This window comes from Bufo gargarizans, chromosome 4 (genome assembly GCF_014858855.1).
Source record: "Bufo gargarizans isolate SCDJY-AF-19 chromosome 4, ASM1485885v1, whole genome shotgun sequence".
Lineage (NCBI taxonomy): Eukaryota > Metazoa > Chordata > Amphibia > Anura > Bufonidae > Bufo > Bufo gargarizans.
In genome coordinates, this window is record NC_058083.1 from 150064527 (window position 1) to 150352884 (window position 288358).

A 288358-nucleotide genomic window follows, 5' to 3' on the forward strand; every position below is an offset into this window, starting at 1 on the left:
GGTAACAAGAGCATACACAGTAAAAAGAGCTACTGACCGGACCCAAACTAGGGAAGAGAAAGGGTGACCCCTGTCAGACCCTCAACACTCTCCCTATGCTGCTAAAGCACATGCCCGGATCCATGTGGTGGAACGAGGCATGCCCGCGTGCCTAAGACTGATGAGCCCTGTAACCCCTACAATAGTGGAAGGGGCACGGCCACCGATGCCCTGCTCAGAATATGGAGGGAACCGTGGCCACCTCAGATCCAGTCAGAAAATCACCAGGTACACAACAATGTCTGCACACTTAGCTGATGGAGCTGCAGCCGCAGAGAAGACGGATCCAAGGGCCGCTGGCAATATCCGGAGTGCTTGCAGCAACAGAACACAGGTCCAGAGAACTAATAGCTTAACAAGTGACGATACTCAAGGCAGAGCTACAACTGAAAAGAGAAATATAATCCACGCTCTGCAATAGGAGGAGGGGTGATTTAAAGGCAGGGAAATCAAATGCAGGAGGAACAGCTGGGAGTAAAGACCTCATCACAGGGGCGGAGAGACAGAACAGTGAGAACACCTCCAAACTCTAAGTGACATCATCACAGGGGTGGAGACACAGAGCTGTGAGAACGTCTCAAAGCTCTGGTAGTGACAGTACCCCCCCTCTACGGGTGGACTCCGGACACCCAGGACCCACCTTCCCAGGATGAACCCTATGAAATGCCCTGATAAGGCGAGTGGCTTTAATGTCCGACATCGGAACCCACATCCTCTCCTCAGGACCATAACCCTTCCAATGAACGAGGTACTGAAGAGAACCGCGGACAATGCGAGAGTCCACAATTCTGGAAACCTCAAACTCCAGATTGCCATCAACCAAAATTGGAGGAGGAGGCAAAGAGGAGGGTACCGTGGGCTGGACATATGGTTTTAAGAGAGATCTGTGAAATACATTATGTATCTTCCAAACCCGTGGAAGATCAAGGCGGAAGGCAACAGGATTGATGACTGACAAAATTTTATAAGGCCCAATAAACTTGGGACCCAATTTCCAGGAGGGAACCTTCAGTTTAATATTTCTTGTAGACAACCACACCAGATCACCCACATTCAGGTCCGGACCAGGCACACGTCTCTTATCAGCCACACGCTTATACTTCTCCCTCATCTTTCTGAGATTACTCTGAATCTTTTGCCAAATGGTAGACAAAGACGAGGAAAATCTCTCCTCCTCAGGTAAACCAGAAAGAGCCCCTCCCGAGAATGTCCCAAACTGCGGATGGAACCCATATGCACCAAAAAATGGTGACTTATCAGAAGATTCCTGACGACGGTTGTTCAAAGCAAACTCAGCAAGAGGGAGAAATGAACACCAATCCTCCTGGTTCTCTGCCACAAAACAGCGCAAATATGTCTCCAGATTCTGATTGAGGCGCTCAGTCTGACCATTCGACTGCGGGTGAAAAGCAGAAGAGAAGGACAGCCGAACCCCCAGGCGAGAACAGAAAGCCTTCCAGAACCTGGACACAAACTGCGTGCCTCTATCGGAAACAATCTCAGAGGGAATGCCGTGCAATTTAACAATATGATCGACAAACGTTTGCGCCAACGTTTTAGCATTGGGTAAACCAGGGAAAGGAACGAAATGAGCCATCTTGCTAAAACGGTCCACGACCACCAGGATCACCGACTTCCCCGAGGAACGAGGAAGATCCGTGATAAAGTCCATGGACAGGTGTGTCCAAGGACGGGAAGGTATGGGTAACGGGAGAAGGGAACCTGTAGGTCGTGAACGAGGGACCTTAGCGCGAGCGCACGTCTCACAAGCCGCCACAAAACCCTCCACAGACTTACGAAGAGCCGGCCACCAAAATCTCCGAGCAATGAGATCTACCGTGGCTCTACTCCCGGGGTGACCAGCAAGAACCGTATCATGATGTTCCTTAAATAGTTTGTGACGTAGCTCAGGAGGCACAAACAACTTCCCGGAGGGACAACGGGCAGGTGCCTCAGACTGGGCAGCCTGGACCTCGGCCTCCAAATCGGAATATAGAGCAGAAACAACTACCCCCTCTGCCAAAATGAGACCTCCCGGAAAACAGCGAGAGAGAGCATCAGCCTTCACATTCTTGATCCCAGGGCGGAAAGTAACAACAAAATTGAATCTGGAGAAGAACAGAGACCATCTGGCCTGTCTCGGATTCATACGCCTGGCCGACTCCAAGTACGCCAGATTCTTATGGTCGGTAAAAACGGCGATAGGGTGCCTGGCCCCCTCCAACCAATGGCGCCATTCCTCGAAAGCCAACTTGATGGCCAACAACTCCCTATCTCCCACATCATAGTTTCTCTCTGCCGGGGAGAGTTTTCTAGAGAAAAAGGTACAAGGTCGCCATTTGGCAGGAGAGGGGCCCTGGGACAAAACTGCACCCACACCCACCTCGGAAGCATCCACCTCAACAATAAAAGGTAAGGAAACATCGGGATGCACCAAGATGGGAGCAGACGCAAAACTCTCTTTAATCTTAGAAAAGGCTGCAAGCGCCTCCTCCGACCAAGAGGAAAAATCCGTCCCCTTTTTTGTCATGTCAGTAAGGGGTTTGACAATAGAGGAATAATTCAAAATGAACTTTCTGTAGTAGTTAGCAAAACCCAGAAAGCGCATCAATGCCTTCTGATTTTCAGGAAGCTCCCACTCCAGCACAGCACGGACCTTCTCCGGATCCATGCGAAAACCAGAAGCAGAGAGGAGAAAACCCAGAAATTGAATCTCCGATACTATAAAAAGACATTTCTCCAGCTTGGCATACAGTTTATTTTCCCGCAGTATCTGCAGGACCTGAAAAAGATGATCCTGATGGGTCTTAACATCAGGGGAAAAAATCTAAATATCATCAAGATACACCAATACAAATTTCCCCATTAAATGATAGAAAATACTATTAACAAAATGCTGAAAGACGGCCGGAGCATTCATCAGGCCGAAAGGCATAACGAGATTCTCGAAATGCCCATTAGGGGTATTAAAGGCCGTTTTCCATTCATCCCCCTCTCTGACCCTGACCAGGTTGTACGCGCCTCTCAGATCCAATTTGGAAAACACCTTGGCCCCAACAATTTGGTTGAAGAGGTCCAGGATCAGAGGAAGGGGATAGGGATCGCGAATCGTGATACGGTTCAGCTCCCTAAAATCTAAGCAAGGTCTCAGAGAGCCATCTTTTTTTTTAACAAAAAAAAAACCCGCGGCAACAGGCGACTTTGAGGGACGAATATGCCCCTTCTCGAGACTCTCGGAGATATAGGTTCGCATTGCGAGTCTTTCCGGTTGTGAGAGATTGTAGAGGCGTGCCTTTGGCAGCTTGGCGCCGGGAATGAGGTTAATGGGACAGTCAAACTCCCGGTGAGGAGGTAGCTCCCGAACACCGCTCTCGGAAAACACATCCGAGAAATCAGAGAGAAATGATGGCACAGTTTTAGTAGACACCTCTGCAAAAGTCGCTGTGAGACAATTCTCTCTACAAAAGTCACTCCACTCATTTATTTGCCTTCCTTGCCAATCAATAGTGGGGTTATGTCTAGTGAGCCAGGGTAGCCCCAAAACTAGAGGAGAAGGCAATCCGTTAAGGACAAAACAAGATATCTCCTCCACATGAGTGTCACCTACAGCTAGCCGGATATTGTGAACAATGCCTTTCAGAGATCTCTGCGAGAGTGGGGCAGAGTCAATAGCAAAAACAGGTATATCCTTTTCTAATGTACAAACCTGAAAACCATGCAAGGCTACAAATTGAGTGTCAATAAGATTGACGGCCGCTCCACTATCGACAAAAATCTCACAAGGAATGACTTTGCTCTCTAGCGCCACCCTGGCAGACAGGAGAAAACGGGAACTGCAGGTCAGAGGAAAAGCATCAATTCCCACATCAACTTTGCCCAAAGTAGCAGATGAAGCAGAACTTGAGGATCTACCTCTTGAGGTACCTCTTGAGGTACAGTTCAGGAATCTCCTAGACGGACAAACATTTGCCAAATGACCTATGCCCCCACAACAAAAACACACCATATTCTGAGGACTAAATCCTCTTTTATCAGGGGCAAGTCGGCCTAGCTGCATGGGCTCCTCCTCAGAGGGGAGCGAGACAGGATGAGACCCCTGCATACTGAATGAGTCCGCACCATTGCCCCTAGACTGACAATGGCTGGACGGAGAGGTCTTGTTTCTTTCCCTTAGACGCCTGTCAAGGCGTACCGCTAATGACATGGCAGACTCTAAGGACGTTGGTCTCTCATGGAAAGCAAAGGCATCTTTCAAACCCTCTGAGAGACCATGACAGAACTGACTTCGGAGTGCAGCATCATTCCAGCCTGAATCAGCTGCCCATCTTCGAAATTCAGAACAATAAAGCTCCGCAGACAGTTTGTTCTGGCATAAAACACGTAAGTTCGATTCTGCCAGAGCAACACGATCCGGGTCATCATATATCTGCCCCAGCGCCACAAAAAATCTTTCCACGGATCGAAGGGAAGGATCCCCTGATGGCAGCGAAAAAGCCCAAGTCTGAGCATTACCCCTGAGCAGGGAGATGACAATCCTCACCCTCTGTTCCTCATCACCAGAGGAGTGGGGACACAAACAAAAATGGAGTTTACATGCCTCTCTGAAGCGAACAAAATTATCACTGCCCCCGGAGAACGTTTCCGGAAGTGAGACCTTTGGCTCGCAACAGACTCCATGAGCCGGAGCAGAGCCCAATGCTTGTAGCTGAGTCACAGATTGACGGAGATCCGCTACTTCCAAAGAAAGACCCTGCATGCGGTCAACCAGGTCAGAAAGCGGATCCATGTCAACAAGGACGGTTTTGGTGGATTATAATGTCACGGCTGTTTAAGGGTAACAAGAGCATACACAGTAAAAAGAGCTACTGACCGGACCCAAACTAGGGAAGAGAAAGGGTGACCCCTGTCAGACCCTCAACACTCTCCCTATGCTGCTAAAGCACATGCCCGGATCCATGTGGTGGAACGAGGCATGCCCGCGTGCCTAAGACTGATGAGCCCTGTAACCCCTACAATAGTGGAAGGGGCACGGCCACCGATGCCCTGCTCAGAATATGGAGGGAACCATGGCCACCTCAGATCCAGTCAGAAAATCACCAGGTACACAACAATGTCTGCACACTTAGCTGATGGAGCTGCAGCCGCGGAGAAGACGGATCCAAGGGCCGCTGGCAATATCCGGAGTGCTTGCAGCAACAGAACACAGGTCCAGAGAACTAATAGCTTAACAAGTGACGATACTCAAGGCAGAGCTACAACTGAAAAGAGAAATATAATCCACGCCCCGGCAATAGGAGGAGGGGTGATTTAAAGGCAGGGAAATCAAACGCAGGAGGAACAGCTGGGAGTAAAGACCTCATCACAGGGGCGGAGAGACAGAACAGTGAGAACACCTCCAAACTCTAAGTGACATCATCACAGGGGTGGAGACACAGAGCTGTGAGAACGTCTCAAAGCTCTGGTAGTGACAAGTACTTATGGAAATTGTGAGTAAGCCGGGAAGGCAAGACATATGTATAATGGCCATGTGAAGCATTTTATTGATGTATACTCCACACCTGGAAGGTAGGCAGATGTTGCAACAGTCCGAGTGTGATCACAATCTATATCTCACCAAGAGCCTGTTACTAGGATTGCAGCCACAGCTAACTGTTATGTCCTTTGTATGGATTACAATACAACTTCCTCTTCCATGTCAATGAACTTGTACATCTACCTCAAGGCAACTGATTGCCAATAAATATTCCAGTTATTTATTTAAACTGACTGCTCTTTAGGATAAGATAGATAAGATAAGATGCCTTTATTGTCACTGTACAATATAATGAATACAATGTACAATACAATGAAATGTTGTTTGGAGCAATCCTAGATGCCATGGACAGAGGAACAAGAACTGACATTTAAATTAAAGTATTACACTGGAAAAAAGAAACACATTGCACTAAAAAGCATTACTATTCACAGTTCACAGCATATATCTAGCAAGAGCAAAGTAGGAAGTGCATATGAATATATATACAAAATGATTCAGACACCACTGCAGACAAGAGATCATCATAGGGTTGCGAATGCAGCAGTAACTTTCAGTCTGTGGTAGTTTCTATCCTTGGAAGGGGCAATAATCTCTGAGCATTTAGGAGACTGATTGCTTTCAAAATCAACTGTTCTTCAGCCTAGTGGTGCGGGCATGTAGGGCTCTAAGACGCCTACCAGAGGGTAGGGGAGTGAAAAGGCTGTGGCCAGGGTGAGTTGGATCCCCGCAGATAATTTTTGCCCTGTTGCTGCAACAAGCAGTGAAGATGTCATCCAGTGATGGTAACCAGTGATTCTGCCAGCCATTCTGATGATGCGCTTGAGGGTCTTCTTGTCCTCAGAAGAGCAGACAGAGTACCACACTGCAATTGACTAGCAGCTGTATTGGGAGTTGTGCTTTCTTCATACATCTCAGAAAATGAAGCCTCTGAAGGTCTTTTTTGGCAATTTATCCATGACAGGTCCTGACTAATACGAACTCCCAAAAATCTGAAACTTTGAACTGCCTCCACGTTTCCACCATTAATGCTAATGGAGTGGTGTCCCTTTTGTTTCTTCTTCCTAAAATCCAGAATAAGCTCCTTTTGTTTTCTTGGTATTGAGTATGAGGTTGTTGTTCTTACTCCATCTCTCTAGGTTCTCAACCTCTTTCCTATAGGCCTCATGCACACGACAGTGTTTTTACTGTCAGTGATTTGGCTTCAGTGGTCCATGTCCGATTTTGCTTCGGTTGTGCTTCCTTGTGTCTTTCTTTTTTTTTTTTTCTGACAGGGGAAAAAAAAGGAAGGTTAATTTTCCACTGACAAGAATTGGACAGGTTATATTTTGTGACGGACTGGAATCACGGATCACGGAGGCGGAGAAAAAACTGAGGACTATCAGTTTTTTCACACCTCTATAGAAATGAATGGGACCTCCGCAAAACTGTGAAAAATTACGGAACGGACGCGGATGCACACAACGGTCGTGTGCATGAGGCCATAGGCTGTTTCATCATTGTTGGAGATTAGGCCTATCACGGTCGTGTCATCTGCAACATTTTATAATAGTATTGGTATTGTGAATAGGTTTGCAGTCATTTGTGAAGAGGGAGTAAAGGAGAGGGCTCAACACACAGCCTTGCGGTACCGCAGTGTTTAGTGTTAAGGATGAAGAGAAGTGCTTTCCCATGCGTACGATTTGTGGTCTTTTTGTAAGAAAATCCAGTATCCAGTTGCACAGGTGTGAGCTGAGACCCAAGTTGTTCAGTTGATGGTGTTAAATTGAAGCTGTAATCAATTAGCAGCATTGGCACATAGCTGTCTCTCTGCTCCAGGTGTGACAGTGCGGTGTGAAGGTCAAGTGAAACAGCATCCTCAGTTGACCTATGTGCTCTGTAAGGCTACTTTCACACCTGCGTTCGATCGGATCCGTTTTGAACGGATCCGCTCATATTAATGCAGGCGGTGGCTCCGTTCAGAACGGATCCGTCTGCATTAGAACTTAGAAAAATTTTCTAAGTGTGAAAGTAGCCTGAGCGGATCCGTTCAGACTTTACATTGAAAGTCAATGGGGGACGGATCCGCTTGAAGATTGAGCTATATGGTGTCATCTTCAAGCGGCTCCGTCCCCATTGACTTACATTGTAAGTCGGAACGGATCCGCTCGCCTCCGCACGGCCAGGCGGACACCCGAACGCTGCTTGCAGCGTTCAGGTGTCCGCTCACTGAGCGGAGCGGAGGCTGAGCGCTGGCAGGCGGATGCATTCTGAGCGGATCCGCCTCCACTGAGAATGCATTAGGGCCATACGACTGCGTTCAGGGCCGCTTGTGAGCCCCTTCAAGCGGAGCTCACGAGCGGACACCTGAGCGCAGGTGTGAAAGGAGCCTAAGCAAACTGGTATTGGTCCATGGAGGTGCAGATCTTGCTCTTCATGTGCCTGAGGACAAGTTGTTCAAAGCACTTCATAACAATAGGAGTGAGAGCCACTGGGCGATAATCACTTAAGTTCTTCACCCCTGCCTGTTTTGGAATTGGGACAATTGTGGAGGACTTCATGCAAGTAAGGACAATGGCCTGCTCTAGCGAGCTGGTAAACACTGTTTTCAGCTTTTTAGCATAGTTTTTAGGACCTTTCCAGGAACTCCAGGAGTTCTGTGGTGACATGATGTAGAGGATGTGGAGTATAATCCTGAGGGCAGAAAGGAAAAGGGATTTGGTGTGTGGTGAAGGAAAGAGATAAGATAGCATGAATAAATGGCAGTTATGGAAGTAGAAGCTACGGTATGTAGGTGAAAGTGATAAACTTAAGGAGGGATGGTATGGATGTCGAATAGGGTATATAGCACTGTAGAGAATTCTGTGACTGCGGCACGTGCGATGTCCGTGCAGGGAGGAAGCAGCCATCAGGTCCCCCCGCTGCTGTGACGGGGACCCAATGGCAGGGAAGGCAGCCCGATGCCTTCCTTAGGCATCGTAGCTGCCTTCCGGGAGAGCCTGTAAGACCTAGCCCCCTGGATCTCACAGGCAAGCAGGCTGTAAGTGTATTACAGTCTGTAATACACTTGCAGACAATGCATCACAATACAATAAAATATCACATGACCTAACCCCTCAGATGAACACCGTCAAAAAATAAAATAAAAACTGTGCTAAAGAACATTTTTTTGTCACCTTACATCACTAAAAGTGCAACACCAAGTGATCAAAAAGACATATGCCCCCCAAAATAGTACCAATCTAACCGTCACCTTATCCTGCAAAAAAGGAGCTCCTACCTAAGACAATCGCCCAAAAAATAAAAAAAAACTATGGTTCTCAGACTATGGAGGCACTAAAACATGATATTTTTTGGTTTCAAAGATGCTTTTATTGTGTTAAATGTCATTATTTTTTTTTTAAAGTAGGCATATTATATTTTGCCGCATTCGGAACAACCTGTTCTATAAAAATACCACATGACCTAACCCCTCGGGTGAACACCGTAAAAAATAAATTAACGGTGTAAAAAAAGCTATTTACATCACAAAAAGTGTAATAGCAAGCAATAAAGAAGTCATATGCACCCCAAAATAGTGCCAATCAAACCGTCATCTCATCCTGCAAAAATGATACCATACCTAAGACAATCACCTAAAAACTGAAAAAACTATGGCTCTCAGGCTATGGAGACACTAAAACATGATTTTTTGTTTTAAAAATGATCATTGTGTAAAACTTAAATAAATAAAAAAAGTAGGCATATTATATTTTGCCACATTCGTAGCAACCTGCTCTATAAAAATACCACATGACCTAACCCCTCGGGTGAACACCGTAAAAAAAAAAAAAAAAAAAAATAACGTGTAAAAAAAGGAATTTTTTGTCACCTTACATCACAAAAAGTGTAATAGCAAGCAATCAAAAAGTCATACGCACCCCAAAATAGTACCAATCAAACTGTCATCTCATCCCACAAAAATAGATCCTACCTAAGACAATCGCCCAAAAAAAAAAAAAAAAACTAGGGCTCTCAGAATATAGAGACACTGAAACATGATTTTTTTAAATAAAGAAATGCTGTTATTGTGTAAAACATAAATAAATAAATAAAAAAGTGTACATATTAGGTATCGACGCTTCCGTAACAACTTGCTCTATAAAAATACCACATGATCTAACCTGTCATATGAACAGTGAAAATAACAAAAAATAAAAACGGTGCCAAAACAGCCTCACAAAAAGTGTAATATAGAGCAATCAAAAATCATATGTACCCTAAAATAGTACCAACAAAACTTCCACCTTATCCTGTAGTTTCCAAAATTCAGTCATTTTTATGGAGTTTCCATTCTAGGGGTGCATCAGGGCATCTTTAAATGTGATATGGCAGCTTAAAATTATCGCAGTGAAATCTGCCTTCCAAAAACCGTATGGTGTTGTTCCCTGCCAGTACATCAGTTTACGATCACATATGGGGTGTTTGTGTAAACTACAGAATCAGGGCAATAAATATTAAGTTTTGTTTGGCTCCTAACCCTTGCTTTGTTAGTGGGAAAAAAAATATTAAAATGGAAAATCTGCCAAAAAAGTGAAATTCAGAAATTTCACCTCCATTTTCTATTAATTCTTGTGGAACACCTAAAGGGTTAACAAAGTTTGTAAAATCAGTTTTGAATACCTTGAGGGGGGGTGTAGTTTCTAAAATGGGGTAACTTAGATGGGGTCAATTTTATGGAGTTTCTACTTTAGGGGTGCATCAGGGGGTCTTCAAATGTGACATGGTAGCTTAAAATGATCCCAGTGAAATCTGCTTTCCAAAAACCATATGGCGTTCCTTTCCTTCTGCGCAATGCCATGTGCTCGTACAGCAGTTTACAACCACATATGGGATGTTTCTGTAAAGTACAGAATCAGGGCAATAAATATAGAGTTTTGTTTGCCTGTTAACCCTTGCTTTGTTAGTGGAAAAAAAATTGAAATGGAAAATCTGCCAAAAATCTCCATTCTCTATTAATTCTTGTGGAACACCTAAAGGGTTAACAAAGTTTGTAAGATCAGTTTTAAACACATTGAGGGGTGTCGTTTCTAAAATGGGGTATCTATCTTAGAAATAGAAGAAGTTTTAGGTCAGGTGAAACCAGCGAAATATATAAGAATTTTTCGCAGGTTTTAGTACCAGAGTTGAGAGCGACACTCTGTGAGGCCCAAAAAATAGGTGACTTACCAGATTCAATGAAAGAAGCAATTATCTCATTGATTCCAAAAAAGGGTAAAGAACAATTAGACCCGGGTTCATACAGACCAATATCACTGTTGAATACGGACATTAAGATATTGGCAAAAGTTTTGGTAGGTAGACTTTCTAGGGTGATTAAAGGTATAATTGCAGAAGATCAGACAGGTTTTATACCCGGAATAACAATATATTCAAATATAAGAAGGCTGTACCTTAACATCGAAGCTAATAAATTAGAAGCTGGAGAAAAAGCTTTACTCTCATTGTATGCTCAAAAGGCGTTCAATTGCATTGAGTGGGAGTATTTATGGTCAGTTTTAAAAAGGGTTGGTATAGGGGAGGGATTTATAAGATGGATCCGACTTATATATTCCAATCCAAGGTCTAGGGTAATGGTGGATGGGAGCTTGTCCCTGCCTTTTGCCCTCTACAGGGGCACTAGGCAGGGATGCCCTCTCTCCCCATTATTATTTGCTATTGCAATAAAACCTCTGGCATGTATGATTAGGAATAAGGGGGAGTTCATAGGCTTATAATACATGGATGGAAATGAAAAACTATTAATGCATGCGGATGATATTTTATTATTTTTACACAACACTGGGGAGGAGTTCAATAGAGTAATAGATATAATAGATACGTGTGGCTATTATTCTGGTTTAAATATTAATTGAGGGAAATCTCACATGATGTTATTAGGAAATGGGGTATCACAGAATTTCTCAAGGGTGCATGTGCTTGAGCAACACGAGAGCTTTAAATACTTAGGTATTGAAATTTCTAGAAATATAGAAGATTATGAAAGGTTAAACGTAATCCCTCTAATAAAAGAACTTAGAGCCAAAATACACATTTGGAAAAAATTACCAATGTCAATTCAGGGTCGGGTGAATTTAATAAAAATTATTTTCCTTCCCAAAATATTATACGTATCACAAAATGCCCCAATATGGTTGCCAAAGAAAACTTTTGGGCTGTTGGATAGCTTAATGGGGGATTTTATTTGGAAGGTGATGAAAAAAAAGGAATTACGACAAAAAGATATGGGATACTGATGGAGGCAAAAAAAGATCGAATAACATTACTAGCTAGAGGAAAGTGGGAAATGGAGATCCCAGCCTTCACTGAAGAAAAATGGAAAAATGCCCTCAGAAGTTATACTAAGGTATCGGAAAGGGCCTCACATAAAATTTCCCAATTGTTTACAGTTCATAGGCTGTATCGAACTCCCTGGGTGCTAAAAGAAATGGGGGTTATAATTTCGTATAAGTGCCCAAAATGCGGGGGGGGGGGGGGGGGGGGCAGATCTTATACATTGTTTTTTAAGATGTCCCAAACTGGTAAGATACTGGAAAGAGATCGTAGAGATTACATCAGTATTTTTGGGTATTCGAGTGATGGTTGACCCTCTGGTCTGCATCTTAGGGGCCACAGCATATCTTAAACTAAATAAAGCAATACAATCGGTTTTGAATAAAGTACAATTTCAGGCTAGATTGCTTATACTAAGAAAGACCCTCCCACACCGAGACCGTGGCAGGAAGCAGTTCTTAATTTGATCAAATTGGAAAGGGCGTCTGAGGGATATGAAGATAGGTTTAGAAAAACTTAAAAACTATGCAAGAAATGGTTGAACCAGGGCCACGGCGTTTCAGGCTGTGTTTTTTTATTTTTTCTCTCTCCTCTCTCACCCTTTCTTTCTCCAATTGGGGGGAGGGGTGAGTATATGGGGTAAAATGTCATTATAATGCTGTCTATTGTAATACGGACCTTCTGGATGGTCCGATGTTGTATATGTTCTTTTTGTATGTTTGATAATAAAAGAATTATAATAAAAAAAACAAAATGGGGTCATTTTTGGGTGGTTTCTATTATGTAAGCCTCACAAAGTGGCTTCAGACCTGAACTGGTCTTCAAAAAGTGGGTTTTGGAAATTTTCAGAAAAATCTCAAGATTTGCTTCTAAACGTCTAAGCCTTCTAGCGTCCCCAAAAAATAAAATGGCATTCACAAAATGATCCAAACATGAAGTAGACATATGGGGAATGTAAAGTAGTAACTATTTTTGGAGTTATTACTATCTATTATAAAAGTAGAGAAATTGAAATGTGAAAATCTGCAAATTTTTCTAAATTTTTGGTAAATGTGGTATTTTTATTTTTTTTTTAAATAAAAATGAAATATTTTGACTCAATTTTACCACTGTTTACCACTATCATGAAGTACAATATGTGACGAGATAACATTCTCAGAATGGCCTGGATAAGTAAAAGCGTTTTAAAGTTATTACCACATAAAGCGACACATGTCAGATTTGCTAAAAATGGCCTGGCCAGGAAGGTGAAAAATGGCTTGGTCCTGAAAGGGTTCAAGTAATATATATTTTTTAGAAGGAGGAGCTGGTTCATTGCTTTTGATGTATAGTGTTTGATGTGGTTTTCTTATTACTATGAATATACTTTCAAGTCTTTACACAAATGTTTCCATTGTCCAGCAGCTTTCTGCTCTTCATTATAATAATCTAACTGTAATTGCCATGTTATCATGAGCAAAAGCATATATGTTGCATGCAGGTAGCGAGTATCTTCATGTGTAAAAGGTCCCTAACTATATTGGTAATCAGATGAGCACATAGCAAAATTTAACAATAAAAGGTGACATATGCCATTTAGCAGTGTTTGCACTTTTTTCGCTGGCATCTGTGTAGTTGCCTGGCAACCTTTACAATGAAACGGTTTAGAAGCAAATGATGTGACTCACCTGTCTATGCTCCAGAGTATAATGTATAATAGATGCTATTTGTCATGTTTCTCTGGAATTACTTATGAGACTATTTAGGTCCATGGTCCTTGGTGACATAAAAACAAGCATTGCATTTGCAGTATGTTTTTTGCCTTTGGATTGCAAACATATAGAGATATTGCAATTAATCGCATTTGCACCCATGCAAATGCGAGAAGCCCAACGTATGTTTCGCTGGTGCGCGAATTTCATTGTCGTTATACCCTCCTGATTGCCATCATGTTGTCTATGGAATAAACATATTATGTGATTTGGTGATCATCTGGGTCACATGTAATTACCCCACATATTTATATAGATACTTTTATCTTGTGGTTGCATACGTACCTATTAATTTATGACCATTTCTCCTACTGGTGGGGAGGGGGGGGCTTCTGTTCTACATTTCAACACTCCTTGCATTGTATTGTTATTGTCTTTTATATTGACTAATAAAGATGTAATTTTTGTATTTTTATGTGTGGTTTTGCTATTTATTTTGTGAGTTTTATATACCATATTCTAGAACAGTGTTCCCCAACCAGTGGCTTGGGAGCCACATGTGGCTCGTGACCCCCTGCTGTGTGGGAATCCTGCATTATGACCATATGCACTAACAATTGACATTGTTGCAGACCTATCTTAGATTTACCCCCAAATATGGATAGTAAAATACATGTGTATATTTCACTCTGAAATATTTATCAGCAAATCTTTGCAATTTCATGTTTTTTAAGAATTAAATTTTTTTGGCAAATTTTCCATTTTAATCCATTTTTTCCAGTAACAAAGCAAGGGTTAACAGCCAAACAAAACTCAATATTTATTTCCCTTATTCTGTAGTTTGCAGAAACACCCTATATGTGGTCGTAAACTACTGTACGGGCACACGGTAGGGCGTAGAGGGAAAGGAGCGCCGTGTGGTTTTTGGAAGGCAGATTTTGCTGGACTGGTTTAGTTACACCATGTCCCATTTGAAGCCCCCCTGATGCACCCCTAGAGTAGAAACTCCATAAAAGTGACCCCATCTAAGAAACTACACCCCTCAAGGTATTCAAAACAGATTTTTACAAACTCTGTTAACCCTTTAGGTGTTGCACAAGAGGTATTGACAAATGGAGATGGAAAATTTGACAGCAAATTTAAATTCTCAAATTTCATTATAATCCATTTTTTTCCAGTAACAAAGCAAGGGTTAACAGCCAAACAAAATGCTATATTTATTGCCCCGATTCTGTAGTTTGCAGAAACACCCCATATGTGTCCGTAAACAACTATATGGGCACATGGCAGGGCATAGAGGGAAAGGTGCGCCGTGTGGTTTTTTGAAGGCAGATTTTGCTGGACTGGTTTATTTACACCATGTCCCATTTGAAGCCCCCCTAATGCACCCCTAGAGTAGAAACTCCATATAAGTGACCCCATTTTGGAAACGACGGGATAAGGTGGCAGTTTTGTTGGGACTATTTTTAGGGTACATATGATTTTTGGTTGCTCTATATTACATTTTTGTGAGGCAAGGTTACCAAAAATAGAATTTCTGAAATTTCATCTCCATTTGCCATAAACTGTTGAGGAACAGCTAAAGGGTTAATAAAGTTTGTAAAATCAGTTTTGAATACATTGAGGGGTGTAGTTTCTTAGATGGGGTCAATTTTATGGAGTTTCTACTCTAGGGGTGCATCAGTGCATCTTCAAATGGGACATGGTGCAAAAAAAAAAGCCATCAAAACCTGCCTTCCAGAAACCATATGGCATTCCTTTCCTTCTGCACCCTGCCGTTTGGTCATACAGCAGTTTACAACCACATATGGGGTGTTTATGTAAACTGCAGAATCAGGGTAATAAATATTAAGTTTTGTTTGGCTGTTAACCCTTGCTTTGTTACTGGAAAAAATGTATTAAAATGGAAAATCTGCCAAAAAATAGCTGTTTTGGCACCACTTTTATTTAATTTTATTGACCGTGTTCATCTGAAGGGTTATGTCGTGGGGTATTTTTATAGAGCACATTCTTACGGACGCGGTGATACCTAATATGTCTACTTTTTTAAAATGTATTTAGGTTTTACACTATATTACCCTTTTTTAAACAAAAAAATAGCATTTTTGTATCTCCATAGTCTAAGAGTAAGTTTTTTTTAAGTTTTAAGCTGATTATCATAGTTAGGGGCTCATTTTATGTGGGATGAGAGGACGGTTTTATTGGCACTATTTTGGGGGCATATGACTCTTTGATTGCTTGCTATTACACTTTTTGTGATGTAAGGTGACAAAAAAATTTTTTTTTGCAGTGTTTTTATTTTATTTTTTTAACTGTGTTCATCTGAGGGGTTAGATCATGGGGTATTTTTATAGAGCTGATTCTTACGGACGCGGTGATACCTAATATGTCTACTTTATTTTTATTTTTTTAGTTTTGCAAAATAATATTTTAGAAATTTTTGTTTTTTGTTTTAGTGTCTCAAGAGAACTATAGTTTTTTTTTTTTCGATTGACATAGGCTAAATATAATTATAGTGGGCTCAGCATGCATGTTGGTACTTGCATCCCTGGATCCGATAAAAGCTGTAATGGCATCGGACGTGGTTAAAAGCAGAGTGTGCTTGGCGTGCATGCTGTACCTGCGCTCCCTGGACTTTGTGTGGCTGTCATGGCCCATATGGCCCAACAGGTATTAACTAGTGTTAGGGACCACTGATGGAGACGACCTTGACGTGGTGAGTGGCTTATTACGCTTTGGCCAAAATGTACACCAATGCCTCATTCAACATCCAGCATAGAGGCAGGTGTCATGGTCTTACCTCCTTGCTGTTCTCCTTCGTTTGACATGTGCTGGCGGCCATCTTGGTTTCTGGGTTTCTTGTAGCCTCCCACCCTGCGGCTCCTCCTTCCCACTGGGAGGAGCTGGATGCCTAGCTCATATATATAGGAGGTCTGTGGCTTCAGTTCCCTGCTTGGTCCTCCTGTGCTCACATGCTTCTAAGACTGCTGCTGCTTCTGGTTCCTGATCCTGGCTTCGTCTGACTACCCTGCTGATTCCTGATCCTGGCTTCGTCTGACTACCCTGTTGGTTCCTGATCCTGGCTTCATCTGACTACCCTTCTGGTTCCTGATCTCTGGTTTCGCAAGACCCTGCTTAGGTTTAGCCATCCGTTTGGACTTTTGCCTTACAGCTTTATTTTCAATAAAGCCTTCTTATTTCCACTCATCTCTTGTTGTACGTCTGGTTCATGGTTCCATGACATTAGGACCAAGCCATGAATTCTGACGGTACAGGGCCATCCTCGCTACCTACGCTGGTTGCCAGACTTGATCAGCAGGATCACCTGTTGGGTCGGTTCGCTGTGGCGTTGCAAACCCTGCTTGAACCCACGGCTCATTTAGCTTCCGTTGCCGATGGGTCGGTTGTCGCTCCTGGGCCCGCTCCTACTGCCGCTCCGGTTGTTGCGCCAGAGTCTACCCCGACACCTGTTGCTGCGCCTGCGGTGTTTCGGGGTATGACCGGTTCTGCCCCCCTTCCACAGCGCTTTGGGGGAGAGCCAACTCAGTGCCGAGGTTTCCTTAACCAGGTGGGCATTTACTTCGAGTTGCTGCCACATGCCTTTCCTACTGAGAGATCAAAGGTGGGCTTCTTGATCTTGCTGCTCTCGGACAAGGCCTTGGCCTGGGCCAGCCCTTTATGGGAGAACAACAATCCGGTGGTTGCCGAGTTTTCCGGTTTTGTTGCTTCTCTTCGGAAGGTATTCGATGTGCCGGCTCGTGCTGCCTCTGCTGCGAAGCTCCTTATGTCCATCAGACAGGGTTCACGATCCGTAGCTGAATACGCCATTGAGTTTCGTACCCTGGCAGCAGAGGTGGGCTGGAATAATGAGGCTCTGGTCGCTGCTTTCTCTCATGGTCTCTCGGATGCCTTGAAGGATGAGGTTGCAGCTAAGGACCTACCTGTGGAGCTCGAGTCTCTTATTTCTTTCCTGATTTTGATTGACACCAGACTCAGGGAGAGACCTTCCTTTCAGGAGAGCCTGCGGAGGCCTTCTAACAGATTGGCGCCTACGTTTGCTGTCCCACCCGTGCCTCCCTCTCCTCCCACGCCTCCTGGGGATGACTTGTCTGGGGGTGAACCCATGCAGCTGGGGTTTGCTCGCCTGTCCGAGGGGGAGAGGGTACTCCGGAGACGCGAGGGCCGATGCATGTACTGTGGTCTCGGTGGGCATTTTCGGTTGGCATGCCCGAACCGTCCGGGAAACGCTCGCACCTGAGATCCTGTCGGGGGCAGATCTTGGGTGGAGTCTCCTCGTCCCCGGTTTCCCGTGTTGACAAACCACTGATTACTGTTGTCCTCTCCTGGGTCGGGGGCTCGGTGACGACCCAGGCGTTGGTGGACTCTGGTGCTGGTGGTTTGTTCATTGATAGTGTGTTCGCTGCCGCCAATTCCATTCCTCTGCAGCCTCGAGGTTCCCCACTGGCTCTTGAGGCGATAGACGGCAGACCCCTTCTGCCGCCACACGTGACTCAGGAGACCCTTCCAGTGGGGATGGCCATTGGTGCCGTTCACAGAGAGTCGGTCTGTCTCCAGGTTATTTCGTCTCCACACTACTCGTGGTCTTGGGGTACCCCTGGCTCCAGAAGCATAATCCGACTTTCGATTGGAAATCGGCCGAGATCCTCTCGTGGTCACCGCAGTGTGGGGCTAGTTGCATCCATGGGCCTGTCAAGTTGCTGTGTACTTCCTCGGACTCTCTGTTGCCTCCTGAATACGAGGAGTACCGGGATGTATTCGATAAGGTGCGTGCGGTTGCCCTACCTCCGCACCGCCCATACGATTGTGCCATAGAGTTACAATCTGGTGCCGTTCCTCCTCGTGGCAAAGTCTATCCACTGTCGGTAGCGGAGAATGAGGCCATGGAGGAGTACGTGAGGGAGGCGCTTTCACGCGGACACATTCGCAAATCCTCGTCCCCGGCAGGGGCTGGATTTTTCTTTGTGAAAAAGAAGGGCGGTGAGTTGAGGCCTTGCATCGATTACAGGGGTCTCAATCGCATCACGATCAAGAACGCTTACCCGATACCCTTGATTTCCGAGCTGTTCGATCGCCTCAAAGGGGCCACGGTCTTTACCAAACTCGACCTGAGGGCGGCATATAACCTGGTAAGGATCAAGGCGGGCGATGAGTGGAAGACCGCGTTTAACACCAGGACCGGTCATTATGAATCCTTGGTTATGCCCTTTGGGTTGTGCAATGCGCCCGCAGTCTTCCAGGAATTCATCAACGATGTTTTCCGTGACCTGTTGCAGCAGTGTGTGGTGGTCTATTTGGATGACATCTTGGTATATTCTGAATCCATGGAGGCCCACATTCTGGATGTCAGACGAGTGTTGCAACGGTTACGAGAGAACAAGCTGTTCGGTAAGCTTGAGAAATGCGAATTTCACCGATCCCAGGTAACCTTCTTAGGTTACATCATTTCCGCTGAGGGGTTCTCCATGGATCCTGAGAAGGTTTCGGCTGTCTTACAGTGGCCCCAGCCCAGTGGTCTTCGTGCCCTGCAGCGCTTTTTGGGCTTCGCCAATTATTATCGGAAGTTCATCAGGGACTTTTCCATGCTAGCCAAGCCTCTCACTGATCTGACCAGGAAGGGCAGTAATCCCCAGGTCTGGCCGCCCGAGGCCATCCGAGCTTTTGAGGCTCTAAAGTCCGCCTTTGTGTCGGCTCCTATTCTGTCGCATCCCAACCCTGGGTTGCCGTTTGTCCTCGAGGTGGATGCGTCTGAGACGGGAGTAGGCGCCTTCCTGTCTCAGCGTAGAACACCAGAGGGTCCTCTGCTTCCTTGTGGGTTTTACTCCCGGAAACTGTCTTCCGCGGAGTGCAACTATCAGATTGGTGACAGGGAGTTATTGGCCATCGTGCAGGCCCTTAAAGAATGGAGGCACTTGCTCGAGGGCTCGGTGGTTCCGGTTCTCATCCTGACGGACCACAAGAATCTGACCTACCTCTCTGAGGCCAAGAGATTGACACCACGTCAGGCCAGATGGGCTCTGTTCTTGTCACGTTTTAATTACGTGGTCTCCTACCTACCCGGTTCCAAGAACATCAGAGCGGATGCCTTATCACGGCAGTACTCCGAGCTGTCCGGGGAGGAGTCGATTCCGACTTCGGTCATACCTCCGAATCAGATCCTGGCCGCCATTCGCACCAGCCTGACCTCTCCCCTGGGTGAGCAGATTTTGGCGGCTCAATCTGGTGCTCCCTCTGGGAGACCCAACGGCAGGTGTTTTGTGCCTGAGGAGTTGCGCACTCGGTTGTTGCGAACCTACCATAACTCCAAGGCCGCGGGGCATCCTGGAAAGAATCAGCTGTCCTGGGCTGTTTCACGTCTGTTCTGGTGGCCTTCTCTACGTTCTGACATCGCCGCATATGTAGCGGCATGCTCCGTTTGTGCCCAGAGTAAGTCCCCTCGGCACCTTCCGTTGGGCCTTTTGCAACCCATAGCCACCGGGGAGCGTCCATGGTCACACCTGGGGATGGATTTCATTGTGGACCTCCCTGCATCCCGAGGCCATACGGTCATTCTCATGATAGAGGATCGGTTTTCCAAAATGTGCCACTGTGTACCTCTCAAGAAGTTACCCTCTGCACAAGAGTTGGCCTCGATTTTTGCCAGGGAGGTTTTCCGGTTGCACGGTTTGCCCAAGGAGATTGTGTCGGATCGGGGGAGTCAGTTTGTGTCCAGGTTCTGGCGCGCCTTTTGCTCCCAGTTGGGGATTCATCTCTCTTTCTCATCGGCCTACCACCCTCAGTCCAATGGGGCCGCAGAACGATCCAATCAGGCCTTGGAGCAATTCCTTCGTTGCTATGTCTCCGATCACCAAGACAATTGGGTTGACCTCCTGCCTTGGGCTGAGTTTGCCAGGAACACGGCGGTGAACTCTTCCTCTGGGACGTCTCCCTTCATGGCCAATTATGGGTTCCATCCTGCCGTGTTACCGGAGGTATTCTCTCCCCAGGATATTCCGGCTGTGGAGGATCACCTTTCCGTCCTACGTGCTTCTTGGGTACAGATCCAGAGGTCCCTTGAGGTCTCTGCGCAGCGCCAGAGACTCCAGGCTGATCGCAGACGAGCGCCCGCTCCTTCCTACCAGGTCGGAGACCGCGTATGGTTGTCCACCCGCAACCTCAACCTTCGAGTGCCCACTCCCAAGCTGGCGCCTCGCTTTGTTGGTCCCTTCCGAGTGCTTCGCAGGGTAAACCCGGTAGCCTATGCCCTTGCGCTTCCTCCTGGCATGCGGATCTCCAACGTGTTTCATGTCTCCCTCTTGAAGCCACTGGTGTGTAATCGTTTCACTTCCTCGATTCCTCGGCCTCGTCCGGTCCAAGTGGGCAATCGTGAGGAGTATGAGGTGAGCAATATCCTGGACTCACGCCTGGTCCGCGGCCGGGTGCAGTTTTTGGTCCATTGGCGTGGTTATGGTCCAGAGGAGCGTTCCTGGGTTCCCTCCGCAGATGTCCATGCTCCTGCCTTGCTCCGAGCCTTCCACGCACGCTTCCCTCAGAAACCGTTCCTTACTCCGCGGAGGAGGGGCCCTTGAGGGGGAGGTACTGTCATGGTCTTACCTCCTTGCTGTTCTCCTTCGTTTGACATGTGCTGGCGGCCATCTTGGTTTCTGGGTTTCTTGTAGCCTCCCACCCTGCGGCTCCTCCTTCCCACTGGGAGGAGCTGGATGCCTAGCTCATATATATAGGAGGTCTGTGGCTTCAGTTCCCTGCTTGGTCCTCCTGTGCTCACATGCTTCTAAGACTGCTGCTGCTTCTGGTTCCTGATCCTGGCTTCGTCTGACTACCCTGCTGATTCCTGATCCTGGCTTCATCTGACTACCCTGTTGGTTCCTGATCCTGGCTTCATCTGACTACCCTTCTGGTTCCTGATCTCTGGTTTCGCAAGACACTGCTTCGGTTTAGCCATCCGTTTGGACTTTTGCCTTACAGCTTTATTTTCAATAAAGCCTTCTTATTTCCACTCATCTCTTGTTGTACGTCTGGTTCATGGTTCCATGACAGCAGGGCAGAGTGCTGGTTTGCAGAGTGTGATTGCATTTGTGTTTTTGTGTTTGTATCTGTATTTCGCCATAACAATGTGCACCTGCATACAGGGTTGTGCGGGCTGAACCCCCTATATTTTTTTCTAAACAGAATTAAAACTGGGGAAGGGGATTATAAATTTAGTACTCCATGGAAGTGTGGTACTCCTTGAAGCAACCGTCAATGCAAAGGCTCGGATGATCGGAGTGGTGGTGTCCTTCTGTATCCCCCTCCTGTGACAAACTCTGCACTTTTTTGGGGGACCGTCCCTTCTTTCCAGTATGGGGACCACACCTGGAGATTGCTGGCCAGGGACGATCCGGGCGCCTCCAGTTCCCGAGATACTCCGGCCTGCTCATTCCTAGTCAGAAAAGATTAGGGCCTTGAGGACTGCCTCATAGAACTGGAGGAATTTCCCTGTGTTGCCAGCGCTCCGGGACAGCACAAAAGAGTTGTACAAGGCAACCAGTAGACCGCAACATTTTTGTACCATGCCCGGTTTTTGCGCATGGCGTTATATGGCTTGAGGACTTGATCAGAGAGATCAACTCCTCCCATATACCGATTGTAGTCGAAGATCGGGCTTGAGGACCGTTGCCGCGGTACCTCGCACAGGGCTGATGCCGTTACCGTGAATTGTGGACAGTATAAGGACATCCCTCTCGTCCTTATATCTGACCAGCAACAGGTTTCCGCTGGTAAGGGCACGAGTCTCACCCCTGGGGATAGGTACCTGGAGGGGGTCGGTAGGGAGGCCGCGTTGATTTTTCCGAACGTTCCCTGAGGTACTCTTACAAAGTTTGTACAGCTTGACGCCATACTTCGCCCGCTTAGAGGGAACATACTGGTGGAAAATGAGTCTCCCCTTGAAAGCAAGGAGAGACTCATCAACCGCAACCTCCCTTCCAGGTACATAGGCCTCCATAAATTTGGCCCCGAAGTGATCGATGATCGGCCTGATTTTATACAGGCGGTCATAGGCAGGATCACCCCGGGGGGGACATGCATTATCTACATAATGCAGGCATTTCCAAATGGCCTCAAACCAGGTACGTGTCATGGCCGTACTGTAAAGTGGGGTCTGGTAGAGGCCGTCCCCACTCCAGTAAGGCCTGACACTGGGTTTTTGCACTAGACCCATGTGCAGCACGAGGCCCCAAAACGTCCTCATCTCGGCTGCACTGACCAGAGTCCAGCCACCAGACCTAGCCAAAAAGGAGCTCGGGTGTTGAGCAATTAATGGTCACTGAAAAAAAGACTAAAATAGTCATATTCAGTGAAGCCCACTGTGGGAATCTGGATTCCTGTTCGGCCAACAAAATCAGGAATTACAGACTCAAAATCCTCTAGGGTACATTATGCAAGTTCACTGATAGGGGGTTCAGGTAGACTTATCTGGTGGGCTGGAAAACTAGTACGAGCCTCAGAGCTGCTTATACTAGTGTTGGCCACAGGGTCCTTGGCATGGGGTTCCCCTTGCTCCACATGGGGGCTCCTCATCATTGCTAGATAATGATGAGGACACGGATGACAAGAGGAAAGTGGGGTCATCCTTGTGCTCACTGGGGCTCTCAGATTTGGAGGCAAGCAGGGCGTATTCCTCCTCGGCCGAGAACATCCGATGGGCCATAGGAGAGTGTGTGTGTGTGCTTGCGTGGAAAACTTTATTCAGTGTGTGTGGGGGACGGGTGTTCCTGTACTTTGCCCTACACCTAACAGAAAATAGTAATAATAAATAACAAAAAAAAATAAAAAAAATTCCCAAAACGTGGAAAACATTAAAAAAAAAGATTCAAACGCGCTGAAGTCAATTGGGACCCTAACTTCACCTTATTATTTTCCGTTATAACATGGTTATATCAGAAAATAATAGTATTCTTAAGACAGAATGCAAAGGAATATGGCCATTTACTGGTTAAAAAAACAAAACAACTCACCTCACCCACTTGATCGCTCTGCAGCAGTCTCTTCTATCTTCTTTCAGCAGGACTTGCCAAAGGAGCTGTGATGTGCACGATAATGTGACCGTGCACTCCCACATGGTGAGCGTGGTGATGTCATTGTGCACATCGCAGGTCCTGCTGAATGAAGATAGAAGAGACTTTTTTTAACCTGTAAATGGCCATATTTTTTTGCATTCTGTCTCAAGAATGCTATTATTTTCAGATATAACCATGTTATAACTGAAGATTTTAAAAAATCACCCGAACAACGAACCCAGACTTCAATGAAAAAGTACGGGTCCAGGTACCCGAACTCGCAAAGTTCAGTACAAACCCAAACTTTGCAGTTCGGGTTCGCTCATCCCTAATTATAGTAAGTATATACACAAGGGTGTATATATCTTTTAGGCCTCTTGCACACGACTGTATGTATTTTGCGGTCCGCAAAAAAACGGATCCGAAAAAAATATGGATGACATCCGTGTGCATTCCGCATTTTGCCGAACGGAACAGCTGGCCCCTAATAGAACAGTACTATCCTCGTCTGTAATGCGGACAACAATAGGACATTGCACACAGAGTACCTTCTGTTTTTTTGGGGGACCCATTGAAATGAATAGTTCCATATACGGTCTGTAAAAAAAAACTGAGCGGACACGGAATGAAAATACGGTCGTGTGCAAGAGGCCTTAAGCATATCAAATCAGTTTCACCAAGCAAATCTAATCCAAGGTACTTTTATTGATATCATGTTCTACATCAACAACACAGTATTGGTCATAGTAGAAGCTAAAAGCTGTGTACATTTTTAAGTGCCAAGAAATATAATAACTACATACATTATTTGCTATTGGCTAAATATTCCACATGGCACAGTGTACAAAGCAGATGTACACTAAATTATCATATGTTCAGGTGTGCTGTGATAGACTCCTACAGAACACACAGAATTCTCCTTTTTATTTTCATTGCTGACATTTAAGGCTAATTTGCAATATGGTTCAATCTGTTCCATCTGTACATTCTGTACTGCATTTGCCATAGGGAAAAAAGGTTATAAAAAAATATCTTGTTTTATGATACGTTAAATTAGACAGCTGCGCAACTTGCATAACAAGAGCGTTTAACTTAAGCATGGATGACAGCAGTGACTTCCAGGTGTATCTTTATTTTAATTAAAGGGAACCTCTCATCTGGATTTTGGGTATACAGCTGAGGACATGGGCTGCTAGATAGCCGCTAGCACATCCACAATATCCAGTTCCCCATAGCTCTGTGTGCTTTTATTGTTTCAAAAAAATGATTTCATATATAAGTAAATGAGGCAAGTAAGAAGCCCAAAGAGCGGTTACTAACGTTTCCGTAGCCCAGCCACATCCACTGTGAAGGAGCCCAGCACCGCCCCGCATACTGCGAATTTCCTCCTTGCTTCCTGACGTCACAAAGCTAGAGCGCCGTAATCTGGCAATGCGCGAGCTAGCACATGCGCAGTGTCAGCCTAGTGTTCCTTCCCTGTGCTGGAATCAGCCTCAAGTAACAAACTGCGCATGCGCTAGCTCGCGCATGGCGAGATTACGGCGCTCTAGCTTTGTGACGTGGGGGAGCAAGGAGGAGATTCGGAGGATGCGGGGCGGTGTGGGTGTGGCTGGGCTGAGTCAGAGAACGCTGGACTCATCTCTGAAGCATGGAGGAGACAGGACTCATCTAAGCTTCATTTACATATCTATAAAATCATTTTTTTGACACAATAAAAGCACACAGAGCTATGGGGACTGGGTATTGTGGATGTGCTAGCGGCCATCTAGCAACCCATGTCCTCAGCTCTATACCCAAAATCCAGGTGACAGATTCCCTTTAACAATTTCTTTTTGAAAGAAGTACTTTCTACTGAAAACAGGCACTTGCTTTTAAGTAATGTTTAATAACTGTTTCAGTAGGGTCTGCGATTTTGAAGTAAAACCTGTATTTCAGTTGTGCCATATATAAACATAGGGGGTCATTTATTAAATAGAAATATGCATATATTAGGCATATTTTTTGCGCAGATTGTGCCACAATCTGCGACTTTTCCCCGCTCACGCCAGGTCTGAAAAAAAGGGCGTTGCATAGGCGCAATGACCCCTGCACAGGTCACAGAGCATGCCTAGAAAAACTCTCTATTAGAAGTCAATGAATCGTCTCCTGTTTGTTGTGTCTATGCCCCATGGTGGCTGCTGTAAAGTATATTTGTTAACAGAAACTCAGGCAAGATGGTTGATTTCATAATCTTGTACAGAAAAAAAAATAAAAAAATGTACAATTAGAAAATAAAAACTGATTTTTTTAAAAATAAATGTTTTACTACCTGGTTTATTAGTTTATTGGTAAAAAATATATACAGTAGGTGATGCATTCCCTTTTAAAGAGTGTTCACTTTGTCAACCATCTTAGTTTAGGGCATTTGGAGCAATTTATTAGAAATTCTTTATGGCTCTGAACAATATATTATAGATTATAAAACTCAGTGATACATAACGATTTACATATACTGTACATTTAAAAAAAACCTTGGTCATGAAATGAGTTATGTTCTGTACTATTTGAGAAGTTAAAGTGGTTGTCCCATTAAGAAAACTTATCCCCAATCCACAGTGTCTGATTGGTGGAGGTCTGACCGCTGGAGCCCCTGCTGATTACAATAACTGGTGCCCATGCCGCCCCGTTTGGACAGCGTAGAGGTCACGGATCCGCACTGCCACTCCATTCTGCTCTATTGGGCTGCTAGCCAAGCACTTCCACTCGACTGTATCTGGCAATCCACAGAGTGGAATAGAGCAATCAATCTAGAAAGACACCATTTGAAGTGAATGCTGAATTTGTGACCTACTTGTGCCCTATAAATGTGAAAGGAAAGAAATGTGAAAAGAAAACTTTTGACTGTTACTTATGAAGAGAAACATTGTTCAGTTTAGAAAATGAATCTTAGCAAACCTATTGGAGATAAACTGCTACAATTCTGTTGTGAGCAAGAAGCTGACAAATGTTATCATCTCTGGAGTCTGACCTGTTGGAACTAATGTCCCTTCAGCATTTCTTCTCCACAGCAGCGCTCTTGTTCTAGTGACTGAGGCTGTGCCAGGAGCCTCACTGTCCTGTGCCCTCCTCATTCTGAATATCATAGTGATAAGCTATGAATTCTTGTGGTGGGTAAACGTTAATTGAAGATCATAAAAATGACAAACTGTGTGTGCAGTTTAGTAAATCTTCAGTCTCCAAATTTTGTAAACAGAGTGCTTTTACAAATTGGCAATACCCCGCTGAGTTTACAGCTGTTTTTTTTTCTAGCCCTCTTCGCCTGACAGCCATCTTTATCACAGAATACCCAGGGGGTGACTACCAGGGGTCTTCACCTCTGACACCTGGCCACTTAGATGTCTGTGGTGATTGGACAGAATCAGAGGGAAGAAAATCAAATCCCCCTTCCCCGAAGACTCCTGGTAGCAGTCCCCAAGGCAAAGCATTTGGTGATAGAACTATCGGGGACTGGCTCTTGGGAATGAGGGAGGGGGTTAGAAAATGAAAAATGTGGTGAACTTAGGAGGGTATCGGCAATTCACAGTTTTTTTTATGTCACCTTTATCACTGGGGCATGACGGGGGTGACGTGGGTGGGGACATGGTGTGGATGGGTCTATTGACCCGGCACATTCGCTATAATTTATGCCAGTTTCCTGGCGTTATCCTCTGGGGGATCAGGTGTTATCAAAGACCGGGCTAAAATGCCAAACTTTGATAAATGACCCCCAATATGCCCTTTTCCTGCTGTCCTTTGAGCCATTCCTTTCCCCACACCTCCACAGACAGGGCTGCTGATGCCTACAACCTTGTAAGTATGTAAACTTCCCCCGCCTGGAGGAATTGTCATTGTTTCAGCCATGTATATCAGTTAAAACACGATTTTTTACGGTTAAAAACTATAATGTACCTACCAGGTGTATATTGTTACTGCCTATGCAATGCTGATACATTTTGTGCAGCAGTCTGGCAATATATGTACAGGAATGTTTTTTTTATTTTTATTAATGGCACAAAGCATCCGTAATTGTTTTCATATAGTGATAAATAGTTTTAGATAACATCGGACAATTCAAAGCTTTTGTATGGTACTGCAAGAAACAAACAGGTACAAAGCAATTAAGACATTCAGCGTTCCGGTAACTAGACAACTTGGTGTGAATACAGAAGAACTGATGAGTTTATATTCCGATTTCCAAGTACGGTTCAGTCTTAAGGAGCCCACACACATGAATTAAATGGCAGCTGAACCTGACAATTTCCACAGGTTTCACCAACCTTGAATGTGTATGTCACCAGATAGCAGGGGGAAGAAGGATCTGTTGGATTTCAGCATGTCCTGCAGAAGGTGAGTCGCGGAGGTGCCTGGCAGCAGCATATACCTATATACCAGCATATAAATTGTTTGACCTGATCCATTCCCGACTCGATTACTGCACCTCATTACTAATTGGTCTCGCCCTCACTAAACTCTCCCCTCTCCCAGGCTCAACTACTACTCCGATGCCTCGCCTACTGGTTGCCCATGCAGCATAGGATTCATATTACATCAGCGGCTGCTCAGCTCTTTTGCCGATTTGGACCTACTCCCTTCTGCCTTCTTCTCCATGGGCCCAGATGCCAGGCTTGCCCTGTCCCTCCACTCCTCTATTTTGTTATGATGGCTGGATATTGTACAAAACAAGCACTTTTTATCTTTTGTGCCACCCTTAATTGCTCATAGATTGTAAGCTCTTGCGAGCAGGGCCCTCATTCCTCTTGTTTTAATTGTTGACTTGTTCTTCACTATGTAATTTATCATTTTGTTGTATATGAGCTCTCTGATTGTAAAGTGCTTTGGAATATTTTGGACCCATAAATAAAGATTTTTATTATTATTGAAAACAAGTGCATGCTCAGCCGAGCAGCTTGTCTAGTACGGGGAAGTTGGGAGGGACAGCTGTTGGCTTTTGTCTGACAGCTATCTACAGTGTATGGGCTGCTTTAACTGTCCCTATCTCCCTCCCGTTTCCTATAAGCTTTGTTCAGCAATTGTATTTCCTCCTGGTAGCTGTCTCTTTCCACGTTCTGCTGTTTACTGTTCTGACGGTGAGCTTCAAAAGTATCTGGTATAGAAATGTTTATGTCACTGTCTGGATTATTGGTTGGAATGAACAGAGAATAGGAAGCCGTTTCTCCCAGATCACAGGAGACAAATCGGTTCTCCTTACGAGAATAGCGCAGTGAAGGAGAACGGGCTTGAGTAGAAGATTGACTTATATTGCTGATAATAGATACAGTGTCCATTGCTTCTTCATTGTCACAAATTTCTAGAACCTCAAGATGTATTTTGACATTGGTATCTGGAAACTGGGTTGGGGAGTCTTCCTTACTTGGCTCATGACCAACACTTTTTGACCGGTACACTTCAATCTTCTTGGATGTTGGTGTAATCTTCTGACCTTCACTGCTTACTTCATAAGTAGACAAGGAAAGAGTTTTTCCAGTAGGTGCTTGAAGGGATACTGTCCCTTGGAAAGCGCACAGTGGTATGGCCAGTGCTCCTCCAAAACGCTGGAAAAGAAAATAGTTTTAATTAGTATTTATTACATTAATTACAATTTTGGGATACATTGATACTAACATGGTAATAGTCTGGAAGATGAAACCAGTTGTGTCTAGCCCATACATGAGGAGCATATAATGTTCTAGACAAAAGTAGTAATATAACTATTTCCTTCTATGTTTTCCCATTTTTATGTTCCATTTCATACAGAGGAGTATTGTGTATATGTGTGAGGAAGGGGGGGGGGGGGGAGAGGGGCGGTTGCCCCTGTACCCTACTGTGCTGCCCAGAGGGGTAATTTTAGTAAGAAGAGTGGGGAGGCTCCTGCCATGGGAATTTTACATGAAATGTCAGTGGGGCTGGCAGAGGGCCACATGGTGCCTCAGCAGGGAATGGGACTGGTTTAATAATCAATTTTTTTTACCGTGAAGTGGAGTCTGCACAGAGAGTAGTATGAGTATAATTCCTATAGGCTACTTAGATACCCCACAGTAATAATACTCCATTATTAAACCAGTCCGAATACCTGTTGAGGCACCATTTGGCCGCCTGCCAACCCCACTGACATTTCATGTAACATTACCATGGCAGGAGCATGGACACTGCTAAGCCATGCCCCAACCAGCACCACTGAGAATTTTACTTATACTACTCTCAGTGGGGCTGGTCGGGAGTATGGAGGTTGAAGGTGGAATTGGGAATGGAACCAGATGTAGTATGTCAGTGGAGCACAAGAGGTGTATGCAGAGACGCCATTGCTTGATCCCGCTACAGATGCAACTGGAGCATGGTTCTATAAAAAGGGCATATCCGCAGCTTAGGGGGCACAATATTTGATTTGCTATGGGCACTGGTAATGCACGCTACGCCACTGATTCCATAATCCACTTACTGTATTTGTTTCGGTTGTCCTAGTGTAAAAAAGTTGTAGTCAAGAAACCTGTGCATTACAGTATGGGCCAAAACATCACTCACTATACAACGTCAACATACGGTTACGGCTGCATTCATGTATGACACTAAAGTAATTGTCTAGATTCAGCTTTATAAGACTTTTGATCAATTCCCCGATCCATATACAAACAAGCAATTTTTTTTTTTTCTAGCAGATGCAGTTTAAAATTTGTGCAAAAATCTGAAGAGCTATATTATTTTATATTGCTGTACACTTTCAAAGCCTGTAGGGGGTGCTGAATGCATTGCTTTTCTTGCACAGTAACATTTATGATAGAGCAGTAACATTAATTAGCTTCTGTATGAAGTTAATACTGTATATCCATGTGTTACTTGAACCTACAGTACTATATTTTTATTGAAAAAAATGCAGCGAGAAACCTGTTATCACATGTGAACAGACCCTAACAATGGGATTAATCTAGATATCAAGTTATAGTATTGTATTGTGAGGCTGTTGATTCAATAAAAGATGTTTGTGACTCGGTTTTACAAGACCACTCGGGGAAGGGGGGGATAACAGTGCATTTTGGAGAAGTCATACATAAATATATCATATATAAATATATCATCTGGTAGGGACAGTTCACACGTTTCTGCCTCATAAATCAACTCCAAAAAACATCTCAACAGCCTTGCATTCATTTCAATAAGAAGCACTTTGGGAACTCACTTTTTTTCTGTGGAAAAAAGAAGCAGCATGCCCTATCTTGGGGTGGAATCTGCACCGAATCTAGCATTAAAATAAATGGAAAGCATAAAAAAAAGCTTTGTGTAATTTACGCGTATACTGTGCGCCAAAAACTTTAAGCTGAAAATGCAGTTTTGTATTTAACTGAACATCCATTGGTTAAAAAAGTGCTAAAAAATGCATCAAAAATATGTAAAAAACGAATTAAAAAACACTGAAAAATATAATTAATTTTGTAGGTGGATTTTAAGGGAAGTCTGTTAGCATCAGCACTGCTAGTAAACTATGCCCAAGTTAACACAGGTATGCATACAAAGAAGATTTTATTTCAAGAAAAAAGTTTTCCGATTTTAAGATTTTTGAACTTTTTTTTTAAATGTAAATGAGTGGTATCTTGCGCTTTCCTCAGTGCATGAAAGATCCCGTGCTTCTGTCTCCTTGTCTATCCATTTGCAGTTTGATGGATAGGGCCAGGCATTAGGTATGTCATATAAATGTAAAAACACAAAATGCAATCGCACACTGCAACCAGCACTCTGCCCTGCCTTTATGCTGGATGTTGAATAAGGCATTGGTGTACATTTTGGCCAAAGCGTAATAAGCCACTCACCACGTCAAGGTCGCCTTCATGAGTGGTCCCTAACACTAGTTCCTACCTTTTATGGGCCATGACAGCCACATAAAGTCCAGGGAGCGCAGGTACAGCATGCACGCCAAGCACACTCTGCTTTTAACCCCGTCCGGTGCCATTACAGCTTTCATCGGATCCAGGGATGCAAGTACTCACATGCATGCTGAGCCCACTTTATACTTCTCCTGGAGCCTAATGGCTACTGGTAGGTGCTGTATAAGCAGACTCAGTTTTATACTGACTTTAAAACCAGCCTCCAGGGGGCAGATTAACTGGACAGGTGTGCTTGACTGCTTGGAGATCGCCATGCCTCCAATACGTACTACAAAGAGAAAAATATGGAAAATTTCAGCCCGCACAACCCCTAGCAGGTGCAGATTGCTGTGGCGAAATAGAGATATAAATGTAAAAACACAAAATGCAATCGCACACTGCAACCAGCACTCTGCCCTGCCTTTATGCTGGATGTTGAATTAGGCATTGGTGTACATTTTGGCCAAAGCGTAATAAGCCACTCACCACGTCAAGGTCGCCTTCATTCAACATCCAGCATAAAGGCAGGGCAGAGTGCTGGTTGCAGTGTGCGATTGCATTTTGTGTTTTTACATTTATATCTCTATTTCGCCACAGCAATCTGCACCTGCTAGGGGTTGTGCGGGCTGAAATTTTCCATATTTTTCTCTTTGTAGTACGTATTGGAGGCGTGGCGATCTCCAAGCAGTCAAGCACACCTGTCCAGTTAATCTGCCCCCTGGAGGCTGGTTTTAAAGTCAGTATAAAACTGAGTCTGCTTATACAGCACCTACCAGTAGCCATTAGGCTCCAGGAGAAGTATAAAGTGGGCTCAGCATGCATGTGAGTACTTGCATCCCTGGATCCGATGAAAGCTGTAATGGCACCGGACGGGGTTAAAAGCAGAGTGTGCTTGGCGTGCATGCTGTACCTGCGCTCCCTGGACTTTATGTGGCTGTCATGGCCCATAAAAGGTAGGAACTAGTGTTAGGGACCACTCATGAAGGCGACCTTGACGTGGTGAGTGGCTTATTACGCTTTGGCCAAAATGTACACCAATGCCTTATTCAACATCCAGCATAAAGGCAGGGCAGAGTGCTGGTTGCAGTGTGCGATTGCATTTTGTGTTTTTACATTTATATCTCTATTTCGCCACAGCAATCTGCACCTGCTAGGGGTTGTGCGGGCTGAAATTTTGCATATTTTTCTCTTTGTAGTACGTATTGGAGGCGTGGCGATCTCCAAGCAGTCAAGCACACCTGTCCAGTTAATCTGCCCCCTGGAGGCTGGTTTTAAAGTCAGTATAAAACTGAGTCTGCTTATACAGCACCTACCAGTAGCCATTAGGCTCCAGGAGAAGTATAAAGTGGGCTCAGCATGCATGTGAGTACTTGCATCCCTGGATCCGATGAAAGCTGTAATGGCACCGGACGGGGTTAAAAGCAGAGTGTGCTTGGCGTGCATGCTGTACCTGCGCTCCCTGGACTTTATGTGGCTGTCATGGCCCATAAAAGGTAGGAACTAGTGTTAGGGACCACTCATGAAGGCGACCTTGACGTGGTGAGTGGCTTATTACGCTTTGGCCAAAATGTATACCAATGCCTAATTCAACATCCAGCATAAAGGCAGGGCAGAGTGCTGGTTGCAGTGTGCGATTGCATTTTGTGTTTTTACATTTATATCTCTATTTCGCCACAGCAATCTGCACCTGCTAGGGGTTGTGCTGGCTGAAATTTTCCATATTTTTCTCATTAGGTATGTCATCCTGCCTGGCCCAGTCGTCTCACATAAGTGTAGTGTGATGAGGCATTGACACATGCACAGTAGAACAGTTCTCAGTCTGGACAAGACTCTTGGCTCTACTGTGCATGTGTTCCTCTCCACTTCCTGTTCTTGGGTGGTACGCCACAAATGGCTTGAACTTTGCTATGGACAGTGATTTGATATGCAAGTAAACCAAAATGTTTTTAGGGTGTCAAGTCTGAGAACCTGAAGTAGAAGTGAGTGGGGACCGGAGCAGCCCTCAATAACACAATTTTTATTTAAAGTTATACCACCATAATAACCCTTTAAGGGCTGAAGTTCAATTTCGCAGATTTTTACCTCTTTCAAACTTTACCCATACATCTCCCTCTTCAGTTCCTCTCCTCAACGATTATCTCCTTCACTTGGGCTGGAAAATCACCTAATTTTTTCTCTCTTTTCTTGACCCAAAGATAAAGGAGACATGGACTTCCCAGACATCATCTTGTACTACATTACCTCTCACCTCACCTGCATTGTGGAGTGGGTCTTAATGAACCATTACTTCTGTGACATTTCTCCATTGGGCCTTACCTTGGTGTGACTCTTCTGCCCAGACACTGAAACACCAAGCAATAAGTGCCAGCATATTGCTAGCCCAGCACTTCTTCCCCCAGCACGTAATTTCCCCTCTCCTTTCCACCCATACCATATTGTGATGAACACTGCCTACCCCCTGGGAGTCACAGATGTTATCTTTAGAAAGTGGTTGGCCCACAACAAATCCTGAGCTCTCACTTCCTACAGGACGATAGTTGGCTATCATTAGAATCTTTATCTATAATTTCAGATCCCTGCAATCTTAGGTTTTGATGAGCTTGCCAACCTTGTCAAAATCCTGCTGTCTCTTCCCTGTCTCTCTGCTTCCATTCAGACCCGCACTGTCTCTGAATTACTCTGCTCTGGTGACAGCCATGTGAGACATAGTCTCTCTCAGATCTATTCTCTTCTTATTTGTCCTCCTGACTCAGATCTTCACACATACCTCCCCAGCGAGAAACAGACTTGGGGTTTACATTTACTCCAGAGCAGGGCCCTCCTTTTTTGATTAAATAATTAAATTGCTTTAAATAAGTCTGGAGATTTTACAACAACTTGTTTGCCTGTTTCTTTTACTTCTCCTATAACTCTTGGTTGATGACTTGTGTATACTGTATATCGATGCAATGGTATCTTTGTAGGCCTTTTGCTATATTTTTTCCTATTTTTTTTTTCCTTACTCCCCGCTTATGATGTATTTTTCTGAAACCCTAGATAAAGAATTTAAAACAATGCAAATTGAGAGTTATATTGTTGTTTCCTGAGCTGAATTTATATAACAGCCTTACTGAATTTATATATAGCCTAGTATTGCTAGGCTATATCACCAAATTGTGTTATACCTTTGGCAATGCAACATATCCATTTGCAAGCAATGGGGTTATGCATAATGGAACAGTAACCCTCCTCCAGCATCACTGGTGGGATTAGCATAGTGAATCTCTAGCTACAGGCACTCTATTATCAAGCTCAAATCATTGCTCCTTACCGGCTCTCCTCCTATTGGATGGAGCTTGGTTTAAAGTTAATAAACCTTAAATAAATGTCCACTTTTTATTACCAGCTTATTTTTACCCTTAAAACTATGTGGGAATTTCTTACTATACTTTTAACCCTTTTTCTGCAAAGGTTTTTGAACATTTTGCACCTCCGGTAGCCTGGACATTTTTTTTAATTTTCAACATGTATGTAACCTACGGTAATAAAAAAATAAAATAAAAAAACCTTACTAACCCCTGATACTTTAAAATTTGCCAAAAGCAGACACCTGGCGCATTGTCAAAATGTTGCTTAATATTTTATACACTTAAGAGGCTTAATGCAATTTTTGATGTGAGGTCCGACAAATAATTTAAAGCGTGGCAGAACTATGTTCTCATCATGTGCATTGATGCTTCATTTAATGCACCTCATAATCTTAATAGCCTTGGCAGCAGCTGCCTAACACTGATTGCTACAATTAAGTTTACTGTCAAATAAAATGTATAACTTTGGGTTTCTGGGAAAGATGAGCTTTCCTTACAAAATGAAAAGAACACTAATCCTATCTGAGGCCAGCAGATGTAAGATACTGCATTTATTTTTCCCAGAAAGGTAGAGCAGCGTTGGCTGGCCTACAATACTTCTCATGCATACTTGTTGTTCTCCCTAATGAGAAAGGGAACCCCCAAGAGTACCCAAAATCCCATTAACTAAACAGGGCAATTTTCTCTTGAGACACCCAGTACTCTTGCCCTTTTAAAGGGGGAACTGGCTCGTATGCATCATTTGCAGTGGAGTATTATGGGAGGTCCTCTGTGTGCGTGATTTGGCCTAAACAAGCCACAAGAAATTTGGGAAAAACTTTAAATTGGTAGAATTGATTCACTGATCTCTAATGTTTAAAATAAGACTGTGAAAGTGGTGCTAGGACCATTAGGAATCAGGTCAGACTTGGTATCTAGGGCTGTATTATGACAAGTGCCACAATCCCAAACTGTTTAAAGCTTAGGCTGTCAGCTTTAAAACAAGACTTACTCATATCTCTATCTGTTACACACCTGAGATAGAGGCATTAGGAGCAGAGGCATATCAAATGCATCTTTGGCTTCTGAAGTGCCAACCTGTGAGGATGTATAAGATAAATCCTTGGCAGGGAAAGGGTTATATTTATTGGAGCTCCCTGCATATACACATTTAAATCTAAAATTCTGTCTATAGCCATCTCCAGAAAAGCATACTGCATACTGTTTTATTATTAAGTGTAATATATATGTTACAGGCATTGTGTGAAATCAGGTATTGCACAGAATGCATACAATTTGAAGATAATGTATAAAATAATCTGTATACATGTTGTATCTCTGATAAATAAATGAAAAAGATTATGGAATGTTAGTTTCCAAAAAAATGTTCCATCATAAAATGCTCTAATCTCTGTTTTCCATTCTGTTTTAATTAGTTTGGGTTTCACTGGTTCCAATTAGTTAATAAAGTGCCACCCTGCCCTGTGTCTATTTTCATACTTTGCTAAATAATGCAATATTAGTTTTCAGATAATTCATATAAGTTTCTCATCGCTGTTGTCTATTCTATTTTTTAATTAGTTTGGGTTTCACAGTTTTCAGTTAATTAACAAGTGCCTCGTTTGTTGTCCTGGGTATATAACCGGAGTACTCAAGTGCTTTTTGTAAAGGTAACATACATGGGTCTGCTTTAATGTGAAGGTCCTAGAGGAAAGAAATTTAAGTAGGGACAACACCAAGGGCACCTAAGGTGCTTCAGCAGCTAATCCTACCCAATCTCCTTTGTGCTCCCCACAAAATAATTATGCCCCTTTGTGCCTCCCAATATAGTAAGGGTGCTCTCTTATTGTCATCATTCAGTTTGGTCCTTCACAGTAAGATGTTGCATATGTTCCCCATTCACAACAGAATTAACTTTTGGTGCCTCTACACACAATATGATGCTCCTTTTAGTGTGCCTTACACAGTGTGATGTCGCCGTAGTGCCTCTTGTCACAGTATAATGTCAGCTAAAGTGCCCTACATATAGTATGAGGCCCCCATAAACTGCCCCCACACAGTATGATGGCCCCTTAAGTATCCACCTTACAGAATGATGCCCTTTAAGTGCTCCTTCACTGAGTAATTCCCTTTAAAGGGTTTCTTCAGGAATTAAAGAAATGAAAATATTTAAATATTACTTCATTATAAATATATTACTAAATACCTTTCATTAGTTATAATGGCTCGTTTTGTCAGGGGAGCAGTCATTAGGAAAAATAAAATCGCCGCCATCCTACTAGTCCACACAAAACCTGTCCTAATTACACAGGAAGACAAGTTAAAGAGCTGCGCCATCTTAATCTCTTACTTGGCAGAGATTATGATCCTGAATACAGTTTAACCCCACACAGACTGATGCCTCCTTTAGTGCCCCCCACCACAGAATGAATCCTCTTTTGCCTCCAATTTGAATACACACCTACACCCCATTATCGTTGACAAAAAGGTTTTATAACTAACTGGAAGGAAGCAGTCAAGGACATCCTTTGAAATATATAAAATTGATCACTTTATGAAATCATATGAAATAGATACAATTGACAAGAGACATAAATTATGGATTACTAAAGATGAATTGCAATCACCACTTATCAAGTCACTTTTTATAGTTTATTTCTGTACCACTAACACTATTTCTTTATTTTTTATCATTATATTTTTTCTGGAATATTTTGAGACTTTTTTTATTGTGGGTTTTTGACAAATAACAATGGACTAATTATGTGATTTATGAACTTTTACTGTAGATAAAATCATGGGACAATAGAAACAAACATCAATTAGGGAACTGAATCGTCATTTATAGTTTATTCTTTACTTTAATTTTATAACTTTTATATGAAATGATGCTTGTATTGGCAGTGAAGCTTTTTTGATGAGTTATTGGCAGCGATTTATTGATGGTATTCATATTTTCAGTTTTTAGTTTATAGTTTCCTTTGGATCCAAGTTTATATTTATATTCAAATAAAATACATAGTTTTTAATGCGGCTCCGAATGTTAAGAGTGCCTGTTAATCAACCTGCACCGCTGAACGGCAAATATATTTTTCTTTTGCAACTAATACACGCCACAAAAGGTTTTAGAACAGGCATCTCAAACTGCGGCCCTCCAGCTGTTGCAAAACTACAACTCCCACAATGCCCTGCTGTAGGCTGATACCTGTAGGCTGTCCGGGCATGCTGGGAGTTGTAGTTTTGCAACAGCTGGAGGGCCGCAGTTTGAAATCCCTGTTTTAGAACATATGATTGCACCGTTAAACAGCAAATATATTTTACTTTTGCCACTAATACACGACAAAAAGGGCTTTAGAACATATAACTGCACCGCTGAACGGCAAATGTATTTTTCTTTTGCCACTAATACACGAAAAAAAGAGCTGTAATTTTCGCACTTCACCACACAACGGCTAATAAGCCCTTTTTTCCCACTAATACAATCCGGAAAAAAAAAAAAAGTTTTAGAACACCAGGCGGGCTATTTAAATCATAGTCATAGTAGCAGCCAGCGACCTCACATAGAATTCATTGAGGCATCGGCGCAGACCACCATTAGTCAAGCCGGAACACCTTTGGCTGTCGTACTCTTCAGTGAGCGTATGGAACCAGGATCACCACTATCGGGGCGGCCATTACGTTTTTTAGGCAGGGAAGAGCATCATAGGGCCGTATCTAGGGACAGGCCCAAACCAGGAATTTTATCACTCTGCCTAAATCACGCTGTCCTCAAGAACCTCGGTGAGGAACAGGAACACTGCCACAGAGTGCACTAAGTGCATATCCACTCATGAAGTGTCGTTTTTCTTTTCTTTTTCTTTCTGTGTTTTGTCTTTATGGGAGTTTGTTATTTTATACGTACTAAATAATAAAGGCTGCGTTTTATAACAGGAGGCACCCTGCACTGCACATGGGCAAATAAGACGTAAAAATATTTCCTTGTAATAAACCCTGTTAATGGCTGTATCAACAGCACTTGCACCACAATATCAAGAACGGTTTGCTGGAATTACAGAGCTGTATAATGGCAATTTGGGTCCCCAGTCAGTGCAGCAAGGTGTAATAGGATTGTTCCTATTACCCAGGCTGTAATCTCCCCTACTGAACCCTGTTCTACATAAAGGCTGCGGAATAATTCTTCCCTATCCTTTGCCTACACCTTGAATAATCTTTCCCTGCACTTGTAAATAGTTTTTTTTAGCACAATGACGTTTTTTTCTAGCACTGTCCCTAGCGCCTGCTGATGTCTCTCCCTGCACTAAGTACACTGGAAAATGGCAGAATCCAAGATGGCTGAGGGTATTTCTAGGCCTGTGACATCAGGCTGGCTGCTGATTGGCTGCATGCATAGCATTGTGGGTGATCCCTCATTCCCAGACTTCATTGCTCCATGTCCTCACACGTGCAGCAGCCATTTTAGGAAAAAATTTGATTCGTTAACAGGAAGCATGAGGAAATACTGATTCGGTGTGAATCAAATTTTTCGTGAGCTTCGATTCGCTCATCTCTAGTCAGAATGACTAGAATGAAGTTCAAAAAATGCTAGGCATTCTATCCCACGAATTTCACTAATTGTAACTTATACATCGTATATGGTAAGATCCTAAGCTCCTGTTGCAGAATGCTATGTTTTAACCCTTTAACTCCTTCAGGACACATCCAGTTTTCACCTTAAAGGGGTTCTCCAGAAAATATTTAAAATGGCTTCTAGCAACCTGTCCTAGAACATGAGTAGGACTGTTTGCCTCTGGGTCTCTTCAAATGCAACATGTTGTAGAGCTGTCTAGCAGGCTGAGGGGGCAGGGCCTCACTACACACTGTACTGCTTTTCAATAGATCATAATGATGTGATCCTGCCTATGATACGCCTCATGTCATGGCTGAGCAGCCAGACACCTGGCAGGAAAACTCACCACCATTAACAAGTGCCACTGAAGTTCTGCCCCCTCACCCCCTTCAGGCAGCTCTGCAAGTGGAGGCAACCAGGCCTGCTCATATTCTAGGACAGGTTGCCGGTGGCCATTTTAAATCATTCACGGAGAACCCATTTAAGGACTGAGCCTAATTTTGCAAATATGACATGGGCCACTTTATGTGGTTATAACTTTTAAATGCTTTTACTTATCCGAGTGCTTCTGAGAATATTTTTATCGTGACATCATACTTCATGTTAGTGGTTTTACCTATATTTATTAAAAAACCTAAAGCTACATAAAATTTTATTAAATTGAATTTCTCTGCATTTAACACACATACAGTACAGACCAAAAGTTTGGACACACCTTCTCATTCAAAGAGTTTTCTTTATTTTCATGACTATGAAAATTGTAGATTCACACTGAAGGCATCAAAACTATGAATTAACACATGTGGAATTATATACATAACAAAAAGTGTGAAACAACTGAAAATATGTCATATTCTAGGTTCTTCAAAGTAGCCACCTTTTGCTTTGAATACTGCTTTGCAGTTCTGAATTGACTTTGAGGGCTTACATAATAGAAATCTATATAACTGAACCAATTTTAGAAACTACCGATTCAAATTATTCAAGAAGGTAATAAGAAATGTTGTTAACCCTTTATGTGTTCCACAGAAATTTAAGTAAAATGGAGGTGAAATTTAAACAATTATTATTATTTTTTTTTATTTTGCAGAATTTCCATTTTTTATCAGCAAGGGTTAAAAGCAAAATAAACCTCAATATTTATTACTATGATTCTGCATTTTACAGAAACATCCTTAATGTGGTCACAAATTGCTGTATGGAGAGCTCAGACCACTTTGACCCAACAGGTGTTTCACAGAATTTAGAAACACTTGGCTATGAAAATGAAAAATTTAATTTTTTCCAATAAACTGTTGATTTAGCCTCAGATTTTTTAACTTCTAGGATGGGGGCATTCTGGGGGTTCAGTGTGGGTGTCCTTCCCTTCATAAACTTGGAACCTGTGGGTGTACCCAGAGGTTCTGTCACACAGCTTATACATTTTAATGCCAAGCCTTCCTGGGCTGGTATTGATGTAATTTACTCTCCTTTTAAGGCTGAGTTCACACCAGCGTTCAGCCTTTTCGTTCTCCTGCTCCGTTATAGGAGCAGGAGAACGGAAAGGACGGATTGGGCACATAACTGAGGCGAGCGGAGCCTACGGACCCCATAGACTATAATGGGGTCCATTAGGTTTACGCTCAGAAAATGATTTTGGAGCGGAGACAAAAGTCCTGATATGGGATTTTGGGCAATAAATTGGTTGTCATATTACTGTATCTGTCTAATCTATCTTTATATCATATAATTTAATATCTCTATGTATCAGTCTATGCAAGTATCTATCCTTAACCACTCTGAACAACAACAAAAAAAACAACAACCCTGTGCTGAGCATTGAGCACAGATACAATCTACCCCAACTGCTAATTCTTATTGATTTTTTTGCACAAAAAAATAAAAAGACTGTGCAAACCAATCAGCATGAATGAGAAAAAAAACAACAACTCCTGCACCAAAAATTGATCATAGTAGCTGATCAGTGATGTAATGTCACGGACGTTCCCGTGGCAGGTACCAGGATATCGGAGAGACTGGCAACTCGTGGGTTGAATTGACAAGTTCACTGTGGATCTTATTGTGTCTGTGTTTTGGTGAATGCCACACCCCTTGCTTCAGGTGTTGCTTGTTGGTAAACTACCTTTCCCATAACTAGACACTTTTTACTCTTGGAAGTGCGGTTTATAGATGTTCTTCCTGCCTTCGTACTAGCTGGTCGTTTGTACTCTGTGGTGCTTCTGGAGTTGCCAGTTTTCTACTTTCAGATAAGTCTTGTTCTTATTGTTTTGTGTTTGTTATATTCCCTGTTGTTTGTATCTGGGCCTGAGACAGAGACTTCCATTCGTCCATCTTGGGAGGAATGGGTTGTCTCTGGTCCTAACCTTATTCCAGAGCCTTATAGGGATATAAGGGCCGAGGTAAACAGCATATGAATATTTCTACCTTTAAGGTATATTCATATTGATAGATAGTTAGGGCCCGGATTAGGGTTATTTAGGAGGTGACCTGTTTCTTCCCTAGTTTCCAGGCCCAGTTACTGTTTCCCCTCCCACCTGTGATTAGTGTGGAGTTTTTCTCCAACACTGATCGTGACATGTATATCACTGATTGGTGTTTGGCGGAGATATTATTGTGCCTGCTGAGCATGGCAGAAGAGAACACTGGCAGATTCCCCAGCTCAGGAATGATTATTGGTCTCTGTGCTCTTCCTACACAGCCCAGCAGGCGTGATGTGTCACTGCATTGTGCCTTCTGCTAGGGAGATGTGTGCTGGTGAATGGTGGAGCAGGGAGATGATGGCTTCATGCACCACCATTTCATTTAACTACATCTGCATTCTCAGAAATTGGGACAAACCTGGGACAACGGGACAGCCATCAAAATCTGGGACTGTCCCGAACGGTCCAGAATAATTGGGAGGTACGTGCACTGTATGTCCCATAGGCTGTGTATGGAGAGAGTGAGTTCCTGGTTACTATTGCTAGGCATGAGCTGACACCACCCCTTCCTCTGCAGGGAGTGAAGTCAGTCTTATGTAGAAAGTGTGTAAGCAGCTAGGAGCAGAGCTGACAAGGAATCTTCCTGCCCTGTGGATTACAAAAGAATCAGAGTAACAGCACACTGTATGTGCCATCCTTTGAGGGAAAAAGTTACTAGATGCAGCATAACATTCCATGGCCATACAAGGATGATTACTGTGCATCTGTCAGAGATGGTAAATGCCTGCACCCTAGCTAAAGGCTTCTCTACATGTGGTGGGTGCAAATAAATTTCAAGTTCCCCATCATGCAAAAGCATGAACGGACTGGGAACTCAAAGTGGCCCTAGAGTTTTTTTTTTTTTAAAGTGGCCCCATTTTGTAGGCAGGTCCAAATTAACAGAAGGCGAGGAAACACAAGTGGGGGGGGGGTTCAACAATACCATAGTGCAAAATACCATCCCAGCAGAACCAAATAACACAGTGTAGCACAATATACTGCCCCAAAAGCTGTCTCTATGTGGTGGCCATTAATAGCTACCATCTTCTGTCCTCCTCCTCCAGTTGTCTATGGAGCAGGGGAGTTGACTTAATTAGTACATGTGCAGTCACTGGCTGGGTACACGACTACCTGATTCTCACAGCGATAAGTACTGTTAAAAGCTCATTATGTAAACGGTTAGCAGCAGAAAGAAGGACAGGTGGCCCTCTGGGGCATCGGTCCACCTGGAAATTTCCCTGTAAGGTCTATGGCCAATACGCCCCTGTACAAAAGGACAGACTGGCCACCTGTAGAGACTATATATTGCAGAGATACTAATATAGTGGGAGTAAGAGAGACAAGTTGCACCCATGGGATGATTTGGGATAATTGTGCATATTATGAGAAAGAGACTCAGCCTTCTTTCTCTTATACATAGCTTTGGAAAACTGCATATGTCATCTGTAAAGACTGTGCCTAATAAATTCAGTTCCCGTGTGCGCCGACTGTCCAAGTGCCTCATTAAATTACTGTGAACTGGTTATACGAAAACCTGGCCTCATCATTATCTGCATCCACTCCTGCATGGCTGCAGTGTCTCTGGCTCCTGCCTTGAACCTAAAAACGTATCTACATAAAAAGGAACCCCAATCAATTACAGGCAAGAGCCCCAAAGTCAGGGAGTGTCCCAAAGAGAAGAAGATGTGCTCCTTCCCATAACTGTATGGCTCAGAGAGCAGAAGAGCCAGAGCTGCCACTGTGAATAGTACCATTCCCAAACTTTCTACTGCCCCTGTGGCTCTCTGCACATTGATTTTCTATATTGCCCAGCAGTAATCATAAAGGTAACTCAGTCCTCATTCACACAGTGTTTGGTTAGGGATTTCCATCAGTGATTGTGAGCCATGACCAGGTGCGGGTCAAAACCACAGAAGATATTCAAATCTTTGCATTATATCTTATCCTGTCTAGGCTTCTCTCCTGGTTTTGGCCCACAATCACTGATGGAAATCACTGACCAAACGCTGACTGTGTGAATAAGACCTCAGGCTATACATTGTAAATCCAAGTAATATAGGGCGGCTCAAAATGTATTTAGTATAAATCTAGAAAGCTAGAAGCTTGGCATGCAATCTGGTTCACTTTAACCTGTTTTTGACCAAGTGTCTTGTTTTGTTTATGACCACGTGCCGTACAGTTCTGTCAGTGACTGGTGCCAGGACGGAGGACTGTGTTCACCTATAACTGGGGTTCCTATTGATACTCCAGTGGAAAACTGTAAAAACAAAAGAGGTCTTTTTATGACCTCATGGGGAAACACTGAGGGACATTTATTAAGCTACTGTTAAAATGTCCTAAAGTTATGGCACATGCCATATTTGCCCCATAATTTGCTACTTTTTGAGCTGCTTGCCACTTTACCAAAGTGCAAAGAAAGGGACAAGGCTTATTAGAGGGACGGAGCCTATCTTGGCCTGCCAGATTTCCTATAACTTACTCCAGAAACTGGCGTTAAGCTATAGCTCAAGTCTAGATTTAAGTTTCAGGTGAATCTGCTTCTTAATAAATTAGGTGCATCTTACTCCAGGACACAGGCGGTCTTAATATATATCCCGCATTATGTTGAAAAAATACAAAGTTAAGTAAAATAAAATACATAAAATGGGGAAAAACCATCACCGGCAAATTGCCGAAATGTGAACTTAATCTGAGACTTCGTATTATCAGAAAGAAAATTAACAATGTTGTTCAAAACACCAACCTTAATAAATCTTTTTCCTTGTGTGCAAAATTACTAAAAAGGGGTCATTTAAGGTCAAAACATTGGTGATTAAGGTGTTAAGAAATAAAAGGGCAGTGCAGTAATGCAATTTGTAAATTACATTTAATTGAATTGGAAAGTGAAAAAGGGGACTCAAATCTGGTCGAGATACTTGTATATCTTTCTCATTTGGTCACTTGGGTAACCTTTATCTTCTGATGTAATCATATTGACGGAGCCAGACATGATGAATCATATTTTCAATGTGCAATGTACAATGGTATTGACTCTTTTTAAGCAGTACATGATAGGAAATAAAGGCGCTCAGTCAAGAAATTGGAGGTTTTATACACAAAATTCTGAGAAGAAATAGGGGGTCATTCATTAAGACCGTTGTTTTAGATGCCTGTCTTAATAGCCCATTTAGCTGGCAGTGGATCCGGCAAAGTTAGGTATAGGCGCTGGCCTCTACATAACTTTGGCGTATCTGCAATGAGCAGGACCGTGGTACTGTTACACTAATGCCAAATTATGCAGTGGGTCAGGATACGGGTATAATACTCTATAGTTTGGTTTGTGACACCAATTGCAGCGTGCGCTGGGTACTGTCACAGGGCCCTTCAAGGTGTTATAACTCACGCCCCAGGTTAGGAATGCCAGAGTGGTGTAATGTCTCTGTATGGTAGTAGTAATTGTGTCAACAGTGTCTCCTACCTGGGTACGGCTGGACTCCTGGATCCTGGCTCACTTGCATAAAATTGAGTGTAGTGATAGGAGTAATAGAGGAATTTGCAGCAGAAATTGAGATCCAGACCTTTGGTAAAGTTCAAACTTGTCTTTACTGATTGTAACTTTCATCCAAGCAAGATACAGCTTTAGGGTCCATTCACATGCTCGTCACGTGTTTTGCATTTTGCGGACCGCACATCGCCGGCACTAATAGAACGGAAATGTGGACGTGGAAGTGCGGAGTGTCAAGCAAACCGAACTTTACGATTTTTGGTACCCGGAACCCGACCTTTGCCGGAAAAGTTCGGGTTCGAGTTCGGTGTGAGGGCATTTAATAAAGCGGACGGATCCCCCCCAGGAAATAATGCGGGGGGGACAGGTATGGTGAAATCCCCCCCAGCGGGGCAATGTGTGCGGCGGCGGCGGGGCACTGAGATGAGCGCTTCCATTGTGGAAGCGCTCATCTCCATAGTGATCTGTTTGTATCGCCGTCCTCAGGACAGCAATACAAACAGAAGGCTGTGTGGAGGAGCAGGGGAGAGGTGTGTCCCTTTCCTGTTCCTCTGATAGGCTGCCGGCACTAGGCCGCCAGCCTATCAGAGGCCAGCATATGGAATATGGAATCATATGGAAGGCCAGCATATGGAATCATGTTCCATTACTGGAACATGATTGGGGGGTCGGGCCCTGTTATTACTGGCACATAATGGGGGGGGGGGGGCCCTGTTATTACTGGCACATAATAGGGGGAGGCCCTGTTATTACTGGCACATGATTGGGGGGGCTGTTATTACTGGCACATGATAGGGGGGGGGCCTGTTATTACTGGCACATGATTGGCGGGGGGCTGTTATTACTGGCACATAATGGGGGGCCCTGTTATTACTGGCACATAATGGGGGGGCTGTTATTACTGGCACATGATTGGGTGGGCTGTTATTACTGGCACATAATTGGGGGGGCTGTTATTACTGGCACATGATTGGGGGGCTGTTATTACTGGCTGATGAGAGGCGCTAGAGGGGCTGATGAGAGGCACTGGGGGGCTGATAAGAGGCACTGGGGGCTGCTGGAGAGGCACTGGGGGCTGCTATGAGGCATGGGGCTCTTATTTGAGGTCTGATTGGGGGTCATTCATATTGGGGTCTGAGCTAAGGTGTGATCTGAGGTCTTATTAACATTGGAGATCTTATTGGGGCTGTTAGCTGAGGTCTGATTAACATTGGGGGTCTGATTGATGGTCTGACCTAAAGTGTAATGAAAAATATTTTTTTCTTATTGTGTCCACTTCCAGCCCAGAGCCCAGCTGCCCAGAGCACTGATCTGGAGCAGCTTGGAGAAAAAGGCTCCCAGTCTCCCACACCCCTTCTGCCCGGCCTAGCTAGCCAGCCAGCACCCCTGAGGCCAAGCCAGCCAGCACCCCTGAGTCTTCAGAACTGTAAGTAAATTATATATAAGGGAAGATTATTGTTTTGGCTGGTGCCAGGGAAAGTACCCGCCCCGGGTGCCAAATACCCTAGGCACGCCACTGCCCCCAGGTTAGGAATCTAAATATTTTGTTATCATTCAGTATTATCATTCTTCTTTAAATTTTGTCTTTTCTGGAACCTTAGCTTTATGCTTAAAAGTCAGTTGGAGTGAAGAAAGTCAGAATGGATATCTGCAAGTTTTTTACAAAGCCTGGTAAAGCAAATACATCCTCATCAAGCTCAGAAGCATGTCAACAAAAAGAGATCACTGAATCACCAGTCAGGCATCATTTTGTTTAGCCAGAAAAATATTTTTCACACACACACACACACACACTTAAAATTTAACGATATAAACAACTCGCAGTTTACTGAATAAGAATATACCCGGCAAGCAAAAATGCTGTCCCTCCCCAAATTTTTGGGGGTTCCTACACCCATGCATCACAGCCATGCCTACTAATGGCATGGCTGTGATTGGCCGGTGCATCATGTGACCCAGCCTTTATATAAGCTGGATCACATGTAGCACTGCCCATCAGCTCTCAGTAGTGAATGACAGAAAGCAGGCAGCTTAAAGGGGTTGTCCGAGTTATGAAAAAAAATATATTGCACTGAAAATCTGATATATAACTGAGCTAAGCAAGTTTTATGCAAAAAAAAATATATATTCCCTCATTTCCCTGTTTCTTTTCTGGCCCTTTGTTTACTTGCAATAAAAACGAACTCTGCCCCTCCCCCTGCTCTGCTAAGGGAGTGAATACAAGAGCTGCCCTGAGTGACATGTCTGCCTGCTGGGAGACTCTGCAGCATGTTGTATGTGTAGGACTACAAGTCCCAGCTGTATAATGACACTGCTAAGGGAGTGGATACAAGAGCTGCCTTGTTTGGAGAATCAACAGCAACGTGTAATTTCCAATACAGACTGTCCACTTCAGACATCCATTTCTTAGTTTGTATATGCCCTGTAGTACTTACTGTATCTTATTGTCAGAATCCAGTGTTTTCAGTTGTGTTTTTCTGCTACAAAAGCAAAGATTATCCTGCATTCATGTTTTGTACCCTTCCCTTTAGGCTTCGTTCACATCACAATTCAGACTTTTCGTTCTTCTGCTCCGTTTAGGAGCAGGAGAATGGAAAGGACGGAGAAGGCACATAACTGAGCCAAACCGAGCCCTTAGGACCCTATAGACTATAATGGGGTCCGTTATGTTTCCGTTCAGAAGATGATTTTGAAACGGAGACAAAAGTCCTGCATGCACAACTTTTGTCTTGGCTCCAAAGTCATCTTCTGAGCGGAAAACATAACAGACTCTATTATAGTCTATGGGGTCCTTAGGCTTCGTTCAGCTCAGTTATGTGCCTTCTCCGTCTTTTCCATTCTCCTGCTCCTAAACGGAACAAAAGAACGGAAAGTCTGAATGGTGATGTGAACGAAGCCTTACTCCATCTTCTGCTGTCTGAAGAGTAGCAATAAGGCAGAAGAAATGGAATAACACGATTGCACGATGAAACCATACAGGTTTCTTTGCAGTCCGTAATAATGGAAATGCATAGGCATGCATAGGAGCTGTAGATACAAAAGGGTAGAATCTTTTTTTAAATCGACTAGTTGCAAAGTTGTTTCTATTTCTTTAGATACATTGTAGCAATGAAGAAAAATAGTTACAAAGATAAATATATATATTTCTTTTAATAAATATAGGTTACAAATATTTTCTTTTTTTCTGAAAACTCCTTGTTCTGATAAACACATGCTGCTACGTCGTTTGATAAAGCCTTAGGCAAAGATTGTATAATCTGTATGTGGGCTAGGTGGCTGTTAGGTCAATGAACAGTATTATGTCATTGCAGTGTTTCTCACTTCTCAATCAATACGGCAGTCTGTCTGGAATAGCTTTCAGCTATTATGTCCTTTAGAAAGTAGGTCACATTTATCAACACATTAACTTTTAAAAAGCTGAAATATTTCTAAAAGTTACAAAACTGTGAAGAATGTCTTTACTGTGTTTTTTTTTTACATTTGGAATACTGTTGCATACTCGGTGGTCGTCTAGTGCATTTTCTTTACCAGTTAAGCTCTTAAAGTCTACTTGTCTTTTCAGTTTGTTTTTAATGTAGTGTAAGTGCAGGGATGTTAAACATTTTTTAATATACTTTATTAGGGAAAGATGTTTCTTTGTACTAGAAAATATTGTCTATAGTCTTCTTAGTAACAGTCACTAAGGAGAGTCTGTCTTCGGTCTTCAGTTCTACTGAGCGCTGAAGATGCCTGTGTGTAATATACAGAGGCTTCCAGCCTGCCTCTTGTCACAACCCCACTCCTTGACTACCGTATGTAGAGGTGCCCTATCACTGCCCATTTTATTTCTGTCTATGTAGTTGTAATAGGGCTTGTTTTTAGCAGGGCAAGTTGTAGTTTTTAATGGTGCCATTTTGGGGTACACATAACTTTCTGGTTAACTTTTATTAAGTCTTTCTGGCAGGGAGAAGGGAAAAGAACAGGAATAGTGCCACTGAATTTTGTCAGACTCCACATAGCATTTAACTACCTCCAAACTCTAACAAGACGTGGGGCGGACCATTGATTGAGATTTGTTCCAAATTCAAATTAGAAGTAAGGTTTATGCTGCTCCTCACATTTGATGCATCTGTGGCATCTCTCCTCGCCCCACTCCCAGTGCACAAGAGGCATGCCTCTGTCCTCCACATGAATTTCTGAGTGAGGATTTCCCTTTCGTCCTTGGCTTCAAACACTGACTCAAGACCGGCTCAAGTTGGTTTGAAGCGCCGAAGCAGGAACTCTTTCTTTCTCCTTATGACGTCTTAGTAACCGTGATAAAAAGGAGTATGGGTGGTCACTAAGGGGTTAATTGATGTGGAAAACTCTTCACTGTTATCATTTGCTATGGGCTACAAGTAATGTTTCCTCTAAAGGCATGTTCACATGGCTAAAAAGTGACAAAGAAAAAAAAACATACAATATTCACTTGACCCTAACTCCATCCTGCAGTCTGCAATGCAGGCCATAGGCTTCACAGTGACCTATGAGAGTGAACAGCGATTATGGGAACAATGCCTGCTGCAGTATTCAACTGTATTGCCATACTGAGGACAGCAATACAGTTGCATGTGTGGCAGCCACTACATTCAGGGCCCAAGCTCCATATATTTTGGCCTAGTGATGCCCTAGCTATCAGTTTTATCTGAGACATCCTGTGCTCTCCTACATTTTTCTAAGTTTATCCACTAAAGTACCATCTAAATAAATACACTTAGTTGCATGTTAAATATTGGGTCTAATTCACACACCATGTTTCTAAAGACTTTCTATCTTTTTGACTTGCCTCTAGCCAGACATCAATTTTGCAAAGCACTGGGCGTGTTATTTTTTTAACAGTGCCAATGCTTTCAGCAATCCTTGAAACATCCATGACCCCTATTTTCCATTCCCTTTTATTATTAATAACCTGCTTCCACATTTTCATTAATAATTTTTAGGTTTTCCTAGTTTTCACAGAAAACGGATTTTTCCCTGCCTATTGCATTGAAGTTTTAAGCAAGCTTTCACAGTGAACATCTTTTTTGTAGCTTTAAAAAATGACCACTTTTAATAATACTAGAAAAACATAAAAAATCTCTTTTTAGCAAAGACTTTACACAAATGGTCTAAAGAAATTATAAAAGGGAATCTGCCAGTGTTTTGCTGGTGACAGAGTCTGATTGAAACCCTAGCTCGCTTAACTTTTTTTGACCTCGTTATTTTTTCTTAAAATCCCTATTGAGAGCTGGCGTCGGCTCAATAAGTTCTAGAGTCCTGATATTTATGAGGAAAAATAAATAAATTATGTTAAAATGTAGAAATGACAGGAAAGCCAGAGAGAGAGACTCATTGCCAAGAAAAGTAAAACTAAATCTAAAATGTTCTTCAATTATATAAATTATAAAAAGTTTTAAACTGAGAGTGTTGTTCCATAAAAAAGTGAAGAGGGAGGAATTCTAGAGGGCAATGAGGAGAAAGTGAAATTATTCAGCATTTTTTTCTCCTCTGTATTCACAGAGGAAAATGAAATGTCAGGTGACAAAGTAAACTTCCCATTATATGTGGCCTGTCTGACCCAGGAAGAAGTGCAGCGCCATCTTAAAAAGATTAAAATAGACAAATCACCTGGGCTAGACTACATACACCCCTGTATCCTAAGGTTATTAAAAGGAGTGTGTCATCAGCTGTAATATAGCAAGCTCATAGACAGTCTTTGCTCACCTGAAGTAAACCTTGTATTTGCTTTAAAGTTGCATTTCTTCGTTGTGCCGAATTGTGAGTTTTTTTTTAAATATGCAAAATCGCTGTTCCCTGCACCAAGGGTGTTCCCACTATCCTTGGTGCATGAAAGATCCCCTCTTTCATCCACTCAGCCAGTCCCTCTGAAAGTTAACTCCCAGGGCCAGGCATTACCTATGTCATATTGCCTGGCCCTGTCTTGCACAAGCCCCGAGCGATTATATATCAGTGCATGCGCTCTAGAGCCTGGAGTCTCTGTCGAGATGAAAATAAGTCTACTGTGCATGATCTTACGTATAATCCCGCAGCTCTTGTGCAAGAAGACAGGTCTAGGCAAGATGATGTAGCTAATATCTGGCTCTGTCAATCAACAGTGATGGCCAGTTCACAGTGTTCGCCAGCGAACACATGCGTGCTGCCATCTTGACTCAAGTCCGGCGATTCACAGGTAAGCTCTTACCTGTGCTGCGAGCCGGTCTGAAATCAAATGCAGTCACCGGGAGCAGGCAATTCCGAGACCAGACGCCGGGGGCCTTCATCGGAACTGCCTGCTCCCGGTGACTGCATTTGATTTCAGACCGGCTCGCGGCACAGGTAAGGGCTTACCTGTCCATCGCCGACTTGTGAGTCAAGATGGCAGCCCGCATGTGGTCGCGGGCGAACACTGCAAACTGGCCATCACTGTCAATCAACCTTTAGAGAGCATGACTGGGCAGTTTTCGTGCACTGAGGGTAGCAGGAACACCCTTGGTGAAGGGAACAGCTTACTTGCATGTTTTAAAAAACTATTTTTTTGGCACAACAGAAAAATTGAATTTGAACCCATTTTTTGGTTCGTTAAAGATGGCACCCACTCCAAAGTAGAGTTTTACACAACAGATTCCCGGGGCTAATGGCTGTGATTGGCAATAACACTGATTGCTGACATCTAACCTCTCAGATGCTGTGGTCATTTGTATCCACGGCATCTGAGGAAGTTTTCCTGTACTAAATATAAATAAACAATAAAAAATAAAGATAACTGGCACTGCCATGTCCCAAAATGCCTGCATTATTAAAATATAATCATATTTTATACCATATGGTGAACACCGTAAAGGAAAAAAAATCTAAATGGCCGATTTACTATTTTTTTGTCGCTTAAAAAACGTAATAAAAAGTGATCAAAATCTGAGATCTGATATGGTGGTCTGATCTGAGGATCTGATATAAGGGTCTGATCTGAGGTTTGATATGGGGGTCTGATCTGAGGATCTGATATGGGGGTCTGATTGGAAGTCAGATACAGAGGTTTGATACAGGGGTCTGATCTGATGTCTGATATGGGGCTATAATCTGAGGTCTGGTTATGGCAGTCTGGTCTGAGGTCTGATGAAAAATATTTTTTTTCTTATTTTTCTCCTCAAAAACCTGGGGGCATCTTATCACCAGGAATGTCTTATAAGACATAACATATGGTAAATTGCTGAGAATCTGATTTGGGGATCTGATCTGAGGGTCTGATCTGAGGTCTGATATGGGGGTTTGATCTGAGGTCTGATCTGGGGGTGTGATCTGAGGTCTGACCCAGAAAATGAGGGGAGCTGGTCAGTTTTACTTCATAGGGAACACTGCAAATGTAGTGGTAGACTCCAGGTCACCCGCTCCCAGGACAATGGTCATGCATGGATCAGGCGATTTCCAACCTCTTGAAGCAGTCAAAAAGTTCAATCCTTATTGAATACCTACGTGTGTATTTCTGTAAGTGTTTAATAAAGATTCACTTGTATTTCATATCAGTACTCAATCAACTTTTTGACTGGAACACTACAAAAACAAAACCCATAAAACTGTCGTGGAATTGCACTTTTTTCCCAAATACACCTGAACTGGAATTTTTTCATGTCATATGCCATATAAAATGGTACCGATAGATAGCACAACTTGTCCTGCAAAAAAAAAAAAAGACATAAAATACAAACAAAAAAGTCCTAATACAGCTATGTGAACAGAAAAATTAAAAAGTTATGGCTTTGGGAAGGCAGGGAGTGAAAAGCAAAAATGCAAAAATGGACAATCGCTACATCAGGAAGGGGTTAAAGTAAAGACATTGTTTACTTCAGATGAGCAAGCCTATTTGTCTATGTGCTTAGTTTATTACTGCCGATGACAGACTCCCTTTAAGTAATGTGATAGACCTTTATTTCTAATATTTAAAGGGTTTCTCCGGGATTTAACAATTCATGACCCATCCCTAGAATAGTTCATCAACATCAGATTAGCTAGAGTTTGAAACCAACTGTTTCAAAACCAACCAGCTGTTCAGAAGTAGCTCAGGTGCCAGAACTACACAACTCTTTTGTAGTGGACAGAGCTGATTACTGCAGCACTGCTCCCACTGCTCCCACTGAAGTAGATGGATTTGTACACTTCTGGAGCTACTCCTGAATAGCTGATTAAAGGGGTGTGTGCTGTTAAAACCCCACCAATCTGCTTTTGTTGACCTATCCTATGGATAAGACATTAGTTCTTAAATCTTTGAGAAACCCCTTTAAGGACTTTATAATGGCAAGATCTGTCCCACAGGACTGAAGCATAGCAAATATGGTACATATTATTACAAAGTGGATGTGGATACTCTGCATCACTTGATCAGATTTGACTGGCTGCTTCTTCTACAGTAGAGTTTTTTAAGTGGACCCCCTGATATTTACCCTTTAATTCCTGTACAGGGGTCTGGACTTTGCTGCAGGAGAACCACCAGACCGCTACCTCTTGGAGTAGTCTCTGTTCAAGTGACTGCTAAACCATGGGGGTCAAGAGATACCAATTCAGAGCATAGAGGGGTCAGGCAAATATCATAGTCAGGGACAGGCTGGACTATACAGTATAGTCTCCAGTCGCGGATGCCCAAAAGAGCTGCTTAGTGGGGTTGCTAGGTGTCGGAGCCCCATCGATCCGATATTGATGACCTAGCCTCAGGATAGGTCCTCAATATCTTTAGCCTGGACACCCCTTTAACACAAACAATACAATATACTGTTATCAATGGTCCTGTATAAGTTGGTGGCTTGGCCAGAGAAGTGGCATAATGGCATATGAAAAGTAAAAAATGAATGCAATATTGCACAATATCTCATAATATCACTTGTGACTTTAATACAGCCCCATGAGGAAAAATGCACATGATTTGTGAATCCTGCAAAAAATATGAGGCAGAATTTTTGGGACTGTGATATCATGGTGTGGGTAAATTGAATGTGTACATGATTTCATGCAACCACTTAGGAATAATGTGATAACTTTGCGACATCACTGTGGACACTTGGTGTAAAATTCCAGTTGCCACTACCACAAGGAGCATCTGGCCACTACACTGTAAGGTTACTACATAGAAAATATACTCTGATTAATTATACAATGTGTCAACGCAAGTAAAACATATATTTTTCAGGAAACTGTATGTTTCCCAAATGAATAGGCAGGACCTATGATGACAACAAGACTAACACAAACATACTGTAAGTAATATTACAAAGTCATAAGCCCCTGTGAATGGATTGAAAACAGCTTTATCCATGCCCATATATGCATTTTGCAGGGCACAGGTGTACATTACATATCCACATTATATGTTTTGTATTTATATAATTAACATATATGTAAGAACAAATTAAATCACAAAGATCAAGCCTGTATAGATCCCTGTAGTACAAGCCTCCAGGGCAGATTTTTAAAACAATGCATATGCTAAGGCCACTTGAAGCCAGATGGCTATTATTTACTTAGAAATAATCCACTATGCACTGAAGAGTTCAATGTAACACGATAAAAAAATTATCATAGCAACGGAGATTCATAAGAGAAATATGTCAGACATGATTCACTGAAAGCACCACACATTCACTATAAAAACCAAAAAGAGATATACAACATATATTTTAGGAGATTGTAATGTAGAATGTGAGTGTGTCAGCACATTTCTGTAAAAGTAGTTATAGGTAAAAAAAATAAATGCAATTCAGACATATGGGAATTTGCCAAAATGCTAAAAAAATATTTTGTTACAAATAAATAACAGCTAACATTATGGGAAAATTGTTGAGAAGTAAATATTTCTCATTTTACCATTTTAGACTTGTAAAAACATTTTTTTAATTTCTGCAAATCCTGCCACCATTCTTGATATGTATGTTTTAATAACGACTTGCATTCTCCATGTAATAACAATTCGGGAGTGTCTATTATTATGACTCTATGTCAGTGGTGGCTAACCTTGGCACTCCAGCTGTGGTGAAACTACAACTCCCAGCATGCTCCATTTATTTCTATAGAGTTCTGAGAGCAGCCAAGCAAGGGGGGCATCTTGGGAGTTGTAGTTTTACCACAGCTGGAGTGCCAAGGTTAGCCATGACTGCTCTATGTTGTGCCATTCCTTTATTATTACTGCTAAAGTTCTGAATGATTTGCTAGCAGTCTGCAGTAATGGTCCATCTGAGTGTTATCAGTTGGGGATATATCTTTTAAATCAAAGAATTAGACGCTAGAGGCAAGCAATTAGCACCAAAGGCAGCTGCAAATTTTCTGGGCCTTTAGGGCACACTATGGCTTCAGAGAATGGGCCCACCAGAGGATCAGCAGCAGGGGGCTCATTGGCGAATAAAATATAGTGTGATATAGGTATGTGACTGGCTTGGTCCTGTCTGGGTCCAGCGCTGCACTAGTAACAGTGTCTAGACTCTTGGGAGAGTCCCCTGGGGTTGACACTGGTGCAATGACGTAGTATGAAGCACCCCCTTCCCCATAACAGTTTAGGGCCAGTCACTGGAAGAGGAGACAGGAGAGCAGCAGCAGAACATAAGTTGTCCTGAGCAAGCACAGTGTAGTTAGAACAGCTGCAGAATCTGTCAGGGGGCCTGGTATTAGCTGAGCCAGTGCTTCACTGTTATCTGTGGTCAGTGGCGTACATAGCGATGTAAGGGCCCCATAGCAAGGATCAATCCAGGCCCCCCACATGGGACAGAAGAGAGTCTGCCTAGACCATTTTCAATGACCCTTGAGCCATTTTTCCACTGCCTCATTTGCTAAAAGTTGTTCCTTTAGAGCAGGGGTGCACAACCTTTTTTGGTCTGGGGGCCGCATTGTCACATCGCGCTATTTCAAGGGGCCGCAAATAAAAAAATGTTGATTGGCGCTCATCTGCCTATTACACAAGCCAGTGCAAAGTGACTGGGGAGGAGTGATCGCTGCCACAGTCATGCTGCAGATAATCAGACAGCTTTCATCCTGATAAAATATGCAAATCAGCCGACAAATGAGCAATTCCTTGTTTATCGACTGATCAGCTGCACGATTATACCGGCCAGATATGAGATATGAGCGCTCCTATGAACACTTGTTTCCAGTAATTGTCCCAAATATCGTGCTGCAGCATAGCCACTGAAACCGAAGAGTTATACTTACCTGCTCTCCGCCTCTCCGGTTCTTCAAACTGCCTCCGCTGTTTACACCTGGCAGTGCATGGACATGGTCATACACCACTCCAGACAATGACTGGCTTAGGCGGTGATGTGGCCACAAGCAGTGTGTCACTGCTGAAGCCAGTCATTGACTGGAGCCGTGCAAGTGACCATGGTCATGCACTGTCAGGTGTAAACAGAGCAGGAACCGGAAGATGGAGGCAGCGGGGGCAGCGCAGAGGACCAGAGCGGAGTGGAGCAGGTAATTATGAATTTTCTATTCCAGAGGCCATGCTGCAGGAACTTGTTAAAAATCATTTTTACCAGAAAAGTGGCGACATTTCCTTCCATCCTGCCTCCTATTTATAAATCAGCATTTTCCTTCACTGCAGAGGACGGAGCTCACTGGTTACTACCATCTCCTGCCAATCCAGGTATAGGCGCCCTGCAGTAACCAGTAAGCACTTTACCTTGCTAGTGGGGAAGGTGCCTATTGGTTACCGCTTGAATGACCAGGCCCGAAAAGGCCTTAAGGACCAGACACTTTTTTGTGATTTAGCGCGCGTGGTGGTTCAAATGGTTGTAACTATCTTATTTGTTGGACTACCAAAATCATTTTTGCAACTATTTTTATTTAGGGGAAACTGTACAAAACGTTTTTAAAAAGTATATTTTTTTTAACCTATAGCTCCTTATTCTTTAAATATGCAAACTGACACCAAAATAAATTATTATAATTAGTTCTCTATTTTGTGTAGGCCGTTTTGCTATATAATATCAAAAGTTTCACGTGAATGGGGCTGTAATGGTGACAGTTTTGATTGGCGTGGGTGTTTTTTCTTTTATGTATATATATATTTTTAACTTAATATATTTCTGCTACATAATATGTCCCCCAAGAGGTCATAAAAAGACCTTGCGGCACACTGTCACTTTTTTACATTTTGCACTTTTTCATAAAAAGACTGTGGTGGGACACTGAACACTCTTTTATTAAGCACTTTTTCCTTTTTATTTTATTTTTTAAGTTATTTAGTTTCCACATTTTTTTGAATATTATTTTTTTTAACTTTTTCATATATATTTTTACCACATAATTTGTCCCCAAGAGGTCACTGAAAGACCTTTGGGAGACGATAAGTGACTTTTTTTTGTACTATTACCACTGTACCGGAGTATCCAAAGGAGCCCCAGTTACAGGGAAACCAGCCTGCTGCGGAGCCTTTGTACCAGGGCAGCGCTCCTCTGTTCCTGAGACACCCAGCGATCACATGATCGCTGGGTCCACACTGCAGAGTGCTCATAGAGGAGAAGGCAGAAGCACTAATAAAGCGCTTCTGTCTTCTCCTCTGCTTCCCCGCTCTCACTAATAGCCAGGGGACCCTTTCTGCTCCTGCTACAGGGCAGGAGCAAAACCTGTAATTCATCTGCTGTGCGGCGCTCTGTGCAGAAACACAGCTGATTGCAGGATCAGCTGTGTTTCTGCCCAGTAGGGTGGGGGCCGCAAACCATGGCTCTGGGGGCCGCATGCGGCCCGCGGGCCGCAGGTTGTGCACCCCTGCTTTAGAGGGTAGAGTCCTGACCAAGTTTTCACCTCCAGTAGAAGAGGAGATAATACCAACTCAGACTGGGCTCCCTCTTGCTCTGGGCCCCATAGCAGTCGTATGGTCTGCTGCTTTGGTAGTTACGCCCCTGTCTGTGATGTTACATAGGACTGCAGGTAACATCTACTACATTATCTGTACTCATAGTGGAGCTGGCCAGCTAAGACCTGTCATAGGTTGCTAATATAACTTATGTGTGTATATAGCCAGACCTGCCAAAAACCTAAACACCGTTTATGTGTTAAAGACAAAATCAGAGTTATTTACTGTGACATCATGTTTTGGATGTCATATAACTTGTTTATTTTGTGTTCACAGAAGCAGGAAAAGATAATATGCCTTTAAGATTCATTTTGTAGTGTAAGGTAAGCTCAGTGACACAACAGAAACAACAGAAAGCATAGTGTTAATCTTTTGTTGCTGGGTAGAAATCTAGAACAATCACAGCCAGCTTCTCATACAGCACGAGTTTTCACCAGTCACAGCCAGCCTCACAGACATACTGTCTGGGAATTCCCCCAGCTCCTGCTGCTAGAATCATTATTCACCAGAGACAGGAGCTGAAAAGACATTCACTCCACTGAGAGTTGAGTTTTATGGGAAGAAGAGGCCAATATAGGTATTTAAAACAAGTTATATAATGTTCATATTGTTAGTATTGTGTTTAGAACTGTATACTGAACTATATATACAGTACAGACCAAAAGTTTGGACACCTTCTCATTCAAAGAGTTTTCTTTATTTTTATGACTATGAAAATTGTAGATTCACACCGATGGCATCAAAACTATGAATTAACACATGTAGAATTATATACATAACAAAAAGTGTGAAACAACAAAAAATATGTCATATTCTAGGTTCTTCAAAGTAGCCACCTTTTGCTTTGATTACTGCTTTGCACACTCTTGGCATTCTCTTGATGAGCTTTAAGAGGTAGCCACCTGAAATGGTTTAACTTCACATGTGTGCCCTGTCAGGTTTAATAAGTGGGATTTCTTGCCTTATAAATGGGGTTGGGACCATCAGTTGCGTTGTGGAGAAGTCAGGTGGATACACAGCTGATAGTCCTACTGAATAGACTGTTAGAATTTGTATTATGGCAAGAAAAAAGCAGCTAAGTAAAGAAAAATGAGTGGCCATCATTACTTTAAGAAATGAGGGTCAGTCAGTCCGAAAAATTGGGAAAACTTTGAAAGTGTCCCCAAGTGCAGTCACAAAAACCATCAAGCGCTACAAAGAAACTGGCTCACATGCGGACCGCCCCAGGAAAGGAAGACCAAGAGTCACCTCTGCTGCGGAGGATAAGTTCATCCGAGTCACCAGCCTCAGAAATCGCAGGTTAACAGCAGCTCAGATTAGAGACCAGGTCAATGCCACACAGAGTTCTAGCAGCAGACATCTCTAGAACAACTGTTAAGAGGAGACTGTGTGAATCAGGCCTTCATGGTAGAATATCTGCTAGGCAGGGCCGTCTTTACCAAGGGGCAGCTGCCCCGGGCCCAGTTGCTCCTGGGGGGCCCAAGGCAGCAGCCTCTTGAGCCCTGCTAGCCACTGCCCCGGGTGTTAGGCTGTCAGCTACACAGGGGGTGCTGCCATGCCATGCCTGCCGGCACTGAGTCCAGGCATCATACTGTTGTGATCTAGGACCTTAGATGACATCATCACCATGTGACCAGTAACCTAGCAATATTACTGGTCACATGGCTATGAGGTCATCACAGGTCCTACCAGGAATGTTGCAGAAAAAGTTTGCCTTAACTGTGGAGCTTTTTTTGTGAAGATTACATCAGAAAAAGGTGACAGGGGCTGTTATGCTAATATACTGTAAACTACTGTATAGTGGGAGGCTGTATACTGTGTGGAGGCCTGTATACTGTGGGGGGCTGTATACTGTGGGGGGTCTGTATACTGTGGGGGGCTGTATACTGTGGGGGGGCCTGTATACTGTGGGGGGGTGTGTATACTGTGGGGGGCCTGTATACTGTGGGGGGGTCTGTATACTGTGGGGGGTCTGTATACTGTGGGGGGCCTGTATAGTGTGGGGGCCCTGTATAGTGTGGGGGGCTGTATACTGTGTGGGGGGCTGTATACTATGGGGGGCCTGTATATTGTGGGGGGGGGGGGGCTGTATACTGTGGGCGGCCTATATACTTGTGGGGGCCTGTATAGTGTGGGGAGCCTGTATAGTGTGGGGGGCCTGTATAGTGTGGGGGGCTGTATACTGTGGGGGCCTGTATACTATGGGGGGCTGTATACTGTGTGGGGGCCTGTATACTGTGGGGGCTGTATACTGTGGGGGCCTGTATACTGTGGGGGCCTGTATACTGTGGTTGGCTGTATACTGTGGGGGGCCTGTATTGTGTGGGGGGCCTGTATAGTGTGGTGGCCTGTATAGTGTGGGGGCCTGTATAGTGTGGGGGGCTGTATACTGTATACTGTGGGTGCTGTATATTGTGGAGTGCTATACTGCTGTACTGTATACTGTGGGGGGCTGTATACTGTATACTGTGGGTGCTGTATAGTGTGGAGTGCTATACTGCTGTACTGTATAGTATGGGGGGCTGTGTAGTGTGGAGTGCTGTATAGTTTGGGGTGCTGTATACGGTGAGGTGCTATACTGCTCTACTGTATACTGTGAGGTGTTGTATACTGTGGGGTGCTGTATACGGTGAGGTGCTATACTGCTCTACTGTGTACTGTGGGGTGCTGTATACTGTGGGCTGCTATACTGCTCTACTATATACTGTGGGGTACTGTATAGTGTGGGGTGCTATACTGCATACTGTGTGGTGCTGTATACTATAGGTTGCTATACTGCATACTGTGGGGTGCTGGAGTGTAGTGTTGAGCGCGAATATTCGAATTACGAATTTTTTTCTCGAATATCGCAATTTCGAGATTTCGCGAATATTTAGAATATCGTTCTATATATTCGCGAATTCGAATATTCGTATTTTTTTTTTTATTATAATATTTTTTTTCTTTCCCACTTCTCTAAAGTTGTTCTTACCTGTCCTTTGGATTCCTGGCTTCCTGGCTGCTCCAGTCAGTGGCGTTTTCAACTTACTGCTATATTCCATATTAGCTAAATTACAATCTAATCTATATGTGTATTTTACGAAATTTCGCAAGTTGCGATGCGAGTAATATAATACGAAATAATCGCATGAAGATTTTAACTTAGCACTGCTATATTCCATATTCTAGCCTAATATGGAATATAGCTGTGCTAAGTTAGCACTGCTCTATTCCACACTAGGCTAGAATATGGAATATAGCAGTGCTAAGTTGAAATCTTCATGCGATTATTTCGTGTTATATTACTCGCATCGCAACTTGCGAAATTTGCAAATGTTCTTAATATTGCTCTAACTTCGTCTTTTAGAATATTACGAATATTCTAAAAGACGAAGTTAGAGCAATATTACGAAATTTCGTAAAATACACATATAGATTGTAATTTAGCTTATATAGTGCTATAATCCCTTTTTTTTTCCTCTAATTTTTTTTGCCTCTTCTGAACTTAAGTTTTGTAAAATATGTACACTGTTAAAAAATATTACTATAGCAGTATATTAGCTTAAATACAATCTATGTGTATTTTACGAAATTTCGTAATATTGCTCTAACTTCGTCTTTTAGAAATTTCGTAATATTGCTCTAACTTCGTCTTTTAGAATATTCGTAATATTCTAAAAGACGAAGTTAGAGCAATATTAAGAACATTTGCAAATTTCGCAAGTTGCGATGCGAGTAATATAACACGAAATAATCGCATGAAGATTTCAACTTAGCACTGCTATATTCCATATTCTAGCCTAGTGTGGAATAGAGCAGTGCTAACTTAGCACAGCTATATTCCATATTAGGCTAGAATATGGAATATAGCAGTGCTAAGTTGAAATCTTCATGCGATTATTTCGTATTATATTACTCGCATCGCAATTTCGGCTTTTGCAAATGTTCTTAATATTGCTCTAACTTCGTCTTTTAGAATATTACGAATATTCTAAAAGACGAAGTTAGAGCAATATTACGAAATTTCGTAAAATACACATAGATTGTATTTAAGCTAATATACTGCTATAGTATTATTTTTTAATAGTGTACATATTTTACAAAACTTAAGTTCAGAAGAGGCAAAAAAAAAATTAGAGGCAAAAAAAGGGATTATAGCAGTATATTAGCTAAATTACAATCTATATGTGTATTTTACGAAATTTCGTAATATTGCTCTAACTTCGTCTTTTAGAATATTCGTAATATTCTAAGAGACGAAGTTAGAGCAAATCACGAAATTTCGTAAAATACACATATTAGCCTAGCCATAGTCAATTAGCATAGGAACGTTGCCTTATACTATCAAGATAAATAATCGCAATACGCGAAAAAAAAAATTCGTATATTATTCGCGATAATTGGAATAATTACGAATATTCGATTTCGACGAATATAACACGAATATTCATTCGAATATTCGCGAAATATCGCGAAATCGAATATGGCACCTCCCGCTCATCACTACTGGAGTGCACTGTAACACTAGGGTGAGCTGAACCCTGGTCTCCTTCCTGCAGAGTGGTGCCCACTTCCAGCCTGAGCCCAGAGCACTGATCCTAAGCCGCTGGAGTCTTCAGAACGGGAAGTATTTACAGTCATTCACTGTACTCTATCAGATGTGTGGATTTTTTGTGTGTTGTGGTGGAGGGCGTGATTGCCTGCTAAGGTGTGGGAAGGCGGGATCCAGGGGGCCCAAGTAAATTTTTGCCCAGGGTCCAATCAATATTAAAGACGGCCCTGCTGCTAGGAAACCACTGCTAAGGACAGGCAACAAGCAGAAGAGACATGTTTGGGCTAAAGAACACAAGGAATGGACATTAGACCAGTAGAAATCTGTGCTTTGGTCTGATGAGTCCAAATTTAAGATCTTTGGTTCCAACCACCGTGTCTTTGTGCGACGCAGAAAAGGTGAACGGATGGACTCTACATGCCTGGTTCCCACCGTGAAGCATGGAGGAGGAGGTGTGATGGTGTGGGGGTGCTTTGCTGGTGACACTGTTGGGGATTTATTCAAAATTGAAGGCATACTGAACCAGCATGGCTACCACAGCATCTTGCAGCGGCATGCTATTCCATCCGGTTTGCGTTTAGTTGGACCATCAATTATTTTTCAACAGGACAACAACCCCAAACACACCTCCAGGCTGTGTAAGGGCTATTTGACCATGAAGGAGAGTGACCTGGCCTCCACAGTCACCGGACTTGAACCCAATCGAGATGATTTGGGGTGAGCTGGACCGCAGAGTGAAGGCAAAAGGGCCAACAAGTGCTAAGCATCTCTGGGAACTCCTTCAAGACTGTTGGAAGACCATTTCAGGTGACTACCTCTTGAAGCTCATCAAGAGAATGCCAAGAGTGTGCAAAGCAGTAATCAAAGCAAAAGGTGGCTACTTTGAAGAACCTAGAATATGACATATTTTCAGTTGTTTCACACTTTTTTGTTATGTATATAATTCCACATGTGTTAATTCATAGTTTTGATGCCTTCAGTATGAATCTACGATTTTCATAGTCATGAAAATAAAGAAAACTCTTTGAATGAGAAGGTGTGTCCAAACTTTTGGTCTGTACTGTATATGTGTTTACTTACAGTTCCACCAACTGCAAACCACAAAGTTCACAATGTGCAACTAGAAATTGCAAGCATTCAGATTCCATATTGCAATCCAAATTGCATACAACCATACCAGATCATACTCAACCAATCTGAAAATAGTCACTGCTAACTACATACTGCAAGTGAACTATTAGTTAGACCTCAGATATACCTCTCAGAGATATCATAAAGTGCTTAAATAACTTAAATTGAGAGTACAGATACTGAAGAGAGAAATATATCTACCATTTTATGTTGAATGACAAGATTGAAAAGTTGAACCACCATCTTATGCATACCGCCATTTTGTGATATCTTTTCAATACGTGTTATGTACATGGACTATCTGCTGCGGATGTAGCAGTGTTATATATGAAGAAAAGTTGAAGTTAATAAATAAGTTATTTCAAGCATTTGGTGTGCTCTTTAAACCTACTGTTTCAATAGAACGGTACCAGAGGAATTACAGAGTAATAGACAGTCTGGTTAGACTAAAAGTCAGAGATATCAGAATTCTTCTAATGCCTCAGCGCAAAAGGCACTTCATAGTCCTGCGCCTGCCACACATAGAGTTATCACTGTGTTATCTGTCGTGTTACATTGGACTGCAGGTAACATCTACTACATTATCTGTACTCAGAGTTATCACTGTATTATCTGTGGTGTTACATAGGACTACAGGTAACATCTACTACATTATCTGTACTTAGAGAGTTATCAGTGTTATGTGGGGTGTTACATCGGGCTGCAGGTAACATTTACTACATGACCTGTATTTAGAGAGTTATCACTGTGTTATCAGTGGTGTTACATAGGACTGCAGGTAACATCTACTACATTATCTGTACTCAGAGAGCTGTCACTGTGTTAGGCTCCTTTCACACCTGCGTTCAGGTGTCCGCTCGTGAGCTCCATTTGAAGAGGCTCACAAGCGGCCCTGAACGCAGCCATCTGGCCCTAATGCATTCTCAGTGGAGGCGGATCCACTGAGAATGCATCCACCTGCCAGCGCTCAGCCTCCGCTCTGCTCAGTGAGCGGACACCTGAACGCTGCAAGCAGCGTTCGGGTCTCCGCCTGGCCGTGCGGAGGCAAGCGGATCCGTTCCGACTTATAATGGAAGTCAATGGGGACGGATCCGCTTGAAGATGACACCATATGGCTCAATCTTCAAGCGGATCCGTCCCCCATTGACTTTCAATGTAAAGTCTGAACGGATACGCTCAGGCTACTTTCACACTTAGAAAATTTTTGTAAGTTATAATGCAGACGGATCCTTTCTGAACGGAGCCACCGTCTGCATTAATATGAGCGGATCCGTTCAGAACGGATCCGATCGAACGCTAGTGTGAAAGTAGCCTTATCTGTGGTGTTACATAGGACTGCAGGAGACAGCTACAACATGGTATATAAAATGTATAGATACATTATCTGTACTCATACTCCCCTTTCACCATTTCATCTACATTGCTGTGTCCCTCAATTTATCATCTTGCTCCCTCTGTAACATATCAATTCCTGTTGGAATTTAGGCCATAAATGTCTGATTAATGGGGGTCCAATGCCCCCACTGATCATCACACTGAAGGGGCCATGGCATTCCTGAGTTTTGCATCCTCTTCATCCATGTACATATGGCTGTATCTGTGCCTTTTCACTTACACAGGATGCGGTGTTAGGCACCGTCGTGATATGGAGTAGACATTATCTCTGTATAAACAAAAAACAAACAAAAACTGGATGCAGGACTTGCAGGAACATGAAGCTCCTCTCACTATTACGGCATACATATTAGGACATCGTCAGACATCATCCACAACTCCATCCTCCGTCAGGCAAAACTCCATCAGCCCTCAGACATCAGACAAAACTCCGTCCTCCGTCACCCAAAACTCCATCAGACATCAGACAAAACTCCGTCCTCCGTCAGACAAAACTCCATCAGCCCTCAGACATCAGACAAAACTCCGTCCTCCGTCACCCAAAACTCCATCAGACCTCAGACATCAGACAAAACTCCGTCCTCCATCAGGCAAAACTACATCAGACCTCAGACATCAGACAAAACTCCGTCCTCCGTCACCCAAAACACCATCAGACCTCAAACATCAGACAAAACTCCGTCCTCCGTCACCCAAAACTCTATCAGACCTCAGACATCAGACAAAACTCCGTCCTCCGTCACCCAAAACTCCATCAGACCTCAGACATCAGACAAAACTCCGTCCTCCGTCACCCAAAACTCCATCAGACCTCAGACATCAGACAAAACTCCGTCCTCCGTCACCCAAAACTCCATCAGACATCAGACAAAACTCCGTCCTCCGTCAGGCAAAACTCCATCAGACCTCAGACATCAGACAAAACTCCGTCCTCCGTCAGGCAAAACTCCATCAGACCTCAGACATCAGCTAAAACTCTGTCCTCCCTCAGACATCAGCCAAAACTCCGTCCTCCCTAACTCAAAATACGCCCTACTACACACACTCTTCACCTGACGGAGCTGCTAGCTGTTGGAGAGGCAAAGGATCTGTGATGACGTCATGACCATGTGACGAGTCACATGTGTGGGAGGGGTCAGATGTGCACAGCAGCTGGTAGAGTGTACAGAACAGTAGCCATCAAATAGAGCTCTGTACTAGAGATGTGTGTGTAACCTGCATGTGGCAGAGCTGTGTACTGTGTTACAGAGATGTATGTGTAACCTGCATGTAGCAGAGCTGTGTACTGTGTTACAGAGATGTACGTGTAACCTGCAGGTAGCAGAGCTGTGTACTGTGTAGCAGATCTGTATGTGTAACCTGCATGTAGCAGAGCTGTGTACTGTGTAGCAGAGCTGTATGTGTAACCTGCATGTAGCAGAGCTGTGAACTGTGTAGCAGAGCTGTATGTGTAACCTGCATGTAGCAGAGCTGTGAACTGTGTTACAGAGATGTACGTGTAACCTGCAGGTAGCAGAGCTGTGTACTGTGTAGCAGATCTGTATGTGTAACCTGCATGTAGCAGAGCTGTGTACTGTGTAGCAGAGCTGTATGTGTAACCTGCATGTAGCAGAGCTGTGAACTGTGTAGCAGAGCTGTATGTGTAACCTGCATGTAGCAGAGCTGTGAACTGTGTAGCAGAGCTGTATGTGTAACCTGCATGTAGCAGAGCTGTGTACTGTGTTACAGGGATGTATGTGCAACCTGAAGGTAGCAGAGCTGTGTACTGTGTTACAGAGATGTATGTGTAACCTGCAGGTAGCAGATCTGTATGTGTAACCTGCAGGTAGCAGAGCTGTGTACTGTGTAGCAGATCTGTATGTGTAACCTGCAGGTAGCAGAGCTGTGTACTGTGTAGTAGATCTGTATGTGTAACCTGCATGTAGCAGAGCTGTGTACTGTGTTACAGAGATGTATGTGTAACCTGCAGGTAGCAGAGCTGTGTACTGTGTAGCAGATCTGTATGTGTAACCTGCAGGTAGCAGAGCTGTGTACTGTGTAGCAGATCTGTATGTGTAACCTGCATGTAGCAGAGCTGTGTACTGTGTAGCAGAGATGTATGTGTAACCTGCAGGTAGCAGATTTGTATGTGTAACCTGCAGGTAGCAGAGCTGTGTACTGTGTATCAGATCTGTATGTGTAATCTGCAGGTAGCAGAGCTGTGTACTGTGTTACAGAGATGTATGTGTAACCTGCAGGTAGCAGATCTGTATGTGTAACCTGCAGGTAGCAGAGCTGTGTACTGTGTAGCAGATCTGTATGTGTAACCTGCATGTAGCAGAGCTGTGTACTGTGTAGCAGAGATGTATGTGTAACCTGCAGGTAGCAGATTTGTATGTGTAACCTGCAGGTAGCAGAGCTGTGTACTGTGTAGCAGATCTGTATGTGTAACCTGCATGTAGCAGAGCTGTGTACTGTGTAGCAGAGATGTATGTGTAACCTGCATGTAGCAGAGCTGTGTACTGTGTAGCAGTGCTGTATGTGTAACCTGCATGTAGCAGTACTGTGTACTGTGTAGAAGAGCTGTATGTGTAACCTGCATGTAGCAGTGCTGTGTACTGTGTAGCAGAGCTGTATGTGTAACCTGCATGTAGCAGAGCTGTGTACTGTGTTACAGAGATGTATGTGTAACCTGCAGGTAGCAGAGCTGTGTACTGTGTAGCAGATCTGTATGTGTAACCTGCATGTAGCAGAGCTGTGTACTGTGTAGCAGAGCTGTATGTGTAACCTGCATGTAGCAGAGCTGTGTACTGTGTAGTACTGCTGTATGTGTAACCTGCATGTAGCAGAGCTGTGTACTGTGTAGCAGAGCTGTATGTGTAACCTGCATGTAGCAGAGCTGTGTACTGTGTAGCAGAGCTGTATGTGTAACCTGCATGTAGCAGAGCTGTGTACTGTGTAGCAGAGCTGTATTTGTAACCTGAATGTAGCAGAGCTGTGTACTGTGTAGCAGAGCTGTATGTGTAATCTGCATGTATCAGAGCTGTATGTGTAATCTGCATGTATCAGAGCTGTGTGCTGTGTAGCGGAGCTGTATGTGCAACCTGCATGTAGCAGTGCTGTGTACTGTGTTACAGAGATGTGTGTGTAACCGCATGTAGCAGAGCTTTTTACTGTGTAACAGAGATGTGTGTGTAACCTGGGAACTATAAAAAAGTGTAAAATAAAACATAAAAATTCAGATCACCCCCCTTTTCCCAAAATGAAAATAAAAAAACTAAAAAAATACACATCATGGGTGTCGCAATGTGTAAAAACACCCATTGTATAAAAATATATTCCCCATACGGCAAACTGCAAAACAGAAAAAAAAAAAGAGTCCAAATGTCCGATTCGCCATTTTTGGTCGCTTCATTTGCTACAAAAATGTAAATAAAAAGTGATCAAAAAGTCTTAAACACCCCAGAATGGTATCAGTGAAAAGTTCAGATTGCCCCGCAAAAAACTAGCCCCCATCCAGGTCTGTACACATAATTACAAAAAAGTTATAGAGCTCAAAATATGACGACAAAAAAAAAATCTGATTCTGTAAATCTCCTGTCACTCCGAGTTACTCAGAATTGGTAACCCTAATTAATAAATACATGCAACATGAATGCATATATGCCGCTTCACACAGATCACAAGTGTTAGGCCTCTTGCACATGAACGTTGTTGGTCCATTCCGTGCATTGGGGACAGCAATTTGCAGTCCCCAATGAACGGGAAACGTGCGTGCAGCAGCCGGGACAGATCCAGACCCATTCAACTTGAATAGGTCCGTGAATATGTTCTACTTTTTTGCTGTGCGGAGGCATGGCCAGAAACACCACGGAAGCACTCTGTAGTGCTTCTGTGGGGATCCGATCTGTGTTTCTGTTCCGTTCAAGTGAATGGGTCGACATCACGGATGCGGGATGCACACGGCTGGTGCCCTGTGTATTGCGGAACCGCCGTATGTGGTCCACAATACGACCACAGGCACACACCGGCCATATGCAAGAGGCCTTACAAAGATGGGATTTAAGGTGCACATCCTCTTGTGCTTCCCATATTCCACAGATTTAGATCACACAGCTACTTACAGTTGTGCTGATAAGTTTACATACCCTTGCAGAATTTATGATTTCTTAAAGGGGTATTCTCATCTTCCCTTTTTCATACTTACCTTCCTTGAGCGTGACGTTCACTTCCTGTATTCTTCTCCCGGCCGGGCCGCGCTTGCGCAGAAGACTGAAGATTCTCTCCCGGCCGGGCCGCGCAATGTCCTGAACGCGCACAGCGCCGCGCATGTGCCATGGTGACTTATTCCTGGCCTGTATAGTACAGAGTCGGCGTGCGCATTCGCGGCTCTGTACTATACTGGCCAGGAAGAAGTCATCATGGCGCATGCGCGGCGGCATGTGCGTTCAGGACATTGCGCGGCCCAGCCGGGAGAGAATTTTCCGTCTTCTGCGCAAGCGTGGCCCGGCTGGATTCGACAGGAGAGGTGGCCGTGACCAGGGGAGACCAAAGACAACATCAGGTAAGAGGGGACTTATTTAGTATTTAGAAAAATTATCACTGTCAAATCATTAACAGATGTAACAGTGATCATTAAGATGAGAATTCCCCTGTAACCATTGTGCAGAGAATATGAATGATAACACGGACACTTTTCTCTCGCTCATGGTTAGTGGTCGGCTGAAGCCATTTATGTCAAATTTATGTGTTTACTCTTTATAAATCATAATCACAACACAAATTCCCCAAATGACCCTGATCAGAAGTTTACACACCCCAGTTATTAATACCATGTATTGCCCCCTTTAACATCAATGACAGCTTGAAGTCTTTGGTGGTAGTTGTGGATGAGGCTCTTTATTTTCTCAGATGGTAAAACTGCCCATTCTTCCTGTTGAAAAAAAAAAGCAATTCCACCACAAATTTACGTGATTTTTATTTACGACATTCGATGTGCGATAAAACTGACTGGTTACTTTTATTCTACAGGTCAGATCGAATCCGGCAATACCTTATATGTATAGTATTTCTTGCGTTTTAATAGTGATAAAAAAATAAAAATATCCGATTTTTTTTGTCGCCATATTTTGAGCCCCATAACTTTTTTGTAAATATGTGTACAGAGCTGGATGGGGGCTCATTTTTTGCGGGGCAATCTAAACTTTTTACTGATACCATTCTGGGGTGTTTAAGACTTTTTGATCACTTTTTATTTACATTTTTGTAGCAAATGAAGTGACCAAAAACGGCGAATCAGACATTTGGACTTTTTTTTTTCTGTTTTGCTGTTTGCCGTATGGGGAATATATTTTTATACAATGGGCGTTTTTACACATTGCGAAACCCATGATGTGTCTTTTATTTTAATTTTGGGAAAAGGGGGGTGATCTGAATATTTATGGGGGTTTTTTTACACTTTTTTATAGTTCCCAGGTTACACACACATCTCTGTAACACAGTACACAGCTCTGCTACATGCGGCTAGACAAACTGCTCTATATACACAGTACACAGCTCTGTTACCTGCAGGTTGCACATACATCCCTGTAACACAGTACACAGCTCTGCTACATGCAGGTTACACATACAGCTCTGCTACACAGTACACAGCACTTCTACATGCAGGTTACACACACATCTCTGTAACACAGTACACAGCTCTGCTACATGCTGTTACACACACTGCTCTATATACACAGTACACAGCTCTGCTACATGCAGGTTACACACACACATCTCTGTAACACAGTACACATCTCTGCTACACAGTACACAACACTGCTACCTGCAGGTTGCACATACATCCCTGTAACACAGTACACAGCTCTGCTACATGCAGGTTACACATACAGATCTGCTACACAGTACACAGCTCTGCTACCTGCAGGTTGCACATACATCTCTGTAACACAGTACACAGCTCTGCTACATGCAGGTTACACATACAGCTCTGCTACACAGTACACAGCACTGCTACATGCAGGTTACACATACAGCTCTGCTACACAGTTCACAGCTCTGCTACATGCAGGTTACACATACAGCTCTGCTACACAGTACACAGCTCTGCTACATGCAGGTTACACATACAGATCTACTACACAGTACACAGCCCTGCTACATGCAGGTTAAACATACAGCTCTGTAACACAGTACACAGCTCTGCTACATGCAGGTTACACATACATCTCTGTAACACAGTACACAGCTCTGCTACATGCAGGTTACACACACATCTCTAGTACAGAGCTCTATTTGATGGCTACTGTTCTGTACACTCTACCAGCTGCTGTGCACATCTGACCCCTCCCACACACGTGACTCGTCACATGGTCATGATGTCATCACAGGTCCTTTGCCTCTCCAGCAGCTAGCAGCTCCGTCAGGTGAAGAGTGTGTGTAGTAGGGCGTATTTTGAGTTAGGGAGGACGGAGTTTTGGCTGATGTCTGAGGGAGGACAGAGTTTTAGCTGATGTCTGAGGTCTGATGGAGTTTTGCCTGACGGAGGACGGAGTTTTGTCTGATGTCTGAGGTCTGATGGAGTTTTGGGTGACGGAGGACGGAGTTTTGTCTGATGTCTGAGGTCTGATGGAGTTTTGCCTGATGGAGGACGGAGTTTTGTCTGATGTCTGAGGTCTGATGGAGTTTTGCCTGATGGAGGACGGAGTTTTGTCTGATGTCTGATGGAGTTTTGGGTGACGGAGGACGGAGTTTTGTCTGATGTCTGAGGTCTGATGGAGTTTTGGGTGACGGAGGACGGAGTTTTGTCTGATGTCTGAGGTCTGATGGAGTTTTGCCTGATGGAGGACGGAGTTTTGTCTGATGTCTGATGGAGTTTTGTCTGACGGAGGACGGAGTTTTGTCTGATGTCTGAGGTCTGATGGAGTTTTGGGTGACGGAGGACGGAGTTTTGTCTGATGTCTGAGGGCTGATGGAGTTTTGTCTGACGGAGGACGGAGTTTTGTCTGATGTCTGATGGAGTTTTGCCTGACGGAGGACGGAGTTTTGTCTGATGTCTGAGGTCTGATGGAGTTTTGCCTGACGGAGGATGGAGTTGTGGATGATGTCTGACGATGTCCTAATATGTATGCCGTACACTATGATCATTGGTAGGGGACCTAGAATTAAGACCCCCGTGATCACTATTGATGGCCTACAAGAGATCAGCCACCTCCAGCGCTCCAGCTATTCTAAATCTACAACTCCCAGAATCCTTTGTTCCCTTTTATGGGAGCTGCAGTACTGAAGGTTTCTGATCCCTACCCTAAAATATTAGTGTTAGGTTAGGGCTACACAGCGGGTGTGAACAAAGATCACAATGTAGCAATGCAGCCATAGAAATGATTGGGGTTGTAGCATGACTCCCAGATTGCTGTGACCGTGACCGTAGGACCACAAAAAATCCAACCATGCTGGTTATTTTCATTTTTGTTATATGACCAAGTGGGTGGGTGGTTGTATGGTGAGCGTAGGTGATCTTGACTAGCCACAGGAGAAGGGCCGGCAAACTGGGCAATTGCCCAGGGCCTGATCTTCTACAGCAGTGGTCCCCAACCGCCGGGCCGTGGCCCAGGACCGGGCCCTGGAAGATTGTTTGCCGGGCCACGGTGATCAGGGCGGTTTTTAACGCTGTATTAATTAAGCGCTTCATTAGTACAGGAGGACCAGGAAGCGGTGAAGGATCTGTACTCACAGCTTCCTGGTCCTCGGCTATCTGCTGTGCAGGGCTGCGCACAGTGTGAGGTCTCTCTTTGACCTTACATGAGGGGCTGATGGCTGACATAAGGGCTGGGGGCTGACATATGGCTGATGGCTGACATGAGGGGCTGATGGCTGACATGAGGGCCTGATGGCTGACATGGGGGGCTGATGGCTGACATGGGGGGCTGATGGCTGACATGGGGGGCTGATGGCTGACATGGGGGGCTGAAAGATGGCTAAAGGCTGGGGGGTTGATCTGAGGCATTGGGGGGTCTGATCTGAGGTCTGATTAACATTGGGGGTCTGATTGCTGGTCTGACCTGAGGTGTAATTAATTTTTTTGTTTTGTTATTGTTCTACTCTAAAATCTAGGTGCATCTTATAGGGCGAAAAATAGGGTACAGTGCAGCAGAGACCAGTGCAGCAGAGACCCTAGTCAGTTTATATAGTCGTTATATAGTGTTAAATATTGTAAGATGCACCTTGTGTTTTGTTATGCGTGTGAATTAGTCAGCGCCGACTAGCACCTTGTGTATATCTCTCTTCTATACTGTAGTGTTACATGGTATGTAGGGCAATTGCACCATTACTTAGATACACAATATCCAGTCTCCATTCCAGATGGTATTTAATTAACCAGTGTGCAGTAAAAGACTCTTCCTTTATAAATAAATCAGTTATGACTGTGAAATTCTTTCTGGATTCTTTGCCTCTTGGCACACATTGGCATGAACTGTTCAGACAACTAAAGTTTCATAAAGGGGTAATAAAATTTTTTGAAAAATAAATAAATACAATGAAAAAGATCTGCAAATGCTTTAAAAAAAACAAAAAACTATGCAATATGCCGTTAACCCCTCCTGAAATGGCTATTTTCCGTTTTTCCGGTTTCATTTTTTTTACTCCCCGTCTTCCCTGAACCATAACCATTTTATTCTACTGTTCACATAGCTGTATGAGGGCTTTTTTTTTGTGGTACAAGTTGTTTTTTGTAATATACCAATGCTGTGGAATTTGAAAGAAAATGCAATTCTGACACAATTTTATGTTTTTACAGCATTCACTATGCAGTAAAACTGACCCATGCCCTTCATTCTCTGGGTCAGTGCAATTACAACGATACCACATTTCTATAGTTTCTATAGTTTTTCCTATGTTTTAAAAAACTTGGGAAAAAAAACATTTTTATTTTAATTGCCATATTCTGACCCCCTAACTTTTTATAGTTATGTCTACAGGGCTGTATCAGGCTCATTTGTATATGATTTGATAAGTTTTAAAAAGTTGTGAATCGGCTGTATATTTGTTTCCATTACGCCATTCGCCATATGGGATACATTTCTTTTTATATATTAATACTACAAACATTTTTGGATGTGGCAAAGCCTATTATATTTTTTTTATTGTTTTTTTTAACTGTGGGTAAAGTGTGTGTGTGTGTGTGTGTGTTGGGGGGGGGGGTGATTAGAATTTTAATATTTTTTATTTTAGCTTTATTTTGAAAAAAATATTTATTAACCCAAGTGTACCCCAACATACAATCATTAGATTTCTTTTTGTATGAATTAATAGAATTTTATTACGTTATAGAATTGAATTACAGTATACAAAGATAGGTATACTCCAATGCAGTGCTGCCACTTGCAGACACTGCATTGGGATTACCCGTGATAGACCTAAATGCCTTGTACAAACTCTGGCCTATTATTGCTATGGAAAATGTTCCCCAATCTCATCAAGAGGAAGCTGTAGGCCCACACTTCAGAGTTTTTTGCCTTTCAAATGCTGTGGTCACAGCATGTTAGGCATTATCGTCAATCGGAGACATTAGCCCCACACAGCAGACACCCAGTAGCTATATCGCTCGTTCCACTGTGGGGGTGTCATCTTTAGAGATGAACAAATAGAAGCTGACGAAGTGGAATTCGATCCGACTTACAGGAAAAATTTGATTCTCAATGAATGCATGCATCCAATCAGCAGCCAGCCCTGTGATGTCACAGCGCTATAAATACGGCAGCCAATTTAGATTCTGCCATTTTCCTGCGTTCAGAGTGCAAAGACAGACGTGTGAAGGTGTTAGGGACAGCAACTGGAAAAACCTCTATGTTTAAAAAAAAAAATGAAAAAAGGATTTATAAGTGCAGGGAAGGATAGGGAGGAATCATTTCACAGCATCTTAGTGCAGGGAGAGATGTCATAAGGCGCTAGGGTCATTGATAGGAAAGTGATTTACAAGTGCAGGGAATGATTATTTGGGGATCCAAATAGTCATTAGACAGCTCTGTCATTCCAGCTTTTTGTTATTGGGCTGCAAGGGTTATGTTGGAAAGCCTTTAGTGGCTTATATTTTAGTATCTTATTCAGTACGACAAGAAAAATATATACGCATTTCACTTCTGCAGTTATTTCTGTTGAAAGCGTATAGGGGCATATTTCAGTACAACAAGAAAAATATATACTCACTCTTGCAGTTATTACTGGTGAAAGCGTATAGGGGCGTATTACAGTAAAAAAATAAATATATATACTGTACGTACTGCACTGTTGCAGTTATTTCTGGTGAAAGTGTATAGGGGCGTATTTCAGTCCAACAAGAAAAATATATACACACTGCACTGTTGCAATTATTTCTGGTGAAAGCATATAGGGACGTATTACAGTAAAAAAGGAAAAATATATATGCACTGCACTGTTGCAGTTATTTCTGGTGAAAGCGTGGGTGTTTAGTGTGACGGGGGCCATAGTTACCCCAAGGAGAACTTGCCTGTCTGCCCAAAATGTGGAGAGACTGACCTTTGTCAAGATGAATCAGGCGTGAATCAGCCAGGATTTTCAACCACCAATTCCTGATGCATCAGACTAGATCATCCATGGTGCCACACCAACACTTTGATAAAAGAGACCGGTTTCTTCTGACTACCTGCCTCAGCTACTACTCTGATGCTGCAACCCGCCTGATGACACACATCTGATGCCAAGTGCTTCTCTTTGCACCCACCTTTGTCATTGGGTATTGGTATTGCCACCCACCTCCCCACTCTGTTACTAGGTCACTTTATGGTCTCCTGATGCAGCGGCTGCTGCCATGTCCAGACTATGTAACCTTGCCGCTCTATGGCCTCCTCATGCTGCTGAGAAAAAACAAAAAATAGGATAGCACCACTTACTGACTATTGATAGTCCATTCTTAGCGGCAGTGCTCGCGGTATCAGGCCCCAGCCTTAGGGGCCCCACAATCACAAAAGTGGGTATAGGAAATACCGCGGCACTCCAATCTGCAATCCAGTTGTGTATTTATTAACTCCGAACCAAAGCAACGTTTCGACTTTACAAGTCTTTTTCAAGCCGAAAAACGTTGCTTTGGTTCGGAGTTAATAAATACATGACTGGATTGCAGATTGGAGTGCCACGTTTTTTCCTATACCTACTTCTCCTCATGCTGCTGCCATATCCACACTATATCACCTTGCCACTGTGGTATCCTGCTGCTGCCATATCAACACTATGTCACCTTGCCACTCTGTGGTCTGCTCATGCTGCTGCTATCTCCACACTATGTCACCTTGCAACTCTGTGGTCTCCTGATGCAGCGGCTGCTGCCATCTCCAAACTATGTCACCTTGCCACTCTGTGGTCTCCTGATTCTGCTGCTGCTACTGCCATCTTCACATTATGTCACCTTGCCACTCTGTGGTCTACTCATGCTGCTGCCATCTCCACACTATGTCACCTTGCCACTCTGTGGAATCCTGCTGCCATCTCCACATTATGTCACCTTGCCACTCTGTGGCCTCCTCAATCTGCTGCCATCTCCACACTATGTCACCTTGCTACTCTGTGGTCACCTCATGCTGCTGCCATCTCCAAACTATGTCACCTTGCCACTCTGTGGTCTCCTGATTCTGCTGCTGCTACTGCCATCTCCACATTATGTCACCTTGCCACTCTGTGGTCTACTCATGCTGCTGCCAGCTCCACACTATGTCACCTTGCCGCTCTTTGGTATCCTGCTGCTGCTTCCATCTCCACATTATGTCACCTTGCCACTCTGTGGCCTCCTCAATCTGCTGCCATATCCACACTATGACACCTTGCCACGCTATGGTCTCCTGATGCTGCTGCTGCCATATCCACACTATGTCACCTTGCTACTCGGTGGTCTCCTCATGCTGCTGTCATCTCCACACTATGTCAACTTGCCACTCTGTGGTATCCTGCTGCTGCTGCCATATCCACACTATGTCACCTTACCACTCTGTGGCCTCCTGATGCTGCCGCCGCCTCCAACCTATGTCACCTTGCCACTCTGTGGTCTCCTCATGCTGCTGCCATCTCCACACTATGTCACCTTGCCACTCTGTGGTGTCCTGCTGCTGCAATATCCACACTACGTCACCTCGCCACTCTGCTGTTTTCACCCTCATGCTGTTCCCACCCTCCCATCATCATTTATTTGACCTTTCTTTTGATCTATCAGAAGGAAGGAAAAATGAGACGCACAATGGATCCAGTCTGTGTAGCAGCTGAATGGCCTGTATGTTCCCATCAGAATTGGCTTATGATTTAGTAGCCAAAAGCAGGAGTGGGTAGAAAACACAGAAGACATGCAAATATTCCATTCACGTGTCATCTCTGTTTTACATCCACTCCTGTTTTTTTTGGCATTAGCAAATGCTGACCGAGTGAAGACGTATGCTCGATAGACAGGATCTGTTTTTGTGGGTTATTGTTCTGACGGATCAGAGGAAGGGCAAATTAATCAGTGACTCTGTCCGGAGGGGTCTACTTGTATACGCGTTTAATAGAACAGGTTCTGTAAACATCTATGTGGAATCAGCTGACGACAATGTAAAAGGAGTGTGCTTCTTCTTGATGCTAACATCGACCTGTAAGGCTGAGTTCATACTTGAGTTATTTGGTCAGTTTTGGCCCCGTGACTGCCCTAATAAGTGAAGTGTGCAGTGATTCTAAGAGTGACACATGTCATAAGGACTGACTGTATTATTTCACTACCAAAGCAGACTCCCTATGCGTGTTAGTACAAGGCACAGTGTTCTACACCACTATAAAGGCTCTCAGCAGCCAGGAAATCACAGTTTTTTAACGCAATTCGCTGCGATCAAATTCGGATCGAAGCACATTTTTCAAAAAAATTCAGCGAATCGTCCAAATCAAATGTTTGAAAAATGTGCTCATCTCTAGTAATCTTTAAACCATTCAAGACCAAGCTAGTTTTTACCTTCAGGACAAGGCCATATTTAGCAAATCTGAAATGTTTCACTTTATGTGGTAATAACTTTTTAAACTCTTTTTTACTTATCCAGTCCATTCTGAGATAGTTTTTTCGTCACATATTGTACTTCATGACAGTGGTAAAATTGAGTAAAAAAAAATTTCATTTTTATTTATAAAAATTAAAAAATTTACCAAAAATTGGGAAAAATTAGCAAATTTCTATTTCTCTACTTTTATAATAGACAGTACTACCTCCAAAAATAATTATTACTTTACATTCCCCATATGTCTACTTCTTATTTGGATCATTTTGTGAATGACATTTTATTTTTTTGGAACGTTAGAAGGCTTAGAAGTTTAGAAGCAAATCTTAAAATTTTTCAGAAAATTTCCAAAACCCACTTTTTAAGAACCAGTTCAGGTCTGAAGTCACGTTGTGAGGCTCACATAATAGAAACCACCCAAAAATGACCCCATTTTAGAAACTACACCCCTCAAGGTATTCACAAACTTTGTTAACGCTTTAGGTGTTCCACAAGAATTAATGGAAAATGGAGATGAAATTTCAAATTTTCACTTTTTGGGCAGATTTTCCATTTTAATCCATTTTTTCCAGTAACAAAGCAAAGGTTAACAGCCAAACAAAACTCAATATTTATTACCCTGATTCTGTAGATTACAGAAACACCCCATTTGTGATCGTAAACTGCTGTACGGGCACACGGCAGGGCGCAGAAGAAAGAAATGTCATATAGTTTTTGGAGGGCTATGTCACATTTGAAGACCCCCTGATGCACCTCTAAAGTAGAATCTCCAAAAAATGACCCCATTTTGTAAACTATGGGATAAGGTGGCAGTTTTGTTGGTACTATTTTAGGGTACATATGATTTTTGGTTGCACTATATTACACTTTTTGTCAGACAAGGTAACAAAAAATAGCTGTTTTGGCACCATTTTTATTTTTTGTTATTTACAATGTTCATCTGACAGGATAGATTATGTGGTATTTTTATAGAGCAGGTTCTTACAGATGTGACAATACCAAATATGGTTGTTTGTTTCAGTTTTACACAGTAAAGCATTTTTGAAAAAAATATTTTTTTGTGTCTCCATATTCTGAAAGCCATAGTTATTTTATTTTTTTGGGGCGACTGTCTTATGTAGGGTCTCATTTTTTGTGGGATGAGATGACTATTTTATTAGTACAATTTTGGAGTGTGTATGATTTGTTGATCGCTTTGTATTACACTTTTTGTGATGTAAGGTGACAAAAAATGGCTTTTTTGACACCATTTGTATAAAAAGAAATTACGGTGTTCACCTGAGCGGTTAGGTCATGTGATATTTTTATACAGCAGGTAATTACGGACGCGGCGATACCAAATATGTATACTTTTTTATTTTTTTTATTAAAGTTTTACACAATAACAGCATTTTTGAAACAAAGATAAAAAATTATGTTTGTGTCTCCATAGTCTGAAAACCACAGCTTTTTTATTTTTTGGGCGATTGTTTTAGGTAGAAGCTTTTTTGGGGGGGGGATGAGATGACGGTTAGATTGGTACTATTTTGGGGGGGCTTTCGTTTTTTTAGCACAGTTTTTATTTCACATTTTTGACAGTGTTCACTTGAGGGGTTAGGTCATGTGATATTTTTATAATAATCGTAGAGAAAAAGGTAGTAAGGGTATACGTCCCTAGACATTGGTACAATGAGAGCAAATATATGCAAGGGACGTTAAAATAAGCAACAAAAAGAAAGTTTTATTCAATGTATTCAAAGTAGAAAAACGTATAGAAGTGAATGACCTAAATATAGTAGTGTTGGGCCGAATAACGGTACAGTAATGCTCAATAAGGTGCACAGAAATCTGGTCAAAGTCCCCACTCAGTGTGTAGCGTGGGGGAACACTGTGAACACCCTGTAATTGATAAGGACCCATTTATATAAATATACAAATCCCACCGCTACTGATGATTGGATATAAACATCCAATGAGCAGGATATATGCCACTGTACTAATTGTGAGCTGGTGGGATTAGTACTAAACGGAATGGTATCCCCACTGGGATTGACAGGTGTTCTCAGAGAGATGTGGTATCTCACAAAGAGGAACCCAGTGGGGTAACATTCGCAGTCTAATTGCAGTCTAATCAGTCACTGGGCAGTTGTAGTCAGCAAGAGGAACAGCTGTGCACTATACCGCCCCTCATACACTGACACTCATGCAGTGCACAACAATAAGAGGTGATTGCTGGTCTGGCTATTGTACCACCAGCTACCAGCAGTCCCTAGTAACACTTGGCTGCGGCTCAACGCGTTTCAAAGTAGCAGTACACCTGAATCTGCCTAAACCAAAACCCTAGTGTGGGAGACGGTGTGCTGCATCAACAAACATATCCCCGGCACTGTGAGGGCCGTGAGGTGGCCAGCAAAACGCCATAATTTAGAGGACAGACACCACACCCTCGTGAGCGCGCCTCCCATCACCAGCCAATCCGGCTCAAGAAACACTCATACGGAGCCGGTCAGCTGACGAATGGGAGGAGCGGAGATCCGCTCAGGGGAAAGCACACTAGTGCTACATAGTAACATCATAATAGGGAATAAACCGGCGGCATCTTAAAAGAAAGCGGTAACTGTAACAAAAGAGTAACTAGGGCGTAACCCAGATGAGCTATATAACATGATGGAAAAACATACATAAAAGAATAGATGTTACAGCTGTAAGGTACATACCGGCACATTATGTCAGATGGTCTGAATGACAAAAGCAGAAAAATTATGAACCCATTCTTAAAAGCTTGACTAACAAGACTGACAACTCCAAATTATATAATGGCCCATGATTAAATAAGGACCATTGGAATTTGTCAGCTCGACAGATGGTAATAACCCCTTATCGAAAGTATGAAAATATAGGGGAAAAAATAATAAGAGAAGCAAGGAAGCTGCACAATAATACTAGTGCGAGGAACATCAAACAGCGGGGAGGGGGGGGGGGGGTCGGAGTCAAACGGTGACCACCTCATATGAATGGCTCATAGGATATGGCATCATTAAGACCATTAGGTATAATGGTCCATAGCCTAAAAATCCACTGTGCCTCTTTCTGCAGGAGAAGACGGTCAATGTCCCCCCCCCCTCTCGGTGACCTTTTAACCTATATTTTTATAGAGCCGATCTATGCGGACGCGGCGATACCTAATATTTCAACTTTTTTTTTTCCTATTTTTTTTACAACTTTTTTTTACTTGAAACTTTATTTATTTTTATTATAAAAAAACACTTTGATTTCACTTAATTTTGCTTTTTATATTTGTCCCACTGTGGGACTTTATCTTTTCAGGGTTTGATCCCTGTTTCAATTCAGTACAATACATTCTGTATTGTACTGAATTGAACTGTTAGCATCTCACACAGTGTGTGCCATGGCAACCATCGACCCCCTGACCGCCACACGTGAAAGGGTTAATCCTCCGGCATCACCTCACACACCGATGCCGGCGGATGCGGCAGGGGCCCGGCTATCAGTAACAGCCGGGCCCGATCCCATCACGTACATGCACGTGAGGATGCGGCAAGGAGCCGCATTCGCTCACGTACATGTACGTGATAATGCGGGAAGAGGTCAAAGACCCGACATCTGGCGTACTATAACGGAGGATGTTGGGAAGAGGTTAATCCAGTACAGGCGCTCCAGCTGTCTTTCTGGTCTTCCCAGACACGTCCCAACACGTATAATAGTTGAGGCCACTAATTGGCTGTAGTGGTTACATGCCAGTTCCTTGTAAAAAAAAAAAATGTACATCATCACTGCAGAGATGATCTGAGTGTGCAAAGACCCAGCAGCTCATGCAGATAACTGGACCCTGGTGATCACATGATTGTTGGGATCAGAGCAGGACGCGGAATTGCTGCTCCTGATCTGTATACACAGCGGTTATTTAGTGCTGCTTATACAGTGATGAAGAAGGCAAGTCACTGCTGTCACTTATTGCCGTCTCCCTACTCCTCCCATTACACGATTAGCATGCAGCTGCTAACTCTGCAAGAACATTCAGCAATGTCTTTGCAGAGTTCAGTACAGATTGCCTGGATGATTAAAGTCTATGGGCAGTCCACAAGTGGTTAAGGCCGAACCAGCACCAGATGATTATGCAGGCACTAACACTGTACCCAAGTGATCAATGACAGGAGTGAGGCTGTGATATATCGCCTTAGACTATGCTAACTCAGCTCTCGGAACACATCCATAGGACACCATTTACTTGACAGATGTCAAAAGAATGTACTTCTGGTATCTGCAGGTATACTGCATGGAAAATGTAGTCTTCTGCATTTTACTATATTGCGGCATCCTACAAAAAAAGTATGAATACAAATTGATTGCATGGTAATGTCTCACTGTAAACTGAAAATATCAAGCTCCGTTGCTGATAACATTATTGGTGATCTGATCCTAGAGGATGCAAAATAGTAGAAGGAGGTTATTAGTTTAATTGTAGGAAGAGAATATTCAGACCAATACCAGATGTTGCCACAGATTTTAGTATACGGTATGTATTGGAAATGGTAAAATCCATGGTAAAAAATGTGTAACATAAATCTACACCACATATCAGTTTCCTTGCAGATTCCGCACAGGCTCCTTATGCAACACATGGATAAGAGGTAGTAAAATCATATCCTTGTTGAAGGTACTGTAAAGCACTGAGGATTGAAATACTGCAGTGCATGCTTTTAAATTATGTCCTAGCGCCGGAGTGCTGCCCCTAAGTGTGTGGGGTAGTTCTTCTTTTTTGTGCCTTTTCGCATCTCATTGCCGCTCCTATTCACGTTCACATTACCCGCTCCTGATGAGGCATCTTCATGATGCAGAAACGCGTTGAGCTGAGGGGTTAAGTCTTTATATGTGCAGCATGTGCAGAGCAAGCTAGGCATCAATGGTATCTTTATAGACATGCTGTGTGTGTGTGTGTGGGGGGGGCACTGTTGGGATTTGCAACCAGCATAACTATTTGCAGTTTATTGTGTTAGCGTTCCCCTGCACTGCCTGTAAGTAAGAGGCTAGCTGTGCACTATTTAGTGGCAGTGTCTCCCACACGTATTGGTTTGATAGTTCAACAGGCTTTGGGTGTTTAATCAGCTGCTTTGACAGTTGCACCCCCAAACCCTGAGGTTGATGTACGGCCCATTGCTATTGCCTATTCCAACTGTGTGATACTGTTTGAGGGGGTTCATTTAACACGTGATTCCCTGTCTGGTTCATTGTGATCCCAGTTGGTATTCTTTCAATAGGTGTGTGGATTTTATTCATCTATTTTCTATTTACATCAATAAAGTATTTAAAAAAAAATTTTTTTTGCACCCCAAAACTTATTTCAATTATTTATCCTAAGTAGATGTACCTCTAAAAACACTAGGGAGACTGTCACATCTAAATGGCTTTTCCCACACTAAGGTACCCATACATAAATGAAGAAAGGGATGCAAAGGAGCTCTTAACAAGCTCTGCCTCTGATGCCACCAGATGTAAGGCAGCTATCCTATAAGTCAATGTTCAACCCTTTAAATAGGCCTTGAGACATGACTTGGATATTAAATAAGCCAGCACCTCATCAGCAGACAACTGTTTCAGTGTGATTGCCCCTCATCATTGCAGAGCATAGAATACTGGCTTAACTGGGTGAGAGGCCTAAGTCAGGATTTGGGGGGTACTATCTCTCCTTGGGGAGAAAGCTCCTTAGTTGGTGTGAGGGTACTTATTAACCATATATACCTCTCTGGAGCATACCTACGCTCTGCACTGATGAGGGGCTATCACCCCAAAACAGCTATCTGCAGATAAGTTGCTGGCTTATTTATTATCCAAGTAATGTCTTAAAGAGGACCTTTCACCTGGAAAAACATTGTGAACTAAGTATGCTGACATGTAGAGCGGCGCCCGGGGATCTCACTGCACTTACTATTATCCCTGGGCACCGCTCCGTTCTCCCGCTATGCCCTCCGGTATCTTCGCTCTGTAAGTTATAGTAGGCGGTGTCTGCCCTTGTCCTGTGGGCGTTTCATTCTCCTTGGCTGCAGCGCTGGCCAATCGCAGCTCACAGCTCAAAGCCTGGGAGTTTTTTTTCTCCCAGGCTTTGAGCTGTGCGCTGCGATTGGCCAATGCTGCAGCCTAGGAGAAGGAGACGCCCACAGGACAAGGGCAGACACCGCCTACTATAACTTACAGAGCGAAGATACCGGAGGGCATAGCGGGAGAACGGAGCTGCGCCCAGGGATAATAGTAAGTGCAGTGAGATCCCCGGGCGCCGCTCTCCATGTAAGCATACTTAGTTCACAATGTTTTTCCAGGTGAAAGGTCCTCTTTAAGGCCGATTTAAAGGGTTGACTAACATTGACTTACAGTTCTCAGAATTGGTGCGGGACGCTATTCATTGTACACAACGGAGGATTTCTTATAAAAAGCGTGACTGTATTTGAAGGTGCGATCATTTGCACCGCATAAGAAAAGGAGACATCAAGCCAGTATTTTCAGTTACTTTTAATAGCCATTTCCCACAGCTCTGGCCATCAAGACAATTGTTGCTACGATATGATGGTACATTGTTACTGATATATTGCATTCTCATTTTATGCTGTGGAATACGCAGATATTGACATCACTTTAAGGATGAACTATTGCTAAACAAATCAATCATAGAGGTCTTTTTTTGCTGCTATTTACTGTCTTTCTTTGCTGCTATTTATTAACTGCTGCTATATATATTATTGCTAAGATATTGTTGCTAAAATTTTAGTCCATAGCCACCAATTGCTGTTATAGTATTGTTATCTATTATTTGTATGAATGTTTATGCATTTTTAAATTGTATTTTAAATTGAATAAATAAATAAAAAACGCTTTCACATGAACCCATAATTTGAGTGCCTGCCCGCCATTATTCTATTTTTTTACATATATACAAGTGACAAGGGTGAGTCATATTGGGCAAGAGCACCTATTTCCAGAAAACCAGCGGAGAGCCGCCTTTTTTGTTATATCTTATAAGATAGCTGTCTTATATCTGGTGGCATTAGAGGCAGAGCTTGTTATGAGCTCATTTGCATCCCTTTCTTCCCAGAATTCCAGAGGAGCGTGTATGGCCTATAAATCTCCTAACGCTGATTAAGGCACTCTGTTCCTGAGGAGAGCTAGTACCCCTTAAATACATAAAGGAAGTTACAGCATTTGATAAGTAGTTGGATGATGCTTGTAGACCAATGCGTTTTTCCTTTCCCCATTGATAACATGGGAAGTCCGGGTTACATGGGTCATGATGTGATGATGCCGGATGTCTCTGTGTCACTCCTGATTGGCTGGTACTCCAGCACATGGAGGGCCGGCTAGGTAACCTTCCAACGAGATGCCAGCAGCACTGCTCGCTGGTGAGCGTACCTGCCGGCAACAGTAGAGATAGAACACAGGGTAGGCAGGGTAGGGACATAATCATGTGTGCAAGTAAAGTGCAGTATAACGCCATGACCCATCACCTACAGTATTATTTAGTTGGATCTAAAAAACACATTTATGAGATATATTGGTAAAATTCAGGTTTTCAGTGTCACTCTGACCTTCTACTGCAGCTGTGTGAAAATGTACCACAGACAGCTAATGCTCCTCTCACATTATTAGGGCAGTGCCCTGCGTTCAAATTGTACAGGTTGCCTGACATACTGTATAAAATAAAATAGAAAATGTCAGTCCTGTGTCCCAAAACACGGACAATTACTTGCGCTGCTGGTTCCGGTGTAGTGTGGTGGGTAATTCACACAAGAAAGTCATATAGTAAAGGTGCCTGACATACTGTGGCCTGATAACCCCTGGATATTATTCAGCAAATAATGTACTCTAGTAGAGAAAAAATGCTCATGTTGGCGTTTTAAAAGCTGAGGCTAACATAGCCAACATATCTTTAGAACCTGTGCTACAGATACTGTGTACTTAAAGGGGTTGTTCACACCTGGGGATCTTTTCTGCAGACTTTTCCGTCAGCGCGGCCTGACCAGTGGTGGGAATCATATTTACATGATCCCACCACTGTGTTCTGGCTTTAATGCTCAGGCACCATAGGTCTTGGGTCAACCCATGGTCAACATCTGGTTTGACACTGGTCACATGGTCGCCTCAGCCAATGACTGGCTGCAGTGGTTATGTGTCTGGGTCTATGGACACCTTTTGGGGGTATTGGGGGTATTTTTTTTTTATTATTGCATTTTATTTATTTTGGGCTCAAAATCTTTTCTTTAATTAATCTTTATTAAAAATGTTCAACAGTTTTTCTTTTATAGCCTTCGTTTTCACTGCATCTGCATACTGTTTCTTTTGCTTGTCAGTGATTCTGCCAGAGAGCTGCTCTAATGGCTCAAGCAGTAGCCCTTATCTCTAGCTCCCTGACAGCTCCTAAACACTGAATTAAGGCATATTCTTATTAATTAAAATTCACCTTAAATGTTGAATGTTGAAATCTGTTGAAAATCTTTAATAAAGACCAACTGAAAATTATGTTTAACCCAAATTAAGTATAATGTAATAATAATAATAGTAATAATAATAATAAATAAAAAAATACCCCAAAGGTGTCTATAGCCTTTAACCCACTGGCCCATAGGTAAGGTATGTCGGACTAAATGTATGATTACCTTTGCTTTTAATCACAAACGCATCATATAGATACAGTTCAATTCATATCCAGATAAGTACCCGTATTTTTCGCCCTATAAGATGCACCTTTTTCCCCCCAAAAGTGGGGGGAAAATAGCAGTGCGTCTTATGGGGCGAATGCTGCTGATTTTGCCGAATTTTCAATGATACACCCGCTGCGATGCCGCGTGGCGGGTGTATCAGCTGAGAGGGAGGAGGGGCTGGGGGCCGGCATCTGCTTTTATAATGACAGCGGGGCCCGTGCAGTGACTGTATTCTACTACACGGGCCCTGCTCACTGTATAATCATATCTCTAATAGTTAATTGTTATGTATATACCGTAATCGCATAATCAGCGCCTGTATACTTACAAGCGCTTGGTAGGTAGGAGAGAGGAGGGAGGAGGCAGGCTGGGAGGATGTCACGCGCCTGCGCCGCCCACTTTATGAATGAAGCAGGCGGCGTGGGCGCATGACGTATGACTCACGCTGCCAGCGACCGTCATCCCGGCCTGCCTCCTCCCTCCTCTCTCCTACCTACCAAGCGCTTGTGAGTATACAGGCGCTGATTATGCGATTACGGTATATACATAACAACTATTAGAGATATGATTATACAGTGAGGGGGCCCGTGTAGTAGAATACAGTCACTGCACTGGCCCCGCTGTCATTATAAAAGCAGATGCCGGCCCCCAGCCCTGTATTGAGGGTCATTCACTACAGGGACACTTATGGAGGGGATCTGTGGATGACACATAGCATAAGATGCTATATATGTGTCATCCACAGATCCCCCCCATAACTGTCATACACAGATCCCCATAACAGTGCCTTCCAGAGACCCCAATAAGAACCACCCACAGATCCCCCATAAGTGTCACCCACAGATCCCCCATAACAGTGCGTCACCCACAGATCCCCCATAACAGTGCGTCACCCACAGATCCCCCATAACAGTGCGTCACCCACAGATCCCCCATAACAGTGCGTCACCCACAGATCCCCCATCACAGTGCCATCCACAGATCCCCCATAACAGTGTCATCCACAGACCACAATTAGTTCAAAACCCACCAAAAGCACACCTTTTGGTTCAAAATATGTTTTTTCGGATTTTCTTCCTCAAAAACCTAGGTGCGTCTTATGGGCCGGTGCGTCTTATAGGGCGAAAAATGTGGTACATTTCTTTTTATATAGCCACTTTTAATCCTAGTAATATACAACCTTTTTACCAATGGAATCTGGGGCTGGGATGAGAGAGGCGTTCTGGATCCAATGTAATTATCCGGATATGAATTGCACTGTATCTATATGACACGTTTGTGATTCAAAGCATCTAAAAAGTTACTGGAGTGCCACAGATTCTTTAAACCTGACGTTTGACTTCCAGTCCTCTATAAGCACTCTTAAACGGTTGATTGGATTGCAGCTCACACTCATCTACTGCTAGGAGATATAACCTTGTCCTGGTCATCTGATGATCACAGGTGTAGTTACAAGACACAGCTCTGATACCTGCGCCGAGACTGTAAGGCCTTGTGTGCACAATATGTATTACGTGCTGATTTCCACCAGGAATATCAGTACCAGCTAAGTAGATGAGACTTTCAAAATGTCATCTACAAGGTGCAGGCATTTTCCGCATGGACATTGACCTGCAGTGGAGATTTCGAAATCTGCAGAATGCCAATTATTTGTGTAGATTTTCATCTGGGGCAATTCCGCACCAAAATCTGCAAGGAACACTTTTGGATTTGGTGCACAAACGCAGAGAAATCCGCACCCAAAAAAATCTGCCTGGAAAATCTGCATAAACTGGAAAGTGCATTACCCATGACCAGGATGTGTTTTTATTGCAGTACACAATGTTCTTACTGATAACAGCCAACAGAGATCTCAAACACCTTGTTAATGGCAGTTTTGTGCAGATGAAGCTATTTTTCCATTTATGTCAGAAGCTTTAAGACACTTTGCTTTATAGTAAGTCCATTCTTTTACTGCTATTGGATTTTTAAATCATAAGAAAAATATGTTAAAAGGGATATTTGTTATAGTGTATATTGGCTTCCTGGCACTTAATGAAAAGATGCCTTTGTAAGCGAAAGAATTGACTGATTCCGGTACAAATATACAAAACCATTTATAGCTCAGAAGGCACTTGGTATAAATAAAGAATTACTATATGTACCTGCCTGGCATCAGTTCACACTATGAATGGGATGTGTCATTGTGGTCTAGAACTGTACTTTCCCTTTGTGTCATGTATTATATATCATCTGACAGCTGAAGATTGTCAGTCAACCCACCTCCTAGCTATATGTTCTCAATGCCAGAAATGCATGTTGACCCATCTGGTACATTGATGGCATATTGCTAGGATATACCATCAATGTCAGATAGGTGCAAGTCCCAACTTTGGGACCTAGTCCTACTGCTATACCTCCAGAACGTGGCCCCTGAAGTTAGCAGGTACACCTCTGTTCACCACTATTGATGTCCTGAAGTCCTGGGAGTCCCATAGCAGTGAATGGAGAGATGACCGTGCGTGTTTGAGGAGTTTGCTCTCCTTCATTTTGGGGGCCTGCTTTGGGAAATAGTATTGTGTCCTAGAGGTGGGATCTATACCTATCTTACATTGATAGCATATCATACCGATATGCCATCAATGTCCCAGATAAGCCAAAGTGTAGCTTTAAGCCTCCTGGTCATATGTGAGAGGACAGGAGATTAGCCTTCCACAAGCCCTGTAGTGAGTGGCCATTTTTAAATAAGGATGTGGCTTGAGAAGGCGGAATCTTATTGTTTGCTATGAGCAACCAAGCCAGTTTTTCTTTAATACTAGTTTTAATAAATCCCCCCCCCCCCCATTGTTCTCTCAGACCCTGGACCTGACTCTGGAACTGCTGTCGTTCATTGTGCTCCAAAGATGTCTGCCACTGGTTTCAGACTGGATCCCAGCCCGAGAAGCAGGGTGAACAACAGCTTTGAAGAGAAAGTGGTGAGTGGTTTCCGACCACTGCCAGCATGTCCTGAATTGGATGATCAGGAAAGATGCCCTGGAGAAGTGGTGTGATCTGCCTGAAGAGGGAAAAGCTGAACCAACACAGTGTGTGGATGAGTAAGGGTCCATTCACACGTCCGTATGTAGACCGCACATCGCCAGCACTCTCAAAGAAAATGCCTTTTCTTGTCCGCAAATGCGGATGCGGACAGCAAATTCCGGCCCCATTAAAAAAGAATGGGGCCGCACCTGTTCCGCAAAATTGCGGAACGGATGAGGACCCATTTTGCGGACGTTTGAATGGACCTTTGCTGTACCAAGACTGTGAAAGAGACAGTGTACCAAGCCAGACACCTGTGAGTAAACCAAGAGGTATCTTCTGTTAGAAGCTGTGACAGGATATTGTACTGGCAAACAGCAGTAGTACTTTATGCAAATTTTCATGTGGTTTTCACAGCATTTTAGCACCAAATGCACATGTTACTTGCGGATTTGGTCACAGATTTGCACCAGATTAGAGATGAGTGAACCTTTTGAGAGTCGGTACAGTTCCAGTTTGTTGAATTTTTGAAAATGTTCGTTTTAGACTTCAAATCGATTCTACTTGAATCAAACTGCCATGGAAATTGGTACAAATATAACACTTTCTAGTCTCCTGGGATAATTTATAGGAAAACATTTTTTCTCATCTTGCAAATTTCTTTAATTAATTTTTGCTTTTTCTCTCCTCCCTCTCTAAGATCTTGAATGCAGCATTAGTAAATCATGTCAGAGTGATGCGGATGTGAGACGTGGTGGACACCATTATCTTTATGGTGACGTATAGTCGGGATGGCTTGTTGTGCAGGACAAACTGTGTCTATCTTATACACTGAGCTACCCCCGGACACAATACCTACCTTTAATTCAACTTATGTGTGATTTGGACTCACATGCCAGTGGATGCGATATCTACTCTTCTTCCCTCTCCTCCTATGAATACCATCTGATCCATTTTTAATTTCACTGGTGTCTGTGATTTGACACCACTGAAAGTTGAACGGCCTTGAATATCCAGTGTATGGATACCCTAGTATATTTTGGGTCTCCATTCGTTCGACGTCCTTCAGTTTATTATTTTTCATCTACTTAAACTATATATAAAATTATTTACCCCCTGATGATCCCACACCGTGGGGGAAACGCGTTGGGGTTAGCCATTTAATTCTGTCTGTGATACCAGATAATATCAGAATAGGGTGTCGTTTTTAATTAGTCTGATGCACCTTGTACCTCTTGGTGAATCATACCATTAGGGCCGTATACAGTGTGCATTTTCTATTGTGTGTTTGGTCCTTTTTGTTTGGATGTGCATGAGTCTACCATTAGATTTATAACTACTAGCCCACTTACAATAGGGCAATACAGGAGTTGCTAGCCTAGGATCGAGGGCAGGGGGTCCCCACCATTAGGGGTCGCCCCTGGGCAGAGGGCTTAGCCTCAGGGCATGCATTCAGGGAAAGTTCCCATATCGAGGTAATGAGCATGCTTTATTCTTGTGGATCCATGTACATCGGGACATCAGTGGACCTTTTCTGTTGTGTAATCATTATTAAAAGTTAAATCTCTCTATAAAGGGTTATTACCTAGCTGGACTTTAGTATTCTCTACCCCTTAACCCAATATATATAATCTTATTTAAAATTGCTGGACTTAATCATATGACACACTCGGCTCGTTTTGAACAAGCTTAGAAAACTTCACCCTTTTAATTGGAAGCAGTAGCAGTACAGTGTGGATAGGGAAAGAGGCACATGGTCACAATAATAACGACAGCTAAAGCAGAATAGCGTGGAATATACAAGGCAGTATATTGGCTGTCTATGGGTAGTAGTATTAGTAGCAGTGGCGGATTTGTGGCAGCGTATTCGTGGCGGATTAGCAGCGAGGAGTAGCAACTGCAGCAGTGGTGGCAGCAGCAGCCGCAATATGGTACATTTTGGCAGGCAGACATCAGTAATGGCATGATAGTGGAGCAACAACCATACAAACCATAATTGTAGGCAGGCAGGCTGGCAGAAAGCAACAGTGACAAGATGGGGCACTGTCAGCAAGGCCAGATCTATTCATTGCCTTCAGCCGGAGGAGTGTGAAAATCCTCCCGAATCCAGGCTTCGTTCATTTTGAAAAAAGTGATGTTTTAGACATTGGCGGAGGACAATTTAGTCTGTTTGAGTGTCACCCTCTCCCTCCCCTGTTGTTCTGAAAACCCTATCCAAGATGACACTGGAGGCTGGGCAAGAAAGAAGACAGAGAGTATACTGGGTCAGTTTAGGCACTGTTTTTGTCTGCCTGCCCAGAAGTCCATCCAGAAATAGGGTACGTGTGGAAACAGGCAGAGTTAGATAGGCCTGAACGTAGGCATTGAGGCGGGAGCTCTCCACGTGCTGATTTGCCTCAGCCTTGCGTGGCATGTGAAAAAACGCCCATCATGTTGAGGAGACTGAACTGGCTGCTACGGCTGTGGCTTCTACTGTTTGCCTCTGCGGGAAGTGGGTGACTCTGTAGGGGGTGGAGAGGGGCCTTCCTTTAGACACACTGTCGGCAGGTGTCTGCTCACTGAAAGCTACTGTAAGCTGTGTACACAGTGTTTCCTGGTAATAACATAATTTGGCCTTCCTTTCAGAGGCAGTAAAACATTCCCTTGCTTTGCTTTCATAGTGAGGGTCTAAGAGCATGTCTATCCAGTAATCATCAGACTGCTTGATGTGAATCATACGCCTGTCAGTGTGTAAGCAAGCATACAGGTCATCATTCTGGCTAGTGTGCGTGAGAAGCCAGTTCTTTCTGACTCCGCCCACTCCACCTCTTACTCTTTCTCCTCCAGAGGCAGCTCCTCCTCTATGGGAGTTTCTTCTTGTGGGTCCCCAACAGCTATAGGGCAGAGAGTAAGATGTGTTAGCTTTTCTTTCGCTGTTTAACCCCTGCTGCATGAGTGTCAGCATCTATTCTGAGATAAATATAAGGGGGATGAGAGTGTTCATACTGCAGTTGTCCCTACTGAGATATTTTGTGGCTTCTTCAAAGGGCTTCAGCACCCGCCAGGCGTATCGGATGAGCTGCCACTCCCTGATCTCAAAACAACACATGGTCCCTGCTGAGGTGGTCTGGTGCATGACAAAATCATTCACAGCTTTCCGCTGTTGAATTTCAGTGAGTTAAAATGTTGCGTATTAAGCGGTTTAACGGCAGACTGTTTTGTTGCTGCAAGTCCAGGAGATCGTTCCTCACCAAGAAAGGCTGAAATGTGAGGACAGTCTCCTAGACATGCCAGCACCTTGCGCAAGCCAGTGTACTTTAAAAAAAAAAAAGCACGACTAGGTTAATCACGTGTGCCATGCAGGGAGCATGTGTTATTCCCCCCAGGTTCAGCGCGACCACTAGGTTGCAACCATTGTCACTGACTACCTTGCCCAGTTTGAGTTGAGGAGGTTACAGTTAGCGAGATGTTTCCTGATTGATGTACCGTAGCAACAGCTCGCCTGTGTGGCTACTCTCGTCTAAGCCAATCAGCTCCACTGCATGTCAATGCTTGACACATGTGATAGAAAGGAGGGGGAGTGGGACGACACGTGCCAGCTGCTATTGGGGAGGGTGTCCATGGTGGAAAAGGCAGATAAGTGAATGGTGTGGGAGCCAGGCAGTCACAAATGTGCCTTTACTCCAAGACTTTTATGATGGCCTTTGCTCTATCATATGATATGATTGTTGAATTGCTCTAAATCCCTGAAGAAATACAATTAAAAAGAGACAAGTATGGAGACATATTCCATTGAAGGCAGAAATCAAGCTGGCAAGAACAAGTAGTGAGAGGCAGAAAACAGAAGTTTTAGTATGGCTAGAAATTGTATTTTACTTTCTGAGGCATATGGTGTTTACAGAAACTGAAATGTCACTGTATTTAAACACATGACAATCATTTAGTTTGAATATGGCTACTTACCTCACCACACTTCTATCCGCAAAATCAATATCTGTGTATGCATAAATATAGTACATGAGGTGGAGCACAGTTGACAGCAACAAACTAATGCATGTGCTATGTGGAATAAACAGATGCACTCGTTGAATCTGGGCATCAAAATACAAGCTGGAATGACTATATGACAATAGTGATTTACATCTAGAAAGGAAATAAATAGATTCACAGTTATTACTATTTCAGATCTGCAAACTGATCTTCAGTCTGTGTGTGGATGGTAAAAGACTGCACACAGATATCATACAGCATTGAACGGCTGTCATGAGATTTCTGTATCAGCTATGTGTCTACAGTTGGCAATAGAATGCTATCTCTGATAGAGATCTTTGTGGATTTATCATTCTTCTGAATTAAATTTTTCAGCTGATCATTATTTTCTTCCCTCAGATTTTTTGGCTCCAGAGCTGTCTAGCAGTGGTCTTCTGCACCCCTATCGGCAGTAAATTTTAGTATGTCTTAGACTTTGTTCAAATAGTAGGAGTGGATCCTAAAGAAAAGAAACCTATGAAGGCATTTATATTCTTTCCACTTCTGGTTCTGGTGAAAGTTAAAGCCGTCTGTTGGCCCGTGAAACAATCCAGGGGGATAGAAATATGATTCTGAATTTATATATGGATACATTTTATCTACAATTTTTCTCTTTTTGAACTTATCCTCATGTTAGCTGCCAGTTAGTTGAAGGTTACTTATCAGTTTTTTTTTTAAAACAGATGCTTTGCTCAAAAACAGCTTTAGGCCTCATGCACATGACAGTGCCGTTTTTTGCGGTCTGCAAACCGCGGATCCGCAAAAAACAGAAGCTGCCCATGTGCCTTCCGCAATTTGCGGAATGGAATGGGCGGCCCATTGTAGAAATGCCTATTCTTGTCCGCAAAACGTACAAGAATAGGACATGCTATATTTTTTTGCGGGCCACTGAACGGTGCAACAGATGCGGACAGCACAGGGAGTGCTGTCCGCATCTTTTGCGGTCCCATTGAAGTGAATGGGTCTGCATCCGAGCCACAAAAAATGTGTCTCGGATGCGGACCACAACAACGGTCGTTTGCATGAGGCCTTAGTAGACCTTCGAATTAACCAGAATCTCTACTAGATAGACTAGGTCCATATCTTCAATAGATTTCTTTCCTTAGAATTTGGCTCTTGACAATTGTCGGCATGAAACTACAGTATAATCATCTACTGAAATTTTTTTTAACTCTCCTTCATTAAGGCATACACAGAAGAACAACAGAATGTCTTGGCTTATGCTTTTCAGAATAGCTTTCATAGAGTTCCATATATATTGGCCTGGTGCTAATTAGAAAACGCTATCTAGATTGAAACATACTGTTCATCTCATGTGCAAATTTACACAAAAGCATACATTTTTGGTAAAAACTAAATAGTTTGGTCGATAAATGTAAAGCAAGGTTTTCAATTGGTTCTTTCCCTTTATTCTTTGTAATAAAAATGGTTAGAAATGTACTATACTTGATTGCATTTCTGCAGTATGAGGTAATTGTACATGCATGCTAACCTTTAGGAGGGGTTAGGAGAGTAGAAAACACTAAGAGGGTCATTTAGTTTTGTGGCGTATACCTGGTGCAGATTGTGGTGCAAAGGTCATTTGCGCCGCAATCTGCGACTTTTTCCTGCTCACGCCAGGTTTAAAAAATGGTGGCGTGATATGGGTAGGGAAGGTGTCGGGCCGCCAGGCCTATCTAATTTATCATTTTCTATGTCTGTTTTAGGTTGTAGAAAATGTTCTAAATATACACCTGCAAGGGAGCTGGCGTAAATTTAGACAGGTGGTGGATACACCGAAGTTATGTAGAGGCTGGTGCCTTTAGTTTTGGAACACTATTGAAGTCATCATCAGAGTAAGACCATAACCTCTTTTTATATCGTATGGGCATCAGTTAAGTGCCATGTTGGGCACTGGTTGATGGAGCTGGCCCATTTGTTGACGACTCCTGGTGACTATTACTTTACTGAATCTTCGTATATATATATATATATATATATATATATATATACAGTATATCCCTTTTATCATAAGTAGTTTAGTAAACCCTTCAAGTTGCTTTACATCTATTTTTCCTGAACTTCAATTATATTAAGCCGTTCAATATTATGTATGTTCATGATGAACTGCCCCCCAGAGAGTCCCACTTCAGATTGTAGTTACCCTTTATATTTAAACTAATTTTTAGATTTATCTTTTCTTATATAAGCTCACGTTTTTGACAATTTCTTTTATAGTAAAGAAGGTGAATGAGAATGGGTGATTAGATGAATATGTAATAAAGGTGTTTACTTAAAAAGTAGTTAAAGGGAACCTGTCACCTCAAAATCGCATATAAAACTATACATGACAAAAACTATGTTTTAATCACCATCAGCGCCAGGGGGCAGACATACCGCCTGTGCAGCTGGTTCAGGTTATCCTTTAAAACAAATTACTAATGAAATCATTGGGTAAAGAAAAAAACACCAGGCTGATCCCCAAGAAAATCTATAATTTCTTTAAATTCTAAAATCATTTTTTATTCATGGATGAAACCTTCAGGGCTTAATTACATTATGTGCAAAAGGGGCAATTTTGGGGTCTCTATTCTCACCAGATCCAATCTATTCTAATTGTTTTCTGTCAGTTATTTTTATGTCAAGGTGACAGCTTGGACCTAAATATTTATAATTTCCCACTTTCCCTATGAATATTTTGCCAAGAGATCTCCCATACAATTAATCTTATCCTATTAACATTATAACCTTATAAGGCACATTCCGATTCAATATATTCTTTATAAATAGTGTTGTTAAATTTCTGTCATTTTAGTTTATCAAAAGGAGCTCAGATTTTGAAAGGAATATAGTCTAGCACAGTTATGGCGAACCTTTTAACCTTTTACAGACCGAGTGCCCAAACTGCAACCCAAAACACACTTATTTATATCAAAGTGCCAACACGCACTTTAACCTGAATGCCAATATAGTATATCTTCCATGTACTTTATTATGTAGCTGTAATAGCCTGCCTACATTCAGTGCCCTGCCTGTGCTGTTCATAGTGAGCCCTGCGCTGATGAATGGCAGGAAAAGTCTAAGGCATACTGGTACACCATACCAGGGAGCGGGTGCCCACAGAGAGGGCTCTGAGTGCCACCTCTGGCACCCGTGCCATAGGTTCGCCACCACTGGTCTAGCACATCCATATTGAAGGTGTGGTGAGTAGTTACAAGAATAGGTTCTTAAATAAATGACTATTAAAGAGTATCTGTCACCAGGATCAGCCCTATTAAAGCAGACATATTGCCTGGTAGGGCTCATCATGCCGATTAGAACAATACATTTCTTTTGTCTGTATGCTAAACAACTTCATATGTATCTGAATTTTTCTTCATATGAAAAGGAGCAGGTTTGAGCACCAGAATTCTTGGAGCACTGCTTTGTAACACCCCTTGTGCTCTGCACACTCCCCCTCAACTTGATTGGTTTTGCATGTAGAGATCCCAGGTTTGAATCTTGGAAGAGACTTCAAGGTTTTTTTCTTCAGATATCTTTTTTCTTCCACATGTAACGCATAATAAGTCAATATCCTTAACATTTTGAGACTAATGTTTTAGGCTTAAAAAGCTAATTAATATTGATGATTTCTTTATAATCATAAATTATGTCTATGAATAAATCAGTAACAGGTTTTAGGTTTCTAAGTAAAAAAAACACACTATTCTCAATATAGTAAGGTCTTATATTTTATGTATTATGCAGTAGTATAGCCTTTTATTATACACAGATATATAAAATAACTTTATGTAAGTCTCTCCTGGGACTAGAACTTAGGATTTTTACATATATGGCAGACCACTTATCACTAACCTATAGGAATACCACATAGAGAAGAGTGTTTTTTCCATGCTTATAAGCTAATACATATTACTAGTGTCTTTATAAACATATATTGCGCCTGTGAATAAAGCAGTAATATGTATATTAGCTTTCTGAGCTTATCTCAATGTGGTAAAGCTATAGTACATAGTGTATATGATATGTAGATGCTACGACACAGCGCTGCCCTCTCCATGCTGATATTTAGCCCTGCCAAACCAGGTGGAGGAAGGGGGAAGTGTATATGATATGTAGATGCTACGACACAGCGCTGCCCTCTCCATGCTGATATTTAGCCCTGCCAAACCAGGTGGAGGAAGGGGGAAGGGGGGAGCACAGGCGGCATTACAAAAGCAGTGCTCCGAGGAGTCAGCTCTCCATGGTGGTCAAACTTACTCATTTGCATATGAAGAAAACACAGATATCTCTGCAACTGTTTAGCATAGAGACAAAAGAAAGATATTGTTTGAATCAGCATGATGAGCCCTACCAGGCATTATGTCTGGTTTAATAGGGTTGATCCTGGTGAACAAGCCTCTTTAATATAATTCCTATTGTCATTACACAGTAAGTGCAGTGTTACCTGTCGTGGTGTCCGCTCAGACTTGCTTCTGCACCATTCCCAGTCTGTGAGTTCTGGCTTCCGACTTTCCTCATGTGACAGTCTCCTGTCCTGACCTTCATAAAATGCAGACTTTTCAAAATTTCTCATGTCCTCTCTTTTAAAGACTCCAATTTTTTCCGAAAGGAGGCGACCGATGGCCTTGTCTTTCGTTGAATCTGGTTTTAACTCTGTGTTAAGACTTCTGAGTTTGCTGACATCCTTCAGCCTGGAGCTGTCCTGCAGACTAATACTGCTGAAATCCAGTACAGCCGAATTGAGGATCCTCTCACAACGTGGGTCATTTGTGTTTTCACATTCATAATTAATTAAATTATGGTAGGAAATAGAGTTCTCTGCAGCGTTATGATTTTCTTGGGATATCTTGTAAATGCCATAGCCTTTATTGAAGGAAAGGTTGAAATCAAATCCTCTTTTCTTAACTAGAAAGTTAGAAAATATATAAATTACTAGGTTAATTAATACAAGCAAGTGCAATATTTAGGGTACAGCCACACAGGACAGATACAGTGGGATGCAAAAGTTTGGGCAACCTTGTTAATCGTCATGATTGTTGGTTGTTATGATAAAAAATGTCAGTTAAATATATCATATAGGAGACACACACAGTGATATTTGAGAAGTGAAATTAAGTTTATTGGATTTACAGAACGTGTGCTATAATTGTTTAAACAAAATCAGGCAGGTGCATAAATTTGGGCACTTGTTGTCATTTTATTGATTTCAAAACCTTTAGAATTAATTATTGGAATTCAAATTGGCCTGGTAAGCTCAGTGACCCCTGACCTACGTACACAGGTGAATCCAATTATAAGAAAGAGTATTTAAGGGGGTCAATTGTAAGTTTCCCTCCTCTTTTAATTTTCTCTGAAGAGTAGCAACATGGGGTCTCAAAACAACTCTTAAATGACCTGAAGACAAAGATTGTTCACCATCATGGTTTAGGGGAAGGATACAGAAAGCTGTCTCAGAGATTTCAGCTGTCTGTTTCCACAGTTAGGAACATATTGAGGAAATGGAAGACCACAGGCTCAGTTCAAGTTAAGGCTCGAAGTGGCAGACCAAGAAAAATCTCGGATAGACAGAAGCGACGAATGGTGAGAACAGTCAGAGTCAACCCACAGACCAGCACCAAAGACCTACAACATCATCTTGTTGCAGATGGAGTCACTGTGCATCGTTCAACCATTCGGCGCACTTTACACGAGGAGATGCTGTATGCGAGAGTGATGCAGAGGAAGCCTTTTCTCCGCCGCTTGAGGTGGGCTAAAGCACATTGGGACAAGCCAGCTTCATTTTGGAGTAAGGTGCTGTGGACTGATGAAACTAAAATTGAGTTATTTGGCCATAACAAGGGGCGTTATGCATGGAGGAAAAGGAACACAGCATTCCAAGAAAAACACCTGCTACCTACAGTAACATATGGTGGTGGTTCCATCATGCTGTGGGGCTGTGTGGCCAGTGCAGGGACTGGGAATCTTGTCAAAGTTGAGGGACGCATGGATTCCACTCAGTATCAGCAGATTCTGGAGACCAATGTCCAGGAATCAGTGACAAAGCTGAAGCGGCGCCGGGGCTGGATCTTTCAACAAGACAACGACCCTAAACACTGCTCAAAATCCACTAAGGCATTTATGCAGAGTGTTGAGGAAGGGTTGAGACGGATGCATATATATCCATGCATGCCCGCAAACACGTGCGGGCATGTATGGTATATATGCATACATTACCAACGCACCATGGGATGATGTGCGCAGATGTGCCCAGCATCTGCGCACATCTGCCTATGATGATCCCCAGGGGCTCATGGTGGCCCCTGTGGGAAATTTGTGCCCCCTTATAATATATGTAGGGGCCTTGTGCCCCCTTATAATATATGTAGGGGCCTTGTGCCCCCTTATAATATATGTAGGGGCCTTGTGCCCCCTTATAATATGTGCAGGGGCCTTGTGCCCCCTTATGGTATATGTAGGGGCCTTGTGCCCCCTTATCTGTGCCCCCTTATGTCCCTAATATTAATGTATATACATGTGTATGGATGTGCCCCAAGCATCCATACTCATGTATATTATATAAATCCCCCCCCCCTACATGGACCCAGATGCATCAATGTGAATGTGGCCCAAGCATTCACATTGATGTATTCTGAGTAAAGGCGCCAGGATGACCGGATAAGGTCCGGTCATTCTGGTGACCTCAAAAGGATTCAAATTCTAATGAATTTGAATCCTTTTGTTCTAATTATCTGCAGCCCTGCTGGAGATAATTAAACATAATAGAGAGAGAGGAGACACCTCCGCTCCCTCTATTATGTGCATTCCGGCATCGCAATTACCATTGCGATGTGCAGAATGCTGAGAGCTACAGGCGGGAGATCAAAGGATCTCCCGCCTGTCTGCAGCGCGTCCCCGATGTGCGGGCCGGCGCAGTGACGTCATATCACTGCGCCGGCCCACGTGGATGATGGGGGCGCGCGCGCGCCCCCTGGTGGGCGGCGCAGCGCGGGAGTGCGGGCGGCCGGGTTTAAATATCCGGCGGCCCGGCACTCAGTAGGTTAGTTAGGGTCTGGCCCCCCCCCCCACGTGAGGAGAGCGCGTCCTGCGCTCAGAAGTGAAGAGAGCCGGCCGCCCACCCTCCCTGAAGGATCATCCCCTGGACTGATGAGCCCCCCTGGACAACGAGCAGGATCATAAGTATCGCTATTAACCCCCCCCCACTATCCCACCAACGAAACCCTATTAACCCCCCACTATCCCACCAACGAAACCCTATTAAGCCCCCCCCACTATCCCACCAACGCCATACCCCCATTATATTAACCCCTGCCTTACCCCCATTATATTAACCCCTGCATACCCCCATTCCCCTGGTTCCATACCCTCATTCCCCTGGTATATTAACCCCTGCCATACCCCCATTCCCCTGGTTCCATACCCTCATTCCCCTGGTTATTATTATATTAACCCCTGCCATACCCCCATTCCCTTGGTTATCACCCCTGCTTTGCTGTAATATTAACCCCTGCTATACCCTCATTCCCCTGGTTCAGCTCCCCATTGTCTACCTTTTGTGTTTGTGGTCTGCTTTACCCCAGCACGACCACCGTAGATCCTCGTCGTACACCTTAGGAATAGAATTAGTCAGGTGGTGGGTTGTTAATGTTACTTGTATGTGTGTATTGTATAGTTAGTTTGTGGGTGGAATTTGGGAACGTGTAGTGTAGTTGAGTACTGTATATTTAGTGTTGTGTTGTCAGTATTGCGTGCGTAGTGTATTGTAATAAATACTGTGTTACTTGTACCCTTTGTGTAGTGTGTACTTGTTAGCGGTAGTAAGTAAGGTGCATGCAGCTAGTATAGTGATTAGTGTAAAGCATAGCGAAAGTATTGTTATTGTTATATAAAGGTATAAATAGGCGGAGTCTTCACTAGACGGCTCCTCCTATTTAGGAATATTAATTATCGATATTCGCATAATATTGGTGATTGATATTCCCCCTTTACATTGGCGAGTCAGGCCCATTGCTTAGATTTTGAAATCTGTGTTTGGTTTTGAGGCTAGAGGTCGGTTGTCCTGTGAATTGTCAGGCAAGAGAGACGCGGTCAGCGGTCTGAGCGTCTAGGAGAGACGTGGTCAGCGGTCTGAGCGTCTAGGACCTGATAATTCGGACAGGAAACGCGACTCTTCCTCACAGCACCAAACGCAGATCAAAATCTTTAGCAGAGAATCTATGTTCTATCTGTGAATTAATATTTTGCTATTTGCTTTGCACGGTCACTACATCGCTCGAGTGATTGCGAGGGAGAAGAGGACACGTCACTGGAAGAGATCAATCTTCGTGGGAGCATCGTACAAAGTCAGGCTGGTCGGGAAGAGGCGATCCGGGAAAATGGACTTCTTCCAAGCAGCTGCGAGGACAAAGAGGTACGGCCCCAAGGAGAAGATGGACGCTCATCCAACGGTGAGTATGGACTTCCCCACACTGCAACACTTGAGCAGACACAGCACATTCAATCCCATCCTCCCCACCACATACAAGTCAGCAGAAACGCTGTGGTCCGATTTGTTGGCACAGGCTTGTAGTTATGACAAGCTTTGTGTTAACAAACGGACGGTGTTGAATAAGGCCACTAAACGGCTTCGGATGCTAGCCAAACTCGTTCATACGTTTGAGGCTAGCATCTGTAAGCCAAAGGAAGTGGCGCTGGTGTCTCAGTCAACAGAGACAATTCCTCCGGCCGTTCACTGCCAGTGCTGTGCCAATAATTCCGACCAGGTTTCGGCATTGCGGGCGCAGCTGGCGGAGAATGTGCAGTCTACTGTTGACCGAGATGCGCAGGTGGCTAGGATACAGTCACAATTAGTAGAGCTGCAGAGGCAGAAGGAGGAAATTGAGGCTCAGTTGACTCAGTCTTATACTGAGGTCAAGGCCTTCAAGGAGCGCACTGCCTCTACTAGTGTGACGGTAGCCAAATTGAAGGCTCAGGTTGCTGTAAGCTCCCAGATAATGACTGGCATGCAACAGGTCATCACCAAGTTGGTGCCGGCCCTTTCTTTTCCCATAAAGTCAGGGTCGGAATATCCCAAAACTTTGCCCTATGCAGGGCAAATAGGGGGGAGAGTAGTCTGTGACAGGCCAAATCACCAGACCAAGCCTGTCCAGACTAACAGAGATTTTTCCCTGACTTTGGGGAAAAGAAACATCGTGAAAAGTGCCTCCCTGAAGATGGAACAATTCAGGGAGCGCGGTTGCAGTGTGGACGGACCTAGGCCACACCGGGCAAACATCAAATGCTTTGCTTGTGGTGGCTTGGGTCATATAGCGAAGCACTGCAAAACACACAGGACAGTAAGCCCAATCAGGTGCTTCAGGTGTGGGAACAAAGGACACATTGCAAGGAATTGCCCTTGTGCAAGTAATTGCAATGTGTCCAGTGATGGGATTCAGGTAACAAATCGTGCAGCGGGGTCTAGTCAGCTTGGCCATAAAGGGGTTACCTCTCGGCAGCATCTTCAGCTGCTGAGGGGCCAGAGTGGCCAAGCTAGGCTAGGCAACATTTGACACCCCTGTACTATTTGTTACACCGTTTGTTCCCTATACATGTCCATGTTGTGTGTTTTTGTTGTCCATTGTAACGTTCTTTTTGATGTTGATGGTGGTCCTTGTCTATGAGTGTGTTCCACCAGGCTGATTTATGTAGTGTTGTAATGTCCCGTCTGCTGTCTTGTTTCATTCTGTGTCCCCTTGGAGTGGAGCAGTGTTATACTGTGGATCGAGAACGTATAGGGTCGCGAGCAGATAATATCACACGGGAAATCCTGCTGGTCGGGAGAAGGCATAAGGACCTTCTTCATGCAGCACACAAAGGATGATGTGATATTATTCTGGGCAACCAGGGTCTCGGATCGATACAGATAACACTGTTGTGCTCAAGGTTTTCGGTAGGGCTGTGTTGCGCTGGGGACTGGGGCGGACAGACAACATTGGTGTAATGTTGTGCTGCGCACTTAATTCTAGTCCGAGCAGGTAGCACAGCTCTGATAGGGATTGGACGCAGGAGTGTTTGGCAGCAGAGTGTGGACTGTGTTCTTGTGTTGTGGGGTCCTGAGGAGCCGGGGCATGCCTATGCCGTTGGTTCTGCGGGCCTCCACAAGATGGGATCACAGGGGGAAGTCAGCCTGGGTACACATGAGTGGACAGGGATGCGGTGCCATCAAGATGGTGCTTTGTCCACAGAACTCCAGTTATCCTAACCTAGTAGGGAGGCCATCCTTATCTGTTGGTGCAGAGGGATGTGTAGCAGAGGACACGCTCCTCTGAAGGTAGGGTGTTCAGACACCAGTGTTGGGATAATGAGGAGTCCTGTGAGACAAAGGGCAGCCCAATACCTTTCTCTACCCATGGGTCAAAGGTATTGGTGCTGGGAATTTTTGTACATTTAACTGCACCGTTAGGGGAGAAATTCCCCTGGGAGCGCCTGGTATTTTCTTCTGCCATAGGTTTTATATGGAGCGGAAGAAAAACCCAGGAGAGGCCACGGAAGAGGCCAGCTATTCCCCCTGACGCTCTTGGGAGACTCCAGAGGATCCCACTGGATTTTGGCAACCAAGCGACCTCTGCCTAGAGGTGTTTTAGAGATGGAGGACTGTGCCACAATCCAGCGGGAGCATTATTTAAGGCTCTGGAGGAAGATTTGGAGACGTTCGGGTGGAAGAGCATATCACTTGTTTCACCCAGTGAAACTTCTTCTGGTTCTGGTGATCGTCATCTACAGTCGGAGGGTCAAGGGACTTATTGACCAAAATACACCAGAACCAGACAGAACTGTACAGAACTATCCGGAGGAGGAGGCTCAGGACATAACCAAACATGGTTCCTGTAGCCAAATATTATTGTATGGACACGTTTTGTTTTCAATGGGGGTTCGGGACGTATAACATGTACTACCCTGAAACCCCATAGCACATTGTATTGGATTTTGTTTGTCGGTCGATGGTGTACCCATAGACACTCTAGGTACAAATGTGACAGCCCAAAACTCGCCCAACACACTGCGGTGAGCTATCATTTGACTGTACACATTTGTATCCTATAGTCGTTTCCCATTGACACAGGGGTCTACGACCTACCTGTGTCTTTGGAGGTAGAGAGGAATGCCAGGTTGCATGAGTCTCTATGGGTACACACATGTAATGGAATTTGGTGGTGTTGGGAGGGATGTAACATGTATTTTGTGTGAATGGGGATAAGGTTAGGTCACGATAGGGACAGGCATCATTCATTTGCCACCTTGAACCCTGGAACGGTGAAGTTCTTAAGGGAAGGGCTGGATGTGTAGTGTGGTGGAGGTGTTCTCCGCAGTAGAATTTAGGTACTATGACATCACCGCTTAAGAGTCTGACCTGCCTTGTAAAGACCTATTAATCTGTCCACGGGAGAACCGCACCCGTCAAGATGGAAACAGACGTTGGAAAGTTGTGATAGAAGAAAGTTGGGACTGAGACTATGAGGGTGAACCCGCTCCAGATGCCTTGGAGGCGGGCCATACCGGAAGATCGGCAGAACTACCGAGAGACTGTGGGGGTGTGGTCACTCCAAAGTGGGGGTGGCCGACACCAAGAGACGGATAAAAGAAAGGCCAGTTAAAGACTGCAAGGGTGAACCCGCTCCAGATTCCTTGGAGGCGGGCCGTACCTGAAGATCGGATTACCGAGAGACTGTGGGGGTGTGGTCACTCCAAAGTGGGGGTGGCCGACACCAAGAGACTGATAAAGAAAGGCCAGTTAACCGAAAGATGTCAAGAAGAAGACTGTGTATCCTGTGGACGGAGGAGTAGGTTACGGTGAAGGGCAGGTCGGAGGAAGCTGGATTAGGGATGTCTAAGTACCTAAAGATCAGTGTGCACTACAGTTCTTCCTGAACTTCCACCAAGGATGGGGTTGAGGGGGGGCAAATATCTCAACCCGTTCCCCCAACATATTGTCGTATTATATAGTCCGACAACAGGGGGATTGTTGAGGAAGGGTTGAGACGGATGCATATATATCCATGCATGCCCGCAAACACCTGCGGGCATGTATGGTATATATGCATACATTACCAACGCACCATGGGATGATGTGCGCAGATGTGCCCAGCATCTGCGCACATCTGCCCATGATGATCCCCAGGGGCTCATGGTGGCCCCTGTGGGAAATTTGTGCCCCCTTATAATATATGTAGGGGCCTTGTGCCCCCTTATAATATATGTAGGGGCCTTGTGCCCCCTTATAATGTATGTAGGGGCCTTGTGCCCCCTTATAATATGTGCAGGGGCCTTGTGCTCCCTTATAATATGTGCAGGGGCCTTGTGCCCCCTTATCTGTGCCCCCTTATGTCCCTAATATTAATGTATATACATGTGTATGGATGTGCCCCAAGCGTCCATACTCATGTATATTATATAAATCCCCCCCCTACATGGACCCAGATGCATCAATGTGAATGTGGCCCAAGCATTCACATTGATGTATTCTGAGTAAAGGCGCCAGGATGACCGGATAAGGTCCGGTCATTCTGGTGACCTCAAAAGGATTCAAATTCTAATGAATTTGAATCCTTTTGTTCTAATTATCTGCAGCCCTGCTGGAGATAATTAAACATAATAGAGAGAGAGGAGACACCTCCGCTCCCTCTATTATGTGCATTCCGGCATCACAATTACCATTGCGATGTCCGGAATGCTGAGAGCTACAGACGGGAGATCAAAGGATCTCCCGCCTGTCTGCAGCGCGTCCCCGATGTGCGGGCCGGCGCAGTGACGTCATATCACTGCGCCGGCCCACGTGGATGATGGGGGCTCGCGCGCGCCCCCTGGTGGGCGGCGCAGCGCGGGAGTGCGGGCGGCCGGGTTTAAATATCCGGCGGCCCGGCACTCAGTAGGTTAGTTAGGGTCTGGCCCCCCCCACGTGAGGAGAGCGCGTCCTGCGCTCAGAAGTGAAGAGAGCCGGCCGCCCACCCTCCCTGAAGGATCATCCCCTGGACTGACGAGCCCCCCTGGACAACGAGCAGGATCATAAGTATCGCTATTAACCCCCCCACTATCCCACCAACGAAACCCTATTAACCCCCCCCACTATCCCACCAATGAAACCCTATTAAGCCCCCCCACTATCCCACCATCGCCATACCCCCATTATATTAACCCCTGTCTTACCCCCATTATATTAACCCCTGCATACCCCCATTCCTCTGATTCCATACCCTCATTCCCCTGGTATATTAACCCCTGCCATACCCCCATTCCCCTGGTTCCATACCCTCATTCCCCTGGTTATTATTATATTAACCCCTGCCATACCCCCATTCCCTTGGTTATCACCCCTGCTTTGCTGTAATATTAACCCCTGCTATACCCTCATTCCCCTGGTTCAGCTCCCCATTGTCTACCTTTTGTGTTTGTGGTCTGCTTTACCCCAGCACGACCACCGTAGATCCTCGTCGTACACCTTTGGAATAGAATTAGTTAGGTGGGTGGGTTGTTAATGTTACTTGTATGTGTGTATTGTATAGTTAGTTTGTGGGTGGAATTTGGGAACGTGTAATGTAGTTGAGTACTGTATATTTAGTGTTGTGTTGTCAGTATTGCGTGCGTAGTGTATTGTAATAAATACTGTGTTACTTGTACCCTTTGTGTAGTGTGTACTTGTTAGCGGTAGTAAGTAAGGTGCATGCAGCTAGTATAGTGATTAGTGTAAAGCATAGCGAAAGTATTGTTATTGTTATATAAAGGTATAAATAGGCGGAGTCTTCACTAGACGGCTCCTCCTATTTAGGAATATTAATTATCGATATTCGCATAATATTGGTGATTGATATTCCCCCTTTACACAGAGGAGCAAGCACAACGTTCTGGAAAGGCCATCTCAGTCCCCAGACCTGAATATAATTGAAAATCTGTGGTGTGACTTAAAGAGAGCTGTCCATGCTCGGAAGCCATCAAACCTGAATGAACTAAAGATGTTTTGTAAAGAGGAATGTTCCAAAATACCTTCAACCAGAATCCAGACTCTCATTGTAACCTACAGGAAGCGTTTAGAGGCTGTAATTTCTGCAAAAGGAGGATCTACTAAATATTGATTTAATTTCTTTTTTGTGGTGCCCAAATTTATGCACCTACCTAATTTTGTTTAAACAATTATAGCACACTTTCTGTAAATCCAATAAACTTCATTTCACTTCTCAAATATCACTGTGTGTGTCTCCTATATGATATATTTAACTGACATTTTTTATCGTAACAACCAACGATTTATACAGGAAAATCATGATGATTAACAAGGTTGCCTAAACTTTCGCATCCCACTGTATGCTGCACCTTTTCAGCTAATGAATTGAACCAACAGAATATGCAATGTGAGAATTTATGTTGTGGGTTTTCATTTTCAGATTTCACACCTTTCTCACCCTCATAGATTCTTACATGTTCGTACAGTAAAAGTGCATATATACCATAGTTCTACTCATACATGTGTGCCGGCTTAGTTATATATTACTTCTGCTAAATAGTGATGAGTGAAGAGAAGTACGCTACACCTTAAGTGGAGCGTGTGGACTGCTGGGGGCGCACGAGACAACCAAACAAGGACCGTGTTTTAATTTCGGCAGTATTCCATTTATTTATAAGACAACGCGTTTCGGGGTAAAGTCCCCTTTATCAAGTCTGAGCCGGGAAGGTTAGGAGAGTGTCACGGCTCATCAGATGAGCCGTGACACTCTCCTAACCTTCCCGGCTCAGACTTGATAAAGGGGACTTTACCCCGAAACGCGTTGTCTTATAAATAAATGGAATACTGCCGAAATTAAAACACGGTCCTTGTTTGGTTGTCTCGTGCGCCCCCAGCAGTCCACACGCTCCACTTAAGGTGTAGCGTACTTCTCTTCATTTCCATTACCCTAGTGGCAGGGTGGCCCCTGCCCAAGGTGTTAGGACGGATCTTGGCTGCACCAACCATCCCTTATCTATACTTGATCTCCATTGCAGTTGCATCCAATTGATGCAACCGCAGTAGGTGAGCAAACCATTTCTTTCATTAGAAATTTGTTTGTTTGAATTTACTTACCCTATGAGCGCCTTCTCTATCCCATTGGCCATCAAATAGTGATGAGTGGCAGGGGCTATATTCGAATTTGCAATATTTCACGAATATTTTCTAGAATATTCGTCATATATTCGCGAATTTGAGATTATTTTATTGAATGCGATAAATCGGCAATGTAAAAATCACGTAAATGCAAATTCGTAACGTGAAATACAGGCGTGGGTCACTTTGGCTACATTTTTCAGGCTGGTATAAGTTTCCTGAGACTGGAGAAAATGGTTGGCACGGCAGAACATTACAATAGGTTTATATGCAGATAGAGTCAAGTGCTCCAATATATTCGATATTGTGCTAATCGGCAGTGATTAGAATATTTTTTTGCACTTACGTGCAACTTCACATTTTAGCAGGTCTGACTACAGATTACTGATCGGTGCACTAAGTATTGTTGTGAACTTGTGACATTGCTTCCTTTTCATTGGCCCACAAGCAAGAAGTAAAGAGGAATCATGTGTTCAGATGGAAAAAAATGCTGAATATTCGATATAACGAATACTGTATATAGCACTATATTCTAAATATTCACAAATTCTCGAAGTGGCGATATTCACGATAAAAATTCACTATTCGAATATTCGTGCTCAAAACTACTGCTGAAGTGTAAGAGGCAGCAGGTAATGTCATAAAATAAATAAAAAATACAGTGAGACAGATTTACTAACCCTACAGATTATGTAAATGTAGATAGGCTGTCTAGACATGTACCAGATTTATAGTTAGAACCAACATGTACCTCAGATATAACAGTATGAAATTATAAGGGGGCCTAGACAATAAATTACAACTCCTATCCTGACCAACCCAATAGCCCCGATTAATAATGAGAAAATATTGACATATAATATGTAGCAAATCTTTATTAATGATAAAAATAAAATATATAGACAAGGTGAAGACAAATGGGAAGAGGAGGCCAGAAGATCCCCTCACTCCAAATAGCCCCTGATAGAGGAGACCACACAGAAGCAACGCAGGTAGTCAGCTCAATATAGTAATGGTATAAAAACCCATGGGTAAAAAATGTACATGTAGCCAAAATAATGCACAATAATGAATGATCAAGCTATTATTGTACATGGAGATCTAAATAGAACTGCATACAAACGATGAATGGGGACAAATGACAAGCCGGAACCACGTCCAGTCAAAAACTAACACACTGAAGTGTGTCAGTAAGTCCGCATACCAGAGTATGTATGCTGAGGCTGCAAGTAACAGCAAATTAAAGCTGCAGATGACACTAATCAATAACACATGATGAGCCTTGAACCCACAATAAAACCATTATTGTACATACAACAAAAATAGAACTGCATACATATGGTGTGTGGAAACCAGTACAAGTCGGAAAATTATCCAGTCACCATATCATACGCTGCAGCATGATGGTGGGTCCACACACCACAATATGTATGCTGAAGCTGCATGAAACAACACAATAAAGCTGCGAATAGCAATGGTCAGTTACCCATGACGAGCGAGATACCCGAGGCTGAAAGTGTGCCAATGCCCCAACGTGCGTTTCCCCACCCTAATGGCTTCGTCAGGAGGCTAATGCAAGTGAATTAAAAGCGGGTAAACCACTCTGGTATGCGGACTTACTGACACACTTCAGTGTGTTAATTTTTGACTGGACGTGGTTCCGGCTTGTCTTTGGTCCCCATTCATCGATTGTATGCAGTTCTATTTAGATCTCCATGTACAATAATAGCTTGATCATTCATTATTGTGCATTATTTTGGCTACATGTACATTTTTTACCCATGGGTTTTTATACCATTACTATATTGAGCTGACTACCTGCGTTGCTTCTGTGTGGTCTCCTCTATCAGGGGCTATTTGGAGTGAGGGGATCTTCTGGCCTCCTCTTTCCATTTGTCTTCACCATGTCTATATATTTTCTTTTTAACATTAATAAGGATTTGCTACATATTATATGTCAATATTTTCTCATTATTAATGGGGGCTATTGGGTTGGTCAGGATAGGAGATGTACCAGATTTATTACAGTGCCTCGTGCCAGAAGATGAATTTGGAGTCCCCTACCACCAGCATCTGTCTGACCTTTGCTGCACTCCTTTTCCCATCCTTCCTGCAGCGGTCATCCACCTGGTTGCTAGGAGAAATTCCCTGCTGCAGTGTTGCTGGGCTTTCATCCCAAATATCATCCGCTCGGGATTAGCCTCCCTGGCACTTTTCTCTCTACCCCTTCTTCCTACATTAACCCAACTGCTGATCTGATAGTCCTGATCTTGCCCTCCTCCTCCCACCTGGTTGCCCAAGCCACTCATTTTTGCGGGATGAGATGCGGTTTGATTGGCACTATTTTGGGGGACATATGCCTCTTTGATCGGTTGGTGTTGTACTTTTAGTGATGTAAGATGACAAAAAGAAATAGTTTTTAGCACCGTATTTTTTTTTTTTTTTTGACGTGTTCACCTGAGGGGTTAGGTCATGTGATATTTTTATAGAGCCGGTCGATATGGATGCGGCAATATCTAATATGTCTACTTTTCTTTTTTTCCCTATTTTTACTTTTTTTTTTTACTTAACTTTTTTTTCCCACTCTGGGACTTCAACTTTTGGGGGGTGGGGTCTGATCTCCTTTACAATGCATGACAATACTTCTGTATTGTCATGCTTTGGCTGTAACTGTATTACACACTGTATTACACTTACAGCCTTCCTGCCTGTAAGATCCAGGGGGCTGGATCTCACAGGCTGTCACCGAAGGCAGGCCTTCCCTGCCACCGCGTCCCCGTCACAGCAGCGCGGGGACCCGATGGCTGCTTCCTCCCTGCATGGATATCGCACATCCAGCGGTCAGCGCTGACCGCGGCTGTGCAGGGGTTAATGCGCCGGCATCGGTACATGTACGGCCCTGGGCGTTAAGTCATGTCCTGTTGCACCGCACATGTACGGAACTGGGCGCGAAGGGGTTAAAAACTACAAACATATAAGTATATAAATTTGGTATTGCTGTAATTGTACTAACTCGCAGACTAAGGATGTCATGTCATTTGTAGCGCACAGTGACTACCGTAAACACAAAACCCCAAAAAACATGTCAGAATTGTGTTTTTTTTAAATTTCACCCTACAAACAATGTTTTCATTTACAAGGACCTGCTTTCCAATACAAGCTATGGTAAATTAAGTAGCGCCATTAAAAAATAAAACTTGTCCAACAAAAAATTAGCCCTCACGTGGCTATGTGAGTGGAGAATTTTTAAAAGTTATGTTTCTTGGATGGTGGGGAGTAAAAAACGAAAACACAAAAGTGAAAATTGCCCATGTACTTAAGTGGTTAAACCAGGGCTACTTAATATCAGTAGAGTACAAAACAATGGTAACAAAGTAACAAAGCCTAAAAACCTCAGATGCTGATAGCCTCCCAGCCACATACGGTAATATTTGAGATCCTGCCAATAACACCATGTTGTCAGCCTTTCACAGTTATCTCATTATACAGATTCATAGTTCATGTGCTTTACAGACCTGCTGCCTAGCTTTGAGCGGATCTTGCCATAATAACACAGGGAGGGGGATGCACATGGGCATGGCATAGCACATATTTGTAGATGGGTGTACTACTGTGGTAAGGCATTGCATCCTGAGTCCTGACACATGTAACAGTGTAACCCTTGGTTAGTTATGAAAGAAGATTTAAATAATTGAATTTATTTAGTCTTGATTAGAGTTGAGCGAACACCTGGATGTTCGGGTTCGAGAAGTTCGGCCGAACTTCCCGGAAATGTTCGGGATCCGAACCCGACCCGAACTTCGTCCTGAACCCGAACCCCATTGAAGTCAGGGGGGACCCGAACTTTTCGGCACTAAAAAGGCTGTAAAACAGCCCAGGAAAGAGCTAGAGGGCTGCAAAATGTAGGTAAATCCCCTTCAAACAAATGTGGATAGGGAAATGAATAAAAATAAAAATAAAATAAATAAAAATTAACCAATATCAATTGGAGAGAGGTCCCATAGCAGAGAATCTGGCTTCACGTCAGCAGAGAATCAGTCTTCTTGTCAAAGCAGAGAATCATGCTTCACGTCACCCAACACTGGAACAGTCCATTGTCAGATATTTAGGCCCCGGCACCCAGGCAGAGGAGAGAGGTCCCGTAACAGAGAATCTGGCTTCATGTCAGCAGAGAATCAGTCTGCATGTCATAGCAGAGAATCAGGCATCACGTCACCCACCACTGTAACAGTCCATTGTCATATATTTAGGCCCCGGCACCGAGGCAGAGGAGAGAGGTCCCCTAACAGAGAATCTGGCTTCATGTCAGCAGAGAATCAGTCTGCATGTCATAGCAGAGAATCAGGCTTCACGTAACCCACCACTGTAACAGTCCATTGTCATATATTTAGGCCCAGGCACCCAGGCAGAGGAGAGAGGTCCCGTAACAGAGAATCTGGCTTCATGTCAGCAGAGAATCAGGCTTCACGTCACCCAACACTGGAACAGTCCATTGTCATATATTTAGGCCCAGGCACCCAGGCAGAGGAGAGAGGTCCCGTAACAGAGAATCTGGCTTCATGTCAGCAGAGAATCAGTCTTCATGTCATAGCAGAGAATCATGCTTTACGTCACCCAACACTGGAACAGTCCATTGTCAAATATTTAGGCCCAGGCACCCAGGCAGAGGAGAGAGGTCCCGTAACAGAGAATCTGGCTTCATGTTAGCAGAGAATCAGTCTGCATGTCATAGCAGAGAATCAGGCTTTACGTCACCCACCACTGTAACAGTCCATTGTCATATATTTAGGCCCCGGCACCCAGGCAGAGGAGAGAGGTCCCATAACAGAGAATCTGGCTTCATGTCAGCAGAGAATCAGTCTGCATGTCATAGCAGAGAATCAGGCTTCACGTCACCCACCACTGTAACAGTCCATTGTCATATATTTAGGCCCAGGCACCCAGGCAGAGGAGAGAGGTCCCGTAACAGAGAATCTGGCTTCATGTCAGCAGAGAATCAGTCTTCATGTCATAGCAGAGAATCAGGCTTCACGTCACCCAACACTGGAACAGTCCATTGTCAGATATTTGGGCCCCGGCACCCAGACAGAGGAGAGGTTCATTCAACTTTGGGTTGCCCCGCAATATAATGGTAAAATGAAAATAAAAATAGGATTGAATGAGGAAGTGCCCTGGAGTACAATAATATATGGTTAAAGGGAGGTAGTTAATGTCTAATCTGCACAAGGGATGGACAGGTCCTGTGGGATCCATGCCTGGTTCATTTTTATGAACGTCAGCTTGTCCACATTGGCTGTAGACAGGCAGCTGCGTTTGTCTGTAATGACGCCCCCTGCCGCGCTGAATACACGTTCAGACAAAACGCTGGCCACCGGGCAGGCCAGCACCTCCAAGGCATAAAAGGCTAGCTCTGGCCACGTGGACAATTTAGAGACCCAGAAGTTGAATGGGGCCGAACCATCAGTCAGTACGTGGAGGGGTGTGCACACGTACTGTTCCACCATGTTAGTGAAATGTTGCCTCCTGCTAACACGTTGCGTATCAGGTGGTGGTGCAGTTAGCTGTTGCGTGTTGACAAAACTTTTCCACATCTCTGCCATGCTAACCCTGCCCTCAGAGGAGCTGGCGGTGACACAGCTGCCTTGGCGACCTCTTGCTCCTCCTCTGCCTTGGCCTTGGGCTTCCACTTGTTCCCCTGTGACATTTGGGAATGCTCTCAGTAGCGCGTCTACCAACGTGCGCTTGTACTTGCGCATCTTCCTATCACGCTCCAGTGCAGGAAGTAAGGTGGGCACATTGTCTTTGTACCGTGGATCCAGCAGGGTGGCAACCCAGTAGTCCGCACACGTTAAAATGTGGGCAACTCTGCTGTCGTTGCGCAGGCACTGCAGCATGTAGTCGCTCATGTGTGCCAGGCTGCCCAGAGGTAAGGACAAGCTGTCCTCTGTGGGAGGCGTATCGCCATCGTCCTGCGTTTCCCCCCAGCTACGCACCAGTGATGGGCCCGAGCTGCGTTGGGTGCCACCCCGCTGTGACCATGCTTCATCCTCATCCTCCTCCACCTCCTCCTCATCCTCGTCCTCCTCGTCCTCCAGTAGTGGGCCCTGGCTGGCCACATTTGTACCTGGCCTCTGCTGTTGCAAAAAACCTCCCTCTGAGTCACTTCGAAGAGACTGGCCTGAAAGTGCTAAAAATGACCCCTCTTCCTCCTCCTGGGCCACCTCCTCCATCATCATCGCCCTAAGTGTTTTCTCAAGGAGACATAGAAGTGGTATTGTAACGCTGATAACGGCGTCATCGCCACTGGCCATGTTGGTGGAGTACTCGAAACAGCGCAACAGGGCACACAGGTCTCGCATGGAGGCCCAGTCATTGGTAGTGAAGTGGTGCTGTTCCGCAGTGCGACTGACCCGTGCGTGCTGCAGCTGAAACTCCACTATGGCCTGCTGCTGCTCGCACAGTCTGTCCAGCATGTGCAAGGTGGAGTTCCACCTGGTGGGCACGTCGCATATGAGGCGGTGAGCGGGAAGGCCGAAGTTACGCTGTAGCGCAGACAGGCGAGCAGCGGCAGGATGTGAACGCCGGAAGCGCGAACAGACGGCCCGCACTTTATGCAGCAGCTCTGACATGTCGGGGTAGTTGTGAATGAACTTCTGCACCACCAAATTCAGCACATGCGCCAGGCAAGGGATGTGTGTCAAACCGGCTAGTCCCAGAGCTGCAACGAGATCTCGCCCATTATCGCATACCACCAGGCCGGGCTTGAGGCTCACCGGCAGCAACCACTTGTCGGTCTGTTGTTCTATACCCCGCCACAACTCCTGTGCGGTGTGGGGCCTGTCCCCCAAACATATGAGTTTCAGAATGGCCTGCTGACGTTTACCCCGGGCTGTGCAGAAGTTGGTGGTAAAGGTGTGTGGCTGACTGGATGAGCAGGTGGAAGAAGAGGAGGCGGAAGCCGAGTAGGAGGAGGAGGCAACAGGAGGCAAAGAATGTTGCCTGCGATCCTTGGCGACGGAAGGACGTGCGCTAAACAGCTCTCCGCCTGGGGCCCAGCCGCCACTACATTTACCCAGTGTGCAGTTAGGGAGATATAGCGTCCCTGGCCGTGATTACTGGTCCACGTATTTGTGGTTAGGTGGACCTTGCCACAGATGACGTTGCGCAGTGCACACTTGATTTTATCGGATACTTGGTTGTGCAGGGAAGGCACGGCTCTCTTGGAGAAGTAGTGCCGGCTGGGAACAACATACTGTGGGACAGCAACTCTAATCATATATACAGTGTTCATTTAGAATATCCTCAAATGTAATGGTGAACTTATCAGAATATAGCAAATGTGAAGCTAATTACTTACCTGACTCTGACCCCTGACTGATTACTGACTCTGATTAGAGACGAGCGAATCAAAGCGAATTTCAGGAAAAATTTGATTAGTACAAAGCCGAATATACTCATACTTCGTGGTAATGAATCACATTTTTTCCTAAAATAGCTGCTGCACGTGTGAGAACATGGAGAAAGGAACTCTTGGAAGGCGGGATCACCCATAATGCCATGCATGCAGCCAATCAGCAGCCAAACAGCCCTGTGATGTCACAGCCCTATAGATAGTGGCAGCCATCTTAAATTCTGCCACTTACCAGTGTACTTAGTGCAGGGAGAGACATCTGCAGGCGCTAGGGACAGTGTTAGAAAAAACTTCATTGTGCTAAAAAAAACTATTTACAAGTGCAGGGAAAGATTATTCAAGGTGTAGGGAAAGTAGAGGGAGGAATTATTCTACAGTTTTTATGTTGAAAAGGGTTCAGTAGGGGAGGTTACAGCCTGGGAAATAGGAACAATCCTTTTACACCTTGCAGCACTGACTGGGCATCCAAATTGCCATTAGGCTCCATTCACACGTCCGTGATGTGTTGCGGACCCGCAATTTGCGGGTCCGCAACACACTAGCCCGGCACCCCCATAGAAATGCCTATTCTTGTCCGCAGCTGTGGACAAGAATAGGACATGTTCTATCTTTTGCGGAGCTGCGGACCCGAAGATCAGGGCCGCGCTCTGCAATTGCGGATGCAGACAGCACACTGTGTGCTGTCCGCATCCATTCTGTCCTCATAGAGAAAAATTGCGGAACGGATGCGGACACATTCTGCGGACGTGTGAATGGAGCCTTATACAGCTCTGTAATTCCAGCAAACCGTTCTTATTAGGGTGTAAGTGTTGATTGATACAGGCATTGACAGGGTTTATTATAAGGAAATATTTCTAGATCTTATTTGCCCTTGTGCGGTGCAGTTATATGTTCTAAAGCATCTTTTGGCTTGTATTAGTGGGAAAAAAGGGCTTTTTGTCCTGTATTAGTGGCAAAAGTAAAATATATTTGCTGCTCAGCGGTGCAGTTATCTGTTGTAAAGCCTTTTGTGGTGTGTATTAGCGGAAAAAGAAAAAATATATTTGCCTCTCAGCTGTGTAGCAGAAAAACTGGCTTTTTTGGGGAAAATTCATGGCTGATTGTACACCTCATTTTGCTATATGGACCGAATCATGTAGTGGTTAAACATAATGAAGACGCTGATGACAACCTACCAGCAGACTTTGGGACAGATTTATCATTACTCTGACAGCTCACTCCACTTTCACATATGGCTAAAGTCAGTTTTAGCCAAGTCAGGTTTATGATCGGCCCTTTAAGACTGTAATAAATGTGGTTTGACGGTAGCAGTTTATCCGTCAGTAAGCAGCTTTAAAAAAGTCGCACGTCTTTACGAAAAAGTCACATGTTCTATTAAAAAGTTGCATAAGATAAGCATGGTCCTCACTGGAGTGAAATTGCGCATTTTTTTGCGACTTTTTTGCGACTTTTTAAATAGTCTCTATAGTAAATCTGTCTAGAGATTCATTTACATATAAAAACACGCCTACTTTCAGAAAACTGGCGAGCATAGTGCAGAGCAGAAAAAAGTCGCAAATTTGTGCGCCGTTTTAGCGTTTGCGCTTTTTTTGCAACTTTTTCACTCTATTATTCTGACTTGAGCTAATGATAATTCTGGCCCTTTGCCTTTACCATCTATTCACAATTAAATAAAGCAGCTTCAGTAAGTTGAAAATATTCATGTGTTTTTATCTGCAACAGTTATCTGTTGCAATGTCTTTTGTGGCGTGTATTAGCAGAAAAAGAAAAATTATATTTGCCGCTCAGCGGTGCAATTATCTGTTCAAAAGCCTTTTGTGACGTGTATTAGCGGAAAAGAAAAAAATATATTTGCCGCTGAATGGTGCAGTTATTTGTAGTAAAGCCTTTTGTGATGTGTATTAGCCGAAAAAGAAAAAATATATTTGCCGCTGAATGGTGCAGTTATTTGTAGTAAAGCTTTTTGTGATGTGTATTAGCCGAAAAAGATAAAAATATATTTGCCGCTCAGCGGTATATTCTAAAGATCTTTTTGCACTGTATTAGTGGCCAAAGAAAAATATATTCGCCGTTCAGTGTTGCACTTACATGTTGAAAAACCTTTTGTGTAGTGTAAAAGTTGAAAAAAATTAGGGCCTAATTGCCGTTCAGCAGTACAGTTATATATTCTAAAGCCCTTTTTGCCCTGTATTAGTGGCAAAAGAAAAATATTTTTGCCGTTCAGCATTGCACTTATATGTTGAAAAGCCTTGTGTAGTGTAAAAGTGGAAAAAAAATAAGGGCATATTTTCCGTTCAGCGGTGCATTTATATGTGGTAAAGCCCTTTTTGCGGTATGGACCGAATTACGTAGTGGTGAAATTTCAAACAAACAGGCTTTTTTCAGGAAAATTGATGGGTGATTGTACACCTCCTTTTGCTGTATGGACCAAATTATGTAGTGGTGAAATTTTTTCTGTGAAACTGCCTGTTTTGGTGAAAATTTATGGGTGATTGTACACCTCATTTTGCTGTATGGACAGAATTACGTAGTGGTGAAATTTTTTATGTTAAACTGGCTTTTTTTGGGAAAATTCATGGGCGATTGTACACTTCCTTTTGCTGTATGGACCGAATTACGTAGTGGTGAAATTTTTTCTGTGAAACTGGCTTTTTAGGGAAAAATTCATGGGTGATTGTACATCTCCTTTTTCTGTATGGATCGAATTATGTAGTGGTGACATTTTATATGTTAAACATAATGAAGACACTGATGACAACACACCAGCAGAGTGTCACGAGGGTGTCAAGAGCCACGTCTGACTCCGTTATACCCGGGGTCAGGAAGTCGCAGCGGGTGGCTGCGCGCTCTATGTCTAAAGATCACTGTGTTTCTTAGTGTTTGTTTTCTGTGTTTGCATTGCTATCCTTTTTGTCTCACTCAGGGATCCGTAGCTTCTCCTCCTCAGCTGTTTCTTGTCTGCCACTCCCAAACTCCTTATATTCTCCTCTCACACTTCTCTTGTTGCCAGTTATAGAGCTTCCTGCCTGGACATCTATGCTGACCCACTGGAGCTGAGAATCTGGTTGTTGTTCCAGAGTGCTACCCTCCGGATCCCTGTTGGGCTTTTGTTGTCTCCTGTTGTTGCCCTCCTGGGATTATATGTTTAGTTTGTATTGTCTGTCCTCCCCTTGGTGTTTTCCTTTAGAGCTAGTGGTGCGGACTAGTGTTCCCACCGCCCTGTTCACTATCTAGGGCTCATCCTAGGGAAAGCCAGGGTTTTAGGCACGTGATCGGCGTACGGGTGAGGAACCCGTCTAGGGACGACAGGGCAGCCAGGCGCCAGTCGCAAGGTGAGTCAGGGGTCACCACCTTCCCTCTCACTAGGGCAGGGCCTCCCTCTTTTCCTCCCTCCGTGTCACGTATGTGACAGTTACGCCGATCGTGATATTATAACTGGCCCTTATTTTTTTTTTGAGAAAAAAATTTTTTTAAAAAAAAATATATACGTTTTTTTTTTTCTCTACTTAGAATCCAATATGGATCCTATTGCTGCTTTGGCAAAACAGCTTCAAGGCCTGTCTTTGGAGGTGGCGGGATTGAAGGCGTCTGTCCTCCAACAGCAGCAGCAAATGCAGCAGACCGTAAGCCCAGCGGTTGCTATGGGTAACCAGGTTGTTACAGAACCCAAGGTTGTTCTTCCTGACAGATTCTCTGGGGGAAGGGACAAATTTGTGTTGTTCCGTGAGGCCTGCAAATTATATTTTAAGCTGCGCCCTTACTCCTCAGGTAATGAAGAACAGCGGGTGGGGATTGTTATTTCCCTGCTTCAGGGGGACCCGCAATCCTGGGCGTTCTCGTTACCCCCTGGTTCCCAGGCTCTCCGGTCAGTGGAGGGATTTTTTGGGGCTTTGGGTCTCATATATGATGACCCTGACCGTGTCGCCCTGGCTGAGTCGAAGTTACGGAGACTCCTACAGGGAGATCGGCCAGCAGAGGAATATTGCTCAGAGTTCCGCAGGTGGGCTACGGATACTCAGTGGAACGACCCGGCTCTCAGGAGTCAGTTCTGCTCTGGGTTATCTGAAAGGGTTAAGGATGCGCTGGCGCTGTATGAGACCCCCCTTTCCCTTGATGTTGTTATGTCCCTCTCTATCAGGATAGATAGACGTCTTAGGGAGAGATCGAAAATTCCTGAGCAATCGGTAGCCTCTCCCAAGCAGCAGTTAGTCTGTACTGACTTGGATGAGCCTATGCAGCTAGGAGGAACTTCTCGTCAGGTCCGTCCTCCTGAGGTTCGCCGTAGGTGGGGGGCAGGGTCATTTCATTAATGTCTGTCCCTCCTTTTCCCAAAAACAAAAGACCGCCGGAAAACTACTAACCCCAGGCTGTGCGGAGGATGTCAGCCGGGGGGTATACGTTTCCTCCATACGAACATCTCAATTTGTGTTGCCAGCGGTTATTGTTTTTGGTGTTAAGACGGAGTCTATTTCTTTTTTTCTAGACAGTGGTGCAGGGGTAAATTTGATAGATGCCCATTTTGCCCGCACTATGGGTTTGTCTCTCTGTACGCTGCAGAGACCCATTCCCATATTCGCTATTGACTCTGCTCCTCTGTCTCAGAGAAACCTCACTCACGTTGTCCATAACTTACATCTTCGGGTAGGGGACCACCATAAGGAGCGTCTTTCATGTTACGTTCTGGAGGGCCTTCCCTCTCCTGTGGTATTGGGTCTTCCCTGGTTGGTAGCGCACAATCCAGTGGTGGATTGGCAGGCCAGGGAGATATTGGAGTGGAGTGAGCATTGCAGAGAGAATTGCTTAAATAACAATTGCTTAATCGCCTCCATAGCTTCCCTACCTACATTTATTTCAGACTTTGAGGACGTTTTTTCTGAAAAGGGTTGTCAGAAGCTACCACCTCATCGTCCTTATGATTGCCCGGTTAACCTGATTCCCGGTGCAAAATTACCCAAGTCCAGGTTGTATAATCTTTCGGGTCCCGAGAGACAAGCCATGAAAGATTATATCTCCGAGAGTCTGGCCAAGGGACACATCAGACCCTCTTCTTCACCCGTGGCTGCAGGGTTTTTCTTTGTTAAAAAGAAAGATGGGGGCCTGCGTCCTTGCCTAGATTTCCGTGAGCTAAACCGGATAACCATCCGAGACCCATACCCTCTTCCTCTCATTCCTGACCTTTTTAATCAGATTGCGGGTGCTAGGTGGTTCTCCAAACTTGATCTTAGGGGGGCCTACAATCTGATTCGTATCAAGGAAGGGGATGAGTGGAAGACAGCTTTTAACACCCCTGAGGGGCATTACGAAAATTTAGTCATGCCTTTCGGTCTGACCAATGCCCCTGCTGTCTTCTAACATTTCGTTAATGATATTTTTAGTCATCTCATCGGCAGGTTTGTAGTCATATACCTAGATGATATCTTAATTTATTCGGCTGATCTGAAAACACATGAAGTACATGTCAGGCAAGTACTGCAGGTCCTACGGACGAATAAATTATATGCGAAAATTGAAAAATGTGTCTTCGCCGTTCAGGAAATACAATTCCTGGGATATCTATTATCTGCTTCAGGTTTCCGTATGGATCCTGGGAAGGTCCAGGCAATTTTAGATTGGGATCTTCCTGAGAACCTTAAAGCTCTACAACGGTTTTTGGGTTTCGCAAATTTCTACAGAAAGTTTATTAAAAATTATTCAGTGATCGTTAAACCCCTTACTGACATGACTAGGAAGGGGACTGATTTTTCTAAATGGTCTGACGCCGCTAAAATTGCATTTTCCTCTCTAAAAGAGAGATTTACCTCGGCACCTGTCCTAATTCAACCTGATGTCTCCCAGCCTTTTATTGTTGAAGTTGATGCGTCGGAGGTGGGAGTGGGGGCTGTATTGTCTCAGGGTCCGTCTCCTGGCAAATGGCGTCCTTGCGCTTTCTTTTCCAAAAAATTATCTGCAGCAGAAAAGAACTATGATATTGGAAATAGGGAACTGTTGGCGATTAAACTGGCGTTTGAAGAGTGGCGTCACTTCTTAGAGGGAGCAATCCACCCCGTCACGGTAATTACGGATCACAAAAACCTTCTGTACCTAGAATCGGCTAAGCGTCTCACCCCTAGACAAGCTAGGTGGTCGCTATTCTTTACCAGATTTAACTTTGTAATCACCTATCGTCCTGGGGCAAAAAATACCAAGGCAGACGCATTGTCTCGTAGTTTCCCTGGAGGGGGTAATGTTAGTGATCCGGTACCTATTTTACAAAGAGGAGTGGTTGTCTCTGCTGTACACTCTGTTCTAGAGGGAAAGGTGTTAGAGGCCCAGGGGGACGCCCCGGCCTCTTGCCCCTCAGAGAAATTGTTTGTACCGTTAAACCTGCGTCTTGAGTTATTGAAGGAACATCATAATTCGGCACTTGCTGGGCACCCGGGTAGTAAAGCAACCTTGGAGCTATTGTCTCGTCGTTTTTGGTGGCCAAGGTTGCGTCAGGATGTAATAGATTTCGTGTCTACTTGTTCTACTTGTGCACGCGCGAAAGTCTCTCATACACGTCCAGCAGGGTCTTTATTGCCACTTTTCATCCCCAATAGACCATGGACACATCTATCAATGGATTTCATCACTGACTTACCTTTGTCTGCGGGTAAAACAGTTATCTTGGTAGTAGTAGACAGGTTTAGCAAAATGGTACACTTTATTGCGCTACCCGCACTTCCTAATGCTAAGACTCTTGCTCAGGTGTTTATCAGTGAAATCGTGAAGCTTCACGGGGTCCCTTCCGATGTGGTTTCGGATCGGGGAACCCAGTTTATTTCTAAGTTTTGGAAAGCTTTTTGTACCCGTTTAGGGGTACACTTATCCTTTTCCTCAGCTTTCCATCCTCAGTCGAATGGACAGACTGAGCGTACCAACCAAAACCTAGAAACATATTTAAGGTGTTTTGCGTCTGAAAACCAAGAGGTGTGGTCATCATATTTACCGTTAGCCGAGTTTGCCATAAATAATCGCTGTCAGGAATCCACTGGCAAGTCACCATTTCTTGGTGCATACGGTTTTCATCCCCAATTTTGTACTTTCAAAGAGGGGGGGTCTTCTGGGGTTCCCGAAGAGGAACGGTTTTCTTCATCTCTTTCATCGGTATGGCAGAAGGTGCAAGCTAACTTGAAAAATATGAGTGGTAAATACAAATGCATGGCCGATAAGAAACGGTCGCCAGGTCCGGACCTAGGAGTGAATGACTATGTGTGGTTGTCTACTAGGAATATTAAGTTGAAGGTTCCCTCTTGGAAACTGGGTCCTAGGTTCATTGGTCCTTATAAAATTGTAGCCGTCATTAACCCTGTGGCTTTTCGCCTGGAGCTACCACAGACTTTTAAGATCCATAAGTCGCTGCTCAAGAAGTATGTTCCACCTCTAGAACCATCACCGCTGCCACCTCCTCCTGTTGTTGTGGATGGTAATCTGGAGTTTCAAATATCCAGAATTGTTGATTCTCGTCGGGTCCGCCGCTCTCTTCAGTATCTGGTGCATTGGAGGGGTTACGGTCCCGAGGAAAGAATGTGGGTTCCAGCGTCAGAGGTAAACGCCAACAGGTTGATTCAGGCTTTCCATGTCTCTCATCCGGAGAGACCTGGTCCTGAGTGTCCGGAGGCCCCTCGTGAAAGGGGGGGTACTGTCACGAGGGTGTCAAGAGCCACGTCTGACTCCGTTATACCCGGGGTCAGGAAGTCGCAGCGGGTGGCTGCGCGCTCTATGTCTAAAGATCACTGTGTTTCTTAGTGTTTGTTTTCTGTGTTTGCATTGCTATCCTTTTTGTCTCACTCAGGGATCCGTAGCTTCTCCTCCTCAGCTGTTTCTTGTCTGCCACTCCCAAACTCCTTATATTCTCCTCTCACACTTCTCTTGTTGCCAGTTATAGAGCTTCCTGCCTGGACATCTATGCTGACCCACTGGAGCTGAGAATCTGGTTGTTGTTCCAGAGTGCTACCCTCCGGATCCCTGTTGGGCTTTTGTTGTCTCCTGTTGTTGCCCTCCTGGGATTATATGTTTAGTTTGTATTGTCTGTCCTCCCCTTGGTGTTTTCCTTTAGAGCTAGTGGTGCGGACTAGTGTTCCCACCGCCCTGTTCACTATCTAGGGCTCATCCTAGGGAAAGCCAGGGTTTTAGGCACGTGATCGGCGTACGGGTGAGGAACCCGTCTAGGGACGACAGGGCAGCCAGGCGCCAGTCGCAAGGTGAGTCAGGGGTCACCACCTTCCCTCTCACTAGGGCAGGGCCTCCCTCTTTTCCTCCCTCCGTGTCACGTATGTGACAGTTACGCCGATCGTGATACAGAGTTTGCCTTTACAATCTATTCACAATGAAATAAAGCAGCTTCAGTAAGTTGAAAATATTCATGTGTTTTTATCTGCTCCATCTACATTCGATCTCCACACAAGAAATGACAGGACCTCTGCTTTGGAGTCCAAGCCCAGTTTCTTAAGATCAGGAGTTCCATCAGAATTATGTGTAACATTCTTGCTCCCTGTGCAAAGCTATAACAAAAGGACTCCGTAGGCATACACATCAGAGGAAGCTGAAGCTGGTTGCCCTAATTTTAATTCAAAAGCAGTAAACAGTGGGAAGCAAATAGATGTGGATGAACTCCGCTGCTCTGTATCTCTTGTAAAGTCAATGTCTCCAACTATGCCCCTCGCGATTTACAGCAAATACATTATTTTCATGTAGAGATCCAAGATATATGTTGGAGGCATATAGTGTATGCAATCCATGTGCAACCCCTCTCATCACTCTCACGCTGTTCTGCACCTTGTTTGCTTGGGCGAACTGAGTCACACAGGGGAGGAACTGCTCCGTGTCCTTCAGCAAGAAATGGTGGGAACCATGGTGACCGACAATGGGGAAGAACATGGTGTTGGCGCTGCGTCAAGGAAGGCTGAGCCATGCGCCCTGCATGACACACGTGTTCAATCTAGTTGTCAAGCTGTTCCTTAAGTCTTCCAACCATCTGCAAGACATCCTAAAAATGGCCAGGAAACTTTGCATGCACTTCTACCACTCGTACACTGCCAAGCACACCCTCCTTGAGCAAATATTCAGTTCACGCGTCATCTCTGTTTTGGATCCACTCCAGTTTTTTGGGGCATTAGCAATATGGATTACTGACCAAATGCTGACCGAGTGAAGGCAGATGCTCTACAGATAGGATCCATTTTTTGTGGGTTATTGTTCAGACGGATCAGAGGAATGGCAAAATAATCAGTGACGTCAACACAAACTTACTGCTGACACCCTCTCCACTCGGGGGGGCTCTACTTGTATAAGCGTTTAATAGAACAGGTTCTGTAGACATCTATGTGGAATTAGCTGATGACGGTGTAAAAGGAGTGTGCTTCTTCTTGGCGCTAACATAGACCTGTAAGGCTGAGTTCATACTTGAGTTATTTGATCAGTTTTGGCCCATTGACTGCCCAAATAATTGAAGTGTGCAGTGATTCTAAGAGCGACGCAGGTCATCTGCATGTCATACGGACTCACAGTATTGTTTCACTACCAAAGCAGACTCCCTATGTGTGTTACTGTAAGGCACAGTGTTCTACACCACTATAAAGGCTCTCTGCAGCCAGGAAATAGGTGTTTTTCTTAATGAAATTTGTTGTGAATATATTCGGATCTAACCAAATTTTTTCAGAAATATTTGGTGAACCTGCGAATCATATTTTAGAAACATTCGCTCATCTCTAACTCTGATGCTGACTTCTGACTCTGACATGTGAATAGTAAATTCCCAAACATCTGTATAGTTATTATTTGCTATTATTTTTTTCATTACTACATTAAAGGGACACTGACAGGCCCAATTAGCATATTGAGTTATATATATCACAGTACAGGTCATATAAAGTGTATTAGAATCATGTAAGTATCCCCCCTGCCCACCTTATAAATACGGAAATATAAAGTTTTATAACCTGCTTGTCCGGTCTCCAATCTGCCCAAGGGGCGGCGTTTCATCTGAAAATGCGCCCAGCCAGCCGCTCCCAACTGCCGTTCTGAAGCCCCGCCCAGCTCATCAATATTCACGTGGCTCTGCCTCATGCGCATGCGCCTGAAGCGCTGCTGCTATGAACAGTGTCTGGCGCATGCGCATGAGGCAGAGGCTCGGGGACGCAGGCAGGGTGTGTACGCAGGCGCGATCTAACCACGGCGGGGCGCAGGCGCAGAAGATTACACACGAACGATGCCAGGAGGATTCGATTGCCCATGCGCAGGATCGAGACCTGGAAAGTTGTAGCCGCCGCCCATGAGCTGGGCGGGGCTTCAGAACGGCAGTTGGGAGCGGCTGGCTGGGCGCATTTTCAGATGAAACGCCGCCCCTTGGGCAGATTGGAGACCGGACAAGCAGGTTATAAAACTTTATATTTCCGTATTTATAAGGTGGGCAGGGGGGATACTTACATGATTCTAATACACTTTATATGACCTGTACTGTGATATATATAACTCAATATGCTAATTGGGCCTGTCAGTGTCCCTTTAAGCATATACCATTTTTGATTGGCTACCAACCGAGGTCCATAAAACCTGGTATAGTATTTACTTAAATGTAATAACTTGCAGACTCTTTATACTATAGGAAAAAACCATGTAATTCTTAAAGGGCATCTGAAACCGGCTGACCTGTTGCATGTTCGCTTGGCAGCTGAAGGCATCTGTGTTGGTCCCATGTTCATAAGTGCCCACATTGCTGAGAAAGTTGTAATATATGCAAATGAGCCTTTGGGAGCAATGGGGGCATTGCCATTACACCTAGAGGCTCTGCTCTCTGCACTTTATTGACAGGGCCTGGCAGGCATGATCACGTTAAACTGGCTGGTCCTGTCAATCCAAGTTCAAAGGGCTCGGCAGTTGCAGAGAGAGCTGAGCTTGAGCTGCCAAGCGCACATGCAACAGGTCAGCCAGTTTCGTAGGTACAAGTCTGCTGACAGATGCCTTTTAATTCTTTAGTTCTTCTGAAAAAAAATATATTAGTGTCTGATTATCTAATTAAACAAGCAGTAGTGGTATTTAGTTATAGGGGAGATGTATCAAGACCGGCGCTGGTGAAGGATGTGCTTAGTTCATGATGAGGCAAAGGCCTTGTTATAATTTAGGTGCATCCTCCGACAGTCCATGCGCTTTAACTGAAAGCCAGCTCAGTTTTCATTTTCGCAAGAAAACTGGCATTCCCCTTCATTTGAAAAGTTGTAAACACAGGAGTTCAAACTTTATTTTTTACCAGAAAACTTGCGTAGGTGGACGAAAAGTCATGAATAATGTACAACTAGCATCACTTTACTGTCCATGTTGCTTGTTACCTGTGGGTGCTCAAAGGGATTCACGTCAGGGATGTTATTTCTGCCCTGTAAATGGTTGTAAAGTTGTGTGGTACTTTGCTATTGAGACTTTTATATTAACATCTACACTGTGTAATTTGTAATGTAATATATAGCTTCCTTTCTGTGTACTTCTGCACAGGATATTGCTTTTATTATCCACACTCCATGCTACTTTGATAACAGATGATAAAGACAAACAATGTCTGCTTTTCAACTTTTGAACTGAAGTACAGTAGCTAGCCGGGTTTCACACCACAAACAAATGATGTTTGACTTTGACATCTGACTTTCCTCACTGGTCAGAGTCATTGTGAGTTTTAGATACAGTACTCTGTACTTATATGTTATTCAGAAGAAATTGAGAATAAAGAATTACTGTATTTTTTACTTTATAAGACACACTTTTTAGCAAGAAAAAATCTTGCTAAAAAGTGCCTGCGTCTTATAAACGGTAGTCAGGGAGATTCAGCCTCAGCATGGCCAGACCCCCTGGCTGCGGTATTAAATGGGTTGTGTCATTTCAGCAAGTAGCATTTATCATGTAAAGAAAGTTAATACAAGGCACTTACTAATGTATTGTAATTGTCCATATTGCCTCCTTTGCTGGCTAGATTCATTTTTCCACCACAATATATATTTCTCATTTCCATGGTTACGACCACCCTGCTATCCAGCAGTGGTGGCTGTGCTTACACACTACAGGAAAAAGTCCAAGCTTTTCTGGTGGCTGGAACCACGGGAGCTCACGTAGCCTGGTGGTTTTCCCTATAGTGTGCAAGCACGACCACTGTTAATCAATTGCTGGGTGGTATTAACCATAAAAACGAGTAGTGTATAATGTGATGGAAAAATGAGTCTAACCAGCAGGATCAGTGGCAGCAGGAGAGAACACATGGAGAGGAAAATCCTACAGCTGTACTGAAAGAAAATAAAAACTCCAAGTACAATACAGCTTAAGGACCTTTGATGATGTCATCAATGGGAGGAGCCAGAACGGAAGAACTATACAACCGTCACATAGGCAGGAAAAGGGCTCATTCAGACCACCGTATGTGTTTTGCAGTCCACAAATTGTGGATACCGGCCATGTGTATCCCGCATTTTGTGTATGTGTGTAACAGAACTGTATGGGTGTAGCAGAACTGTATGTGTGTATCAGTGCTGTATGTGTGTGAAGCAGAGCTGTGTGTATGCAGCAGGGCTGTATATGTATAGCAGAGCTGTATATCTGTATGGCAGTGCTGTGTGTATAGCAGAGCTGTGTGTGTAGCACAAGTGTGTGTGAACAAGAAGCATGGCAGAACACAACACAGCAATGACAGGAGACATTCATTTGGATAGGTACATTTAATCAGGTGACCACATTTATGATTGCTGGTTGTTACAATGGTCAGCGGATGACAGGAGCTGACCAATTCTCCCCCCCCTCCACGCTACACCCTAAAGTGCCTTGACCCCTCCACTTCAGTAAACCACATCCCCTTGAAAGAGAATACATATTTTTTTCTAATTTTCTGTTGTCTTAACCTGAGTTGCGTCTTATAGTCTGATGCATCTTATAAGCGAAAAATAGGTAAATGATTTTTCCTTTTGTGTGAAAAGTCTGCAAGAGATTACATGAAAAATGGTGAAAATAAAAACGGAGCTGCCTTAGATTTCTGTTTAGGCGCATTGACCGTCAGAGGATTCGCCTAAATTAGCGCATCCTCCACCAGTGCCAGTCTTAATAAATCTCCACTACTAACAAATCATTGAGAAAAACTAAATAATTAAGAATTAAATTATAGTGTGAAGAGTCTGCAAGAGATTACATTTAAGTAAATACAGCTTAACAGGGGGCTGGACCTCAGCTGTTAGCTCAAGAAATTTTTTATATGCTTAACCCCTTCCTGATATAGCGATTTTTCCTTTTTTTGCCTTTTCAGTTTTTGCTCCTTGCCTTCCCAGAGCTATAACTTTTATTTTTTCATTCACATAGCATAGCATGGCATACTTTTTGCAGGAGAAGTACTTTCTAATGCCACCATTTAATATGGCATACAATGTAGAGGGAGGCTGGAAAAAAAATTGTGAGATTTTTGCGGGCCGATCTGTAGTTTTTGTTAATACCATTTTGGGCTGTGTATGACTTTTTATCACTTTTTATTTAGTTATTTGGAAAGTTTTTTTTTATATTTTAATATTATAGGTGGTTTCGCACGCAGCAATGCCCATTATGTTATTTATTTAATTGTTTATTTATTTAGATTTTTGGGAAAAGGGGGCGATTTGAATTTTTATATCTTTTTATATTTTTCAAAACTTTTTTTTGTTTTAGTTTTTTTTAGGGCCCCAATTAGACCCCAACTTGCAATCATTAAATTTGAATTTGTATAGAATAATGGAATTTGCTCCATTATCCTATACAGAAATAGGTATATTACAGTTCAGTGCTGCCACCTGCTGGTCTGAACTGTATTATACAAGAAATGAGTCTGGAAGCCTAGTACAGGCTCAGGTTCGTTATGTGCATAGAATGCTTTACCCAATCTCTGCCGGAGGAAAGTGTTCCTGCCCCGGAAGCACGTGCTTCTGGGTTTAAGCCCTCTCAGACTCCGTGGACACATTTGACCATGGCATCTAAGTGGTTAAATGCCGGCATTGACGCCTATCGCGGACAACAGCAGGTACCCGGTGGCTATGACACTTGCTCCGCTCCAGTGTAACCACCATCTTTGAAGACTGTACATGTTCACATGTCCACTGTACATGTACGGCGAATGTCGTGAAGGGGTTAATGTGAAAAATTAAAAAAATAAATAGTAAATAATAAACATACAGATGTTTGGGAATTGGCAAGTCAGGGAGAGTATTTTGTCTAATTTGACTATGACATCTGAGAATGTCCTAATATGGATACTGTACACAAGCCATTCCTGTAGCTAGGAAGATGCCTGACAGAAAATTCACTTCGAAACTGAACTAAAAACTTAAAGGCTATGGACACTTTTGAAGGCAATTCTTGTTTATGGCTACTTTCACACTAGTGTTTTCGTTTTCAGGTATTCTGATCTGTCATAGGGGACAAAACTGAACTGAACAGAACGGGATGCTCCAAAATGCATTTCGTTCCGTTAGTTGCAATATGTTGTAGTTTGCTTTCCGTCCTGGGATGCGGAGCAAGACGGATCCGGCATGACCCCCAATGGAAGTCAATGAGAAAGGATCCGTTTTGTCTGACACAATCTGCTACAATAGAAAATGAATCTGTCCTCTATTGACTTTCAACGGAGTTTATGACAGATCCATCTTGGCAATGTTAAAGATAATACAACTGGATCCGTTCATAACGGATGCAGATGGTTGTATTATCAGTAACGGAAGCGTTTTTGACGAACCCTGCCAGAGCCAGTAAAAACGCTAGTGTGAAAGTAGCCTCTGATTGTATTTTACAAATTTTTGGCTAAAATCTACAGTACATACAGTTGCCTTGATTTATTCTTTACAGATATATACCATGACCTGGATAAATGAGAACCTTCACAGACATATTTTCAATTGGCCTGGTCAAAGTTACTCACTTCACTGGCGGTTGCCATCTTCAAATGGTTGTAGTTTAAAAATTATAAATCCTACAGCGAAGAGCTTTATATTTTGAGAATCACAAGACCCAGACCTACATTCTGATGCAAAGTATGTCTCTGAAATATAAAAAATGAAGGCACAGTCGCAGTTTAGAAATTGGCCTTCAAATTTGATGTGGCTAGGGTGGAGTTTCTATGAATGTCAATGGGCGGCGTGAGTTGCAAACAAATGGTCATATTGTGAAAACTATCAGGACTATGGCTTAGCCGTACATTTTTAGTAGCAGCAGGGATAGCTGAATGTTTTAATATAAGATTTGTGTAGGTGGGCCTGAAAATGAGGGAGTGGTGGCAGTTTAGAAATCATGTCCTGATTTTTCAGCTCACACTCTAGCTTTTGTCAGCTCCCACTTTGAAACATTCCGCCATTCATTACTATGGGACCAATTTCGCCACAAAAACGCCAATATTTTGTGAACCATTCGGCGAAACGTTCCACAAAGTAATAGCACACCAATTGGGAACAATCCGCACGTTTTGGTATATTACTGTCTATGCAATGTAAAAACTGTGGGAGGGGTTAGGGTGGTAGATTTGGCTATAATAAGAATATGTATGTGAGATAACAGTAAGTGGTCTTGCCATGCAAGAACACTTAATGAAAACCAATTGAAAAAAAATATTTTTAGCTAAAATAAGTACAATGCAATAATAAAAAAATTGACCCCAAAGGTGTACATTTAATACTGCACCATCTGAGCTACCTAGTGGATTGGATTATGCAGTATAAATGTATTTGTTGGGTGGAATGACAAATACAAACTAAAAATCGGAGAAAACTATTAGCATTTAACCGTCCTACATATTACACAGTAGCCCTGAGCATGTGATTTTATTTGTGTATTCAACCTTATCCTGTTTAATATGTGAAACTCGGAAAAAAAAAATATTCAGTGAAAGCCTTTGAAAAAGGAAATTGGATTTTGTTTCAGTGAAAATATCATCTTGTCATGTTTGGATGTCCTTTGAATTAAATTGTATTAAAAAGTTACAGCACTGTGCAAAAGTCAAGAACTACTCTTGTCTGTTTATTTTCCAGTCAAAAAGACTATTACATACAAGGGATTGCATCATGACAAATGGTCAAGTGACACAAGGAAAGCCGGTCACCGCTGTGTCCAGTGATTGGGTGCAACAGCATCAAAAAGGAAGTTTACATCCAGAAAGCCAGGTGGAGGAGCCGAGGCCTTGGAGCAAAGGAGCTGGTAACCAGCCCCAGGAACCAGGTAAGTATGCTTCTCTTTGCAGTTCTGCTCAGGAGGAATATACACAAAGATGATCTAGTACTGATAGGGTATTCTTACCAAAAAACTGTTAAGACATAGAGGCAGGCTCCACATTCAATCTTAACATATATCAGACATTTGTGACATATCCTAGATAGATGTCTAAGTTTGGAATATTCCTTTAACTTCAGCTGTATAGTGGCGCCATAGTCCCGCATCAGTGTGTACAGGAAATGTTTTTACTTACAAATTGCCTGCTTTCAGAACTTACAGACAGGATATACTGTATATAGGACATCTGTCAGAACCACATACTATATGTCTGAATACCAAATATTGGTTGGGAGGATGGTTATGGTGTGATATATACCATGTTTGGTACCCAGATGGAACAGCTGGAAATATGCCATATTTTTCATACTATAAGATGCACCCCAGGTTTAGACAACAGAAAATGATAAAAAAAATATTTTCTACTTGTTAGACCTTCCCTGGTGGATTAATGAAGTGGAGGGTCCCTTCTTCATACTGTACACAACAGTTTTAAAAACATGCACAGGATAGATAGTATAATAAATAAAATGTAAGTCATGCTTGTAAAAGTATAAAAAGAAAAAGAAAGAGGAAAAACTCTTAGGAGAGGATCAAATTAACCCTTTTATAGCTGGCTTAGGTCACAAACAGCTGAAGAGGAAGGGCTGCTTTAACCATTCATATCTCCAGATTGGGAGCAGCTATAGACATGCCTGGTCTTGTTTGAAAGGTAACAGTCTAAGCTTTAAAGCAAGATCAGTATCAATGCATTATCTCCAGGACGCCGGGAGATATAGCTGTTAGTAACTAGGTTGGGATTGAAAGCAGCTGAAACCAGCTTTGAAATTCACCTTCTATCATTCCTGTCTTGATTTCAAACAACTTTATCTCCTGATGTAGTTGAGATAATGTGATTCTGATCTGTTTTTAAAGCTTAGATTGTCAGCTTTCAAACAAGACCAGAAACATGTCTATAGCAGCTGCCAATCCGGAGATATGAAAGCAGCCCACCCCCTTATCTGGCTGTCCAAGCTCAGCAGACTAAAGTGCAGGATGCAGCAGTGGCATGATGGAGGCAGCAGCAGCCTTATATGTGTGTGTGTGTGTGTGTGTGTAGATAATAAATAGATTTAGCCCTAATATTTCGTTCTCAATCACTGATGTATGCGGTTTTTCAAACTAAAACAAAACAAGACAAAAAAATTAAATATGTGAGATGGTCTGACACAGAGTTGTCACTAGTATTCTATATGCTATGCTATACTGATAGTACTAGTTGTACAGATTATTCTACCACCTCCCCCCAAAAAAATAGAAAATAGAAATAAAATGATTACTGTAAAAATTTTAAAACATGAAAGGATTTCCTTGCAGGTAGCTGCTTTTGAGGTTTGAAGCAGCTGTAGTTGTGCTAGCAGTCTCAGGCAGCCTCAGTTCCTGACTTATCACTCCCTGGCTGTCAGCTGCCCTGCACAATTTTTCTTCTTCTTTGTAATGCTAGCCTTTCCCTTTCAACCAGAAATAACATCTTCACATTGTTGTGATATGTGGACTAATAAATCCGTCAAAACTTCCTCCCATTCAATTTTCATACTTAGGCATGATGATGATGCAATATACACTACAGTATATCCAGTCTGTCAATTGTGATGGTTTATCGCTGCTTGTCTCAGACGTGTTGTAGGTTCAATTCACACAAAGTAAAATGCAGTGTATCTATATATGAGGCCGCACGTTTTCTTCAGCACAAATGATCACAGGTATTATAACTCTCACTTTCCCATAGTGGAATCGAGTCTCACAGACGTCTTCTATCATAAAACATCCTGTGAAACATCAGAAAAGGTGCGCTGATAGTGAAGCACCGTTTATACAATCACCGCTATATCTTTGCCAGTAGACTCACAAATACAAGCGGAATGTAGGCACATCAGGTGAATGTAGATCTGCTTCATTTTTCTTTCTGTTTCTATCTTCGCTGTTGTCGTGAGCCTACGGATATTAGAGATTCCTCCCCATAGTGAAGCACCGACAGTCACAGTAAATATAAATGGATTTATTATACTCACAAGACTTCTATAAAACAAGCATAAAATGTATAAAAGGCTCCCGCGTCCTTTTACAGCCTGGCTCGGGTTTCGCACCTTTGGCTTCGTCAGGGGCGTACATTCAAAATCCTCCTCACAAGTCCTTTTACCTCAACTCCCCCCTCCCCCACTTCACCTGTAGGTGGTTAAAGTGTAAACCCAACCACAAGAAGTAGTCCCACATATGTATATATAACTAAGCTTTTTAGAAAAGACAGCCACTGGTAGTATAAAACATCAATAATAGACATCATTGAGCTCTCACTCAGAATCACATCCTCACTATTCTCCCAAAGCACTTACTACTATAATAACACCACTTTTCTTGTCATTTTCTTTTTATAACCCTCCAGATGTAAAACTATCCAGATATGCTTTCAGATCAAACTCCACATTAAGTCCTCCTGGTTGTAACGTATTCATTTCATATATCCACCTTGCTTCACATTTATCTATTTTTGCTGTAAAATCTCCTCTTCTCCAGTTCCCCTTCACTAATTCAATACCCGCAAAAAATTAACCCTTTTGGGTTTTTCTGATGGGTATTTTTAAAATGCATTGAGACACAATGAGTCTCCAACCCCTTTCTCATATTTCTAATGTGCTACTGCATGCAGATTTTTCATTTTCTCGTGGTACGCCCTATATACTGGAGGCCACACGGGCACTCCAGCATATACACCATATCAGGAGGGTTGAGCAAACCCGAACTGTAAAGTTCGGGTTCGTTACAAACTTTAGGATTTTTGGACTGCAGACCGAAACCCGAACTTTTCAGTAAAAGTTCAGGTTCGAGTTTGGTGTTCGGCGATTTAATAGCACTTTTTGAAAGCCTGCAGAGCAGCCAATCAACAAGCGTTTAACTCTTGTGCCCTTAGAAGCCATCACAGCCATGCCTACTAAGGGCATGGCTGTGATTGGCCAGAGCAGCATGTGACCCAGGCTTTATATACTAGTGTAAGGATAGGATGCTGCTGCTGTGAGGGAGAGAATAGGAAATAATCTGTTATCAGAAGTGCTTGTTAACTCTGCGATCTACAGCGATTTTGTTTTGTGGGTGCAGTGCACCATTTTTTAAGTGATAAGTAAACGTTCCAGCACACAGGTAAATCCACACGGTTGTTCGTCTTTATTGGTCTTCAAAATAAAATCACGTACAGCATGTATCTACACCCACCCATCATGATTAACCCTTTCATGACCAAGGGTCATTGATGCCCCAGTGTCCAGGTCAAAATTTTCAAATCTGACATGCGTCACTTTATGTGGTAATAGCTTTGGAACACTTTTACTTATCCACGCCATTCTGAGATTGTTTTCTCGTGACACATTGTACTTCATGATAGTCATATATTTGAGTCAATATATTTCACCTTTATTTATGAAAAAATCCCAAATTTACCAAAAATTAGGAAAAATTCACAATTTTCCAAATTTCAATTTCTCTGCGTCTAAAACAGAAAGTTATACCTAATAAAATATTTATTACTTAACATTCCCCATATGTCTACTTTATGTTGGCATCATTTTGGAAATGTCATTTTATTTTTTTAGGGCGTTAGAAGACTTAGAAGTTTAGAAGCAATTCTTACAATTTTTAAGAAAATTTCCAAAACCCACTTTTTAAGGACTAGTTCAGGTCTGAAGTCACTTTGTGGGGCTTACATAGTGGAAACCCCCATAAATGACCCCATTGTAGAAACTACACCCCTCAAGTTACTCAAAACTGATTTTACAAACTTTGTTAACCCTTTAGGCGTTCCACAAGAATTAAGGGAAAATGGAGATGAAATTTAAAAATTTCACTTTTTTGGCAGATTTTCCATTTTATATATTTTTTTTCTTTAACACATTGAGAGTTAACAGCCAAACAAAACTCAATATTTATTACCCTGATTCCGCGGTTTACAGAAACACCCCACATGTGGTCGTAAACTGCTGTACGGGCACACGGCAGGGCGAAGAAGGAAAGGAATGCCATACGGTTTTTGGTAGGCAGATTGTGCTGGATTGGTTTTCTGAACGCCATATGTTTTTTATTTTTCTGCCGATCGTCTTGTGCAGGGGCTCGTTTTTTGCAGAAAGTGTTGAGGTTTTTATTGGTACCATTTTTGGGTACATAGGATTTTTTGATCATTCATTATTACACTTTATAGGGCAAGGTGACCCAAAAATTGGCTGTTTTGGAACAGTTTTCATTTATTTATTTTTACAGAGTTCATCTGAGGAGTTAGGTCATGTGATTGTTTTATAGAGAAGATCGTTACGGACGTGGCAATACCTAATATGTATACTTTTTCTTATTTATTTAAGTTTTACACAATAATAGTATTTCTGAAACCAAAAAAATGATGTTTTAGTGTCTCTATAGTCTGAGAGCCATAGCTTTTTTATTTTTTGGGCGATTGTCTTAAATAGGGTATCATTTTTTGCGGGACGAAGTGACGGTTTGATTGGTACTATTTTGGGGGTCATAAGCCTTTTTGATCGCTTGCTGTTGCACTTTTTGTGATGTAAGGTGACAAAAATAGCTTTTTTGGCACTGTTTTTTTTATTTTATTTTTATGGTGTTTATCGGACGGGGTCCATCACGTGATATATTTATAGAGACGGTCGTTACGGACGCGGTGACACCTAATATGTGTATTTTATTTTATTTTTTCATTTTTTTATAGGAAAAGGCAGTCTTTTTTTTTATTTACATTTTAATTTATTTATTGATTTATTTTTACTTTTATTATTTTCACTTTTTTTTTTATCAGTTCCCTCTTGGATCTTGAAGATCCAGTGGGGCTGATAGTTGTACTATACTTTGCAATGCTCTTGCATTGCAAAGTATAATACTTCCAGACTGCCTGTAGGTGGCAGCACTGGACACCTTTGCCATGGCAACCGGACGCTTTTGCAAAGCGTCCGGTTGCCATGGCAACCATCGGGCGCTGCGATCACAGCGCTGCAGCCCCGATGGTGGAGAGAGGGAGCCCCCTCCCTCTGTTAACCCGATGGATGCCGCAACCGCAGCATCTATCGGGTTACAGGAGAGTGTCAGCATAGAGCTGACACTCTGCTGATGGCGGCGGCTCAGGAATGGAGCAGCCGCCATCACACACACAGAATGGGGAATCGGGGGGTAGGGACAATATTGAGGGAGGCTGGGGCAGGAGGGGCAGCCAGAAAATTAATGCAGGGGGCGGGGAGGGGGCGGACCGCATGCCAATCAGGGCAGGAGGAAGCACATGAGCGCCGGCTGGGAACAGATCAGCGAGGCACAGATCGGGGTAGGGGGGGACCACAGAGGGGCACCAAAGGCTTGGAGGATCGGGGGGCATGAGGAACACTATCGGCTTTCAGGCTCTGATCTGCAGAGCGCAGATCAGAGCCTGAAACCGGCATTTTTTCACTGCCGCGATCCGATTGGTTAGTCTGCACAGACTAACCAATCGGATCGATTGCCGGCAAGGGGCCACTCCGATTGGTCCCTTGCCGGCATTACTGCACTGTATGCTGTCCGTGACAGCATACAGGGCAGGGGCAGAAGCTTTAATCCAAGCGCTTTGCAGCGCTTGGATTAAAGAGCTGCCAGAACGTTTATATACGTGGTAGCTGCACGGGGTATGTGCAGCTATCACGTATATATACAGATTGCGGTCGTGAAAGGGTTAAGGACCATGTAAGGCTTGAAACATGTTAACCGTCCACGGTGGTGGGTGTAGATACATGCTGTACATGATTTTATTTTGAAGACCAATAAAGACGAACAACCGTGTGGATTTACCTGTGTGCTGGAACGTTTCCTTTTCACTGCATCTATCAAGACTGGTCCGGTCGAGTTCCGTGCACCTTAGCTGGTATGGTGAGCTGGAAAAGCAATTTCTCTACACCATTTTCTTTACCCTGCCCTGAGCCCAGTGACACAGAAAAATAACTTTTATCCGTCTGTTAGTTAGGTGGGCGTCGGCGGCCATTTTGTGCAAGTTCAGTGCACCAGCACAGCATATGTGCATTTGTGACAGTCAAATACAAGCTTTAAATACTGCAGTTATATTCAGGGTTTAAAAAAACACCATTTTTTTGCAAGATAATACATTTTGGGTCCTTGGTGCATTTGTGACAGCCAAATACAAATAAATTCAGCAAAGGATCCAAAATGTATTATCTTGCAAAAAAGATGGGTGGTTTTTTTTTTAACCCTGAATATAACTGCAGTATTTAAAGCTTGTAATTTACTGTCACAAATTCAGCAAAGGACCCAAAATGCATTTTCTTGCAAAAATATTTGGTTTTTTTAAACCCTGAATATAACATTCAAGGCTTAAAAAAGGCTTTAAAAAAAATTTTTTTTGCAAGAAAATGCATTTTGGGTCCTTTGCTGAATTTGTGACAGTCAAATACAAGCTTTAAATACTGCAGTTATATTCAGGGTTAAAAAAAACACCCATCTTTTTTGCAAGATAATACATTTTGGGTCCTTTGCTGAATTTGTGACAGTCAAATACAAGCTGTAAATACTGCAGTTATAGTCTGTGTTTAAAAAAAACACCCATTTTTTGCAAGACCCTACATTTGGGGCCTTTGCTGCATTTCTGACAGTCCAATACAAGCGTTAGATACTGTTGTTATATTCTGGTATTAAAAAAACACTCAATTTGGGCAAGATAATACATTTGCAGCCTTTGTTGCATTTGTGACAGTCAAATACAAGCTTTAAATGCTGCAGTTATTTTCTGGGTTTAAAAAAAACATTTTGTGCAAGACCCTACATCTGGGGCCTTTGCTGCTTTTTTCACAGTCAAATACAAGCTTTAGATACTGCTGTTATATTCTGGTTTGGCAAAAACACACATTTTGGGCAAGATGATACATTTGCGGCCTTTGTTGCACTTGTGACAGTCAAATACAAGATTTAAATACTGCAGTTATATTTTGGGTTAAAAAACACCCATTTTGGGCAAGATAATACATTTGCGGCCTTTGCTGCATTTCTGACAGTCCAATACAAGCGTTAGATACTGCAGTTATATTCAGGGTTTAAAAAAACACAAATTTTTTGCAAGATAATACATTGTGGGTCCTTTGCTGCATTTGCGACAGTCAAATACAAGGTTTAAATACTGCAGTTATATTCTGGGTTTAAAAAAACACCCATTTTGTGCAAGACACTACTTTTCGGGTATTTGCTGCATTTCTGACAGTCCAATACAAGCCTTAAATTCTGCAGTCATATTCTGGGTTTAATAAAACACCCATTTTGTGCAAGACCCTACATCTGGGGCCTTTGCTGCATTTGTCACAGTCAAATACAACCAGTCAATACTGCAGTTACATTGTTGGTTGACAAATTAAAAAAAATTGTGACTGTGAAGTAATTGTATAAAATTTGCCTGGCACACTGTTGTGTGACCTCAAGAAATGTTTCCTCTTTATGACACCGCCACTGCCTTACTCTCAGTGAACTTAATTGTTGACTATTGGTGGTTACATTGTCGCCTGACATAAACCATCTGTTAGTTTGGTGGGTGAACGCAAAGAACGAGGAGAGTATCAAATAAAGGACGTGGCCCCGGTTGTGGTGCTGCTGTTGGAACTCTTGTTGCAGGGAGAGGACGTGGTTGATCTGTGCCAGCTACATGCACAAGTGAACCACCTTCCTCAGGTGCGAGTAGGCGTTCGAACCTTCTGCATTTTTTGGTAGGGCTGAATGCGGTTCTACGAATGGTGAGGCCAGAATAAGTACAGGCGATAGTAGATTGGGTGGCTGACAGTGCCTCCCACCCAGTCTCCTGCTGAAAGATCAGAGTTGGCACCTGCAGCCCATGGCCATCAGTCTTTCACCTCACCCCCTTGAAAATCAGCCAAGCAGTCTGAGCCCCAAGTCATGGATCAGTCTCTTCTGCTTTTTGATGACTCTGCTAGCAGGGTTTCCCAGGGTCATCTACAGTGGAAGAGATTGAGTGCACTGATGCCCAACCACTTATGTTTTAGGATGAGTACATGGGAGGACCACCGCAGCACGTCTCAGATGATGACGAAACACAGGTGCCAACTGCTGTGGCTTTCTGCAGTGTGCAGACCAACAAGGAGGACAGGGGTGAAGACTGGTTGGAAGATGATGTGGAGAACGAGGAGGTCCTCGACCCCACATAGAATCAAGGTCATGCAAGTGACCTGTGTAGTTAGAAGGGAGAGGCGGTGGTCGCACCAAGCCACCAGCACAGCAGAAGAGAGAGCAGGGTGCAAAAGCGGAGCCTGCTACCGTATGCCTGCTACTGCCCACCGCAGCAAGGGACCGAGCACACCAAAGCCATCTCCAAGGAGTTCCCTGGCATGACAGTTCTTCAGACAATGTGCTGACGACAAGACACGAGTGGTTTGTACTCTGAAGTGGTTTGAGCCTGAAGCGAGGAATACACGTTCTAAACCTGAGCACAACCTGCATCTAAGTGCAAAGTACGAGCTGCAGTGGAATAGACACTGCAAAAACATAGAAAGGTCTCTGGCTCCTCCTGCTTCCTCTTCTGCTGCAGTCTTGGCCTCTTCATCCCCCTCTGGAGTGACAGTGGCACCTGCCACCCCGCAAACAGAGGATCTGCCAGCAACGCCACCACCTGGGTCACCAAGCATCTCCACAATGTCCCATGGAAGCGTTCAGCTGTCTACCTCCCAAACACTGGGGCTAAAGAGGAAGTACCCCCCTACCCACCCACGATCCCTGGCCCTGAATGCCAGCATTTTAAAATTACTGGCCTTTGAAAGGCTGTCATTCCATCTGGTGGAGACGGAGAGTTTTAAAAGCCATATGGCGGTGGCTGTCCCACAGTATGTCGTACCCAGCCGCCACTACTTTTCCAGGTGAGCCATCCCTTCCCTGTACAACCAAGTGGGGGACAAAATCAGGTGTGCACTGCGCAACGCCATCTGTGGCAAGGTCCACCTAACTACAGATACGTGGACCAGTAAGAATGGTCAGGGACGTTATATCTCCCTAACAGCACACTGGGTAAATGCTGGGCCTGAGGCGGATAGCATTTTGACGCATGTCCTTCCACCACAGAGGATTGCAGGGCGCTTCTCTTTGCCTCCTGTTGCTTCCTCCTCCTACTCTGCTTCCTCATCCTCTACTGCCTCCTCATCCAGTCAGCGTAACACCTTCACCACCAACTTCAGCACAGCCAGGGGTAAACGACAGCAGGTAGTTTTAAATCTTATCTGTTTGGGGGACAAACCCCACACCGCGCAGGAGCTGTGGATGGGCATGGAACAACAGACCGACGAGTGGTTGGTGCCAGTGAGCCTCAAGCCTGGCCTGGTCGTGTGCGATAATGGGCGAAATCTCATAGCAGCTCTGGGCGTAGCCGGTTTGACGCATATCCCTTGCCTGGCGCGTGTGCTGAATTTGGTGGTGCAGAAATTCCTTAAAAATGATCCCGATATATCAGAGCTGCTGCAGAAAGTGCGGGCGTTCTCACCCTGCTGCTGCTCGCCTGTCTGCACTACAGTGTAACTTCGTCCTTCCCGCTCACCGCCTCATATGGGATGTGCCCACAAGGTGGAACTCCACCTTGCACATGCTGGCCAGACTTTGCGAGCATCAGCAGGCGATAGTGGAGTTTCAGCTGCAGCATGTACTGGTGAGTCACTCTGCGGAACAGCACCACTTCACCACCAATGACTGGGCCTCCATGCGAGACCTGTGTGCCTTGTTGAACTGTTTCGAGTACTTCACCAACATAGCCAGTGCCGATGGCGCCATTCTCAGCGTTACTATCCCACTTCTATGCCTCCTTGAAAAAAAAAATGCTTTGGGCGATGATGGAAGAGGATGTGGCACAGGAGAAGGAGGAAGAGGGATCATTTCCAAGGATTTCAGGCCAGTCATTCACAAGTGGCTCCGAGGGTGGGTTTCTTCACCCACAAACGCCAGGTACACAATTGTCCAGCAAGGGCACAGTTCTGGAGGATGATGGAGGAGGAGGAACCGTGTTCACAGCAGGGTGGCACCCCAACCAGCTCATCACTGGTGCATGGCTGGGGGGATACAGAGGACACAGACGATACACCTCCCACAGAGGACAGCTTGTCATTGCCTCTGGGCAGCCTGGCACACATGAGCAATTACATGCTGAAGTATCTCCGCAACGACCGCCAAGTTGGCCACATTCTAACTTGTGCTGATTACTGGGTGGCCACGCTGCTGGATTCCTGTTACAAGGACAATGTACCGTCCTTAATTCCATCACTGGAGCATGATCGTAAGATACGTGAGTACAAGCGCATTCTGGTAGACTCGTTGCTGGTGGCATTCCCACCTGACAGTGGGTGCACAGTGGAAACACAAGGCGAAGGCAGAGGAGGAGGAAGAGGTTGCCAACGCAGCTGGGGCACCGCCAGCACCTCAGAAGGCAGGGTTAGCATGGCCGAAATGTGGAAAAGCTTTGTCAGCACGCCACGACAACCAGCACCATCAGATGATATGGATTGTCTTAGCATGAGGCAGCATTTCAGCAACATGGTGGAGCAGTATGTGTGAGCATGCCTACACGTACTGAATGGTGGGTCTGCCTCCTTCAACTTCTGGGTCTCAAAATTGGGCACATGGCCTGAGCTTGCCCTTTACGCCTTGAAGGTGCTGGCCTGCCCTGTAGCAAGTGTATTGTCTGAATGTGTGTTTACCACGGCAGGGGGCGTTATTACAGACAAGCGCAGCCGCCTGTCCACAGCCAATGTGGACAAGCTCACGTTCATTAAAATAAACCAGGCATGGATCCCACAGGACTTTTCTGTACCTTGTGCAGAATAGACATGTATACCGGCCTTACCCAGCCATTGTTATACTCTAGCGCAATTGTTCATTGTTGTATTTTTTATATTTCCCACTCTTTTGGGGTGTACCGTAATTCAAACAAAAAAAAATTAAAAAAATATTTAAACCAAAAACCAATGTTGGCTAGCTCCTCCTCCTCCACCGCCGCTTCCACCTACACCTCTACGTCCACCACCTCCTCAACCTCCTACTCCATATGGACCTCCACCTCATAGATAAAGATTATTAGTTTTAATTTTTACGTATTTTATTTTAAGTTATTTCACTAATTTGTCTGATACATTTTTGGGTGACATGACCCAAATTTTTGGTTGTGATATACCCCTGCTCTACATTGTGGACAAGGAAATACCTTTCACAAATTCGTCTGTTACATTGTTGGGTGACATTCCCAAATGTTTGGCTGTGATACATCCCTGCTTCACCTAGTAGACAGGGAAATACATTTCACTAATTTGTCTGTTACATTGTTGGGTGAAATTTACCAATTTTTGGCTGTGATACACCCCCACTCTACCTAGTGGACAGGGAAATACATTTAACTAATTTGTCTGTTACATTGTCGGCTGAAATTCCCAAATATTTGGCTGTGATATACCCCTGCTCTACATTGTGGACAGGGAAATATTTTTTCACTAATTTGTCTGTTACATTGTCTGTTGAAATTCACTAAGTTTTGGCTGTGATATACCCCTGCTCTACCTAGTAGACAGGTAAATACATTTCACTAATTTGTCACATTGTCGGGTGAAATTCACCAATTTTTGGCTGTGATATACCCCTGCTCTACCTAGTGGACAGGGAAATACATTTCACTAAGTTGCCTGTTACATTGTCGGGTGAAATTCACCAGTTTGGCTGTGATATACCCCTGCTCTACCTAGTAGGCAGGGAAATAAATTTCACTAATTTGTCTGTTACATTGTCGGGTGAAATTCACCAATTTTTGGCTGTGATATACCCCTGCTCTACCTAGTGGACAGGGAAATACATTTCACTAATTCGTCTGTTACATTGCTGGGTGACATATCCCAAATATTTAGCTGTGATATAACCCTGCTCTACATAGTGGAAAGGGAAATACATTTAACTAATTTGTCTATTACATTGTTGGGTGACATTCACACATTTTTGGCTGTGATATACCCCTGCTCTACCTAGTGGACAGGGAAATACATTTCACTAATTTGTCTGTTACATTGTTGGGTGACATATTCCCAATTTTTGGCAGTTATATACCCCTGCTCTACATAGTGGAAAGGGAAATACATTTCACTAATTCATCTGTTACATTGTTGGGGGACATATCCCAAATTTTTGGTTGTGATATACCCCTGCTCTACAAAGTGGAAAAGGGAATACATTTCACTAATTTGTCTGTTACATTGTTGGGTGACATCGCCCAATTTTTGCCCCTATTGCCGTTCCGATCCTCTGTAAATAAAACCCCCCATCAAACCAAAAATAATTGTGCTCCAAACAAAACTCGATGCAATCCAAAATGAATTCACCTTGTCTCTGGGTCATCTATGCATCATTATTGAGGACTTCTCTGATGGCATTTAGTAACATAGTATATAAGGCCGAAAAAAGACATTTGTCCATCCAGTTCGGCTTGTTATCCTGCAAGTTGATCCAGAGGAAGGCAAAACACTGTGAGGTAGAAGCCAATTTTCCCCACTTAAGGGGGAAAAAATTCCTTCCTGACTCGACTAAGGCAATGAGAATAACTCCCTGGATCAACGACCCCTCTCTAGCAGTTATAGCCTGTAATATTATTACACTCCAGAAATTCATCTAAGCCCCTCTTGAATTATTTTATTGTACTCACCATCACCACCTCTTTAGGCAGAGAGTTCCATAGTCTCACTGCTCTTACAGTAAATAATCCTTTTCTATGTTTGCGTACAAACCTTCTTTCCTCCAGACGCAGGGGGTGTCCCCTCGTCACAGTCAGAGTCCTGGGGATAAATAGCTGATGGGAGAGATCTCTGTACTGACCCCTGATATATTTATACATAGTTATTAGATCTCCCCTCAGTCGTCTATTTTCTAAAGTGAATAACCCTAATTTTGATAATCTTTCAGGGTACTGTAGTTGCCCCATTCCAGTTATTACTTTAGTTGCCCTCTTCTGTACCCTCTTCAGCTCTGCTATGTCTGCCTTGTTCACAGAACCCAGAACTGTACACAGTACTCCATGTGTGGTCTGACTAGTGATTTGTAAGGTGGTAGGACTATGTTCTCATCACGGGCCTCAATGACCATTTAGTCCTAGATCTTTCAGTATGATAGTATATTATTACATCACTTTGACCTTTCCTAGCCAGGTATTCTTACTGCACACTCCGGATTTTTTTTACTAATATAACAAAAACAAAGACAGAGCTCTCTGTCTCCTCCCATTGTATGCATGGTCACATGCTGGAGGTTACTGGGAGATTGCTGTGAGTCGGACCTTGCGCTCCTTTAATTCGCCCACTGGCTCCTGGTATTGCCCATAGTGCCCAGGTAGGTTTAGCTTTAGATCCCAAGCTACTTGAGAAACCTTGGCGCGGTGCTCGGGCTCAGACATGTCCTCCAAGCAGGATATGTTGGCTAATCTCTCAATTTTACATCAGTGCGAGGGTTAGTAAGACCGCAGAGTGCACCTGTCTTTGTTTTTGTTATATTATTTTTATTGTTGATCACATCCACATATTTGCTATCCTGTGTAGGATGTCCATTGTGGTACTTGTGGTCCGCTGCAGGCACCCTCCATTGTATGCATTTTTGCTGGGGATTGCCATTAGCAGCGGGCCACAAGTGCAGGATCTGCCCCCCCCCCCCCCCCCGGTATAGATGCACCACTGCATATGGGGTTGAGCCAGTGGCGTAACTACCGGGGAAGCAGGGGAAGCAGCTGCTTCGGGGCCCGGGCTGCCAAGGGGGCCCGGCGCCCCAAGCAGCGTGTGTGACAGTTTATTTTCAAGTTAGATAAATATCGTGTTCAGGGCCCCTTCACAGCCGCTAGAGTGATCTAATTTTACTGTCTGCTAAAAGTCTCCTGGTCTGGGATTCGAACCCACAACCTCCAATCTATAAGTGAATCAGTGGCAAAGCATTTACCCTCACAGCCATAAAGGCTGCATTACAACTGACTGTAAAAAAAAAAAAAAATACATCTATACACATGACAGCTGCCCAAACACACCTAGCACTGCTATATCTGTATATGACAGCTGTCCCTGCACATTCAGCTCTGCTACATCTCTATATATGAACAGCTGCCATGTGTATAGATGTACACTTAGCCAGCTATAACAGTAGAAGTCTCATATTTTTTCACTCAGCCTCAAGGCAGCTCTTATGGTCTAGTGGATAGCTGCTCTGCCTCTGAAGCAGAAGGTCCTGGGTTCGAATCCCAGCAGACTCTTTTCTGAAATACAAGCACTGACTCCATATAAGGGCATACAGGGCGGGACAGAATACAAGGCGGGACACAGGAAGAGGCTGCATCGCATCGCTGACATGGAGGTAAGTAGAAGTGTTTATTATTATTTTTTTAATACCCGACTGTTACTGCCATGGGGGAGCGGAAGGCACCTGATACTGGCACATGGGGGGAGGGGGGTTGGCACCTGATACTGGCACCTGGGGGGGGGGGGGTTGGCACCTGATACTGGCACATGGGAGTGGGGTTGGCACCTGATACTGGCATGGGGGGGGAGGGAGAGAGGCACCTGATACTGGCATTGGGGGGGGGGGAGGGAGAGAGGCACTTGATACTGGCACTTTTTTTGTGGTGGTGGTGGTGGGGGGGGGAGATGGCACTATGATACTGGGACATAGGGGGGGGGGGGAGGCACCTGATACTGGCACCTGGAGGGGAGAGGGGGGGTTGGCACTTGATACTGGCACATGGGGGGGCACCTGATACTGGCACATAGGGAGGGGGGAGGGAGAGAGGCACTTGATATTGGCACTTTTTAGTGGGGGGGGGGGGAGATGGCACTATGATACTGGGACATGGGGAGGAGAGAGGCACTTGATACTGGCACATGGGGGGTGGGAAGGAGAGAGGCACTTGATACTGGCACATGGGGGGAGATGGCACTATGATACTGGGACATGTGGGGGGGGAGAGGCACTTGATACTGGCACATGATAGGGGCACTTACTGGCACATTATTGGGGGGCATTATGGGGGACACTAGGCCGGCAGCCTATCAGAGGCCGGACACTGAGCGGCATCTACTGGGGCACTATATATGGGGCATTTTATACTGGTACATTTTGGGGGGGCACTAGCAGGAAGGGGGGAGAGGAGCACTATGGGGGAAGTTACTGGGGGCACTATATAGGGGTATTTTATACTGGCACATTTTTTGGGGCACTATGGGGACATTAGCTCAACTGGGGGCATTACAAGGGGGTATTTTTTGCACTGTCTCATTATAAGGAGAATTATTACTACTGGGGGGGGGGGGGGCATTATGGTGGGTTTTATTACTGCCCCATGGTATGACCCCCTAGTAGCGGCACCAGCCTCTCCCTGCTCTGCTATCCCTCTGCCCCTTCTCCAAATCCTTATTATAAAATCTTTCTCATTAGGATAAAACACAACATCAGCTCCGCCGAGCCCCCGGCCAAAGTGTGGAAGTGGTGTCCGAGATCCCCAAGGACCAAGCCAAGTAACTGTAAGTGTTCATGTGGAGTATGTTTATGTTATACACATATAGCCTACACTGTGCCACACAATATACAGTATACCGCTACACTGTGCCACACAATATACAGTATACCTCTATACTGTGCCTCACAATGTACAGTATACCGCTACACTGTGCCCCACAATATACAGTATACCGCTACACTGTGCCACACAATATACAGTATACCTCTACACTGTGCCTCACAATATACCGCTACACTGTGCCACACAATATACAGTATACCGCTACACTGTGCCTCACAATATACCTCAACACTGTGCCACACAATATACAGTATACCGCTACACTGTGCCTCACAATATACCTCAACACTGTGCCACACAATATACAGTATACCGCTACACTGTGCCTCACAATATACCTCTACACTGTGCCACACAATATACAGTATACCGCTACACTGTGCCACACAATATACAGTATACCTCTATACTGTGCCACACAATATACAGTATACCGCTACACTGTGCCACACAATATATAGTATACCTCTACACTGTGCCACACAATATACAGTATACCGCTACACTGTGCCAAAGGAGTGGGGTTTACACAGGAGGAGGGAGGTGCGAAGCGCGCTGAGGGGGGCCCTTACAAATATTTGCTGTGGGGCCCAGTCACTTCTAGTTACGCCCCTGGGTTGAGCACTTCCTGCTTTTTAATACCACGCCAATCTGTAGTTTGTATATCAAATTTTTTACTAGTTCGATAAGACTTCTAGTGTCTTTAAGGTAGGATGGTGCTTCTACCACATATCGCTGTAAAAAGTGATCGATATATTCAGTCACCCTACTGGTGAGGGAATAGGTCTCCCTGGTTGATAAATAACCGGGGTAACTGGTGCTTTAATAAACAAATATTCATACTCTTTTTTATTTATAATTCCTTCCTTATAACCCTTTTATAGAAAAATTAGCAATTCCTTTTTATACTCCTCTAATGGGTTTTTCTTTAACGTCAAATATGTTCCCTTATCCACTAATAATCTTTGTAACTCCACCTCATATTTTATCACTATATTTCGATTGTTCTCCAGACTTCTTAGGGCTTCTTTTTCTCCTTTGGTCAGATTATACATTTTCGGTTTTGTATTCATTTTTTGTATCCCATTTAGTAGGCCTCTTTTAAAAGCGTCCAAAAACTCATTATCTTTGTTTTTGGGGTAAAAATTTTATTTTTATTTTTATTGCGTATGGATTATATCACATTCCTGTTGTGCATTCTTCTTGATACCATATTGGTTGTTGATACAATATTTGGCCACATTTAACTTTCTGATGTATTTATGGACATCTACAAATGCTTCAAATTTATTTAACCCTTTTGTTGGTGCAAACTTCAATCCTTTTCCTACCACCTTAAGTTCCTGTTCAGACAAGGTGTTGCTGCTAAGGTTAAAAATCCCTATTTCACTAATTAGCTTTTTTTCGGGTTTGGCTCTATGCTTTCCCCCCCCCTCTTTTTCATCTAGAAGGCCTCTTTTTTGGGGAGTTCCCCCTTGTTGGGTTATATTCTCTCTTTTCTCTTCTATCTTCTCCCTTTGGATTCCCTTTTTCATTTGGTGAGGAAAATTTTGTTCATTGATTGTTACTTCTATCTGCGTCTGCGTCTCTATATTGGTATCCTTTTTGCTATTGCTTTTACTTTGGTATCTTTGTTTCTCCTACCATCACAATGTTCTCCATTGCAATACTGTGGTTGATAATTATTCTCATATTGATTGTAAAACTGTCGATATGGTGGTCTGTTTATACCTTGTTGAAAACAGTAGTTACTCTGCCTATAAAAACCTCCTCCCCCACTATATGTCTATATCCTGTATGGTTATAGTTCTGATAGGGTTCCCTCCATGTATATACACTTGACCCTCCCTGTTTCCATTTTGACGGATCTATTTATTCCGTCCTTCGCTACCATTGTAGGCATTGGCAGTCCTATTATTTACCTTCACCAAAAAAATGAAAGGATTTCCTTGCAGGTAGCTGCTTTTGAGCTTTGAAGCAGCTGTAGTTGTGCTAGCAGTCTCAGGCAGCCTAAGTTCCTGACTTATAAGTCCCTGGCTGTCAGCTGCCCTGCTTGTCCCTATTCTTCACACACACATTTTCTTCTTCTTTCTAATTCTAGCCTTTCCCTTTATCCATAAATAACATCTTCACATTGCTGTGATATGTGGACTAATAAATCTGTCAAAACTCCCTCCCATTCAATTTTCATACTCAGGCATGATGATGATGTGATGTCTAAGATACACCACGCATGCTGACTGTGAAACTATATGTCTTCCAGTGATAAACTGAATCTTATATCACTGGAAGTGTTGATGGAGCACCGTAGTGCTCGGGTGCTTGGGCCAAACACATTGGGATGTTTGGGTGCTCGACCGAACACCAGAGTATAATGGAAGTCAATGGGAGAACACGAGCATTAAACTATTTACCCCCTGTTCTGAAAAGGGGAGGGTGCCTGGCTCATAAGAAAATGTCAGAAATTGATGGAAACACAGCCGAAATGGTTCGGGAACAGCTTGGGGAGGATGTCTGGATGCATCTTGGACTCCCAGGTCGCTGCTGGGAACGATGTTGTCCGATTAGTAAGCCACTTTTACTTTGACAATAATACGCACAAAACCAAAGATGAAATCGATTTTAGAGGAAAAATTGATAGGAAACATTCATATATTTACTTGTATATAAAGTGCAAGTTCAGACCAAAATTTTGTTGGTTTTTCGGAACTAGGGCCATGATTAAGAGGGGCGGCTGGTGGCATCCATATTGTGCCACTACAGGTGAAATTTAGGGACCGGCGCAAGACAAACCACAGTGAAAGCATTTGCCAAGAATGTTTTCATTAATCAACAATGAAAATCAGAGGTTCGAAGACGATCTGACAGCCAATCCGGCGGCGTTATTCCCATGACCCGCCGAGCAGCTTCCGGGAAACTAAAGTCTTTCGGTTCCGGGGGGAGTATGGTTGCAAAGCTGATACTTAAACTAATTGACAGAAGGGTACCACCAGGAGTGGAGCCTGTGGCTTAATTTGGACTCAACATGGCAAACCTCACCCGGCCCGGACACGGAAATTACCCACTCCCGACTGTCAGAAGAGGACACTGTCTTTTGAAAAATAAAATTTTATGTCACAGAACATTTTTGGAAGCGCACACGTTGCACAGCAGATGTGGGTCTGGTCAGGTCACTGTCAAAAGAGGACACCGTCTATTGAAAGATTTAATTTTATGTCACAGAAACATTTTAGAAGTGCACACGTTACACAGCAGATGTGGCCCTGGTAAGGTCACTATCAGAAGAGGACACCGTCTTTGGAAAAAGTGCACTGGATATCACTGATATTTTAGGGATGCACACACTTTGAACAGGATATGTGACGCGGATAATTTAACTGTCCGCAGGGGACACCGTCTACGGAAAAAAGTGTACAGAATGTCACTGATATTTTAGGGATGCGCACACTTTAAACAGATGTGGCGCAGATAATTTAACTGTCCGCATGGGACACCATCTACGGAAAAAGTGCACTCGATGTCACTGATATTTTAGGGATGCGCACACTTTAAACAGGAGATGTGGCGCGGATAATTTATCTGTCCGCAGTGGACACCGTATAGGGAAAAAGTGTACTGGATGTCACTGATATTTTAGAGATGCGCACACTTTAAACAGGAGATGTGGCGCCGATAATTTAACTGTCCGCAGTGGACACCGTTTATGGAAAAAGTGCACTGGATGTCACTGATATTTTAGGGATGCGCACAATTTACACAGGAGATGTGGCGCAAATAATTTAACTGTCTGCAGCAGTCTATTACACGGTATTTTGCGCAGGAGGCGCTAAAAATATATATTGCTGCTGTCACACACAATAGTCCTTATAAGAACTTTTAGGTCTCTAAAAAATTTTTTGTATAAAAATCTTCCTATTACACTCCCTACACTGTCTGTCCTTCCTATGCACAGGTCTCCATAACACTAAGCAATTTAGCGCAGGTTGCGCTACAAACATATATTGCTGCTGTCACACACTATAGTCCTTACAAGGACTTTTGGGTCTCTGAAACGTTTTTGTGCAGAAATAATATTCAATTACACTCCCTACACTGTCTGTCCCTTCCTATGCTCAGCTCTCCCTGACTTTGAATGAGCCGAACACGCATCATCGGGTGCTATATAGCACCCGATGATGCGTTCCGGCCAGCCAATCACTGTAATGCCAGTAGCCAACAAGGCTACTGGCATTACAGTGAGGGCAGTATTTACCTGCACGTTTGATGGCCGCGAAATGTGAGGAAAGGAGACTCGAGCATTGCGCTCAAGCACATGCGGTACTTGGCCGAGTACCGCCATGTGCCGAGCATATCAATGCTTGAGCCGAACTGGTATTTGGCCAAGCATGCTCGCTCAACACTAATCACTGGTTATTTCCCTGTTCATAGATAAATCTACTGGATTTACTGCTTAACTACAGTACAATAACTACATAGCCATAATTTTCCTAACATAATAACTGGATTTAAACCCAGGGTGCACGTATAGTAAATTTCAGTTTCCTCACTGCTTCTCAAAACCTTGGCTCCAAAAAAACGGTTATACTCCCATTTTCCATTTTTGTCATGCTATTGTTCTTAATTATCTACACTTCACTGAAGTTTTGCAGGGCATTTTACACATGACTACTCAGATGTCCTTAATAGAGATGTCCCAAACTATTTGCCGGCGAACATAGCTTGTTCGCGTTCGCCGCAGCGGGCGAATATATGCGATGTTCGGTCCGCCCCCTATACATCATCATTGAATAAACTTTGACCCTGTACCTCACAGTCAGCAGACACATTCCAGCCAATCAGCAGCAGACCCTCCCTCCCAGACCCTCCCACCTCCTGGACAGCATCCATTTTAGATTCATTCGGAAGCTGCATTCTTAGTGAGAGGAGGGACAGTGTAGCTTCTGCTGATTTAATAGGGAAATCGATAGCTAGGCAAGTGTATTCAGTGTCCACTACAGTCATCTGATCTCTGCTATAAGGGTAGCACCCCAAAAAGCCATTCTTAGGGCTAGAACATCAGTCTGCTTTTTTTTTTTTTTTCCTGTGTAATCAAATTGCAGTTGCCTGCCAGCGTGTGTGTCAGGCTCACAGCCCTGTAAGTGCATAGTGTCACCAGCGCAACTCATATCTGGTGTCACATTTTTGACTGTAAATAACTAGCAGTCAGTTGCACACACGCAGGGCCGGACTGGCCATAGGGCAGACCGGGCATTTGCCCGGTGGGCCGGGCCGCCTCAGGGGGGCCGCTTCAGGGCTCGAGTGGGTGTGCCGCGTGACTGCCGGCCGGGTATGGCCTAATCACACCCCTGTCACTGTGACTGCTCCGCCTCCTGCCAGCCCACAGACACATAGAGATACTGACTGTGACTGCTCCGCCTCCTGTGCTCCGCCTCCTGTGCTCCGCCTCCATGCTCTGCCTCCCATCTTCCGGCGTTCGGCAGCGTAACGTCGCTCACTCCGACGTCACGCGCCTGCTCTGCCTTCATTAATAAAGTGGGAGGAGCATGCGCGTGCGGCGTTACGTAGTGAGTGACGTCACGTCACGTTACGCTGCCGCCGGCCGCCTAGTTTGAACTTGAAGAGCGGGACTGGAGCCACCCACCAGCTGCCACCTGCCCACTGACTGTCCAAGGGCCTTGGACCAAGGTAGTAAGTTAGTGATGATAGTGATTGATAGATTATTAGATAGTAACTTATGTAAGTGAGCTATTGAGCTTGTAAATAAACTTGTGCAAAGTATATGAGTAGTTACTAACTACTCATATACTTTGCACAAGTTTATTTACAAGCTCAATAGCTCACTTACATAAGGAACGGCGGGGTCTGTCTTACAATAGGGAGGGACACTGTTATGGGGGGGGGGGGGGATATCTGTGGATCATGTGGATGATGACACATATATATAGCACAAGATGCTTGCGCTGCCATATATGTGTGTCATCCACAGATCCCCCCGGCCACCCATAACAGTGTCATCCACAGATGCCGCCATAACAGTGCCATGCAATCCACAGATATCCCCTTAACAGTCTATTAAGGGGATATCTGTGGATGACACTGTTATGGGGTGGGGTCTGTGGATGACGCACTGTTAATAACAGTGCATCATCCACAGATGCCCCCATAACTGTGTGTCATCCACTGATGCCCGTAACACTTGAGTGTCCTCCACAGATGCCCATAACAGTGCGTCAGCCACTGATGCCCCCATAATAGTGTCATCCACAGATTCCCCATTAATAGTGTAATTCACAGATCCCCCATAACAGTACGTCATCCACAGATGCCCCCATAACCGTGTGTCATCCACAGGTCCCCCATAACAGTGTGTCATCCACAGGTCCCCCATAACAGTGTGTCATCCACAGATCCCCCATAACAGTGTGTCATCCACAGATCCCCCATAACAGTGTGTCATACTGTCATCCACAGATCCCCCATAACAGTGTGTCATCCGCAGGTCCCCCATAACAGTGTGTCATACTGTCATCCACAGATCCCCCATAACAGTGCGCCTGCGCACTGAGGAGAGACAGAAAGGAGGGCACATAATCAGTGGAAGCAAGCAGAGGACGGTACAGCAGACGACTGAATAGCTTCTTTTGTAAGTAAATTGTTTTATTATAAATGTAGTTTAATGTTTTTGTCTTTTATTATATTCTGGATTTTGCTTGGTTATGTATGATGCTTTTTGATAATAAGTAAATGTAGTGGTGCTGTAATGTGGTCCCCAGGCCTCTCTGATGTCCTGCAGGCTGGGCTGGCGCTGTGGCAGCATACAGTCGGTCAGGCAGCAGAAAGGCTCTGGGGCTGTCATTGTGCTCTGGAACTTTTCCCTTCACAGCCACTGCTATCTCTCTCTCGTACAGTGCAGACTCTGCAAGAGGCTTTCCGTTTGCTCTCCGTCCTCTTAAAAGTCTATGGGAATCAAAACGGATCCATCTGGTTCCTGTTATGCAAGACGGAAAACAAAGTCCGTCTTGCATAAGGGGACCCAGACGGCTCCGTTATGCTTTCTCATAAACTTCTATTAGGACAGAGCAAAACGGAATGTCTCTTAGGGTCCATTCACACGTCCGTTGTTTCTTTCCTGATCTGTTACGTTTTTTGCGGAACAGATCTGGACCAGTTGCGTACCCATTCATTTTCAATGGGTCCTGAAAAAAATCGGACAGCTCAATGTCTGATTTTTTTTCAGGACCCATTGAAAATGAATGGGTACAGAACTGGACCAGATCTGTTCTGCAAAAAACGGAACAGATCAGGAAAGAAACAACGGACGTGTGAATGGACCCTTAAAGGTTTCCGTTTTGCATTCCATCTGGCCATTCCGTTATATTCCGTTTGAAACTGAACCTATAACGGAATGGCATAACGCAGATGTAAACCCACCCTGTACGGAATAGGTGGTATTTGCCAGAGTTGCTGGAGAACTGTGAGTGCAATTTCGGGGGCACTGACCTGTACAGGGTGTGGAGGATGGGGAGGTTGAGATCCACTGAGGATATTATAAGACTTTTCTGTAGCTTCCTATATTGTTGCAAAGCTTGTGTGTTGGCTGAAGCCTTCCTATCTTACTGGTGGCTGGCCCTGCCCCTCAATTGTGCTTCCGGGTTTGGCTCCGCCCCTAGACTGCAAGGGGGTGGGGCCTGTTGGGGGTCATGTGATTGGGCTGCTCAGTCAAAAATGCCCGGGCCTATTTTTTGTCCCAGTCCGGCCCTGCACACACGTGTTTGTGTGTTTAAGGCCCAGTGCCAGTGCATAGTGTCACTTCAGCGCCATTCATATCTGGTGTCACATTTGATTTTATTTAAAGAAAAACAACAATTTTGACTGAATAACTAGCAGTCAGTTGCACACACGTGTTTGTGTGTCTAAGGCCCAGTGCAGTGCATAGTGTCACTTCAGCGCCATTTATATGTGGTGTCACATTCGATTCCATTTAAAGAAAAACAACAATTTTGACTGAATAAATAGCAGTGAGTTACACACGTGTTTGTGTGTTTAAGGCCCAGCTGCAAGCGCATAGTGTCACTTCAGCACAACTAATATCTGGTGTCACATTCGATTCCATTTAAAGAAAAACAACAATTTTGACTGAATAAATAGCAGTCAGTTGCACATACCTGTTTGTGTGTCTAAGGCCCAGTGCAGTGCATAGTGTCACTTCAGCGCTATTCATATCTGGTGTCACATTCGATTCCATTTAAAGAAAAACAACAATTTTGACTGAATAAATAGCAGTCAGTTGCACATACCTGTTTGTGTGTTTAAGGCCCAGCTGCAGTGCATAGTGTCACTTCAGCCCAACTCATATCTGGTGTCACATTCAATTCCATTTAAAGAAAAACAACAATTTTGACTGAATAAATAGCAGTCAGTTGCACACACGTGTTTGTGTGTTTAAGGCCCAGCTGCAGTGCATAGTGTCACTTCAGCGCAACTCATATCTGGTGTCACATTCAATTCCATTTAAAGAAAAACAACAATTTTGACTGAATAAATAGCAGTCAGTTGCACACACGTGTTTGTGTGTCTAAGGCCCAGTGCAGTGCATAGTGTCACTTCAGCGCCATTCATATGTGGTGTCACATTCGATTCCATTTAAAGAAAAACAACAATTTTGACTGAATAAATAGCAGTCAGTTACACACGTGTTTGTGTGTTTAAGGCTTAGTGCAGTGCATAGTGTCCCTTCAGCGCAACTCATATCTGGTGTCACATTCGATTCCATTTAAAGAAAAACAACTATTTTGACTGAATAAATAGCAGTCAGTTGCACACACGTGTTTGTGTGTTTAAGGCCCAGCTGCAAGTCCATAGTGTCACTTCAGTGCAACTCATATCTTGTGTCACAGTAGCTTGCACGCATAGTACAACTTAACTAATCTAAAAACAATGACAGGCAGAGGCAGGCCACCCCGCAGGGGCCGTCGTGGTCGTGGTGCTGTGATTCCCTTTGGCCCTAGACTAATGCCCAGTGTTCAGAGGCCATGTACCCTGAACTCGAAAAGTTCTGAGGACATAGTTGACTGGCTAACACAGGACACCCAATCTTCTACAGCTTCCGCTCGGAACCTTGACGCACCATCCTCCTCCAGCTCTGCCTTGGGCACCTCTCAAGTTACCACTCGCCCGCCTGCTGCCACCACCAACACTAGCACCACAGTCGCTTCACTTGATCTGTCAGAGGAGTTATTTACACATCAGTTGGAAGAAATGAGTGATGTGCAACCATTATTGCCAGAGGATGTAGATAACAGGGATATGTCTCAGTCAGGCAGCATTACACAGATGGACATACGGTGTGATGATGATGATGTTGTACCCGCTGCTGCTTCCTTTGCTGAGTTGTCAGATACAAGTGAAGCGGTTGATGATGATGATGTGTCCCTGGATGTCACGTGGGTGCCCGCTCGAAGAGAAGAAGAACAGGGGGAAAGTTCAGATGGGGAGACAGAGAGGAGGAGGAGACGAGTTGGAAGCAGGGGGAGGTCGTCGCAAGGAGCTAGTGGCACAGTCAGACAGCATGTATTGGCACCCGTGGTCAGCCAGACAGCTCGACAATCAACGCATGCTGTTACCACCACCAGAATGCCGTCATTGCAAAGCTCAGCAGTGTGGCATTTTTTTTGTGTGTCTGCCTCTGATAACAGCGATTCCATTTGCAACCTGTGCCAAAAGAAACTGAGTCGTGGGAAGTCCAACACCCACCTAGGTACAACTGCTTTGCGAAGGCACATGATCTCACATCACAAACGCCAATGGGATCAACACATGAGTACAAGCAGCACACAAACTCAAAGCCACCATCCTCCTCCTGGTCCAGCATCTTCAGCCACGTCAACCACTGCTGTCCTCCTTGCCCCCTCTCAACCACCTGCCACTCCACCTCTCGCCTTGAGCAGTTCCTGCTCATCTGCCCACAGTCAGGTGTCTGTCAAAGACATGTTTGAGCGTAAGACGCCAATGTCACAAAGTCACCCCCTTGCCCGGCGTCTGACAGCTGGCTTGTCTGAATTCTTAGCCCGTCAGCTTTTACCATACAAGCTGGTGGAGTCTGAGGCCTTCAAAAAATTTGTAGCTATTGGGACACCGCAGTGGAAGGTACCCAGCCGAAATTTCTTTGCACAAAAGGCAATCCCCAACCTGTACTCGATTGTGCAAAAGGAAGTCATGGCATGTCTGGCACACAGTGTTAGGGCAAGGGTCCATCTGACCACTGATACCTGGTCTGCAAAGCACGGTCAGGGCAGGTATATCACCTACACTGCACATTGGGTAACCTGCTGATGGCTGCCAAGCATGGAATGCGTGGCTCTGCAGAGGAGTTGGTGACACCGCCACGACTTGCAGGCAGGCCTGCTGCCACCTCCTCTACTCCTCCTACTCCATCCTCTTCCATAACCTCCTCGGCTGAGTCCTCTTCTGCTGCTGCATCTTGCTCCACATCAACGGCACCCCCCCAGCTCCCCAGGGGCTATTCCGCATCCCGGATACGACAGTGTCATGCCGTCTTGGGGTTGACTTGCCTGAAAGCAGAGAGTCACACCGGACTAGCACTCCTGTCCGCCCTGAACGCACAGGTGGATCAGTGGCTGACTCCGCAACAACTGGAGATCGGCAAAATGGTGTGTGACAACGGAAGCAATTTGTTGGCGGCATTGAATTTGGGGAAGTTGACACATGTGCCGTGCATGGCACATGTGTGTAATCTGATCGTACAACGCTTTGTGCATAAGTACCCAGGCTTACAGGACGTCCTCAAGCAGGCCAGGAAGATGTGTGGCCATTTCAGGCGTTCCTACACGGCCATGGCGCACTTTTCAGACATTCAGCGCCGAAACAACATGCCAGTGAGGCGTTTTATTTGCGACAGCCCGACACGTTGGAATTCAACACTCCTAATGTTCGACCGCCTGCTCCAACAAGAAAAAGCAGTCAACGAGTATTTGTATGACCGGGGTGCTAGGACAGCCTCTGCGGAGCTGGGAATTTTTTTGCCACGTTACTGGACGCTCATGCGCAATGCCTGTAGGCTCATGCGTCCTTTTGAGGAGGTGACAAACCTAGTCAGTCGCACTGAAGGCACCATCAGCGACATCATCCCATTTGTTTTCTTCCTGGAGCGTGCCCTGCGAAGAGTGCTGGATCAGGCCGTAGATGAGCGAAACAGCCTTATCAGCATCGCTTGCTGGACCTGCGGCAACGCTGGAAGAGGAGTCTGAGGAAGAGGAGTCAGAGGAGGAATGTGGCTTTGAGGAGGAGGAAGACCAACCACAGCAGGAATCCCAGGGTGCTCGTTGTCACCTATCTGGAACCTATGGTGTTGTACGTGGCTGGGGGGAAGAACAGACCTTCAGTGAGATCAGTGAGGACGAGGAACGGGACATGAGGAGCTCGGCATCCAACCTTGTGCAAATGGGGTCTTTCATGCTGTCGTGCCTGTTGAGGGACCCTCGTATAAAAAGGCTGAAGGAGAACGACCTGTACTGGGTGGCCACACTACTAGACCCCCGGTATAAGCAGAAAGTGCTTGAAATGTTACCGAATTACCGGAAGTCGGAAAGGATGCAGCAGTTCCAAAATAAATTAAAAAGTATGCTTTACACAGCGTATAAGGGTAATGTCACAGCACAACGGGAATCTAACAGGGGAAGAGGTGAAAGTAATCCTCCTCTTACCACGACCACACCAGCAAGGACAGGACGCTTTACAGACGTGTTGTTGATGGAGGACATGCAGAGCTTTTTAAGTCCTATGCATCTCCACAGCCCTTCAGGGTCCACCCTCAGAGAACGACTTGACCGACAGGTAGCAGACTACCTCGCCTTAACTGCAGATATCGACACTCTGAGGAGCGATGAACCCCTTGACTACTGGGTGTGCAGGCTTGACCTGTGGCCTGAGCTATCCCAATTTGCGATAGAACTTCTGGCCTGCCCCGCTTCAAGTGTCCTGTCAGAGAAGAGAAGTCGCCTAGGTCAAAAAAAGTCTAGATTACCTTACCTTTATTAAGATGAATGAGGGATGGATCCCGAAGGGACTGACCGTGGCCGATACATTCGACTAAAAAAGGCCTGATGACTGAGATGAGCTGCCTTGTCTAAAAATGGTCCACACGCTGCTGTATTTTACCTCTGAATGCTGGATGACTTGCGTGACTTATCCGCCACCAACTAGGGTTCAAGCCGCAATGTTTTAGGGCACTGTCTGCCTGGGAAACAACCATTTTTCTGGCCGCTGCTACAGCAGCGGCTGCAACAATGCCTAGTTTTTCAGGCATGTGTACATGCCTAATTTTTCTGGCCTCTGGTGCTGCAACTGTGGCTTCAAAAAAAAAAAAAAGGCACATACATGTGTCAATTCCCCTTCATGATCGTTACCTTGTTGTGGTGAAGGGGCTTGCGTATCACAATGAAGCGACCACCTCTATGAGTGTGTTGGCAATGGCAATGTTGGCACACCCCAGATGATAAGGTCGTTGCTTCATTGTGAACAGACCAAAAGCAATCGGCTGGATAATTTTGCATAGAAAAAACATAGAAAAAACACTAAAGGTGATCATTAAAGCCTACTAGGCCAACAATGGGCCCACACTGCAGATTTATTGTTTTCTGGGTCACTTAACTGTTACTGAACTACCTCAGCACGACCATAGGCTTTGAAAACCCCCCGTCGCCTGCAATCTCCAAAACGTGCGCACGAGCACAGTCATCACTACACCAAGATTGACGCATAGAGGAATACAATTTATGTCATAAGTGTGTCAACTATTGACAACTCTTTGTGGTTGTCTAAAATCTATTCCATACACGTCCCCTGATAGGGGACGTAACAGGGATTAAACTGATAGGAATAGTACTACTTAACACACGTTATAATAATAATAATACTAGTGAACGTAACAGGGATTAAACTGATAGGAATAGTACTACTTAACACACCTTATTATTATAATAATAATAATAATAATAATACTAGTGAACGTAACAGGGGTTAAACTGATAAGAATAGTAGTACTTAACACACCGCTCATATCTGGTGGCACATTCGATTGCACGCGCAGTGCCCCAAATTGGAAGTAGGAGGACCGACCAAGCATCTTTTTCCATCTCCCGGTTCCTAAAATCGATTCCATATACACGCCCCCTGATAGGGGACGTAACAGGGATTAAACTGATAGGAATAGTACTACTTAACACACCTTATAATAACGCAGAGAGAGGCAACGCAGTGAGAGGAGTCTGAAGAAGAGGAGTCAGAGGAGGAAGGTGGCTTTGAGGAGGTGGAAGACCAAACACAGCAGGCGTCCCAGGGGGCTTGTTGTCACCTTTCGGGGACCCTTGGTGTTGTACGTGGCTGGGTGGAGGAAGAGACCTTCAATGATATCAGTGAGGACAGGGAACGGGACATGGCTAGCTTGATATCCAACCTTGTGCAAATGGGGAGTTTGCGGTTGTGCAAATGGACTGTTTGCGGTTGTTTGCGGTGCGTTAAACAGGGAGTTTGGTCTGTCATAGTGAAGCGGGTGTAACCGTTACACTACCTGATCAATACAACATCATGCCTGATGTTTTAAAGCACGTTATTCCAAACAATTTAGGAATGTTAGGTGATTTATGCCCTTTATGGATTAAAACCCGACTCTGCATCAACTACGTAATTTTCCATGGGAGTTTTGCCATGGATCCCCCTCTGGCATGCCACAGTCCAGGTGTTAGTCCCCTTCAAACAACCTTTCCATCACTATTGTGGCCGGAAAGAGTCCCTGTGGGTTTTAAAATTCGCCTGCCTATTGAAGTCAATGGCGGTTTGCCCGTTCACGAATATTTGCAAAAATTCGCGTTCACCGTTCGCAAACAGAAAATTTTATGTTCACGATATCTCTAGTCCTCAAAATGGAAGTACATTTCTTACATGTTGGACTTTCTAAGAGGTCTGGGTTACTGCCGATATTTGTATTATTAGTCATGATTCAGACCAGCATATTAAAGAAATATGGAGCACCACCCCAGAGTATGGTCATAATGAATTATGGAGTGCTAAAACAGATGTAAGACGAATGTTAATTATATTTGCATACGCTGAAATATTTGTTATCTATAAAAATTTCCATGTATGATCAGACCAGGGGCATTCCTAAGGTCTCAAAAGATCCGGGGCCCAAGCCCCAATGAATATGGCTCAGTTCTCTAAGACCCCCCCTCCACCCACACCACATTTTGCTGTACTTGCTATACAGCAGCAAATACCTGTTACATCTACTGCCACCCAGGAGACGTCTCCTCTGATGTAGATCTTCTCATCATTTTCTCCATTTGGTCCATACAACTTATTTCAGCCTCTCCTTGTCTCTGCAGAGTGTAACAGACACACAGACATCTTAGGTTCCTCAGATTTCTATCATCATCCCCCAACCTGGAGTCCCCACAGTGTTATCCTGCTGCTCGCTGTGCCCCCAAATACCCCCAAATACTATCCTGAAAAAAAATGTGTGCCCCATAGTAATAGTGCTCCTCATAGTCCTACCAATAGTAATTCCCTTCTAGAATGCACTCATTAGTAATACTGCCCCCTACAGTGCCCCAACAGTGATAATGCTCCCCAAGAATGCCCCCATTAGTAACACTGTCCTCTACAGTGTCTCCAACCATGATAACACTCCCCAAGAGTGCCCCCATTAGTAGAAGTGCCCCCAGTAGAAATAAGGCCTCCCTATTGTTCCCCCAGTGGTAATAAAGCTCTCTACAGACCCCTCAGTAGTAATAAGGCCCCCATAGGGCCCTTAGTAGAAAAAGGGCAGATCTATAAGTCCCTTCTATAGAGCCCCCAGTAGTAATAAGACGCCTATAATGTCCCATGGTTTGCAGTGCCCCCTGTAGTTATATTCGTCCCTCCTCCATACAGTCCCATGTAAATAACATCACTCCCCTCTCTTCAGCCTCTCCAACATACTGTCCCATGTAAATAACACTACTTCCCTCCCTCCGCCTTAGAGTCCCATGTAAATATCATTACACCATCTCTCCAACCCCCTCCAATATACAGTCCCATGTAAATAACATCCCTATCTACAGCCCCCTCCAAAATACAGTCCCATGTAAATAACATCACCTCCTCTCCAGCCGCCTCCATCATGCAATCCCATGTAAACATCACCCCCTCAACATTCAATCCCATGTAAATAACATCATTCCCCCCAACAGCCACCTTCAACATACAGTCCGATGTAAATAACATCACCCTGCCCCAGCTCCCTCCAACATTCAGACCCATGTAAGTAACATCACTCCCTCCAACAGCTGTCATCAACATACAGTCCCATGTAAATAACATCAGTCCCTCCCCAGCCCCCTTCAACATACAGTCCCATGTAAATAACATCACTCCCTCCTATGGCCACCATTAACATACAGTCCCATGTAAATAACATGACCTCCTCTTGAGCCACCTCCAACACACAGTTCCATGTAAATAACATCCCCCCTTCAGCCCTAACATACAGTCCCAGTTAAATACCCACAACTCCCAGCATTGCTCTGCCTCTCCCTTCACTTACCTCTACTTAAGTAGCAGACATCACCACAGCTTTTCTCCTCTTCACTGCCGTCCTCGTCTGCACTGGTGACATGATGGTGACATCATCACAGGTCCTACTCAACCACTGCCTGTTTTGCTGGTCACATGACCTGTGATGTCATCACAGGTCCTTCAGCTCTTCCAGTGAATTAGTTTCAATTGTATTGTCGTCCTGAGGAGGGCAATACAGTTGTATCTAGCAGGCAGGCAGGACATTCAGGGCCTGGGACAAAACATCAAGGGCCCAGGCCCTGAATGTTTTAACCTAGCAATGCCCCTGGCTCATGCCCCTTCCCTGGAAAGTTTCAAGGACGCATACAAATTGCAACTATAGTCACAGTGGCATTTAAAAAGTTGTAAACTGAGGGTTTGCTACTTTTTTCCACCAGAAAACTGGTGTAGAGAGATGATAAATCTCCACCTATACACAGACTATCTGTCATAATTCTGTATGTTATCATTCTACATGTTTGTATGTCATAATTCTATATCTCTGCTATCCTTCTATGCATCAGTCTACATCATACTTGCTGTCATGGATTTCATGTAGCGTTACCCTGGTGGGGAAGCAACCAGACCACTACCTCCTGGGATAGTCCCAGTATAGTTGTCAGCTGACCTACTGGGGTCAGGGACTCTGGTGCAAGCACTAGAGGCTCTAGACACAGAATACACCAAAACAACGGGTACAGTCTGAACTGTCACATATTGATTGTATGGTTTTTGGTAATAGTTGACTGTAGAGAATTTGGCTGGATGGCTGAGATGCAGGGAAACTACCATAATCTTTGTTGCAGTCACAACAGTCTCTAATACTGCAGCTGCAGATAATTGCAGCATGGAAGTGGAGACACTAAGAGAGCTTACGGGAGAGGTAGCGATAGATGCCGGAACAAGGTAGACAGGAACCAAGACTGAAGCACCGACAGGCAGACAGATTAGTAGAACTTAAACAGGAACATGAACTGAAAGCTGAACTGTGAGGTCAGGAGTGCACAATAGGTCAGGGGGATAATGCAATAGAATAACCTTTGTTGGTTACATGAAACCTTAAGCTTAGACACCCTCTGCGTGGAGAGGGTGCCTAATATACCCAGGTTCCATCACCCATTGGCCAGAGAAGAATTTGCAGATGCTAGTACGAACCCTTTAAGAGGCAATAGGTGAGCATGCGTCTGCCCTAAGGGAACAGGGACTGAAGTGATATAGACAGCAGCTTGCATAGGATGCCGGGCAGCATGGTGAGTAGCAGGGCAGTGGCGGGTTCGGATCACTGACCTAACACTTATCTACTGTCCCAGAAGCTCTAAATTAAAGTGGAGACCACCTGCATTGTGGGACTATGATAATGCATTATGAAACTTAACTTCAGTCCCTAAAACATGCATTTTGGAGGGCAAAGCACTGCATTGAAGGGGGTGTGGTACCACTTGAAAGGGGAATGGTTTATTGCACTGTGGGGCTGGTCTATGTTCTGCCCCAGCACAGGGATATTCATTTCAGATCATGTATATTTCATTTCTAATTCATTCTGCTGTAATTCGCATATTTTTGTAGTCATTCGTTTGGTAATAGCACCATCTAGCGGTTTTAAAAATGTACTACACATTGTTCTTCTGTTAATAAAGATTATTGTATTTGTGGGAAGTGCAAAGCATTGTGGGACTGTAATGTATCCTGGGAAAGAGAAGCCCAGTCTGTAGGTTACAGGACATCGCAGTGTTGTCTCCTGCATGTCTCCTTTTTAAACCCCACCATCTTTGTGCCAGCATATCTGGTAAGACATCTACTTCTGTCTCAGGGATATTGTGTTATGCAGTGCTGTTTAGCTAGATATAAGTGTTACTTAGGGAAAGTGGTTGTAACTGTTAGATGCTAGACATGCATTCCTATGTATAGGCAGCCATATTGGACATATGCCCAGTGTTAATGTAATGTTATAATACATGCTGTTCTATGCTTTCTGCTGATACATGTTATACTTTATACTTAGGGTACTTTCACACTAGCGGCAGGATGGATCCAACAGGCTGTTCGCCCTGTCGGATCCGTCCTGCCGCTATTTTGCCGTGCTGCCGTACCGCCACTCTGTGCCCATTGACCATAATGGGGACAGAGGCGGAGCTACGGCGCAGCACGGAAGTTCGCAGTGAGAGGCCGCTGGACTAAAAAGTCAGATATGCAGTACTTTTAGTCCGGCGGCCTCTCGCCGTGCACTGCAGTGCTGCGCCGGAGCTCCACCCCCGTCCCCATTATAGTCAATGGGGATGGAGCAGTGGCACGGCAAAATAGCAGCAGGACGAATCCGACAGGGTGAACAGCCTGTCGGATCCGTCCTGCCACTAGTGTGAAAGTAGCCTAATACATGTAATTTGTATTCTTATAGTTTTACCACAATTGATTGATTACATCAAATACTCCTGTTTTGCCAATAAACAAGTTAGACTACAGAAAATAGTCTTCTTATTTGTAAGACAGGAATGGTTTATACTGAATGTCAGACTGCACACTGTGTGAACGTGTATGAAGACAGAACAGTAAAACAGATGCTAGTCACTAACGATAGTGGATCTGACTACACGGAGCCGCCATTACACAGGTGGTCCTGCGTATAAGATTGCAGCGGTTGCCATACAGTCACAAGACGTGAGAGTGCAGCCCCCAGCAAGTGCAGCACGATTCAGACCACGCTGAAGTCAGTTTCTACATAGACTGAGTCCGCACAGAGACATTAAGCAGCTAAGAAAAGGCACACAATGTCTGCTAGCCAGGCATCATCATACAAGGCTAGTTCACGAGCAAGCTGCTCTAGCAAGTCCTCAATAAAAGAAAAGGCTTCTCTCACCCATGCAGAAGCTGAGGCTGCAAAAGTAAGGTCTTCCTTTGCTGCACAAGAGATGCAACTAAAGAAAGAGAGAGCACATCTACAAGCATCAAAATAAAAAGAGAGAGCACGCTTACAAGCGTCACTGGAAGAAAAGACAGCATACCTGCAAGCGTCACTGGAAAAACTCGCCGCAGAGAAAAAAGCTGCAGCCACAGTGGCCAAAGCAGAGTTCCTAGACGCCCTGGAGTTCCCTGAATCCGAGAAACACAGCCAAGTACTTGGGCCAGACCTGGATCAACAAGATCCAGCACAGCACATCTCAGAACATGTCCATCAACATCCCAAGACAGATGACAACTGTGATCCAGTATATCAGCCAGCCTATACAGAGTGCCGAAGATCCTACCTTGATCCACAGTACCTCAAAAGCCGGATGGTATGCGACAAAGCAATGCTGACCACAACTACCGCCCTACAGAACAAAAGCTACAACTTTCGCTTCAACTTAAAGGGACACCCTTTGCCTCAGAACGGTATTATACAGACTTTCCTAAGCCAGAAACCCCTAAAAGGTATGGTGATGCACCACACATGCAACAAATTAACAACACACCGGGTAGTATTGGCGCCAACCAGGCCGCCATGGACTTCGCTAAGTTCTTTGCTAAACGGGAGCTGGTTACCAAAGGACTTATAAAGTTCACTGATCGCCCGAGAACTACAGGGCATGGCGAGCCTCCTGCCAGAACGCCATAAGAGACTTAGATCTTTCTTATAGTGAGGAGTTAGATCTCTTGGTAAAGTAGCTTGGAAACGAGTCTGCTGAACACGCCAAAAGAATCTGAGACATTAACATAAACTATCTGTGCAAAGGCCTACAGATGGTGTGGGAAAGACTTGATGAGTGTTATGGGTCAATAAAAGCTATAGAAAATGCTTTATTTAAGAGAATTGATAATTTTCCCAGAATACTGGGTAGGGGTCACCAGAAGCTCAGGGAACTCAATGACTTGTTAATAGAGGTACAGGTTGCGCAGGCAGAAGGAGATCTGCCAGGGCTAGCATTCCTGGACACCGCCAGAGGTGTCAACCCGATTGTCCAAAAACTCCCTTATAACCTACAGGAGAAGTGGATTGCACATGGTTTTCATTATAAGCAGGTTCACAATGTACCATTTCCCCCCTTTGTGGTGTTTGTAGACTTCGTTACTCAACAGCCAAGGATCAGAAACAATCCCAGTTTTGACTTTACATTGTCATGTCCCACTACCTGGTGTCAAGCCTCATAAAACACCAGTGGCAGTCCACAAAACTAACATTGCCTCCGCAGGTTCTCCTTACAGGTCATTTAAGTCTTCTCAAGAAGAGAACATACCCAAAGATCTTACCAAAGAATGTCCCCTGTGCAGTGACCAGAAATGGGTTTGCTTACGCCACTTTTAGTGCAGTGGCTGGGTCAGGTGGATAGTATTCGGTATTTGTTTGTGACGCCAATTGCAGTGTGCGTAGGGTACTATCACAGGGCCCTTCCAAGGTGTTATAACGCACGTCCCAGATTAGGAATGCCAGAGTGGTGCAATGGCTTATAATGTCTTTATAGTTTTGTGGGAGTTGTGTCACAGTGTCCCCTACCTGGGTCGGCCGGACTCCTAGCTCACTTTCAATAAATTTGAGTGTAGTGATAGTAGGAGTAATAGAGGAACTCTAAATGATGTCCAGACATTTAGATGAAGTTCAAATGTTTCGTTACTTTAAATAACTTATCATATCATCCAAGCGGTATACAGCTGAAGGTGCTCAGAATGGGAATATGGCCAAGTCTCAGCTAAGACTTGGTCCTTGTGGTCTTCCCTATGCAGGGGACCTCCACACACACCCTACCCCTAGCAGGGGGTGGGCTACACTCCTTCTAACTTCCTTTTCCACCCATGCTGCAGGATGTGGGACCAGCCCACCTCTCCAAAGAGGGGGAGCTAAGCTGGAATAATCCATTCTAGCTTAGATGCACTGAACTGTAGCTTGTTCCTGCCAGTGTGTTGCTGCAGCCTACTGGTAACCAGGCAAATTACATGAACAGTTGCATTTAACATAGATTTATATGCACATTTGTGGAAGACATAATGTAAATTATATATGATGACAGTATAAAGGCTCAGTATAAAGATAGTAGCGGGGTAGAGGCGTGTAGTAACATAACTCTGGGCTGTTACACCTGCACAAGAAACCATATCCTCTACTAAAATACAGAACCTTCAGGGAGAAGTCTGGAGGACTGCAAAGAATTCTTCAAAGAAAACAACATCTGCTTCAGTTACTGCGCAACAACATCACACTTCGCCAGGAGCTGTAAGGTCAGTGTGACATGCACAGAATGCGGTAGCACAGAACACGACATGGCTTTACACCCTGGACCACCCTCTCAGGTATCATCCCAAGCAGAGGAGCATGACGGAAAGCAGACACTGACAGAGACACCACAGTAGTCACTTCTCACTGTGCAAAGATCTGTAAAGGACTCCCGGAGGGAAGTCCTGCTGAAAAATGTGCTTTGTCAGAGTTTACCGGCCGGTCACCGGGGTAAGGTGATTAAGGTATATGCAATCTTGGATAATCAAAGCAATCGGTCTTTAGCTAAATCCACCTTCTTCAACACCTTCAACATCGTAAGGCCCAGTTCTCCCTACTCCTTAAAGACATGTGCCGGTACCGTTGAGACGGCAGGGAGGAAAGAAACTAGGTACAAGGTGAAGTCTATAGATGGTCAGACCTGCTTGTCCCTGCCAACCATACTGGAGTGCAATCACATTCCTGACAACCGTTCTGAGATACCACCCCCATCTGAAGCGTATAGCTCACCTGATACAGGAACTGGACCCAGAAGCCCCGATAGTCTTACTCCTTGGAAGAGACATACTACGAGTTCATAAGGTTAGAGGACTGATTAACGGTCCCCAAAACGCTCCATAAACCCAGAGATTTGACCTAGGATGGGTCATCATAGGAGACTACTGTCTAGAAGGAGCACACAAGCCAACCGTAGTCAACAGCATGCTCACCAACACATTTGAAAATGGACGTCCTTCCTTATTTCAGTCATGTCAGAGCAGTTTCCTGATTAAAGAATTGGCATACAGAGCTCCCGTGCCTTGTCCTTTCTTGGATCCCTCCTGTGAAGACCATGCCAGCGATGGTGAGCAAGATCACTTAGGGTGCACAGTTTTCCACAGGACAAGAGAAGACAACAGGGTCGCAATGTTCATAGAAGACAGGCTGTTCTTGGAGATCATGGATCAAGGATTAGTAAAAGACAAGTCAGAAAGCTGGGTCGCACCTTTACCATTTAAACCCCCGAGACAACACTTACCTAACAACAAAGAACTTGTCTACAGTCGATGTATCTCTCTCAAACACAAACTTCAGAGGATCCCAGAGACTAAAGAACATTTCTTTACTTTCATGGAAAGAATACTCCATAACAACCATGCAGAAATGGCACCCATGCTCCAAGACTCTGAGGAGTGTTGATACTTGCCCATATTCGGCGTGTATCATCCTAAAAAACCAGGGCAGATACGAGTGGTATTCGACTTGAGCGCCAGGTATGAAGGCGTCTCACCTAACGATGTCTTACTGTCTGGTCCAGACCTTAACAACAGACTTCTAGAGGTACTTCTCCGATTCCGTAGCATTAATGGCCAGCGTACAACAGATGTTCCACTGCTTTCTCGTCAAGAAAGAACACAGAAACTAGTTGAGGTTCTTCTGGTACCGCAACAACGACTCCAATGAAGACATAGAGTACCGAATGAGAGTGCACATCTTTGGAAACAGTCCTTCCCCTGCAGTCGCTATCTACGGTGTCAGACATTCAGCCCGAGAGGGTGAAGCAAAGTATGGGTCAGATGTTAGATCCTTTGTGGAAAAAGATTTCTACGTGGATGACTGCTTGAAATCCACACCCACGAACGAGACCGCAATCAGTCTTCTAAAAAGGAATTAAGAAATGCTTGCGCTATCTAATTTGAGGTTGCACAAAATTGCCTCCAACAGCCGTGAGTTAATGGAAGCCTTCTCACCCCAAGGCCATTCAAGTGATCTAAAGGACTTGGCACCAACTCCCTTCCTATGCAGCAGAGCCTCGGTTTGCTCTGGGATTTAAAAGCAGACACATTCACCTTCCAAATTAGCAAGGAAGAAAAGCCCTTCACACGCAGCAGAGTTCTGTCCACCATAAACAGCTTATATAATCCTCTAGGATTCGTAGCGCCTGTTACCATCCAAGGTAAAATGATGCTAAGGGACTTCACCACAGAGACATCAGATTGGGATGATCTGCTTCCCATAGAGAAAAAGGACCTGTGGACAGGTTGGAAGAAGTCTCCCAAAGCTTTGTCCAGCCTACATGTGGCATGAGCATATGCTTCTGTGCCATCTACAGAAGTAAAGATACAAAGACTACATATCTTCTGCGATGCTTCAGTCAAGGCAATTGCTGCCATAGTGTACCTACAGACCATTGATGTAAAAAAAACAATGCCATATAGGATTTGTCATGAGCCGGACCAAATTGGCGCCACTCCGCGAACACACGGTTCCCAGACTGGAGCTCTGCACTGCTGTGCTTGCAGTACAGTTGGCTGAACTTAGAACTTCTGGAATGAACCTGGAAATCGAGGAAGTTGAGTTTTACATGGACAGCAATGTACAGTAGTCCTAGGATATACTGGCAAGAAACCAGACGCTTTTACGTCTACATCTGCAATTGAGTGCTAAGGATCAGGAGATCCACTTGTCCTAAACTGTGGCACTACGTGCCCACACAGCATAGTCCTGCGGACCACGCAACTAGATCTGTCATAGAGTAGTATCGCTCAGGTGGGACGCAAATTGGGGGCCACAGAGAGGAGATTAGGGGAGGAGGCCCTAGATTAAAATCTCTCCCCTGTTTTCCCGCCACGCGGCCATTTCCCCCGCTCCCTGGGGATACAAGAAGAGGGGAGGAGCTAAGAGCAGCGCTTCTGCGTCTATACTTGCCTGGCACTGCAGAGCTTCCCTTAAACCAAACTCCTGTGGTCGCAAAAAGTCTATTGGCCAATCTCACAGTTACCTAGACTGTATGCACAACATTCATCCTCTCAAGGAAAATAAAGAAAGGCATAAATCCAGAGAGTGTGTCCCAGCTGCCCAGAGACAATCTGTACCTTTATATTATAACAGCACAAGAAATTGAATACTGCCAGCCTACCACAAGGGACATTAATATATAATTACACCCCTGAAATATGATACATTGTGCAGATGAAAAAATATACATACACAATTCACTGGAAAAAAAAACACCAAAATGATACGCAACTGACAATACTAGCTAATTCCTCAGGCCGATGTTAAAAGCTGAGAACTTTGCCAATATCTTCCAGTCAGGAACATATCGGAGCCCCTCATGCACCACGTCACGGTGTCTCAGCATGCATGGGGTTCTACCACTCAACTGCCCGTGGTGTGTGAACAGAGTCTGAAGCAACTCACAGCTAGACTTTCACATGCCTCCATAGTGGTATCACTTCTGTGTCACATGGTCTGTTGTGGGTGCACCTCACAGCTTTATCCTACCTCACAGTGCATTGGTGATACCAGTATGGAGGCATGTGAGAGTCTGGCTATGAGTTGCTTCAGACTCTGTTCACACACCACACGCAGTTGAGTGGTAGGAACCCATGCGTGCTGAGACACCGTGACGTGGTGCATGAGGGGCTCCCATATTATTACACAAACAATTGCAATGAGAGGTAAAAGACCTAGCAGTTGATTCAGAAGGCAGATATGTCTTTGTTCATCCCCTTATTGACAACATACAATACACTATATTGGGAATATACAACCCTCCCCCTGGGTCGATGCATGTGCTACATCAGGCAGCAGCTTTTGCAGCTGGCTACCCACATGCTAGAACCTTATGTCTGGGAGACTTAAATATGTTGCTGGACCCATCCATAGATCAGTTTGTGAGTGGGAGAGGTCCACAAGTGTGAGGGTTCCCTCGCAATTAAGCAGATTTATGACAGAGTTCCGCTGGTCTGATCTATAGAGGTTTGCTCACCCTACAACCCGTGAATACTCGTGTCACGGTGAAGGACACCACTCGCTGACACGAATTGATTATATGCTAGGGAGCGAAAACGTGCTATTAAACCTTTGCTCCATAGTATTCTTACCTAGAGGAGTGTCGGACTACTCGCCAATGTTAGGAATCTTAACTCGTAAACGCGCCCTCAGAGATGTACAAAATTAACATGTACCCATTTTGGCTGGGTCTCTTGGGTGCGGCTGATGGGTTTCCCTACCAGCTAGATGAGTTTTTATCTGTACACACAGAGGAACCCAATCAGATCTTCCTTTGGGATGCCCTGAAGGCTTTCTTGAGGGGATGCTTACATTCTAGCATTTCTTAAATCAAGAGGGACACCAGCCGCTCTAAATTGAAGTTGGCATCCCAATGCACTAACCTAGAACAACAGCACATCCAACACCCCACTGAGTCTATAAGGACCGCCTGACTCCAGGCAGGGAGGCAATATTTGGAAACCCTAAGAGAAAGGGCAGATAGAAAATATTTTTTTTCTAAAACAAACTGCGTTTGAGCTAGGTAACCAATCCGCTAAATTACTAGCACAACTAATCAAACGTTCTTTGCCCTCATCTACAATTTTAGCAATACGATCCCTAACTGGTCAGGAGCTTTACACACAGGCGGACATCCTTCAGACTTTTACCCAGTTCTACGACAATCTATACAAATCTAGTATAACCGTCTCTGAAGCAGAAATAATTACCTACTTAAATAGTATCCCCTTCCCTACCCTGACCACGTCACAGAGTGCTCAGTTAGAGCAGCCCATTACTCTGGAGGAAATACTGCAGGCAATTTGGGATCTTAACAATGGGAAGTCCCCGGGATCCGGTAGGCTCCCTAAAGAGGTGTATGCCAGATACTCAGATAAACTGGCCCCACAGCTGCTTTCCACTCTAAATTCGGCCTTAGAGACTGGAAACCTGCCCATTTGCTTTATGGAAGCCACTGTGATTCTGAAACTTAAGATAAAGATCCACTTGACTGTAGCTCTTATAGACCGATCACACTTTTAAATGTAGATTACAAAATCCTCACAAGAATACTAGCTACCCAACTAAATCGGGCAATCCTGTCATTGATTCATCCAGATCAGACGGGATTCATGCCAGGAAGGTCAACCTCGGAGAATATTAGAAGGGTACAGGTAATTACTCAGATTGGCCACCCAACGGATCAAGATTGGGCCTTGGTTTCCCTACATGCAGCCAAGGCCTTTGATTCTATTGAATAGGCGTATCTGCATGGGTGTCTCCGAAATTTTGGGTTTGACCCTCAGTTCTGCAGATAGACTTCATTTTTATACTCTAAACCAGTGAGCAGACTATTAGTAAATAGGGAACTATCTGATAGCTTTACCCTACAGAGAGGAACAAGACAAGGATGTCCCCTGTCACCATTACTATTCGCACTGGCAGTTGAGCCTTTGGCCATCCAGGTGAGGGAGAGAGATAACATTATTGGGATAAGATTGGGAGAGAAATAGTCGCACATAATATTATTCTATATCTGTCCTCCCAAGATACTTATCTATATAATGCAGTGGCTCTGATAGATGAATTTGGAAAATTCTCTGACCTTAAGAATAACTGTGTCAGAACCTCCCAGGGAGCCAGTAGTGGGATGAGGAACCCACTGGCAGTAAGCAGCTGACAGCCCAGAATGCGGTACAAGTTTAGGGATAATCCAAGAGGGGTAGTCGATGTCCAATCCGGGTCGAGGCATTCAGCGAAGGTTCAAGGCGGAAGACAGTCCAGGGGTCAGTAGCCGGGAAGGATACAAAGAAACAACAGGCAATAGAAGGATCTGCAGGGAGGCTAGGTGTTCACCATAAGGTGGAATAACTCAGCAATGAACCAGAGCTCAGGCCAGGTCTTTATAGCCAGGGAAGGTAGGAACCACCCTCCCCAGGAACCAATGGCAGGCAAGGAAGGTGGAAGGTGTGTACTGGGAATCTCCCTCAGCAAGGCTCACACCTGACAGCCGGATAATGCAGGAACTCTATGCACCCGGAAATGTGCGAGCAGCCTGTGTACTGCGCACACGCCGTGCACCCGCACCTCGGGCACCAGGTGTTCTACCGAGCTGAAGGGGAACCCGTGCCCTGCGCCGTGCCCGTGGTCCCAGAGTAGGGGTAACACCCCCTGCTTCCTGACAGAGCCCCCCACCAAGGAGCGGCCTCCGGACGCGACCCTGGGAAGGCCTCGCGGGGTGAGCCCGATGGAACGCCCGCACCTTGGCGGCCGCATGGACATTCCCCAAGGGCTCCCAGGAACGCTCCTCGGGACCGTACCCCTTCCAGTGGATGAGATACTCCAGGACCCCACGCCGGCGGCGGGAGTCCAGGATCTCCTGGACTTCATACTCATCATCGTTATTCACCTGGATGGGAGGTGGTGGAGCAGGTGCCCGGTCCGGGAATGGGTTGGCACGGTGTGGTTTCAACAAGGACACGTGGAATACCGGGTGGATTCCCAGGGAAGTAGGCAACTGGAGCTTGGCTGCAACGTTGTTGACCATACTCACGATCTCAAAGGGACCAATGTAACGGGGTCCCAGTTTTTGGGAGGGACAGGACAGCTTGAGGTGCTGTGTGGAAAGCCACACCTTGTCCCCGTCTTTGTACCTGGGGAATTCTGTGCGTCTACGGTCTGCCTGCGTCTTGTGCCGCTGCTGAGCGGCCTGGAGTTGTTGCGTTAGGGTCCGCCTCAGTTCTCGTAGGAGCCGGAGCCGTTGAGCCACTTCAGGCACTGGGACATCAAGGGGGAGATCCGGGAGAGTTGCGGGATGATAGCCATAGTTGGCATAGAATGGTGAGAGCCCGGTGGAGGAATGAAGCTGATTGTTGAAGGAAAATTCCGCGAAGGGGAGATGGCTCACCCAGTCGTCTTGTAGATGGGATGTGTAACAGCGAAGGAACTGTTCGAGAGTTTGGTTGGTCCTTTCGGTCTGCCCATTGGACTGGGGGTGATAGGCAGAAGACAGGCTGCGAGTGATATGAAGGCTACGGCAAAACTGGGTCCAAAAGCGGGAGGTGAATTGTGAGCCCCGGTCTGAGACGATGGAATCTGGGAGCCCGTGCAACCGGAACACGTGTTGGAGGAACAACTCTGAGGTTTTTTGGGCCGTCGGGAGACCGGAGGTCGGAATGAAGTGGGACATCTTGGTACATCTGTCCACCACCACCATGATGGTGGTACAGGCTTGTGAAGGCGGTAAGTCCACAATGAAATCCATGGCTATGTTGCGCCATGGAAGGGTTGGCACTGGCAGAGGCTGTAATAACCCAACAGGTTTTGAGGTGGGACGTTTGTAGAGTGCACACACGGAACAAGACTCTATGAAGGAGCGTACGTCGGCTGCCAAAGAGGGCCACCAAAACTGACGTAGGAAGCATTCCATGGTGTTGCGCCTACCTCGGTGGCCTGCTGTGGGGTGGTCATGGTGATGCTGTAGTACAGGCAGTCGCTGGGAGACTGGGATGTAGATCCACTGTTGGTGGTAACAAAGCCCCTGCTTCATTGGCAGATGGGCTGCCTCCTCTGGAGCTGGCATGCTGGCCCGTCGGATCCTCTCGATCAAGGAGTGTTGGGTGGCTAGAAAGTATGCGGCTGGCAGGATCGGTTCCGGAGGTGCAGGATCGGCCTCGGAGGAGCACATACGGGACAAGGCATCAGCCTTGCCGTTCTTGGATCCCGGTCGATAGGTAATCTGGAGGCGAAAACGGGAGAAAAAGAGAGCCCACCTGGCTTGTCGAGGACGCAGTCGCTTGGCACTGCGGAGATATTCGAGGTTGCGATGGTCGGTGTACACCACCACAGGGTTTTCGGCTCCTTCCAGCAAATGTCTCCATTCCTCCAGGGCGTCCTTGATAGCGAGCAGCTCCCTCTCACCCACATCATAGTTGCGTTCGGCCCCGGTGAGTTTGCGGGAATAAAAGGCAACGGGATGGAGAAGCTGCTTCTCCCCTTGGACCTGGGAGAGAACAGCCCCGATAGCCCCCTCGGAGGCATCGGTCTCCAGAAAAAACGGGCAAGAGGCGTCCGGTTGTACTAGTATAGGTGCCTGTGTGAACAGCCTCTTAAGGTGCTGGAATGCCTGTTGGACCTTCGGGGTCCATTCAAACAGGGTGTTGCTCCTGGTCAGAGCAGTGATGGGAGCGCAGATCGCTGAAAAGTTCCGAATGAATCGGCGGTAAAAATTGGCAAAACCAATGAACTGCTGCACCATCCGCCGATTGCGGGGGACAGGCCAATTCTGGACGGCCTGGATCTTCCTGTGGTCCATCTCCACTCGACCTGGGGATAGGATGTAGCCCAGGAACTCAATGGACGAGACTTCGAAGGTGCTTTTTTCAAGCTTGCCATAGAGACTGTGGGTCCGCAGACGCTGGAGCACCGATTTGACATGCCGTTCGTGTTGTGGCAGTGATCTGGAGAAGACAAGGATATCGTCCAGATATACCACAACATGGGAATCCAACAGGTCACGGAAGACGTCATTGATGAAGCACTGAAATGTGGCAGGGGCGTTACAGAGCCCGAAGGGCATGACAAGGTACTCGTAGTGCCCAAACCGTGAGCGGAATGCTGTCTTCCACTCATCCCCCTCCCTGACACGAATCAGATTGTAGGCCCCACGGAGGTCGATCTTGGTGAAGAAACGGGCATCCTTGACTCTGTCCAGCAAGTCGGGAATGAGAGGGAGTGGGTACCGGTTTTTCTTGGTGATGTCGTTCAGGGCCCGGTAATCGACACAGGGCCGGAGACCCCCATCTTTTTTCCCCACAAAGAAGACGCCGGCCCCAACTGGAGAGGTCGAGGGACGGATGAACCCCTTCGCTAGGCTCTCCTCTATGTAGTCCTTCAGGGCCCTGGTCTCGGGTTCGGACAGCTTGTACAAGCGCTCGTACGGCAGTGGGGCTCCAGGGAGCAGGTCAATGGGGCAATCATAAGGCCTGTGTGGCGGCAAGGCGTCTGCTCCTTTTTTTTCAAAAACGTCTGCATAGTCCCGATATTTGTCAGGTAGTCTAACTACAGGGCATGGCGAGCCTCCTGCCAGAACGCCATAAGAGACTTAGATCTTTCTTATAGTGAGGAGTTAGATCTCTTGGTAAAGTAGCTTGGAAACGAGTCTGCTGAACACGCCAAAAGAATCTGAGACATTAACATAAACTATCTGTGCAAAGGCCTACAGATGGTGTGGGAAAGACTTGATGAGTGTTATGGGTCAATAAAAGCTATAGAAAATGCTTTATTTAAGAGAATTGATAATTTTCCCAGAATACTGGGTAGGGGTCACCAGAAGCTCAGGGAACTCAATGACTTGTTAATAGAGGTACAGGTTGCGCAGGCAGAAGGAGATCTGCCAGGGCTAGCATTCCTGGACACCGCCAGAGGTGTCAACCCGATTGTCCAAAAACTCCCTTATAACCTACAGGAGAAGTGGATTGCACATGGTTTTCATTATAAGCAGGTTCACAATGTACCATTTCCCCCCTTTGTGGTGTTTGTAGACTTCGTTACTCAACAGCCAAGGATCAGAAACAATCCCAGTTTTGACTTTACATTGTCATGTCCCACTACCTGGTGTCAAGCCTCATAAAACACCAGTGGCAGTCCACAAAACTAACATTGCCTCCGCAGGTTCTCCTTACAGGTCATTTAAGTCTTCTCAAGAAGAGAACATACCCAAAGATCTTACCAAAGAATGTCCCCTGTGCAGTGACCAGAAATGGGTTTGCTTACGCCACTTTTAGTGCAGTGGCTGGGTCAGGTGGATAGTATTCGGTATTTGTTTGTGACGCCAATTGCAGTGTGCGTAGGGTACTATCACAGGGCCCTTCCAAGGTGTTATAACGCACGTCCCAGATTAGGAATGCCAGAGTGGTGCAATGGCTTATAATGTCTTTATAGTTTTGTGGGAGTTGTGTCACAGTGTCCCCTACCTGGGTCGGCCGGACTCCTAGCTCACTTTCAATAAATTTGAGTGTAGTGATAGTAGGAGTAATAGAGGAACTCTAAATGATGTCCAGACATTTAGATGAAGTTCAAATGTTTCGTTACTTTAAATAACTTATCATATCATCCAAGCGGTATACAGCTGAAGGTGCTCAGAATGGGAATATGGCCAAGTCTCAGCTAAGACTTGGTCCTTGTGGTCTTCCCTATGCAGGGGACCTCCACACACACCCTACCCCTAGCAGGGGGTGGGCTACACTCCTTCTAACTTCCTTTTCCACCCATGCTGCAGGATGTGGGACCAGCCCACCTCTCCAAAGAGGGGGAGCTAAGCTGGAATAATCCATTCTAGCTTAGATGCACTGAACTGTAGCTTGTTCCTGCCAGTGTGTTGCTGCAGCCTACTGGTAACCAGGCAAATTACATGAACAGTTGCATTTAACATAGATTTATATGCACATTTGTGGAAGACATAATGTAAATTATATATGATGACAGTATAAAGGCTCAGTATAAAGATAGTAGCGGGGTAGAGGCGTGTAGTAACATAACTCTGGGCTGTTACACCTGCACAAGAAACCATATCCTCTACTAAAATACAGAACCTTCAGGGAGAAGTCTGGAGGACTGCAAAGAATTCTTCAAAGAAAACAACATCTGCTTCAGTTACTGCGCAACAACATCACACTTCGCCAGGAGCTGTAAGGTCAGTGTGACATGCACAGAATGCGGTAGCACAGAACACGACATGGCTTTACACCCTGGACCACCCTCTCAGGTATCATCCCAAGCAGAGGAGCATGACGGAAAGCAGACACTGACAGAGACACCACAGTAGTCACTTCTCACTGTGCAAAGATCTGTAAAGGACTCCCGGAGGGAAGTCCTGCTGAAAAATGTGCTTTGTCAGAGTTTACCGGCCGGTCACCGGGGTAAGGCGATTAAGGTATATGCAATCTTGGATAATCAAAGCAATCGGTCTTTAGCTAAATCCACCTTCTTCAACACCTTCAACATCGTAAGGCCCAGTTCTCCCTACTCCTTAAAGACATGTGCCGGTACCGTTGAGACGGCAGGGAGGAAAGAAACTAGGTACAAGGTGAAGTCTATAGATGGTCAGACCTGCTTGTCCCTGCCAACCATACTGGAGTGCAATCACATTCCTGACAACCGTTCTGAGATACCACCCCCATCTGAAGCGTATAGCTCACCTGATACAGGAACTGGACCCAGAAGCCCCGATAGTCTTACTCCTTGGAAGAGACATACTACGAGTTCATAAGGTTAGAGGACTGATTAACGGTCCCCAAAACGCTCCATAAACCCAGAGATTTGACCTAGGATGGGTCATCATAGGAGACTACTGTCTAGAAGGAGCACACAAGCCAACCGTAGTCAACAGCATGCTCACCAACACATTTGAAAATGGACGTCCTTCCTTATTTCAGTCATGTCAGAGCAGTTTCCTGATTAAAGAATTGGCATACAGAGCTCCCGTGCCTTGTCCTTTCTTGGATCCCTCCTGTGAAGACCATGCCAGCGATGGTGAGCAAGATCACTTAGGGTGCACAGTTTTCCACAGGACAAGAGAAGACAACAGGGTCGCAATGTTCATAGAAGACAGGCTGTTCTTGGAGATCATGGATCAAGGATTAGTAAAAGACAAGTCAGAAAGCTGGGTCGCACCTTTACCATTTAAACCCCCGAGACAACACTTACCTAACAACAAAGAACTTGTCTACAGTCGATGTATCTCTCTCAAACACAAACTTCAGAGGATCCCAGAGACTAAAGAACATTTCTTTACTTTCATGGAAAGAATACTCCATAACAACCATGCAGAAATGGCACCCATGCTCCAAGACTCTGAGGAGTGTTGATACTTGCCCATATTCGGCGTGTATCATCCTAAAAAACCAGGGCAGATACGAGTGGTATTCGACTTGAGCGCCAGGTATGAAGGCGTCTCACCTAACGATGTCTTACTGTCTGGTCCAGACCTTAACAACAGACTTCTAGAGGTACTTCTCCGATTCCGTAGCATTAATGGCCAGCGTACAACAGATGTTCCACTGCTTTCTCGTCAAGAAAGAACACAGAAACTAGTTGAGGTTCTTCTGGTACCGCAACAACGACTCCAATGAAGACATAGAGTACCGAATGAGAGTGCACATCTTTGGAAACAGTCCTTCCCCTGCAGTCGCTATCTACGGTGTCAGACATTCAGCCCGAGAGGGTGAAGCAAAGTATGGGTCAGATGTTAGATCCTTTGTGGAAAAAGATTTCTACGTGGATGACTGCTTGAAATCCACACCCACGAACGAGACCGCAATCAGTCTTCTAAAAAGGAATTAAGAAATGCTTGCGCTATCTAATTTGAGGTTGCACAAAATTGCCTCCAACAGCCGTGAGTTAATGGAAGCCTTCTCACCCCAAGGCCATTCAAGTGATCTAAAGGATTTGGCACCAACTCCCTTCCTATGCAGCAGAGCCTCGGTTTGCTCTGGGATTTAAAAGCAGACACATTCACCTTCCAAATTAGCAAGGAAGAAAAGCCCTTCACACGCAGCAGAGTTCTGTCCACCATAAACAGCTTATATAATCCTCTAGGATTCGTAGCGCCTGTTACCATCCAAGGTAAAATGATGCTAAGGGACTTCACCACAGAGACATCAGATTGGGATGATCTGCTTCCCATAGAGAAAAAGGACCTGTGGACAGGTTGGAAGAAGTCTCCCAAAGCTTTGTCCAGCCTACATGTGGCATGAGCATATGCTTCTGTGCCATCTACAGAAGTAAAGATACAAAGACTACATATCTTCTGCGATGCTTCAGTCAAGGCAATTGCTGCCATAGTGTACCTACAGACCATTGATGTAAAAAAAACAATGCCATATAGGATTTGTCATGAGCCGGACCAAATTGGCGCCACTCCGCGAACACACGGTTCCCAGACTGGAGCTCTGCACTGCTGTGCTTGCAGTACAGTTGGCTGAACTTAGAACTTCTGGAATGAACCTGGAAATCGAGGAAGTTGAGTTTTACATGGACAGCAATGTACAGTAGTCCTAGGATATACTGGCAAGAAACCAGACGCTTTTACGTCTACATCTGCAATTGAGTGCTAAGGATCAGGAGATCCACTTGTCCTAAACTGTGGCACTACGTGCCCACACAGCATAGTCCTGCGGACCACGCAACTAGATCTGTCATAGAGTAGTATCGCTCAGGTGGGACGCAAATTGGGGGCCACAGAGAGGAGATTAGGGGAGGAGGCCCTAGATTAAAATCTCTCCCCTGTTTTCCCGCCACGCGGCCATTTCCCCCGCTCCCTGGGGATACAAGAAGAGGGGAGGAGCTAAGAGCAGCGCTTCTGCGTCTATACTTGCCTGGCACTGCAGAGCTTCCCTTAAACCAAACTCCTGTGGTCGCAAAAAGTCTATTGGCCAATCTCACAGTTCGAAAAATCTGTGGATCACTACAGCTGATTTGTGGATTTAAGGTGCTCTTGGTTTAAGTGACCCACCCAGTCACTAAAAATTGTATAAAATGTATAAGGATTAAACCAGGCACTCAAATATGGATTATAGGTCAATATTTTAATCAAATATAATAAAATATATCGATATACTCATAAAATGCAATATAAAATACAATATAAAATGCAATAAAATGACATAGAAAATCACATAAGGATAACCATAAATTACTAGCAGCAATGTGGCCAATAGTTATAGCAGCTAAAGTTGAAAAGACCACAATCCGGACAAAGGTCTATATAAAATTCCAGGCGGTTTTGAGTTAAAGGACCGTACCCTTGATTGTAGCCAGAACCAGCCTGGATGGTTGAAGTTCAGACAGCCGCAATTGTTATGTCAGTCTTTAAAGAAAACCGCAATCCCAAGTGTTTAAAAACGGGTCTTGTGAAACATTCACCGATCCTACTCGGTTTAAGGTAAAGGTGACTGTGCACTAAGGTGGCGTCCCACCTATACAAGCAACTTTACAGCTTTACCTTGGTCGATGTTGCTTTGTCCTATGTCCGGACCCAAAGGAGATATGCTGTGGATGCCGAGTCAACCTTGTGTCTGCTCACAGAACTATGTTTGTGGCTCTTTCTTCCGGTACTCGTTCCTTTTAATCACAGCTCTTTAAACTTGAAGTCCAGGGGAGCTACTGTCCCAGCATGCCGGTGTGAGGTGTCGGACCATACGCGTTTCGGGGTTCTCTGAATAGCCCCTTCCTCAGTGGTAACCTCAAAGTGCTTCCCCACATCCTTTTATCTGGAGTCATGGAAGGAGACAAAGTCCGGACAAGGAACTGGTCGCACAGAAAACCTGGAAACTTCAGGTGATCCAGTATAGTCTTTGTATGCGACTTTTCACAGACCATTCTTACAATGCGGTTTTTTAAAAGATGCGGTTTTTTCCAAAAATTGCGTTTTATGGTGCATTGCTGCTTAAATATAAATTAAAACATATCTCATGTTATTTTTATTATGATATAATTAAAAAACTGATAATATTTATAAAAATAAAAATAATATCAACATTTAAGGTGCGAAAAATATATGAAAAATGTATACAACATTACTATGTCTTTCTGTTCCCACTTCGACAATAATATTCTGCCCAAAATAACTCATAACGTTCACATCAGGATGGGGGGGGGGGGGGGGGAGGAAGGTCATAGGGTTACAGGAAGCCAAACAGTTCCCAATCAGCATTTAGTCCATTCGGGACTAGGGAACCAAAATCAAATATAAATTTGGATTCCACCCTTGACATCTTCCTTATCAAATCTCCCCCCCTCCATTCCGGTGTCACTGTTGTTAAGGCTGTGTACGTAAGGCCTGTTGGGTCCTTATTGTGACACAGACTAAAATGCCTAGAAACAGTATGATTTTCGTATCCTTTGCGAATATTCGCTATATGTTCCGAGATTCTTGTTTTGAGGCATCTCTTGGTACGACCAACATACTGCTTTCTACAGGGACAAGTCAGCAAGTAAATTACATTCTTTGTGTTGCAGGTCAGGAACATTTTAATCTCATATGAATATTTATTGCTAGTCGAGGATACCTTCATTGTTTTCCTCGGAAAATTAGTTATTTTGCAATTTGAACATGTTCTGCACCTAAAAAAAACCCTCAAAGCACAACCATTGATTATTCTTTTTTGAATTAACCCTAGATGTTTTTATTGTGGGTGCTACTTTTAAACCTAGATTATGAGCACGGGTATAAATTATCTTCGGTTTTGCCGGTATCAGTGGTCCTATAATTTTGTCTTTCTGCAAAAAAGACCAGTGCTTGGCAATGATAGTTTCAATCTTCTTATATTCGGTGTTAAAGGGCAGAATCATCTGCAGTTCCCCATTTGTCACAGTATCACTGCCAGATGCAACTGGTTTCTCTGCAAAAAAGTCCTGCCGGTCTAGATTCCTCACTTTATTCAATGCTGTTTCAATACATTCATTGGGATAATTCTTCTCAACGAATTGCTGCCTCAAATTCTCTGCCTCATTTTCAAATGTTTCGTTTGTTGTGCAATTCCTTTTGAGACGTCTGAATTGGCTTTTTGGTACATTCAATAGCCACCTTGGGAGGTGGCAACTTGAATGTAAAATAAAATTATTTCTTGCTGTGGGTTTATAATACGTACTACAATTGACCTTATCCCTCTCAATATTGATTTTCAGATCCAAAAATTCTATCTCTGTTTTGCTTATATTCGCTGTGAACTGGAGGTTCTGGTCATTTAGATTAATATTAGATAAAAAAGAACTCAATGTCGAATCTGCACCCCTCCAGATAAAAATCACGTCATCTATGTAACGCTTCCAGAGCACCAGATCCGCACCCAGCACTGGAAGAATATATTCATCCTCCCAGTTTGCCATAAATAAATTTGCGTAGCTGGGTGCGAACCTGGTGCCCATCGCGGTACCAGATTTCTGTAAATAAAAATCTGTATTAAGAGAAAAATAATTGTGCTTTAATATAAAATTTACAGCTTCTAAAACATATTCAATTTGTGCCGATTTAAAAAGGCCACTCTTATTTAATTGGGATCTCAAAGCCTCAAGTCCCTGATCGTGCCTAATAGATGTATAAAGGGACCGGACATCAAGAGTTCCTAATGTCCACTCTTCCTCCACTGTCAGTTCCTCCAGTATTTTTACTATCTGTGTAGTATCTTTCAGATAGAATTTTGTATTTTTCACTACCGGTTGGAGCTGATAGTCGACATATTGAGAGAGGTTGGCCGTAAGGGAATCAATCCCCGAAATTATAGGACGGCCTGGGGGGTTTGTGAGGCATTTGTGTATCTTCGGCAGATAATAAAATACCGGGAGTCTACACTGTGTACTTAGTATAAAATTTGCCTCACTCTCCAATAAAATATTTTATTGGAGAGTGAGGCAAATTTTATACTAAGTACACAGTGTAGACTCCCGGTATTTTATTATCTGCCGAAGATACACAAATGCCTCACAAACCCCCCAGGCCGTCCTATAATTTCGGGGATTGATTCCCTTACGGCCAACCTCTCTCAATATGTCGACTATCAGCTCCAACCGGTAGTGAAAAATACAAAATTCTATCTGAAAGATACTACACAGATAGTAAAAATACTGGAGGAACTGACAGTGGAGGAAGAGTGGACATTAGGAACTCTTGATGTCCGGTCCCTTTATACATCTATTAGGCACGATCAGGGACTTGAGGCTTTGAGATCCCAATTAAATAAGAGTGGCCTTTTTAAATCGGCACAAATTGAATATGTTTTAGAAGCTGTAAATTTTATATTAAAGCACAATTATTTTTCTCTTAATACAGATTTTTATTTACAGAAATCTGGTACCGCGATGGGCACCAGGTTCGCACCCAGCTACGCAAATTTATTTATGGCAAACTGGGAGGATGAATATATTCTTCCAGTGCTGGGTGCGGATCTGGTGCTCTGGAAGCGTTACATAGATGACGTGATTTTTATCTGGAGGGGTGCAGATTCGACATTGAGTTCTTTTTTATCTAATATTAATCTAAATGACCAGAACCTCCAGTTCACAGCGAATATAAGCAAAACAGAGATAGAATTTTTGGATCTGAAAATCAATATTGAGAGGGATAAGGTCAATTGTAGTACGTATTATAAACCCACAGCAAGAAATAATTTTATTTTACATTCAAGTTGCCACCTCCCAAGGTGGCTATTGAATGTACCAAAAAGCCAATTCAGACGTCTCAAAAGGAATTGCACAACAAACGAAACATTTGAAAATGAGGCAGAGAATTTGAGGCAGCAATTCGTTGAGAAGAATTATCCCAATGAATGTATTGAAACAGCATTGAATAAAGTGAGGAATCTAGACCGGCAGGACTTTTTTGCAGAGAAACCAGTTGCATCTGGCAGTGATACTATGACAAATGGGGAACTGCAGATGATTCTGCCCTTTAACACCGAATATAAGAAGATTGAAACTATCATTGCCAAGCACTGGTCTTTTTTGCAGAAAGACAAAATTATAGGACCACTGATACCGGCAAAACCGAAGATAATTTATACCCGTGCTCATAATCTAGGTTTAAAAGTAGCACCCACAATAAAAACATCTAGGGTTAATTCAAAAAAGAATAATCAATGGTTGTGCTTTGAGGGTTTTTTCAGGTGCAGAACATGTTCAAATTGCAAAATAACTAATTTTCCGAGGAAAACAATGAAGGTATCCTCGACTAGCAATAAATATTCATATGAGATTAAAATGTTCCTGACCTGCAACACAAAGAATGTAATTTACTTGCTGACTTGTCCCTGTAGAAAGCAGTATGTTGGTCGTACCAAGAGATGCCTCAAAACAAGAATCTCGGAACATATAGCGAATATTCGCAAAGGATACGAAAATCATACTGTTTCTAGGCATTTTAGTCTGTGTCACAATAAGGACCCAACAGGCCTTACGTACACAGCCTTAACAACAGTGACACCGGAATGGAGGGGGGGAGATTTGATAAGGAAGATGTCAAGGGTGGAATCCAAATTTATATTTGATTTTGGTTCCCTAGTCCCGAATGGACTAAATGCTGATTGGGAACTGTTTGGCTTCCTGTAACCCTATGACCTTCCTCCCCCCCCCCCCCCCCCCATCCTGATGTGAACGTTATGAGTTATTTTGGGCAGAATATTATTGTCGAAGTGGGAACAGAAAGACATAGTAATGTTGTATACATTTTTCATATATTTTTCGCACCTTAAATGTTGATATTATTTTTATTTTTATAAATATTATCAGTTTTTTAATTATATCATAATAAAAATAACATGAGATATGTTTTAATTTATATTTAAGCAGCAATGCACCATAAAACGCAATTTTTGGAAAAAACCGCATCTTTTAAAAAACCGCATTGTAAGAATGGTCTGTGAAAAGTCGCATACAAAGACTATACTGGATCACCTGAAGTTTCCAGGTTTTCTGTGCGACCAGTTCCTTGTCCGGACTTTGTCTCCTTCCATGACTCCAGATAAAAGGATGTGGGGAAGCACTTTGAGGTTACCACTGAGGAAGGGGCTATTCAGAGAACCCCGAAACGCGTATGGTCCGACACCTCACACCGGCATGCTGGGACAGTAGCTCCCCTGGACTTCAAGTTTAAAGAGCTGTGATTAAAAGGAACGAGTACCGGAAGAAAGAGCCACAAACATAGTTCTGTGAGCAGACACAAGGTTGACTCGGCATCCACAGCATATCTCCTTTGGGTCCGGACATAGGACAAAGCAACATCGACCAAGGTAAAGCTGTAAAGTTGCTTGTATAGGTGGGACGCCACCTTAGTGCACAGTCACCTTTACCTTAAACCGAGTAGGATCGGTGAATGTTTCACAAGACCCGTTTTTAAACACTTGGGATTGCGGTTTTCTTTAAAGACTGACATAACAATTGCGGCTGTCTGAACTTCAACCATCCAGGCTGGTTCTGGCTACAATCAAGGGTACGGTCCTTTAACTCAAAACCGCCTGGAATTTTATATAGACCTTTGTCCGGATTGTGGTCTTTTCAACTTTAGCTGCTATAACTATTGGCCACATTGCTGCTAGTAATTTATGGTTATCCTTATGTGATTTTCTATGTCATTTTATTGCATTTTATATTGTATTTTATATTGCATTTTATGAGTATATCGATATATTTTATTATATTTGATTAAAATATTGACCTATAATCCATATTTGAGTGCCTGGTTTAATCCTTATACATTTTATACAATCTCACAGTTACCTAGACTGTATGCACAACATTCATCCTCTCAAGGAAAATAAAGAAAGGCATAAATCCAGAGAGTGTGTCCCAGCTGCCCAGAGACAATCTGTACCTTTATATTATAACAGCACAAGAAATTGAATACTGCCAGCCTACCACAAGGGACATTAATATATAATTACACCCCTGAAATATGATACATTGTGCAGATGAAAAAATATACATACACAATTCACTGGAAAAAAAAACACCAAAATGATACGCAACTGACAATACTAGCTAATTCCTCAGGCCGATGTTAAAAGCTGAGAACTTTGCCAATATCTTCCAGTCAGGAACATATCGGAGCCCCTCATGCACCACGTCACGGTGTCTCAGCATGCATGGGGTTCTACCACTCAACTGCCCGTGGTGTGTGAACAGAGTCTGAAGCAACTCACAGCTAGACTTTCACATGCCTCCATAGTGGTATCACTTCTGTGTCACATGGTCTGTTGTGGGTGCACCTCACAGCTTTATCCTACCTCACAGTGCATTGGTGATACCAGTATGGAGGCATGTGAGAGTCTGGCTATGAGTTGCTTCAGACTCTGTTCACACACCACACGCAGTTGAGTGGTAGGAACCCATGCGTGCTGAGACACCGTGACGTGGTGCATGAGGGGCTCCCATATTATTACACAAACAATTGCAATGAGAGGTAAAAGACCTAGCAGTTGATTCAGAAGGCAGATATGTCTTTGTTCATCCCCTTATTGACAACATACAATACACTATATTGGGAATATACAACCCTCCCCCTGGGTCGATGCATGTGCTACATCAGGCAGCAGCTTTTGCAGCTGGCTACCCACATGCTAGAACCTTATGTCTGGGAGACTTAAATATGTTGCTGGACCCATCCATAGATCAGTTTGTGAGTGGGAGAGGTCCACAAGTGTGAGGGTTCCCTCGCAATTAAGCAGATTTATGACAGAGTTCCGCTGGTCTGATCTATAGAGGTTTGCTCACCCTACAACCCGTGAATACTCGTGTCACGGTGAAGGACACCACTCGCTGACACGAATTGATTATATGCTAGGGAGCGAAAACGTGCTATTAAACCTTTGCTCCATAGTATTCTTACCTAGAGGAGTGTCGGACTACTCGCCAATGTTAGGAATCTTAACTCGTAAACGCGCCCTCAGAGATGTACAAAATTAACATGTACCCATTTTGGCTGGGTCTCTTGGGTGCGGCTGATGGGTTTCCCTACCAGCTAGATGAGTTTTTATCTGTACACACAGAGGAACCCAATCAGATCTTCCTTTGGGATGCCCTGAAGGCTTTCTTGAGGGGATGCTTACATTCTAGCATTTCTTAAATCAAGAGGGACACCAGCCGCTCTAAATTGAAGTTGGCATCCCAATGCACTAACCTAGAACAACAGCACATCCAACACCCCACTGAGTCTATAAGGACCGCCTGACTCCAGGCAGGGAGGCAATATTTGGAAACCCTAAGAGAAAGGGCAGATAGAAAATATTTTTTTTCTAAAACAAACTGCGTTTGAGCTAGGTAACCAATCCGCTAAATTACTAGCACAACTAATCAAACGTTCTTTGCCCTCATCTACAATTTTAGCAATACGATCCCTAACTGGTCAGGAGCTTTACACACAGGCGGACATCCTTCAGACTTTTACCCAGTTCTACGACAATCTATACAAATCTAGTATAACCGTCTCTGAAGCAGAAATAATTACCTACTTAAATAGTATCCCCTTCCCTACCCTGACCACGTCACAGAGTGCTCAGTTAGAGCAGCCCATTACTCTGGAGGAAATACTGCAGGCAATTTGGGATCTTAACAATGGGAAGTCCCCGGGATCCGGTAGGCTCCCTAAAGAGGTGTATGCCAGATACTCAGATAAACTGGCCCCACAGCTGCTTTCCACTCTAAATTCGGCCTTAGAGACTGGAAACCTGCCCATTTGCTTTATGGAAGCCACTGTGATTCTGAAACTTAAGATAAAGATCCACTTGACTGTAGCTCTTATAGACCGATCACACTTTTAAATGTAGATTACAAAATCCTCACAAGAATACTAGCTACCCAACTAAATCGGGCAATCCTGTCATTGATTCATCCAGATCAGACGGGATTCATGCCAGGAAGGTCAACCTCGGAGAATATTAGAAGGGTACAGGTAATTACTCAGATTGGCCACCCAACGGATCAAGATTGGGCCTTGGTTTCCCTACATGCAGCCAAGGCCTTTGATTCTATTGAATAGGCGTATCTGCATGGGTGTCTCCGAAATTTTGGGTTTGACCCTCAGTTCTGCAGATAGACTTCATTTTTATACTCTAAACCAGTGAGCAGACTATTAGTAAATAGGGAACTATCTGATAGCTTTACCCTACAGAGAGGAACAAGACAAGGATGTCCCCTGTCACCATTACTATTCGCACTGGCAGTTGAGCCTTTGGCCATCCAGGTGAGGGAGAGAGATAACATTATTGGGATAAGATTGGGAGAGAAATAGTCGCACATAATATTATTCTATATCTGTCCTCCCAAGATACTTATCTATATAATGCAGTGGCTCTGATAGATGAATTTGGAAAATTCTCTGACCTTAAGAATAACTGTGTCAGAACCTCCCAGGGAGCCAGTAGTGGGATGAGGAACCCACTGGCAGTAAGCAGCTGACAGCCCAGAATGCGGTACAAGTTTAGGGATAATCCAAGAGGGGTAGTCGATGTCCAATCCGGGTCGAGGCATTCAGCGAAGGTTCAAGGCGGAAGACAGTCCAGGGGTCAGTAGCCGGGAAGGATACAAAGAAACAACAGGCAATAGAAGGATCTGCAGGGAGGCTAGGTGTTCACCATAAGGTGGAATAACTCAGCAATGAACCAGAGCTCAGGCCAGGTCTTTATAGCCAGGGAAGGTAGGAACCACCCTCCCCAGGAACCAATGGCAGGCAAGGAAGGTGGAAGGTGTGTACTGGGAATCTCCCTCAGCAAGGCTCACACCTGACAGCCGGATAATGCAGGAACTCTATGCACCTGGAAATGTGCGAGCAGCCTGTGTACTGCGCACACGCCGTGCACCCGCACCTCGGGCACCAGGTGTTCTACCGAGCTGAAGGGGAACCCGTGCCCTGCGCCGTGCCCGTGGTCCCAGAGTAGGGGTAACACCCCCTGCTTCCTGACAGAGCCCCCCACCAAGGAGCGGCCTCCGGACGCGACCCTGGGAAGGCCTCGCGGGGTGAGCCCGATGGAACGCCCGCACCTTGGCGGCCGCATGGACATTCCCCAAGGGCTCCCAGGAACGCTCCTCGGGACCGTACCCCTTCCAGTGGATGAGATACTCCAGGACCCCACGCCGGCGGCGGGAGTCCAGGATCTCCTGGACTTCATACTCATCATCGTTATTCACCTGGATGGGAGGTGGTGGAGCAGGTGCCCGGTCCGGGAATGGGTTGGCACGGTGTGGTTTCAACAAGGACACGTGGAATACCGGGTGGATTCCCAGGGAAGTAGGCAACTGGAGCTTGGCTGCAACGTTGTTGACCATACTCACGATCTCAAAGGGACCAATGTAACGGGGTCCCAGTTTTCGGGAGGGACAGGACAGCTTGAGGTGCTGTGTGGAAAGCCACACCTTGTCCCCGTCTTTGTACCTGGGGAATTCTGTGCGTCTACGGTCTGCCTGCGTCTTGTGCCGCTGCTGAGCGGCCTGGAGTTGTTGCGTTAGGGTCCGCCTCAGTTCTCGTAGGAGCCGGAGCCGTTGAGCCACTTCAGGCACTGGGACATCAAGGGGGAGATCCGGGAGAGTTGCGGGATGATAGCCATAGTTGGCATAGAATGGTGAGAGCCCGGTGGAGGAATGAAGCTGATTGTTGAAGGAAAATTCCGCGAAGGGGAGATGGCTCACCCAGTCGTCTTGTAGATGGGATGTGTAACAGCGAAGGAACTGTTCGAGAGTTTGGTTGGTCCTTTCGGTCTGCCCATTGGACTGGGGGTGATAGGCAGAAGACAGGCTGCGAGTGATATGAAGGCTACGGCAAAACTGGGTCCAAAAGCGGGAGGTGAATTGTGAGCCCCGGTCTGAGACGATGGAATCTGGGAGCCCGTGCAACCGGAACACGTGTTGGAGGAACAACTCTGAGGTTTTTTGGGCCGTCGGGAGACCGGAGGTCGGAATGAAGTGGGACATCTTGGTACATCTGTCCACCACCACCATGATGGTGGTACAGGCTTGTGAAGGCGGTAAGTCCACAATGAAATCCATGGCTATGTTGCGCCATGGAAGGGTTGGCACTGGCAGAGGCTGTAATAACCCAACAGGTTTTGAGGTGGGACGTTTGTAGAGTGCACACACGGAACAAGACTCTATGAAGGAGCGTACGTCGGCTGCCAAAGAGGGCCACCAAAACTGACGTAGGAAGCATTCCATGGTGTTGCGCCTACCTCGGTGGCCTGCTGTGGGGTGGTCATGGTGATGCTGTAGTACAGGCAGTCGCTGGGAGACTGGGATGTAGATCCACTGTTGGTGGTAACAAAGCCCCTGCTTCATTGGCAGATGGGCTGCCTCCTCTGGAGCTGGCATGCTGGCCCGTCGGATCCTCTCGATCAAGGAGTGTTGGGTGGCTAGAAAGTATGCGGCTGGCAGGATCGGTTCCGGAGGTGCAGGATCGGCCTCGGAGGAGCACATACGGGACAAGGCATCAGCCTTGCCGTTCTTGGATCCCGGTCGATAGGTAATCTGGAGGCGAAAACGGGAGAAAAAGAGAGCCCACCTGGCTTGTCGAGGACGCAGTCGCTTGGCACTGCGGAGATATTCGAGGTTGCGATGGTCGGTGTACACCACCACAGGGTTTTCGGCTCCTTCCAGCAAATGTCTCCATTCCTCCAGGGCGTCCTTGATAGCGAGCAGCTCCCTCTCACCCACATCATAGTTGCGTTCGGCCCCGGTGAGTTTGCGGGAATAAAAGGCAACGGGATGGAGAAGCTGCTTCTCCCCTTGGACCTGGGAGAGAACAGCCCCGATAGCCCCCTCGGAGGCATCGGTCTCCAGAAAAAACGGGCAAGAGGCGTCCGGTTGTACTAGTATAGGTGCCTGTGTGAACAGCCTCTTAAGGTGCTGGAATGCCTGTTGGACCTTCGGGGTCCATTCAAACAGGGTGTTGCTCCTGGTCAGAGCAGTGATGGGAGCGCAGATCGCTGAAAAGTTCCGAATGAATCGGCGGTAAAAATTGGCAAAACCAATGAACTGCTGCACCATCCGCCGATTGCGGGGGACAGGCCAATTCTGGACGGCCTGGATCTTCCTGTGGTCCATCTCCACTCGACCTGGGGATAGGATGTAGCCCAGGAACTCAATGGACGAGACTTCGAAGGTGCTTTTTTCAAGCTTGCCATAGAGACTGTGGGTCCGCAGACGCTGGAGCACCGATTTGACATGCCGTTCGTGTTGTGGCAGTGATCTGGAGAAGACAAGGATATCGTCCAGATATACCACAACATGGGAATCCAACAGGTCACGGAAGACGTCATTGATGAAGCACTGAAATGTGGCAGGGGCGTTACAGAGCCCGAAGGGCATGACAAGGTACTCGTAGTGCCCAAACCGTGAGCGGAATGCTGTCTTCCACTCATCCCCCTCCCTGACACGAATCAGATTGTAGGCCCCACGGAGGTCGATCTTGGTGAAGAAACGGGCATCCTTGACTCTGTCCAGCAAGTCGGGAATGAGAGGGAGTGGGTACCGGTTTTTCTTGGTGATGTCGTTCAGGGCCCGGTAATCGACACAGGGCCGGAGACCCCCATCTTTTTTCCCCACAAAGAAGACGCCGGCCCCAACTGGAGAGGTCGAGGGACGGATGAACCCCTTCGCTAGGCTCTCCTCTATGTAGTCCTTCAGGGCCCTGGTCTCGGGTTCGGACAGCTTGTACAAGCGCTCGTACGGCAGTGGGGCTCCAGGGAGCAGGTCAATGGGGCAATCATAAGGCCTGTGTGGCGGCAAGGCGTCTGCTCCTTTTTTTTCAAAAACGTCTGCATAGTCCCGATATTTGTCAGGTAGTCTGTGTTCAACGGTGCCCAGAACCGCAGGAGGGCTTGGAGCCGGAGACGCGTGAACAGGAGAACCGGAGGGGGGCGTGAAGGTGATGGAGCCAGAGGTCCAGTTAATCGTGGGGTTGTGTCTCCTAAGCCAGGGGATGCCTAAAATGACTGGAAACAAGGGGGAAGGCACGATGTCCCACACGATCTTCTCGGAATGGTAAAGGCCGATGCGGAGGAACAAGGGATGTGATTCCATGGCGATAGGTCCCGTCTTTAGGGTGCTGCCATCCACCAGATGCAGCTGGGATGGGTTCTTCTTAGGGCGCAACGGAATGCCTAGTTGGGAAGCCAGATCCTTGTCCATAAAACAGCTGCTTGCGCCCGAATCAATGATGGCAGAGAGATCAATATTGTTGTTGCCCAGCTGCAGGGAAACAGGGATGGTGAGATGAGACGAGTTGTTATACATAGGTAGGTTAATGCATACCGTGGGTGTCTCCGGCCTACCTTCGGGAGGTTTGATGGGACAGTCCTTCAGGAAATGGCCCGGTTTTGCGCAATATAAACACAGATGCAAGGTTCTTCTCCTGGTTCTCTCCACCGTGGACAGGGGACCCCGAACAGCCCCGATCTGCATCGGCTCCTCCTGGTTACCGTCTGCTGCCACAGGAACAGGAAACCTTAAGGGTTCCGACCGGCGCTCCGTTAGAGGCGGGGTCTTTTGTCGCTCCTGTCGTCTTTCCCGGAAGCGGCGATCCAGGTGGGTTACTGAGTCCATCAGGCCCCCCAAGGAGCCCGGCACCCCAATGCGGGCGAGCTCATCCTTGAGCTGCTCGGACAAACCGATGCGGAATTGGTCAATCAAGGCCACCTCGTTCAAGCCCGTATCCGGGGCTACCTCACGGAATTCCATGATGTAATCCTCCACTGGACGTCTGCCCTGGCGGAGGGTGCGCAAGGTACCCCTGGCGGTTGAAGAACGCAGGGGGTCATCATAAAGTCTTTGCATAGCTGCGGCAAAGGACTTCCAAGATGCCAGCACTGGGTCATCGGCTAGTAGGAGTTGGTGCGCCCAGGTCTGGGGAGGCCCTGAGAGCAAGGAAATTGCCGTGCGTACCTTGACGAAGTCCGTGGCATATGTACGTGGCTTCAGGGAAAACAACAGCTCGCAGGAGATGATGAAGGAGCGGTACTTCCTCCGATCTCCTGAAAACCGCTCAGGGAGGCTGACTGACGGCTCGCTAGAGACCACTTCCAGGGTGCGCGCCGGCGTAGGGGGAGGCGAGGGTGGTAGCGCGGTGCGCTCTGCGATGCGCTGCTCCTGTGTGGCAACCCTCTGCAGCAGGTGCTCATGACTCGCTTGCATCTCCTGAAAGGCCTGCGTCATGAGGTTAAGTTGCTGGGTCATGGCCGTCATGGGATCCACTGCTTTTGCGGGTTCCATGGTGAAGGCTGAGTTATTATGTCAGAACCTCCCAGGGAGCCAGTAGTGGGATGAGGAACCCACTGGCAGTAAGCAGCTGACAGCCCAGAATGCGGTACAAGTTTAGGGATAATCCAAGAGGGGTAGTCGATGTCCAATCCGGGTCGAGGCAGGCAGCGAAGGTTCAAGGCGGAAGACAGTCCAGGGGTCAGTAGCCGGGAAGGATACAAAGAAACAACAGGCAATAGAAGGATCTGCAGGGAGGCTAGGTGTTCACCATAAGGTGGAATAACTCAGCAATGAACCAGAGCTCAGGCCAGGTCTTTATAGCCAGGGAAGGTAGGAACCACCCTCCCCAGGAACCAATGGCAGGCAAGGAAGGTGGAAGGTGTGTACTGGGAATCTCCCTCAGCAAGGCTCACACCTGACAGCCGGATAATGCAGGAACTCTATGCACCCGGAAATGTGCGAGCAGCCTGTGTACTGCGCACACGCCGTGCACCCGCACCTCGGGCACCAGGTGTTCTACCGAGCTGAAGGGGAACCCGTGCCCTGCGCCGTGCCCGTGGTCCCAGAGTAGGGGTAACACCCCCTGCTTCCTGACAAACTGGGAAAAATCTGAGTCACATTTGCTGGTATCACCAGCAATAAATAACAATCTAATTCAACTATACATTATTCATCAAACATATCTCACACCAATTAGATTGTATAGAATGGGAAGGTCGCCCAATATTGCCTGTTCAAGGTGTGGAGAATTGGAGGCAGACTTCTGGCACATGATATGGGTATGTGATCCAATTATTGCATTTTGGAATGGGGTGACAGACTTTCTTTCAACCCTGCTACCAGTTCAAGTTACACACACCCCTGACCTGTGTCTCTTGGGAATAATGGAGGAAGATCAGTAGGACCATTATATGTCTATCTTTTTGCGAGAGTCGCTATTCCTAGCATGCAAATGTATAGCCTTGAGATGGTACAGCCCAAATGTCCCAAATTTAGGCATGTGGAAAACACAAAAAAACAAGATCTTACCATATGTTTCTGTGATTTACAGGCATCGTAATAGACCTCAAAAGTTTGACAGGGTTTGGGGCAGATCCCCACTCACTACGTATACAGTTCCGAGAATGCGCCAGGCCCTGTCAACTATACAGGATTCTTCTGTTCATTCCATTTAGTTAATAAATGTACTTTCAACTTTCATATATGACGTTGTTTACTGATATTACAAGGTGTGTGCAACTGTATAATATGTACTGGACTGATACGCGTTCTGTTATATTGAACATTATTGTAATGTAACTGTTATATAATTCTATTTCTGAATAAAGAGTTTTAAAAAAACCTTTCCTTTACCGCTCCTAATCTAGAAAAGTCCAAGAACATAATAATTCGCACTGTACAACGTGAATGTCATGCAAAGGAAATGGTCTTCAGTAATTTCAAATCTATTAGACAGCACTCTTTCTAAATCTGGCAAAATTGGGTGCACGTCTGGGTTGTGTTCTTTAGCTCCACCTCAAGAACTTTAAGTATCACAAAGATTTAGACAGCACTCCGTGGTGATGATGCCGCGCCGTAAGCATCTGACATGTGGTCTTGTTAGTGCCTGATGAAGGGCTAATGCTAGCCCGAAACGTTGGAACTTGAGTAACACTGTGCCCGGCTGTAATGATATGAAATAAACACTAATTATCATCATCACCTCGGAGTGCTGTCTAAAGAAGATTCATCCCACCATTGACCAAAATGGGTGGCGAAGAAAGAAGGACCTAGTGGTGCATCTGTTGACGCCAGATGGGGAGTGTTCTGCCCCAGCACAGGGAGATTTATTTCAGATCCCGTCTATTTCATTTCTAATTCATTCTGCTGCAATTCTCATTTTTCTGTAGTGATTAGTTTGGCAATAGCACCATCTAGCAGTCTTAAATGTACTACAACTTGTTTTATGTTAATAAAGATTATTGTATTGTGGGAGGTGCAAAGCATTATGGGACTGTAATGCATCCTGGGAAAGAGAAGTCCAGTCTCCAGTCTTCATGTTACAGGACATCACAGTGCTGCCTCCTGCATATCTCCTTTTCAAACCCCACCATCCTTGTGCCAGCATATCTGGTGAGACTTCTACCTCTGTCTCAGAGATATTGTGTTATGCAGTGCTGTTTAGCTAGGTATTAATGTTACTTAGGGAAAGAGGTTGTAACTGTTAGATACTAGACATGCATTCCTATGAATAAGCAGCCATTTTGGACATATGCCTAGTGTTAATGTAATGCTATAATACAAAACGGATTCCAAAAAAGTTGGGACACTATACAAATCGTGGATAAATACTGAATGCAATGATGTGGAGGTGCCAACTTCTAATATTTTATTCAGAATAGAACATAAATCACGGAACAACAGTTTAAACTGAGAAAATGTACCATTTTAAGGGAAAAATATGTTGAATCAGAATATCATGGTGTCAACAAATCCCCAAAAAGTTGGGACAAGGCCATTTTCACCACTGTGTGGCATCTCCCATTCTTCTTACAACACTCAACAGACATCTGGGGACCGAGGAGACCAGTTTCTCAAGTTTAGAAATAGGAATGCTCTCCCATTCTTGTCTAATACAAGCCTCTAACTGTTCAATCGTCTTGGGCCTTCTTTGTTGCACCTTCCTCTTTATGATGCGCCAAATGTTCTCTATAGGTGAAAGATCTGGACTGCAGACTGGCCATTTCAGTTCCCGGATCCTTCTCCTACGCAGCCATGATGTTGTGATTGATGCAGAATGTGGTCTGGCATTATCTTGTTGAAAAATGCAGGGTCTTCCCTGAAAGAGATGACGTCTGGATGGGAGCATATGTTGTTCTAGAACCTGAATATATTTTTCTGCATTGATGGTGCCTTTCAAGACATGCAAGCTGCCCATGCCACACGCACTCATGCAACCCCATACCATCAGAGATGCAGGCTTCTGAACTGAGCGTTGATAACAACTTGGGTTGTCCTTGTCCTCTTTGGTCCGGATGACATGGCGTCCCAGATTTCCAAAAAGAACTTCGAATCGTGACTCGTCTGACCACAGAACAGTCTTCCATTTTGCCACACTCCATTTCAAATGATCCCTGGCCCAGTGAAAACGCCTGAGCTTGTGGATCTTGCTTAGAAATGGCTTCTTCTTTGCACTGTAGAGTTTCAGCTGGCAACGGCGGATGGCACGGTGGATTGTGTTCACTGACAATGGTTTCTGGAAGTATTCCTGAGCCCATTCTGTGATTTCCTTTACAGTAGCATTCCTGTTTGTGGTGCAGTGTCGTTTAAGGGCCCGGAGATCACGGGCATCCAGTATGGTTTTATGGCCTTGACCTTTACGCACAGAGATTGTTCCAGATTCTCTGAATCTTCGGATGATGTTATGCACAGTTGATGATGATAGATGCAAAGTCTTTGCAATTTTTCGCTGGGTAACACCTTTCTGATATTGCTCCACTATCTTTCTGCGCAACATTGTGGGAATTGGTGATCCTCTACCCATCTTGGCTTCTGAGAGACACTGCCACTCTGAGAAGCTCTTTTTATACCCAATCATGTTGCCAATTGACCTAATTAGTGTTAATTGGTCTTCCAGCTCTTCGTTATGCTCAAATTTACTTTTTCCAGCCTCTTATTGCTACTTGTCCCAACTTTTTGGGGATTTGTTGACACTGTGAAATTTTGAATCAACGTATTTTTCCTTTAAAATGATACATTTACTCGGATTAAACGTTTGATCTGTCATCTACGTTCTATTACAAATAAAATATTGACATTTGCCATCTCCACATCATTGCATTCAGTTTTTTCACGATTTGTATAGTGTCCCAACTTTTTTGGAATCCGGTTTGTACATGCTGTTCTATGCTTTCTGCTGATACATGTTATGCTTTATACTTATACATGTTATTTGTATTCTTATAGTTTTACCACAATTGATTGATCACATCAAATACTCCTGTTTTGCCAATAAACAAGTTAGACTACAGAGAACAGTCCTCTTATTTGGAAGACAGGAATGGTTTATACTTAATGTCAGACTGCACACTGTGTGAACGTGTATGAAGACAGAATAGTCTGTCTGAAACATTTTTGACAATGCTCTTTGGATGCCACACTCCCCTGTTTCCCACAGGACCCCCATCAAAATTTGACAAGCATGATCTACATGTCTGTCATCATTCTACATTACTATCTGTCTTCATTCAACATTATTGTTTTCTATTTTCATTTATCTTGTCTTTCTACAAGTCTGTCACACAATAGACATATCAAGACAGATTTACTATTGAAAACTAGCCAGAAATCTGGTGCACACGCCTTACACTCCATTTAAGAGTTCTAGCAAAATCTTCTACCAAACATGGTAATGGGGCACAGCTTAGTCTGAAAGGGAGCATGACTTAAGATGCGACAATGTGTGCTACAATTGCACCAGAATTTTGGCACAACTAGTAGGTGGTATAAGCTTACTCGAAAGGTACACCAAATTTATCATCCAAAATCATTTACTATGATAAATCTGCATGCAGAGTTTTTTGTCCAGACGAATCCTGGCATATTTGCCAGTAAGCGGTCTGATCTCTCTGTAGGACTCCATTATAGTCAGTGGACTATATCCAGAAAGCAGATCTGACTCCTGAAACTAGCCTAAGCCCTTATAGACATATTATTGATCTATGTTGTATGGATCTACAATATAGTCCCTATAGTCAGCTACAGTATGTGCTCATACTATAATTCCATCTGATGAAAATTTTCTATAGAGGCACACAGTTTTTTTCTTCTTGGATCATCTAAGAGTCTGGGAGAAAACTGCTGAAGCATGCTGACTTCCTGATGTCTTCCTACCTTCTTCATTCTATCATGCATGTTGCTTTGTAACTTCACTACTGGAGATATTTTCAGTTTATAAAATAATACGTGTATACAGTATTGCATACTTTTCTGGCAAATCACATTCTCTGGAAAATACCTATTGTAAATTAGAATACTTTTGATAGTGCAAATATCAGTTTTACATATTTCCATTTTCGTTGATTCCTGTGGGTGTTGTGCTCTCGCTTGTAGTATTTTGTAAAGCCTGCAGGGAATACTTTCGCTGATATTAGATTGTTGAGTGTATGGTATTGTGAGGCTTGCGCAAGCATACTCTTCTGTGGCTAAGGGTTTCTTTTCTAAGACTTATGAGTCATGCTATACATCATATGCTTGTGAAAACTGCTCTTGTATACCTAGAATCAGCCAAGTAGAAGGAGCAAGCATTGTCATATAATAGGCAGGGGAATTGAGAACAATATCTGAGTGGAAACATAAAGTAGAGAAATGAAGTGATAGAAATGATTAAGATCATTTTCTAGTATGATCAAAAGGAATTTGTTGCCATAGCTTCTTTTCATTTACTTTACCTTAGTGACTTTTTTTCCCCATAATTATTCACACTGCATGCACTAGCTCATGCATCGCGAGATTACGGCGCTCTAGTTTTGTGACATCGGGGAGCAAGGAGGAGATTCGGAGGATGCAGGGCGGTGCTGGGCTCCTTCACGCTAGACTCATCTCAGGGACAGGACTCATTTAAAGTCAATTTGCATATCTATCAAATCGTTTTTTGGACACAATAAAAGCCAGAAAGCTATGGGGACTGGAAGTTGCGGATTTGCTAGCAGCGATCTAGCAGCCCATGTCCTCAGCTCTATTCCCAAAATCCAGGTGACAGGTTCCCTTTAAGTTTAAAGTCTGAAATTATCACAATGTTCAAAATACTGTATATATTTTAACCCCTTCCCGACCTTTGACGTACTGTTACATCATGGGAACCACTGAGTTCCCGCAATTTAACGTAATAGTACGTCATAGTGATCACGTGGGCACCGGAGCGGTGCACGTGCGATCACTGCAGGGGCCCGGCAGTCCATGGTATCCGGGCCCCTGCTGTATCCGTCAGCATTGCTGTAAAAACCGATTCCGGCGGATTAACCTCTTTTATGCCACGTCCGCGCTGACCATAGAAGAGGTTTGTGTCAGGTGAGGGAGAGCATCGAGTCCCCACGCTGCTGTGGCGGGGACCTGATGTGACACAAGGCAGCCCAATGCCGCGCAGAGGCTGCCCAATGCCTTGCACGGCATTGGGAACTGCCTTCTATGGGGAGCCGAGGAGATCCAGCCTCAGGCTGGGTCTCCTAGGCAACCTGTTAGTGTATGACTCACATTGAGTCATACACTAACAGGCAATGCATTACAATACAGATGTATTGTAATGCATTGCAGAGGGGATCAGACCCCCAAAAGTTAATGTCAGAAATAAAGTAAAGTAAAAAAATTTGTTTTTAATAAAATTAATAAAGTAATAAAATTAATAACGTAAAAAAGAAAAAAAAAACGCCCCTTTCCCCTTATTTTATAATAAAAAACAAAAACAAACAAAAAAAAAAATAGGTATCGCCGCATCTGTAATGACCGGCTCTATAAATATATCACATGATCCACCCTGTCCGATAAACACCATAAAGAAATAAAAATAAAAACAGTGTAAAAAAATAATTTTTTGTCACCTTTACATCACAAAAAGTGCAACACCAAGCGATAAAAAAGGCGTATGCCCCCAAAATGGTATCAATAAAACCATCACATCATCCCGCAAAAATTTAGCCCCTACCATAGACAATAGCCCAAATAATAAAAAAAAATATAGCTCTCAGAACATGAGACACTAAAACATCTTTTTTTTTGTGTCAAAACTGCTATTATTGTGAAATACATAAAAAAAATACATATTAGGTATCGCCACGTCCATAACAAACAGCTCTATAAAAATATTACATGACCTAACCACTCAGGTGAACATCGTAAAAAAAAAGCTATTTTTGTCACATTACATCACAAAAATTGCAACAGCAAGTGATCAAAACGGTGTATGACCCCCAAAATAGTACCAATCAGACCGTCACCTCATCCCACAAAAAATGAGACCCTACCTAAGAGAATCGGTCAAAAAATAAAAAAGCTATGGCTCTCAGACTATGGAGACACTAAAATATGATTATTTTTTACTTCAAAACTGCTATTATTGTGCTAAAGTAAAAAATAAATAAAGCATACATATTAGGTATCGCCACATCCATAACAAACAGCTCTATAAAAATATCACATGACCTAACCACTCAGGTGAACACCGTAAAAAAAAAAAAATGTGTAAAAAAAATAACATTTTTGTCACATTACATCACAAAAATTGCAAAGACCTAATCCCTCAGGTAAACGCTCTAAAAATTAAAACGGTGCCAAAACATCAATTTTTTTTGTTACCTTGCCTCACAAAAAATGTAATATAGAGCAATAAAAAATCATATGTACCCCAAAATAGTACCAATAAAAATGGCACCTTATCCCGTAGTTTCCAAAATGTGGTCACTTTTTTGAGTTTCTACTGTAGGGGTGCATCAGGGGGGCTTCAAATGGGACATGGCATCTAAAAACCAGTTCAGCTAAATTTACCTTCCAAAAACCATATGGCGTTCCTTTCCTTCTGCGCCCTGCTGTTTGCCCATACAGCATTTTACGATCAAATGTGGGGTGTTTCTGTAAACCGCAGAATCAGTTACTAAATATTAAGGTTTTTTTGGCTGTTGACCCTTGCTTTGTTACTGGAAAAAAATGGATTAAAATGTAGAATCTGTCAAAAAAGTGAAATTCAGAAATGTAATCTCCATTTTACATCAATTCTTGTGGAACACCTAAAGGGTTAACAAAGTTTGTAAAATCAGTTTTGAATACCTTGAGGGGTGTAGTTTCTAAAATGGGATCATTTTTAGGTGGTTTCTATTATGTAAGCCTCACAAAGTGACTTCAGACCTGAACTGGTCCTTAAAAAGTGGGTTTTGGAAATTTTCCAAAAGATTTCAAGATTTGCTTCCATACTTCTAAGCCTTCTAATGTCCCCAAAAAATAAAATGTAATTTTCAAAATGATCCAAACATGAAGTAGACATATGGGGAATGTAACGTAATTACTATTTTTGAAGGTATTACTATCTATTATAAAAGTAGAGAAATTGAAATTTGGAAATTTGCACATTTTTCTAAATTTTGGGTAAATTTGTTATTTTTGCTATGAATAAAAATGTTATTTTTTTTAAACTTATTTTTACCACTTTCATGAAGTACAATATGTGACGAGAAAGCAATCTCAGAATGGCCTGTATAAGTAAAAGAGTTTTAAAGTTATCACCACATAAAGTGACACATGTCAGATTTGCAAAAAATGGCCTGGGCAGGAAGGTGAAAACAGGCCTGGGTTGAAGGGGTTAAAAACCTGATGGAACTGGCACAAACTGAGCACAACTGATGCTCAAAACAGCCCATTCAAAGAAATGAGGGTTAAAATGGATCATTTTTTTTTTCCAATTTTCTTTCTTTTCAATATTCTTAACCAGCGAATGCAGTCGGCATGGTGCCGCAGAAAGCCATTGGTTCCCGTCTCTGTCATGAACACTTCTCATAGGACTCAGGCTCATTTAGATCTGCAGCCTACAAGACACCAGATGTATGCTGATGACCACAGCAGCCCAGCGCAAGTGGCAAGATGCAGTAAGAAACTTGCACAGGCTACTGACACTGATGAAGAAGTCCCATCTCATAGTTGGAATAGTGTTAGGTGAGTACATTTTTTTTAAATAGCGGCATAAAAGATGTCAATATTGCTGAGTAAGGATAATAAAGGAGGCATTATTACTCAGTTGTATAAAGAGGGGCATAAAGGGGACCCTTTTACTGAGTGGAGACAATAAAGAGGACGTGTAGTAAAAAAGAGGGTGGAATAATAGAAGCCACTGTTTCTGATGGGGACATAAAAGGGGGTATTATGACTTAGTGGGGACATAAAAGGGGGCTTCAATACTAATTAAGGCATTAAAGGGAAAAGTATTACTGGACTATTTTTTAGTGAGGCACAAAGGAGTCATTATTACTGAGTGGGGTCTCAAAGGGGACGAAGTAGAAGATAAACAATTTATGTGTGGGGCCTTAATAGGGTGGGGAATTGGTGGGGATTGGGCTTAAAAAGCGAGGCATCAAGTTAAGACAAGTTGAGGTTGAAAGAAGTCATTATGGTGGCACTGGCTGGATGGAGAAGAGAAGGGAAAACGAACATAATCACGTTTCACATCATCTGTGTGTCACTGAATGTAACTGTATAGTAATCTCTTAGACAGTCTGCAGAGCACTGTTTAGCAGTTATATCTACTGCTATATGGTCATTGTAGGCTGGTAATATTGCTCTTTGTATAGTGTGTTTTATTCAGATACTAGAGGAAAACATTCCATATATGTCAATCATTAACTTCAATGTTAAATGGAAAGCTCCTTTCCATCATATTTGTATTATTTTTGATAGAAGAAAAATCACTGCAGCCACTACTTTTTCTCTGTCAAAAATAATGGAAACATGAAGGAACGGTGTCAAACTGAGCTTAACAGATGGCAAAGGAACATCACTGGACTCTACTGTAATTTAAACGGAACTGTTACTTTATGTTTTCTATTTGTTTTTTTCCCCTGTGGAACGGGTGAACAGAAAGGAATAGCAGTGATGTAAACTTAGCTTTAGAGGTATATTATAATAGATAGAGTAGTGCTTTTAAAGAGGTAAATTATTTGCACAGTAGGTTCCAATGTACTGATTTTGTTTACAAAGTATATCTGTGTACATTGTACTGCATATCTATTTGAGGGATGGGGGAAACATGTCTCTTATAAGAACAACATGATCAGACAATTTGAAATGCAACCTGCTTTACCCTTCTTTACCCAAGCACCTGCCGTTAGGAAGAGTTGGGACACCACAGTACACTTTTGATGGTCAGCGGTAGAGTTGCACCGAGTATCGAAGTATCAATACCCAATCAATACTTTTAGACCCAGATGGATACGATGCCAGGTCTTACTATTTAACGATACTAGGCTGCACTGATGCCTATACCGCTGCCGACATCCTACACTTCAATTAATGTGTTAACTACATTCATTGGTGGCGCGGTATTATAAATTATAACCATTTGTGGTTCAGTGCACCCTTCCACCCCAACCCTCCCAGTATTAGAATCATTTGTGGCACAGTGGCCACAGGCACACCCCCCTCATTATTGGCAGTGGCCACAGGGTCCCTTCCTCATTGGTGGTGCAGTTGTAGCTTCTGATCGGAGCCCCAGCAGTGTAATCGTGGGGCTCTGATCGGTTACCATGGCAGCCAGGATGCTACTAAAGCACTGGCTGCCATGGTAAGCTCCCTGCATCTAAGGGGGCTAATATGTAGTAAATACGAAGTAAAAAAAAATTATAATAAATACTAAAAGTTTAAATCGCCCCCTTTTCTAATTTTACGTATAAATTTATAAACAATAAAAAAATAAACATATTACATATCGCCAGGCCCGAAAAAGTGTGAACTATTATTAAAAAAAATCCTTTGTGATGAATCAAAAATCCAAACCGTGCGATTCGCCATTTTTAGTCACCTTGTTCCCTAAAAAAAGGACTGTTCTATTATGGGCTGGATGTTCCATAAAATGCGTAATGCACGCGGCTATTTTGGTCTCTCCGGGGTATGATACCACCGGGTAAGAACTTTATAAAAGTTCTCTTTCAGTTTTACACATTTTGAGATCTTTGGGTTCAGTGCCATCAGATATATTTTCTCCTTGTCTGAGAGCGTAACTTTGAGATCCTTTTCCCAACTTTTAATATATGACAATTCCTTTGGGCTGTTTTTAGATATTAGAGTGGCATAGATAGTTGAGATTTTGCGAGATGGTGTTCTAATAGTAAGGGCTAGATTCTCAAATGGTGACTGTTCTAGTTTTTCATCCTGGGGTAATGAGGAGGTTTGTTTGATATAATGTTAAATGTGAAATAATTGTAAGGGAGAAAGTAATTTACGTTGTGGATGTACTCGCCAGTTTTCAGGCAGATTAAAGTTCATGTCTAACAGATCTAATATTGGTAATTAAATGTTTTTCCCTGCTGTTGTGAGTGATCTTCTAAAGAGGGGAGAAGAGTCACTCAGAACATCTCTCACTTGTAATAATGGTGACATATGAGGGGTTAGGATAGGACAACAGGGTGAAGATATTGTCTCTAGACTTTAATAGTGTTTTAAGTATATGGGTTCAGGACAGACTTGACATCTCCTGGGATTCCTTCTAGAGTAAAGAGAAGTGATCTCAATGGTATTGTTGTCTGAGCTGATTCTGTTTGGATATCTAGACGACCTTCATGAGGTCTTAACTATTCCAGACATCTAAGTCCTTCCTTGGATAGCTTTATAATATAGCAAAAAGTCTGGGAGGCCAATACCACCTCTATTATTAGGTTGTATAAGGTGTGACTGTGAGAGTCTAGGCCTATTTTTTTTACAGAGATATGTTGAGAGGATGTTGAGTAATTGCGAGAAAAAACTACTAGGTAGGTATATAGGGAGAGTCTGCAAATAGTATAACATTCTAGGGGAAATTATGGTTTTGATCAAGGCTCTCCTGCCAAACCATGAAGCAAATAGTGTTTCCCAGGAGTCCAATAATGCTTTAATTTGCAATGGCATGTTTAAGAAGTTAGTCTTGTAAAGGTCTGAATAGTCTGAGGTTAAGTATATCCCCAAGAACTTAATACCCTCACTGGACCACTGAAAAGGAGAGTCTAGTTGTAAGTGTTGCTGAGACTGGGCATTCAAGGATATGTTTAATACTTGTGATTTTGAGAAGTTTATGAGGAAATTAGACAATTCTCCAAATTTGTGTAAAATAGACTGGATCGTCGGCATTGCCTGATGAGGGTTTGTGATAATGATTAGTAATGAGCGAGCACCAAAGTATTCGGGTGTTAGGCCCGAACACATTGCTATATTCGTGTGCTCGGGCGAGCACCCGAGTATAATGGAAGTCAATGGGAGACAACCAGGCAGAGAGGAGAGAAGAGGGTGTCTGGTTCATAAAAAAAAAGGTTAGAAAATTGATGGAAACCCCATCAAAATACTTTGGAAACAGCATTAAGAGGATCGCTGGATGCGTCTTAGACTCCTATTATGTACGACAAACAATAGACAACCACACAAAGGCTGTATGCCAAAAGCCAGGTATGTGCTATCCATGAGACAGATGACAGGCTTAGTCAGCATACTTTACAAATGGCAGCTTTGTGCACTATGAGATATTCCAAACCAGCTCTCATCTGACTGAGAACCAGTAAACCTAAAAGTTATTTTGCATCTGTTGGATGGCTTGGGTGGACCTGCAAACCTAGATCAATATCATTAGGGCGACAAAAAGTTTTCTGATTGTCCAAACATAATAATCAATAACCTTTCTATACAGTTTTGTTATGTAAAAACTCATTTGCATAAATATGGACATATGGGAAAGACATGCAAATGAGCAAAATCTGCCTTGTTTTTCAGCTGTCATAAGACTATGAAAACCAATAGATGCCGCTATTGAGTTATGAACAGCGCCCTCTATTGGTTTCACAGTCTTATGACAAGACACATATTTTTGCCAGAAGACTTTGAAACCAATAGAGGGTGCTGTACATAACTCAATAGCGCCATCTATTGATTTCATCGTCTTCTGACAAGAATATTAGTCTTATTAGTGTAGCCTTTTGCCTGGAAAATTCGCGATAAAAATGCCTCGATTAGAATATTCGCGATCTACACTAGGATGATATCTGACACTGGGAAAGCTGGGTAATAACTCAGTAATAAAACCGGACACTGGGAAAGCTGGGTAATAACTCGTATTGCCCAGCTTTCCACAGTTTTTAAGTGCTTTTTATGTGTTTGTTACATTTTCTGGGTTGAAATATTTTTAAAAAAGTTGTGTGACGGACAGAATCGTCAATGGGGCTGCTGGAGAGGCCAGAGGGCTAGCCTCCTTCCTATGGACTATGGACCCAGAACTATGGAGAACTCCTCAAACCTTTTGGGGTTAGAAGGAACTATGAACCCTGATTTATGTGTGGAATTTATATGCCACATATTTCCTATTGCCCACTAAAGGTGCAGGGTGTGAATCCAACAAAGCAAAAAGTGTTAACTCTGCACTGAGACTCCCACTGATTCTGTTAGTGATGAGATTAAGATAGCTGACTCTAGGAGTAGCTGACTCCGGTGTAGATGAGTAGATCACCCTATGATACACTCAGGAGGTAGTCCCATCACATGTGTCTCCTCTCTTCCTATTCGTTCATTAAGATACTGGGGAGGATGTCTGTTTGCATGTTGTTCATGGTTGATTGATTTATGTTGTTAGACTTCTTGAACTGTATATATACTGAGTTGGTCTTCAATAAAGTCAGTTCCTGTTTTACCCTCAACATAGAGCTTCGTCTCATGTGTGGGGGGAACAGCTTTCTTTAATCTGGAGATTGCTATCAGTATTATACTCCCCTAGGATTACAATACGGTTATACCCACTGAAAGCTGGATCCTGGTCTTGAGCACAGGGTGGGTGGAGGACAGCGAGAACCCAGCCAAGCTGTAATGCTGGAAGTGGGGACTACAGTGCTGATGGTGTCCGGTGGAGTGCTTGGAAGTACTTGGTGAGCACTAGGAATCATCGATTGGCGGAAGCACCCAGTCGGGGTGCCAAGCGGTCTCTCACAAGTTGCCTCTCTTTTTTTTATTTTTAAGTATGATCCCAATGAAATGAAGTGGCCTCTTACAACAGCCTTGTGGGCATCCCAAACCATACCCTCTGATACATCTGGAGTTTCATTGAGTCTAAAATATTCTTCCAGTTTCCTCGAGGTGTTGCTGACATGATCAGCGTTACCCATGAATGCCTCATTAAGACATAGAAACATAGATACATAGAATGTGTCGGCAGATAAGAACTATTTGGCCCATCTAGTCTGCCCAATATACTGAATACTATGAATAGCCCCTGGACCTATCTTATATGAGGGATGGCCTTATGCCTATCCCATGCATGCTTAAACTCCTTCACTGTATTTGCAGCTACCACTTCTGCAGGAAGGCTATTCCATACATCCACTACTCTCTCAGTAAAGTGATACTTCCTGATATTACTTTTTAACCTTTGCCCCTCTAATTTAAAATGATGTCCTCTTGTAGCAGTTTTTCTTTTAACAATTCTCTCCTCTTTTACTCTGTTGATTCTCTTCATGTATTTAAAAGTTTCTATCATATCTCCTATGTCTCGACTTTCTTCTAAGCTATACATGTTAAGGTCCTTTAATCTTTCCTGGTAAGTTTTATCCTGCAATCCATGTACTAGTTTAGTAGCTCTTCTATGAACTCTCTCCAAAGTATCAATATCCTTCTTTGAGATATGGACTCCAGTACTGCGCACAATTCTCCAAATGAGGTCTCACTAGTGCTCTGTAGAGCGGCATGAGCACCTCCTTTCTACTGGTAATCCCTCTCCCTATACACCCAAGCATTCTGCTAGCATTTCCTGCTGCTCTATGACATTGTCTGCCTACCTTTAAGTCTTCTGAAATAATGACCCCTAAATCCCTTTCCTCAGATACTGAGGTTAGGACTGTATCACTGATTTTATATTCTGCTCTTGGGTTTTTACACCACAGGTGCATTATCTTGCACTTATCAACATTAAGTTTTAGTTGCCAGATTTTTGTCCATTCCTCTAGTTTTCCTATATCCTTTCCATTTGGTGTATCCCTCCAGGAACATCAACCCTATTACAAATCTTTTGTAAGACGTCAAAAGGTGAATGGCTTGAGAAGGTCCACAAGAGCTATCTCTAAAAACAGTGGTGCATGGTCAGAAAGCAGTATATTGCTTATGGTGGCTTTTTTGTATTTTGAAAGCAGGTGGGGGGGGGGGGGACAAATATTTAATCAAGTCGTTGGTATGACTTGTGAGCTAATGAATAGAAAGTGAAATCCTTTTCAAAGGGGTGGAGTGTCCTCCATGAGTCAACTAGGCCTGCGTCTGTAATAGTTCTCAGTATTTTACGAACTGCCAACTGAGACAAAGCGGACCATTCAGAGGATGCGTCAAATCGTGGGTCAAGAACCACATTCAGGTCTCCGCCCAGGATCATCACTCCCTCCGCAAACTCACTAAACAAAGCCAATGTCTTAATAAGTAATTTATGTTGTAACGTGTTAGGGGTATAGACATTACCAAACGTATACACCCAATTGCCAATGGACCCTTTCAGGAAGGGTCGAGCGCACCTCCAAGGGTAGATTTTTATGAATGGCTATTGATGTAACTTTTGTTCAGGAGTCAGGAGACACACCGTGAAACCATTGGTTGTAGATAGATCTGGTTAGACAAGGGATGTGATCTTTCTTGAAGTGCGTCTGATGTAGCAACATAACATCTACTCAGTGTTTGCACATGTGTTGGATGATTTGGCCCCTCATGGAAGGTGCGTTCAAACCTCAAACATTGAAATAACATACATTAAGTGTAGCCATAACACTGCTGGGGTAGTAGAGAATAACTAGCCACAGTAGACCTCTTTGGATTTAGTGCGACTGTAGAAAACAAACATATAAAAAAATAAATAAAAAAAGAACAAACGTTAGTCATTGCTATTTGTAGTGTCTTATCAAGGCACAATTGAATATAAAGCATATTTTCAGCATAACATCGGTGGACAGTGAGTCATGTGGCCTTAGCGGCATTTCTATCAATTTGTGCTCCAAGCAAAAGATAAAGGATAGGCTTGAAGCCTATAGAGAAAGAAGGGGGGGGGGGGGGTCGGTGTGACCCATTATGCGGCCATATAGAGGGATAAGGGCCGGTAAATTATGCATGTACATTAAAGCATTTAGGAGGGTAGAAAAGGGTCAGATTATCTATCAATATTGGTATTAGGCATCCACCCTCCAGTAAAGGAGATAAAAAATAGCAAGGTTAGAGATATATAAAATACTCAGTCAGCAATGTCCACTGGTAACCTCCAAAGGGGTCAGCTTGTCCAGTTTCCTCTTCATACGCTGTTGTCTCGAAGGGTGAGATGGTGTGCAGGGAGTGATGAATGGAAGTCGTGGAAGATCCGTCAGGTTCTGGGCAGCATTCCAATCTGGAATATCTAGTGGTTCCATCTCTAAACTCTGATATACTGTTTGTAGGTCCGCCAGAGAATAGATCGTTATCTTACGTCCAGGGGCGTTGATAAGAACTCCGACCAGATGTAACCAGCGGTATGTTATATTTCTGTCTTTGAGAGCATTCAGCAGAGGTTTTAAAGCTCTCCTTTTTTGTAGTGTCAATGGATAGAGGTCTTGGAATAGGGAGATATTAGCCCCATAAAATGTGAGCAAGGCTGATGTGCGGGCTGCTTGTAACATAGTAACATAGTAACATAGTACATAAGGCCGAAAAAAGACATTTGTCCATCCAGTTCGGCCTGTTATCCCGCAAGTTGATCCAGAGAATTTTCTCCACTTTAGAGGACTATAAACTTCCTTCCCGACTCCAATCAGGCCATCAGAATAACTTCCTGGATCAACGACCCCTCTCTAGTAGCTATAGCCTGTAATATTATTAAGCTCCAGAAATACGTCCAGGACCCTCTTGAATTCCTTTATTGTACTCACCATCACCACCTGCTCAGGCAGAGAGTTCCACATTCTCACTGCTCTTACCGTAAATAATCCTTTTCTATGTTTGTGTACAAACCTTCTTTCCTCCAGACGCAGAGGATGTCCCCTCGTCACAGTCACAGTCCTGGGGATAAATAGCTGATGGGATAGATCTCTGTACTGACCCCTGATATATTTATACATATTAATTAGATCTCCCCTCAGTCGTCTTTTTTCTAAAGTGAATAACCCTAATTTTGATAATCTTTCAGGGTACTGTAGTTGCCCCATTCCAGTTATTACTTTAGATGCCCTCCTCTGGACCTTCTCCAGCTCTGCTATGTCTGCCTTGTTTACAGGAGCCCAGAACTGTACACAGTACTCCATGTGTGGTCTGACTAGCGATTTGTAAAGTGGTAGGACTATGTTCTTATCACGGGAATCTATGCCCCTTCTGATGCAACCCATTATCTTGTTGGCCTTGGCAGCAGCTGCCTGACACTGGTTTTTGCAGCTTAGTTTGCTGTTTATTAAAATTCCTAGATCCTTTTCCATGTCAGTGTTACCGAGTGTTTTACCATTTAGTATGTACGGGTGACTTGCATTTTTCCTTCCCATGTGCATAACTTTACATTTATCAGTGTTAAACCCCATCTGCCACTTATCTGCCCAAGCCTCCAATCTATCCAGATCCCTCTGTAGTAGTATACTGTCCTCATCAGTGTAAATTACTTTACACAGTTTAGTGTCATCTGCGAAAATTGATACTTTACTATGCAAGCCTTCTACAAGATCATTAATAAATATATTGAAGAGAATAGGGCCCAATACTGACCCCTGAGGTACCCCACTAGTGACAGTGACCCAATCTGAGTGTGTACCGTTAATAACCACCCTCTGTTTTCTATCACTGAGCCAGTTACTTACCCACATACAGATGTTTTCTCCCAGTCCGAGCATTCTCATTTTATATACTAACCTTTTATGTGGTACAGTGTCAAATGCTTTGGAGAAGTCCAGATGTAGAACTTTTTATTTTGATTGAAAGCTCACCAGTTGGCATATCACATATCTAGGCGGTTTATTTTGTCATGGTAGGGGGCGCAGCACCCTATGAGCCCTGTCCATTGCAAGGTCAGGCATGGAGTCTGGGCCTAACATTAATGTAAAATGTTCAGTCACTGACTCCATGAGGTTTTCTGCTGTGACTGTTTCAGAAAGGCCCTTAATATTGTTGCATCTACCGCGATTATCTTGGTCTTCGACCATATTGTATTAGAGGTTAATGTGGGCTTGGGCATTGTCAAGACTGGACGATACAGCAAATCCAAAGTCCACTATGGCCCCCTGGTTAGCTTCCACATTATCTACCCGTTCAGTCACTTGCCTCAAATTCCGCTTGATGTCTTGCAGAGCTCTCTTTTTATTGGGCTCATGGCTTCAACCAAGAGATCTTTCATAAACGCCCTCAAGACTGGGAGTTGTTCTAGGCTCAGTTGGCTGTTAGCCTCACTGTCTCTCTCTGCTTCTGAGTCTGCTGAGAAGTCCACGGAGGGAGAGGCTTCTTCTCTCAGAGCCATCTTGCCACTCTGTCTCGCTGAGAGCGGATCAGTTTTCCTCACTTGTCCTGTATAACAATGTTTTTATACCGCGATAAAGCTATAGTTTTCATCATGTTCGAGCTGGATATTTCAACTTTTCCTGATCAATACAAGTAAGCATGAAAAATAAAATGGACTAAACTGTTCCAGTTCATATACTAACTGCGGGCCCTGCAGGTATTTAATAATGTGTATCCACAATTTATATCTTAATATAGCAGTGGCAAACAAATATATAAAAAAAAAAAAAAATACAAAGTTACATATTTGTAACAATCTTACATTTACAATATATAGTCTTTGTATGTATAATTAGGGATGAGCGAACTCGAACTGTATAGTTCGGGTTCGTACCGAATTTTGGGGTGTCCGTGACACGGACCCGAACCCGGACATTTTCGTAAAAGTCCGGGTTCGGGTTCGGTGTTCGTCGCTTTCTTGGCGCTTTTGTGACGCTTTCTTGGCGCTTTTTGAAAGGCTGCAAAGCAGCCAATCAACAAGCGTCATACTACTTGCCCCAAGAGGCCGTCACAGCCATGCCTACTATTGGCATGGCTGTGATTGGCCAGAGCACCATGTGACCCAGCCTCTATTTAAGCTGGAGTCACATAGCGCCGCCCGTCACTCTGCTCTGATTAGCGTAGGGAGAGGTTGCGGATGCGACAGTAGGGCGAGATTAGGCAGATTAACTCCTCCAAAGGACTTCACTTGATTAATCGATCGATCTGCAGCTGTGCATCATTGAGCTGCTGAAATTCAAATGCTCACTCACTGTTTTTAGGCTGCCCAGACCGTTTGTCAGTCACTTTTTTCTGGGGTGATCGGCGGCCATTTTGTGTCTTGTGCGGTGCTGCGACCAAGTGCATCCAAGCTGCGACCAAGTGCATTTAACCCTCAATGGTGTGGTTGTTTTTTGGCTAAAGCCTACATCAGGGTGAAGCTGTCACACCAAGTGCATTTAACCAGCAATAGTCTGTTCATTTTTTTGGCCATATACTAAATCAGGGGCAAGCTGCGCCTGTCACCAAGTGCATTTAACCCTCAATGGTGTGGTTGTTTTTTGGCTAAAGCCTACATCAGGGTGAAGCTGTCACACCAAGTGCATTTAACCAGCAATAGTCTGTTCATTTTTTGGCCATATACTACATCAGGGGCAAGCTGCGCCCGTCACCAAGTGCATTTAACCCTCAGTAGTGTGGTGCGTCAAGCTGTGACACCAAGTGCATTTAACCAGCAATAGTCTGTTCATTTTTTGGCCATATACTAAATCAGGGGCAAGCTGCGCCCGTCACCAAGTGCATTTAACCAGCAATAGTGTGGTTATTTTTTGGCCATATCCCAGTCTAATTCTGTCACTAAATCCATACCGGTCACCCAGCGCCTAAATACTAGGCCTCAAATTTATATCCCGCTAAATCTCTCGTTACCGCTGTCCTGTTGTGGCTGGGAAAGTTATTTAGTGTCCGTCAAAGCACATTTTTTGTTCTGGGTTGAAGTACAATTCCCAATTTAGCAATTTCATAATTTAGTGGTTCCTGCTATATCAGAGCTATTTGAAATCTATCCCTAAAAGGGTATATAATATTCAAGGTGCACATTGGGTCATTCAGAATAACTTCACACACACCCGCTACTGTGTATTTCCAAGTCTAATTCTGTCACTAAACCCATACCTGTCACCCAGCGCCTAAATACTAGGCCTCAAATTTATATTCTGCTAAATCTCTCGTTACCGCTGTCCTGTTGTGGCTGGGAAAGTTATTTAGTGTCCGTCAAAGCACATTTTTTGTTCTGGGTTGAAATACAATTCCCAATTTAGCAATTTCATAATTTAGTGGTTTCTGCTATATCAGAGCTATTTGAAATCTATCCCTAAAAGGGTATATAATATTCAAGGTGCACATTGGGTCATTCAGAATAACTTCACACACACCCGCTACTGTGTATTTCTAAGTCTAATTCTGTCACTAAACCCATACCTGTCACCCAGCGCCTAAATACTAGGCCTCAAATTTATATCCTGCTAAATCTCTCGTTAACGCTGTCCTGTTGTGGCTGGGAAAGTTATTTAGTGTCCGTCAAAGCACATTTTTTGTTCTGGGTTTAAATACAATTCCCAATTTAACAATTTCATAATTTAGTGGTTTCTGCTATATCAGAGCTATTTGAAATCTATCCCTAAAAGGGTATATAATATTCAAGGTGCACATTGGGTCATTCAGAATAACTTCACACACACCCGCTACTGTGTATTTCCAAGTCTAATTCTGTCACTAAACCCATACCTGTCACCCAGCGCCTAAATACTAGGCCTCAAATTTATATCCTGCTAAATCTCTCGTTAACGCTGTCCTGTTGTGGCTGGGAAAGTTATTTAGTGTCCGTCAAAGCACATTTTTTGTTCTGGGTTGAAATACAATTCCCAATTTAGCAATTTCATAATTTAGTGGTTTCTGCTGTATCAGAGCTATTTGAAATCTATCCCTAAAAGGGTATATAATATTCAAGGTGCACATTGGGTCATTCAGAATAACTTCACACACACCCGCTACTGTGTATTTCTAAGTCTAATTCTGTCACTAAACCCATACCTGTCACCCAGCGCCTAAATACTAGGCCTCAAATTTATATCCTGCTAAATCTCTCGTTAACGCTGTCCTGTTGTGGCTGGGAAAGTTATTTAGTGTCCGTCAAAGCACATTTTTTGTTCTGGGTTTAAATACAATTCCCAATTTAACAATTTCATAATTTAGTGGTTTCTGCTATATCAGAGCTATTTGAAATCTATCCCTAAAAGGGTATATAATATTCAAGGTGCACATTGGGTCATTCAGAATAACTTCACACACACCCGCTACTGTGTATTTCCAAGTCTAATTCTGTCACTAAACCCATACCTGTCACCCAGCGCCTAAATACTAGGCCTCAAATTTATATCCTGCTAAATCTCTCGTTACCGCTGTCCTGTTGTGGCTGGGAAAGTTATTTAGTGTCCGTCAAAGCACATTTTTTGTTCTGGGTTGAAATACAATTCCCAATTTAGCAATTTCATAATTTAGTGGTTTCTGCTATATCAGAGCTATTTGAAATCTATCCCTAAAAGGGTATATAATATTCAAGGTGCACATTGGGTCATTCAGAATAACTTCACACACACCCGCTACTGTGTATTTCTAAGTCTAATTCTGTCACTAAACCCATACCTGTCACCCAGCGCCTAAATACTAGGCCTCAAATTTATATCCTGCTAAATCTCTCGTTAACGCTGTCCTGTTGTGGCTGGGAAAGTTATTTAGTGTCCGTCAAAGCACATTTTTTGTTCTGGGTTTAAATACAATTCCCAATTTAACAATTTCATAATTTAGTGGTTTCTGCTATATCAGAGCTATTTGAAATCTATCCCTAAAAGGGTATATAATATTCAAGGTGCACATTGGGTCATTCAGAATAACTTCACACACACACGCTTCTGTGCATTTCCAAGTCTAATTCTGTCACTAAATCCATACCGGTCACCCAGCGCCTAAATACTAGGCCTCAAATTTATATCCCGCTGAATTTGAATACAATACATTGGGCCAAATAATATATTTGTTGTTGTGGTGAACCATAACAATGAGAAAAACATCTAGTAAGGGACGCGGACGTGGACATGGTCGTGGTGGTGTTAGTGGACCCTCTGGTGCTGGGAGAGGACGTGGCCGTTCTGCCACATCCACACGTCCTAGTGTACCAACTACCTCAGGTCCCAGTAGCCGCCAGAATTTACAGCGATATATGGTGGGGCCCAATGCCGTTCTAAGGATGGTAAGGCCTGAGCAGGTACAGGCATTAGTCAATTGGGTGGCCGACAGTGGATCCAGCACGTTCACATTATCTCCCACCCAGTCTTCTGCAGAAAGCGCACAGATGGCGCCTGAAAACCAACCCCATCAGTCTGTCACATCACCCCCATGCATACCAGGGAAACTGTCTCAGCCTCAAGTTATGCAGCAGTCTCTTATGCTGTTTGAAGACTCCGCTGGCAGGGTTTCCCAAGGGCATCCACCTAGCCCTTCCCCAGCGGTGAAAGACATAGAATGCACTGACGCACAACCACTTATGTTTCCTGATGATGAGGACATGGGAATACCACCTCAGCATGTCTCTGATGATGACGAAACACAGGTGCCAACTGCTGCGTCTTTCTGCAGTGTGCAGACTGAACAGGAGGTCAGGGATCAAGACTGGGTGGAAGACGATGCAGGGGACGATGAGGTCCTAGACCCCACATGGAATGAAGGTCGTGCCACTGACTTTCACAGTTCGGAGGAAGAGGCAGTGGTGAGACCGAGCCAACAGCGTAGCAAAAGAGGGAGCAGTGGGCAAAAGCAGAACACCCGCCGCCAAGAGACTCCGCCTGCTACTGACCGCCGCCATCTGGGACCGAGCACCCCAAAGGCAGCTTCAAGGAGTTCCCTGGCATGGCACTTCTTCAAACAATGTGCTGACGACAAGACCCGAGTGGTTTGCACGCTGTGCCATCAGAGCCTGAAGCGAGGCATTAACGTTCTGAACCTGAGCACAACCTGCATGACCAGGCACCTGCATGCAAAGCATGAACTGCAGTGGAGTAAACACCTTAAAACCAAGGAAGTCACTCAGGCTCCCCCTGCTACCTCTTCTGCTGCTGCCGCCTCGGCCTATTCTGCTGCTGCCGCCTCGGCCTCTTCCTCCGCCTCTGGAGGAACGTTGGCACCTGCCGCCCAGCAAACAGGGGATGTACCACCAACACCACCACCACCACCTCCGTCACCAAGCGTCTCAACCATGTCACACGCCAGCGTTCAGCTCTCCATCTCACAAACATTTGATAGAAAGCGTAAATTCCCACCTAGCCACCCTCGATCCCTGGCCCTGAATGCCAGCATTTCTAAACTACTGGCCTATGAAATGCTGTCATTTAGGCTGGTGGACACAGACAGCTTCAAACAGCTCATGTCGCTTGCTGTCCCACAGTATGTTGTTCCCAGCCGCCACTACTTCTCCAAGAGAGCCGTGCCTTCCCTGCACAACCAAGTATCCGATAAAATCAAGTGTGCACTGCGCAACGCCATCTGTAGCAAGGTCCACCTAACCACAGATACGTGGACCAGTAAGCACGGCCAGGGACGCTATATCTCCCTAACTGCACACTGGGTAAATGTAGTGGCAGCTGGGCCCCAGGCGGAGAGCTGTTTGGCGCACGTCCTTCCGCCGCCAAGGATCGCAGGGCAACATTCTTTGCCTCCTGTTGCCACCTCCTCCTTCTCGGCTTCCTCCTCCTCTTCTTCCACCTGCTCATCCAGTCAGCCACACACCTTCACCACCAACTTCAGCACAGCCCGGGGTAAACGTCAGCAGGCCATTCTGAAACTCATATGTTTGGGGGACAGGCCCCACACCGCACAGGAGTTGTGGCGGGGTATTGAACAACAGACCGACGAGTGGTTGCTGCCGGTGAGCCTCAAGCCCGGCCTGGTGGTGTGTGATAATGGGCGAAATCTCGTTGCAGCTCTGGGACTAGCCAATTTGACGCACATCCCTTGCTTGGCGCATGTGCTGAATTTGGTGGTGCAGAAGTTCATTCACAACTACCCCGACATGTCAGAGCTGCTGCATAAAGTGCGGGCCGTCTGTTCGCGCTTCCGGTGTTCACATCCTGCTGCTGCTCGCCTGTCTGCGCTACAGCGTAACTTCGGCCTTCCCGCTCACCGCCTCATATGCGACGTGCCCACCAGGTGGAACTCCACCTTGCACATGCTGGACAGACAGTGCGAGCAGCAGCAGGCCATAGTGGAGTTTCAGCTGCAGCACGCACGGGTCAGTCGCACTACAGAACAGCACCACTTCACCACCAATGACTGGGCCTCCATGCGAGACCTGTGTGCCCTGTTGCGCTGTTTCGAGTACTCCACCAACATGGCCAGTGGCGATGACACCGTTATCAGCGTTACAATACCACTTCTATGTCTCCTTGAGAAAACACTTAGGGCGATGATGGAAGAGGAGGTGGCCCAGGAGGAGGAGGAGGAGGAGGAGGAAGAGGGGTCATTTTTAGCACTTTCAGGCCAGTCTCTTCGAAGTGACTCAGAGGGAGGTTTTTGGCAACAGCAGAGGCCAGGTACAAATGTGGCCAGCCAGGGCCCACTACTGGAGGACGAGGAGGACGAGGATGAGGAGGAGGTGGAGGAGGATGAGGATGAAGCATGGTCACAGCGGGGTGGCACCCAACGCAGCTCGGGTCCATCACTGGTGCGTGGCTGGGGGGAAAGGCAGGACGATGACGATACGCCTCCCACAGAGGACAGCTTGTCCTTACCCCTGGGCAGCCTGGCACACATGAGCGACTACATGCTGCAGTGCCTGCGCAACGACAGCAGAGTTGCCCACATTTTAACCTGTGCGGACTACTGGGTTGCCACCCTGCTGGATCCACGCTACAAAGACAATGTGCCCACCTTACTTCCTGCACTGGAGCGTGATAGGAAGATGCGCGAGTACAAGCGCACGTTGGTAGACGCGCTACTGAGAGCATTCCCAAATGTCACAGGGGAACAAGTGGAAGCCCAAGGCCAAGGCAGAGGAGGAGCAAGAGGTCGCCAAGGCAGCTGTGTCACGGCCAGCTCCTCTGAGGGCAGGGTTAGCATGGCAGAGATGTGGAAAACTTTTGTCAACACGCCACAGCTAACTGCACCACCACCTGATACGCAACGTGTTAGCAGGAGGCAACATTTCACTAACATGGTGGAACAGTACGTGTGCACACCCCTCCACGTACTGACTGATGGTTCGGCCCCATTCAACTTCTGGGTCTCTAAATTGTCCACGTGGCCAGAGCTAGCCTTTTATGCCTTGGAGGTGCTGGCCTGCCCGGCAGCCAGCGTTTTGTCTGAACGTGTATTCAGCACGGCAGGGGGCGTCATTACAGACAAACGCAGCCGCCTGTCTACAGCCAATGTGGACAAGCTGACGTTCATAAAAATGAACCAGGCATGGATCCCACAGGACCTGTCCGTCCCTTGTCCAGATTAGACATTAACTACCTCCCCATAACCATATATTATTGGACTCCAGGGCACTTCCTCATTCAATCCTATTTTTATTTTCATTTTACCATTATATTGCGAGGCTACCCAAAGTTGAATGAACCTCTCCTCTGCCTGTGTGCTAGGCCTAAATATATGCCAATGGACTGTTGCAGTGGTGGCTGACATGAAGCCTGATTCTCTGCTATGACATGCAGACTAATTCTCTGCTGACATGAAGCCAGATTGTCTGTTACGGGACCTCTCTCCTCTGCCTGGGTGCTGGGCCTAAATTTATGACAATGGACTGTTGCAGTGGTGGCTGACGTGAAGCCTGATTCTCTGCTATGACATGCAGACTGATTCTCTGCTGACATGAAGCCAGATTGTCTGTTACGGGACCTCTCTGCTCTGCCTGTGTGCTAGGCCTAAATATATGCCAATGGACTGTTGCAGTGGTGGGTGACGTGAAGCCTCATTCTCTGCTATGACATGCAGACTGATTCTCTGCTGACATGAAGCCAGATCGTCTGTTACGGGACCTCTCTGCTCTGCCTGTGTGCTAGGCCTAAATATATGCCAATGGACTGTTGCAGTGGTGGGTGACGTGAAGCCTCATTCTCTGCTATGACATGCAGACTGATTCTCTGCTGACATGAAGCCAGATCGTCTGTTACGGGACCTCTCTGCTCTGCCTGTGTGCTAGGCCTAAATATATGCCAATGGACTGTTGCAGTGGTGGGTGACGTGAAGCCTCATTCTCTGCTATGACATGCAGACTGATTCTCTGCTGACATGAAGCCAGATTGTCTGTTACGGGACCTCTCTGCTCTGCCTGTGTGCTAGGCCTAAATATATGCCAATGGACTGTTGCAGTGGTGGGTGACGTGAAGCCTCATTCTCTGCTATGACATGCAGACTGATTCTCTGCTGACATGAAGCCAGATCGTCTGTTACGGGACCTCTCTGCTCTGCCTGTGTGCTAGGCCTAAATATATGCCAATGGACTGTTGCAGTGGTGGGTGACGTGAAGCCTCATTCTCTGCTATGACATGCAGACTGATTCTCTGCTGACATGAAGCCAGATCGTCTGTTACGGGACCTCTCTGCTCTGCCTGTGTGCTAGGCCTAAATATATGCCACTGGACTGTTGCAGTGGTGGGTGACGTGAAGCCTCATTCTCTGCTATGACATGCAGACTGATTCTCTGCTGTCATGAAGCCAGATTGTCTGTTACGGGACCTCTCTGCTCTGCCTGTGTGCTAGGCCTAAATATATGCCAATGGACTGTTGCAGTGGTAGGTGACGTGAAGCCTCATTCTCTGCTATGACATGCAGACTGATTCTCTGCTGACATGAAGCCAGATCGTCTGTTACGGGACCTCTCTGCTCTGCCTGTGTGCTAGGCCTAAATATATGCCAATGGACTGTTGCAGTGGTGGGTGACGTGAAGCCTCATTCTCTGCTATGACATGCAGACTGATTCTCTGCTGACATGAAGCCAGATTGTCTGTTACGGGACCTCTCTGCTCTGCCTGTGTGCTAGGCCTAAATATATGCCAATGGACTGTTGCAGTGGTGGGTGACGTGAAGCCTCATTCTCTGCTATGACATGCAGACTGATTCTCTGCTGACATGAAGCCAGATCGTCTGTTACGGGACCTCTCTGCTCTGCCTGTGTGCTAGGCCTAAATATATGCCAATGGACTGTTGCAGTGGTGGGTGACGTGAAGCCTCATTCTCTGCTATGACATGCAGACTGATTCTCTGCTGACATGAAGCCAGATCGTCTGTTACGGGACCTCTCTGCTCTGCCTGTGTGCTAGGCCTAAATATATGCCAATGGACTGTTGCAGTGGTGGGTGACGTGAAGCCTCATTCTCTGCTATGACATGCAGACTGATTCTCTGCTGTCATGAAGCCAGATTGTCTGTTACAGAACCTCTCTGCTCTGCCTGTGTGCTAGGCCTAAATATATGCCAATGGACTGTTGCAGTGGTGGGTGACGTGAAGCCTCATTCTCTGCTATGACATGCAGACTGATTCTCTGCTGACATGAAGCCAGATCGTCTGTTACGGGACCTCTCTGCTCTGCCTGTGTGCTAGGCCTAAATATATGCCAATGGACTGTTGCAGTGGTGGGTGACGTGAAGCCTCATTCTCTGCTATGACATGCAGACTGATTCTCTGCTGACATGAAGCCAGATTGTCTGTTACGGGACCTCTCTGCTCTGCCTGTGTGCTAGGCCTAAATATATGCCAATGGACTGTTGCAGTGGTGGGTGACGTGAAGCCTCATTCTCTGCTATGACATGCAGACTGATTCTCTGCTGTCATGAAGCCAGATTGTCTGTTACGGGACCTCTCTGCTCTGCCTGTGTGCTAGGCCTAAATATATGCCAATGGACTGTTGCAGTGGTGGGTGACGTGAAGCCTCATTCTCTGCTATGACATGCAGACTGATTCTCTGCTGACATGAAGCCAGATTGTCTGTTACGGGACCTCTCTCCTCTGCCTGTGTGTGTGCTGGGCCTAAATATATGCCAATGGACTGTTGCAGTGGTGGCTGACGTGAAGCCTCATTCTCTGCTATGACATGCAGACTGATTCTCTGCTGACATGAAGCCAGATTCTCTGTTACGGGACCTCTCTCCTCTGCCTGGGTGCTGGGCCTAAATTTATGACAATGGACTGTTGCAGTGGTGGCTGACGTGAAGCCTCATTCTCTGCTATGACATGCAGACTAATTCTCTGCTGACATGAAGCCAGATTGTCTGTTACGGGACCTCTCTCCTCTGCCTGGGTGCTGGGCCTAAATATATGCCAATGGACTGTTGCAGTGGTGGCTGATGTGAAGCCTTATTCTCTGCTATGACATGCAGACTGATTCTCTGCTGACATGAAGCCAGATTCTCTGTTACGGGACCTCCCTCCTCTGCCTGGGTGCTGGGCCTAAATATATGCCAATGGACTGTTGCAGTGGTGGCTGACGTGAAGCCTTATTCTCTGCTATGACATGCAGACTGATTCTCTGCTGACATGAAGCCAGATTCTCTGTTACGGGACCTCCCTCCTCTGCCTGGGTGCTGGGCCTAAATATATGCCAATGGACTGTTGCAGTGGTGGCTGACGTGAAGCCTTATTCTCTGCTATGACATGCAGACTGATTCTCTGCTGACATGAAGCCAGATTCTCTGTTACGGGACCTCCCTCCTCTGCCTGGGTGCTGGGCCTAAATATATGCCAATGGACTGTTGCAGTGGTGGCTGACGTGAAGCCTCATTCTCTGCTATGACATGCAGACTAATTCTCTGCTGACATGAAGCCAGATTCTCTGTTACGGGACCTCTCTCCTCTGCCTGGGTGCTGGGGCTAAATTTATGAAAATGGACTCTTACAGTGGTGGGTGACGTGAAGCCAGATTCTCTGCTATGGGACCTCTCTCCAATTGATTTTGGTTAATTTTTATTTATTTAATTTTTATTTTAATTCATTTCCCTATCCACATTTGTTTGCAGGGGATTTACCTACATATTGCTGCCTTTTGCAGCCCTCTAGCTCTTTCCTGGGCTGTTTTACAGCCTTTTTAGTGCCGAAAAGTTCGGGTCCCCATTGACTTCAATGGGGTTCGGGTTCGGGACGAAGTTCGGATCGGGTTCGGATCCCGAACCCGAACATTTCCGGGATGTTCGGCCGAACTTCTCGAACCCGAACATCCAGGTGTTCGCTCAACTCTATGTATAATAGTTAATAGCTATATAATGCTGCAGGGAAAAGACAAGGCCACTAACTCCTGGAGTAGTCTTTGCTTAGTTGACTGCTGGTCCATGAAGGTCAAGAACCCTTTGGGATCAGGCAAAACCATAGTCGGAACAGGCTGAGGTCAGGGCATACAGAGCACTGCTCTCATTCACTTCAGTTGGTAGTTCCTGCAGCGGATCTACTCTGAAACATTTGGATCCCCAACATTTAGATATTAATGGCCTAATCTGAGGATAGGCAATCATTAGTAAAGAAATGGACAACCACTTTAAGGACATGGTTAATTTTGCCCTTTATGATGCAAGATATTATTTTGCTTTTTTCTATTCGTAAGATTGCATTCCAAAGGCCATCTTTGCTTTTACATTGATTTTGCTGTGTGGAATTATTGCAAAGTGGAAGAGTTTAAGAACCACAGCAACTCAGCCATAAAGTAGAGACCCTGTAAAGTTACAGAGCGGGGCTACTGAGTGCTGAGGTGCATAGAGCCTGACAGTCGTCAAAGCTCTGCTGACTCAGTAGTCCAAAACTCCTCTGGTACCAATATCGGCACAAAAACTGTGCTCCGGGAGCTTAACGGCATGGGTTTCCATGACTGAGCAGTTGCATACAAGCCTTTTATCACCAAGCACAAAGCTAAGCGTCAGATGGAGTGGTGTAAAGCACGCCGCCACTGAGTTTGTTGAACAGCAGGAGAACATTACCTGCCTGACTGCATTGTACCATCTGCAAGTTTGGTGGAGGAGGGATAACACTATGGTGTTTTTCTTTAGAGGATTCTCCCAACATTGTGGTTACAGTTTAGGGAAGGTCCTTTTCTGTTCCAGTTTGACTGTGCCCCAGTACTCAAAGCAAAGTCCATAAAGGCATGGTTGGGTGAACCATGACCCCAACCCTATTGAACACCTTTGGGAAGAACTAGAGTAGCAATTGCGAGCCAAGCCCTCTCATACATCAGTGACTGATATCACAAATATCTGGATGAATGGGCAAAAATTCCAACAAACACACTCTAAAATCTTGTAGAAGCCTTTCCAGAACAGTGGGAGCTGCAAAGGCAGGACCAACTCCATATTATTACAAGCTTCTGTAGATGTAATGTGTAGGTGTCCCTCAAATTTGGTCATATAGTGCAACTTCAACTGTAAGTGATCATAAATCTACCCTGCTGAGCTTTCATGCTTTGCTTCCACCACTAACTATACAGTTACAGCACTTTGCCAGAAAGCTTTAATACATCTAGTGTAATCAATTGTAGTTATAACTAATTTGTATAAGTAAGATACGATTCACATCTGCAGTGCTTATGCATTATTATGTTCCAGTAAAGAGAAAACTGAAATGTCAAACATCAACTGTAAAATATAGATCCCATTTGGCAATGGTGCAATAAATGGGATTTCCATGTCTGTCAGACAAAATATCATTATATGCAGTGATATTTTGTCCTGTTTTTTTTTTTAATCAACAAGGGAGGCTCCTAACCGAACCTTCACTTTAGATATGAACGAAGCCCCCCTCCCCATGTGTAAGGCTTATTTTTTACAGATATCCAATAATATGTATTTTTGATACATTGAAAAGTTTCTTAAATGGGTTCTCTGCGAATTAAGAAAAAAAAAATTGTAAAAATACTTAAAGCAGTTGTCTAAATTATGTAAAAAAAAAAAAAAAAAAAAAGAAAGCACTTTAAATCTGATGGTCTGCAATATATACATAACGGTACTTTCACACTTGCGTTGTTGGATTCCGGCATGCATTGTCATCCGGAAAAACGTATCCGGTATTTATTTTTTTCAAATTTTTAAAGGTGTGCGCATGCGCAGACTACAAAACCGGTTCCGTTTTTTCCAGAACACTTGGCATCAATGCATTGCAATGGAAAATAATGCCGGCAAGTGTTCTGGAATTTTGGGCGGAAAAAATACAGCAGCATGCTACAGTATTTTCTCTGTCCAAAAACCGTACAGTGACTGAACTGAAGACATTCTGATGCATACTGAACGGATTGCTCTCTATTCAGAATGCATTAGGATAAAACTGATCAGTTTTTTCCCGGTATTGAGCCCCTAGGATGGAACTCAATACAGGAAAAGGTAACGCAAGTGTGAAAGTACCCTAAGCTAAACAGGTTTTCGGCAAAAAAAGTCTATATATTTCCTCATTTCCCTACTTCTGTTATGGCCCTTTGCTTACATGCAGCTGTAGAACTGTGGGGGTGTGTAACAACAATTTCTGAGGTTTTCCTAATGAATATTTGTGGGTGTCAACAAATACTGCCTTTCCCCTCTGTTTGCTTTGCAAAGGGAATGACTAAAATTGCTGCCCTGTCTGCAGTGTGACTGCTGGGATACTTATGTTGTATGCATAGGACTACAAGTCCCAGCTGTATAGTACGATGACATTGCTGATGCACACAGGATCTTCCCCCTACCTGTTCTTGTGCAATGCTCTGCAGACACTTCCTCAAAGCCAGCAGAAGAGTACAGAGCAGAGAACTCCTCCAGTCTTTGTCAGCTCTGTATTTGGAGGGGTGAGGAGAGAGGGAGGATCCTGTGCACAGCATTTATTTCCTCAGTGCCTGGAGAAGAGGAAACCTTCAGCTGCTCAGTACCTGATGCAGAGCCTCCAACCCTGAGTCTGTGCTGCTGGTGGTAGAAGGGGTTAAACTCTGCTGAAGAATCCAGTGGGAGGGGAGACATGGCAGACAACTCAGCTAGCACATCAGCATTGCAGGGGGTGTGGCTTGTCACTCCAACCAGCACAGCCTTCACAGTGAGGTTCTGTGCACAGAGGCAGACCTGCTCCCTCAGGCTTGGGCACAAGTTATCATCAGAGCAGGGAAAGAAGCTGACATCACAGGTCATGTGACTCTCAGCTAACTAGGAGAACAAGGCCACTGCAGAAGAAGTAATATAATTGAAAACTCCTTACATGTGATTAGTTAGAAACATACAAAGAACAAAAAAATAATAATAATAACCTGGACAACTCATTTAAATATTACATTATTATAAATATATTCACAAATATAGTCCTCCTCTCTGCTCTGCCTGTCAGGGATTATGATCCTGAATACATCTGACAACTTTAACTTAATCTCTGTTAAAGAGGAGGATGAGGGTGTGGGTAATGATCATCAGCACTTCTATGCAGTCTCCATTACCACATTTTGTCCTGTTCGTCCTCTGTGTACTTCATGTCTCCTAGTGAACTCCATTCCTACAGAGATTCAGCTGAAGATTTTATCATCTGTATTCAGTATCATAATCCCTGACGAGCAGAGCAGAGAGGAGGATGAGGCAGCTCTTTACCTCAGTGTTGTGAAGTAACTTTTTCTTCCTGTGTATTTGGGACAGGTTTTTTGTGTACTAATAGGACGGTGGCCATTTCATTTCCCCTAATGATTGCTCCCTAGACAAAACGAGCCATTATAACTAATGAAAGATATTTGGGAATATATTTATAATAAAGTTATAATAAATATTTATATATATATATATATATATATATATATATATATATATATATATATATATATATATATAATGATATAATGGTATAACCTTGTTAAACACAGCTTTACATTATTATTATTATTAGTGCATTACTAGGCCCATTTAGTTGTCACAGTTGGCTGGTAAATGAATGACAATTTTTCAATATAGAAACATTAATTTGACATTGAAATCATCAAGTCGTCAACTGGGTACCTGAGGAATTCCATATTTTGTTTATAAGGTTAAATCTTTCTGGGTAGAAAAACACATCGACCACCTACCTTGGCAATCTTCTGATGACATAAAATATGCATTATTTTTGCAGTTGATGATGCAGCCACATGGGAGATGACTCCAATGCTCAGACAAAACAAATAGAGAAGTGGTGGTTGCAGATAACAATGTCAGAAGGAAACTTAATGTCTCAAATGAGACGTTCTGGAAGCCAACAATGTGCTGAACAGCCATCTGTATCTGAAAGGCAGAAATATGATATAGTAACTATTAACTTCCTAGTTCTATGAATAATGAAACCTAAGTGCATTAGATAATTAACATTATCAATATCTCCAATATTAAAGTTTTTTTCTGAGATTCTGATATTAATGGCCTATCCTCAGAATAGCAGACTGCAAAGAAAAAAGGGGGGGGGGGGGGGTCAGTCAGCACATCCCAATGTGCAGGTGCATGTCACCATGGCTGAAAGCACTAAGGCCCCTTTCACAGGAGCGTGTTTTCCACACGGGTGCAATGTGTGACATGAATGCACAGCACCCGCACTGAATCCTGACCCATTTATTTCAATGGGTCTGTGTACATGAGCGTTTATTTTCACGCATCAGTTCTGCATTGCGTGAAAAACGCAGCATGCTCTATATTCTGCGTTTTTCACGCAGCCCTGGCCCCATAGAAGTGAATGGGGGCTTCAGTAAAAAACGCATTGCACTAGTGCGGAAAATACTGAACTCAATCGCAGACAAAACTGACTGAACTTGCTTGCAAAGTGGTGCGAGTTTCACTGAAAGCACCCTGAAGGCATTCGGAGCTAGTCCGTATCGTTCGTGTAAAAGAGGCCTTTTCCCCATTTACTCCCCCCCTTCATTCTTCATAACTGAATGCCATTTTCCGAAAGTAATCCCTACACTCATGCACTAGCTCCTTCTGCCCTGTTCTATTTAGTACAAAGATGGCTGGACCACTTTCTAAAACAATTAAATGTACCTTTAGCTTCAACCCCTTTTCCTCATAGATTGTAAGCTCTTGCAAGCAGGGCCCTCACTCCTAGTATTTCATTTGTATACTAGCCTGTAATCCTGTGATGTCTATTTTGATTTGTACATGTACCCCCTGAATTGTAAAGCACTGCGGAATTTAGTGGCACTATAAAAATTAAGATTATTATTATTAAATCAGATACACCTTTTTGGCTTAAAAAGTCACCATTGTGATATTTGGTGAGCCTCGACACTATTTAAAGTTACCCATGCTTAAGGGACAAAAGTAAAATTAGAACTGGATCATGGCACATTTATTATGCATACATGACTTTTACAAAAGTGCATAAAAGTCACATATCCATGCCAGGCAACCCTGGTGTACTTTTACACATTTAGGTGTAAATCACACTGCAGTCAACCCAAATATATTAAGGTGCACCATTTCATAAATTTGGTGCCAGCACACAAAGCAAAGGCAGACTTAAAAATGACACAAAAACTATCTCGAATGATAAGTGCCCCCATAGTATTTACACAGTGAAATGAAATCAGAAGGGTTCATTAACTACAATGGGCCTAATGACCCAATGCATGGGCATACATGTGTAGTTATCCAACTCCTCCATAAAATAAGATTTTGGCTTGAGTAACTTAGAGGGGGTATTGGGAGTAGAATATTGGTGACCTATCCAGTGATTATTATCTAACTGGTTGGGATCTGATTCCAAGCGCCCCCACGGTCAACTGTTTGAAGACGAGGTCATGGCATTCCATTGAGTGCTGTGGACTCCTCCTAGGCCAGTGAGGTCGCATTTGTTGGTCACATGTTCTTTGTGCAGCTTAATACCATTCAAGCGAGTGGGCCTAGGGTTCAATACCAAACACAGCCACTATACAATGTACAGCACTATGCTTGGTAAGTTGTGAGGTGGCCTCTGTGCTCTGATCTCTTCAAATAGTCTCATATTGATGGCCTATACTGTGGATCGGTCATTAATAATGTACTCCTGAGAATCCCCTTGAACTTCACAGAACACATCAAAGATTTACCCTTGATGTTCAGATTTCCACAGACTCATTCCCCAAGCACCACACAAAGTGACTCTTTTATATACAGATGTAGCCAAGCTAAACCTGACTCTGATAACACATAGCACAGTGCCATCGTGTGACAAAAGCCATTGAAATCCATTGAAAGTTAGTTATCTTTTTCTTTCCATTCTTTACTTAAGGGGTTAGCTATCAAGTTTAGCTCGGCTGCATCTGTATACAGAGAAACTATTGGTATTTTTGTGAAAAGAAAGAAATCTTGACTGTCTTCACCTATCTTGGATGGCCTCACCTAAATTGCCCAAATCACATTAATTTGTAAAGGAAGTAGGTTAGAAGATTTTAGTGGATAATGATTGAGCTTCATGGGGTTGTCACAGCACAGTTCTTGCTCTGGAGGACTTGATAATACTATGTATTTAACAAGGTGTGGTCATCCAGGCCTTCACCCATAGCAATCAGCTTTTTTGCCATGCTAAGGACTTAACCAGATGTTACAATAACTCATGGACATTACATAGTTCTTGGAGACAGAGACATTACTTTGCCTTCACACCCTACAAGGTTCTGTTTGATGATATTTTAAACCACAAAAATATATACCATAATTCTGCTTCTATTGAACAGCTAGAGGGAAATCTACATTCACTAGGGGTACAAAAACACTTGTATGTTTCATTGATCCAACATCTAGTTTGAGTCCACCAACATCTATAATGAGGGGCAGCTCCAACAAGCTCATTGGCAGCATTGCTCCATTAAGGATACATGAAACCTCAAAAAATATTGACTAGTATGGTTAAAATTAATTACAAATGGCAGGCAGAGAACCTGTTTGCTGGCACTTTGGAAACTGAATAAGCACACTGGCAACTTTGTCATACCTGTGGAACATTTTGGAGGTTCCTCTTCCCTACTGAGTACTTAATAAGAAAACTCATGGCCAGTTTCAGACAGCTATAATACAGCTGCATTTTAACATTCATGTAATGGCCTCATACCTAGTTAAGAACACCATGGGCCTACGGTATAGAGATATCTCAGGCAGCAAATTTCGTGCCAGCATTATAAAAATAGAAGGACACGTTTCTAAGGGCTTAAACGTTCAGTTTTGTATGCCATTTTTTAAACCAAAGACGGGAACAAATCATAAACAGAGGATGTGTATAAGGGAAACCCTGGTTCTACTTTTTGCTTTAGCTTCAAAAACTGCATAAAAAAAACTTAACGTGTAAACCCAGTCTACAAAACATAGGCTTTCAGATTATTTCCTTATGCAAAAATATGTAGTCTATGTCTAAAATGCATAATTGTGCACAGATGTAGCTGAAATTAAAGGAAGTCCTGCTCTTGAGAACATCCTTCTAAAATGCGCAATGACCTGACCTGGGGTGAACAAGGTTTTTTTTTTTTATGTAGAGAATGTTACATATGGTACATATTGTTACCTGGCGTCCATACTTGTACCATTTGCCACCATTTATATATGCGGTATGTGCATGTCCTTGTAGAAGCAGAAGTGTCACATTATTACGCATTTTATTATTCACAAAATGTTCAACATCATCCAAGGTCTTTTATGCTGAAGCCAGGCTAACTCTGCCTTGTCTAATTAACCCTTGCCTACAATCCCCGCCCTTCCATCTGCTCACATTAGTTTGTATCTCTGCAGCCATCTCTGACAGGCAAGTACTTAATAAAACATATTTTCCTCAGTTAACTGCTAGAAGAAATCCTTTGTGACATGTCATGGTTGCAGAAACACAAAAAGTGCTATTAAGGGCTTTTTACTTTCAAGGAGTGTGTTAGAATAGCATGTCGTGAGCATTTAACCCAGTCATGGCCATATCTGTCCACCGAACCAGTAGGTTTATCACTTCTACTCTATTTTCCATATTCTTATAGCAAATATAGAATTACTTGTGACAGTAGCAGGTCTAAGACATACACAAAGAATAATTAAACCATCTGTTACATGATATATTGCCGTTTTATTGACTGAAAGAGCATGCTTTTACCATGATGGGAAGCCAGAGAATGACTTTAGTCAAAGCAAGTATCAAGGAAAAGCGCTTCTGAGCATAGAGCACGGTCAGGCTCCTGCTTCCTCTCATGCTGCTTGTGCAATGCTGATCACCCAGGCTCCTCTTGTACACAGTCTCTGAGCTCACACAATTCTCATTGAAATTCTTCAAGGTTTTTCCAGCAGGATTATCAGGAGACAGAGACGATGTGTTGCTGCCCAGAGGTGTATTGGGGGTTAGATAACCTTTAGCAATATCTTTATAATTGAAATATAGTAGCCGTTCCTGGTTATCCGAGCAAAGCAACTGGTGAGTTAGAGGGACCGAGAAGACTGTCAGAACACAAAAACACAAAGAATAAAAAGCGAATAAAAACAACACATAAGAACTGGTGCAGTCTATTAGGCATCCCCAAGACGTGGCACCGTAAGCACCCCAACCACAAAACGGAAGTGCACATATTATCAAACTAACAAGCCATGTGCTGACAATTGCCCATGATATCTTAGGAGGCATTTTGGTAGTTTCATAGTTTGCTGGTTTGGTAGCCATGCAGAAGTTATAGGAAATGATTATGCATGCCTTTAAATTGCTTGATATTCCCTGAAACAGGTATAGGAAAGCTGTGGCAGTGCACAGTGGCTGGAAAAGCAAATTATTAGTCCATTGTTTTACCATGAAGATAGACGCAGGGACCACACAAAGTAAATCATCAACACACAAGGAAGCCACTAACATAGACAGCGCAGATCTGTTCTTTATCCTCACCAAGGACACCAGAGAATAAAGGCTGCTCACCAACACAATCAACGTCAGCGTTAGTGTAAGACAAAAAAGAAATCTATTACTAGTCGATGGGGACTTTGGTGTCTCTGTACTTAACCTGGTGCTATTTGCAAACAGAAGAGTTGTTGAAACCGACATTGCTTTAGATTGTATATTCTCTTAATATATGGAAAGGTTTACTAATATTGAAGCATCCATACTACTCCGAGGTTCCTTTAATTTCCTTCTGAAGGCAAAAAATGACAATTTTTCCAAACTTCGCTTTTGTTCCTGAAGCTTCAATGTAGAAAAAGTTCCATTTAAGCTGCAGATTATGTCGTCCAGAAGAGCATTCAGGAACCAAACTCTTGCAAAATGTATTGTCCTTTATAGAAGCTTCCGCAGCTGCAAAGTTCAGAATCCCTGGAGTAACAACAGGCCAAGGAGGCAGCATGTCCATCCATTATTGAGACATCCGGCACTACATGAGTAGATTGTTGGGTGAGATGTGGTGAGCCGAGGACCGGATGCAATCAGAGCATGTTTGCTCTGTGAGGATGGTAGTGGAGTGAGATGTTCTTTGAATCAGTCTGTTCGAAGCTGCAGGAGGGTGGAGTCTGCTTCCAGCTCTCAATAGGAAGAGAAATAAAAGCACGAGTATGATGTCTGTCATCTTCTCTCAGCAAATTAGTGGAGCTTCTATGTACACATGTTGTGTCACTGAATCTTTTATATTCATAGTCACTATGCCTGCAACATAAGGCGACTTATGATCATTAAATTTGTTTTACGGTATTTCAATGTCAATTTTTTTTTTTTTTAAGATAAATGTTTTTATTTCAGATGTTCCAATACAATTATTAGATAAAACCCATTATCACTACTCTAGAAATACATCTTATAGACTCCTCTGTGAATCACGTATCACTGTCCTGGTGCTGTGTATGGGGGAAGGGCAGCTTATAGCATATCTTCCAGTGATTACTGTAATGATCAACAGGTCTCATTCTGTGATTTATAATAGCCGTACGTCCTCTAATATGCAGCTCTGTTTCATGAGCTTGTTTGTTTAGGGTAGAAAGGGAAAGTAACTGCCTAGGGTATCGCCATCTCCAAATAGCTCTGTTATAATATTGTAGGACGAAGGGAGTGGTGTGGTCCTGAAATGCGTAACATATACAACAATAAAGTGGATATTTTCATCCCGGGTTGTCCCTTGAGATAGTGCTGCGGTCAAGTCCTGTTCTTGTTTTACTTCTCTCCAAATAGATGATCAGGAAGAGGCAATTTAAGGGGTTGTCCAATATGTAAAATTTGCAGAAGAGCATCCAGCCTTATAAAATAAAGAAAGAAGCCCTCCACTCCAGCGCTACAGGTCTGGTCCCCAGGGTTTCCAGTCCCCATCGGACCAGCAGTGATTATGTCAGGTCTGTTATTCACACGACAATCATTGGCCTCAGCAGTCATGTGCTATTCATGCCACATAGTTGGTTTTTTTGTCTGGGGTACAAGTTATAAGATGCAGCCATGTCATAATAAGTGCTCAGAAAGAGGCAAATGAAATGTTTGGTCAACACTTTGTAAAATTTGCAGGGGAGCAGCCAAACTTATAAATAAAATAAGAAGCTAAACTCGTGGCTAAAGGTGCCTCCAGTCAAGTGCTGCTTGTCTAGTCCCTGGGGCTTTCAGTCCCAGTAAGACCAGAAATGATGATACTCAGTCCATTGATTGAGTGGTTGCGTAAACAGTGGACATAATGTCATCACTTCCAGCCTGATAGGGACTGGACCTGCAGTGCTAGACTAGAGGGACCTCAAGTGAGTTCACCTTTATTTTTCTACAAGCATGGCTGCTCCCTTACAAATTTTACAAAGGGGGAGATAACCCATTCAAGTTCTCTAAGAATATCTGCCCTATCAGAGAACACTACAACTTCAATATGGGGGGCAGTCTAGTCTTCTTCTGTTGCACTGATGCCTATATTGACAGGAGATCTGACTATAACAACCTCTGAGCATATGGATAAGCATATGTATGTCACTGATTGGGATCTTGAGGAACTTTCTGGCCTGGGAGGTGGTAGACGTTGGAGGGCTGGTCTCATGGTAGATGTTTAGGACTACCCAGCTCAGAAAGCTTCCCCCTTTAAACCGCACCCTAATCATCCTATTTTTATTTTATTTGTTTAAATGATAACTGTCATATTCTCATGCAAAAAAAAAATCTATGAAATTAGCATATGTTACTGCTGCAGCAGCATTATGCATAAAGCAATCTTTAGTTTCTTTACTTACCATTGGTTTTCTTGAGTTTTTCCCTTAGTTACGGCTGTTTTGAATCCTACATTATGAGGATCTTCTCAAGATGGCTCCTCTGCCAGTTCTCTGAGGCCAAAACTGCATTCCCTAATAAGGTCACATACAAACTTGCTGTAGCCAGCAGCTTCCTGCCAGCCAATTAGATTGGATTACTGAGAGACATGCCTCCTCACTCTGAAGCCTAATGCAGGGATGCAGTGTGAAGGACCGCATCTCTGTCTTCCTAGCCAGAGACAGATAAGCCATAGCAACAGTCTTTTAAGGGAGCAGTGGAAAGGGACAGGAGATATTAATGAAAGCTGTTATTATAAGGTAATTACAGATCTTTTCGCAATCATTGACAGACTGACTCAGGTATACATGCGTAGCTCTAATAAACTAGCAAATAAAATAAAAATATGACAGTTAACACCTCCAAGTACTTTTTCAGTCCATATTTGCTTTTTTCAAGTTATGTAAATTAAATGCTTACCTCCTCACTTCCCATTCCTAAACTCACCTCCCTTTATAAGAGTGACAGAATATAAAGATCCTACCCTCCTCCTGAACCCACGTCCCAAATCCCGCGCATCTGCAGAACCAGTCACCTCACTCACTGATGAAAAAAAATCTAGAATATTCGCAATTACGAAGATATAGATATAGATTCTAGATTTTTGTGAATTCTCGAAGTGCTGATATTCTCGATAAAATTAGCGATTAGAATATTCGTGATCAACACTACTCCTCATATCACACTGATCATATAATGTATATTGGGTAGCTGCGAGACTTGGAAGAGAAGGGGTGGAGATGAGCAATCGTAGAGGGTGAAACTTATTCGTTTGTGGGCATGTCTGCACTCCAATAGTCAGAGAACAGTGGACTCGTCTCTGAAGACAGGAGACAGGACTCATCTAAGGTGCATTTACATATATGGCAGGAACATTTATTTTAGGTTTTTCCCTGAACTGATAGTTCGTTCAGAATTGATTTTAATATAATTATTAATGTATTAAAAAGTATTTTTAGAAAAGTGAGTGGATAAATAGGCTTAGAAAGTGATGACAGGTTTCTTTTAAAGACAAACTCCAACAGATGCATGCATTTATTTTCAACTCCATATACCTTAGCCCACATTACCAGTTTTTGCCTTTTTTTTTACCCACATTGTAACAGTGTTCTTGTGAAAAACAGAATGCACTGATTTTCAAATCTTATAGACCCACATTTAATTCACAAAAGATCATAACTTCTGTCAAGTTCTAAATTATATATTTATTTCATTAATTGTCTCACTTTCAACATCTGATATGTGTTCTGCAATCTAGTGTGAATAAGATATCGGTTTATGAAATTTGCAAATCATTGCATTGTTTTTATTTTCATTTACAGTTAGAGTTGAGCGGACACCTGGATGTTCGGGTTCGAGAAGTTCGGCCGAACTTCCCGAAAATGTTCGGGTTCGGGATCCGAACCCGATCCGAACTTCGTCCCGAACCCGAACCCCATTGAAGTCAACGGGGAACCGAACTTTTCGGCACTAAAAAGGCTGTAAAACAGCCCAGGAAAGGGCTAGAGGGCTGCAAAAGGCAGCAAAATGTAGGTAAATCCCCTGCAAACAAATGTGGATAGGGAAATTAATTAAAATAAAAATTAAATAAATAAAAATTAACCAAAATCTATTGGAGAGAGGTCCCATAGCAGAGAATCTGGCTTCACGTCACCCACCACTGGAACAGTCCATTCTCAGATATTTAGGCCCCGGCACCCAGGCAGAGGAGAGAGGTCCCGTAACAGAGAATCTGGCTTCATGTCAGCAGAGAATCAGTCTTCATGTGATAGCAGAGAATCAGGCTTCATGTCAGCCACCAATGCAACAGTCCATTGTCAGATATTTAGGCCCGGCACCCAGGCAGAGGAGAGAGGTCCCGTAACAGACAATCTGGCTTCATGTCAGCAGAGACTCAGTCTTCATGTCATAGCAGAGAATCAGGCTTCACGTCACCCACCACTGTAACAGTCCATTTTCATAAATTTAGGCCCAGCACCCAGGCAGAGGAGAGAGGTCCCGTAACAGACAATCTGGCTTCATGTCAGCGGAGAATCAGGCTTCACGTCAGCCACCAATGCAACAGTCCATTTTCAAAAATTTAGGCCCAGCACCCAGACAGAGGAGAGAGGTCCCGTAACAGACAATCTGGCTTCATGTCAGCAGAGAATCAGTCTTCATGTCATAGCAGAGAATCAGGCTTCACGTCACCCACCACTGCAACAGTCCATTTCATAAATTTAGGCCCAGCACCCAGGCAGAGGAGAGAGGTCCCGTAACAGACAATCTGGCTTCATGTCAGCAGAGAATCAGTCTTCATATCATAGCAGAGAATCAGGCTTCACGTCAGCCACCAATGCAACAGTCCATTGTCAGATATTTAGGCCCAGCACCCAGGCAGAGGAGAGAGGTCCCATAACAGACAATCTGGCTTCATGTCAGCAGAGAATCAGTCTTCATATCATAGCAGAGAATCAGGCTTCACGTCAGCCACCAATGCAACAGTCCATTTTCATAAATTTAGGCCCAGCACCCAGGCAGAGGAGAGAGGTCCCGTAACAGACAAACTGGCTTCATGTCAGCAGAGAATCAGTCTTCATGTCATAGCAGAGAATCAGGCTTCACGTCACCCACCACTGTAACAGTCCATTTTCATAAATTTAGGCCCAGCACCCAGGCAGAGGAGAGAGGTCCCGTAACAGACAATCTGGCTTCATGTCAGCAGAGAATCAGTCTTCATATCATAGCAGAGAATCAGGCTTCACGTCAGCCACCAATGCAACAGTCCATTTTCATAAATTTAGGCCCAGCACCCAAGCAGAGGAGAGAGGTCCCGTAACAGACAATCTGGCTTCATGTCAGCAGAGAATCAGTCTTCATGTCATAGCAGAGAATCAGGCTTCACGTCACCCACCACTGTAACAGTCCATTTTCATAAATTTAGGCCCAGCACCCAGGCAGAGGAGAGAGGTCCCGTAACAGACAATCTGGCTTTATGTCAGCAGAGAATCAGTCTTCATATCATAGCAGAGAATCAGGCTTCACGTCAGCCACCAATGCAACAGTCCATTGTCAGATATTTAGGCCCAGCACCCAGGCAGAGGAGAGAGGTCCCGTAACAGACAATCTGGCTTCATGTCAGCAGAGAATCAGTCTTCATGTCATAGCAGAGAATCAGGCTTCACGTCAGCCACCAATGCAACAGTCCATTGTCAGATATTTAGGCCCAGCACCCAGGCAGAGGAGAGAGGTCCCGTAACAGACAATCTGGCTTCATGTCAGCAGAGAATCAGTCTTCATATCATAGCAGAGAATCAGGCTTCACGTCAGCCACCAATGCAACAGTCCATTTTCATAAATTTAGGCCCAGCACCCAGGCAGTGGAGAGAGGTCCCGTAACAGACAATCTGGCTTCATGTCAGCAGAGAATCAGTCTTCATATCATAGCAGAGAATCAGGCTTCACGTCAACCACCAATGCAACAGTCCATTTTCATAAATTTAGGCCCAGCACCCAGGCAGAGGAGAGAGGTCCCGTAACAGAGGATCTGGCTTCATGTCAGCAGAGAATTAGTCTGCATGTCATAGCAGAGAATCAGGCTTCATGTCACCCAACATTGGAACAGTCCATTGGCATATATTTAGGCCCCGGCACCCAGACAGAGGAGAGGTTCATTCAAATTTGGGTAGCCTCGCAATATAATGGTAAAATGAAAATAAAAATAGGATTGAATGAGGAAGTGCCCTGGAGTACAATAATATATGGTTAAGGGGAGGTAGTTAATGTCTAATCTGGACAAGGGACGTACAGGTCCTGTGGGATCCATGCCTGGTTCATTTTTATGAACGTCAGCTTGTCCACATTGGCTGTAGACAGGCGGCTGCGTTTGTCTGTAATGACGCCCCCTGCCGTGCTGAATACACGTTCAGACAAAACGCTGGCTGCCGGGCAGGCCAGCACCTCCAAGGCATAAAAGGCTAGCTCTGGCCACGTGGACAATTTAGAGACCCAGAAGTTGAATGGGGCCGAACCATCAGTCAGTACGTGGAGGGGTGTGCACACGTACTGTTCCACCATGTTAGTGAAATGTTGCCTCCTGCTAACACGTTGCGTATCAGGTGGTGGTGCAGTTAGCTGTGGCGTGTTGACAAAACTTTTCCACATCTCTGCCATGCTAACCCTGCCCTCAGAGGAGCTGGCCGTGACACAGCTGCCTTGGCGACCTCTTGCTCCTCCTCTGCCTTGGCCTTGGGCTTCCACTTGTTCCCCTGTGACATTTGGGAATGCTCTAAGTAGCGCGTCTACCAACGTGTGCTTGTACTCGCGCATCTTCCTATGACGCTCCAGTGCAGGAAGTAAGGTGGGCACATTGTCTTTGTAGCGTGGATCCAGCAGGGTGGCAACCCAGTAATCTGCACACGTTAAAATGTGGGCAACTCTGCTGTTGTTGCGCAGGCACTGCAGCATGTAGTCGCTCATGTGTGCCAGGCTGCCCAGGGGTAAGGACAAGCTGTCCTCTGTGGGAGGTGTATCGTCATCGTCCTGCCTTTCCCCCCAGCCACGCACCAGTGATGGGCCCGAGCTGCGTTTGGTGCCACCCCGCTGTGACCATGCTTCATCCTCATCCTCCTCCACCTCCTTCTCATCCTCGTCCTCGTCCTCCTCGTCCTCCAGTAGTGGGCCCTGGCTGGCCACATTTGTACCTGGCCTCTGCTGTTGCAAAAAACCTCCCTCTGAGTCACTTCGAAGAGACTGGCCTGAAAGTGCTAAAAATGACCCCTCTTCCTCCTCCTCCTCCTCCTCCTGGGCCACCTCCTCTTCCATCATCGCCCTAAGTGTTTTCTCAAGGAGACATAGAAGTGGTATTGTAACTCTGATAACGGCGTCATCGCCACTGGCCATGTTGGTGGAGTACTCGAAACAGCGCAACAGGGCACACAGGTCTCGCATGGAGGCCCAGTCATTGGTGGTGAAGTGGTGCTGTTCCGCAGTGCGACTGACCCGTGCGTGCTGCAGCTGAAACTCCACTATGGCCTGCTGCTGCTCGCACAGTCTGTCCAGCATGTGCAAGGTGGAGTTCCACCTGGTGGGCACGTCGCATATGAGGCGGTGAGTGGGAAGGCCGAAGTTACGCTGTAGCGCAGACAGGCGAGCAGCGGCAGGATGTGAACGCCGGAAGCGCGAACAGACGGCCCGCACTTTATGCAGCAGCTCTGACATGTCGGGGTAGTTGTGAATGAACTTCTGCACCACCAAATTCAGCACATGCGCCAGGCAAGGGATGTGCGTCAAACCGGCTAGTCCCAGAGCTGCAACGAGATTTCGCCCATTATCGCACACCACCAGGCCGGGCTTGAGGCTCACCGGCAGCAACCACTCGTCGGTCTGTTGTTCTGTACCCCGCCACAACTCCTGTGCGGTGTGGGGCCTGTCCCCCAAACATATGAGTTCAGAATGGCCTGCTGACGTTTACCCCGGGCTGTGCTGAAGTTGGTGGTGAAGGTGTGTGGCTGACTGGATGAGCAGGTGGAAGAAGAGGAGGAGGAAGCCGAGAAGGAGGAGGAGGATGCCCTGCGATCCTTGGCGGCGAAAGGACGTGCACCAAACAGCTCTCCACCTGGGGCCCAGCTGCCACTACATTTACCCAGTGTGCAGTTAGGGAGATATAGCGTCCCTGGCCGTGCTTACTGGTCCGCGTATCTGTGGTTAGGTGGACCTTGCTACAGATGGCATTGCGCAGTGCACACTTGATTTTATCGGATACTTGGTTGTGCAGGGAAGGCACGGCTCTCTTGGAGAAGTAGTGGCGGCTGGGAACAACATACTGTGGGACAGCAAGTGACATGAGCTGTTTGAAGCTGTCTGTGTCCACCAGCCTAAATGACAGCATTTCATAGGCCAGTAGTTTAGAAATGCTGGCATTCAGGGCCAGGGATCGAGGGTGGCTAGGTGGGAATTTACGCTTTCTCTCAAATGTTTGTGAGATGGAGAGCTGAACGCTGCCGTGTGACATGGTTGAGACGCTTGGTGACGGAGGTGGTGGTGGTGTTGGTGGTACATCCCCTGTTTGCTGGGTGGCAGGTGCCAACGTTCCTCCAGAGGCGGAGGAAGAGGCCGAGGCGGCAGTTGCAGAAGAGGCCGAGGCGGCAGCAGCAGAAGAGGTAGCAGGGGGAGCCTGAGCGACTTCCTTGTTTTTAAGGTGTTTACTCCACTGCAGTTCATGCTTTGCATGCAGGTGCCTGGTCATGCAGGTTGTGCTAAGGTTCAGAACGTTAATGCCTCGCTTCAGGCTCTGATGGCACAGCGTGCAAACCACTCGGGTCTTGTCGTCAGCACATTGTTTGAAGAAGTGCCATGCCAGGGAACTCCTTGAAGCTGCCTTTGGGGTGCTTGGTCCAAGATGGCGGCGGTCAGTAGCAGGCGGAGTCTCTTGGCGGCGGGTGTTCTGCTTTTGCCCACTGCTCCCTCTTTTGCTACGCTGTTGGCTCAGTCTCACCACTGCCTCTTCCTCCAAACTGTGAAAGTCAGTGGCACGACCTTCATTCCATGTGGGGTCTAGGGCCTCATCGCCCCCTGCATCGTCTTCCACCCAGTCTTGATCCCTGACCTCCTGTTCAGTCTGCACACTGCAGAAAGACGCAGCAGTTGGCACCTGTGTTTCGTCATCATCAGAGACATGCTGAGGTGGTATTCCCATGTCCTCATCATCAGGAAACATAAGTGGTTGTGCGTCAGTGCAGTCTATGTCTTCCACCGCTGGGGAAGGGCTAGGTGGATGCCCTTGGGAAACCCTTCCAGCAGAGTCTTCAAACAGCATAAGAGACTGCTGCATAACTTGAGGCTCAGACAGTTTCCTTGATATGCATGGGGGTGATGTGACAGACTGATGGGGTTGGTTTTCAGGCGCCATCTGTGCGCTTTCTGCAGAAGACTGGGTGGTAGATAATGTGAACGTGCTGGATCCACTGTCGGCCACCCAATTGACTAATGCCTGTACCTGCTCAGGCCTTACCATCCTTAGAACGGCATTGGGCCCCACCATATATCGCTGTAAATTCTGGCGGCTACTGGGACCTGAGGTAGTTGGTACACTAGGACGTGTGGATGTGGAAGAACGGCCACGTCCTCTCCCAGCACCAGAGGGTCCACTAACACCACCACGACCATGTCCACGTCCGCGTCCGTTACTAGATGTTTTCCTCATTGTTATCGTTCACCACAACAACAAAAATATTATTTGGCCCAATGTATTGTATTCAAATTCAGCTGAATATAAATTTGAGGCCTAGTATTTAGGCGCTGGGTGACAGGTATAGATTTACTGACAGAATTAGACTTGGAAATGCACAGTAGCGTGTGTGTGAAGTTATTCTGAATGACCCTATGTGCACCTTGAATATTATATACCCTTTTAGGGATATATTTAAAGTAGGCCTGATACAGCAGAAACCATTAAATTAGGAAATTGCTAAATTAGGAATTGTATTTCAACCCAAAACAAAAAATGTGCTTTGACGGACACTAAATAACTTGCCCAGCCAGAACAGTACAGCAGTAACGACAGATTTAGCGGGATATAAATTTGAGGCCTAGTATTTAGGCGCTGGGTGACAGGTATTGATTTACTGACGGAATTAGACTTGGAGATGCACAGTAGCGTGTGTGTGAAGTTATTCAGAATGACCCTATCAGCACCTTGATTCTGATATACCCTTTTTGGGATGTATTTAAAGTAGGCCTGATACAGCAGAAACCACTAAATTAGGAAATTGCTAAATTGGGAATTGTATTTCAACCCAGAACAAAAAATGTGCTTTGATGGACACTAAATAACTTGCCCAGTCAGAACAGTACAGCGGTAACGACAGATTTAGCGGGATATAAATTTGAGGCCTAGTATTTAGGCGCTGGGTGACAGGTATAGATTTACTGACGGAATTTGACTTGGAAATGCACAGTAGCGTGTGTGTGAAGTAATTCTGAATGACCCTATGTGCACCTTGAATATTATATACCCTTTTAGGGATAGATTTCAAATAGCTCTGATACAGCAGAAACCACTAAATTAGGAAATTGCTAAATTGGGAATTGTATTTCAACCCAGAACAAAAAATGTGCTTTGACGGACACGAAATAACTTGCCCAGTCAGAACAGTACAGCGGTAACGACAGATTTAGCGGGATATAAATTTGAGGCCTAGTATTTAGGCACTGGGTGACAGGTATAGATTTACTGACAGAATTAGACTTGGAAATGCACAGTAGCGTGAGTGTGAAGTTATTCTGAATGACCCTATCAGCACCTTGATTCTGATATACCCTTTTAGGGATGTATTTAAAGTAGGCCTAATACAGCAGAAACCACTAAATTAGGAAATTGCTAAATTGGGAATTGTATTTCAACCCAGAACAAAAAATGTGCTTTGACGGACACTAAATAACTTGCCCAGCCAGAACAGTACAGCAGTAACGACAGATTTAGCGGGATATAAATTTGAGGCCTAGTATTTAGGCGCTGGGTGACAGGTATAGATTTACTGATGGAATTAGAATTGGAAATGCACAGTAGCGTGTGTGTGAAGTTATTCAGAATGACCCTATCAGCACCTTGATTCTGATATACCCGTTTAGGGATGTATTTAAAGTAGGCCTGATACAGCAGAAACCACTAAATTAGGAAATTGCTAAATTGGGAATTGTATTTCAACCCAGAACAAAAAATGTGCTTTGACGGACACTAAATAACTTGCCCAGCCAGAACAGTACAGCAGTAACGACAGATTTAGCGGGATATAAATTTGAGGCCTAGTATTTAGGCGCTGGGTGACAGGTATAGATTTACTGACGGAATTAGACTTGGAAATGCACAGTAGCGTGTGTGTGAAGTTATTCTGAATGACCCTATGTGCACCTTGAATATTATATACCCTTTTAGGGATAGATTTCAAAAAGCTCTGATACAGCAGAAACCACTAAATTAGGAAATTGCTAAATTGGGAATTGTATTTCAACCCAGAACAAAAAATGTGCTTTGACGGACACTAAATAACTTGCCCAGCCAGAACAGTACAGCGGTAACGACAGATTTAGCGGGATATAAATTTGAGGCCTAGTATTTAGGCGCTGGGTGACAGGTATAGATTTACTGACGGAATTAGACTTGGAAATGCACAGTAGCGTGTGTGTGAAGTTATTCTGAATGACCCTATGTGCACCTTGAATATTATATACCCTTTTAGGGATAGATTTCAAAAAGCTCTGATACAGCAGAAACCACTAAATTAGGAAATTGCTAAATTGGGAATTGTATTTCAACCCAGAACAAAAAATGTGCTTTGACGGACACTAAATAACTTGCCCAGCCAGAACAGTACAGCGGTAACGACAGATTTAGCGGGATATAAATTTGAGGCCTAGTATTTAGGCGCTGGGTGACAGGTATAGATTTACTGACAGAATTAGACTGGGCTTTATGCAGATACCATACTATAGGATAATACTGGCCTCACAGAATTAAAATTAATTGACCAGAAGATCTGGTGGAATTATGGAATATACAAACTAGGACAGGTATGGGTGGAGGGGGATATAATACCTTATGAAGAGCTAAAAACTAAATACCAATTGAAAACTATAGGGCTGAGGTTCTATTACTTACAACTAAAACATGCACTGTATAAGATGATAGGGAAAGGTACACAAATAGCCACTTTGCCACAGCCCTTGGAGAATATCATTAAGCTAACATCTGGCAAGAAATTGATTTCAAGGATATACCAATGGCTGTCGCATCAAAAGAATAATAGTAGAGCAGTGGATAACCTGATCCATAAATACCCGGGCACTCTGGAACCCGTGCGGAAAGGTTTTTGGGATTCAGCTATACAGGCAAAGACTAGGGTTTCAAGAAATTTCTCCTATAGAATAATCCAATTCAATATATTGTATCGTCTCTACTACTCTCCAAAAAAGTTAATGAAGTATTATAGAACTAAAGTTTTTACTTGCCAGAAGTGTGGAGAGATAGGAGTGGACGATATACATATACTATGGACATTCATAAAAATCCAAAATTACTGGGCAGAGATAACTGACAAAATAGAGGAATACCATCAGTTTATAGTACCCAGACATTTTGTGGAATGCATCTTAGGAGTAATGGACGGTGTGGAAGTGCCCCAACACATGGAAATCGCAACTAAGTTGAGCGTTAAGTGCATAGTTGAGCATTGGGGGGGGGGGGGGGGAATGAGATCCCCACAGTTAAAGAATGGGAAAATCGCACAAGGATGATGTTAGCCAGTGAGGAGTTCCACCTGATCGGGTTTAAGAAAAAATATAGATTCGCCAGGATCTGGCAGAAATTGCTCAATAAAAACTGAGGGTTGGCAGGGGGGAGGGGCAATGGAGTGAGGAAGGTATTATATATAATTTTTTTTTTTTCCAGCAACCGATATACCTAGGGGAGGGGGGAAAGAAAAAATATGTATTTAATATGTATTTAATTAACCACATCCGGACCGCCTAACGCAGATGTGCGTTCTGGAGGTGGCAGCCCTGCGCACAGTCACGCATATATGCGTCATCTCGCGAGACGCGAGATTTCCTGTGAACGCGCGCACACAGGCGCGCGCGCTCACAGGAACGGAAGGTAAGCGAGTGGATCTCCAGCCTGCCAGCGGCGATCGCTCGCTGGCAGGCTGGAGATCCGAATTTTTTAACCCCTAACAGATATATTAGACGCTGTTTTCATAACAGCGTCTAATATACCTCCTACCTGGTCCTCTGGTGGTCCCTTTTGTTAGGATCGACCACCAGAGGACTCAGGTAGGTCAGTACAGTCGCACCAAACACCACACTACACTACACCCCCCCGTCACTTATTAACCCCTTATAAACCCCTGATCACCCATGATCACCCCATATAAACTCCCTGATCACCCCCCTGTCATTGATCACCGCCCTGTCATTGATCACCCCCCCTGTCAGGCTCTGTTCAGACGTCCGTATGATTTTTACGGATCCACGGATACATGGATCGGATCCGCAAAACGCATACGGACGTCTAAATGGAGCCTTACAGGGGGGTGATCAATGACAGGCGGGTGATCACCCATATACACTCCCTGATCACCCCCTGTCATTGATCACCCCCCTGTCATTGATCACCCCCCTGTAAGGCTCCATTCAGACGTCCGCATGATTTTTACGGATCCATGGATACATGGATCGGATCCGCAAAACACATGCGGACATCTGAATGGAGCCTTACAGGGGGGCGATCAATGACAGGCGGGTGATCACCCATATACACTCCCTGATCACCCCCCTGTCATTGATAACCCCCCTGTAAGGCTCCATTCAGACGTCCGCATGTGTTTTGTGGATCCGATCCATGTATCCATGGATCCGTAAAAATCATGCGGACGTCTGAATGGAGCCTTACAGGGGGGTGATCAATGACAGGCGGGTGATCACCCATATACACTCCCTGATCACCCCCTGTCATTGATCACCCCCCTGTCATTGATCACCCCCCTGTAAGGCTCCATTCAGACGTCCGCATGTGTTTTGTGGATCCGATCCATGGATCCGTAAAAATCATGCGGATGTCTGAATGGAGCCTTACAGGGGGGGTGATCAGTGACAGGGGGGTGATCACCCTGATCACCCCCTGTCATTGATAACCCCCCTGTAAGGCTCAATTCAGACGTCCGCATGTGTTTTGTGGATCCGATCCATGTATCCATGGATCCGTAAAAAATCATGCGGATGTCTGAATGGAGCCTTACAGGGGGGGTGATCAGTGACAGGGGGGTGATCACCCTGATCACCCCCTGTCATTGATAACCCCCCTGTAAGGCTCCATTCAGACGTCCGCATGTGTTTTGTGGATCCGATCCATGTATCCATGGATCCGTAAAAAATCATGCGGATGTCTGAATGGAACCTTACAGGGGGGGTGATCATTGACAGGGGGGTGATCACCCTGATCACCCCCTGTCATTGATAACCCCCCTGTAAGGCTCCATTCAGACGTCCGCATGTGTTTTGTGGATCCGATCCATGTATCCATGGATCCGTAAAAATCATGCGGATGTCTGAATGGAGCCTTACAGGGGGGGTGATCAGTGACAGGGGGGTGATCACCCTGATCACCCCCTGTCATTGATAACCCCCCTGTAAGGCTCCATTCAGACGTCCGCATGTGTTTTGCGGATCCGATCCATGGATCGGTAAAAATTATACGGACGTCTGAATGGAGCCTTACAGGGGGGTGATCAATGACAGGGGGGTGATCAGGGAGTCTATATGGGTGATCACCCCCCTGTCATTGATCACCCCCCTGTCATTGATCACCCCCCTGTCATTGATCACCCCCCCTGGTAAGGCTCCATTCAGACATTTTTTTTGGCACAAGTTAGCGGAAATTTTTTGTTTGTTTTTGTTTTTGTTTTTTCTTACAAAGTCTCATATTCTACTAACTTGTGTCAAAAAATAAAATCTCACATGGACGCACCATACCCCTCACGGAATCCAAATGCGTAAACATTTTTAGACATTTATATTCCAGACTTCTTCTCACGCTTTAGGGCCCCTAAAAAGCCAGGGCAGTATAAATACCCCACATGTGACCCCATTTCGGAAAGAAGACACCCCAAGGTATTCCGTGAGGGGCATATTGAGTCCATGAAAAATTGAAATTTTTGTCCTAAGTTAGCGGAAAGTGAGACTTTGTGAGAAAAAAAAAAAAAAATCAATATCCGCTAACTTATGCAAAAAAAAATTCTAGGAACTTTGCAATCAAAATGTGTAAAAAATGCCCTGCAAAATCCGAAAGGTGCACTTTGGAATATGTGCCCCTTTGCCCACCTTGGCAGCAAAAAAGTGTGACACATCTGGTATCGCCGTACTCAGGAGAAGTTGGGCAATGTGTTTTGGGGTGTCATTTTACATATACCCATGCTGGGTGAGAAAAATATCTTGGTCAAATGCCAACTTTGTATAAAAAAATGGGAAAAGTTGTCTTTTGCCAAGATATTTCTCTCACCCAGCATGGGTATATGTAAAATGACACCCCAAAACACATTCCCCAACTTCTCCTGAGTACGGCGATACCAGATGTGTGACACTTTTTTGATGCCAAGGTGGGCAAAGGGGCACATATTCCAAAGTGCACCTTTCGGATTTCACCGGTCATTTTTTACAGATTTTGATTGCAAAGTACTTCTCACACATATGGGCCCCTAAATTGCCAGGGCAGTATAACTACGCCACAAGTGACCCCATTTTGGAAAGAAGACACCCCAAGGTATTCCGTGAGGGGCATGGCGAGTTCCTAGAATTTTTTATTTTTTGTCGCAAGTTAGTGGAATATGAGACTTTGTAAGGAAAAAAGAGAAAAAAAAAAAATCATCATTTTCCGCTAACTTGTGACAAAAAATAAAAAGTTCTAGGAACTCGCCATGCCCCTCACGGAATACCTTGGGGTGTCTTCTTTCCAAAATGGGGTCACTTGTGGCGTAGTTATACTGCCCTGGCAATTTAGGGGCCCAAATGTGTGAGAAGTACCTTGCAATCAAAATGTGTAAAAAATGGCCTGCAAAATCTGAAAGGTGCACTTTGGAATATGTGCCCCTTTGCCCACCTTGGCAGCAAAAAAGTGTGACACATCTGGTATCGCCGTACTCAGGAGAAGTTGGGGAATGTGTTTTGGGGTGTCATTTTATATATACTTATGCTGGATGAGAGAAATATCTTGGCAAAAGACAACTTTTCCCATTTTTTTATACAAAGTTGGCATTTGACCAAGATATTTTTCTCACCCAGCATGGGTATATGTAAAATGACACCCCAAAACACATTCCCCAACTTCTCCTGAGTACGGCGATACCAGATGTGTCACACTTTTTTGCTGCCAAGGTGGGCAAAGGGGCACATATTCCAAAGTGCACCTTTTGGATTTCAACGGTCATTTTTTACACATTTTGATTGCAAAGTTCTTCTCACACATTTGGGCCTCTAAATTGCCAGGGCAGTATAACTACCCCACAAGTGACCCCATTTTGGAAAGAAGACACCCCAAGGTATTCTGTGAGGGGCATGGTGAGTTCCTAGAATTTTTTATTTTTTGTCGCAAGTTAGTGGAATATGAGACTTTGTAAGAAAAAATAAAAAAAATAAAATCATCATCATTTTCCGCTAACTTGTGACAAAAAATAAAAAGTTCTATGAACTCACTATGCCCATCAGCAAATACCTTAGGGTGTCTACTTTCCGAAATGGGGTCATTTGTGGGGTTTTTCTACTGTTTGGGCATTGTAGAACCTCAGGAATCATGACAGGTGCTCAGAAAGTCAGAGCTGTTTCAAAAAGCGGAAATTCACATTTTTGTACCATAGTTTGTAAATGCTATAACTTTTACCCAAACCATTTTTTTTTTTTGCCCAAACATTTTTTTTTTTATCAAAGACATGTAGAACAATAAATTTGGCAAAAAATTTATATATGGATGTCGTTTTTTTTGCAAAATTTTACAGCTGAAAGTGAAAAATGTCATTTTTTTGCCAAAAAATCGTTACATTTTGATTAATAACAAAAAAAGTAAAAATGTCAGCAGCAATGAAATACCACCAAATGAAAGCTCTATTAGTCAGAAGAAAAGGAGGTAAAATTCATTTGTATGGTAAGTTGCATGACCGAGCGATAAACGGTGAAAGTAGTGTAGTGCCGAAGTGTAAAAAGTGCTCTGGTCATGAAGGGGGTTTCACCTAGCGGGGCTGAAGTGGTTAATATAACTATGTAAGAATAAGACGATTTGTGAAAAATTATGTAAGAAATTTGAAAAATTTGAATAAAGATGTGAAAAAGAAAAGTGAATGGGTCCGCAATCCGCTACGGCTGCCCCACGGACAGTGTTCGTGTGCAGGAGGCCTAAACTGGAGGAATTGGAGCAGTTTTTCCAGGAAGAATGGGCAAAAATCCCAGGGTTTGGATAAACTAGGCTAGCAGAGACATACTTTAGGATACTTGCCTCTGTAATTGCAGCAGAAAGTGGTTCCACAAAGTATTGACTTTAAGGGGGTGAAAACTTATGCACATTAAAGTTTTTTGTTTTGTTGTCTTATTTTTCATTTGTGTCACAGTAAAAATCTTTAGTAAACATGTTGTGTATATTAGTTTCAAATAAGTTTTATTCGGAAATTGGATAAGTCAGAGAAGAAAAAAACAAAGACTGTGCCACAAATTAAGCCCCACGCAGAGAGCTAATGGTACAGACATTTGAATGCACAGTGAAAATCATAGCAGAACAATAAACAAAACAAGAAAAAAGAGGATATCCCATGGGAAGTGTGGCATAGGACATGGCATGTTTTGTAAATTAAATGATACCAACTGCCCAAAAATCTATTTTAATTTCAACAACAAAACAGGAAAAACATTGAGTGAATAATTTTGCAAGGCATTGTATATCTGTTCTATATATTATTGTCTTTTTACACATCCATGTTCGATTTTACATCTGCAAGAATATGGATCTATAAAAGACGGATAGCACACAAATGGCTTTCACGCACATTCCACTTTTACTAACTCCCAAACTTGAATGGGCTACTTACACCAGGATAGGGTGCACTGGGTTCTCAGATCAGGCAAAAGGATCTATTAAAAAAATACCCAAATGCGTGAATAGCCCTACTGACATGTATAGGCCCGAGTGCTGTCAGTTTTTAAAATGGAAAGTAGACGGAAGTGAAAAATGGTTGTGTGAATAAGCCCTCAGTGTTGATCTAGGATTTACGGTTTGTGAATAGATGACAATCTATAGTTCTGCATGTGAATTCACTTTTATTCGCCTCACCATTCACTACATGTATTATGTGCTCATTACTTGTCGTGCTTCCTAGATGATTATATGACCAAGGGCAAAAACCAAAGCAGGCTGGTGCATGTTTTGGAGTGTTCAGCCATTAATCAACTTCTCAGCAATATCTAGGACAATGAAGGACAGTATGCCTCTTGTGTCTTAAAGCTTGAATCATCCTTGACTCATTAGTGATTTTCCTGGTAATTTCTAGGACAATGAAGGACATTATGCCTCTCTTCTGTCTTCAAGTTTGAATCATCTTTAATATGTAATATTTTACAAATAAGCCTGACGTTCCTAACTAATTATTTGATTAATCAGCCAGGTCCTTATCCTTTTACCTGCATTTTCTCATCCATATTCAACATGAGGCCTTCCAGATAACCTTTTGTAATATAACTTTAGCTAATTGTGTGCTACAGCTAGAGCTAGTGTTTATTAACTAACCTGTTATCTGTACGGTAAAACACCCGAAGCTTGGACAGCATATGGTGGTGCAGTCTAAAGAGGACCTTTCATGCTGACTGTGTCTGACCTGCAGGCAGCATGTGTTGTACTGCAAATTGTATATTGTATTGTTATGTTGTACATTTTACTGTGTGTTTCCTGGCTGTTACTACCAGCAAGAAAGTATGTCAAAGGTTGGCAGGAACAAGGCTATTCACCCGGTTCCTCCCCTCTTGGTAGGAGTCGGCTGGTACTGGGGTTGTTGCTGAGAAGCTACTGAGTGGAGAGGAAGCACCTTGCTGTGCTCCTGCTCATGTTACCTAATCTCCAGAGAGAAATACTCCATTTTACCCTCAAGGGAAGTCTTGAGAGTCCAGACACTCTTCATCTACATACACTGCTGTAAAGGGAATACAACTAAGCCACCCATCATCAAGTAACCACTAGGCCAGTATCACCTATGTGCAGAATTACTACCAACCAACCTGCCTCCATATCCTTGCTTGTTCCAGAGAGGATTTGCACTAAAGTCTGCAGCTGCTATATTTATTTAAAGTTCTATGTTGCACTTAGCATATAACGTATAACTCTGGCCTTATTCTTCAGTACTATAAATCCACTGCACTGATCCCCAGGGAGCAACGGCCTGAGGGAGCACATCGTGACTCAAGACTTCATCAGGTCCACTACCACTCCTATCTACCCTGGCTCCTCAGGTGGTTGCTGCACAGGAGGCCTTTTTTTTACAGGAGGAACTGAGGAGATTGCTGTATAGTTTTGTAGAAAAAGATTTAGTATAATATTTACTTCCTTCATTTAAATCCCTGCTCTTTCTATGCTTAGGAGTGCAGTGGATGGTCATGTCCCGTGATTGACAGTCTCCTCTACATTCAGTCAATGAATAGAACCACCCTTTGGACATCTTAGCATATAAAGAGCAGAGTTTTAAATGAATAAAATACAAGTTATAATGAGTCTTATTCTACAAAACTAAATATACATAAAACTATATACATAGAAAGTCATGCTCATCGGATTGGGCGCCATCCTGTCTGCAGCATACATCAAGGGTACTGCAATTTAATACATTATTATTGACATATTTTAGTCTTTATTAGTGTTGTGCAAAGCAAAGCATTCAAACTGGAATTCGGTCCAAAGTTGAGGTAAACTTCGATTTGCAATGAATCCAAATTTTCTTGTGTTTCATGATTGATAACAAATCATTTTTTTCTAAAATGGCAGCTGCACGTGTTACAAAGTGAAAGTAAGAAGCCTGGGAATAATGCCATGCAGCCAGCTGGATGCAATCCGTTTTCCATTGAAGCCCCAATCACTTCTATGGAACCAGAGCTGTGTGAAAAATGCAGAATATAGAACATGGGGCAATTTTTCCTGAACGCAGAAATGATGATGTGCATAGACCTATTGAAATGAATGGGTCAGGATTGAGTCTGGATGCTATTCGTTTGCTTTAGGCATCACACCCTGACGGAAAACTCCCTCATGTGAAAGAGGTCTAAGGCAGAGTGGTCTGGGTATATGTGATTTACAGTGATTTGTGACAAATTAATTTGAAACAAATTTAATTTCTTGGCTAACTTCAGCGAAGTTGCCGAATAATATTTTTCAAAACTATTCGAAAAATATTTTATACACTTAGAACTAGTTTAGGGGACTGATTCTAGGAATTTTTTATATGTTGATTCACATGTTGCTATTTATGTGTATGGGAGTAGTACACAGTGGCTGGGCTTTCCTTTACCAATCCTCCATCAATGCCAGAGCAGGCACAGTGACAAGGTGGTCGCACCTCAGATGTTAGGAGTAGTAGTTCCCCCAAAAAAACACTCTGGTTGGTGTTCAGTGCAAATGAAAGGAGGGAGACTGAGTTGAACAAATAACTCACAGTCAAAAGATGTAAAATGTGTCCATGCCCACAATGGAGGCACACAGTCCTTGCAAAGCATTTTCTCAACAATGTTCTGGATAAACTGTAGCAGGGTTCTCCAATTTCCAATGTCCTTTGAGATGCAAATCTTCAGATCACAATCACTTGCAATTCCAGATGAAGGCAAATTTCCAAACCTTACTGAAATTCCTGGAAGCGAGGTGCAGATTTTACAAGCAGCAATGGAAGCTGCAGACAAATATGATAGGGTGGCTGGAAGCCAAAACCCAGTCAAAGCTATTAGACCCTTAGCCAATATGCGTTCTCATTATAAGCTGTCCACTGGACTCCCTTTCAGCTGCTATGGTGAAAGAATATTACAAATAAGTGACATGGAAATAGCAGAGCATTTCTCGTGAGTGGTGAATGTTGGCAAGTGTGCAAGGGAGGACCAACAATCGACATGTTACAGTGGAGCAGCTCACTGTCAAAATGAATCAGGGGGCTACCAGACAGGTGTCCAGAAAAACAGTTCAGCAGACCCTTCTGTGTATGGGTCTCCAAAGCAGATGGATGGTCACTGCACCTCTAATGAAGTTTCATCAGCTGAAAAGGCTTCCATTTTCATGGCAGTATCATAATTAGACCTTCGCTTATTGGCAAAGGGTTACCTTCTCCAATGAGTCATGTTTTCTGCTTCATTTAACCAATGGACATTGGTGTGTGAGGCAGAGAAACCTCAGAGAACAAATACCTTGCAAACATTGCTGGAAGAACACAAGCTGGTCGTGGCAGCATTATGGTCTGGGAAATGTTTTTGTGGCCTTCTCTTGGCCCACTCATCCAAGTGGAAGGCACTTTTAACCAATTTGGGTATGAATCCATCCTTCCAGATCACATCCACCTATACATGCTGATTGTCTTCCCGAGGGAGGATAGGATTTTCCAGCAAGACAATGCAACATGGCACATGACTAGAAACGTCTGACAATGGTTTGAAGAGCATAACCTACTAGACTTCCAAGTACTACCCTCGCCACCTATTTCCCCAGACTTGAACCTAATTGAGAATCTGTAGGACCAACTCAATCGTGGTGTTCATTCTGTGGATCCTCCCCTACTAACCCTCCAGCAGCTGTGAGATGCACTGCAGTCAGCATGGCTCCAGATATTTGTGACAACCTACCAGGACCTTATGGAGTCACTCCCAGCTCGTCTTGCTGCTGTCCGTGCTGTACACTGCATTTTCTCTGGATATTGGCTGGTCATAATAATATGACTCGATTATGTATTATTAGCTATACAATATAATTTTTATGCATACTTTTTGCATAAGTCAGCAGAACATGTGGCTATAAGATACTTTTTAAATGTTCAAACACATTGTCACTCAAGAAAATAAATGTATACGTGTAATACGAAACTTACAGAGCCTGGGAGGAGAAGTAAGCTGAATTAGTATCACTCCCTCTGTGGCCATGCTGAGACTCCTGCTGTGAGAGGGGAAAGGGCAAAGCAGTCTATTTGGCTCAATGGACATTGCTCTGACAACAAACCGGCAACAGTCTGTCTACTCAGTAAGCATGGAGAGAAAAAAAGAACATTTAGGCCCCTTTCACACGGGCATTGCGGATTAGGTCTGGATGCGCTCAGGGTGCGTTCAGTGAAACTCGCACTATTTTGCAAGCAAGTTCAGTCAGTTTTGTCTGCGATTGCGTTCGGTTGTTCAGTTTTTTTTTTTCACGCGCGTGATAAAAAACTGAAGGTTTACAAACAACATCTCTTAGCAACCATCAGTGAAAAACGATTCGCACACGCACTTGCTTGCGGATGCAATGCGTTTTTCACGCAGCCCCATTCACTTCTATGGGGCCATGGCTGCGTGAAAAACGCAGAATATAGAACATGATGCGTGAAAAACAATGCTCATGTACACAGTCCATTGAAATAAATGGGTCAGGATTCAGTGCGGATGGTATGCGTTCACGTCACGCATTGCACCCGGGCGGAAAACTGAACGCAATCGCAGATAAAACTAACTGAACTTGCTTGCAAAATAGTGCGAGTTTCACTGAACGCACCCTGAACGCACCCGGACCTAATCCGTCACGCTCGTGTGAAAGGGGCCTAAAGCTAAAAACCATGAAAGAGAGATCTGGCAACCAGTTCAAAGATATGTAGCCCCAGGTGATCAAGGCATATGGGCAATCAGATGCTGCTAAACATAGGGAAACTATAAAAGAGATGACACTTTAATCCCTTTTCACTGTCTAATCAGGCCACTTGTTGGCCCCATCACCAAGATTTTACCTGTATCCAGATTATGGAGACAGGTAAATTGTACTAAGCACTTACATCACACACATGAATGCATTTCAATAAAATTTGCACATTTTATATTATTATTCTGGTTAACCACTTCACATCTGGGCCATTTGCCCCCTTCCTGACCAGGCCTAATTTTGCAAATCTGATATATCTCTCTTTATGTGGTAATAACTTTGGAACACTTTTACTTATCCAAGCCATTCAGAGATTGTTTTCTCGTGACACATTGTACTTCATGCTAGTCATAAATTTGAGTCAATATATTTCACCTTTATTTATGAAAAAATCCAAAATGTACCCAAAATTTTGAGAAATTTGCAATTTTAAAAATTTCAAATTTTCTGCTTTGAAAGCAGAAAGTGATACCTCATAAAATATTTATTACTTAACATTCCCCATATGTCTACTTTATGTTGGCATCATTTTGGAAATGTCATTTTATTTTTTTAGGACGTTAGAAGGCTTAGAATTTGAGAAACAATTCTTAAAATTTTTAAGAAAATTTACTAAACCTATTTTTTAAGCACCAGTTCAGGTCTGAAGTCACTTTGTGGGGCCTACATAGTGGATACCCCCATAAATGACCCCATTGTAGAAACTACAGCCCTCAAGTGTTACTTAAAACCGATTTTAGAAACTTTGTTAACCCTTTAGGAATTAAGAATTAAAGGAAAATGGCGATCACATTTTTTAATTTCACTTTTTTGGCAGATTTTCCATTTTAATCCAATTTTTTCTTTAACACATCGATAGTTAACAGCCAAACTCAATATTTATTACCCAGATTCTGCGGTTTACAGAAACACCCCACATGTGATCATAAACTGCTGTATGGGCACATGGCAGGGCGCAGAAGAAAAGGAATGCCACATGATTTTTAGATGCCATGTCCCATTTGAAGCCCCCCTTATGCACCCTTACAGTAGAAACTCCCCAAAAGTGACCCCATTTTGGAAACTAGGGGATAAGTTGCCAGTTTTATTGGTACTATTTTTGGGTACATATGATGTTTAATTGCTCTATATTTGGCAAGGTAACCAAAAAATGGTGCTCACCTGAGGGGTTATGTAATGTGATATTTTTATAGAGCTGGTTGTTAAAGACGCGGTTATACCTAATATGTATACTTTTTTTTTTATTTCACTTTAACACAATAATAGCATTTTTTAAACAAAAAAAAGATGTTTTAGTGTCTCTATGTTCTGAAAGCTATAGTCTTTTTATTTCTTTAGTGATTTTGTTATGTAGGGGCTCATTTTTTGTGGAATGAGGTGACAGTTTTATTGGTACCATTTTGTGGGGCATACGCCTTTTTGATGACTTGGTGCGTCACTTTATGTTGTAATTGCTTTGGAACACTTTTATTTATCCAAGCCATTCTGAGATTGTTTTCTCATGACATATTGTACTTCATGATAGTCAAAAATTTGAGTCAATATATTTCACCTTTATGAAAAAATCCCAAATTTACCCAACATTTTTAAAAATGCGTCCTGCGGGCGGCCGGGTTATTCCTCCTGGACGCATCGGCGCGTCCTCTCGGAAAAGTCGCCAGGAGACGTTCGTCACCAGCCTGCCAGCCAATGATCAACGCTGGCAGGTTGGTGACTTTTAAAAAATCGAATCACAAGCCATTTGACACATTATATTTATAAATATAATGTGTTAAATGGCTTCTGTGCTCTCTGCTGGTTCCTTTTTTCGTCGGTTGGTTCCAGCAGAGAGCACACATCACTGTGAGTACACCAAGCACAACACATTTAGCTCCAGATCACCCCCCCATCACCCCAATTAACCCCTTGATCACCCCTGTCAATCACTAGTGAAAGGGAAAAAAGTGATCAGTGTAAACTGTCCCTTTTTTCACCAGTATTGACTGTTAGGTTTAGGATAGTTTAGGCCCCTTTGGTAGGTAGTTAGCTTCAGTTAGCGCCCAGCCCACCGCCCCGCACTGCAGTCACTGATTCGCTGATTAGCGTATCGCTAATCAGCATTGGTACTTTTATAGTATCTGTAAGTGATCAGAACTGATCAGTCAGATCTATAATAGTATTAGTGTCACCTTAGCTCGCCCTCCACCCAAAGCGCAGTGTTTGCCCGATCAGGCCTGATCGGTCGCCCACACGTGCGTTCACCCACGCCGCTCCGCCACAGTGACCCAAATTTTTTTTTTATCACTGCACAATCACTACAGAAGCGCTGCGGTGATAAAAAATTCAGTTTTGATATTTTTTATCAATCGCAGCAGCTTCCTGTACTTCGCTAGCCTCCCATTTGTAAGACAGGCTTTTTTCTTGGGTAGTCTCAGGGAATACCCTCTAAATTTAGTTGACCAAATGGCAAATAAGGAGTATTCTTCTGAGGAGGCCTACAGGCTTCTGACCCAGTCGGATGAGGAATGGGAACCCTCATCTGACGAATCCAGCGGGTCAGAATACGAACCTGTAGAAAGCAGTGGCAGTCTGACCCAAAGTTCGGACGATGAGGTTGAGGTCCCTGATACCACCAGGCGTACCCGCCCCCGTGTTGCTAGACCACAGGTTGCGCAGGATCCGCTTCAAGGGCAGCAGAGTGGGGCTGGCGCTGTCGGATTGCGTGGTGAGGCATACACCAGCAGCGCAGCCCATCCTGCACCTAGTACCAGCACTGCCGTAGAACATGGTGAAGTGGCGAGCACCAGAAGGGCAGTTGAAGCTGGTACAGTGGCACGTGCAGTAGTTCCCTCGTCGCAGCCACCGCACAGACAGGCCCGTAGAGCCCCTAGAGTCCCTGAGGTGCTGGCAAACCCTGATTGGCAGCCCTCAACTTCAGCCGCACCAGTAGTTCCCCCTTTCACCGCCCAGTCTGGAGTTCGGGTTGAGAAAGCTGAGATCGGATCGGCACTGGGGTTTTTTGAGCTGTTTTTTGTGGTCATATTGGTCCACGAACCCAATTCATCACATGCCCATGTTCTCTGCTGCCATGTCCAGGACACGATTTGAGACCATCCTGCGTTTCCTGCACTTTAGTGATAATAGCACCTCTTGTCCCAGAGGCCACCCAGCTTTTGACCAGCTCCACAAAATTCGGCCCCTCATAGACCACTTTAACACCAAATTTGCAGATTTGTATACCCCTGAGCAAAACATCTGCATAGACGAGGCCCTGATACATTTTACCGGGCGCCTTGGCTTCAAACAATACATCCCAAGCAAGCGCGCTCGGTATGGGGTCAAATTGTATAAGCTCTGCAAAACGGCCACAGGCTATACGCACAAATTTTGTGTCTATGAGGGTAAAGATCAGACCCTGGAGCCGGTCAGTTGCCCTGACTACCTGAGGAGCAGTGGGAAGACAGTCTGGGACTTGATGTCACCCTTATTTGACAAGGGGTACCACCTTTATGTGGACAATTTCTACACAAGTGTGCCCTTCTTCAGGCATTTGTTTCTAGAATTTGTTTCTGTGGCACCACGCGACCTAGTCACTGGGGCTTCCCCCAACTACTTGTTACTACCCATCTTGCAAGGAGGGAGAGGGCTGCCTTGTGTACCGAAGAAATGCTCGCGGTGAAATGGAGAGACAAGCGTGATGTTTACATGCTCTCCTCCATTCACGCAGACACCACAATCCAAATTGAACAAGCAACTGGAGTCATTGAAAAGCCCCTCTGTGTCCACAACTATAATTCGCTCATGGGAGGGGTGGACTTCATTGACCAGATGTTGGCTCCTTATTTACTCTCCCGCAGGACCAGACGCTGGTATAAGAAGGTGTCTGTATACCTAATTCAATTGGCTAAGTACAATAGTTTTGTTCTCTACAGTAAGGCTGGGAGAACAAGATCCTTCCTCAAATTTCAGGAAGAGATCATCGAGAACCTCCTGTATCCAGGAGGTTCCGTGGCCCCAACCACCAGTGTAGTGAGCCGTCTACACGAGCGACATTTCCCCAATGTCGTTGCTGGTACCTCAAACCAAGCGCCACCCCGAAAAAAATGTTGTTTCTGTAGCAGGAGTGGAATAAGGCGTGACACCCGCTATTTCCGTCCTGACTGCCCTGACCATGCTGGGTGAGAGAAATATCTCAGTAAAATGACAACTTTGTATAAAAAAATGGGAAAAGTTGTCTTTTACAGAGATATTTATCTCACCCGGCATGGGTATATGTAAAAATACACCCCAAAACACATTGCCCTACTTCTGCTGAGTACGGTGATACCACATGTGTGACACTTTTTTGCAGCCTAGGTGCGCAAAGGGGCCCAAATTCCAATGAGCATCTTTGCAATTTCACAGGGAATTTTTTTACGCATTTGGATTCCAAACTACTTCTCACGCTTTAGGTCCCCTAAAATGCCAGGGCAGTATAAATACTCCACAAGTGACCCCATTTTGGAAAGAAGACACCCCAAGGTATTTCGTGAGGGGCATGGCGAGTTCATGTAAAATTTAGTTTTTTGTCACAAGTTAGTGGAATATGAGACTTTGCAAGATTTTTTTTTTAAAAATTAAAATAAAATCATGTTCCGCTAACTTGTGCCAAAAAAATTAAAAATTCTAGGAACTCGCCATGCCCCTCACGGAATACCTTGGGGTGTCTTCTTTCCAAAATGGGGTCACTTGTGGGGTATTTATACTGCCCTGGCATTTTAGGGGCCCTAAAGCGTGAGAAGTAGTTTTGAATGCAAATGCGTAAAAAATGCCCTGTGAAATCCTAAAGATACTCATTTGAATTTGGGCCCCTTTGTGCACCTAGGCTGCAAAAAATGGCACACATGTGGGATCGCTGTACTCAGTAGAAGTAGGGCAATGCGTTTTGGGGTGTATTTTTACTTTTACCCATGCTGGGTGACAGAAATATCTCTGTAAAATTACAACTTTGTATAAAAAAATGGGAAAAGTTGTCTTTTACAGAGATATTTCTCTCACCCAGCATGGGTATATGTAAAAAGACACCCCAAAACACATTGCCCTACTTCTCCTGAGTACGGCGATACCACATGTGTGCCATTTTTTGCAGCCTAGGTGCACAAAGGGGCCCAAATTCAAATGAGTATCTTTAGGATTTCACAGCCTAGGTACGCAAAGGGGCCCAAATTCTAATAAGCATCTTTACAATTTCACAGGGCATTTTTTACGCATTTGGATTCCAAACTACTTCTCACGCTTTAGGTCCCCTAAAATGCCTGGGCAGTACAAATACCCCACAAGAGACCCCATTTTGGAAAGAAGACACCCAAAGGTATTTCGTGGGGGGCATGGCGAGTTCATGTAAAATTTTATTTTTTGGCACAAGTTAGTGGAATATGAGACTTTGTAAGAAAAAAATAAACTCAATAATCATTTTCCGCTAACTTGTGACAAAAAATAAAAACTTCCATGAACTCACTATGCCCATCAGCGAATACCTTAGGGTGTCTACTTTCCGAAATGGGGTCATTTGTGGGGTGTTTCTACTGTCTGGGCATTGTAGAACCTCAGGAAACATGACAGGTGCTCAGAAAGTCAGAGCTGCTTCAAAATGCGGAAATTCACATTTTTGTACCATAGTTTGTAAACGCTATAACTTTTGCGCAAACCAATAAATATACACTTATTACATTTTTTTTAATCAAAGACATGTAGAACAATAAATTTAGAGAGAAATTTGTATAGAAATGTAGTTTTATTTGAAAAATTTTACAACAGAAAGTGAAAAATATCATTTTTTAGCAAAAATTTCGGTCAATTTCGATTAATATAAAAAAAGTTAAAATGTCAGCAGCAATGAAATACCACCAAATGAAAGCTCTATTAGTGAGAAGAAAAGGAGGTAAAATGACAGCACAGACCCCAATGGTTCTCACCAGCGGGGAGTGTGTAGAGATTACAGCAATTGCCATTCAAATCAGGGGCAAAAAGGGTAGGTGCACTTCCTAACCCCTAAAAACGGGAAATTCAGGTGCCCACACCCTATCAAAAAACCGAGTCCACTCTCATTTAGAGAGATCCTCTAGTTTGCCAACATCCCCTTCATTTAATTTGCCTCTCTGTCATTATCTACGGGATATATTAGTACCATCCCTATTGCCACCCGAGTCTCTTCCAAACATTACTCTACCCCATAGGTTAACCTCCACCAGGACCCAGGTAGGAAACGAATAATAACATATATATAATACCAATTTTTACAAACTAATATTGTATTCCCCCATGGGAAAAATCCAGCGATCCATAGTCTTCATGAATGTCAAGTTAACCAGCTCCTCGGTTGTGTGCATCCATAACTGCACATAATTCCATGGCTCAGATGTATGTAGTACCATATCTGTGAAATATACAAAAAAAAGTAAATGTTAACACGACATCTGTCGGGTAATGAAGCTTATGTTCCAATAAAAACAACACAATCCCTTAATTCCCTGCGGCATTTAGAAGAGGAAGCCCACCTTGAACTCCCGATTGAGGCCCTTAGGTGCCAGAATATCAAGCTCAAAAATCCATTTAAGTTCCAAACGTCTCAAAAGTCGTTCCCGATCCCACCTCTGGCCAATGGGGGAATACCATCAATAATTCTAAACCTTAGTTGTGCCACATTATGTCTACATCTGTAGAAATGTTCTGGAACCTGGAGTTCTCCCTCCAAATCCCCAGCCTGAGTTTGTCTCTTCGTGTACAGTTTTCGGATCTAATACCGATGTTGATTGATCCTCAGCTTACAGGCCTGTGTGGTCTCTCCCACATATAATTGTAACAGGTAAATCACAAAATCAGTAGAGCAGGTGTAAAAACTCCTGATCCTGTATTCTTTGCCTGTGCAGGGATGAGAGAAGGTGTCTACCTTTAGCATATTATTACAATTACAACAATGAAGGCAAGGGTAACAACCCTTTCTACGTGTTTGTTCCTTCACTGGCCTTTGTAGTTCAGACTGTGTCAGGCCATCACCCAGATTTTTCGCCCTCCTATATGACATTAGGGGTGGGGACTGAAATTCCTCTATATACGGAAAGGATTGTGCTAAAAACCGCCAATTGCGCTTAAGTGCTCTTGCTATCTGTCCACTCATTGGTGAGTAAACAGACACAAATAGTACCCTTTTCTTACTCATTACCTCTTTCCGTGTATTTAGCAACTGAGATCGTGCCTGTTGCTTCACTCTATCCAAGTGTCTTTTGACCAAATTTTTGGGATAATTCCTTGCAACAAACTTGTGTCCCATTGTCTGTAGTCTGTCATCTACCTCTCCTTCAACTGACACTATACCTCTCGTCCTCAGTAACTGGCTTTATGGAAGGGATTCCAACATATTTTTAGGGTGGGTGCTATCAAACCTAAGCATGTTGTTCCGATCTGTCGGTTTTTACAAAAAGATCCGTCTGTAGCCCATCCTCTGTCACATAAATCAGAGTGTCAAGAAATTGTAGAGAGAATTCGGAGTCGACCTTAGTGAATTTTAATTGTGTATGGAAGTTGTTCAAGTAGTCATGGAATTCCTGCAGATTTGCATCCGTCCCTGTCCAAACAAGGAAGATATCGTCTATATACCTCATCCACCCCCTCACAAAGTGGTAAAGGGTGGATGGGTATACAAACGTTTCCTCCATGTATGTCATATATATGTTTGCGTAAGTTGGGGCCATATTCGACCCCATTGCAGTCCCCCGACACTGTACATAGAACGCCTCCTCGAAACGAAAATAGTTACAGGTCAACAGTATTTCTAATAAAATAGTGCTATATATTCGCGATCGCAAATATTCTAGATTTTTTTTTTTATCAGTAACCTCCCTTCTTGCTTGTGGGCCAATGAGAAGGCTGCAATATCTTTGTCAGAGCTTAGCATCATCCCTAGCAACCAATAGGAAAGTTGCCTACCCCTTACTATATAAACAACTCCCCAGCAGCCATTTTCTGCAGGTTTTTTTCAGTTCTGAGAGAGAGAGAGCAGTGTCATTGCTGTGCTCTGTGCGTTTATCTGGATCCTATTCCTTATCCAATTACATTAGATAGTTAGTTATCTCATATATATAATACAGATAGTGAGTGGGAGATAGTTAGTGTACAGTCGTGGCCAAAAGTTTTGAGAATGACACAAATATTAGTTTTCACAAAGTTTGCTGCTAAACTGCTTTTAATTCTTTGTTTCAGTTGTTTCTGTGATGTAGTGAAATATAATTACACGCACTTCATGTTCATGTTTCAAAGGCTTTTATCGACAATTACATGACATTTATGCAAAGAGTCAGTATTTGCAGTGTTGGCCCTTCTTTTTCAGGACCTCTGCAATTCGACTTGGCATGCTCTCAATCAACTTCTGGGCCAATTCCTGACTGATAGCAACCCATTCTTTCATAATCACTTCTTGGAGTTTGTCAGAATTAGTGGGTTTTTGTTTGTCCACCCGTCTCTTGAGGATTGACCACAAGTTCTCAATGGGATTAAGATCTGGGGTGTTTCCAGGCCATGGACCCAAAATGTCAACTTTTTGGTCCCCGAGCCACTTAGTTATCACTTTTGCCTTATGGCACGGTGCTCCATCGTGCTGGAAAATGCATTGTTCTTCATCAAACTATTGTTGGAAGAAGTTGCTGTTGGAGGGTGTTTTGGTACCATTCTTTATTCATGGCTGTGTTTTGGAGCAAAATTGTGAGTGAGCCCACTCCCTTGGATGAGAAGCAACCCCACACATGAATGGTCTCAGGATGCTTTACTGTTGGCATGACACAGGACTGATGGTAGCGCTCACCTTTTCTTCTCCGGACAAGCCTTTTTCCTGATGCCCCAAACAATTGGAAAGAGGCTTCATTGGAGAATATGACTTTGCCCCAGTCCTCAGCAGTCCATTCACCATATTTTCTGCAGAAGATCAATCTGTCCCTGATGTTTTTTTTTTTTTAGAGAAGTGGCTCCTTTGCTGCCCTTCTTGACACCAGGCCATCTTCCAAAAGTCTTCGCCTCACTGTGCGTGCAGATGCGCTCACACCTGCCTGCTGCCATTCCTGAGCAAGCACTGCACTGGTGGCACTCCGATCCAGCAGCTGAATCCTCTTTAGGAGACGATCCTGGCGCTTGCTGGACTTTCTTGGACGCCCTGACGCCTTCTTAACAAGAATTGAACCTCTTTCCTTGAAGTTCTTGATGATCCTATAAATTGTTGATTGAGGTGCAATCTTAGTAGCCACAATATCCTTGCCTGTGAAGCCATTTTTATGCAACGCAATAATGGCTGCACGCGTTTCTTTGCAGGACACCATGGTTAACAATGGAAGAACAATGATTTCAAGCATCACCCTCCTTTTAACAGGTCAAGTCTGCCATTTTAACCCAATCAGCCTGAAATAATGATCTCCAGCTTTGTGCTCGTCAACATTCTAACCTGAGTTAACAAGACGATTACTGAAATGATCTCAGCAGGTCCTTTAATGACAGCAATGAAATGCAGTGGAAAGTTTTTTGGGGGATTAAGTAAATTTTCATGGCAAAGAAGGACTATGCAATTCATCTGATCACTCTTCATAACATTCTGGAGTATATGCAAATTGCTATTATAAAAACTTAAGCAGCAACTTTTCCAATTTCCAATATTTATGTAATTCTCAAAACTTTTGGCCACAACTGTAGGCTAGATAGTGATATAGCTAGTGTAGCTGTTCCAGTGCAGGGTGTTAGGTAGTGTGATAGGAATTACTGTTTCTCTGCTGTCCATACATGCATGCTACAGACATAGCGCTGTGATGTCACAATACTTAGTACACCAATCAGTAATATCTACTCCGACCTGATAAAATGTGAAGTTGTATGTATTGCGCAAAAAATAGTTGCATCATTAGTGCCAATTTGCACAATCGTGAAAATAATGACTGGAGATCACGAATTCTAGAATTCGCTAATTTATTGCGAATATAATGCGAAAAATTCACAAAATATTGCAAAAACTAATATTGCCTATGCCACTCATCACTACACAGTAAGCTGTAGTATCCAGTGTCAGCCAGATGCTGCCAAGGCCAATAAGAAAATGGGTTGCATCAAAAGGGGCATAGATGCCGTGATGAGAACATAGTTCTGCCACTTTACAAATTACTAGTCAGACCACACATGGAGTACTGTGTACAGTTCTGGGCTTCTGTGAACAAGGCAGAGATAGCAGAGCTGGAGAAGGTTCAGAGGATGGAAACTAAAATAATAACTCAAATGGGGGGACTACAGTACCCTTAAAGATTATCAAAATTAGGGTTATTCACTTTAGAAAAAAAGAAGACTGAGGGTAGATCTAATTATGTATAAATATATCAGGGGTAAGTACAGAGATCTCTCCCATTATCTATTTATCCCCAGGACTGTGACTGTGACAAGGGGACATCCTCATCGTCTGGAAGAGAAAAGGTTTGTACACAAACATAGAAGAGGATTCTTTACAGTAAGAGCAGTGAGACTATGGAACTCTCTGCATGAGGAGGTTGTGATGGCGAGTTCACTAAAAGAGTTCAAGAGGGGCCTGGATGTATTTTTGGAGTGTAATAATATTAAAGGCTATAGCTACTAGAGAGGGGTCGTTGATTCAGGGAGTTATTCTGATTGCCTAATTGGAGTCAAGAAGGAATTTTTTTCACCTTAAGTGGGGAAAATTGGCTTCTACCTCACAGTTTTTTTTTGCCTTCCTCTGGATCAACTTACAGGATAACAGGCCGAACTGGATGGACAGATGTATTTTTTCAGCCTTATAAACTGTTACTATATAAGGCCTCATGCACACACAACCGTATGTTGTTTGCGGTCCGCAAAAAATTGGATCCTTAAAAAATACTGATGATGTCCGTGTGCATTCCGTATTTTGCAGAACGAAACAGCTGGCCCTTATAGAACAGTCCTATCCTTGTCTGTAATGGGGACAATAATTGAACATGTTCTATTTTTTTGCGGAATTCAGATTTTTTGGGGACCCATTGAAATAAATGGCTCCACATACGGTCCACAAAAAAAAACCAACGGAATGGACACGGAAAGAAAATACGTTTGTGTGCATGAGGCCTTACTATGTATTAGTGGCCATTGTGTGGTGAAGTGAGAAAATGACAGCCCTTTTTGGTGTGTATTAGTGGCAAAAAAAGTATTTTTTGCCGTTTACGGCCGCAGTTACAGTGGGATGCGAAAGTTTGGGCAACCTTGTTAATCATCATGATTTTCCTGTATAAATCGTTGGTTGTTATGATAAATGTCAGTTAAAAATATATCATATAGGAGACACACACAGTGATATTTGAGAAGTGAAATGAAGTTTATTGGATTTACAGAAAGTGTGCTATAATTGTTTAAACAAAATTAGGCAGGTGCATAAATTTGGGCACCACAGAAAAGAAATGAAATCAACATTTAGTAGATCCTCCTTTTGTAGAAATGACAGCCTCTAAACGCTTCCTGTAGGTTCCAATGAGAGTCTGGATTCTGGTTGAAGGTATTTTGGACCATTCCTCTTTACAAAACAACTTTAGTTCATTCAGGTTTGATGGCTTCCGAGCATGGACAGCTCTCTTTAAGTCACACCACAGATTTTCAATTATATTCAGGTCTGGGGACTGAGATGGCCATTCCAGAACGTTGTACTTGTTCCTCTGCATAAATGCCTTAGTGGATTTTGAGCAGTGTTTAGGGTCGTTGTCTTGTTAAAAGATCCAGCCCCGGAGCAGCTTCAGCTTTGTCACTGATTCCTGGACATTGGTCTCCAGAATCTGCTGATACTGAGTGGAATCCATGTGTCCCTCAACTTTGACAAGATTCCCAGTCCTTGCACTGGCCACATAGCCCCACAGCATGATGGAACCACCACCATATTTTACTGTAGGTAGCAGGTGTTGTTCTTTGAATGCGGTGTTCTTTTTCCTCCATGCATAACGCCCCTTGTTATGGCCAAATAACTAAATTTTAGTTTCATCAGTCCACAGCACCTTATTCCAAAATGAAGCTGGCTTGTCCAAATGTGCTTTAGCCCACCTCAAGTGGCACTTTTTGTGCTGTGGGCGGAGAAAAGGCTTCCTCTGCATCACTCTCGCATACAGCGTCTCCTTGTGTAACGTGCGCCGAATGGTTGAACGATGCACAGTGACTCCATCTGCAGCAAGATGATGTTGTAGGTCTTTGGTTCTGGTCTGTGGGTTGACTGACTGTTCTCACCATTCGTCGCTTCTGTCTATCCGAGATTTTTCTTGGTCTGCCACTTCGAGCCTTAACTTGAACTGAGCCTGTGGTCTTCCATTTCCTCAATTTGTTCCTAACTGTGGAAACAGACAGCTGAAATCTCTGAGACAGCTTTCTGTATCCTTCCCCTAAACCATGATGGGGAACAATCTTTGTCTTCAGGTCATTTGAGAGTTGTTTTGAGACCCCCATGTTGCTACTCTTCAGAGAAAATTAAAAGCTTACAATTGACCCCCTTAAATACTCTTTCTCATAATTGGATTCACCTGTGTATGTATAGGAGTCACTGAGCTTACCAAGCCAATTTGAGTTCCAATAATTAGTTCTAAAGGTTTTGGAATCAATAAAATGACAACAGTGCCCAAATTTATGCACCTGCCTAATTTTGTTTAAACAATTATAGCACACTTTCTGTAAATCCAATAAACTTCATTTCACTTCTCAAATATCACTGTGTGTGTCTCCTATATGATAGATTTAACTGACATTTTTTGTCGTAACAACCGACGATTTATACAGGAAAATCATGACGATTAACAAGGTTGCCCAAACTTTTGCATCCCACTGTATATGTTCTAAAGCTTTTTGTGTTGTGTATTAGTGGTGGGAAAAAAAGGGGCTTATTTTAGCCATTGTGTGGTGAAGTGAGAATATTGCAGCCCTTTTTGGTGTGTGTTAGTGCCAAAAATGCAGTACAGACCAAAAGTTTGGACACACCTTCTCATTCAAAGAGTTTTCTTTATTTTCATGACTATGAAAATTGTAGATTCACACTGAAGGCATCAAAACTACGAATTAACACATGTGGAATTATATACATAACAAAAAAGTGTGAAACAACTGAAAATATATGTCATATTCTAGGTTCTTCAAAGTAGCCACCTTTTGCTTTGATTACTGCTTTGCACACTCTTGGCATTCTCTTGATGAGCTTCAAGAGGTAGTCACCTGAAATGGTTTTCACTTCACAGGTGTGCCCTGTCAGGTTTAATAAGTGGGATTTCTTGCCTTATAAATGGGGTTGGGACCATCAGTTGCGTTGTGGAGAAGTCAGGTGGATACACAGCTGATAGTCCTACTGAATAGACTGTTAGAATTTGTATTATGGCAAGAAAAAAGCAGCTAAGTAAAGAAAAACTAGTGGCCATAATTACTTTAAGAAATGAAGGTCAATCAGTCCGAAAAATTGGGAAAACTTTGAAAGTGCCCCCAAGTGCAGTCACAAAAACCATCAAGCGCTACAAAGAAACTGGCTCACATGCGGACCGTCCCAGGAAAGGAAGACCAAGAGTCACCTCTGCTGCGGAGGATAAGTTTATCCGAGTCACCAGCCTCAGAAATCGCAGGTTAACAGCAGCTCAGATTAGATACCAGGTCAATGCCACACAGAGTTCTAGCAGCAGACACATCTCTAGAACAATTGTTAAGAGGAGACTGTGTGAATCGAGCCTTCATGGTAGAATATCTGCTAGGAAACCACTGCTAAGGACAGGCAAGAAGCAGAAGAGACTTGTTTGGGCTAAAGAACACAAGGAATGGACATTAGACCAGTGGAAATCTGTGCTTTGGTCTGATGAGTCCCAATTTGAGATCTTTGGTTCCAACCACTGTGTCTTTGTGCGACGCAGAAAAGGTGAACGGATAGACTCTACATGGCTGGTTCCCACCGTGAAGCATGGAGGAGGAGGTGAGATGGTGTGGGGGTGCTTTGCTGGTGACACTGTTGGGGATTTAGTCAAAATTGAAGGCATACTGAACCAGCATGGCTACCACAGCATCTTGTAGCGGCATGCTATTCCATCCGGTTTGCGTTTAGTTGGACCATCATTTATTTTTCAACAGGACAATGACCCCAAACACACCTCCAGGCTCTGTAAGGGCTATTTGACCATGAATGAGAGTGATGGGGTGCTGCGCCAGATGACCTGGCCTCCACAGTCACCGGACCTGAACCCAATCAAGATGGTTTGGGGTGAGCTGGACCGCAGAGTGAAGGCAAAAGGGCCAACAAGTGCTAAGCATCTCTGGGAACTCCTTCAAGACTGTTGGAAGACCATTTCAGGTGACTACCTCTTGAAGCTCATCAAGAGAATGCCAAGAGTGTGCAAAGCAGTAATCAAAGCAAAAGGTGGCTACTTTGAAGAACCTAGAATATGACATATTTTCAGTTGTTTCACACTTTTTTGTTATGTATATAATTCCACATGTGTTAGTTCATAGTTTTGATGCCTTCATTGTGAATCTACAATTTTCATAGTCATGAAAATAAAGAAAACTCTTTGAATGAGAAGGTGTGTCCAAACTTTTGGTCTGTACTGTATATATATATATATGGTATTTGCTGTTCGCGGCTGCAGTTACTGTATATGTTCTAAAGCCTTTTTTTTGTCGTGTATTAGTGGGTAAAAAGAAAAAGGGCTTATTAGCCATTGTGTGGTGAAGTGAGAAAATTAAAGCCCCTTTTGGCGTGTATTAGTGGCAAAAAAAAGTATTATTTGCTGTTCTGCCCAGCAGGGTTAGAGAATCATTACAGATCATGTCTGCCTCAGTCTTGGTATTCCTGAAGTGTTTAAAGGGTTTCTGTCACCTGAAAAATGGGTATAAGGCTGGCTGACATTAGCGATGTGCTAATGTCAGCTGAAAATCACTATATTAGTGCCATCTCACTGCCTGCCGCCATTATTGAGAAAAACTAACTTATATAATATGCTAATTAGTATCTAGGAGCAGGGGGCGTTGGCCCTGCTTCTAGAGGCTCCGTTCTCTCACCTCTGGCCACGCCTTGCTACACTAGATTAACAAGACCAGGCAGCGTTCACCTACTCCTGCCGGCCCTGTGCGCTGGGGAGATCTCACGCTGTTCAGTATTCGGCGCAGTCGCAGTGAGGAACCTGGCAGCCAGCGAGTGCCCATCACTCATTGCTCCTGCGCCGTATACTGAACGGAACGGCGCAGCGCAAGATTTACACTGCAGACAGGGCAGGAGGTAGGAGACCAATGCTGCCTGGCACTGCCAATCTAGTGTAGCAGGGGGTGACCAGAGGTGGGAGAACGGAGCCTCTAGGAGCACAGGCAATGCCCCCCTGCTCCTAGAGGGTAATGAGCATATTATAAAAGTTTGTTTTTCTCAATATCGGCGGCAGGCAGTGAGATGGCACTAATTTAGTTATTTTCAGCTGAAATTAACATATTGCTAATGTCAGCCAGCTTAATACCCATTTTTCAGGTGACAGAAACCCTTTAATATGGCTATAGCACCATCTAGCGGCGATAAGTTGTATTACACAAAAGAAGTCTCCAGGACACATCATCAGAGCTGTTCTATGCATGTCTCCTTCTCAAACTCCACCATCCTTGTAAAAGCATATCTGGTGAAAGATCTACCTTTGTTTCAGGGATATTGGGTGTTGCAGAGCTGTTCAGCTAGTTGTAATTGTTACTCAGGGTTTTGTTATAACTGTTATCTAGCCATGCAGTCTTATGTACAGGCAGCCATTTTACCATGTGCTTAAGTGTTAATGTAATGTTATAGTACATGCTATGCTTAATACTTATACATGTTATTTGTATTCTTGTAGTTTTACCAAACAATCCTGTTTTACTAATCAATCAACATTTGCTGTTCATTGCCGCAGTTATATGTTCTGAAGTCTTTTTTTGGCGTGTATTAGTGGGGAAAAAGAAAAAGGACTTATTAGCTGTTGCGTGGTGAAGTGAGAAAATTACAGCCTTTTTTTTGCATGTATTATTGGCAAAAAAAATATTATTTGCCGTTCACGGCCGCAGTTATATGTTCTAAAGCTTTTTTTTGTCATGTATTAGTGGGGGAAAAAAAGTTCTTATTGGCCGTTGTGTGGTAAAGTGAGAAAATTACAGTCCTTTTTGGCATACATTAGTGGCAAAAAATATATATTTGCCATTCAGCTGTGAAGTTCCATTGTACTACAGCCATTTACGGGGTGTATTAATAGGATAGATATGTACGTCCTATTAGCCTTTTTTGGGAAAATTGGTCAGTAAATGTAGACTTTCTTCTGTAGGGACTGAGTAATTGCATCGATTAGCCATTCAGTGGTGACATTTCTTTTGTAAAACAGCCTTTTTTGGGAAAATTGATGGGTGATTGCAGAGTATCTTCTGTAGGGACTAACAATTCGTCGATTAGCCATTCAGTGGTGAAATTTGTTTGTGACACAGCCTTTTTCGGAAAATTGGTCGGTGAATGTAGACTTTCTTCTGTAGGGACTGAGTAATTGCATCGATTAGCCATTCAGTGGTATAATTTGTTTGTGATACAGCCTTTTTGGGGAAAATTGGTTGGTAGCTGTAACTACGGTCAAGGACAATATAAGCTATAGCCTACTGGGAGCAGAGCTTAGGGGAGGCCGGCATGTCGGGGGGTTTGGCTCAGGGAGAACCCAGAAGTAGTGATAGGTTAGTTAGTAAAAGGGGGGCGGATTAAAGAGATCAAGGGGTTAGGGATTGGTTAAGTGGAGTTAGAGTGAGGAAAAAAGAGAGGAAAAAGTCCATGCTATTTAATTAAAAAACTTACTGATGGATCAACTGGAGGATACCATCAGGCATCTGCGGGAGGCTACAGAGATTTGGGGTCCCGGCTGGGTCCAGGAGCAGCTGCAGCATCTCTTCAGGGGGCTTCTGCACTGCCTCAGCCCTTGGTGTCCCGGCCGCGGTGGACCAGGCCACTGGCATGCTTTAGCCCACAGTCCTCCCCCCCGGCTCAGCGCCGACGATGGAGCCCTTCCGAGGACCCTCCGCACAGGGGGCTGGAAGGGAAACCCTCCTCCCACACCCCCGGCGTGGGAGGAATCTGACCTGCAGGCAGACCCCATGAGGTGTCCGGGCCTGGTCACCTCCCTCATCCTGATGCGGCATGTGCAACACCCCAGAGTTGTGTTACGAAGCTCTTCTACCCCACTAAAATCTTAACCTTGTCATCTCATATTATTTTACATTATGTCTTCACGACTGTGCATTATAAACCATGTTAAATGTATATTGTTGCAATTTCCATGTTCACCAGCAGGTGGAAGCAATGTGTTAGTAAGGACTTATGTTCAGTTTAGTATTTCTAAGCTGGAATAGTTCAGCTGTGCCCGCATCCTGCAGCTTGGGTAGGGATGAAAGTTAGAGGCAGTGTGATAGAGTTCAGGAGTCTCCCAGATATATATCTTGTCTCGGCTGAGACATTGATCAAACCGAGCCCTGCAGCCTCAGCTGGATGAAGCAAGCAGACAATCTCCAGTTCCAGGAAGAAAGCATTCCCTGAGAAGAAAAAGTCCAGAGACACAGGAGAAGTCATATTCCTCCTTAGCTAGTCAGTCCCCATACAGCAGAAGATAGAGAGTGCAGAAGCCAAATTCCTGCCACACGTTTAGAGCTACAAAGCAGACGTCCTTTCCTGCAAGCTCTAGGTTGATAGAGCAGAAGATAAATTCCTGCCAACCATTGCTGAAAACCTGCTGGGACGTAAGACTAAAGCTGTACCTTGCCTGGATGAAAGTTACCCTCAGTGAAGACGAGTTTGAACTTTACCAAAGGTCTGGATCTCAATTTCTGCTGCAAAATCCCTCTATTACTCCTCCTATCATTACACTCCATTTTATTGCAAGTGAGCCAGGAGTCCAGCCGCACCCAGGTAGGAGACACCGTTGACACAATTACCACTACTATACAAAGACATTACACCACTCTGGCATTCCTACTCTGGCACGTGTGTTATAACACCTTTGAAGGGCCCTGAGATAGTACCCTGCGCACGCTGCAATTGGCGTCACAAACAAACTATAGACTATTATCCACTCATATCCTGACCCACTGCATAAGTGGCGTCAGCGTACCCGTTCCTGGTCACTGCACAAGTGGCGTCACAAACAGGATCGAATCGAATTGTGTGCCTCAACAGGATTGGATTGTGTGCTTATCCCTGCTACTAGGCCTACAAATTGTGCAAAAACCCTGACCCTTAAGGGTCAATTCGCCATATTCGTGTAATAGCGCGCTTCTTCGTGCTCTTCAGAAGCGGAAAAACTCAAGAACGCCATCTCAAGAGCGCGAAAATGATGAATATGCCCCTCTAGAAGTCAGAAAACTTAAGCCTGCCCACCAAGAACTTTGCAATGTGAGCCAAGGCAGTGAAGACTTCTTCCTCTGGGCTCCACCCTCACTCCATGTACCAAGTGAGACAGGAGACGCAGGAAACATGGCGCTCACATCACCCAAGTGGGATCAAATGGTGATTCAGGGAGCACCAGTCTATGAGACTTACCCACCAGAGATCTGGGACTCCCAGCTCGTGAAGAGAGCTGACCCCTGCACGTTTGGAGTGTCCCCGGAAGCTATGCATGCCGCGACTGGTGGAGAGACGGCCGCCGCCACTCAAATAAGGATGGATGCCCTTCCTGAACCCGCTCCAGCTGATGATGACGTCCTGTCTACAGTCTGTAACCCGGAGGCTGTGGATCCCTCCGCAATGGCTGGATGCACAGACGAGACATCCCCCAAGATGGCTGCAAAGCAACGACAGCCTGTTCCTGCGGAAGCCACCATCAGCAAAGCTGCCCAGGCCCTGGAGGTTCCTGCATCACTGACGACATCTACGTCCCCAGCGTCTGACGTCCCTGCTCCAGAGATGGCCGCAACAACAGGTCGTAACATCCCCACTCCCTGATGCCCCGGTCCAGCCTGCAGCTGCCCCTACAACGCACCTGGTGGGTCCCGACACTGCCACCAGGCACGAACAGGCTACGCACGCTTGCTGGTGCGGCTGAGGCGGCTGGAGTTTTCTACTCTGCCACCCAGAACGGGCACCCCTGGGTCAGGATGCCTCAACCCTGAGGTCCCAGTAGAAATAACTGCTTATGCCCAAACCTCGTGCTATTGAGGAGTGGGTCAAGCAAGTGCTAGACGACCCCCGGCCAGGTGACCCAAAGCTCATCCGGTGCAAAGGGACAGTCCTCTTGTTTGCTGCGGAGAGAGGAGTGGGCTTCCTCCAGGACAATCACTCAGGAGCTGAGATATTTGTGGGCTGCCATTCTGTCAAATGCCCCTACTTGCCCCAGGCCCGTCACAACCTGTATGTGGGGGATCAGGTGGAATACACCCCCATAAGCTCCATCCAAGGACCTTTCGCCGCCCGTGTGACTTTTCTGGCCAAACCATTGTCCCCTGCAGTCACCCTAGAGACGTGGCAGGAAGACCCAGGCTCTGCAGGGAGAGTCTGCTGCCTTCAGGAGACTCCAGATGGCAGGATGAGGTTCAGGTAACAACCCCAGCCAGAACTGGAGCCCCTCATCCCTGACCTGGCCGCACCACTAACACTACGGGTGGGCCAGATTAACAATTCTGTGCTGACATACTTCCTACCCTGGAAACTGCCACGGGCACCCCCAGTCTGCCTTCCAGAGCCTCTCCAGCCAGAGGTATTGTCCGCCTCTGCACCGGCTAGGGATTCCGGCTTGCAGCAGGTCACTACAGCATTCTCCAGGCTGACTGCTCAGCCATTACCAAAAGGCACCACTAGAGGTCAGTGGTGCACCACTACAGCTGCCAAGTTGAGCTATCAAAGGCAAGAGCGCCCCCTGATGAGATTTAGTAGCTCCAGCAGCAAGGAGGACCTGGAAGTCCTTCTCTAAAATGCTCCCTTGCAAAAAAAATAAAGGACTAATGGGAGCCACAGTGTGGACTGGTCTTGAAGACTGAGAGACTGTTGGCCAGTTTTATTGTTTCCAGTTGCCACTAGTAACAGCCTCAGCTGGATGGCCATGTCTGTGTGGACTCCCCCCAACTACTTTTAACCCCTTATATCCAAGTTTACATTGTTTTACCCCCTTTCTCAGGTTACTTGATAGCCTTATGGAACTATGTTTCTTAATATGCTGCTATTTTATGTGCTTTTATAATACATTTTATACCACCCTTTGGATTACAATTAACTCTCGTGTTCCTGTGGATTCCGTGCACCCCTAGAGTAAAAATTCCATAAAAGTGACCACATCTAAGAAACTACACCCCTAAATGTATTCAAAACTGATTTTACAAGATTTGTTAACCCTTTAGGCGTTCCATAAGATTTAATGGAAAATGGAGATTAGGGGGGATGTGGTTTCTTAAATGGGGTCACTTTTGGAGTTTCCACTCTAGGGGTGCATCAGGGGGCTTCAAATGGGACATTGTGTCAAAAAACCAGTGCAGCAAAAACTGCCTTCCAAAACCAATATGGTGTTCCTTTCCTTCTGCGCCCTGCTGTGTGGCCATAAAGCAGTTTACGACCACATATGGGGGCATTTATGTAAACTACAGAACCAGTGTTTGGCTGTTATCCCTTGCTTTGTTACGGGAAAAAATGGATTAAAATTGAAAATTTGCCAGAAAATAGTAGTTTTGGCACCGTTTTTATTTTTTATTATAAACAATGTTCATCTGACAGGTTAGATCATGTGCTATTTTTATAGAGCAGCTTCTTATGGACGCGGCGATTCCTAATATGTATACATTTTTTTTTATTATTTAGGTTTTACACAATAATATTATAAAAAAAAAAAAAAAGAATCTTGTTTTAGTGTCTCCATAGTCTGAGAGCCATAGTTTTTTTCAGTTTTTAGATGATTGTCTTAAGTTGTGATTTTTGCAGGATGAGATGATTAGGTTAGATTCGCAGTATTTTGTGGTGCATATGACTTTTTGCGTGTGCTGACACTCTGCTTGCTAACCGCTCGGCCATCCTGCAAATGAGAGGGAGGGCGGGCCAAACCCCCCGCCGACACATCACAAAGAGGGCTGCAGGGGGGTAAACATTAAAAAAAGGCATTTTGAAGTTTCTGATCTGACCGCGGGGATCATAAACTTCTGAAAGCGCTGCAAACCGCAGGTCTGAAATGACCTGCGGTTTGCAGCGATTGCCGATACGGGGGGTCACAGGACCCCCCTCGGCATTGACCCAGGGTGCCTGATGATTGATTTCAGCAGGCACCCAGTTCTGATCACCTCCCGCCGCGTGTACCTGTATGCCCTATGTCCTTACGTACCACCCGGTGTTATATACCCATAGGTATCCAGGGTAGGACCAAGTGGTAAGTCCTGGCAGGTGCAGTAACTATATGGGTAACCCCGCTGCTTCAGGAATGGTTAGAGGAGTTTTTGACCCCTCCTTTCCATTTGTTATTTGTTCAGGATTGCTCCCATCCTGAGGTGTCTTCCAGGAGTTTCATTGGATTATCATACCCTCCTTCTGTGACTGCCAGAAGTGCTTGGATAAGCCAATACCCCCCCTTGGGTGCCTTTGCCTAAGGTATGGCGCCTCAAACCTTAGAGCGATTTTAGCTACCCATAGTCACCATTAGTGGTGAGCGGCAGGGGTCATATTCAAATTTGCAATATTTTGCAAATATTTAGTTGAATATTCATATTTGTTTTTTAGAATATTCGTAATATTCTAAAACAAGAATATATAGCAATATAGCGAATTATTATATTACAAAAATTCGCATTCCGAAAATTCTCATTTCAAAAATATGCATTACAAAAATTTGCAATCAACACTACTCCTAAAGTCAAAGATATTGCAGCCTTCTCATTGGCCCACAATCTAGAAGCAGGGAGGGATCATGTGTACTGATTTTAAAAAACATCTTAAATATTCGCTATATTTCTAAATATTCTTGTTTTAGATATAGCAATATAGCGAATATTCAGAAAAAACTAATATAGAGCAATTTAGCTAATATAGTGCTATAATTGTCTTTGTCTAATAATTGTAATTTTTTTCATTACATAATGGTGGGACTACAGAGTAAAGACACCCCCATGCTTTCTTTGGTGTTTACAGAGCTCAGAACACGTCAAAGTCATTCAGTAGTGAGTGCTTTGTGCAGACCTTTGGTTCACTGGTTATATTGAGAGGGAAACTATTACTAAGGGCACCCTACTCATGCGGGCAGAAACCTAAGGGAAGCCGTTATGTGTTTGTCTTTGTCTGTCTTATGTGTAATACATGCAGCACTTTTTATCTATTTGGGTACCCCAGAGCTGGTTCCTCCCCTCCTAAGCATAAGCCGTGGGTGGCTTAACTCGAAGTAAGGGGGAATGTAACACCCCAGAGTTGTGTTACGAAACTCTTCTACCCTGCTACAATCTCCTAAGAGCCTTAACCTTGTCATCTCATATGATTTTACATTATGTCTTCACAACTGTGCATTATAAACCATGTTAAATGTATATTGTAGCAATTTCCATGTTCACCAGCAGGTGGCAGCAATGTGTTAGTAAGTACTTAAGTTCAGTGTAGTATTTCTAAGCTGGAATAGTTCATTCTAGCTTAGCTCCCCCTCTGTAAGCAGAGTGGGCTGTGCCCACATCCTACAGCTTGGGTGGAGATGAAAGTTAGAGGCAGTGTGCCAGCCACCCCTGTTGGGGAAGGCTGTGTGATAGAGTTCAGGAGTCTCCCAGATATAGGGAACCAAGCCAGGATCTTGTCTCGGCTAAAACATTGATCAGACCCCCAGCCTGAGCCCTGCAGCCTCAGCTGGATGAAGCAAGCAGACAACCTCCAGTTCCAGAAAGAAAGCATACCCTGAGAAGATAACTGTGAGTAATGTCCAGAGACCCAGGAGAAGTTATATTCCTCTTCAGCTAGTCAGTCCCCATACAGCAGAAGATAGAGAGTGCAGAAGCCAAATTCCTGCCACATGTTTAGAGCTACAAAGCAGACATCCTTTCCTGCAATCTCCAGGTTGATAGAGCAGAAGACAAATTCCTGCCAACCATTGCTGAAAACCTGCTGGGACCTAAGACTAAAGCTGTACCTTGCCTGGCTGAAAGTTACCCTCAGTAAAGACGAATTTGAACTTTACCAAAGGTCTGGATCTCAATTTCTGCTGCAAAATCCCTATTACTCCTCCTATCACTACACTTCATTTTATTGCAAGTGAGCCAGGAGCCAGGAGTCCAGACGTACTCAGGTAGGAGACACCGTTGACACAATTACCACTACCATACAGAGACATTACACCACTGTGGCATTCCTACTCTGGGACGTGTGTTATAACACCTTTGAAGGACCCTGTGATAGTAACCTGCACACGCTGCAATTTGTGTCACAAACAAACTATAGACTATTAATCACTCATATCATGACCCACTGCATAAGTGGCGTGAGCGTACCCGTTCCTGGTCCTGCACATGGATGCGGGACCAGGAATGGTGGGCAACTTCCCATGTCCTGGGGAGAAAGGTGCCCCCCAGCGTGATTACGGCGGCGAGAGACACGGGGCTGCTGTGGTGCCTGTGGAGGTGTGCAGCATGCCCCCATCACCATCTTCCATCCTGCAACTAGGGAGAAGCTCCGCCAGGGGACAGCATCTGGATGAAGTCGGGCCAGAAGCGGGAAGAGCGGCCCAGAGGACTGGACATCTGGACTCAGGATTTTTGGCTCATGGGGTCACAGCTCCAGGCAGCCAGGTGAGATTTCTTTGGGCCCCTTAGTGCAGGTAGTGGCGGTTAGTGGGGGAGGTGGTGGGCCGCAGGCGGATTTGGGTAGGGGCTTTGGGCAGCTGTTGGGGGGATTGGCGGGCCTACTGGCGGGTTGTGTTATGGGGGGTTTGTCCCCATTACCAGCATGGGGGGTGATGGGGGGCCCTGGGGGGTTTAACATAGGGCAAGGTGGTAGTGCAGGGTCAGGGAGCAATGTGGCGTCAGTGCAACCGCAGGCGATATTAGCGAGTGTGTTAGGGGAGAGGTTGCCGGAGTGCTGTTCAGCATTGTTTTGTTATCTGGATGCAATCGGGGAGGCGTATAAGGTATATGGGGGGATAACATAGCTGAGATACGATGAGCAGTTTAGGCAGAGAAAGTCGGTACATCCAGAGATGAGGTGGGACCACAAAGATATAGCTTTGTGGCTGAAGGTGACGGCGCCCGTTAGGTCAGGGCAGTCCTTTTGGGGGGAAGTGGGGGGCAAGGCAGTTTCGCCGTTGCGTCCGCAAAGGGCCTGTGCTTCTCATTCAATGATGTGAACTGTAAATTCGGAGCTAAGTGCAAATTTAAGCATGAATGCTCCACATGTGGGGATCTCATGCAGCGGCCGCCTAGAAAGGATGGAGCCATTCTTAGATATCCGGATAAGGAAAGGGCGGCGTTGTTGCGGGGAAGGGGGGGGGTTGCATGGGGCTTTTGAATTCCATTTGTTCCCGGGGAGGTGGCGTTGTTTAAGAAGAATTTGAGGTCGGCTAGGAAGCATCTGGACGTAGTGGCAGAGAAACTTAGTAAGAAAGTTGCGTCAGGCAGAATGGTTTGTGGATACGCCATTTTCGAATTTGCGAGTGTCTCTGCTGGGGGTGGTTCCGAAAAAGTAGGCAAATACATTTCGGCTTATTCATCACCTGTCTTTTCCAAAGGATACGTTGGTGAATGAAGATATTGATCCGGCCTTGTGTTCCGCAGTCTATAGCTCATTTGACGTGGCAGTTGCGTGGGTTAAGAAGTTTGGGAGGGGGGCTCTGCTAGCGAAGACTGACATCAAGGCGGCTTTTAGGCTACTGCCAGTGCATCCGGATTGTTTGCATTTGTTTGGGGTGTTTTTGGGACGGGGAATTTTTTGTAAATAGGTTTTTGCCGATGGGTTGTTACTTGTCATGCGCATACTTTGAAGCGTTTAATTCATTTTTAGAGTGGGCAGTGGTAGATTCTTCTGGTTGTGATTCGGTCATTTATTACTTAGACGATTTCCTGTGTATTTGTCCTCCGGATTCGAGAGTGTGCACATTATTGCTGCATACATTGACTACAGTGTTTGCAGTGTTTGGAGTCCCATTAGCAACGGAAAAGACAGTAGGGCCGGTTACGGAATTGAGTGTTCTAGGGATTGTAAATGATACTATGGCAATGGTATGTAGATTACCGGTGGACAAGTTAGAGGATCTAAAAAAGGAGGTGGGGTGGGCGGCTCGTTTAAAAAAAGTTGAAATTGTGCAGGCTTCAGTCACTCCTGGGGAAACTCAATTTTGCGTATCAGGTTATGCCCGTGGGGAGAGTTTTTTTAAGAAGGTTAGCGGGGGCGACGGCGGGTGTGGTTTCACCACATCACTACATTCGCTTTGGTAGAGAATTGAGAGCGGACTTGCAAGTTTGGAGTTCCTTTTTGGAACAGTATAACGGTCGCTCGCTAATCACGGGTGAGGTGATGAACTCGTTTGATTGTGAGCTTTTTTCAGATGCGGCGAGGGGTTGCGGTTTTGGCTTTTACTGGGGGGGGGGCGATGGTGTGTTGGGCGGAGAGGGGCTGGTTAAAAAATTTAGCGCTGTTGTAGCTTAAATTGCACACTGACTAATGCGGCAGATGCCCAAGATGGTTGGCATTGCCAAAAATGGGTGTTTTTTAAAACCCAGTATTTCAAGCTTGTTTGTAACAATCACAGATGCAGCAAAGGCTGCAATATTAAGTACTTTTCCCCAAAATGGGTGTTTTTGTTAATAACAGAATATGAAAGCAGTATATAACGCTTGAATTTCACATGTACAGATGCAGCAAGGGCTGTAAAATTGAGTATTTTTCCCCAAAAGGGTGTCTTTTAAAGCTTAAATTGCACACTGACTAAAGCAGCAGAGGCCCCAGATGGAGGGTATTGCCAAAAATGTTTTTTTAAAACCCAGAAAATTATTGAAATATTTCAAGCTTGTTTTTAACAATCACAGATGCAGAAAAGGCTGCAATATTAAGTACTTTGCCGAAAAAGGGTGTTTTTTTTAATACCAGAATAGCACAGCAGTATCTAAAGCATGTATCTCACACTGACAGATGCAGACAAGGCCCCAAATTAAGTATTTTGCCCAAAAAGGGTGTTTTTTAAAACCCAGAAAATTATTGCTGTATTTGTAGCTTAAATTGCACACTGACTAATGCGGCAGAGGCCCCAGAAGAAGGGTATTGCAAAAAATGGGTGTTTTTTAAAACCCAGAAAATTATTTAAGTATTTCAAGCTTGTTTTTAACAATCACAGATGCAGCAAAGGCTGCAATATTAAGTAATTTGCCCATAATTGGTGTTTTTTTTTACTAACAGAATATGACAGCAATATATAATGCTTGAATTTCTCACCGACAGAGGCAGACAAGGCCGCAAATTAAGTATTTTGCCCAAAAAGGGTGTTTTTTTATTACAGAATATGACAGCAGTATATAACGCTTGAATTTCACACGTACAGATGCAGCAAGGGTTTTAAAATTTAGTATTTTGCCCAAAAAGGGTGTTTTTGTAAACACAGAAAATATAGCTGTTTTTCTAGCTTAAATCGCACTCTGACGAAGGCGGCAGAGGCCCAAGATGGATGGTATTGCCAAAAATGGGTGTTTTTTTTAAAAAACTGAAAATTATTGAAGTATTTCAAGCTTGTTTTCTAACAATCACAGATGCAGCAAAGGCTGCAATATTAAGTACTAACATAATATTACAGCAGTATATAACGCTTGAATTTCATACTGACAGATGCATCAAGGGCTGTAAAATTGAGTATTTTGCCCAAAAAGGGTGTTTTTAAAACCCAGAAAATTATTCCTGTATTTCTAGCTTAAATTGCACACTGACAAATGCTGCAAAGGCACCAGATGTAGTATATTGCCCAAAATTTATGTTTTTTTAAACCCAGATTATTATAGCATTATTTCAAGCTTGGATTTGAATGTCACAGAAGCACATATGCTGTGCTGGTGCACTGAGCTTGCATAAAATGGCCGCTGCTTTTTCTGTTTCACTGGGCTCACGGCAGGGTAAAAAGATTGTGCACTGCACCCACAAAACTAAATCTAGGTAGATCGCTGCGTTAACAAGCACTTCTGATTAAAGATTCTTTCCTATTCTCTCCCTTACAGCAGCAGCATCCTCTCCCCACACTAGTAACAGCAGGGTGACGTGCAGCGCTACGTGACTCCAGCTTATATAGAGGCTGGGTCACATGCTGCATGGCTGTGATGGCTTCTAATGGCACAGAGTTAAACGCTTGTTGATTGGCTGCTCTGCAGCCTTTCAAAAAACGCCATAAAATAGCCGAACACCGAACCCGAACTTTTACTGAAATGTTCGGGTTCGGGTCCGGGGTCTGAAAATCCTAAAGTTCGCTCAAACCTATTAGTTTCCACTGTGACAACTTGGGGGTGGTTCAGGCGATAAATGGGTTGTCGGCCTCGTTGCCTTTAGTGGTACGGCTGCTGCAGAGGCTGGTTTTAGAGTGTTTGCCGATCAATGCTTGGGTGGTGGCTGTGCATGTGCTGGGGGTAGACAACGGTATTGCTGATGCCCTCTCTCGTTCACAGTGGGATCGTTTTCGGCAGCTGGCCCCGGAGGCAGAAGAGTCCAGTAGGGAATGCCCTAGCTGTCTGTGGGAGCTTTTGGAGGGACCATAGCCGGGCTCGTTCAGGCATCATTGGCCCCCGGTACGTGGGTGACCAATGCTAAGGCATGGGAGTACTGGGAAGAATGGTGTAATAGGCTGGGTGTTGGAAGTGGGGATCATGAAGTTCCACTGTTGCTGGGCATTATAAGGAAGAAGGGTGGTCAGTGGCAAAAATAAATGGCTGCATAGCTGGGTTGGCGTTTGGTTTTAAATTGAGGAAAATTACGGACTTTAATAAGTCATTTTTGTAAGCGAGGGCTTTAAAGGGTTGGCGTCGGTTGGGAGCCAGGGTGGATAGCAGGAGGCCGGTGTCATTTGAATTGCTGTTGGGGTTAGGTGAACAGTTAAGGGGTGTTTGCATTTTGGTTTGGGAAGAACGGTTGTTTATACTGGCGTTTTCTTTAGTGTTTTTTGGGTGCTTTACGTTTAGCGGAGTTGGTTTGTCCGATGGTCATTTGGGTGGGGGGTTGCTTGGGGATGATGTTGAATTGTTTCGTGAAAGAGTGGAATTCGTTATTCGGTGGTCTAAGACAGATGTGGAAGGAAGGGGGAGGAGAGTGGGATTGTTCGGTGTTCCAGGTTGTAAAATGTGTCTGGTGAAAAGTTTGCGCGATTTTAGGGAGGATGAGAAGAAAAGGATTAGACCATTGTTAGTGCATGCTGATAAGTCTTTTTTCCCCATTTTCAGTTTGCGGCAGTTTTTTCGAAATGATTGGAGCGTTTGGGGCTAGGGCGGGCGGGATACTCTAGCCATCCGTTTAGGATTGGAGCAGCAACGGAGGCAGCTCGATGGGGTCTGGACGACGAGATTATTAAACGGATTGGGACTTGGGAGTCGGTTCGGTTCAGGTCCTATGTTCATTTGAATCGCCTGTAATTTCAGGGGCCCGTGGGTGGTATGGGTATTATAATGGGGATAGTTGTTAATGGCAGTTGTATTTTAGTGTTTTGGTTTTTCTCATTGCAGGTGCGGAACCAGCCCTGGTGTGGATCTTGGGACATTCTTATGTCTTTTGGGGGGCTGTCTGGGCAGCGGTTCGGCCGGATGGTCGGCAGTTGGGATTCTCATGGTCCGAGGTGGTGGTAAGGTGGCTGGGGTGTAGAGGCATAAATTGGAGTGGGGTCGTACCTGAGATCCATAGTTTTGTTAGGTTGGATAGGGCGCCGGATGTTCTTGTGCTGCAATGATTTGATGGCGCAGGAGCTTCTACGCGACATGAAGCTTGACTTGTTACGGCTGTGGGCTTTGTTTCCACAGTTCGTGACGACGTGGTCGGACATAGTTCCGAGGATGGTCTGGAGAGGGGCTAGATCGGTGGAAGGGGTATATAGGGCTAGAGTAAAATTGAACAGGGCGATGGGTCGTTTTATGGCCAGGAATGGGACAGTAGCGGTGAGGCGTACACAGCTGGAGAAGGGATTTGGGGGCTTTTGGAGGTCTGATGAAGTACATTTGAATGAAGTCGGTTTGGACATGTGGAGATTGGCCTTGCAAGATGGTATTGAAACGGCTTTGGGAGTATGGAGGGCCGCGCAGACTTAAGGACTCAAGTCTGTGCGTTGGTGGCGGGGGGAGGTCCTTGAAGTTGGTTTATTCACTGGTGAGGATGATGGGAGGGCTGCGCGGTTGGGACTGGACTCCTAATGGTGATCACCAAAAAATGAAGCTGACTTTCGTTTATATGAAAATCCAAAAAGCTTTATTGTAAATATAAATGAACAGTACATACATGTATTATAAAACAGGCAGCACAAGGCGGGACACACAAATGAGTAGCAGGACCCAAGGAGAGGCCGGGAGATCAGTGCACGAAAATACAGGGAAAAAGAATACTGGCTGAAAGAGCATACCTCAGAGCCTGATGGCAGCAATGCCCCAAACACAATGCAAAAGAGGCAATTGTAGAGACTGAGGTTAAGATGGAAGGAACACAATTAAACATACCCTGAATGGTGCAAAGATCTCTCGCCAACTCCTGACCCAACGCTTTTTCGCCAGTAAATCTGGCTTCTATCCCCAGAAGAAGCCAGATTTACTGGCGAAACGGCATTGGGTCAGGAGTTGGCCGAGAGATCTTTGCACCATTCAGGGTATGTTTAATTGTGTTCCTTCGTGTTCCTTCCATCTTAACCTCAGTCTCTACAATTGCCTCTTTTGCATTGTGTTTGGGGCGTTGCTGCCATGAGGCTCTGAGGTATGCTCTTTCAGACAGTATTCTTTTTCCCTGTATTTTCATGCACTGATCTCCCGGCCTCTCCTTGGGTCCTGCTCCTCATTTGTGTGTCCCGCCTTGTGCTGCCTGTTTTATAATACATGTATGTACTGTTCATTTATATTTACAATAAAGCTTTTTGGATTTTCATATACACGAAAGTCAGCTTCGTTTTTTGGTGATTATTATGACTCCTTGGGGGTCTGTTTTTTTTATATATCATTCTGTCTGGTTAATATTGGTTGACAATCCTAATGGTGGCGGAATTGAAGGAGGGGCCATTCAGTGGTGCTTCTGAGCTGGTGGGCAATGGCTGGAGGCAAGATGGCACCCTGGTGAGGTATTCCAGCTATTTAGGGCTTCAAGGACCTCCCTTTGCAAGGAATTGATTATTGTTTAGGTTTTTTTATATGGTTATTTATATTCTATGTTGTTTGGTGATAAAAATGGCTGCTGTGGCTGATTTATTCCAGCCTTGTGTCCGAGTCTTTATTAAAGGGAAGGGGGTATTGGGAGGTTGGGAGGGCATGGATTAATAAAAGGTGGAGGAATGGGCTGTGTGTTAGGGGGATGTCTCAAGGGGAGGTGTGAGGATTAGAAAGGGGTCGGCCAGTCAAGTAGCCAATACCCCCGTCATGTCCTTTATGGCCCACTGGGTAAATGTGGTTCCTGCCCAGCCACACCAAAAACTTGGCCAGGTGCATGTTCTCATGCCGTTGGTCCTTCGACAATGTCCGCCTCTGCCTCCTCATCCTCCACCTTGTCCCCTAATTCACAGTGCCACTCCAGCATACCACATATGCAGGGCACAACGGTGTCACGCTGTTTTACACCTCGTTTGCCTGGGGCGAACTGAGTCACACAGGGGAGGAACTGCTTTGTGTCCTTCATCAAGAAATAAAACCCTGGATTTTTCTGCGACAACTCAAAATCAGAACCAAGGTGACAGACAATGGGAAGAACATAGTGTTGGTGCTGTGTCAAGGAGGGCTGAACCATGTGCCCTGCATGGCGCAAGTGTTCAATCTGGTTGTAAAGCGGTTCCTGAAGTCTTCCACCCATCTGCAAGACATCCTAAAAATGGCCAGGAAACTTTAGATGCACTAAGCCACTCATTCACTGCCAAGCACACCCTCCTTGAGTTGCAGCGGCAGAACGGTGTTCCGAACATAGGCTGATATGCAACGTTACAACCCATTGAAATTCCACCCTCCATATGTTGGACTGACTATACGAACAGAGAAAGGCCATAAACGATTTCTTGATGATCCAAGCGGACAGAGAAACTCCCCTGTGTAACTTCGATGTTAGCCAGTGGCAGCTCATGCATGACACTGAACTGGAGGAGGAGGAGGACATTGGAGCACAAGCAATGTGTAGGGAAATGGGTGGTTTTTCTACACAGGTGACAGGAGAGGGTGAGCAGGATCAGCCGGAGGAGCAAGAGGGAGATGAGGAAGATGAGGCAGATGACCCAGGCACACCGTGGCAGTATGCAGTGAAGATGGAGGCAGGGAGTCCCTCCAAGTCACTCGCACAAATGCCCCGATGCATGTTTACTTGCTTACGTAGTAACAGCCGAATTGTCATTATTCGCCAGATGGATGACTACTGGATCTCCACCATGTTAGACCCTCGCTACCGGTCCAAAATGGGGGTCTTTTTACACCCATTGAGAGGGAGGAAAAACTGAACTACTGTAGAGACATCCTATGTAGTCAGTTGGCCGCTGCCTATCTGTGCCATCGTCCATCCTCCCGCAGGTCTGACTGGGGGGCCCTCTGCGCTCACATTCCATTGCCATGGCTGCTGAGGGGAGGGGGGCAGGAGCTGTACCAGCTCCATCAGCAGCAGTCTGAGTCTAGAGTCGCTGATGAGCAGCTTTCGTCACTCACATAGTGAAGAAACTACTCACCAGCAGATAGACATATAGCAGAACCTGAACCAGCAGGTGGTGGCATACTTGGAGTGCACCCTTCCACCCATCATTGAAGATCCACTGGACTAATAGGCAGCCTTCCCGGCCAGTAGTGTGGCATCAGAGCAGGTGTTTATTGCAGCGGGGGCCATAGTTACCCCAAGGAGAACTCGCCTGTCCACCTGTTAAAATGTGGAGAGACTGACCTTTGTCAAGATGAATCAGGCGTGGATCAGCCAGGATTTCCACCCACCAATGCTTGATGCATTAGATTAGATCATCCATGCTGCCTCACCCAAACCTTGACAAAAGAGACCGATTACTTCTGGCTACATGCCTCAGCTATTATTTGGATGCTGCCACCCGCCTGATGCTACATATCTGATGCCAAGTGCTCCTTCTTACACCCACCATCGTCACCGGGTACTGTTATTGCCAATCACCTCCCCGTTCTGTCACCGGGTCACTCTGTGGTCTTCTCATGCTGCTGCCACCTCCACACTATGTCACCTTGCCACTCTGTGGTCTCCTCATGCTGCTGTTTCCACCTCCACACTCTGTCATTATGCCACTCTGTGGTTTCCCCATGCTGCTTCCACCTCACCGCTATGTCATTG

At 44.2% G+C, this 288358-nt stretch overlaps 1 protein-coding gene across 1 annotated transcript; it reads right to left on the bottom strand.

Moving 5' to 3' along the window:
• Positions 1 to 27164: 27164 nt before the first annotated feature.
• On the bottom strand, positions 27165 to 233327 carry GPR149 (G protein-coupled receptor 149). Its single transcript, XM_044291043.1, has 4 exons — positions 232398 to 233327; positions 228394 to 228586; positions 98358 to 98818; positions 27165 to 29179 (listed from the first exon to the last, which is right to left on the bottom strand). The coding sequence occupies exons 1-4, from the start codon at positions 233325 to 233327 to the stop codon at positions 28610 to 28612; spliced, it is 2154 nt and encodes a 717-aa protein (XP_044146978.1). The 3' UTR covers positions 27165 to 28609.
• Positions 233328 to 288358: the final 55031 nt, after the last annotated feature.

Coding starts and splice junctions, on each gene's coding strand:
- GPR149 (XM_044291043.1), bottom strand. CDS start 233,327: ATGTCGGTTTCAACAACTCTTCTGTTTGCAAATAGCACCAGGTTAAGT. Junction 228,587..232,397: donor TTCTCTGGCTTCCCATCATG/GTAAAAGCATGC, acceptor TCTGCCTTTCAG/ATACAGATGGCTGTTCAGCA. Junction 98,819..228,393: donor GTCATCAGAAGATTGCCAAG/GTAGGTGGTCGA, acceptor CTAACTTTCTAG/TTAAGAAAAGAGGATTTGAT.